Consider the following 257283-nt stretch of genomic DNA (forward strand, 5'->3'; position numbering starts at 1 on the left):
CTCGGGATCAATAAAGTTACTATCTATCTATCTATCTATCTGTCTATCTATCTGTCTATCTATCTATCTATCTATCTATCTATCTATCTATCTATCTATCTATCAGGGAGAACAGTTTTATACAATAAATGCTTTATAATAATTATAAAAGCAACTGATTTCTGTCAGATCATATAGATAAACAGAAAAAAGGGTACTTCAATCATATTCTAAAAGAACTTGGCATACAAGTGACTTAATAATATAAGGAATATTTACAACCTATGGCAGACCTATTAATATCCCTATATTTTGTTCACATTCATATCATATATAACATATAGATAAACAGAAAAAAAGAGTAGTTCAATCATATTCTAAAAGAACTTGGCATACAAGAGTATTGTGACTTAATAATATAAATAATATTTACAACCTATGGTAGACCTATTAATATCCCTATATGTTCACATGCATATATGTGTAGAAAACTTTACTGCAAGACTATTATAAAAATTTTGTATTAGAGTAAAACTGTCAGACTCACCCTCAAGAAACAGCAAGTGGGAGATTGAAAACGACATAAGAAGAAATCGTTTCACTGTCCACTTTAAGTTCATCTCAGAGTCCGAAAGGGAAGTCCCGCCGAAACGTTAACGGTGCATCTCAGTGGTCCCGGGAGGAAAGGAGTTTAAGATGTCTGGTAGCACCGGGGACGATGCTTTGGTCGTTTACCTGTAGAAACCTACCTGGTGGCGACAGCCCCCCTCTGAGCAGATGATGACGAGTAGCCTACACCTGTTGTGTGGGCAGGTAAAGCCTGCACTGCTCTCTGTCACTGCAACATCCTCAGCCAGCAGCACACAGGCAGCCTCGGTTATAGTTGTGGTCTGTGCGGGTCTGTGCAGGTCTGTCGCTCCATCACGGAGGTTTTCACCTCTAAAGGTAAATATCCATCTGACCACATGACCTGGGTGTGACACCTATGACGTAGACATAAACTGGAGGAAAACAAGAGGGCAGGGGGTTCCTTTTATTGGCTTGATTGCACTTGTGATACCTGGAAACCAACCAGAAATAACGTTAACCCAGCAAAAAAGTAAGATCACCTCATTACTGTAATGAAACTATGAACTTCACAGAACAGCTACAACATATATTAATTAGTTCTGCCTAATAAGTAAAGTAATTATTCCTTTTCTATTGTCTTATTCTACTGAAATGATCTGTGTTGATCAATAACATATAATAAATATAATAAGCGTCAGTCCAAGAGTTTCGTCTCTTTGCTACGCTACGTTAATGCTACCTTACCATACTGTGATTAACGCTAGCTAACGTTAATTAAAGGTCCCATATTGTAAAAAGTGAGATTTTCATGTCTTTTACATTATAAAGCAGGTTTAAGTGCGATATAAATACTGTTAAACTATCAAAACGCTCACTATATGGAGAAATACACACAGCTCGTATTCAGAAATTGTGCATTTGAAACAAGCCGTTAGGATTTGTGTCCATTTGTGATGTCACAAATATATATATATAATATATATAATATTTAGACCATTACACGGTTTTAAACGTAAACATTCTAAATGTGTCCCAGTTTATTTCCTGTTGCAGTGTATGTGAATAACAATCAGCTGACAGGAAGTACACATGGACCCAAACTGTTGCCTAGCAACGCAATTCTTTCGAAATGCAGACAAAGGGTAAATACAGGTATATTCAAGCAGACAGTATGAGGAAAATAACGTTTTTTTTTTTAACATTACAGCATGTAAACATGTTCTAGTAGAAAAACTAAATACAAGTATGAACCTGAAAATGAGCATGATATGGGACCTTTAAAGTAGTAGCTAGTGAGCTGGGCAAAAAACTTATTCTATGGAAAAACTATTCCTTAATCAAAAACTGAGTGTAATAAATGTCTGTCTTAGCTAATGTTAAGTCTGTCATATTCTTGAAGCTAATGTTTTTCCAATGAAATAATGACTGTAATGCTGTAACGAGACGTTAACGTTAGCTAACGCCAGTTATGTTCATCTTTGGACGTTTAGCTTAACCAATCTTAGAAAAAGGTAACTTTACGGAATAACCAACGTTACCTTAGCTTGTCTTTAAAACTTCTTGAGCAGACGATTATCTTATTGTAATGATGCTAATATGTTTTGTTTTGCCAAGCTATGCTGTTGAATTGACACTTCGCCAAAACATTATGTGCAGGAAAAACAAGTGCAGTGTGCACTCCCATCCCGTTTTATGTCTTTGCTCACATAGAGTACATACGTAGAGTAAGGGTATAGTCTTATGGAAGTTTTTATTGGATTTTATTAGTTGTAATCCACAGAAGACATTCCACAAATGTGTACCATGATTTCCAAATATATCACTATACACAAACATGTATTTTTGTATTTGTGTTGTGTAAAGTCACATCCACAAAAATACAGGGCGATTTGCAAATACGCACAACTTACTCTGTAAATACGTATTTTAAGGTTTACATGTAAAGTGATATTTACGCATTTGTGCATCTATTTCTACACGTGGCATGCTATTTGCACATTTGCAGATCGCTTCCTGTGGATTTATGGGCCACGTGACATTTGTAACTTCGTCCTCCTGTTTGTTTACAGAATTTTGTACCGATTGGTACCGCAGCAGATCTGTAGATAATAATTGTAATCCACAAAAGACAATTCACAAGTATGTACCATGATCTGCAAATATTTCACTACCCACAAATGTATTTTTGTATTTGTGTTGTGTAAAGTCACATCCACAAAAAACAGGGCGATTTGCAAATACACATAACTTACTCTGTAAATATGTATTTTAATTCCACATAAAAATGTTATTGGTTTACAATATATGTTATACAAATACATGTTTGTGGATAGTGAAATATTTGCAGCTCATGGTACACATTTGTGGAATGTCTACTGTGGCTTACAACTAATAAAGTCCAATAAAAACTTCCATATAGTCTTTTCTATTCTTAATGTATTAATGTATTCATGTTTATGTTGTTGGTGAGAGGGAGGGGGTTATATATAAATTATATATTAGATATTAAAGTCTTACTCAGTTGTATATAATAATTAAATAATTGCCACATTTGGAAATAGGATATCTGGATTGCTGATTGCATATGCATGATGCTGACACAGTAAAAGCAGCATCTGCACAATATAAAACAGTCCAATGCAATATAGCCCAATAATAATATTATTGTGAGGCTTATAAATACTTAATCGACCCTGTGTTACAAGGATGAATCAGCTCTCTCAAAGTTATGGAAAGGCATTCTTATATTTTGTCCATCCTATATATTCAGGGGTATAATATGAGGAAAATATGAGGAAGGACGCACTGTTGTTTTCATTTATATTATGTTGCCATCAACACTTCAAACTGTAAGGCCCTGCATCTCTTTTCTTTATCAAAGAAACAAGAAAATGTTATGAAGTGTGCCGTCTACCAATACACTGGAAATAATTGGTGATGCTTTACTGCTTATTTCCCATGTAATATTAAATAAATGTAGAAATGAAGTATATTACATTTGAAAGGATGTAGATAAGAATTTCATAATTCTAACAACAAAGACCAAGATGGAGAAACATATTTGATCATATTCTTGTTTATGACTCTGGCCTGTTCTGCCACTTTGGCTTTGATGCTGCAGAGAAAATTGTCTATAAATATTGATGCCAAGAGACACTCATCTTGGCATTTCTCTCATTCTAGGCTGTACTCCAACACCATAACAGTGCACTTTCTTAGCTTTTATAAGTACCATTTCTATAGGCAATTTTCACAGCAGCCACTTTGACATGTCATTGCAGGATAAACACAGGTGTAATTGATAACATTAATTGTGACCCTGTTCCATTTGTGGGCCAGGGCCTTGGTATTGTGCATGTTGGCTCACTGGAATGACTGTGACACACTAAATAGAGTGGGACCATCATTAATTTAATCAATTACATCTGTGTTTACCCTGCTTTGACATGTCAAAATGGCTGCTGTGAAAAGGGCCCATTGTAAGATGTTGCAATAGGATCAAATGGAAATTTAGAGTACATCAATGACAATTAATAACCAATTATTTAACTAGCAAAAGGCAACAGTGAATATTATGAATGTAAAGACATAATAGCGTCATACGAGGATCTGATTTCATTAGCCTTTGGATTGTCTCCCTCTGCAGGTTAATCATGTTTATATCAGGTGTGGTGTGCATGCTTTTGAACAGCACAGAACAGAAGAAAAACACATACAGGTTTAAAAAATCTCATCTTGTTTAATAGCACTGTACATAGTGATACATATTTGTTTAAAACTCTTTGTAGGAGTTTAGGTAGAAGCAGGAGGAGGGAATTACTGAAGGAAGAAGGTTTCAAGTCCATAAGAGTGACTCGGATGGTGTCAAGGGTAGAACAGGGTATTATTGGGTAGATTTACGTAGTTAAATAGCTTAAAGAGTTTTTAGGGGAATTAAGGGAGAGGAAGGAACGTAAATTGGAGGTAGTTGAGGTATGTCTAAGGTCATAGCCCACCAAACCAGAGGTCCCGGTTTCATTTCTTCTTTGAAATTAGCGGGTTGATTTCATCCTCTGGTTTGAGACTATGCCACTGGGCTATTGGCCTTCGGGGGTTTGCCAGCATGTCTTCCCAGTGGCGTTGCTCAGTCCCAGTGCTGTTATTGCCCAGCAGCAACTTCCCGATGGCATCATTCTTCCCAATCTTATCATAGTCCAACACAGTCACTGCTACCTGCACCTTCTGTGAGTGGAAATATACACACATACATAGAAAATTCATGAATTTCTGACAGAATTGCATCTGTGTGTGTGTGTGTGTATGTGTACAAATATGCAGTATGTACCTCTATCTGTTCACCAGTCACTTCAAAGCTGAAAGACTCGTTGTAGTAAGGGTTTAAAGTGTTCTTCTTTATCGTTGTTTTCTTTTTCTTGAGTCTCTTCCCATTCTGCATTAAGTGGATCTTCACATAAGGGTCTGACAGAGAGAACAGAGAGGTTTTATGTCTGAGCAACAGACCAACAACCTGGCAACTGACGCAGTAACTCCATCAGTGAAACACAACATCTATTGTAGGAGCTTCTGACAGTTTCCCCGAATTAGAAACTGCTTGAAAGTGGACACACCACTGGAAAGTAGTTACAAGGCTTTGATGCTCAACCAGAGCTTACTAATCTAGGCTATTTAGGGTGTACCAAGTCATATTATAAAAAGTACTGAGACATATTTATATAGTTTATTACTTAAAGAGTTTAAAATGATTAAAAAAACATGACTTTGTTCTAGCGCTGAAGTTGTCTGTACTGAAAAACACGAGTCACCTGACATGGAGCTTACACTTAAATTTAATGTGAATCCATTTTTTTTTGCTGCTGGACTCACCTGATAATCCACCCACATCCATTTTCTTCAGGTTTTTCGCCTCCAAAATCACCAATGTCAGCTTCCCTGCAGTAGGCACATACCTCAAGGACAAGCATACGTCTCCAAGCCGCTCACTCTAATACAGAGAAAAAAGAAGTGAGTGTGTTGTTGGGGCATTGTTTAAAACACTTAAGTATGGCTTCACAATTACATAAAACAATATTGAAGCATTCTTCCTCAGAGACAGAGATGACTATTCTATGCAGAAGTCCAGGAAATCCTTTGAAATTAAGTGTAAATATCAAAAGGAGAAAGTATTTGAAGAGACATCAAGTATTAGTAACCATTAAATACAAAGAAACACATCATTGAATAAACGTAAAACCAGTTTAAAAATTGTGTTTCCCACTAATAACAAACAAACAAGATTTTTTTTTATCCTAATTAACTTTGTGCTTTTTTCAAGTTCAACTCCTCTCCCCCTCTCACAGTGTGCTCCCACCTCCTCTTTCTCTGCCTTCTGCAGATCCCTCCACTCCTGCAGAGACTGACTGAAGTCAATGCTGCTCATCAGTATCTTCACAGCTCCAATGGCATCGTGTTTTGAGAAACGGTCAAAGTCGTACACAGTCATCACCAGTGTCTTCCCGCCCAGCTCGGTGTACGGTATCTACAGAACACACGTCGAAGACAATAACTTGAAACATATCACGTACCATGTGCTGATAGTGAACCAAATCTCTATCTAGGATCTTCAACTTACCTTAAATGTGAAAGTCTCATTGAAGTTGGGTTCAAGGGTCTTCCTGTGAACTTTAGTTTCAAACTTTTTCTTTTTGTCCGGGAGCAGATAGAGTTTAACGTAAGGGTCAGAGCTACCGCCAACATCCATTGCAGGAAGTTCAGCAGCCTGCAAGATGCCGACTATCAGCTAGAATGTGACGGCAAAGGAAAGTAAGAACAAGAGATGAGAATCTGGCTAATTGACAGAGAGGGGAGAAGTATTAAAATGGTGACATTTTAGAGTTGGCAGGTGGTGGGCAAAAACATGTCATAGTGAGTAGCAGCATCTCACCGTATTATCTGTGAAGTTGTAGTCTAATGTGAAATGCAGCCGGCCCAGCTTCTCCTCCTCCTTGGGCTCATTATCTGACAGCTCTGTTTCTTTGTTAACTTCCTCTTTCAGCGGCTGCACACACACACACACACACAGAGATCACGTGCAGGTAAAAAATATAGCTTTACAAGTAATCAATAATAAATACCTTCTGTATTTTTTATATCTATTTTTGCTGTGTTCCTGCAATATATAATTACACAGCCAGAGTAATAATATTACCATCTGAAGTTTATTTATTGTTCAGAGGGGACAGGCTGTTTTTACACCATCAGAGTGTTTAAATGTGACCTGCATCATTGAGGACAGTACAACACTCTAAAACAACTCAACCTTTACTACAATATGAGCAATGTGCAATACATCCATTAGTCCTAACACACACTGACAGTTTTACTAGTCCTGGGTGACCCGGGTGTCGGGACTGTGATACATAGCAAGGACAGTACATCTGCAGGGGGAGACTGTGTGTGTGTGTGTGTGTGTGTGTGAGTGTAGCCTACCTCACTGTAACCTCCATCCATTTCAGTGTCAATGCCTCCGTTGCTCTTCTCTTTCCCCTTTTTCTTGTCCTTTTCTTTGTCCTTGTCCTTCTTTTTCAAGCACTTCTTCCACACACACAGAGCACACGACAGCACCACGCACAAACTCACGATGCAAAGGGCAGCAGCAGCCCATGATGGCACTGCAAATCCACATAAAACACAGACACAAACATAGATGATGATACGCACTTGATTTACATCCTTTTTTAGTCAGCCACTTGAATACAGTTTTCAAAATGTTACCCTTAGATTTCCCCTCAAGATAAAACTACTTTTCTCACACAGTCTGGAAACACAGACAAAGTAATCAAAGATATAGGGAGTGAAGAAAATAGCAGAAACACTGGGAAATGCAATCCAATCCAATACTCCTGTAATTAAAGTTATCATTAGAGAGGTGCGATTCAAGTCTGGTCATTTTTAGGCCATATTTTGTGGTTGTGTTGTTATATTAGATTACAATTAGGCTGTTATCATTTGTCCATCTCCTATGTATTCTGCTTGTTCCAAAGCATCATTGAAAGGATATATGACTATGATATCAAGTGACATATTCAAATACAAGGTGACATTTTTTATGACTTGCAGTTTTGCTTCTCCATTATACATGCACATAGCATTACAAGCAGTATGCATAAACAACTCTGCCACGTCTGAACTAATAAAAAAGGACAAACTTCCACACAAGAGGAACAGATAAAGCATTTCTACCGGGGAGATAACGTCCGTATGCATCTTTAAAAGTAACCTACCTAACGTGTATATCTATCCCATTTGAGTAAATGCTTGTCTGGCCTTTTCATATGCAGTGTGACCCTTCCTCATTCATTCAGTCAAACAAGACACTCCCTGCACTTTTTACTTCCTGAGGATAATTTACCATCCAGTTATTTTATATTCTTTAAACAAGAGAGCTACAGCACTTTTATTCCCCCAAATTAGTATGAAAGAAGGCGTCGATGCCTCACATGCTCTACCAAACACCTCCAGGGTTATTATACCTGGCTCTGGTGTTTGGATATTTGACCCAAATATCTTTCAGGATGCAATTTTTAATGGCTGCACCAGAACAGTACATCGGCATGATTGTTTATATTTGTTATACCAGACCCGCCGTAAGATACACAGGGATGGAGAGATGTAACTCACTGTGGACGCTGTGCAGCTCACTCATGAACTTGTTGTGGTCTCCAGATTGTTTTTGGCGTGGGGTGGTTGTTGCATTTGGCAGGTGGGTTGGGGTAGCGGGGGTGCCCGGTGAGGCAGCTCGACGGTTCCCAGTCATTATTTGAGGATTGACAACAGATCCACAATTAAACTGGCAGAGAAACAGAGATACAGAAAAATATTGTCTCAGCCCTAAAATAACAACGTGTGCAATATATGGAACATTACACTTCAACAAAACAGAAATAAGCACAAACAAAGTTTCCATAAATGCTATTGATCAGATGTATTTGTAGCAATAATCTGCTTATAGACACTGTATGACCATCAGTGTCAAATGCCTTCTCCTGTTTCTGCTGGCCTGGCACTAACACTTGAACACAGGATATGCAAGCAGCTGTCTCTGCCAAACCTGCTGACATGGAGGGGAGAGGGACGTAGGAGAGGAAGGGGACAAGTGAAGCTGAAGCGTCACGAGTGGACCGCCGCTGTTCCACAAGCGAGCTGCCAGGGGTGAGGATCATGGGCCAAGGTCACACTCAGCATACGAGAGAAACAGACTTGACTCCCAAGTGCAAAAATGTTTTGATGTGTTATTTTCTATTCTGCAGACATCACAGGTATTGAATATCTGGGGTTGAGTCAGCAGATGTGATCGCACACCCAAGCGGACACTGATCTCAGTTTATGTCTGCTTTTTTCTGAAAAGACAGGCGCTCAAACAGAAGCCACCGCTGATGCACTAACTGCTGCAGGAGCAAACAGAAGAATTCAAGGTACATCCAAAGCAACCTGAATGACAGCATGTCTCACATGTTACAGGTCTCTCTAATACTGACCATTTACCGTTATCATGTACATAAAGCAATATTTCTGACTCTGATGTACTTTTGTAGATGTGTAACTAAGTGTTAATGAATAATTCAGAGCTTTTATATTCTCATATGCCAATATGAAACAGGAATATTGTCAAAATTATTATTATATGTGTGCGTGTGTGTGTGCGAGAGTGAGTGTGTGTGTGTCTTTCTCATGTTTGCTGCAGAGGTGATAATGAATGACTCAGTATCCGCACCATATGGTCCCCTAATTTCAGTTGTTAATGCAGCAAAAGATCTTTCTACACCTGATCTAAAAAGGTTGCGAAATTCAATACAGTATATTAAATATAGTGTCACTGCAACATTGCAGTTCTTTACTTAAAAAATTACAACTTTAGAGAGCCTTGGTTTTAGCTTGACATCAGTCATTTTCTCAACCTTCAGAAGAAGGAAATCTTTCAGTAGAAGTGAAAGAAAATCACTGAAATTGGAGTTACAAACTAATAAATTACCCATGATGATTTTGTTGTTGTATCCCAGTCTTTATCTGGTAAACAACAGACCTGATTAATCTTATTTCTCTGCGTTCAGGGGTTCACACACAGTTACTTTTTGCTCAGCACAGTCGAGAGACAAATAAATCAAAGTACTTTTGATTGATGAAACAAAGAAAAAACAAAAGGACCCAGAGGCATACCTGTATTAAGTCGTCCCATCAGCAATGTCCAGACTCACATTAACTCCTTTCCCTTACAGAGAGGTGGAGGAAGAGGATAAACGATGACGGGACCGGAGTAGGGCGCGAGAGGCGGAGGAAAACAGTGAGGTAGGGAAGAGTTTTTTGTGTCACGAGTTCTTTGACATCAAGAAGAAGAGTGCAGGTGTGTGAAAGCTGGATCAAGAGAGAGAGCAAGAGAGAGGGAGGGTAGGACAAGATGGGGTTGGGATAGGTGGAATTGCGGTTTGGTCATCTTGTGTTGCTTCCCTCTCTCTCTCTCTCTGTGTGTGTTAAGTGTTCCTTGTGAATGTGATCTTTTCTGTCCATTCAGGTCTCATGGGAGCATGGGTGCTCATTTCTGACGCCCCAACTCTTGTGACCTCTGTCCCATTCCTACGGGTCACCCTCATCAGGCCACTGATGCATATTCATTAGCGTAGTGACATGGCTTTTTAAAGGCTCGTTAGCATAGTGAGAGTTCAGCAATAGAGGACATTTACATTCAGAGTGGACAGCTCTGTACAGTGTGTGTGTTGGTGTGTGTGCATCTGTACATCTGGCGGTAGCTGCAGAACTGTCTCATATTGTCTATGTATAGATGATGTTGCCTGATTTAGAAACTAAGGATGTGGTTTCTGCAGCAACACAGAGATCAAGTTCCGGCCCCGCCCTGTTCACCTTGAGGTACCAGAGATGCAAAGAGATACTGTACAGAAGGAGGGATGAGACACCGGGGTATAGGGGGGATGGGCAGGGGACATAAGGGGAGCTCGACATAACCTCTGTCTGTGACATGTAAGAATATACACTATGTTTTTATTATGACAAACATTTTCAATTTTAGATGATCACCCCTTAAAGTGTGCTATTTTATTATTTTTGTGGCACAGTCTGGAGGCCAGCTGACTCAAGCCCATGTTCTCTTGAGCTGACATGAAGTAAATACCTCTTTTTGGCCTTAGCAACATGTATGTGTGTAGAAGACTAAGCTTTCTTTATTTTTGAGGAGATAAAGACCTCTTTTACAAGAGAGACCTGAGAGCAAATTACCTATAAACAACATCACAACAAGACAAAGCAGTCATCACATATACAAACACACAATTTAAAACAGTTACAAATATTATTAAATATCTGGTGTTGTGGTTATTAGCTCTGTAATTAACCAAGGATGTTAAGACATTTTGACTCGTCATTGTAGGGGAAGCACAGGTGTTACTAATAACATTAACGATGGCTTTGTTCTTCCTAACAAGCCATGACCGTATTTTATTGTTTCCATCTGTGCTTTTACTGTGACATGTCAAAAGACCTATTTTGCTGCATATTTGCTTATGTATTTGTCTACACCGCTAGCACCACTATTATCAGCCCTGTAGCCTATAGCCAATTTATCAGATTATGAAAGGACATATAATGATATCCACAGACAAATTGTTCTTGTAAACAACCAAACTGGCATATAAAGTCACATAACACTCCCATATGCAGTATTAAGCATATTCACATCATACAAATCATAAATATTGTTTTTTTTAATACTTTTGCACATGTTTGCAAACAGTGTAAATTATTTTTTTGTTATACTTTATTTTTTTCCTTTTTTTCTAGGTTGTTTTCATATATGCAATTTACAGTTTGTAATTACAATAGTTTATAAACCTTTTTTTTAAGTAGATGAGCTTATAGACAAACTCATTAAGACACACTAGAGAAAACAACTTCAACATTCAAAATTGAAATAAAATTAAGAAAAGAAATAATAATAATAATAATAATAATAATAATAATAATAATAACAATGATAAAAAGAAAGAATAGAATTTAAAAAACAAACAAACAAAAAACACAAAAAAACAACAATAATAATTAAACAAAAAATAAGAGATTAATAATAAATTAAATACCAGTGCAAACAGTGTAAATTAATGTACAATGAAATAAAATTAAGAAAATAAATAATAATAATAATAATAATAATAATAATAATTATAATAATAATAATAATAATGATAAAAAGAAAGAATAGAAAATACACAAAACAAAAAAAACAAATCAATAATAATACAAAAATAAGAGAGTAGTAATAATAAATTAAATACCAGTGCAAACAGTGTAAATTAATGTACAATGAAATAAAATTAAGAAAATAAATAATAATAATAATAATAATAATAATAATAATTATAATAATAATAATAATAATGATAAAAAGAAAGAATAGAAAATACACAAAACAAATCAATAATAATACAAAAATAAGAGAGTAGTAATAATAAATTCAATACCAGTGCAAACAGTGTAAATGAATGTACAACAGTGTTCCTGGTTGTAGGAATAGAAAACAGCTCATACCTCCACTCCACTAGGTCGCGATAGTCCTGTGTGATCTACCTCATATCTGCGCAACAAACCACAGAAGAAGACTCGTCTCTAGGATACAGAGGAAGCGTTGCTGTCGGGCTGATGGTGAGTTATCTCTTAAAGCTTTACTTTATTGGGAAGGAGTGGATTGTTTTGTTATTTTCTGGCAGTCAGAAAGCTGTGCTTTTGAGTCATTTCAAGGGTTTATAATAAAATAATCTCAGCCGCTGACGAGTTCATCGCATTGGTTCAGCTAGCAGATGCTAACGTTATCTATGTACCTGAACTCATTCAGGAGATACTTAGATATTTACACAGCACGCGGACATTCACCTGTCACACATTGCATTCATGCATGCAATACATTGTGGCGGTACTGAGTTCCCCAGACTTTAGTTGTTCAGCCAGAAGACTGAAAAACAGTTCCCATCCACATAATAATATAAAATAACATGCCTTCTTAATAATAATAATGAACAAATGCCTCTTCAATAATGAACAAATGCCTCTATATTAACAAACAATTAAGGAAACTGAAATATTGGTTTGTGTGTTTCCTTTTACCCTCCTTTAAAGTTTTCCCAAATAAACTACACTAAAAGAAAAGGGTATGAAGGGTTTCATTGAAAATCAACAAATGAATAGAATACAAAAATACAGCCTGCAGGCGTTAGGCTATTGTAAGGCAAGCCAGATCGTTGCACAAATAGCACCTAATCGTCCCAGTGCAGGTAACCCAATTGGTTGGCACTTAACTTGTTTCCCCAACTAGGAGTCAACACTCTCAACAAACAAAACACAAAGATCACAGAATCCCAAAAGGGCCCAAAACAGACCAGAGTTTCTGGTTTTGCTGATAACACATGTTGCATTGAGTGAAGGAGAGATCAGAATGACACTGGGTGTGCAGTTTCCCTCCTCTTTTAAGCCCTACAGAAAGGGCGTCGTTACACCCTGATTGGCCAAGAGGGGAATGCACCAAGCTGCTCTCAACTATCATTTAAGAGCCAGTCCCCACACCCTGCGCAACAGGTGAACTGAATAACCCTCTAATCACTCAGCAACTCAACCAAAAAAACACCAGGGAAAAGGGAAACAACAGCAAGCACCAGAGAATTGGCAGCTGCCACAACATTAGTGTACACAAAGCTTATCAGCTACACACACTATACTGAATAATATATTACAGTATGAGGAAAATGATAAATCACTGTTAAGGTTGTATACAGTGGATGTATATTATATTGTGAACAGATATTAGTAGAAGTAGTTATTTGTTATAAATTATTTATTATGAGTAATGCATACTCGTTCTGTGAACTGCAGTTTAAAGTCAGGCTCTCATTACACAGTAGTAATTCATTGACTTAGAACTGAGAACATGAAATGTAAGCAAAAACCCATTATTATATATATATATATAATATTGATTATATTGTTTATCCTTTCACGCCCACTTGAAGCATTTTGAGCCAAAGCTATTTGAATGCCTCTGGTATGTTCCCTTCTGTTGCTTTTCATTATAAGCCAAAAAATTGGATCCGAACACTGCAATTGATAGTTGAAACCTTTGCCTATCCTCTTTTAAACCTCAGCATGTGTGCCTTTTAAGGGTGTGGGGATGCTGCAGGTGGAGCATCTTAACCTGGATCGACATGTTCTGCAGACTGTGTGCGCGTTGGAGTCAGTCGTTCTCCGGAGTTTTGGCCCTGAAGGAGGACAGGTGCTGTTCACCCGAGACACGGGACAGGCAATGTTGAGCCGCAGTGGGACTCGCATTCTCACTGCGCTACGACTGGAGCATCCACTGGCCAGGTAACACACACACACACACACACACACTACTCTTTCACTATGATAGTCTTTGTCAAGTGACATTTTCTTTTTGATGTATTTGTGTGTTTTTCTTTTTAGGATGGTGGTGGAGTGTGTCTTGAAACACAGCACTGCAACAGGCGATGGATCCAAGACCTTTATCCTTCTGCTGGCGTCATTACTACGGATGATTCATACAACAGCCTGCAAGGAGCCTAATGTGTCTCACACCTATAACTCCAGGGAAGCGGCAGAGGCGGCCACTGCCAGGCGCTTGGCTGACGAAATGCTGGCATTTGTGTTGGAGGAGCTGGATGATCTCATTGCCATTGGAGTGGTCCCGTATGGATGCTGTCTTTCGTGGGAGGATTTCTCTGCAAAAACACAATCGCCAGCACACACAAACAATGTTCAAAAGCTGCTGGCATCATTCTTTCATACACGTCTGGGTCAAACCCACTGTGACTTCATTAGCAACCTCACCTGTGAACTGCTCACTCACTGGAAGTTTAAAGATTACCTACCTTCCTCATCACTTCAGTTTGTAAACGACAACTTTGCTGCCTTGCATACACCTGTATCAGGCTTCCCTATTAGTTGTTCACGTTTAATTGAGGGGCAGGTCATTCACAGGGACTTTGCTACGCCCTACCGTCAGACTGACCACCAGCCAGTTAAAGCTGTTGTTTTCACTGGGTACCTGCAGCCAAAATTGCTCAGCGCAGGAGAAGTGCTAGAGCTTGGATGTGGAGAGCAAGGGATGGAGGAGAATTCAAGGAAGGAAAGAAGTATTGTGCAGTTTAGCGCCTGGGCAGAAAGGTCACTAGAGTGTGTCATTGCACACCTGCAGAGTTTGGGCGTCTCTGTGCTCCTGTCTGCTGTGAAACAGTCCGCTGCTGTCCTGGCTTTAGCTGCTCAGGCAGAGGTGTGCATCGTGGAGTGTGTCAGTGAAGATGAGCTGTCTCTCTTTGCCCAGCTAAGTGGGGCCACACCTGTCTACAACTGCTGGGTGATTGAACCGGAGCACGTTGCTACACTGACCTTTTGCAGACCGATACTGCTGGGAGCCCACAGGTATAAAAACATGTCTCTCTTTCTCTCTCATATACTGTGCACAAACAAAGTCACACATATACATATAAAGAATTATCAATAATGGATTATACATACCTGTATAGAGCTTTGATTAATAGTATTTTCTTAATCTGGTTTGATTCATGAAAGTTAAAATTGAACTCTTTTTATTTTTTACCCTTCCACAGGTATGTCCATGTGGCTTTCCATGATTCAGAGGAAAGGGTCATGATCAAACCCTGTAGTCTGGTCATTTGTGGCCCAGGAGAAGGGCAAACTGACCAGTATGCATGTGCGTTTCAAGATGCCATCCGCATGCTACTTTCAACTTGGGAGCCCATGAGTATGACTGCAACTACAGCATCAAAGAAAAGCACATTTTTACACACGGAGAGTCAGATCCCCAATGCGCCTCCCCTCCAGCAGGGTGTGTTGGAGCCAGGCTGTGTTATACCTGCTGATGGAACATTTGAGTTTCTCTTAAACTATGCCCTCGTACAACATCACAGCAGTCGCTCAGTCTCTGGTGTCCCTGCGGTGTCCCAGCTCTTGGCAAAAGCTCTACTGAGCGTGCCCCGACAGATTTACTCCCACAGTCCGCGACGTTTCCTGCAGACTCAAACCAGACTCCTGAGTTTTATTCAAAATCATTCCCACCCTTTCAGCCTGGTATACAAACAAGTTGAATGCCCTCGAGAGGAGAGTAAACTAACCAAGCATTGTTGCAGAGGAGCTGACGTGTCATCCAAAGTTTTTATGTCGGACTCGGGCCTTGAATCTGTCTCCTGTAAATACCAGCTACTTTTGGCCGTGCTGCAGTGCGTTTCAAGTCTTCTCCGCGTGGACACCGTGCTGCACACGCACACTGCCGTACACACTCAGTCACGCAGACTTGCAAACATTTCCTGGGAGGGCACAGAGGACGAGGCTGAAGACTGAGATTGTATTGTGTCCCAAGATGAAAGCCGTAAACATATTCTTTTTCAGTACTTACTCAGCTATCAGGAGAAAATAATTAACATTTCATTGCAGGCTGCTACATTTCTTTTGTATGGCCACAGTATTTTTTATTTTTGTATTTATTCATTTCCCTCACTACAATAGATTTGTGATGCATATATTTGTAATGCAAGTTTATACTTCCACTGAGATAGTAAACTACATTTCATGGCAGTGCTGTTGTGTAGTGCAGTTTATAGGCCAATAAAATGTTACGGTGGTTCTGTACCAACCCGTCCTGAATCAAAGCTAGGTTTGGCAATAACAGTAAAAATGAGACTTAGTGCTGATCTCTGTATAGCACAGAATGTGCAGTTGTTATCCAATAATTTAGTCTTTATCCACTGCGTTAATGTGAAGTAGTGTGACTGAGTAAATGTTGATGTTGGCCTCTTTCCTCAGGAGTTCTCATCACGGTTCCTATTTTTTTAAACATTTCTCGTTCTTATCACAGTTTTCCTGCCCTCTTCCTTTGGCCAGTACACACTCTGTTGCATAAAAGGCACACACACAGAACAATATAGAGACATCGTGTCATATATACACACACACTCCTTTTTATAATCAACGTTATCTCCATAGTGGGGGGTGGAGTGTCTGAGAGAACCGGCTTTCAACAACCAAATCAAAGTGTACTTCCTTGTGCTATAATCAGAGGAACACTCGCTCTATTCTCACCTCTTTCTGGTGAAATAGTGAGTCATTAGAAATAGCTAGACTCACTACCATACATAATTATGCGCTGTTAACTGTAATCAGTGTGCGTGCCTAGCTTTGATCACAAATCTTCCGTAAATTAATTGTGATTGCATGACTCAGAAACAAGACGGATCTTGGCTTTGTTTGTGCTTTGGATCAAACTCTTTATGAGTCACACTTGATGGTGGCAGATATCAAAGAGGGGAAAGCTGATGGGAGTATTCAGAATGTTTTTTTCCACTGCGCACATGGAAAAGAACCGGGATGTTGTTTTCAGTCTTATCAAGGCCCCTACGCTCTTCTGACCCTTACATGCCCCCCGTATCCTGCACAGCTAAATCTAACATGCCGAGCAATTTGATAATGCGTCAATCTAATAGTGAAGATTTTCTTTGATGTAGTTAATGAACTTTACTCAGTGGCTTAATGAAACATTACAGCTCATTGGACTCTTTCGCTGAGTGTACATGAACGATTGCGTGCCATAATATAATACCCTCAGAGCCGACTCGGTCAGTACAATTTGGTTTATTTGGTTCTCATTAATTTTTGTCTCTGTGAAACATAGTGCATATGGTATAAATCAATCTCTGTAAAATGAAAAGAACATTATAAAATACATCATCAAACCACATTTACCATACAACCACCTAAGTGTATAAATCTTTTACTAAATAAAAAAAGAAGACATTTACAAAATGTGACAGAAAATTAAAGGCGTTTTTAGACAGAAGAGATGGAGAAAGAAAGTAAAGGAAGGACATGTCACAATGAAGTAACCGTGATGCTACTCTAATACCAAGTTGGAAGAAACCACAGTCACCGCAGTTCACAACTCGGCATTGAATTGGCTACTAGTCACCATGGTTTGATTTGTGTTGTAAGAAAAAGGACTGTAGATTTCCATTGGCTGCTGCTGTATTGTGCTGAAGTGGTGGTGGTGGTTGCCTTTTTTATGGCCCTGATCCGTGACTCTTCTGGCGGGTGGGTGACCCCAAGTGATAGCAATAGAAATGTGATCAGTATACAATAATATGATCTTTTGTTTAGATAATTAGCAGTCCACAAACACTAATTTCAATCAAATGACCACAAAATCACACATTTCTGTACTGAAGCACAGATGACACCCATTCTATAGTTGGGCCTAATAACCACATCGCATCTATCTAGTCCAGGAAAGTGGGCCTAAGTGTCAGCAGCGCAGTTACAACTGATGTATTATGTAATAACCAGAAATATCTGCATCCAGCCTAGCTTAGATTATCCCCCCCCTTGAACAAGCAGTGTTTCTATTGGCAGTGGAGAGTCATGTGACTCGAATGACATCATGCAACATTAACAAAAGACTCCAGGATGTGGTGGTGGGTGTCACACCACCTCCCGAGACTTCCTGATGGCGCAGCACAGGAGCATGCTAAAGATCATGCCAAACACCTGTAAGAGAGAGGAAGGCGTACATTAATTGTGTTCGTATTAGCTGATCTCTGCACTGCATCCTCCAGGGCAGCAGACAGCTACAGTTAATAATCACATACTTACCATAACTACACCGATGGTGATGCCCACTCCTCCTATGATGTGTAGCTTGGAGTCAAACACCTCATCAATGGCGTCGGGGCAGCTCTGCAACACACAAGCAATGTTCCTCTCAGCTTTCTCTAAACCTATGCTGAACATGACTTGTGGTAAGGCACACATAACAGACAGCCTGAGAGCATGCAGGCTCCAGTAAACCATTGTTGCCATAGTAACACTACAAGGCAGTTGAGGGAATTAGTCTGCAAAGGGAAGACTGTTAAACTTATGACACACGTCTGACTAATATTATGTATCTGACATATAGTAAATGCCCTAGCACTCAGCTGAAGCATGTCTGACATCCGTTATTCAAATATTATTTTTCTTTCTGTATAGCTCTTGACGGAAGTACCAGGCTGTGTTGGCATCCAATCTATACACACATTCAGGGTAGTTGTACCTTAGTAATGAGCACCTCAAGTGGCTCTCCCCGGGGACACGTGTCTTTGGCAGTATCGATTACAGTACCAGTTGGCCCGCAACAGTTCAGCTGTGAACACACACACACAAAGTCATACCTTTAGAGAGCAAGATGGCGGAAGAAAAAACTCATACCTCTTAAGTGTTTTAAAGGAATAGTTCAACAATTTTGCTGCATCCAAAATCACATACTATGTATGCACTGCATACTCAATATGTGTACTATCCTTCAACGTGGGTGAATAAACAGTAGTATGAATGTTTTCCGATGCACTGGGCAGTAATTTACGTCGTCACTTCCTGAGAGCTTACTTGCCGTTTGGAGATGTGTTACCATGGTAACCCGTGCCACCCTCATGTGACCAAAAGGACGATTTGTGAGAATCAAAGTCTGAATTCATTTAAAAACTATATTATGCCTAGCGAAGTGAAATACTTACACTTAAATTTAAGTGTTATTTACGTTACAGGGCTGTCCGTCAACGTCTGTTATTTATGCCGACGTAGTGTCCAGCGTTTGCATACTGTAATATTTCACCAAAAATAGTATGCAGTTTGCGTACTATTGGTTTCATACATATTAAAAAAATCTAAAAATAGCATGATAAATAGCATGTTAGTATGGAATTTAGGACGCAACCACAGTTTCAAGTTTTAATTCCTTAAGTCTTGTTGTCACAATGAGGTTGCTTGGCAACCAGTGGAGAGGCTGCACAGAAGTACTGAATGTATAAAATGTTCTCAAGAAATAAATGTAAAAATGTTAAATAAATATTTGTGCACAATTTATAAAAAAAAACAAGATACGACATGTTATTAGTGAGCTTTAGAGCTGCTGGTAGGCTTGTTTTTTCCAGTCTTTATAAGCTAATTGCCTCCCAGAAAGCGGATGAGCTTATTTCCTAAAATGCTTATCTTTTCCTGCAACCTGCACCTTCTAGTTATAAATCATTATAGATAATACTTGTTGTGGTGTTTTGAAAAGTATTGCTGGGCGACAAAGACATCTTCCCATGGGGGAATACATTGCATTTGCTTGAAAATACCTTCTGTGCCAAGTTCCTTTCATATTAGATAAGATCTGAGTCATTCTGAATTAGAATGAAGCAGACGTTGCTCACCCCGGTTTGAATCACCCTCAGAGTCTCTTTGAGGCGCTCGTCTCCTAACGTCTTGAAGTTGTTGTAGGTCTGCATGTAGAACGCTGTGATGTCATTCACCACCTGCAGCACAATTATTAAAAAATATACATCAGTCACTTTTCATTTTGTGATTTATTTTAGGTTTGCATGTATTTTTTTCTACATTGTGCTTTTTCTTATTGTATTGCCTCTAATGTACTCATTAACCTGTGTACAGTCAGTGCTTGCACCTTTGTAAAATGATCAATGCGTCATACTTTAAACTTGTACGTTACCTTGCTTTGGTTGGAAAATACCCAGATTCCAGCCGCAACCTCAATGGCAAATATTATAAGCAGGAAGAAGAAAAACTGCAAAAAGGAGAGACACAATTAAACTCAGCTGAGCTGAATGTGTTCCTCCATGCATGCGTGTGCGCATGTCTTTTGCGTGCAAGTATGAACAAGTAAGGTCATTTGAGTGTTGCTGAAACCAATTTACATAGGCTCCTCCTCCTGAGAGATTTAGTACAAGAAGATTAGGGCCAGACAGGGTGGGGGAGAGAGAGAAGGAGGGAGGGGGTAAAGCTAGAGACTCTTCTTAGGCCTTGATACTGTTCAGTAAACAATGATGAATGTAGCTCATATTTCTCAGCGAGCCCAAGGTCAGTCCACAATCCACACTTGCTTAAGTTGAATAACAAGTCCAAATGCTGCTGAGTGAGATCACTAGTAAAACATGAAAAACTCAGACAGAGGGAAAGAAACTGTTGGTTTTAAAAAGCTTAAATTTGATATTATTTAAGTCAAAAGATACGTGAAGGATAAAGAAGTGGTACAAACCAGTCCCAGCATACAAGGAGACTCCTGGATGGCCCCACAACATCCCAGAAAACCCACCACCATCATCAGTGCTCCAGCTCCTATCAGGATATATACACCTACGCACACATAGAGAATAGAACAGATACATATAGCATATTTAGTGTTTTTCTTGAGCTCACGTAATCCAAAACTTTACTTAACCTTTACGTAGGGGGCCAGTGTGTAGGATTCCGGGGGATCTATTAGCAGAAATGTAATATTATATTCATAACTGTGTTTTCATTACTGTATAATCACCTGAAACTAAGAATTGTTGAGTTAGCTTAGAATGAGCCCTTCATATCTACATAGGGAGTGGGTCCTCTTTACAGAGGCCGCCATGTTTCTACAGAGCCTTTCACGTTTTTACGTCACCTGAAGGCCACGTTTTCCGACACGCTTGGAAAGGGAGGGGCGAACAGAGGGGTATTCAGTTGGTTGCAATCTGCAACCTCACCACTAGATGTCAGTAAATCCTACACACTGGTCCTTTAAATGATGATGGATAATGTTCCAGTTCGAGGATTGAGAGTATCTTACCTGTGTAAAACACATATGGAGAGTCTGCTCCTTCAAACAGGCCTTTTGTCTTTGGGTCTAATCGTAGCCACAGGCCGATAGCAAAGACTGCAGTGCCTGCGAGCTGAAACACAAAAACATTTCACATACAGTACTGCAATTAGTTATTATAGCATTAAATGGATTGTGCACACTTTACACTGTCAGTCTGGCTGTACAGTAGGATAAATCACACTAGAGAGAGTGTAACAGCGAGAAATTAAGCTCAGTTAAAGTTCAGACGGGAAGTTTACTTTTCATATATAAGCCCTCTCCATGTTTATGCATATTTCCCACTTGTTGACTCACTTAGATGATTATGATTTCACCGCACCAGTTAACAATTATCTTGTTGCTGTCTGAAATTTAAAGCTCCGCTTTTCTCGGCTGCTTCCAGTTGTCATTTCAGATTTGCAGTGACAGGCCCCATCTGGAAGCCTTCTCCTGGTCTCATCCTTACAGTTTTTTCTGCATCAGTTCTCAATCCAGGAAGAGGTTTCCGCAGTCCTCATGTCATATCTAACTCTTCACCAACGCACCCAATTCGACTGTTATTAAGCCATTAAATAGGCATTATCGGTCGCTATAAGCACCATAGATGTGGGTCATTAGGGGCCACTTTCAAAGTGAAAGTGGAACTTTATGCTTGTGAACACAAAGACAACTATACGGGATGCAAACCTCGGTCTCCTGGGTGATAACCCTGTGTTTCGTGTACCCATTATCGCCCCAGACCTCTACCCCGTATGGAGTTTCACGCTCCATACTACAGCGCCTGACTGCTGCTTCTGCTCCTGTCTTATATACTACGTTCACTAAAAGTCGCTGTTGTGTTCTTTTATGCCTTTTTTCTGTGATCTACCATGTGAATAGATGATAAAACCTACTAGTGGGTTGTAGTAGGCCCCTATTTACCCACATCTATGGTGCTTATAGCGACTGATAAAGCCTATTCAATGGCCCGACAACAGTCTAATCGGCTGACAAACACCACTTTGTTGTCTCCACTGAGGTGAATTCTTATTCTGGCTTCATGAGGCTACCCATCATGTGTAATATATGTAACTAAAGGCTCTTTCTATACTTCCTCAGCATTTCCTATATTCAACTGTATATAAATAGAACAAACATTGGTATTTATCTACACACATCTCACTTCATTACCATTCAAAAGTAGCATGTGCATACATCAACACATGCATGTTATTATGCATGTTGCTATTATATTCTGCAGCACAGGTCTTTTTGCATAGCATTTGAACAAAGTAGTATAAAAGTCTATTTGACGCTGTAAACGTCAGTGCACGGTGCCATATTGTGTAATGCGCATGCACTTACTCACAGGGCTTGTCAGCATAGACAGGTCAGTGAATATTTAACTTTGAGAGCTTAACTGAAAGATCTTTTTTATGTTCCATTGTATGAACAAAATGGCAGATTAGAGCAAACCAGAAAAGTACAAATGTATGATACCAGTTGAGGAAGCTTCTACACCTCTCTCTCTCTCTCTCTCTCTCTCTCTCTCTCTCTCTCTCTGTCTCTTTCTTTCTCTCTCGTTCTCTCACACTCACACAACACAATAAGACACAATACAAAGTAAAGCACACCTACCCAGAAGACACCGTTGAAGATAAACATGAGATATTTCACACACTTGATTCCCCCAAGGATAGCCATGCTGATTCACTCTACACAATGCACCTCTCTGAGCAGTTAATAGCTAACTTCTTCCCAGGCGGAAGTGAAGCATAATGGTGTCAGTTAAAAAAAACAGGTGGTGGGAAGAGAAAGCGTTGTCATTACCACGCCTTCATACAATCACCTGATTATACAGTTGGGGAGTGGCAAGAGAGAAAAACTGACCTCCATTCTTTACGTGATGTAAATTCTTGCCATGTGTTCCTCCCTCTTTTTTGTCCCATGTCCGTGCATGTACAGTTTGTGTGTGAACTGCTGTATGAATGCAGGTTGTTTGGGCATACAGGTTGTTATGATCTGGGAGGAAGCAGCATAGAGGGCTCTGTCGAGGCATGTTGGCATTAAACCTTTTTTTTTTTAAATACCTGCCCAGAAGCATATTGACTGCTCTGGTGTCTGAACTGTGTGTGGCTACAGTTAATAGACTTCTATCAAATATGACTATCCTACTCCCAGAAGCTGTTTATATTAAAAGCAAGGACACACATCTCTGCATGGACACTCTCGTTTTGTCTAGACTGAGCCTAGATCAGAAACCTGTGTCATGTGATTTGTGGCTGCATGAACAGGGTTATTATGACCGGGGTTTCACATCTTCACTTCCTGCTTAAGTCACAACAAATAAGGAACATCTGCACTTATATGTGGATGTGGTGTTTGAGCATCTTAATGACGGACAAGACATTGTTATAGAGATAAACTTCATCATCACCTTCCTGGTTTCTTAAAGTATTGCTCATCACTGATAGATTTATTTATTTTACAAATGATCAACCTAGTGAAACTTTGCATTATTGAATGCCCAAAATTGTTGCCTGCATGGATCATTTTTATCTCATATACACACACACATACATATTGGGATGTCCCTGTCTGCCCTGTAATGAATGGCTCTATCTATAGCTGTTGTGTTCTTTTATGCCTTCTTTCTGTGATCTACCATGTGAATGGATGATAAAAACCTACTAGTGGGTGTAGTAGGCCCCTATTGACCCACATCTATGGTGCTTATAGCAACTGATAAAGCCTATTTAATGGCCCGACAACAGTCTAATCGGCTGACAAACACCAGTTTGTTGTCTCCACTGGGGTAAATTCTCATTCTGGCTTCATGAGGCTATACCCATCATGTGAAAATGATAATTTAATGATGGTGCCCAATCACCAAAGACTCTTTCTATACTTCCTCAGCAATTCCTATATTCAACTTAGTGAAACTTTGCATTATTGAATGCCCAAAATTGTTGCCTGCATGGATCATTTTTTATCTCATACACACACACACACACGTATTGGGATTTCCCTGTCTGCCCTGTAATGAATGGCTCTATCTATAGCTGCACAAATTATAAACGTTCATAAAAGGGCATCTGAAACCACAACAAATGAGGAACATCTACACTTATATGTGGGTGTGATGTTTGAGCATCTTAATGACAGACAAGACACTGTTTTAGAAATAAACTTCATTGTCACCTTCCTGGTTTCTTAAAGTATTGCTCATCAAAATTGTTCATTTTTTATCCCCCCCCCCCCCCCCCCCCCCCCCCACACACACACACACACACACACACACACATATTGGGATTTCCCTGTCTGCCCTGTAATGAATGGCTCTATCTATAGCTGCACAAATTATAAACGTTCATAAAAAGGACATCTGAAACCACACAGATCACAAACAAACGGACACAACAAGACACACCCTGCAGGCTTAGTGGAGGACACAAATAGCCTATATGGGATATATCCAGGATTCATTCAACACTCACACAGACACACAGACAGGCTGGCTCCAAGACATGCGCAACTGTTCCCATCACGTGCAGGGGGCAGGAGTCTTAATTATTATTATATCAGTCACATTCTCCACCATAATAAAGACCCCCACCCTCCTCCTCTGTTGCAATTATTAAAATGCCGTGCGCGCAAACTCCAGAGTGCAGCCTGCCTGGTCTGCTCGGCGGAACTGGGTCACTTGGCCACCGGGGATTATTCTTCTAGCCTGCTCACTCTCCACGCGTTTTGGGACACTTTGTGTTTAGTGGTGGCGCCTAGTGCCAAAAATAATCCATTGGGTGGGGGGCAACCTCAGTATATACTGTGATATGTAACCAAGACATGCATGTGAGCGCTTATAGGCTACGATTCTGCATCTAATTCACTATAATAACCTGCTCATGCACGCACATCTCTCTCTCACACACGCACATGAAAACACACAGGCACAGGATGTATATTTTTTCCTATACATGAGAACATAATACATTTCCTCGCGTCAAAACTCACCCAGAACACCAGGTTGAAGGCAAACATCAGGTATTTGATGCACATCTCTCCTCCCGACAGCGCAGCCATGGCGGTGTACTTGAGCTCTACGTGGGTCTCACTACTGCTGGTATTACCCACTCAAACCCCACGTACGGTAGAATAGAAGAAGACCTTCTAAATAACAGGCAGTATGCAGAATGAGGTTATTTGCCGACGCGCCGGCACTGATACGCGCGCCGTGCTGTGCGCGCCTTTTAGTGGTCCGCCCACACACACACATAGCGGACTGCAAAGCCTCCTATAGCTCCTCTCTCTCTCTCTTTCTCTCTCTCTCTCTCTCTTTCAAAATCTTACTTTTATTCTCTGAAATTTGGCTTCCCATTTACTTCCTTAAAAAAAGCTCCACATTTAATAAAATCAGTACTATTCTTATATTATTCCTGCAGGGTGTTTTTGTGGGACATTTCAGTGATGTAACCATGTTGACATTCTTTAGCATTTTGTGGCATTTACCATCACATTATATATATATATATATATATATATATATATATATATATATATATATACATATATATAATAGTATATATATACGCTATATATGCGTATATGTATGCATATATATATTTATCTATATATATGTATATATGTATATGTATATGTATATATATGTATATATGTATATGTATATATATATATTTATGTATATATATGTATATATATGTATATGTACATATACATATATATGTATATATACATATATATGTATATGTATATATACATATATATATATATATATATAATAGTCATATTCTTATAGAGGGGCTTGGAATAGCATTTGTGACTCTAAGGAAGTTGTATAGGCCTTTTATTTCTATCTTTAGTGTCTCAAAATGAACCAAATGTAAATGGTTGCCTATGGCTCTATTATAGGGAGCCATAGTGTGTGCTCAGCGTGTGTCTTTCCTGCATATCCACTGGTACAACAATGCCCTGAGCTGCAGCCTCCGGTGGGCTTTCTGACCGCGAGTTCCTGCAGCAAGCCTGCAAGGCTGTGCGATGACGTAATTTCCCCCAGAATAAGAAAGGCGCGTTCACGGACTGAATATACTGTACATGAATGAACACGGTGCACGAGCATGTCCGCGGGAGGCCCATCAGGCAGACAGACAGCATATACACGCACGCACAGTCAAACAAACACAAAAGTGACCAACCTCTTATTATTCAAAACACCAGTTTGACTGGACGCTTATTTCCAGAATCATCTATTTTGGGTATTTTTATGTTGCATGCATGTTGTTGTTGTCTGCTTCAAGCTTTCTACCTATTCCTGCTGCAGTGAATCACATTTTACATCCACAGACAGTTCAAAGAAATTGGGCACTAGTTTCTTATAATTCATACCCATTGTAAGGGGTATATAAATTGCAACGAATTTATTACGGCTAATGCTTAATACATTATTTACTAATGGTTTATAGATATTAATAGTTAGTCAAGGGAACTATGTCCATTTTCAAAAATTCCTACATGTTATTCCTATATGATCTACGACAGTCCAAAAAATATTAGTAAACTATTGCTAACTGTAACTGTACTAAAACTCAAACTTGTGATGTCATAGGGTATAAAGTCTGGAGCTGCTCCACTGACAATGAATGGGAGACAAATTTTTTGGACCCACAGAATGTTTATTTTCTCTTACGATTAGACCTGTTGAAGATGGGTGGTAAAGCATGTCCAAAGAGGATAGAAGCAAAGAGACGAAACTTCTTTTTTTTTTTTTGTTGTTGTTGCTGCCATTTTGAACTGAAAACGCTTATAATATTTATTATTTTATTAATATTTTATTGTTCAAACCAGGTCATTTTGGTAGAATATGACACTACAACAAAATTAATTTTGTTTTACTTTTATACAGCACCTTTTAGGCGGATGTTTTACTGGCGTCCGGTGGTCGCTTTCAGTCCAAAACGGCGGAAGCGTAGCTTTGCTGCTGGGAGCCGATGTTGCAATGAAACGAAGAATTGACTTTCACTGCTTGGCAAAATACGTTCTTTGGCATCTCATAGCAGGAAAAACAACAGGTGTCATTGATAATAACATTAAAGATGACAGCATGCCAATTAGGTGAGCTCAGAGTATTGTGTGTGCTGGCTCACTAGTATGGCCTACTAGGACATTTAATGGATAGGAGCCATTGTTAACGAAATTTGTTTCACCTGTGCTTTTCCTGCTATGACAAGTCAAAATGTCTGCAGTAAAAAAGATCTACAGGGTTTTTAAATTTTTTTATTTAGTCTTTATTTAACCAGGTTTGTCCCATTGAAATCAAATATCTCTTTTACAAGGACGACCTGGCCAAAAACAGCAGCAAGACAGAGTTTCAACAGTTAGCATAAAGCACATAGATTTGAGTAAAATGACCAGATAAAACATTAACACACAGACAGCCTGGCCCGTAGGAGATATTGTGACATGTCACAGAAGGAAAATGAATGCAGCTGGTTTCCAGGTAGCTGCTTCAGTTTCAGGCTCCTGGTATTGTGCATGCTGGCTCACTGTTAAACTGTCATGGCTTATTGGGACACTTGAATACAGCAGAGCCATCGTTAATGCCATTAGTAAGAGCTGTGCTTAAAGCACCTACACATCCATGGCTCACCTCCCACAGGTATGCCTGATTAGACCCTGGGCTGGCTCACTTGTTCATTTTGTTGTCACCACCTGGCAGCTTATAACTTTATCATAATTATTAGTACATTAAGTCCTGTAATTTCCAACCTGAGGAGGGGTTGGTGGAAACACCTGTGAAAGAACACGTTTTAAAACAGAGCACAGTGTTGCAACATGGTACCAGAATTGGACAGGCATATTTGGACACAATACTGTCTTTGTCTTTTTGCCAGATGATAGGTGACGTCTGCACCTGAGAGTGTTGATCCGTACACGTTCCCAGTGTGTTTGTGTGTGTGTGTGTAATTTTGGCACAGCTTAGTCATGTGTTACCACAGAAGTGTTATTGCGTGAGATAGCTCCAGTAAGTTTATTTTCCACAAGAATTGTTTTGGTTGGCGCCGATACAGATATGCATGTGTAGACTAATCACTCAGCCAGGCGATCAGTGGGCATATCCTGGTATTGTCCTGCTGAGTGTGTTTGATGGTGTCAGTCTGCAGGCTCTGAGCTGTGGATGGAGTGATAGTCTGCCCTTTTTGACATAACCTGGTGAGGAGGAAGGGTCTTTAAGGAAAGCTAATGACAGCTGGGCGTTTCTTTGCTATAAAATAGATTCCACAGTGGTTGAGCGTTTCACCAACTTCTCAGTTTAGCCAATGTTTGACACAGACCACCACACTGCACCAGTATGCCTTGACTGTGTTGAGGTCTAGAAGTGCAACATTTGGATTCTCTGATTTTGGATTGTGTTTGCCTTTCCTTTGCAACTGTGTGGATTACCTGGAGTCATGGAGGTAGGACTCAGTACAGTTAGGAGAACTGAAGATAGAGCAATGTGATATTTAGATATAAGATGATGATACTGGTATAGGTATGGGTGGTGGTGATGATAATAGAGAGCATATTTAAATGTGTTTCAGGTGTGTATGAGGAGGTCCTTGCAAGGAATTTGGATTCTCCTGCATCTGACAGGTGAGTGTGACATCAGAGCAATTCTTTTTGGTGTTTGCACTCAAAAGTGACACTGTCTTATAGACTATTAATATGTTAAATGTTTAATATAAGATCCCTTCTTGTCCTACTTCTATACTCAGTTGCATATTCTTGCGTGTATGTCCAGCTTGCGTGGCAGGTATGACGGGGAGATGCAGTCTGTTCGGACGACACCACGTTCACACGTTTGATGGGGTTTTGTATGAGTTTCCCGGAGACTGCAGCTACCTGCTGGCTGGAGACTGCAGCCATCGCTCCTTCACACTGCTGGGTGAGTCACGCTCAGACAGTTCAATAAAGAAACAAACAGATTTGAATTCTAATAGCGTCTGATGCTCATCCAGTGCAGCTTGGTGGCTTTTGCATAGCTGCTGCCACAGGTTTGATTCTCACTTTAATGTGTGTACTAAAACCGTGTATGTGTTTGTACTGACAGTAGTTAATTTTCTGAAGATTCAAAGATTGTTATTGTTATTTCAGGCTGTTTTTCTCAGTCAAAGATTTGATAATTAATCTAATAATGAATGTGTGTTCAATCCACAGGTGATTTCATCAATGGCAAAAGAACTGGAGTCACTCTGTTTCTGGGGGATGCCTTTGAGCTGCACCTGTCTGTAGACGGACTGCTATCACAAGGAGAAACAAGGTTGAGTAATAGAATATTTAAGTTGTCATGCAAAAATCATAAATAATGTGTGTATTCATATTGACTTATTGCAGTTTGATTATGGAAAAACTTGATGTGTGTCTCCTTCTTTGCAGACTGTCTGTGCCCTATGCATCTCACTCTGTGTTTGTGGGCTCAGAGCTCGGCTTCTATAAGCTCTGGAGCGAGGAGTTTGGCTTCACCGTCACCATCGATAATGCAGCCAACATCGCCCTGACGCTGACCAAACACCATGCCAACCGCACCTGTGGCCTCTGTGGCAACTTCAACTCTGTGTCAGCTGATGAATACACCGCTCAAGAGGGTAAGATCATGCCTGCAAATGGGTAGAGTCAAAAAGTCTGCAAAAACTGTGTGCGTGTGTGGGATATGTGAGGACAGTTCATTATTACTGGAGTCTAGGAAATGATTTGAGTCACCAGCACTCAGCAACAGGAAGAGTAGCGGCTCAGTACAGGAAAAGATAACAAGGTAAAAGAAAGCAAGAGGAACAGTAGTGGTAGGATGAGATTAAGAACACATCTGTCAACTCGTTTATGTGTGTGTTTATGTGTGTTTTTAGGATTCCTAACAGAGGACAGTTATGATTTTGCAAATTCCTGGGCAGTGAAGGGGGCTGATCAGGCATGTCGACGTGTCTCAAAACCCAGCCAGTCCTGTAACACCACAAAACAGAGTTCAGCGGTGAGAGGACAGTTCACACACACACACACACACACGTACATGTGCATACATATATACATGTGTTTGGACACCTGTAAGGATGTGATTGCATTTTACATGTCTGCAAATCTAAAAAAGTACAGAAATCTCTCTTCATAATATAAAACCTTTTATTCAAAGAGGCAGCACAAATAAAGATAGACACACATTAATGCATCTGAGCCTTTGATGTAAAAGCATTTGGCATTTAAAGTGGCAGTAGGCAGTATATTTTTGGCATCATTGGGCAAAAATTCCATAATAACCTCTCAGCATATTGTAATTCAAGTGTTCTGAGAGAAAACTAGACTTCTGCAACTCCTCATGGCTCTGTTTTCAGACTTTAACAAATCTAGCTCGTGACGGGAGACTTTGACCAATCTCGCTCTCATAGACGGCAGCTGGACAGCAGACCTCAGATCAGCTCTTACTGCTTGTTTTCCTCCGGTCGGTAAAATCTTGCAGATGCCGTTAGGAGCACCGGAGGACACAGAGGCACATGATTTTTTTCAGGTTACCTGTTTAATGTACTACTGTCAGGATATAGCGACCGTTTTATAAAAATATATTTTTTTAATCATATTTGCTCCAATCTTGCCTACTTCAGCTGTAAAGGGTGTTATATTGACTGTGCAAAAAACCTCCAACTGCAGCTCACTTACACTTACTAACCCAGCATCTATGTCTCTCTCTGCATACAGTATTTTTATCCTGTCTGGTGTACCATCATTTGGACTTTATTACTGATAATTTGTGTGTTACAGTACATTAGTATTTTCTGGATTCTTTACTCCTCTATGACAGTTAACTGAATATCTTTGAGTTGTGGACAAACAAGACATTTGAGGACGTCATCTTGGGCTTTAGGAAACACTATTCGACATTTTCTGACATTTTATAGACCAAACAACTAATCGATGAATCGAGAGAAAAATCTAAAGACTAATCGACAATGATAATATTCGTTAGTTGCAGCCCTCATTAAAAAGGAACAGCTGGTAAACAAGCAGAGCTGGCGGTAGTGGTTGTGGGTGGACTTATATGAAAAAAAATCAGCCAGTTTTAGCAAGAACATTTAGTACCACAGGAACACCCACGTGTTATGAAACCAGTAAAGGCTACATGTTAGTGTGAGACATCGTATGTCATCTGCATGCCCTTCACTAACTGCGAGTCTGCTATATTTCCTGTGTCTCTGAAGGAAACAGGTGCTCTTTCAGTCTAACTGGGCTTCATGCAGTAACTCCCAAAGTCTGACTGAGAATATTAGTTTAAGAGCTTAAGATATCTTTATTGATATATCTGAGTATTTTCTTTAATAATTTCAACTGGTGCTGACTTTTATCTCTTTTTTTATGGTTTTCAAATCATCAAAATCCTGTTTTCATCATGATGACACAAGTAGCCTTAAAACCTGCCCACCAAATGTCATTTTTAGAAGCCTCTTATTTACCCGAGCTGACAAGACATGACAGCTCATGCATGAGAAGACAAGAATGTTTTTACAAGCAACTGTGGTCTTTTTGAAAAACGTTGTGGGTTACAAAAACCTCTAACGGCTAAAAGCAAACACAAATGGATGACTACGATATAAAAAACACTTTTCTTTTGTCTGAAATTATGGAATTCCCCTTCATTTAACCACATCGCTCCCTTGAACTTAACTTTGCGTGTGTGTGTGTGTTTAGATTTTGTCCAGCTGCAGTGTGTTGCAGACGTCTAGTGTGTTTCTGCACTGTGCCCACCTGGTTTCTCCTGAGGCCTTCCTGTTCCTGTGTCAGGAGGAGGCGTGTCACTGCAACCAGAGGGAAGAGGTGGACTGTTACTGTCCAATCCTGTTGGAGTACGCTCGCACCTGCCATGCCCACGGGATGCTCCTTCATGGCTGGCTGGAGGAGAGCCAGTGCTGTAAGTTTGACAGTCAGGAAGAAGCTATGAAATCCCAATTAATTATCTAAATGTGTGTGTGTGTGTTTTGTGTGTTCAGTCCCCAAGTGTCCAATTGGGATGCAGTACAGTGAATGCACCAAGTCCTGCTCTACAACCTGCCACAGTCTCAACATCCAGGAGGTCTGCAAGGAAGAGTGTGTGGATGGCTGTACATGCCCTGGTAATCTCCCACTCACTATATCTCCCCTCATTCACTCTCTAATACTAGTAGTTTGTAACATGGTGTGTGTACTTGTTTCTCAGTGGGTAAGGTTTTGGATGGTAATCGCTGTGTGGAGGTATCTCAGTGCTCCTGTGTGCACATGGGACGACATTTCCCTCCAGGATCCACCATCTCTCAGGAATGCAACACCTGGTGAGTGAGGGAGCAATATGCATGTATAATTACACAGAAATACTGCTATATAAAAACACATTGCTTCCTCACTAAAGGGGAGACACCACAGATGAATCGGGTAAAAAATGTCACTGATATCACCATGAAACTTCCCCAGTTGATTATTTACATTAAGATAATTATTATTTGTATTACAAGTTATCTGAAAATGTATGTTTGAATATGCAAATGATGCATTATCTTTGTAAGTGTTACCTAAGTGGAGTCTGAAAACGGCCTTTAAAGATATATGTATTGTAAAGTTCCATACATTTTACAAGACACTACAGGTGAATAAGGGGGAAAAAACTGACAGATATCACCATGAACCTTCCCCAGTTGATTACTGACATTAAGACAATTATTATTTGTCTTACATGTACAATTTTTCTGAGATATGATGTTTAAATATGCAATTGAGGCATTATCTAATGGTAACTTGGTGAATTTAGAAGAAATCTACAGACACAAATAGACAAAGTGTAGTAAAATAAATACCTAAATGTGTATTTTGTATGTTTTCTTTCCACTAGTCTGAAAAGAGACGAACAAAATAGTCCCAAATCTCAAAATTGACCATTTTTTGCCTGGAGTGTCTCCCCTAATTTGTCTCTTTCCTGCAGTGTGTGCCGTCATGGTTCCTGGGAATGCACCAATGAAGGCTGCCCTGGTGAGAGAGATGTACAGTAGTAGTCAATGCACTGACTTACACAATCTACTGGTAAATAAAGTATTTGTTTTCTGTGTGTAGGTGAGTGCTTGGTGGTGGGCCAGTCGCACTTCAAGACCTTTGACAACAAGTTCTTCACCTTCACTGGTCACTGTCAGTATCTGCTGGCGAGAGACTGCACAGAGAGCGGGTTTTCTGTCATTATTGAGAACGTACAGGTAATGTTTGTTTTTTAATATGTTTTTTCCGTCACTTTCCTGCCACCAGCTGCTCGGTCGTCTACAGTATTTTGGCTGTTGTTGGTATTGTGTTTCAGTGTGCAGATGATCAGGATGCTGTGTGCACACGCTCAGTGACACTCAGCCTGTCATCTCTGGAGGACATGACAGTGAAGCTGAAGCACGGAGGAATTGTGTCTGTCAACAGCATGGACATCCAGACCCCGATGCATCATGGTATGCTATATTGGCAGAATGGTGGATCAAATCTACATTTTATAGTCCCTCTAAGCATATTATATATGGTTTTATATTTACTAATAATAATATTTATTGTGCACAAATGTGGAAATTTAGTAAATTTAGTAAATTAGTAAATCACAATAAATAGCACAACATGCTCAGTACAGACGACAATAATGGACATGGTCCCAGTGTTTACAAATTTAATTTATAATAAGGCCTGAAGTAGATCTGAGATATGGAAATATTGCACTTCAACCTATTATATTCTGAAGAGGTCAAAACATTGACTCAAAAATATAACAAAATATCCAGAAGTTAGAAGACATTCAATCAACACCAGCATACAGTATAAACATCAAATATAGATGAATGATTTTGAATGTGTCGACCTCATTTCTTGAGGATTTTGTGATCATTATTATCAGCACAATAATCTTAGTTATTGGAAGGACTGATAATTGTTTACATCGTCGTTGTATTGAATTCAACAAGTCAGTTCCCTGTGTGTGCAATGTTACAGGTCGTCTGCATATCCAGAGATCTGTGCAGTCTTCTGTGCGTGTAAAGTTTGGAGATGACCTTCGTCTAGACTGGGATGGGAGAGGCCGTGTGCTTTTAAAGGTAGAACAATTTTAATGGAAATATTTTTTTTTTTTGGTAATGGTACATATGTGAAAAGATTAGCAAACAACTGTACTGAATTCTATCCACCTCCCCAGTTGGGACCACGATGGGCAGGGCAGACTTGCGGCCTCTGCGGTAACTTTAATGGTAACCAAGGTGATGACTTCTTGTCCGAATCTGGTCTGGTTGAGGCGGGTCCTCAGGCGTTCGGCCAGTCGTGGAGGATCAACGGAGACTGTGAATCCACCCACAAACATGAGAGTGATCCATGTGCCATTAACCCCAAAAGAGGTATACACGCCCATATAGAAGCACACGCACACAAATCACCACAAAATATTAACCCCTTGCTGCACCTCTCAGTGCGTTTTGCAGAAGAGGCGTGTTTGGTGATGATGTCAGACGTGTTCAGTGCGTGCCACTATCTGGTGAACCCGGGTCCGTTCCAGCGCTTCTGTCGTTATGATGTGTGTGCGTGTGTGGACGGGGAGGAGTGCCTCTGCTCCGCGCTGTCGGCCTACGCAGCCGCCTGCACTGCCAGAGGAGTGTTGCTCAGCTGGAGGTCTCCCTCACTCTGCGGTAACTCTCACACTCAACTCATTTACAGCTGATCACTCACATGCACATACACTAGTAAACATACAAACCATACAAACCATTGTAGAGCAAATGCAAATGGCAATAATAATCTGTGTTAGCCATAATTTTAGTAGGTGAAGATCAGGATATCAGCACCACATATACATTTGAATGCCATCAAGAGTACAATAACAATCGTTACAAACAACAAAGATCTATCATAATTCCACAGACAGGAAAGGAGGGTACACTATTTCTTACAGAAGAAAACACGGTTTATAGATGACCTTTTATGTCTTTTTGCCTTTTTCCCTTTCCTTTAGTGCGTTATGTAGTTTTTTGTGCATGTAAAAGGTCTGCAAAGTTACAAAGCCCACGCAAAAGGGAGTTATTCTCCCCCACAGAAACACTACTCCTGAACTGACTGAAACGCCTTGATTGAAGTCCAGCCTTTTCTTCCGTAATGTAGTGATGTCACCAAGTAACACATTTGCGTATACCTGTCTAGCGGCTAGTTAGAGCGGAGCTGGAGTTGAATCCAAAGAGTTCAGTTCGGTTGATCAATCACAACAGTGGGCCAGCTGACCAATCAGAGCAGACAGTACTTTTTGGGAGGGGCAGGAGCTCAAACAGGGCGTTTCAGACAGAGGGTGAAAAGTGGTGCTGCAGCACAGCCGGTATGAGAAAAATAAAGCGTTTTTTGAGCATTAAAGCATTTAAACATGTTCTAGTAGAAACCCAAAATACAAGTATGAACCTGAAAATGAGCACGATAGGTCCTCTTTAACTGAGAATAGATCCCTAACCCGACCCTGATTTGGTTTTGTCAGAGCTGGAGTGCACCGGAGGCCAGGTGTATGAGGCCTGTGGGAGTGTGTGCGAGCGGACGTGCCGTGCTCTGTCTGGCGCTGAGGCAGGATGTAAGGGGGAGAGGGAGTGTGAGGAGGGCTGTTTTTGTCCGGCTGGAAAGTACCTGAGCGACTCCGGAGAATGCGTGACCGCCGACCTGTGCACCTGCCTGCACGATGGACAGCTTTACCAGCCTAATGATGTCTACGCGGATCACAACAGCATCTGGTCAGTGACTGTGCATGTGTGTATTCAGAGACTATGCTAATGCATATTGCGTTTCATAGATAACACTTTTTGTGTGTTTTTTCTTGTGTGTGTGTAGCTACTGTGAGAATGGCTCCATGCGCTGTAGCTCCCCTGAAATGAGTACTTTACTGTCTGACCTCTTCTATGACGATGACCTGGCACCATCCAGAGGTACAATCTCAATATTTTACAGGAGCACTATTGAATGTTCATGTGTTTCTTGACTTGAATAATCCACTATTTGACCATTTGTATTTACCATGCTTACTTGAATGCAGTGAACACCTGGCTCAGTGCAGGATGTCTCTGTTCTGATCAAGTTAAACTGCTTTATTATCTTTTCTGAGTTCCTAATTTGCATTGCATTTTAGGAACTGATCACCGAAACGTCAAAATAAATGTATGATTGCAAGTTGGACAGTGCGCCGGAGTTTGTTTTGCAACTTTTTAGTCCCTCTCCTATGCAGATGTCTCATGAAATAGATGTGTGAAGTGTCCTTCCGTTCTGAGGAACTGATCACCAACTTCATGAAACCCAACTACATATTGGTTTTTGTTTCTGCGTATGCAGAGCGCCGGTCAGCCCAGTGCCCTCCGCCACTCGTCCGTACAGAGTGTGATGCAGAAGAAAAAGGCCTTGAGTGTGCCAGAACCTGCCAGAATCTGGATCTTCCCTGTGTCAGCCTGGCCTGCATCCCCGGCTGCCTCTGTCCACCTGGCACAGTAGGTTGTGTGTTATCTTTGTGTTGTCAATAAAGCAACAAACATCTAACATAGAACACGCTGATTGATTAGCGGATTGATTTCAGGTACGTCACCGCAGAGACTGCATTGCACCGGAACGGTGTCCCTGTTACCATAACAACAGGCCATATGCATCGGGACAGAGCATCTCTGTGGACTGCAACACCTGGTAGAATGATTGTTTGCATACATGGTGATGAAGGGGAATACCTGCAATGTGCTCGCTTAACTCTTGTTCTCTTTTATTTACAGTGTGTGTGAGAACAGGAAGTGGCGCTGCACGGAGAAGGTGTGCGATGGTGTGTGCCGCACTGTGGGGGAGGGGCATTACGTCACTTTTGATGGGTTCAAATACTCCTTCCCTGGCCTCTGCCAATATGTCCTGGTCCAGGTAAGAGACAGAGAGATCCAAAAAGAGCTCCAGGGTGGATTGCACAGCACAGTGCACGGGTGCAAAAACAGAAAAATGCAACATTCATTTAATCTCTCAATTCTTTCCCTACTTTTGGCTTTTTCTACTTTCACCACCAATAGGATATGTGTAACGGAGACGAGGGTTCATTCCGAGTGCTGGTGGAGAACGAGGCCTGTGGAATTGTGGGACATCGCTGTGCAAAAGCCATCACGATCTTCTATGAGGGAGGGTTGATTTTAATGCAACATGGAGAGGTAACACTCACAAACACACACATATCCATACCAGTGTGCTACCTCCAAGGTCTGAGAAGTAAAGTCAACATGGAAGTGCCTTAAACTTGCATTCATTCTAATAGCCAGCAGGGGGCGACTTTCACAGTGTGTTTTCAGTTCATATTCAGTATTCGGTTGTACTTAGCTCCACCCTCTCGTGTCACTTCTGGCTGCAAATAATCAACATGGTGGCGGCCAAAATGCCAAACTCGACGCTTCAAAACGGAAGGCCACAAACCAGTGGGTGACGTAACGGTGACTACGTCCACTTGTTATATACAGTCTTTGACCCATACCACCTCACACACACACATGTAGTAAGTTATACGATTCAATGTGTCATGCACACAAAGTTTCCAGCCCATATGATCATAAAAACACCAAATACTGCTGCAGTGGTGAAACATCAGACATCAGACATGAACATAACTTACATTACCCAATAAAGGTTCCCTTCCTAAAATGCAACTCAAGTTTGTTTTTATAATCATAAAACCAGAAGGAATCATCAGAAATGAAGAACATTTTACTAAAAAGAAGTGTAGCCCTTAAATCATCATATAAGAAACAGTAAAAGATGAAATGGGCTTAGTCTTCAATCTCAGCTAAATCATACAGCAAACAAAGACTTTTCTCTTCAGGGAGACCATTAAACCTGTCTGTATCTATAGTTAGTAGTAGTAGTTTTTTACATGAAAAGGTATGTTTGTAATATAGGTATGTAAATGTACTGTACAGTAGCCAGGAGGATGTGCACAACTAGAACTAGATATCTGATGAGTCACATGTGAGCAAGGAGCATGTTAGATAAACATAGTGAAGTGTTGAATATATCACTCTAATTCAGGAACAAACAGCATGGTGCCTTTTGCATAACTTGTATATAAAAACCATAAAAGAATTGTAATTTGTAAAGCAGCAAACTTTATCAGACACAACCAAAGGTCAGATGTCAGATGTTAGATTCCTAAGTTATGTTCTGCTTTACTCAAACAATCTGAGAATTGCCTGAGTCTTGCAACCAAACTTCTCAGACTTGACCTGTGAGTATATTCATCCACGGTTGTCATCTTTCTCTCTCGTAGGTGAAGATGAAGAGGCCGGTGCTACAAAGCTCACAGGTGGAGATTGTGCACTCGGGTCAGTTTTACACCGTGCTGCTGGGGAAACACATCTCCCTCAGCTGGGACAAGGGAACTCGCCTCCTGGTTCACATCTCAGCCACATACCGGGTACTTATGAATTAAAACACTGCCTTTGACTGATGGACCTTGTTGGTTATATTTACATTATTTTATATTAAACATGTCCTTTTTGTTGCATCCATTTTAGGGCCGGGTGTGCGGTCTGTGTGGTAACTTTGATGGGAACGTCAACAATGACTTGGTGAGCAGTAACAACCAGCTGGAGGTGGACTCCTCACACTTTGGGAACTCCTGGAAGGTTATTCCCAGCTGTGCCGATGTAACACAGGTAAAGTCTGGTCTTAGATTAAAGGGTCGGTTCGCTCAAATTAAACAATAACATATTTCCTCTCTAGCTTTGGTTTCAGGACAATTTAACTCCAGCTCTTTTAATATGACTGGCTTAGATCTGGAGCACTTAGGACCATGGATTTTGTTGTTTGTGGGCAAGTATAAGTACCAGATGGGCTGTCAATGGGGCAGACTACATGTTTACTGTGATGGATTACCTGCCTCAGGCAAGTCTGTGCAAACTGAGTGTTGTACCATAGTGACTAAAAACCAATGGCTGCCTGGAAGGCTTCAAATCAACCTTAAAATGTAAATTTTGCTTTGGAAAATGGTTTGCCATCATGTATTTATTTTTTTATTTTATTTTTTACTGTTGATTCATGTATTTATTTATACATTTTTAATCAATAGCAATAATATTACAAATCAAGAATGGGATAATAACAATGATTCTGACAATGTAACTATCGCATATAACATATTCAACAGAGAAATGTAACAGTAATTAAACTATTTAACAAAGAATAATAAAATATCTATTTTTTTGTAAAAGCAAACAATTAGAAATACATCCACTTATTAAACAATATTTAGAAAGGCACATCCTGGGCAATGAGTTCTTATATGTTATAACAAAAGGTGATATAACTCAATAGATTCAGTAGATTTATGGCTTTCATGTTTTTCTTTTTACAAATTTCAGTGATTTGACAAAATATTTTATTTCATTAATAAACACAATAGAATCAGGCTTTCTGTTGTTTCACTTACATATATGGGTATGATGCTTCCCCATTAGAAGTGCTGTATTAATTAGAGAAGAAATGTGATAGTTAAGATGTTCATTTTGCCATCATGTAAAGTATGGATGATTTCAATGAGTTAATGTTCTGAAAAATACAAAAGCACTTGTTTGATTTGTAAATTACTAACTATTGCATTTCTAGTACAGGATAAGATGTAGATACTGTCACACTAAATTTGTGTGTGTTCTTGTGTGTATAGATCCCCGCACCTTGCAGTGACAACATTGTCAAGCTGGTGACAGTGGAGCAGTCGTGTCGTGTAATCACCGGTCCTCTCTTTAAGGCATGCAACAGCCAGGTGAGTTTAATTACAGACACACTCAATATCCCACAACACCATGTGCATTGTGAGGCTCATTGCTCTTGGTCCTCTCTTAACATGTCCCTGTGTGTCTTTAGGTGGATGCAGAGCCATACATAGAGATGTGTGTGGAGGCAGCGTGCTCTTGTCCGTCAGTGGGCGACTGTGCGTGTTTCTGTGATGTCATCGCGGCCTACGCTCAGGCCTGTTCAGAGAGGGGTGTATCCATCAGCTGGAGATCCAACGATCTTTGCCGTGAGTGAAGAATTTCTCCATCCACATTTATAATTTCATCATGTTATTTTCTGGCTGAAGTATACTTTATTATCAGGAAAATACATTAGGCTGCTCGATTAAGCTAAACCAGTTAACTGTGTCCTCTAAGATGTCAAAATCAAGTGGCTAGAAAAATTAAAATAAAAATAAAATCCTAATTAAAGATTTTTTTCGGAGACACAAATCATCTTCCATGTAGCTCTTCTCCTTTTTGTATACAACTTAACAAGATACCACAATCACAACACCACCACGTTTCAATACTGCTATTGTTCTCCCACGTGACACCTTTTGTGTTATTAACTTTAGTTAACACTTTTGTAGTTCCTCTATCTAAATGGGAAGTTAGTTAAATTTATTTTGGGGTTTTAATTCTAGCATCAGGTTCTTGTTTTTCACTCAGATGAGGATCTATTCTCTGATAACAGAAGGGATGTTCTAAAAATCTACTCTTAATGTTATAGTTAAGAAAGTTAACTTGTTTTTCTGCATTTCTGAATTCTTTATTATGCAGGTCACAGATAATATTTATCTTGAAGAAAAGGACCTATATTTTAAGGATTGGTCAAAAGCAGAGGCCAAATTTTGTTACACGGTTAACCCATTTGTGCCCAAAGACTATATGATAAGGAAAAATGCAACATTTGTTATAATCGGTCAAAAGTCTTGAAATTTGTTACGGACATACAAGTATCTAATAGTACAAATTTGAAATCTTTAGATCACATGAAAAATTACACTTTTATTAATAGTCAAAGTCAGGATTTTTGAAAAATTAGGAAAAACGCTAACAGTTTATTTTAAGAGTTTATTAAATGTTTTCCATATGAAATATTTTTTACACTGCATATGTGTGCATATCTTTGATATTATTAGTTCATAGATACCAAGTACTTGATTGTGGTCCTTGTAGTTTCATTTTCTTATCATACTATATGTAGTCTTTGGGCGCATAGGACTACTGTTTTTTCCAAAAATATAAAAAAATATTATATTTTAAAAAATATAATTACAATCTATTGCAAATGCAGTAGTCCCATGTGTCCAAAGAATACGTATGATAAGAAAAACTCACTTCTCAGCCAAACGGTTTGACCGATTTTTTTAATTTCTTCACATTTGTGCATAGGCAAGCTCAGAGAACACTTTTAAAAATAAAAAAATTCAGATTTGAGCACAAATGGGTTAATAAAGTAGTGTATAATTTAACTTTTTTTTCCTTAGCCATGAGCTGTGAGGAACTGAACCCCAGGAGCCCAGGTGTAGGGGAGGAGTTATGCCAGTGGAGGTATAACACTTGTGGCCCTGCCTGTTCGATCACCTGCCAGCACCCAGATCCCCTCCACTGTTCGCTCGAATGTGTGGAAGGTTGCCATGCCAACTGCCCCCCAGGTGTCAAAAATACTCACCGGACATACAACACTTCCAGATGCAAAACATTTGAGCATGCAAAATCTAAAAACAGTATAGATATAATTGTACATGTTTGTGTATACATGTGCAAATAGTGTAGGTGAATTTACCTTTTTTTTTTTCCTTAGGCCAACTACTGGACGAGGTGGCCATGCGTTGTGTTGATCCCTCTCAGTGTCAGGTGTGTATCCATGAGGGTCAAAGAATTTCCCACGGCAACAAGGTCATCCTGAACCACGACGACCCTGACCACTGCAAGATATGGTAATACTGCATTAGAACACTCAGCAACAAGTCTCTAATGCTTTGTAATTTGATTCTTTGCACATTTTGAGATGCTTTGTTTTTCTTTTCTGAAGTCACTGTGACAACAACACGCTGAGCTGTGAAGTCTGTGCCTCCTCCGCCATATTCACCACTCCCACACCGACACCTGCCTATTCCACCTTCACGACCCTGCCCTTCACCACCTTGATGCCCGAGGGCACGTGTGACCGCGCCATGGATCTGGCATTCCTACTGGATGGTTCAGAAGCCCTGAGCGAGGACGAGTTTCAGGCAACCAAAGAGTACATACTGGGAGTGGTTGAACGATTCCGCATGGGCTCGGCTCACACTCGAGCCACGGTGCTGCTTTACCACTCTGGAGTCAAAACATACGACCTGCAGGTAGATAACCATATGTAGTGCACACGTGTGGCACAGCAAAATGTGTATTCTTGCACAAATATGCAGCATTCTGTGGAATAATACTTTATTGGTCATTCAGATTTAGCCCTGAAATAAGCTGCTTTGTTGACTCATGAAAACTGAATGTCATCGTAAAGGCCTGGTTGCTTGATCTTCCCGCTTTTCTCTCTCATTTTATGCCTGTAGGTTCAGAAGTGGCTGTTTAAGAAGACCGTGCGTGAGCTGCATTACACAGGAGGAGATGCGGCCTTCTTGGATGAGGCCGTCAAGTATCTGGTATACAACATCTATGACAAGAACAAGCGTGACCATGCTGGCCGCGTTGCCATCATCATGACTGCCAGTGCCAACCCTCGCCCCGTCCGTAGCCTCGTCAAGATGCTCCGCAGGAAAGCCATCACCACCCTGACGGTGGCGCTGGGTCCCGGGGTAGACATGGGGCAGATTAATGACATCACCAAGGCCAACCCAGAAAACAGGGCCTATGTGCTGAGCAGCACAGGTGAGCTGCCTGATCGTCTGTTAGAGCTGTCAGATTACCTCTGCACCTTGGGGCTGGAGCCTGAGGTGGAGAAACCTCCACCGCCAAAACCCACTAAAGCGCAGCAGGACACGACCACCACAACACGGGCTCCTCTTCTGGAGCCCAACCCCACACAACACCTCCCCAACACGCCTACGTCCACCGCCACCACATCGCCATCTTCCACCCCTCCGTTCACAGAGGTGACATTCATCGTGGAAGGCTCCGATGCAGTCGGCAAGGACAACTTTAACAAGTCGCTCCTCTTCCTGGAGGAAGTTATCTCTCAGCTGACGGAGCAGGAGGAGTTCATTCGTATCACTGTGATCCAGTACTCCGTAACGGTCACTGTGGAGATACGTCGGTGGGAGCTGAGGCGGCAGAGGACGCTGCTGATACAGCGACTGAGGGAGATACGATGGAGGGGTGGAAGTAAGACAAACACGGGCACTGCTATCACTCAGACTTTTCAAGAAATGGTTACGGTCCAGCCTTCACGCGGCCCCACCCCTCCTCAGCTGGTCTTCCTCGTGACAGAAAACCCACCCACTGACACAGTGATACGCCCGCCATCTACGAGCACCCACACACAAGTGTATCCCATTGGTGTTGGACAAAAAGTACATGAGTTTGACTTGCTGCCATTCAGCTCCCCTCAACGTCCGCTGTTTGTTGATGACTACAGTCATCTGACAACCCTGGTACACCGTGTAGTCAATATCACACGCTCCACAGTCAGGCCACGCTCTCCTACACTGCCACCCCTGGTCGTCCCAACGCTCGCCAGCCTGCCACCTTCAGGTACAGAACACACACTCATTTCAGTCATTCAGTCCACAAGGAGCCACTAGCCTGTGTATTAATCTGTGAGCCGTATCTTTGCACAGTGCCGTGTAAGAAGCCTGTGGATGTGTTGTTCCTGCTGAAGGCTGGAGAGGAGCGTGAGGACATGAAGACGTTTGTCAAAGCTTTCATCAATAGTGCTGACATAGGTAGGTGTGACACGGCCCTTAAATGCCCTACTATACCTTTAATGTAATGTGAACTGCATTTCACTGATGTGTATGTAGTTCTACCTGTTTTCAATGATATTTCAAGAGAATAAGAAGGGGAGCTGTGATTTTTGCCGCTAGAAAATTATATTATTAGTCAGATCATAAGTGGTTTAACAGAAGTTTGGATAATTACCCAGTGTTGTGTGGTCACCCAGTGTTTTCTAGTAATTTATTTAGATTATGGGACACCAGTGAGGGACACAGAGGAGAGGAGACAACAACAACCACAACATTAAGACACATCAAGTGTTTGCATTCATGTGTGATGGGTACATGATTGGGTTGATTTTTAGCCGTGATTTCATCTTGAATTTAAAATCAGCAAGGCTGCAGCACTCTCTTATATAAGTTGGTACTGAGCTCCAAAAAGTTTGTTGCTCTCATAGAGAAACTATATTTACTACTAATGCTCATTCAACAAACCATATTGTCCCTCCTCTGCATTGCTACAGTGATTTGACTTGTTTGTGTGTGCAGGGCTGAATGGCACTCAGGTGAGTGTGGTTCAGTATGGAGACACCAACACAGCAGAGCTCACCTGGAAGGATGAACAGAGCAAATCCCACCTCCTGAACTTGGTGGAGAGAATACCAAGCAGGACCACTGCCGCCCCCGCACTAGGTAATGGATACGTAAACTAATATATGTGCACACACATCAAAGCAGACACACGCTCACTGCTGCTGTTGTCTGTCTGCAGGTTCTGCGCTGCGATTCGCTGTGCAGACGTCCATCTCGTCAGTCAGCGGCGGAAGAGTCGGCGTAGCCAAGGCTGTGGTGATGCTGGTGACTGACAAATCAGCTGATGATGTCAAAGAAGCAGCTAACGAGGCACTGGCAGCAGGTAATTAAGTCTTTTATAGTCTGATTAACATGTGATACATCAGTCTGTGGTGTAGTTTCACTGATGAGAGTCTCTTCCCTCAGGTGTGTCAGTGTTCCCCATCGGGGTGGGACCAAACTATGACAGGAGTGAGCTTGGCGTACTCGGTCACCACGGCAACCAAGACAACACTCTGCACTTGAACAGCATGGATCAATTACTGATGTTGCTGACTCTGGACCATGGTTACATAGAGAGAATCTGCAGAGGTGCTCACAAACACATACACACACACACACACATACGGTTACATTTTTCTAGGTAAAAACGATTAATCTAATAAGTAATTTAATAATAATACATTATAATGCTGGTGATAATGATGGTATTGGTTATTTGCTTTGGTTCTCAGCTGGTCCACCAGGACTGTGTGTTGATGATGATGGAAATGAAAGAAAGGTGAGTAACGTCTACTGTGGTTGAATACAAATACGAGCAGCGCAGCGACCTTTTTACAGCCATTACTTGTAATGAATTGTCTGTTCATGTGTTTCAGCCTGGCGAGTCATGGCTGCTGGAGGACGGCTGCCACTCTCTCCTGTGCCACCCCAGCGGGGCTGTGACGGTACAAAACCACAAAGTCAGCTGTGACAGACTGGAGCCGCCGGCCTGCAGGAACAACATGCCACCTGTCAGAGTCCAGGAGACCTGTGGCTGCCACTGGGAATGCCCTTGTATGTACATCACAAGAGGATTAAATAGCTTCTGAAGTCTCTAGCGTCACATTTAATGCGTCTATATTAAGTGCACATCATTTCCCACGTGGGCTGTTAACAATGAGTTGCATTGCAGTCTATTTATACCGACTGTTAACGGATCACATGTTTCTGGCTCCTGTACAGTCACTCTCTTCTTCCTCCTGCCTGCTGTGTGTTGACAGGTATGTGCATGGGCAGCTCCACCAATCATGTGGTGAGGTTTGATGGTTTGGCGCTCAGGCTGGATGGGGAGGGTGTGTGCTCCTACACACTTCTCACAGTCAGCAAAGGCATCAGTGAAGGGTCAGAGGTCAAACTCCACAGTGGGCCTTGTCAGGACTCAGCGAATTACAACCAGGTCTGCATGAAAGCCATGGAGGTGACCCATGGACCCCACAAACTGCTGCTGAAGGACGATATGACGGTAAGCTGGGTGTGTTGCCTCCACACTGAAACATTATACGTGAGTCTATGAAGGGTTATTTACTGACTGTGTGTTTGTTCGAGCAGGCAATGATTGATGGGGAAGAACTTGCGCTGCCGTGGCGGTTCGCTGGTTTAGAGCTGGTGCGTTATGGAGGAGTGATGCTGCAGCTGAAGTCAGACCACGGCTACGTCCTGACGTTCACTCCTCAGAGCAACGAGTTTACCATCACACTGCTCAGCTCCACCACAGGCTACACCGCTGGACTCTGCGGTAACATAAATGAGGACACATTTATTCATAAGTGTAAAATAAGTCAGCCCTGTTTGTCTCTCTTCATTTTCTTCTAGCTAGGGCTGGGCGATATGGCCATCTTCTATCACAATATAGGTCATTTCATAACTCGATAACGATCTTCTATAACGATATAGTATGTAATACAGAGTAATCAGATTAAGATTAATAGTTTGATTTAATTTTGATCAGATTTTCTGAGAAATTTTTGTTAGTATTTTCTTGTTATTATCAATTTAGATGGCTTAATTGTGTATCACAATATCTCGATATATGATTTTATCATGACACGATTCCATTGATTGAAAGACGATAAATTATCATATTGAATTATCGACCAGCCCGACTTCTAGCGCAACTGTAACACTGTCTCCCTCTGACCTTCTGATCTCTCTCTGTATCTTTTTCCAGGTGCCTGTGGGGAGGAGAAGTTGAATGTCCTATCTTTACGTAATGGCAGCTCGACCGCTGACCAGGCAGGCTTCATCTCAGACTGGACCGTGGCTGTAGATGACGGTGTGTGTCTGCCAAAGCGGAGGGCAGTGTGTGTGCATGGAGCAGTGATGGGATGTCAGGCCCTACGCTCTGAGGTGTTTGAACCGTGCCACGCGCATATTCCTGTCCAGGTGTTCCTTGCCAAGTGTGAGGAGCAGGCATGTGAGGAGTCAGACGTGTGTGAGCTGATTTCTGCCTACGCACGCCTCTGTAGACAGAGAGGTGTATGTGTGCAATGGAGGAGCCCCCACCTCTGCCGTAAGTTAGTTTTTGATATGTGGATGTGTAGATGTTTAACACCCAGCCTGAGCCTAAACCTGAACTTTAGCCTGATGTGTGTGTTACAGCGTTACAGTGTCCCAGCTCCATGGAGTATGATGCATGTCGGACAGGGTGTGTAGAGGACTGTCGTAGCATACAGGCGTTGCCAAGCGACTGGTCGGTTGCCAGGGGTAACGAGTCATCCTGTATGGACACACCTACCGAGGGCTGTTTCTGTACTGGAGTGACGGTTTTGCATCACGGACAGTGTGTATCACCAGAAGCATGTAGGCAGTGTGTTGACCAGCATGGACGCAAGTATACGGTGAGAAAAATGTGACTGAATGTGTGAAGGAATGATGCAAATCAACTTCTTAATTACAGAAACACATCCTGATATAGCTGGATGGGGCAACCGTTGAGGTGTTCACCGTTAAAGTGTGCCGTGAGCGCCCTCTAGTGTTTATTTCTAATATAACCAATGCAAATTGAACATGGTTTGATTTGTTTGTACAGTACATGCAGAGTTGGGTACCAGATGAGAACCCATGTTTGATTTGCATGTGTTTGGACCAACAACACATCAACTGCACTGCCCGGCCCTGCAATGATGTCAAAGGCAAGCACCCCTCCTGCTACTGCTGCTCATGCTCCTACAGAAGTATCTGGTATTGCCCTGTTGCATTGTGGGTTTAGATGAAACACTTTAATAATGAATCATCTGTATGTATGTGTGTGTAGCTCCGGTATGTGGACCCTGTGAGATCCTGAGAGAGAAGAGAGAGTCTAAGTGCTGCCCAGAGTTCGAGTGTGGTATGTAAAAAAAACGCTATGTAGCATTATTACAACGTTTCTATTTCCAGATCCAGTATTATAGTAGCTTCATCAAAGAGAGCAGCAAGAACAGACCTGTCAGTGTTCAATATAATATAAGATAGCACTTTCTATGACGCCCATGTCTATAATGCATTATTAACATACGTATAATGCCTTATAATCTGCTTATAGCACTGTATAATTATAGTTATAAGCACTATTTATACTATATTATAACAATAATCATAACACATTTTGCAATGACTTGTAAGGACAGGTGTCATAATACTTGTGTTATAATTCCCATAGTTGTAATACATTATAATCATTTTATAATACATTATAGTCACGGTTATAATGCATTATAATTAGGACTGTCAATCTTTTAAAATATTAATCATGATTAATCGCATGATTGTCCACAGTTAATTGCGATTAATCGCAAAATAATCACACATTTTTTATCTGTTCAAAATGTACCATAAAGGGAGATTTGTCAAGTATTTAATACTTTTATCAATCTTTGGACAAGTATGCTTGCTTTATGCAAATGTATGTATATATTTATTATTGGATATCAATTAACAACACAAAACCAGAAACCCTCACAGGTACTGCATTAAGCATAAAAAATATGCTCAAATCATAACATGGCAAACTGCAGCCCAACAGGCAACAACAGCTGTCAGTGTGTCAGTGTGCTGACTTGACTATGACTTGCCCCAAACTGCATGTGATTATCATAAAGTGGGCATGTCTTTAAAGGGGAGACTCATGGGTACCCATTTTCATTCACATATCTTGAGGTCAGAGGTCAAGGGACCCCTTTGAAAATGGCCATGCCCGTTTTTCCTCGCCAAAATTTAGCACAAGTTTGCAGCATTATTTAGCCTCCTTCACGACGAGCTAGTATGACATGGTTGGTACCAATGGATTAAAAATTGCAAGTTACGTTAATTCATTAAAGAAATCAGTTGCGTTAAAACACGTTATTATCATGTTAACTTTGACAGCCCTAATTATAATGTGATTATTCTAAGTGGTCATTGTTTGCTTTAAGTAAAGTGAAAGAAATATCATTAAATCTATGCAAGAACAATACACACAAAAAATCAGTGAGTGACCAACAATTATGATACTTGAGTCATTATAAAATGCTTTATAATGTGTTATGATTATTGTTATAAATCATTATGAATATTTATGAGTGCTTAATTATACAGTGCTATTAGCAGATTATAAGTATGTTTATAATGCATTATAGACATGGGCGTTATAGAACGGGCTACCCAATATAATACACTGTATGTGTGTGTAACTAGGTCTGATTTGCACCTAGAAGAGATATTTGAAGATTGGTGCTGAAGTTGAACGCCAGAATATATTGCTCACACATTATTGCTATTGAGAAATTATTAAACCTCTACCACCTTTATGTTGAAAAGCTAATTAAAGAAATGATAATAAAATCATTAATTGAAATTTGGCTAAACATTTTTCAGTGCTTTGTATTTATCAGGCATTTGCATCTCCGAGTGTATATCTCATCCAGCTGCAACAGACTGTCTGACTCTGTGACTTTTCAGTGTGTGATCTGGTGACGTGTGACCCGCCTGAAGTGCCCCGCTGTGAGGACGGTCAGGTTGCAGTTCTGAAAAACCCCGGGGAATGTCAACCTACACACGAGTGCGGTACGCCATCTACACATTCTTTGTGATGTTTGAGCTCGGCTTTTCTCAGGCACACGTACAGACATGAAAGAGAGCACACATCCATGTGATCTTTTTTTTTCCTCTTCATCTCGTTTCCCTCTCGCAGTCTGCAAAAAGGAAGAGTGTGCTCTTCAAGCTCCCCCCGCTTGTCCCGCACATCGCAAACTGTCAGTGAAAAACACAAAGTGCTGCGACGTGTTTGAATGTGCGTGCAACTGCCAGAGCTCCACCCGCACCTGCCCTGCAGGGTTCATCACATCCTCCTCTACCAATGACTGTGACTGCACAGAAACCAACTGTCTGCCAGACAAGGTGTGTGTGTGTGTGTGTGTGTGTTTGTTCAAATGCATCAGTTTCCATTTCTGTGCTGTTACTGTTTCAACTATTTTATTATTGTGTGTCTCTCCAGGTGTGTGTGGTTGGTGGTGTGGTTCACCCAGTGGGGAGTGAATGGGAGAAAGGGTGCGAGAAGTGCAGTTGCAGCCAGCTACAGGACAAAGACACATCACTACACACTGCTCAGTGTACGCCGCCTGTGTGTGATCGAACCTGCCCTCAGGTGAGACACATACACACCGAACATACACGTTTGCATTATGCTTCTATAACCATGAATCCTTATGCGTTGATTATACATTTCAGGGCTCCGCATACACTCCATCACAAGGAGAGTGCTGCGGGAAGTGCACACCGAACAGCTGTGTGGAGTCGGCGGGAGAGATGAGAGGGGACACAATGGTTGGGCGAAAACTCAGACGTGTACGTAAATCATACATGTCTGGTTAATATAGGCAACCATTTTTTAGTAATTATTATTTATTAATTATGTTGTAATTGTCAAAAGCACTCATTGTAGTGTGTAATGTGTAGCATTTCATATACAGCTTAAAGGAATAATTTGGGTGTTTTGAAGTGGGGTTGTATGAGGTACTTATCCATAGTTAGTGTATTACCTACAGTAGATGACGGTCGGCACGCCCTTAGTTTGGAGAAGCACGCAGGAGTTACGGCACGGAAGCAAAGCAATGTACTGCTGTGGACGGGGCCAGCAGCAAAACGTGTTTTAGCCACCTAAAAGAAAGGCCCACATAAAAAAAATCAGTTTAAGTGTACGCTATATTTAGAATATTTTTGCCACTTTACCTTGCTGTCAGACAGCCCTTGCAGACGGGGAACCTAAACCATTGTATCCATCTATGCTCTTGCCAAAGCCACCAGACTCCATTGAAAAAAACAGTAATTTTACCTCGCAAAACACAGGAGTTGCTGGTCTACCGCTGCCTTGATCAGTTATTTTGTTTGTGTTATTGCGTGACTTTGGTTAGTTCAGATTCACCAAAGTCACACAATGACTTTGGTGACAGTCACAGTTCCCTGTCGGAAACATAGACTGTATAGCTGTCTCACAGCAAGGTAAACCGGCGAATATATTCTAAAACAGCGTACACTTAAACTGATATTGATTTTTGTAGATGAGCTTTTCTTTTAGGTGCTGAAATATGTTTTGTTGCCGGCCCCGTCCACAGCAGTTCATTGATTTGCTTCCGTGCGTTAACTCCTGCGTGCTTCTCCAAACTGGAGAATACACTGACTATGGATAAGGACCTCATGCAACCCCACTTCAAAACACCCAAACTATCCCATTAATGTATTTTTTTAAATAACAATCACTGCTTAGGCAATATATTTCTGGCTATTGTCAATGGATTGGACCTTATTTGATTTTAATCTAATCTCTGTGTGTGTTTATAGTTGGGAGAGGTATGGCAGTCTCCACGTGATAAATGTGTGTTGCATCAGTGTGTGAAAGTGAAAGACGAGGTGTTCATCTCCTCAACAAACGTCAGCTGCTCTGTTATGGACACTCCGTCCTGCCCGCTGGGAACGCAGTTACGCTGCGACACCCAGGACTGCTGCCCCCGCTGCCACTGCGGTAAACACACAGTCACACGCAAAAGGAAAACATGAACAGCCACACCATTTGGTACATTTTGGCCTTATGAGTTAGCAGGCATGATTTCCATGATTTCAAATGCCTGAATCATCAAGCTTTCACTCTACTAACTTTCCGTTTAGTCATATACACACACTATATACTGAGTTGCAGTCTCAGTGTCTGTCCAGCAGATGGCTCTCTCACATTACTGTCATCCCAGAGCCGGTTATCCTCTTTTGACCTTACAAAGCCCGGGGTTTAATGAATGGCAGCTAAATTATTTGTGCTTCTCTCCACAGCTCCTATGGATGCCTGTGTCCACAACAACACTGTGATAGGAGTAAGTTGTGCAGAAAACTCTTCTTTCATATCAGAACATTTTAAACAGTTCCTTCAGTGCTGTGTGTGTGTTTGTGCAGGCAGGGGACAAGCTGATGGTGGACGTGTGCACACACTGTGAGTGTACGGTGGTGGACGGAGCCGTGAGAAATTACAAACTGTCCTGCAGGACAATCCGTTGTCCCACTTGCCCCATGGTAACCCATCATTATTTTTTTATTATCACCATTATCATTTGTCATCATTATCATCATCATCATCATCATCATCATCATCATCATGACTAACCAATGAATTCAAACGTCCATCATTTTCATCAAAGATTTTCTAATCCGCTGACCACATTCCCACCGTACTCATCATTAAATTGCGGCCAAACGGTCAGTTTCCGTGATTCACTCCCGTTCACAGAGGTAAATGGTGAATTATTTATCTGCACAGGCACATTTATGTCTTTGTATTTACAGTAATGCCCTTCATCCTATGTGAACTAACGGGCAGTACTAACCACAATGTTTTCAGGGATACACTCTGCAGAAGGAGGAAGATGCTTGCTGTGGTCGATGTGTTGCCACTGCCTGTTTCCTACAAAGGCCAGATGGGAAACTGATCAGTCTGCAGGTTGGTGCTTAGCAGAAAAGACGACGCCTCGCTCATGAGCCCTGCCACACGCAGAATGCAGACATACATGCTCATACAGACTCATTTGCTGTTGCAAAGATGTTGACGTTTATATATTTGTATACTATACATTCCCTGCTGTCAGCTAATATACTATACTATAGTATATTTTGCTATGCTATGCTATACCACGCTATATTATACAATACTATAATAAATTATACTAAATTATACTATATTATACGATACTGTAGTAAATTATACTATACTATACTATACTATACTATACTATACTATACTATAATATGCTATACTATGCGATTCCACACTATACTACGCTATACTACACTATATACTATTTTATACTATACTATGCTATTCCACACTTTATTATACTATGCAATACTATACTATGTTATAATATACTATGCTATATTATACTATGCTATGCTATGCTATACTATACTATACTATACTATACTATTCCACACTATACTATACTATACTATACTATGCTATATACTATACTGTTCCACACTATACTATAATAAACTATACTATACTATACTATACTATACTATACTATACTATTCCACACTATACTATACTATGCTATATACTATACTGTTCCACACTATACTATAATAAACTATACTATACTATACTATACTATACTGTACTATACTATACTATTCCACACTATGCTATACTATGCTTTACTATATTACACACTACACTACTATACTATACTATACCATACTATACTATACTATTCCACACTTTGCTATACTATGCTATACTGTATTATACACTACACTACACTACTATACTATACTATACTATACTATACTATGCCATATTATACTATACTTGTTCCTTGGATCAATAGCGTACTGTTGCCAAAATAACAAAACAAACATGGTCTAATAAAGTTTGTCTATATTAGAAATGTAATATTTTGTCTTCATTCATTTACTTTAAAATGGAGACAACAGCTTTTCAGCAGCATACATAAATACCGATGTACGCGTGTGTGTGTGTGTGTGTGTGTGTGTGTGTGTGTGTCTGTCTCCCTCCAGGTGAACACCACTAGTGAGGACGGTTGCAACCTGTATAGCTGTGGTGTAAACGATAAAGGGGCTCTTGTCTTGAAAACCAGAGTGAACACCTGCCCTCCTTTTGACCGCCAAACGTGCCTGGACCAGGGGGTACGACCGCGACACAAACTGCCCTCCATCCAGCTCCCAATATTCTCACTCCTGAACCTCTGTATCTGTCACAGATATGTATTCATTTCTTTCTCTCCTGTTTGTTTTCAGGGGAAAGTCAGCCAGATTGGAACAACCTGCTGTGAGATGTGTAAGTAGAGCTGTGCCCTCTGCAAGACTGGTACTCTATTTTAAAGAAAATCTGGACGCTCTGATTTTAATAAGAGTGTGTGTGTGCATGTGTGTAGGTACGGAGCCAGAGTGTCGGAGGACAGTAGGAACGCTTAACTACATCAAAGTGGATGATTGCCAATCAGAGCAGCAGATAGAAATGCACTATTGTGAGGTAAGAGACACACACACACACAAGATGATTAATACTTTTTCCCCCTAGGATTAGCAAAGTTCAGTGAAATCCTACTGTAACACCGTCCCTCACCATCCCACCCTTTCTGTCTCTCCCTGCGGTGTTGTCCATCCGTCCATCTGTCTGTCTGTCTATCAGGGCAAATGTCGCAGTAAGTCCATATACTCTCTGGAGAGGGCTGCTGTGGAGCAGGAGTGTGTGTGCTGTTCTGCTGTGGAGACGGAGCCTCTCAGTGTCCCCGTCCTGTGTGCCAACGGGACTCGTAGCCACCAGACTGTCCTGTCTGTCACTGCGTGTGACTGTCTGTCCAAACACTGCACCTAGAGAGAGAGAGAGATAGTGAGAGAGAGTTTATAAATGTAAACAGTGTGTGTGTATCCAAGTAAAATATACCCATATAAAAAATAACACCAATAACAATAAAACAAACCTGCCAGTTTCTGTAAGCACTACTTTTTGTTGTCTGCGTTGTGTGTAATCTGAATTGAAATGTATGGGTTTGTAGAGATTGATGATTGTTGTTTAGATGTTTGAATAGTTTAAAAGTGATAACGGATATTCTTTTTCATCTGGTTTCTGAGATTAGCTAGGAATTTGAAATACCAAAAGTTGATCAATATTGAATCAATTTATCACATTTTAATCAAGTAAACATACAAAAATACCAGAAGTGGAACATAACTAAGTACAGTAACTTTGACGTACTTGTACTTTACTTAAGTATTTTCATTTCATGTTACTTTACACTTCCAATCCGCTACAATTCAGTGGGAAATATTGTACGTTTTAACTTTTTCTGCACTTTTATGAGTACTTTTGCTTTGGACACTTTACGTACATTTTGCTAATAATACATACTTTTATTTAGATTACATTTTCAATGCAGGGTTTTTTATTTGTAATGAAGTATTTTTTATATAGCAGTATTATTACTTTTTATTATCCTTTTTAGCAGAGGATCTGCCTGCTTCCTCCACCACTGAAAAAATGGCTTAACATTTGGTGCTTGCATTTGCACAAAAGATAAGATAAAATAAGATAAGATAAGATGAACCTTTATTAATCCCCGGAGGGAAATTCAGGTGTCAAAGCAGCAACATCAGCAAACAGAGTGAAACACAGGAGAGGTAAAGGTATACAAAAATTATAAAAACAATAATAGAGATATAAAAGATACAGAGTGAATGGGTGAACATTGTGTGTACAGTCCGTCAATAAATAAATGTAGTATGTGCAATAAATAAATGTAATATGCGCATATGTGCAGTCTATAAAGTGCTATATAGGATGTATAGTGTAAAGTGCGCCAGTGGTTGGAGTCCAAGATGGTTGCAGATGCATGTTTAAAGGTAGATAGTGCATAGAAAAGCATTGCTTTGCATTTCAAATGATTATAATTGAATGCTCTGGGGGTTTGGGCTGCTACTTATCATTGATTAAGAGAAATAATGAATGTATATCTCAATCAATCAATAAAACAATTAATGTTTGCTGCTTTATGTGAGATACTAAGCTTGTTTTTTGCACTGATTTGTTTTTTATGTGTCTTCTGAGACCTGCAGAGGGTAGGCGAGGTTCAAATCTGGTCACCTTTAAGCTCTTTCTTCCCTCTCTCATGGTTCACCCCCACACCTCTCTCATCGGTAATATGCATCACAGCTTCTTTCCCTCCTGTACTGTATGAAACGGTTAGGGAATTAGCTGCACTGTGCGCGCGCGTGTTAAGCCAGGGGGTTCCGGGAGCGCGCGCGGATTGTCCACCATCTCAGCCCCTCAGCAGGCTGTGCGTCTCGCGCGTCTTTATCATCCATCTCCATAGCGAAGCACTGATCCTCCACGAGCACTGGTGAGTCCACTTTTCACTTTTACTTTAATGTGAAGTGTGATGGAAAAAAAAAAAAAAAAAAAAGAGCAGAGTGCACTTTTACTGTGTTGTTTATATTCCCTGCTGTTGACTTTGACTGCGTCTTTTTGCACTTTTTGTACTCCTTTGTTGGAACTATAGCTGCTTGTGTGTGCAGGAGGCCTAAACTCTGTAAACAAAGGTTGAGCTGAGATACTGCTCTTAGTATTTGAATCAGAATCAGAATCAGAATCGTGTTTATTGCCAGGTGTAAGAGGTATACACTAGGAATTGGCTTTGGTTTTGTTGGTGCAAGTAAGCAGTATAATAACAAAAGAATAGAATAAAATAAGAATAAACAAATTTGAAATTCTACCAATATACAATATACAAAATAAGCTATAAACAAAAAAAATTGCACAGTACCAGGGTGCTGAGGCTGTTTTTCCATCTGACTATTTGGGTGCAAACAACTGTTGCATTAATGAGTGTTTAATTAAACACATATTTATTAAAATAACAGCTCGAGGATTAATTAGTCAACATGGAAATTAATTACTTTTGATGATTTTAAGAAATTGAAACTTACAGACAGATATAGGTTAAAGTGAAAGTTTGCTGCAAGTCCATTTGATTTGATTCATCACATCATTTTCAAATTAAAGTCTTTGTTTGAGTTGCTGTTCTGGCATTTAGAAAGGAATCAAGCATCTGTTAAAATTAGCAAATCTGCTGTACTCCAGGAGAGACAGTATTAGACTCTGTTCACGTTAGTGTGTTAGTGTTGGTGTGTGTTAGTGTGATGGTGCAGCTGACAGTCCTCTGTTGAGCTGTCACAGAGCTTTAAGGCCTTTAAGCCCCCGAGCAGAGACGCATACTTGGATGCATTTGCGCATTCCTCTTGTGCCATCTCCAGAGTGAACAGGCAGGAGGGATATGCAAAACATATTAAGTAGTAAGTAGTAAGAAATAAAAATGCTAATAATGAAATATGATTTAAAAAAAAAAAGTCTGTTACCATAGACTAATATTAAACTGATATTTCCAAAGAAGCCATTTTGTCAGAATTAAATAATATAATCAAATACATGTTGTCTTTCCTTGTACATTGTACATGACTATATTGCAGAATATGTTATTGACAGACGTTATGTGCACTTTAATTATAAATTTCTCCTTTCTTATGGAAAATGTGTCCACTAAAAGTAACAGAAAATAATGGAAAAGTTGGTTGCTCTTTCAAAGGTGTTTTTATTAATTGTCAATAATCAAAAGAGCAGTCACTATTCAGGGAAAGTTATTTTTTATGTTTTTCTGAACAACACATCAATCGTTACCAAACAACAACATACACACAGACAACAACAAATTCAAATTCAAATAGCCTTTATTGGCATGAATGTTCAGGTTACATTATTGCTAAAGCGAAATACATGTATTAATATATTAATGAATAATTACCACAGCTGACCGCATACGACATAACTGATTCTCAATCATGGGTACATAAAATTCAAATTGTAGAAAATACAGGGAGAATATCCACAAATATGTCAGGAAATAATGATAATAATAATACAAATAAAAAATAATTAAAACGATTAAATTAATATGATAAAATTAATTAAAAATGAATAGAGAAAAAAGAAGAGGAGAAAAAAAATAATATTAAATAATAATATTAAATAAACATTAAAGTAAATAAATAAATACATAAAAAAGAAGATACTACTACTGGCTACTCAGAGATAGAGAGAAAAGTTGGTTGCTCGTTAGATTTGATTTCCCCCTTTGTAAAATCCTTGTTGAGATTCAAATTGTTTTGTTTTTTAAGAGAGACTGGCCAAGATGGTAGCATAAAAACACTGTACAAACACCATAAACACAATAAGACAACAGTCACGCTAAAAATGAGTATTGACCATATCCAGTTAAGATGCATACACTGGTATAAATTTCCAAAACAAAAATACACATTCTTGTATTTGGTTGTAGTCCTGTAAGGAAAGTGATTAATAAGAAATACAATCTGCAAGGCATAGTAGATGTTCTGGTCGATGCTTAATTAAAAGTAAAGTGTGCATACATATTGATTAGCATGAGCCGTATAAACATTCTTGGAAGCTGCAAGAAAATCAGCCATTGGGGAAAAGGTATCATGACTAATAAGCTAAGTGACTAATGCGCCACACATGCAGCATGTGGCTAGCAGCATAGGAGATAAACAAACTCGGACCTCTCTATGTTTCTCAAAAAAACAACCCACAGTAGCACTAATGCACTTCCTGTATCAATATATCTTTAAAATACATCTATAACGTTGTCAGTTTAGGATGAAAGATAAAGGTTCATAAAGGTTGGGAACCACTGATCTAAATATCACTGTGTCCTGATGGATTGATAATTTACATAACATCTTCTTGACCTGCTTTGACCTCTAAGCAACATATTCTCCATTTCCATCTCAGCTCTGTGTTTGCCAACATGGTTAACTAGGATTATCGTGGATGTGTGTGGGTGTGCACATGTAAGGGGATTGACGGATTGTATATGTGTATGTGTACGGTGTTTAGTTGACTGTTGGTGTATTTGCATCTCTCATGTCTCATGGCTTTCCGGTGTCTCTGGTGGCTAGAACATGTAGTTTGAAACTGCCATGGCACAACTGTTGCATGCAAACCCCTTCCTCTTTCACCAGCAATAACATCTAATGATGGAATCTGTGTGTCACCTTTACTTCGGGGTTAATAACATAACCGGTACCATTTCCACTGCTTGTTATAAGTAAAAGAAATGATTTTCAAAGAGCATTAACAGTTATAGAGGTGTGAAATCTGAAGTCAGTGGTGGACACAGTCTACATTTTCTCCACTAGAAGGGCACCCGAGAGCGCACTTTATCTTGTTTTCTCCACTGGGAGGTCACACAGAGGGCACTTCATGATATTTTCTACACTGGAAGGACACCCTACAGAGCACTTTATCTCATTTTTTTCCACTGGAAGAGCACCCTATAGGCACTTTATCTTGTTTTCTCCACTGGAAGGTCACACAGTGGGCACTTCATCACGTTTTCTCCACTGGAAGGACACCCCAGAGGGCACTTTATCTAATTTTCTCCACCGGAAGGACACCCTAGAGGGCAGCTTATCCCATTTTCTCCATTGGAAGGTCACACAGAGGGCACTTTATCTCATTTTCTCTGCTGGAAGAACACCCTAGAGGGCACTTTATCATATTTTATCTGGCATGGGGGCATCCAAGAGGGCACTTCATCACGTTCCAGATTTGACGTAGCATTAGGGGACAGACGCAGCCTTTGACTGAAGCTCAATCACAATGCTCTCCCACATCAGATAAATGTCTTGCAAGAACTGAGAAACATGTAGGGACACACAGGGCACCAATAGGCGTATATCAGGGCTTATTGTCCTTATTTAATTGACTTTAAATCATCAAACTGTGCATACTGGTAACAGCATTCATGTCTATTTGGATATTTCTGAGCTGAGGAACAGTTGAGAAACTGAATTGCACACTTTAGGAAGACTAGCTGTGTTATTTTGTGCACTTTAAAACACTTGTTCCATATGTTATGTCTGTGGATTCAAGCACGGGGATGCGCATGCGCTTCTATTACAGTGAGACTTAACTACTCGGTTTCCTCTAAACACTTCCTTCTTTATCTCTAAAGAATGATCCCAGTGACCAAATTACCTCAACAGATTGTAAACTGTGCCGCTTGGATTGAACTGTGAGCTTAATCTGAGCCTACAGTTTCAATTGGGGAAAAAAGAGATGAGACAGCTTAACTTTGGCTTACTCTGTCAGTCTAAAACAGCGACAACTGTGTGGTTTTTCAACCACATATTTAAAAGTAAAATCAACGTGAAAGGATTCTTAAATGTATATCACTGGCTCGACATATCTAAACAATAAATAACTGCTAGAGGCCATTATCAACGCTTCAAAATTAAAGAAAATCAGTTCACTCAAAGACAGTTGCATCTTATAGGCTTTATAGTGGTTCAAACAAATGGAAGCACGTTTCTGCCACTATAAAAAACACACTTATGAGTTAATAAATTATAGTTGTGAGAAAAGAACGCTTAGTAATAAGAAAAAATTTAGGTTGCCCATTTTTTTCCCAAGTGGCATTAATGGGCTTCCATACAGGTATTAACAAGAAATTAGTTTATGCAGAATTATGTTTTTTTCAGACTTTGCTCTACTGTTTGCTTTATTCCTTGATAATTATTGGATAATTTTACATTTAGCATATTTAAACCAGGAAGAAATTTACTCTTCACAACTGTTAGATATACAATCAGAGACGATTGTCGATTTAAAGGGTCACAAAAAGATTGGGGACCAATGTGTTCAAATATTATGATCCTACTGGGAGGAATGGCTCCACCGTTAATGGAACTTTTTTTTTCAATTAAAGCCAGAGCTGCCAGGTCATCCCAACTTCTGAATACTGAACTCTTGTTTTTCTTTTCATGTACCAACAGTGATGAAACGGAAAAGAAGGTATGCCTGGAACCAGAGATATGAGTGAGTCGTCTTCCTTTCACTCAGCGAAGCTCGTGTCATTGGCCCGCTCGCTGTCCGGGCTTGGGATTGATGCCGCCAATGGAGGCGTAGTCAACCCCCCTGACAACGATGAGCCTCCTCCTCCGGTACGGTCTTCTCAGAATGCAAACACTCACATCCTGCAACAATATGTAAGCTCAGGGAGCACATGGAGCATGCCCTAATTGTCATGCTCTTATAGTACTCCCTAAATTCCCTACTTGTAACCCTCATTAATTACCCGTCTGCGCTTTTGTGCGTTTGTGTAGGAGTCTGGCATCGATCTAGGCGCTGGGATTTTTTTTGCCGATGGCAAGAGAAAAGTGGACTACATGCTTTGCTACAAATACAAAAAAAGGCGGGCGTCCAGGGCACGCCTTTCCATCACATCCAATGGGAGTATTGGGAGTATACCATTCCCGTTAACAGGCCGTTGGGAAACGGAAGGAGAGTCTGGGGACGCAGGTGCACCTGCAGGAGATGCGGAGGAGTCAAGGCTGTCTGAGGAGGAAAAGGCTATCATGAGGGAGGAGTTTGAAGCGGGTCTAATGGATGCTGGACTACAGCTAGAGCGTGATAAAGAGGTGTGTATCTGCTTTTACAGTGCTCTCACCATGACTATTTCTTCATCTACTGTACACTCCTTTAGACATCCATCCTTAAATTATGTGACCACAAATCCTGTGATTGGACGGCTGCCAAACAGGTGGAGGATAAGACTCAGCCTGTCCCTGAAGACAGGCCGGGACTCTAATTAAAGAGAGAACGTATTGATTATCAGGGGTACAGTATAGTAATAATAACCACAATAATAACAATGATGTATGTGCAAGTGTGTTTTTTTTTTCTCTATGTGTGCACATGCATGTTTGTGTGTGTGTGTTTGCGTGTGTGTAGTTGTGAGACGCTTGTGCGTTAAATCAGCTGCTGCTTTGGTTGAGGATTAAGAACGCTGACCGTAAGTGTGAAGCCAAAGGCCAGATTATAGGACCTTATTAGAGAGTGATCCACTACTCAGAGGTGTGTGTGCTGACACATGCATGCACATTGGGGGAGATTGGTGGGTTTAATTTTGATTGAATGGGCTGAAGGGGGCTCTCAGTGGTCACTGTATACTGTATCAGTATGTGTAGCTGTCTGCCTGTGGTCAAATACGAGTAGGCTAACGTTCCGGGAACTGAACAGTGAAGGATTTGATTGTAGTGTTGTGGATCAGTGTATGAATATGCTCAGTTGTGTTGTTTGTGTGGGCTTTTGTACAACATGAGGGAGTTTACCCTAGTTTTCCTCTTGAATGTGCAATTTATTTTGTATAATCTCACTTTGCAGCCAAACTGTGGAAATAATCTTCTGATCAGAATTAGAGTGATCTTGACAGGAGTGCAGAACCTGGTGATAGATTTTAATGCTACCACTGGACATTTGCTGGTAACATTAGAGGTGTAGCAGGAGTTGTTTGAGCCTGTGCAGTTGTATCTGCCTTGCACTAAGGTTATTACAGTAATTGCAATGGGCAGCTTGTAATTCAGTGGTCCAGAAGCTAGGTAATAGCTTGTCACTTTTCACAGGATCAAAATTGATCTACATTATTGTGGCTTTTGCAGGTGCCTATCCCAACATAATCTGCACTAATTTTCTATACTTTGGAGGACCGGGAGGTTCTGGGCTTGAAATAATGGGATTCCATACCAAACAGACTCATTATAACACAAAGTAGCATACTTACAGGTTTAAGGACGGCTCATCTGGCTGCCTCAGGACAAGCAGCAAAAGCAATTACATGCGAAGACAAATGCAGTGAATAAGACAGATACACACTTAATCTATCCATACAGTATAGGCCTGTAATCCAAATCCAATTTGACATGTACGCGGTTGGTTGATGAAGTTATGCATATAGTGTTTTTTTTCATGTTCAAATATCATATTAATGTGTGTGTTAATGTGTGTGTTTGTGTGCAGAGGGCAAATGGCCAAGGGTTTATTCGGCTGCACATCCCGTGGCCGATACTCAGTCGAGAAGCAGAGCTTCAGAAGATCAAAGTTGCTGTCAGAAAGGTCAGCAGCCAATTACACACCCTGGTCTTTAATATTAACATTTGCTGAAGATTCATTTGGATGCACTTCACAATCCCATTTTAAGACTGAGGAGTTGTATGTCAGAAAGCTGTAGAACATGACATGAATAGCGATAGGACATTTACGTGTAGAGTGTAGGGCTGGGCAATATGTCGATATTATATCGATATCGTGATATGAGATTTGATATCGCCTTAGATTTTGGATATCATAATATGGCGTAAGTGTTGTCTTATCCTGGTTTTAAAGGCTGCATTGCAATTATTTAGTTATTTATTTACAGGTATTTGGTCAAAGATATTGTGATATTTGAGTTTCTCCATATCGCCCAGCCCTAGTAGTGTGGTAAATAATACAACATACAACACACGTGTGACTGAGCAGATGTGATCAAACTGTTCTCCATCTATGTTTTCATCGAACAGAAGTGTGAATTGCGGAAACGGATGGGCATCGCTGGTACATGGGATTCCTTCATGCGCAAAGTCAGCACACCGTTTCAACCAGACGTCCCCGACTTTGACGTCCACAGAGACTCACAGACACGCGCCCACTTCAAAACCCTCAAACACCCTTTTATCAGAGACAAGCTCCACATGTGAGTTCCTGGACTGTCACGCTCACATGCACACATGTAGAGCAATGTTATCAAAAAACTAACCCACTTTAGGAGTTGCCCTTGGCGGGACACACACACACATGACTTTCAGTTCAGTCATGGGCAGAGATTTAGATAACACCCTGATATCTAAATCACCTGCAGGCTGTGTGCTTTCATCATCCTTATCATAACATAGTGGAGCTTTCACGTAAATTGAATTTTCACTGTTTACACCACTGTGACTGCTTCTTGTCATTTCCTGCAGGTACGACATCAAGTCAACAGAAACTGTATTCGATAATGCAACACGCAGCAGAATAGTGAGTCCAGAAACATAATATCTTCTAATTTTATGTTATGAGGAAGACTACTTCAACAATAAGTAAACATCAATGAATACAAGGTGTTTTTGCTTGTAATAAGTAAAAAAAATATGCCAATGGAACAAGTGAAATTTTGCTTGATAAGATTTCTTGAAATAAGATGTAATATTATGGCCTTTCAAGATGAAAATAGATCTTGAAATTAGCTGGGAACACTCATTTTTGAGATATATTTCACTAGTATTAGGAAGTGTTGTGTGTCATAATAAGCCTGTAATGCTCAAAAGTAGTATTTTGTCAAGATATTCAAGATGCATTGTCTAAAAACAACTCCTTATATCTCACTGAAATGTTACTTTGTGTCCTATATTAAATGTTATGAGATATTTTGACTATGATTTGACAAATATACTTGGTAAGATTTTGCATTTTTGCCACTAATTTGGACTGTGCTTTGTTTGTGTCTAGGTGGCTGAGATTATTTCACGCACTACCTGCAGACAAACTTGCCAAACCACTGGTGAGGTCTAACTTTTGCTGTGGTTTCATTCTCCTTTGTCATACCGTTCATATGCATGCTGTCAGTCAAATCTCATGCTGCCTGTTCTCGTATGCTATCAGTCACAAAGCTGAACGTGTCCATGACACTGTGTTGCACTTCCTCTTTGTGTCATAAGGCATCAACTCATTATTGGCTCGGGGTGTCTACAACTCTGCCTTCCCTCTGCATGATGTGAGTACAACAGAAATAGCACCTTCACTGGACAATGTGAAAGTATAGTTGCGTGTGCTACATCTACTGTACATAAAGGACTTTATTGTGTCATACAGGACAGGTTAGTCAATATATTTGCAGTATGGATGTTTACGGAGATAAATGGGAAAAAAGGGGAGAATCTGAACAATTTGGATAGAAAAATACTGACCAAACTCTTAGCTGCAATTAAGATTATGCATAAAATATGACATACTGTTATGCAATATATCCCTATATAAAGAGCTACTCATTTTTTTTTCTTTAGGGGTCGTTCACAAGGAGAGGACGGAAAGATCAGCGAAATGACAGACAGGTGAGTTGAGTGGCCTCTACTGGGTCTTTGATAAAGTGTTTTCAAACTCCCCTACTACTATATCAGTGAAGTCACTGGAGATGATACCTGTCACTCTACTCAAAGGAGGAACAGATAACACTATTCAAAGCCTGATTTATGTCCTGATATGGCCATGACAACTGATGATGAGCTTTTACTGATCTCTCAAAATAGGGTCGGTCACTGCCACATCATTAGCACATCATCTTGTAGTATATGTGATGTTTTCGGATAAAAATCGATGGCATCACGGTTGAGTCTCAGACCTGTCAGAACCTCCCTCTGGATCCAGAGTGGCAAATGCATCAGACATGTTTGATTTTCTACAATCAGAAACTGCACAAATCTGAATGTGACACTGTAGTTTGAGTTGGTTCACAGTCTTAATGCAGTGTGCTACCTGGGCAGTGTAATCTGCAGACGTTAAAGGGGGGATTCCAATATTACACATCACATCTGTTTGCAGGTCTTGGGGAGTGTTACTACATGTGTGAAAAAAGTTATAGTATATAAAGCCTTTTGTGGCTCCAGAGGAAGCTGCGTAAAATCTCATAAATTGACTCAAGTGATGTCATCAGAGTCAGGGCTGAAAAGTCAGGGCTGAAAAGTTACATTAGCTGCTACTTGCATGACACACCCCAATAGCTGACCAAACTGTGAGTGGTTGACTTGCATTGTGGATAACGTAGGCGCCATCAAGGCAAAGGAATGTGTGGAATAAAAAGGACAATATCTTTGGTTCTGCTGCATCGATTTTGATGCTTTTTTGCAGTGTTATAGGAGTGCAAAGTTAAATCAGTGAAGCATTATTTTAAATGTGTGTGCATTGTCAAATTAAATGTAATTGTAGAGCCGGTGTAAATTAATATCAGCCGAGTTACTACAGCATATTTATAATCCAACACTATGTTGACATTACATAGACACCACGTGTCTTTATTCTGACGTCTGTATCCTGCAAAATATTAAATTTTTCAAGTCATTAACTTGTGTTTTACTCTTGTGTCCTTCAGCTCCTCCATGAAGAATGGGCTAACTATGGAGTCATGCATAAATACCAGCCTGTGGACCTGATCAGGTACTGAGCCCAAACATGTAAAAATATAAATCTGTAAACCTGCAAACCCAGGCAGCTACTGTAGTTGATATGTTGGCTTTATTTTAACAGGAAGTACTTTGGAGAGCAGATTGGGTTGTATTTTGCTTGGCTGGGTGTTTATACTCAGCTCCTCATCCCTCCCTCTGTACTGGGCATCATCGTCTTCGTGTATGGCATACTCACTGTGGATACCAATGTGCCAAGGTAGGCAGATAAAAAACACTCTTCAAACTTATGTATGCGAATCAGAAGCGCATCACATTATATCACCATACATATATTTATATTATTCTCTTTGTGTTGTTTTTTGCGCATGTATATTTTAGCCAGGAGGCATGTGATGACAACCTGAACATCACCATGTGTCCACTATGTGATGGAGTGTGCGACTACTGGCGTCTGAGTACAGTGTGCTCACTGGCCCAAGCGTCATACCTGTTCGACAATGGAGCCACTGTCCTCTTTGCCATCTTCATGTCTCTGTGGGGTAACTACACTTTCCTGATCATGTTACGGCAGGTTTATTTCAGGGGGCCGGTTGCATAATAATAGACCTTGTCTTTGTCTTAAATATCATTTTAAGTCAGACTTGCTATAGACACTTACATTTTCCTGTTGCATAAAGCTTACCAACGAGTGACTAATGTAAGACTGACTTAGATAGCCTGCCACGCAATGCATTATGGGTGAAATAAGACACTTCACTGAAGAGAAACATTAGTGGATGCAACAGCGACACCACAGAAAGGGGACAAAATAACATAAACAGCATAAATGTAATGGGTAAACAATTGAAATAGTTAGCCAAAAAGTAATGTATAGACAGTTGAGATAATTAGTTAAAAGCAATGGGTAAACAGTTGAGATAGTTTGCTCAAATTTAGCTAAAAGTAATGGATAAACAGTTGTAATAGTTAACCAAAAGTTGGGTAAAAGTAATGGAGGGGGAGAGGTGGCTAACTTTTTTACCTCAAATTAAGTCTTAATATTTTTGCAATAGCGGTCTAAGGTCAAGATTAGTCTTAAACTAAGTTCATGCAACTGGCCTCAGCTCCTGACAGGAGGAGTGACAGGGAGAGTGTGCATGACTGGAGTGAGTGAAACTGCCGTGACACAGCAGTGTTGGTGTGATAATCGTATTATAATCGTTGTATTTTTATGCATATAGATATCAACATCAAGATGCTATCCTGCATGTAAATGTACTTTAGGCCAACCTTTAGGTGGCTCATGTTTGTATGAATTCTAGTGGAGGATATTTCTGCATTTTCTTGTGTGTTCAAACAAAAAGTCAGGTTCTTTTATTTTATAAATATGTTAATATTCCATCTGTGTATCTTTCCTGTAGCTGCCTGTTTCCTTGAGCACTGGAAAAGGCGACAGATGTGTCTGAAACATATGTGGGACCTGACGAGCTTGGAGGATGAGAAGGTACAAAAATAGATTCAAGAGTACTGTACTGTTCAATAAACACACACATACATTATTTTAGAATAGACACAGTCAGAGCCTTTACTGCTTTGTCATTTTGAGTATTCATCTTCTGTTCGTTTAAGTGCCAAGTCAGTCAGCGTGAGAGTGTTAACCTCGTGGTCCGGGTCAATCATGACGCCAGTTGTTGTTGGCCTTGCAGATAATCATTTGTGTCAGAACAGTGACCTCTCCCTAATACACATACACATAAACACATGGCCACCTATGCATTAACGCGACTCTTTGACCTGTAAGGGGCTGTAATGGGATTGGTCTGTTCTTAAAGTAGTGCACTTGCTGATGACTCAGCAGGGTCACAACGTAAACACTCCCAGCCTAACCCTCTCTTTCTCTCTCTGTTTCTCTCTCTCTTTCATGCATTTCTGTCTCTGCTGCCTGAAGGAGCGAGTCCAGGTGGGCAAGTTTCAATACCCATTAAATATAGCCACAATCTGGTTTAAGAAGCTGTGTTATTTATGCCTTTTATTATAGAAATTCCAGAAATATCTTGGCTAATTATTGGAATATTTATAAGCAGTAGAAAATCAGCTAATGCAAATCAAAAATCCAAACAAATCTGGAAAAAAAAATAAAATGCATGCAAATATCATGTAGTTTCACAGTTTATAATCATCTTTATACTGTAAATTGGTTTGTAGGGCTCCACATTTTTCTTTTCACTTTTTATTTGAGAAGCATATTCTGAGCTGTCCATGAGAAGACCCTGTTTACTCTGTATACTCTGTGGTGGATATGGAAAATAGCTACATTTTTGAGTTAAAGTCACTTGAACCTGTCCCGGTGTAGGCTACCACCCCCTTAGAGCTACAAATGTCATGCAACAGCCATCGAAAATGTCAGCGAATATACTGTAGCTGTGTTGTGTGAATTTGTAGCTTTAGAGTAATTTGTGACAGTAAATTATGCAGCTGTAACTGGTGACTCCATTCTGTAAAGTTGTGATATAAACATTTTTGTCTTAGTGGATGTGATCCTTTACTTTGTGGTGCCATCCCATGTGATTTTAACATGTGCATGTGTGTGTTGCAGGAGGAGCTGAGGCCTGAATATGAAGAAGCTCTACAGGAGAAAAAAGCTAAACTGAAAGCAAAGTCTAAGAAGAAGGTATTGTATTTGAGTGTGTGTTTCAGATACAATTTTAAGACAAAAACTGGTTAAATTGATACGTTTTTACTGAAAAAATGTGTTTTTACTCTGTTGCAGTCGACTAAAACTGGGGATGGTGTAGATGGAGAAAAAGACCACATACTGGCTTCGCAGGTATGGCTGCACTGCTCTGTGTGATAGGACATTATGTAAACAAAGTTGGAGAGGGCGGGGCTGTTACACCGAAGTGATTTACACTTGCTTCATGGCGAATGCAAACACAGATTCTTCAATTGCATTGCACTCATGAAAGTAAACAACTTTATCTATACAGACACATATTATAGCCCGTCTTGAGTATTTCATCTACAGTAAAGTTATTACAGACTAACTCTGTGTGTATGAGTTTATGTCTGTGTCTCACTAAAAGGAAACCCCCGTCACCTGCAGTGGGTGGTTGAGTCCAAAGCCGCTTACCTTCCTGAGATTAGCCCAGATTACTGATGGAGAGAGAAGAGGGGGGAGGGAGAGGAAGAAGGGGAGGGGATTTCTGTCCTTTCAGATGGCAAACATGCACCTGCCAGACAGAAAACATAACGCGTGTGTGCTGAACATGTGCTCAGCATTACTGCGCATCACATACTCTACCAATGTTTGTGTGTTTTTGTCTGTGTAGCCAAATAATATGCCTGTTTTTCTTCGACAGCCAGAACCAGAGTCCCTGGACATTGAGGATCACCTGTCAGGTTATCTCATCAATGTGTCCACCTTACTATTCCTGGTACTGGAATTTATACTCTTATAAAGCTTTCACATCACACAATAATCTGTCATTTTTATGAGGATATCAGACATTTAACAGAAATCAGAAATTCTTTCTTTCAGTCGTCATAATGTTTGTGAATTAATCTACATAAACTGTCTATTTATCTCCATCATTACTTCACTGTTTCCCATATTATATCCATTAATTTCTAATTATTTAATTATCTGCTAAATAATCTAGTGTCAACAATAGGGACCATTAATTAGTCCTAGCAACATTTTGCTGTAAATCTAAAATAATAGAAAGATACAACAGTGATAATGATAAAAGAGAGAAGTAATCAATAGATAAGAGGAAGAAAAAGATGAAAATAGATATTTACATGAACCAAATAAAGCACACTATCATCATCATCACACATTTCTTGTCATGAAAGTGAAGTAGAAAGTAGATATTCTTTGACACCAGTGTCTCGTCATCTAACTGTTTAATGTTGTGGTTGTGTGTGTTCAGATCTTCGCAACCTTCTCGGCGGTGTTTGGGGTGGCGGTTTATCGTATCTGCATGTTGAGCGTGTGGTCCGTGAACCCTGATCCTGAAGCCAAGGCCAGCGTGAGGATGACCGTCACCACCACAGGCATCATCCTGAACATGCTGGTCGTTCTGGTGTTGGAAGAGGTCTATGGAGCCATCGCTGTCTGGCTGACTGAACTGGGTATTGTATTTAATGCTGTCACAAAGAAAAGGGTTAAATTGGGAAGCCTCAAAATGTTAGTTTAGCGCTTCTAAGTTGTGTGCCTAACATGATGTGTGTACATTTGTTGTGTCTCCTTTCCAACAGAACTTCCTAAGACAAAGGAAGAGTTTGAAGAGAAGCTGATCTTTAAGTCTTTCTTCCTCAAGTCCATGAACGCCTTTGCACCTATTTTCTATGTGGCCTTCTTCAAGGGCAGGTGTGTGTCTCTTAGTTGTGAGAATCACCAGAGGCCCCAAGATACGATATTATCGCGATACTTAAGTCACGATATGGTCTTACTTTTTGCCATAAGATATACTGCAATATATTGCAAATTATGCAGTGTCAACATCTGTTTTATCTAATAAGATACAGTTTTCACTCTGTTCATCTCAGAGTTTCTTTCACATATCTTGAGGTCAGAGGTCAAGGGACCCCTTTGAAAATGGCCATGCCAGTTTTTCCTCGCCAGAATTTAGCGTAACTTTGGAGAGTTATTTAACGTTATTCTCGACAAGCTAACGTGACATGGTTTGTAACAATGGATTCCTTAACTCTTCACTCTAGCTTGAAGACTGAGCCTGCAACAGCCTCTCAAAGACAGAATAGTGGCCGATTGTTAAGAAGTTAATAGTTTATATAATAAACGATCGATACTTGACGTCCGTGTATCAATACAATATTGCCACGCACGATTTTGCGATACTATGCTATATTGATTTTTTGTACCCCACCTGTAGTTTCTCTTATAAAATCTTACTTCTCTCTCTTCTCACCATTTGCCTCATTGTGTAACTTGGTCCTCTCCTCATACAGGTTTGTTGGGCGGCCTGGCGATTATGTTTACGTCTTTGGAGACTATCGCATGGAAGAGGTAGGTACAGTTACACACATTAGTGGTTATTGTTTATGTGTATACATCTGCATGTACATGTGTGTTTTTTTCCACAGTGCGCTCCACCAGGCTGCCTCATCGAGTTGTGCATCCAGCTCAGCATGATCATGCTCGGAAAGCAGCTCATCCAAAACAATGTGTTCGAGGTTCTCATACCGTAAGTATATATATGTACTGTAGATGTCGTTAACTTCTGCAAACATACATTTGCAAACATACATTTGCCAAATGTCCAGTCTTTCCTATCTTTGCTCAGACTCTATCCTCTGTTTTTTTTGCAGTAAGCTGAAAAAGATGTACAGAACAATGCAGGAAGAAAAAGGGAAGAAAAGAGCAGCAGAAAATGAGGAGAGTAAAGCAGAAGAGAAGAGACCAAAGCAACAATTTGACAAAGATTTTGCCCTTGAACCCTATGAAGGCGTGACCCCAGAATACATGGAAATGAGTGAGTCTCTTCTAGTCTCTTGCTCACTTTGAGCCACTCATTACTGCAATCACACAATCTAATTATTTAACTATGTGTGTGTGTTCATATTTACAGTAATCCAGTATGGGTTCGTGTCTCTGTTCGTGGCCTCCTTCCCGCTGGCGCCAGCGTTCGCTCTGCTCAACAACGTCATCGAGATTCGCCTCGACGCTGCAAAATTTGTCACAGAGATCCGACGGCCTGATGCCGTGAGGTGTAAAGACATAGGTACAGATGACACACAAGAGCACGTCCACTCTGTCAGTCTCTGTGTGAATGTGAAACAAGCTATCCTGGAACTTTTAATCACTTTCTTTTCCTTTACTCCACTCTGCCCATCCATTTTTGTCTCTTTGTCTCCATGTCTGTCTGTCTGTCTGTCTGTCTTTCTGTCTGTCTGTCTGTTACTTTTATACAAACACACACACACTTCCCTCTCCCTCTTTGTCTCTCTTCATGCACATGCTATCTCCAGGGATTTGGTACAACATTCTCTGTGGAATCAGCAAGTTCTCTGTCATTACCAATGTAAGTTTGTGTGTGTGTGAGTGAGTGTGTATGTCTACTGTGCCCATAGCCCTGTCTACACATTACCGCCGCCCACTGTCTGTCATTGGAGCAGCAAAAAAACGCAGGCAGGAATGTGTATCACATCACAAAACGGAGGCTACTCATAACTATAAACTATTTTGCGATGGGATCACACCAGCCGCAGTTTCTTGACTGCATCTTGCATGGTTGCGATGCTATCGCGGTGACAAAACCTGCCCACAGACAGACAGACAGACATATAAACACCCGTCAAAGTACTCAAACAGCTTCTGTGGTAGTTCCGGCTACAGTAGATGTCTCCAGGACCACTTTTTGCCTTAATTACACACACACACACACACAGATTCACAAGGTGAAAACAATATCAGCGTCACTGTCGTGGCTGGTAAAAACATCGCTCTACAGCGCTACTAGTGATCAGAAATCTCACATTGTACCTTTAAATCTATGTCTGAGTCTGCCTCAGTGATTCTGGGTACAATGTCGTCTGGCTGAGGCAGTAAGCTGTTTCCTGTTGTGTAAAACATTTTTTATTCTCATTAGTACAGCTCTATGGAGAGAATTTATAAAAAAATATTATTGACATTAATGTAGTTGTTGTAGGTAGATAATATTATTTATATGAATGAAGTTTTAGTCTATACAGTTAAATATAGCTGATAATCAGTTGATATGCCAGCAGTAACTGGTATGCGATGATGTATCATGAAACAGTATTGTCATTTCCTCTCCCTGTTTGTCTTCTCAGGCGTTTGTCATCTCCTTCACGTCAGAGTTTGTTCCACGTATGGTTTTTCAATACATGTACAGCGTGGATGGCACCATGAATGGCTACACAGATCACTCAATGTCCTACTTTAATGTCAGCAACTTCCCGCCGGGCAGCGGGCCCACCACCACCCTCTTCACCGGAGTCTCTATGTGCAGGTCAGAGTGACTCTCTTAACCTTGACCTACCTTTCCCTTTAAATCCTTGAGCCCAGCAGATTAACTCTTACTTTATCTAAATCCCAAACTTGACTGAAGTTCTCAGAAACTGTAAAATGTGGTGTTCACAGCAGGGATTTTACTGAGGCATTAATCTCTAAGAATTACCAGGTTTTTCTCTGATTGTTAACCACGTTCATTCATGTCCAGGATCCTCTTTGCAAATACACCGTCTGTGTTTTTCAGGTATAAAGACTACAGAGACCCACCGTGGAACCCAGATGCTTACACTTTCTCTAAACAGTACTGGTCTGTCCTGGCTGCAAAATTGGCCTTTGTAATATTTTTCCAGGTATGAAATTGATATTTACAATTGTGCTTATGTTAATGTCAGTCTAAAAAGTGGTATCCGAAATCTGTCTTTCTCAAATCCATGAACAATCTTGTCTTTATTGCTGGCACATACAGTACATAATATTATAGATAAGTAGGGATGTGCTAGACCAACTTTTTCCCTCCTGATTCTGATATGTCAGCACAGAATATCCTGATCCGATGCTTTCTTTTTCCAAAATTTAAAATCTGTATACCTCACTTTGTGAAACTCATTGGGATCGTTTTTATGTAAGGTAACATGAGGCCATGCATTGCTATGGTGCTTTTCTTGAAGCCCACTGTAACTGAATTAGTGTATCTGATCAGCTTAATAAGGCCAATGTCACTCCAAAAATTGGATTGTAAAGACCATTAACTCTCATCTGCAGCTAATAAAACCTGTTAAACCTAGAAGTTCTTCTCTTATTATAATAAAAAAAGATGGCTTAACATATACATAGAGCAGCATTAACTCCAAGCATACTCTGTCAATGTAATTATACATTGCAAGAAAAAGGTTTCCTTATCTTTTCCCCTGCAGAACCTCGCCATGTTCCTCAGCATGTTGGTGGCCTGGATGATCCCAGACGTGCCGCGATCTCTGCGGGAACAGCTGAAGAAAGAGAACATGATGCTGATGGATTTTCTGCTGATGAAAGACCAAGAAGAATATGGAATACCTGCCTCCCAAAGACGCTCCATCCACTGCATCCCCACCAACATAGACATCGTGGTGGAAGCGCCACGGGACGATCTGGAGGAGCATCAGTTGGAGGAGGAGGAGGAGGAAGTAAGGGTTGAGATCAATCTGGATGGACCGAGAAGGAGCAGTGACAGCGATCCAGAGGTTGGTAAGTCATTCGAAGAAGTTGAAGAAAATGGACGGGAAGAGCGAAGAGGGGATGGAGAAGATGAGGTTGGAGAGGTAGAAGGGGGAGAAAAGGAAAAAGATGGAGAAGTACATGAAGAGGGTGAAGAAGGGGATAAAGAGCAAGAGGGAGGAGAAGAAAATGAGGAAGTAGAACAAAGAAAACAAGAAGAAAAGGAGGAAGTAGAACAAAGAAAAGAAGAAGAAAAGGAAGTTGAAGAGAAGGAAGTTGAGATGGAGGAGTTTACTGTCGATCTGGACGACTTCATGAGCAAGCTGGGCCTGTTAGGTGAGAGGAGAAAACTTAGTGTATCTGTCCTCTTTTTTCTTTTTGATCTTCAATTTGCACTACATGTTTTATCATGTGTCATCTTTACTGTTAAGTAATTTTGTCTTGTTTTTGTCTTGTGATTATTTCTTGTCACATAGATGAAGAACCGTCATCGAGCTCAGCTAGAGATACAGAGCTTCCCCGCTCAGAGTCCAAACAGGAATACCAGGAGCCTCCGTCACGTCCGTCATCTAAAAGAGGCTCAACCCAGAGTCTGATGGGCTCCAGGACAGAAATGGCAAAATCAGATATTGACACTAGGCCCTTCTCGCTAATTGCTCCTCCTCCCAGAGAGCAAAGCTCAAGGGCGAAGGCCCGCTGCTCCACCCTGCCTTCTCGCCACAAAGGGGCTGAGGCTTGTTACAGCCTGCCGCGGCCCAGCCACTCCACCAGCCTCACGAGGTTCCAGCAGGCGGCCACGCTTACTCCCCTGGTTCCCCTGGGCTCTTCATTATCAGCCTCGTCCAACCCATTCATTCCCCCGCACACTTCTGTGTCAACATCATCTTCGCGTCCCACACAGTCCCCATCAGCCCAGCAGCCTAAAGCCCCCATTGAACTATTTGCGCTGAAAGGCCCTCCGCCTCAGCAGCCCCGCTCCAGGGGCAAAGCCCGGTCCCGCACGCTGCCGCCTCGGCAAAGAGCCCCTGGTCCCGAGGAGCACTCCACCAAGCCTAGCCATTCCACCAGCTTTACGAAGCTGGACGACTGCATCCCGCCTTCCCCCAGTGAACTGAAGCGCAACACGCCGGTATGAGGTGATTTGGAAGGCCAAGGGAAAGGGACAGAGGATGGCAGAGGGAGGGGGAGGACTATCCAGATTAGCCTCTCCCGTCTGTGCCTGGAGCCTCACCCGTCCGTCTGTCCTCCCTATCTGCATACATAATACCTGGGGTCTGAAGAGAGACCATCCAGATCAACGGAACGTCCTTTTTATCCTCTTAATCTTCATGGGGATGTTTATACCAATCCGTGGTTTACGGCTGACCCTGACAAGGGGAGTGCTGGACAATTCAGAGAAAGAATGCTCTGAAACTCTCCCCGCCATGCCAGACAATAACACCACTGAAACTTTAACTCTTTCTATTCCTGTTTTTTTGTTGGTTTGTTTTTTGTTGGTTTGTTTTCACAGCTCATTAGCCGCTGCTCCTCTGTTATTCTCAGTCCCACACATGCAGCAGTGCTGCCTTGTAGACCAGAGGAATATGGAAATGTATACAGCACAGCTAGTATCAACACATATGTTTGTAGATCTACTGTTTATTTTTAGAAGGTTTTGATATATAAAAAAATGTAAAATGATAATAAAAGAAGGACATATTTTTGATATCTGCTTTTCCTTCTGAATTCTCAAGGTCATGGGTATTTCATGTTGCATTTCAGTCTTATTAACTTTTTTCACACAAGGGCTTCAATTACTGACAGCAAAGGTGAAAATTAGATTTATTATTTTAAATTATATTATATTATATTTAATGCTGTTTATGTGAAGTTATTACTCATATTCAGAATATGTAAGAGATGCCAACATCACTTCTTTCAGAGATGGCAAGCTGAACACAACACGAGACTAACGAAGACAGCACAACATTCATAACATGTCCCTAGTAAATCCTAATTGGGAGATGATGACAGTGTCAACACTGATAGGCCTATTGTGTTGTCTCTGTTGCCCCCCTCTGGTGTGTAGTGAAACACTGAGAAAGGATTCAGTGTGCTGTATTTTAATATGGATGCTCAGTGATGTGTTGCTTTACTTTTATATCCCTGATATAACAAGCACAAAGAACAAAGTTCTCCTGCAAAGTATTTACAAAAAAACACCTTCCAATTGTAATTAATTGACAGAAATGTCCCCCCATAGAAACTGAGCAGGGAAAACAGTTCATTGTAAACAAGATTACTTGATTTTTATGTTTCACCCAGACAGCTATTGATGCAGAGTGATGTTTCACTCTCACTCTTTGTGTATGAAAGTTTCCTTTGACTCCTCTGTCCATAACCTGCGCTGGCCCCTCCTCTCCTGTCCCACCGCTGAATGGGGCCTTTGTGGGGGGCTTCCCAGCATTCCTAGGGAATTCTTGCAGGTGAGGGTAACTATCCCACACTCAAACGACTGCTACAGCTTAACGTTTACAACTGAAAATACAAAATGCTCTGAGAGCAGGTTAGGGGTGTCCAGCGCTGAGCTAAGCTTACCTTAAGGGGACCTGCTGCAACTTCAAGGGTGTGATCACGAGAGCAGACAGAGTGGGAGGGAAGGATCCCATTGTTTCTATCCAGGTGAGCGACCACACGCATGCTCAAAAACAACTAAATGCTCACTGGAGCCTCACACACCATGAGGTGCATTGTACAGATTAAGGAAAGCATTAGCTCATGAGTAAATATTTGCCTTCTTTTTTTTTACTTTTTATGCTTTCTTTGAAGAATGGCTCTACAATAGCAGAACGAGTGAGCATAAAGGATCTACGCAGGGCTGTTATCTGATGTGGATAAGTGCAGTACATGAACTGTATGAGTAATAGACTGGCTTCACACAGACAGGTCCCTGTACGTCTCAGGTGAGTGTGTGTGTGTGTACATGGGCACGTGTTAATGGATGTATTCTGTAAACATGCAACAAAGGACTGAATCACTTTGTAGGCATGAAAATTTCACACAATATTTTTCTTTATTGGTCTTTTTGTCACACTCTTTCTGTGTCCACCTGCCTCAGGTTCCCTTTCTTCGGTCGGTACTTGTCGACACAAAGCTGCCTGCAGGTATGTACGCTTGTTTTCCCATGCTGACTTATTAACTGACATTGAGGTTCAGGGACACACTAATACGAGTTATGCTGTATCCAGGTGAGTAAATCAGGGCATCACAGGAAATATTTGCAATTACTTATAACTTTGATTGCTCATTATGAACTGCTCGTCTAACTGTTCAAATAACACATTTTTTATCTACTCTGTTATGGGCAGAGTCCACAAGAGAGAGGACTTTACTTCTCTCTAATCTCTCCCTTTCCTCACCCTTCTTTATCTTCATTGCCCTTTGACATTTATTGTAGTTCTCCATCTCCAAATTACTCACTTCAATCTTGATTGCAAGACCACAGAGCAGTTAAACTGTCACAGACCAGTAGGTGGTAGTGGCAAATCGTAGTAGCCACAACTGAAAATTGGCACTGTAGATTCAAGCAGTACCTGAATTGGACCAAAAAAGATGCCAGTACCCTAATTCAGCAGTTACATGACATGATCATTGCATGCATCTTGGATATTTTTTTATATTTATACGTATATCTTCAACTTCAAATGTATTTTTGTATGCATTTCATTATATTTATTTGATCTATACGACACACATTTCCACAGCATTTACATGAATGTATATTTGGTTAACAAATACTTTTTAAGTAGCTATTACAAATCAAACAAATCAAATTGTACACAAAAATCAGAAGTGACAGAACTCAGTACTGGTGAGTACTGGCCCATTTCAGGCACTGGATTCAAAACAAAAAAAAGCGGTGTGTTTTTGTCTGTGAATCTACGTGGACCAGAGCTGCTTCAGCTTGTTTTCAGTTTATTTTTTAAAAACTGTTTTTTCTGGCCTTAAGCGTATTTTGAGTCTTAAAATCAAACATTTTTTAAAGGCAGATGAAGAAAAAATCTACATGTGTTATATGACAACTTCACTTGTTTGTCTGAAGTGTCAAATCTAACTTCTTTGGTATCAGTGAACTCATGTTCTGTCTTGGAAACAAGTAGACTCCGTTTACTTTCAGAATTTTACATTTAAGAAAATTTGATTTTAAAATGTGAATATGAAGCAAAAAATTCATCATGGTTGTAAAATTTATTTTCTGTGTTTCCCAGCACCATGTTGCAGACAGTCAGTGAGTGGCTGTGGTGGGAGCGTCTGTGGCTGCCAGCAAACGTCTCCTGGTCTGATCTGGAGGACAGTGAAGGTCGTGTCTATGCTAAAGCCTCTCAACTTTACGCCGCTCTGCCCTGCGCCTTTTGCCTGCTCCTCGTCAGATACTTGTTTGAGAGGTGAGAATATGCAATCTTTTGATCAATCTTTAGATTATGTTGCACAAGCTGTGTGGAGCAGCGCTGCATAAGGCCACTCCTGTTTAGAAAGAAGAAAAGCTGTGCTGCTGTGCCAGATAACATGTTACACAGTATGATATGATGACCCACATTTACTGTAATGTTGCTGTTGCAGGTTCCTGGCCACACCACTGGCTGATGTTTGGGGAATCAGGGACAGTGTACGTCTCACAGCAGACCCAAACCCCGTCCTAGAAAACTACTTCTGCAGACAAGCACGGGCTCCATCACAGGTGTGTTAAAAAGGGGCGTTTCACTGAAAAACAAAGATGGTTTGTTGTTCACATACAGTAATCTCAATCAACAGGAGGCTTTTAGGTACATTATTTTGTGTAACAAGAATTAAGTTGTTCTCTTGTTTCTCTCGTTGCTCATCAGAAAGTAAAACTTAATAGGGACATATGAAAAACTCACTTTTTCAGTGCTTGTGCACATACGTTTGGGTATCTGGAGCACCTACCAACCCACAAACTGTGAAATAAGACAACCCAGTCAGTTTTTGTGGGCTCAACAAGCCATTCAGATTTGTCTCCCCTTCCTATGTCACCTGCAGGCTCATTAAGGGTCCTGACACACCAAGCCGAAAATCGGACAGTTACGGGCTGTTGGCCTAGTTTTTTCGGAGTGTGAAAATGGTCGGCAGACGGCGCTTTATTTTCATGTACGTATCATAACAACAGCTTGTATATCCGCACTCCTCGGTCTTCCGGTTTCCCTTTTTGAATGACAAATACAGACTACCGCCACCTGCTGGTAGTTCTTTGATGTCGGGTTGGTGTATCTGGGCCTTAAAATATACTGCCCCCCCCCCATCTGAGTATCTCCACCCATGGCTTGAGAATTTGCAAAGGTAAATATTTTTCTGGCAAGCAAATCAGAGCAGACTGGGGATTTTCAGGAAGGAGCCTTAAAGAGAAAGGTGATAAAACTGAGTGTTTCAGACAGAGAGAATGACAATAATAATGTGTTTTTTGAACATTAAAGCATGTAAACATGTTCTATTAGAAACCCAATATAGAAGTATGAACCTGGAAACATGAGCATAATATGTCCCCTTTAATGCTGGTGTTTAACTTCAGAGGGTGTGCATCCTAGTGTGGAAAGAGTGTAACAATTGGATTGTTTCCCTTGTGTTTCAGGCTGATGTGAGGTCTCTGTGTAAGAAGACCAGCTGGTCAGAAAGGAGAGTTCAAGTCTGGTTCAGGAGGAGGAGGAACCAGGAGCGTCCAGGGCTTCGCAAGAGGTTCTGCGAGGCCAGGTGTGTGTGTGTGTGTGTTTGCGTGTGTGATTATGCACTGACATGAAAACAAAAGTGTATACGTGTAAATATGTGACATTATTGTTCTTGTCTGTCAACAGTTGGAGATGTGTATTTTATTTTTTTGCATTTCTCTGGGGAGTCGTAGCTCTCTATGATGTAAGTAGCTTTGTCATGTTTGCATGTTTTATCACTATTTCTATTGCAGGATTTATCCCTTGTATCAGTAAAGTTTCGCATTGCACAAATCATTTTTGGTTTGGGACACATGTCTCCTTATTTTGTCTTTCTCTCTCTCTGTCTTTGTTATTTTGTGTACCAGTCTGATTCCACTGTAATGTGCAGCATGTGAATCTCCTTGTCTCTCTTCTTATCTCATGTCTCTCAGTGCTTTAGGCTTTTTCTCACACTCTGGCAGTTGACAGACAAACATGCATGAGCTCATTGGCCAACATTTACCCTTTTTCAAGGCTATTCTCCAACCCTCATCCTCACACTCCTCTCCATCTCTGTTTTTGTTGGCTGTAGAAACCTTGGCTTTATAATCTGAAGGAGGTTTGGGCAGGCTTCCCAAAACAGGTACGTGATTTAGCCGTTGCTATCAGGATGGCTTTTACAACATTACAGTATGATAAGCATCAATATGCGTGTGTTATGTGTCCATGCAGTCCATGCTGCCATCTCAGTACTATTATTACCTCTTGGAAATGGGCTTCTACCTTTCTCTGCTCCTCAGCCTCACATTTGATGTGAAACGAAAGGTGAGTGTGCAGATGTCTAAAATCAAAGTGAAGTACAGCACTTTAAAACAAAACAAATCTTTCCCTTTTATGCTATAAAGATGCAATAAATTAGGGATGTCTCATATGCACATGTTTACCTGTGTAGGACTTTAAAGAGCAGGTGATTCATCACATAGCCACACTGACTCTGCTGAGTTTCTCCTGGATTTCAAACTACATCCGAATCGGAACTCTTGTGATGGCAGTTCATGACTCCGCTGACATACTGCTGGAGGTCAGTGCTGGTTTTTACATCAATGCTAATCTACGTGATATCTATTGTCATACTGTTGCTGGTACAGTATTAGCAGATAACTGTGATTTTACATTATCACAGTTTTGTAGCATCAGACTGACTTAAAGCAGCAGTGGGTAAATTGGAGGAAATATGATTTTAAAAAGTGATTTTTATAAAACGGTCACTATATCCTTACAGTAGTGTAGGAGACAGGTAATCTGAAAATCATGTGCCTCTGTGTCCTCCGGTGTCCTCTGGTGTCCTCCGGTGTCCTCCGGTGCTCCTAATGGTGTCTGCAAGATTTCACTGCACGGAGGAAAACAACCAATCAGAGCCGAGCTGGAGCCTGCTGTCTCCGAGCAGCTGTCAATCACTCACAAACTCCGATCAAACGGTCAAACTATGCAGCGCTGATCAAATATGAATCAATATTCTGTTACTTTAATGCCTATTTCAAAAGCTTTCAGAAACATCTTGTAGTGTATTGTTTAGCTGTAAAATGAGAACGTTTGTGACCCAGCAGCCATGTTGAGATCAGTTGAGGAAGCACCGCTCATCAGTCGGAGTCAACAGTACACTACAAGATGTTTCTGAAAACATTTGAGGTGAGAAATAGGCATTACAGTAACAGAATATTGATTCATATTTGATCAGCGCTCCCTAGTTTGACCTTTTGATCGGAGTTTGCGAATGATTGACAGCTGCCTCCATTTAATGAACAGCCAATAGGCTAAAGTCTCTTCAAAGAAAAACATAACAATTTGCTTCTAAGGGTATAAATGTGGTTTAGTAGCTGCGTCAGTAGTTTGATGCAGAGCCTTAAAACCTGCACTCAAGATGTCTGAATCTCTGCAGACAGGACTCAAACAGGTCTGATGACCCACCTGTACCGCCCCTCCATGCTGCATGAACATTGAGATGACTTTGAACAGCTGTAAACATGAAGGTGGTTGCCTTGCACCGCCATACATTTCTTGACATGTTCTTTTTTTCATGCTAGCTGCTCAAAAATAAAATAAATCCCAGTCACATTTACAGGTATAGCTCACAATTGAGATGACTAAAGCAGGAGGTTGATAGTAGTGTGCTGTACATTTGTACAGGTATTTGTTATATTATGTCAACGTCCTGTATAAGCATAGGAAAAAGACATCCCTCTTATATGGGAATTATTACATGATTCAAACTAACAATAACAAACATGCCTGCAGCGACTTTATGACAGACTATGAACTATTCCTTTTAAACAAAGATGTGAACCTGATTGTTTTTCCTGTTTTTATCTCACAGGGTGCAAAGGTATTCAACTACGCCAAGTGGCACCAGACTGCTAACGGCATGTTTGTGGTGTTTACAGTTCTCTTTATGCTGACAAGACTCGTCATTTTTCCTTTCTGGTAAGTGTGGGAAATGGAAGGATGCAGCATGATGATGATTTTGGTGTAATGTGTTGAAAAAAACATAACGTGTGCATATCTTCTACAGGCTGATCCATTGTACGTGGGTGTACCCAGTAGAGGAGTTTGCTCCCTTCTTTGGCTACTACTTCTTCAATGTGATGTTACTGGTTCTTCAGATACTCCACCTCTACTGGGCTGTTCTCATATCACGAATGTTTTACAAGTGTGTCTTCAGCAAGGTGTGTTTCTATGTGTATTTTCATTTATGTGAAGGAAAAACAATGTATGAAAACTACGCAAATTCGACAACTTTTGAGTCTTTTCTACCTACTCTCTGTGGCTGATCTTCATCCTGCAGCTGGAAGGCGACGACCGGAGCGATGAGGAGGAGGAAGACAGTGACTCACCGAAGGAAAGAAACCACAAATTGAGTCACATAAATGGCTCTGGAGCCAGAGGCAGGGCCAATGGCCACTGACCCGTACAGACAGACAGAAAACAGAGAAAAAGGAAAATGGACAGCAGACACATGGACACATTCAGTCTGGGTTGCAGCTGTTAGAATGTAAATGCACATAAAAAAAGAGTAAATACACTTGAGCAGACAATATTATTTTATTATTAATTGTGAAGGATTATATTGTACATAAACTGAAGCTGCATAGTTTGTGGATTTCATTTAAAGCTGCAGTGGGTAGCATTGCAAATATGATTTAAAAAAAATTATTTTTAATAAAATGTCTCTGTGTCCTCCGGTGCTCCTAACGGCATCTGCAAGATTTCACAGACCGGAGGAAAACAACTAATCAGAGCTGAGCTCCGAACAAATGGTCAAACTAGGCAGCGCTGATATAGGCGCTGCCTAATTTGACCGTTTGATCGGAGTTTGCGAATGATTGACAGCCGCCTCTGTTGAATGAACAGCCAATAGGAACACTCTCTCTCTGAAATGACCTGTGATTGGCCAAAGTCTCCCGTCATGTGCTCAAGTCCAGTTAACGCTCAACACTTGAATTACAATATGCTGAAAGGTTATTAGATAGATAGATAGATAGATAGATAGATAGATAGATAGATAGATAGATAGATAGTAACTTTATTGATCCCGAGGGAAATTCAAGTATCCAGCATCACAGTTCCATAGTGCAAAACATGTTAGTAAAAAGGGAGTAAAAAAGTTAGTAGTTCAAAGTACGAAGTACAAAAAAATATACCAGATATAAAAATACAAAGAGATGAAGAAAACTGTTAAAACTGAATATAATGCAGGGTAACAGCTGTGATACACGACTATTAAAAAAGTGAATATAGTGCATATTATATATATATATATATATATAATATATATATTATGGAATAATATATAATATATATTATGGAATTTTTGCCCAATGATGCCAAAAACATTCTGCCTACTGCAGGTTTAATTCAGAAAACTTACTCTACGCCTTATTAAAAAATAGAGGAAGACTCCTTTTAATATGTTGTTTTTGCATTTTTTTTTGTATGTTGGTGAGACTACTCATGATGATAATGACAATGATGACATGTTAATCCCATGTGGTGTGCTTCTATTTGTGTTTGGTGGGGCACATCAATACAAAGCCAAAGCACTACAGGAATTTATTTTAAAACTGTGAGTTACTGTTTGTGAGTTTATGCTTTTAAAAATGTGCAGAACGAGCAGAAATATCAAGAGATCTCGCTGTACCAGGACGCCCTGTCGCGATAATCGGCGAGAACTTACAGGAGATGACGCGTCACCATCAGTTACCATGGAAACCACCACACCAAAACATTCAGCAGGTCCACCAGCAACAGTATATTATATTATTAGTACACAAGTAGTGGTCAGTATTATCGCAAGACTGGCTAATATGGAAACTTATCGTACAAATGTGAAGATCGCAGACTGGAATGAGGTTTGTTTGCTATTACACTTATTAGATAATGACTGCAAACGGATATTAAATGGCAATTCAGTCTGATTATCAGGCTTAGCAAACTGATAAGACAGCAGCAGCAGCCTGAGGAAGTAAAGTATAGACTTATTCAGGGAATGAAATTAGCACCTGCCACCTGTCAAATAACAGCAGGTCACCTGCCACCATGGCAGACTGGTTTTCCTTATATTAAGAAATTATTATTTTAAAAACAATTCTAAAGCCTAAATTAAATAATGGGTAACACTTCATTTTACAGGTCCACAAATTTCACTGTATTTAGGTGATAATTAAAAAAAAAAAATAATAATAATAATAATAATTAAATAAATAAATAATAAAAAAGTGTTTGAAATTTCTTTGGAATTACTGACAAATTACCCCCTATATTTACATCATAATTTATCGAAAACTACTTTATTATAAACATTATTTAATAATTAGATTCTGCTATTTCTCAATAACTGGTAATTAATTTAATACATTTCCAGGAAAAAGAATAAAAAGTTAATTGATATGCTTTATTCCCATGTCTGCTGATAAATAGATAATAATTGGCAAATAACTTCTTTGAAATGTTTTTTTCTTATTAGACAATAAGTCACACAATAGTGAGATTTGTGCCTGATCAGAAGTGTCTTCTATTAGTTTTCCACCTCAGATGAAGAGCAGTCACTTCTCAAGCCTAAGGGCCTTATTTTAACCATTTAATACTATTTTAGCATATAATTATTAAATAATGTTTATTTTAAAGTAATTTTCGATACACTTCGAGGTAAATATTTGGGGTAATTTGGCAGTAATTCCAAAGAAACTTCAAATAGGTAACTTGCTAATTATCACCTAATTATCATGAAATTTGCAGACCTGTAAAATGAAGTGTTACCAGATATAGTCATGCATTAAGGTTACATGATATATTCCATAATTCTACAGTCTGGTATCTCTGACTCAGTGTTTAAAATTTTAAAGCGTTCTACATAGATTTCAGAAGTGGCAGACAAAAAAATGTAGTGGCCGGTAGAAATGTTCAGTGACCTACCACAGTGGCAGGTGAGGAAAAAGGTCAATTTCAGACCCTGGACTTATTAAAATACTCTTACTTTTAAAAGGCAGGTTAGCTACTGGCTATTAAGGTTATCATTAGTTAGCTATTAAGTTGCATTGCTTCTATTATGGTGACAGCCTACAAAACATTAACAAAACATTAGAAGCAGGCTGGATAATAATGAACTGAGAGCAGTTTGTGCTTTGTTCGCTTCAGAGTTTGTGAGGAACTAGAAGAAAAGTATTGATTTTGTGCAGAGCCAAATACAGTCTGGTTTGTATTGTAGAATTGCAAATTCCTATTTACACAGGTAATAAACAGATATACTTTTATTCAATAACACAACGGCATCAGGAATTATGGACAGGGGTACATAATTATCTAAATTGGGCCCCTCATCCACACCCACTCCAGGTCGTCTAGTTTCATATGATAAGAGTATCTTCACTATGTGATTTTTTTTTACATACAGCATATAACCAGCAGTAGTGGGGTCATGGGGACATATTAAAGAATAAACATTGTATATGTTGATGTTTTTTTTTTCCAGGATGAAAGGAAAGAGTATCTGGAGAAAAAAGAGAGGGGTGAGCTTGCTGTCCAGCAACTAGACTTCCTCAAAGAGAACATTTTGAGACCGGTAAAAAGCAAATTAAGAACACCATTAATAACAACAATGATGAGCGATGGCAATGATTAAGATGATGGTGTTTGTTCATGTGTGTAGGTGAATCTCACTGTGACAACTGATGGGAGATTGCACTTCGGGGATGTTGTGATGTTGGTGAACGCGGGAGGAGAAAAGAGAGAGTGCACTACAGTGAACATTAATGCAGACGTACACAGTTTGACGAAGATTCCTTCGCCTGGCATTCAGGCCCCATGTGGTGTCAGTGCAGGAAGACGTATTCAGGCCTGTGTGCGCACTGCCTTCATCATTACCAGGTACAGTACATACACAAACACACTTAAAACTACATCAACATACACCTCAACACACGGTAACACTCCCAGATGTCAACCTGTAATGCTGCATGTGTGACTTCAGTGTAGATGGCAGTCCTGAAGGGTCAACTCTGCATTTTCAGCAAAGTTTTGCCCTGAAAACAACAAGTGGCTTTGCCGGGGAAGTAAGTGAACTAACATAATGTACTTTACACAAAGACTGGCTGTATTGTTAAAGGGGCACCCCACTGATTTTACACATGGAGTCCAGTTTGTATGTCACAGCCAGTGAAAACAGTTTCATAACATCCTCTGTGGCCCTGAGGGGAGCTTTTTAAAGTTTAAGAAAATAATCCTGATTATGAACCCTGTTATTATGGATGAAGGTATTCTCAGTTTGGAGCTTAGAGGCTATGTTTTAATGATTTAGTTTATTGAACATGTCTTTTTTTTTTGTTACAGTGTTATTTTCCATTCAGTTAAACACAACAAGCTGGCATGATTCTGTCACATAGTGATTTTTAAACAGCATATGTGATTCACTTTACACTGTGCCTATCAGTACTTCTGAAAAAAAAAAACACATCTTTAGTGTGTCACTTTGTGCATTTACATATTTCTCTTCCTTTTTTTCCTCAGATGTACTTGATGAGTGACCTGAAAAGTTTTCATAAGGTAGATCAAGTTTTAACATGAACTATTTATTGAAGACCATCAAGGGGAATACATTATACTGAACAACCACCAACTGTGATGAGACGTTTAACAAAGTGGAGTTGTGGAAAATCTTACATGCGTACCTGTAAATAAAACGCAGAATGCAGCAGTTATGTTTGTCCTTTTCACTGCATTTTCTATTATTGTCAATATGTCTCATATTATTGTGACTTTATTGACAGTATGCGAAGAAATCCCGACTACAAGAAGTGAATTTGGATGACAACAGTTCCTTTGTGTCATGGTGGAAGATAGTCCACTTTGACCCCCAGGAGAGGCTTGAATATGAGGGTCAGCCAGTTCCTGTAAGTCTTTACTGTATTTTCATGGTTAACTATTACACCTGTGACAACACCAGCATTTACTGCTCTGTTAAATCTGTATCTGTAACTTTCCCTCACCTCTGTCGCTCTGAGAATTTCCTTGCAATCATCAACATTTTTTTTTTTTACAGGCAAATGTGAGCGTGCTGATCATACACTGCAAGACAAACCAGGCTCTTGCTGTTCTGGATGATTACGTCCTTCGGTATTTTCCTTTTTGAAATTAACCCCTAACCATATGTTACTGTAAATGCAATATAAAGGCTTTTGATTTGATGTCAGATGTCAACTTGGAGGTCCACTGAAGAATTGGCACAAATAATGTGTTATACAAAAAGAGAGATATCAGAGGAAGATAACTGCAATGTGGATGTAGGTCATAAGTAAAAGATTTTGTTTTACAGTGACTTGAAAAACCTATTTATGTCCCAGTCAAATCCAAGGCAACTATGAGTTGTAGCTTGAGACGAATCAGCTTTCTTAACCCAAACAAACAATCTGACAATAATCCTCTGTTGACACGCTCAAGTTGCAGTCAGCTCTTCACAGCCACTCAAAAGATCAGGGCCTCCAATATGGCAGCTAAAAGTCATGTTACAACACCTGCGTGCCTGCTGTCGTTCTGTGCGTAACATTTGTGTCCCTGCAGGACCACATATGACAAAGAGTATGAGGTGACGGCTCACACCTTCCTGGACTCCCACAAAGCCGAACGGGACAACAACCACTGGATGCTCTGCACTGGTGACCCTGCAGCGAATGGGCTCGTACTTCTCAACCACCCATAGTGAGCGGCCAACAACAAGGAGCTCACACAGGCAAACCCTGGCACCTAAATCTACAATAACACAATTCACTCTCATGCTTTAACACGAACAAATACGGCAGATAGATACTACATCGTTAACAACACCTTAACTTTTTTAAAATAAAAGTATTTTTTTTGTTCTGTTTGGGTCAATGATTTTTTTTTTCTTTTCGTGCAAAGAGATTCCAGGATGGACTCCAACCAGGGCGTTAAGGTTATATGATACACACTAGCCAGCCAAGCCACCAGGAGGCTCTGTAGAAAGAAGCATTTGATATGTTTCTCCAGACAACACCTCCATTGTTTTAGTTGGGCAATAGCATAAGAGACCAACTGTGATATTGGACAGTTGGATAATACGGGCCAAATTCCCATGCATTTGAAATTTCCCCTGAAATACATTTTATAAGAGATAATGATGAGATAAGGGGATGTATGTAGTATGGTCTCTGTCATGAAAGGAGTTATGCATTCGAGAAAAAGGGATCCAAACAGTCCTCATCAACTGACTTAATGCTGCCCTTTCAACTTATTAGTGTTAAAAAAACACTCTGAAAAAGGGTGAAAGGATAGAAAGTTTCTCTACCTGTGCTACAGCATGTCAAACACAATTCTATGGTTTGATCACAAAAGTAAACAGGAGGGAAACACATTGCACATCACCACAAAACATGTTTGATGTTCCCTACACACTTTAATAGACTACTCTATCAAAAAGTAAGCACAACTACATGCCAAGTATACCTTTCTGTAGGCCTATAAGGCAAGAATACTTAATTATACCTTTCTTAAGTATATCTTGATCAAAAGATTAAGTGCAAGTACGCCTATAAGCCAAGTATACTTAGACTTTTCTGTATACTTGTCAATATAAGCCAAGTATACTTACTTTTCTGTATACTTGTCAGTATGAGCCAAGTATACTTAGACTTTTCTGTATACTTGTCAATATAAGCTAAGTATACTTAAACATTTCTGTATACTTGTTAATATAAGCCAATTATACTTAGACTTTTCTGTATACTTGTCAGTATGAGCCAAGTATACTTAGGCATTTCTGTATACTTGTTAATATAAACCAAGTATACTTAGACTTTTCTGTATACTTGTCAGTATGAGCCAAGTACACTTAGACTTTTCTGTATACTTGTCAATATAAGCCAACTATACTTACTTTTCTGTATACTTGTCAATATAAGCCAAGTATACTTAGACTTTTCTGTATACTTGTCAATATAAGCCACGTATACTTAGACTTTTCTGTATACTTGTCAGTATGAAACAAGTATACTTAGACTTTTTCTGTATACTTGTCAGTATGAGACAAGTATACTTAGACTTTTCTGTATACTTGTCAATATAAGCCAAGTATACCTAGACTTTTCTGTATACTTGTCAATATAGGCCAAGTATACTAAGACATTTTATATATTTGTCAGTATGAGCCAAGTATACTTATGTATACTTTTATTAAGTATATCTCTGATAAGTACATAAAAAGTAAACTGAAAGTATACTCTCTTATTTTAAGTTTAAAAGAAGTATACTAATAGCACACTTGAATAAACTTCTATTTGGTAAGGGTACCATTATGGTCCCATTGCTGTCTTGCACTCGACACATTATCGTGGAGCAAGTGTAATATTTACCCCATTACAGACTGTGCATGGTGTTAGTGTCACCTTTCTGGGCATCATGTTTCTGCATCCTAGTTTAAAGGGTTTAAAACCACCGGACACGTTATTGTGTTGTATATTCACGGGTTAAACTCTAATTATAAAAACTACTGTTGGCCTCATGGTTAAGCATCCCTCACAACCACAAGATAACGCTGTCGTTTTATTACAACCTCTCATCCAAGGGTGCGTTCAAGAAACAACAAATTTGCAACTATTTCGAAACCAGCTGTTTTGTGCGCAACGTTTCACGACGAGCGTTTTTTTCAAACATGTTGCGACCTTTACACTTTAGAATTGGGTGTCATCTAAGAAATGATTTAAAGGGGACACACCGTTGTCATTTCAGAAACAGCAACATCCAAACACACTTGTGATTAAAAACCTGCTTGTGACCGGTGCTGAACGCGACCCCCCCCCCCCTCTCTCTCCAGGTGTGACGTTTCAAAGGGGGACAACAATACAGAGAAGTGACCGGCTTTAACAATACACCCGTATAGCTCCTCACTTTACCGACCATACAGGCAGCAGATGCGCGGAAGAAAGGACACCGGCGCCTCGACACAAAGGTAACGATACATTGTTGCAACCACATGGGAAGAACGACAATGTTTCAATTTAACGTTCCATCAATTCTGTAGGTTAAAGAAAACACACATCATGTGTTATATTGTATCAATTCAAAATGAAAAATTCATTCATCTCATTTTGTAGTTGTGTTAATATTTTTTTTTTCCTCACTGCGGTTTATTGCAATTTACTGTATGTGTAAACGGCAGAGCTAGCTAAATGTGGACTACCGGGGGTTTATAGTATGCGTATTTAAATCAACCTGACCGTGAGAATAAACGCATTATCTTAATACATAGATGATAAAACTGATATTTTATTGATCTAGATAATAATTAAACGCTATGTATGTAGCTCTACATGATGTCCTGTCTTGATGTCTCCATGGCGTCTGGCCTGTCCTCTAATCGGTATTTTAATGTTATATATTATATGAGAGAGAAAATCACAACCTGGTAAACATTCTGTAAAAATACCCATTTATGGTGGTTATTGATCTACATGATAGAGATATTATCAGTGAAGGTTAAACTCGAGGTTTGTGGTTGATTTTTAGGTTGATTTTTTTTTAATTGTGTCGGCTATAGAGGATGTGTCTTATAACGTTACCATTCAATGTTCCCAGTTAACGGGTTACCTTCACTGTCCCTGTGTGTGTGTGCGTGTGTTGAGTGGGGGAAAACTGCACTGACATACATTTCACAAGAGGAATATTGTAGGCTGCTTTTAACAGGTACAAATGTTACACACAGAACACATTCATAGCTTATGAAATATAATATATAGTGTAGTAGATGAAACAGCTCCACCTCTGCTGCTTATATATAAATACAACAGAAATATTATAACACTATGAGAGGGACAATTCTGCCTGCATAATGAGAAGCCTACTTTTTGTTAATAAACCAATGTAGGACTTGTAATATATTTATATTGTTGTATTGCTATTTTACTATCTGAATAATTGTGCTCATTCAGCCCACTGGGGATGCACCGACACTGATACTGGATCAGTTATCATGCCGATACTGACTCAAATAGATGGATCGGATATCGGTGACAATGGGCCGATTTATTCAATTTTATGTTTATATAAATTATATGCTGTAATTATAATTGCTGTTTAAGTTTTGACCAATTTGCTGCTGCATTAAAAAAGTTTAGACTTGAATTATAATTCCTGTTAATGTTGATGATTTTTTTTTACCAAAGTTGCTGGTGTACGATTTATCATTTTAATAATAAATGCAAATTAAATAAATTATATATTATTATTATCTACATATTTATTGGTCTTTATTGGCCATTCATTGGACTATCAGGTCCAGCTGATAGGAGTAAATTGCAAATATAAATAAATAGTTTTATCTGTATGAGATGGTAGCCAAAATCATTAAAAAGGGCAGTAATATTAGGTGTGATTAGGGTCACCTCTAACCTTTGTGCCAAAATATGCATTTGCTAAAATTTATAGTTGGAAAATGGGCCTAGAGGGAAGTGTAACTTAATTTTTGAAATAGAAAACCAGCTCTGTTTTGGTCTCTGAATTGATGAGATTATTAAATTCCTTAGTGTGATCTTTATGATCACAACAAGATGCATGTCTGTCAGAGGGGGGTCGTAGGGTAGATTAAAGAAACGTCTCTTAAAAGAAAACAAAAAAAAAGAAAAAGAATTAAGGAATGCAATAATTAAGTCAAGCCTGATGCTGCCTTACACATAAATGAGTGATCCCAGTCACTTCCACGCACTGGCATCGGATCGGTCCTCGATATCGGCAGATACTCAAAGCCCAGGTATCGCTATCAGTATTGGGACTGAAAAAGTTGGATTGGTGCATCCCTACAGCCCACTGCTGTGAAAGCACCTTGATTTAGCTAGTGATTAATGTACCAACATTTTAGAAAATCCAACTCTGTAACTAAGTGATAAGTCAGAGTGAGCAATTTAGATTAATGAATGATTACACATATTTAGTGAGGAAGATTGTTATTGATTTTGCTTTTAAGCACATTTTACAGTTTATGATCAGTGTCAGGATGGCCTGTTCTTCATTGTCTGTAGTAATTTGTCTATCATTAACAAACTATGAAGCATAGAATACATTATTGACTAACTACACTTCTTTGCTAGTCTATTGAACATAGTTAACTGCTCAACTATATTTTCTGAAAGCTTAATTTAGCTTTGATAGTTCTTTAAAGGAAATGGTAAACTAAAATTAACTGTCCCAGAACTAAATTACATATTGTAGCTCTCTCCAGGAAACTGCCAGTGTGAATTTACTAGGACATTATGGACCCGTAATTTAAAGTAAAGCATTTGAAATTAGTGTGTTTCCCAACATGAAGGTTTACATACTGTTTCAAAGCCCTGCTAGGAAAAAAAATTCTGGTGGAGAAAGACTGAATCATGATGGAAAAATACTGGATCAAATTCCCAGGAAAAGGACATGACACCAGGTTCCTTAATGGTAGCCTGGCCCTATAAGCAATTCATTTGTGATTAATCGCAATTAACTGTGTTAATCAATTGACAGCCCTAGAAAAATTGCATCAGCAGTTTAGAAGCAGAGAGGGAGAGTGTTAACAGCTCAGTTAGGGATAGACAAAAAACATGACACAAACAAGTGCTTATTTAGGTAATGCCATGGTTCTATAGCAGTCTCAGGTAGCATCCTATCAGGTGAGCGACGGTACACGTGTTTTGAAAATTGGTCACATTACTCTTGCATAAGTCTTGTCATGCTGGGCTCAATGATGGGCTTGCTTACTTACTTATGTCAGTAGTTCAAAATTTAGTTAAAAATGTAGTTAAGTTCGCTGACACTTGTTTGGCATACAAGAGTAAATTATATAGTCAGTGATTGTTTATACTGGATGAGTGGGGGAGACCCTGGCAGTGCCTATTCACAGCCTGTCAAGGTCAAGTTGAGACTTAGTTGGCTGAAAAGGTTTTTTTTTTTTTTTAGTGGTGCTTCCTGGAGATGGCAGAAAAGACAATAGTACTAACTCTCATTGGGGTTGTAGCACAATCCCATGTTTTGCCTGCAGTTAAAGAGGACCTGTTGTGGTTATTTTCAGGTGCATACTTCTATGTTGGGTTTCTAACTAGAGCATTTTTGCATGCTTTAACAGTCAAAGAATGCTTAATTTTTCTCATACCGGCTGTGTTACAGCACCTCTTTTCACCCTCTGTCTGAAACTCTCCGTTTGAGCTCCTGCCCCTCCCAAAAAGCCCAGTCTGCTCTGATTGGTCCGCTGGCTTACTGTTGCGATTTGTCAACCGAAGCAAACTCTTCCGACTCCGCTCCAACTCCGCTCGATCTAGCTTTGTTTGCGGGCGTGCCAAACTAGCCGCTAGGCAAAATGTGTTACTTGGTGACATCGCCATGTCACAAAAGAAAAGGCGGGACTTCAAGCAAGGCGTTTCAGATAGTTCAGGAGCAGTGGGGGAGAGTAACTCCCTTTGTCGTGGACTTTGGGCTTTGTAACTTTGCAGACCTTTTACATGCACAAAAAACTATTTAACGCACTAAATGGAAGGGAAAAAGCACAAAAGCATAATACGTCCTCTTTAAACTCATGACAACAGCTGCTTTGGTTTTTGTTGTGTTTTATACAGTATGTCAGATGTCATAGTAATTGATGGACTTTGCATTTTGTAACCAGACATCATGGCAGTGAATGTCCCTGGACTGGTGGCTGTGGTGGTTTTTTATATTGTCATCTTGGTAATTGGAATCTGGGCATCTCGAAAATCCAAGAAAGTGGAGAAGACGTGTGTTGGCACTAAGAGCGAAGTTACCATTGTCGGTGGCCGCAACATCAGCGTCCTGGTCGGGGTTTTCACCATGACAGGTAGAACATTGTATTTTTATGCATCTAGTACTTGATGTACTTATCGTGTGTGCTCCTTTCACCTCTGCTTTGTTGCTACATTCTTCACTTGACTATTTGCTTTGCTTTGCTTTCAGCAACATGGGTTGGAGGAGGTTACATTATGGGAACTGCTGAGGCTGTTTATTCTCCTTCTCAAGGTCTCATCTGGGCTATGGGGCCTCCTGCATATCTTATCAATTTTCTTTTGGGTAAGTAGCTGAAACAAATGACGCTTCTTGTATGATAACACACAGTACAAACTTAAACAGGATCATTACACCATCTGTCATTTTAGCAACGTTTTGTTTGTTTTGGGTACAGTAAGTAGTAGCTGCACCCTGGGGTTGTGTTTTCAGCCTCACATACTCATATATCACAATATGTGATACTTCACGTGTGCTTTTGAGTGTCTGTGCGTATTTGTGTCAACAACAGTTAAGTCAAGAAGACACCAAAAGTCACGCAGAAACAATTTACAGGGCATAGATTCCAAGAAATAACTGTGATTTGCACATAGCTGATAGGGTCTCAACAATGGCTGCATTCACATGTTTGAGGGCCGAGGTGCCACACACTGCAATGAACTTGTAGGCAGACTGAAATGATACCTGGAAATAAAGATTCCTGGCAGATGGAAAGCTGTACATATACAGCTACCTTCGTAACTCCACATTCAGCTGAAATGCATCTAAAGAGAAGCGCAGTATTTCACCCTTTCATACTGTTTACCTGTTTATCTTCTACCTAGACCAGCATGCATTGGACTAGATGCAGGGTAGACCCAGAGATACCTGCCCGAGACTATGGCCTTCCAGATAAAGTTGAAGTGTTTGCCAAGCAAATAAGTGATAATCCATGACAATCTTTGCATTCGAATGCACCGCAAAGTTTTATGTCAACCAACACAGCTAATGAATGATCCTCACATGTATTGTGCCAAGGTGTTCCTTTATTGAATTACTTTCCTTATATTGTCAGTATTAGCCCTGTAAAATAGGGAAATGCTACGATGCATGTGCAAGGGATTGCACTTGTTCAGGTTAGCTACAGAAACTATAAAGCAGCAGATACTATTAACTTAATAAATTGGAGACAGAGTATGATTTGCTCTAGCCGCACATAGAACTTTAAGATACTCATATGGTGCTGAATCCCAAATACACATAGCCGGCAGATCATATTATTCAACAGCATTATTTTTCATACTGTACAGTACACCCTACAGCAGATTGTTGGCCTATCTGGGCCTACGGGCAGACATTCACACGTACATATTCACACCAACAGACGATTTTAAAATGTTCCACTTAATCAAACCTGTTTGTTCGTAGACTGTGGGAGGACGCCCTCCCCCCAACAAAGGGAGTATTTGTACGCAGGCATTTTCCATCCAGTCAGATCCAAACCCACGACTTTCTTGCTGTGAGGTGAAACTAACAACTGAGCCACTGTGTTGGCCACACAGGATTGAAGATGAAAAAGAATTTGAGGACATTTCAGCCCATACTGAATTGGCAAAAGAAAATGGGATAAGTGAAAGTTCGGGTGTTTTGAAGTGTTTGTATGAGGTACTTTTCCATAGTCAGTGTATTACCTACAGTAGATGAAGGTCGGCGCGCCCCAGTTTGAATAAGCAGACACGAGATACCGGACGAAAGCAAAGCAATGTACTGCTGTGGACGGGGCTGGCAGCAAAACGTATTGTAGCCACTTAAAAGAAAGACTCACCTACAAAAATCAAAATCAGTTAAAGTGTAGGCTATTTTAGAATATTTTTGCTGGTTTACCTTGCCATGAGACAGCTTTACAGTCTATGTTACGGGGAAGTGAAGCCATTGTCTATGCTCTCGCCATAGCAACCAGACTGCATTGAAATAAATAGTAATTTTACCTCGCAGAACACAGGAGCTGCTGGTCTACCGCTGCCTCGATCGGTTAGTTTGTTTGTGTTATTGTGTGACTTTGGTGAATCCAAACTAACCAAAGTCACACAATAACACAAGCAATCCCCGTGTTCTGCGAGGTGTTCTGTTTTTTTCAATGGAGTCTGGTGGCTTTGGTGAGAGCATAGATGGATACAGCGGCTTCAGTTCCCCATAGGAAAGGGCTGTCTGACGGCAAGGTAAAGGGGTGAACATATTCTAAATATAGCGTACACTTAAACTGATGTTGATTTTTGTAGGTGAGTCTTTCTTTTAAGTGGCTAAAATATGTTTTGCTGCCGGCCCCGTCCACAGCAGTACATTGCTTTGCTTCCATGCGGTAACTCCTGTCTGCTTCTCCAAACTGGGGGCGTGACGACCGTCATCTACTGTAGATAATACACTCACTATGAAGTACCTTATACAACCCCATTTCAAAACACCTGAACTTTCCCTTTAAAATGTCAAGACTAAGAAAACCAGGAAATATTCACATTTGAGCTGGAACCGATGGATTTTTGCAGTTTTTGCAAAAAAAAAAAAAAAGACTTAAATGATTTATCAATTATCAAAATTGTTGCTGATAAACGAATAATTGACTTATCCATTCAGCTCTACTTTAAATCATTAGAATATTTTCAATGACAAAAAAGCATTTCAAGTTATTTTTCTCTTCAACTTTTGTTTTGTTTGTATACTCTCTGCTTCTTAAGGTGGATTGTTTTTTGCAAAACCTATGAGGTCAAAGCGCTACGTGACCATGTTGGACCCGTTTCAGCATCGCTATGGCAACATGTTCACTGCAACACTGCTGCTTCCTGCTTTGGTCAGTGATATTTTGTGGGTTGCCTGCATCCTTGCTGCTCTGGGTAAGTCACACTTACGCTATGATGCTGTCATAATCCATCACATCACAGTTTTGTTTACCATCTCTCATTTAATGTTTCGTGTTATTTCCAGGAGGAACGATGAGCATAATTCTTGGGCTGTCGTCTGCCCTCTCCATCATTATCTCGGCAGCTGTCTCCATCATCTACACATTTTTAGGGGGTCTCTACTCCGTGGCGTATACTGATATCATCCAGCTTTCCTTCATCTTCATCAGCCTGGTGAGAAACAGAGGAATTGCAATAAAGTAGCGAGTGACAGAAATGACTGAGATGAAGGAGGGAGGAGGATGGAGGGAAGGCTACAGAAATAATGGGACTTTAATGAGATAGATAAACGCATTCATAATGAAGTATGTTAAGAAATTTAAGTAATTCAATAGATGACTTGTCCTCAGTTTTGCTGTAACGGCTGTTTTTTTTTGTTTCAGTGGCTCTGTGTTCCTTTTTTGATACTCAGTCCTGCAGTTGCTGACTTCTCACAGGCAGTCCACTTCAACCAAACAGCTGGAAACTCGTGGGTCGGAGAGTTGAAGCTGGAAGATGCAGGAAAATGGGCGGATGAGATGCTGTTATTGGTTAGATTTAAAATTTGTATTTTGTGTCACTGTGTGTGTAGTGGAGGTAGGGATTTGAACTGTGGTGACGTAGTTTAAAGAGCGAAAAACACCCAAGGCGGATGGGTGGGGAGGTGTTCGTTCGTGTCCTGTGTTCACAACGTTAAGTTTCATTTTCACTTTACAAACGTGGGAACTTTAAAGCTAAACAAGTGTTTTTTCGTTTGAATTCACATCGTTAACTACGTGTTTACTGAGTCCTTAACGTGACGCCGAGGGGTCTCACAAAGACTCAGTATGTGACGAGTTTGGATGAGAATGTGTTTAATATACTGTAGCTCTAATATAGGCTTCCCATACATCCTGGGAAACCTGTAATTTATCATTGGAGCTTTTCAGTCATGGGAAACAAAATCTGGACTGAATTTATCAAAATGTCTCAGAATATTAATGTTCCCAAAATTGTCATACATTTTTTTTTTTTATTTGGTTTAAGAGGACTGTGTGCACAGACATTCATTTTTTACACAGAAACAAAAAGATGGGTGCACAAGATTTAGCAGGGAAGCTAATTTCCATCTGCAGTCCTAAACACAATACAACACACTACACAACGTTGACTATATGACTAAAGAGCTGTCATGACCCATGCAAGTTTGTTCTAATGTGCAACTAATAATACCACAATGGCTCTCAGCCTGTTATATTTAAGTGTCTGCCTGCGTGAGCACAGTGTGACCGCAGCCTCGCTGAACTGCTGCATCTCTCACCTTGGGTGGTGTCCACACAGACAGCGTTGCATGCTGCTACTTTCTTTTTACGTAGTTTGCCTTTCATAATGGCCAGAATATTTAATTTAATTTCATTATAAATGTAATTTATATTTATTTTAGAGAGAAAACGGTTAAGGAGTGTGTGCTGATTTGAAAATAATGATTATAATCCCCGATTAAAAGTCAGTACTCTGTTCATTTATGGAACTGTGCAAGTCACTGCATTTTCCACAACACTGTCCTGCAAATATTTCAGAAAAAAAGCCTTTTGTTAACAAACGAAAGGGATTCTGTACAAACAAAGACGCTAGAGGGCTTTTACTCTGAAACGGAAATGTTACTGTTATGATGTCGATGCATTGTCAAAAGATCATTTTCACTGTCTATTTTTGCTGTGGACTGCGAGTGGAAAAAATACGAGAGACCTCGAATCTCTATAAGAGATGCAGCCGAGCCGTGCCTGAGCCATGTTGCTCATGCAGGCTGTGTGGCTGCTCTAACCTGTTAATGTGGGCGCCGAAATAAAAAGCAAGAGGTTCCGCAACGCACACTCGCTGCTCATGCTGCCAGTGTGGCCCGGTTGTTAGTAAGCCGTGACAATGTGAGCGCTTTTCCTACTGTGACATATCAAAATGTCCTCTGTAAAAACATGTCAAGTTGTTCTCTGACAGAGTTTGTGTTTTTTGTGTATCTTTTAGGCTTTAGGGGGACTGGCCTATCAAGCTCTCTACCAGAGGATCCTCTCTGCAGCCTCCTCTGCTCAGGCTCAGGTCACCTGCTTTGCTGCTGCTGGGACCGTTTTCGTTATGGGAATCCCTTCAGTTATCATTGGAGCAGTGGCTTCCTCTGCAGGTACACATGAATGCAAACACTCAGCCACTCACATCATAAGCATTCATATATTTGTAATCAGACAACTAACAATTAGGTCCCCACTACAATGGTAAATAACATGGGATGATGTAATCTTGTACGTGTGTGTGAAAAATATCCTACTAATTATGGTGGGATGTTAGTTTGCTTTCAAATATTCTGCTTCCTTCTCCCCAGTGCTTACTTATTTTTTGTTGTTGTTGATGCCATCACCATAATCTTAAAAGCTTCTTCCCCTCCCATTATTCTTTTCCTCTCAACCCTGACTATCTCTTTCTCTACCTCTATGTCTGCTCCTCTCTCTTCCTCTCCTGTTCTCTAAGACTGGAACCAGACAGCGTACGGTCTACCCCCTCCTTTTGAACGAGGGGAGGCAGGGAAGATCCTACCGCTGGCCCTGCACTACCTCACACCCACCTGGTTGTCAGTGTTAGGCATTGGAGCTGTGGCGGCAGCAGTTATGTCCTCCATGGACTCTGTGCTGCTGTCCTCAGCATCCATGTTTACGCAAAACATATACAAGACGACTTTGAGGAAGCAGGTGTGTGTGTGTGTGTGTGCGAGTGTGTTTGGGTGTGTGTTTGGCTGAGCGTTAAGCAAAGTAACTCCATTTTTATCGTCTCTTTTCCTCTCTGTTCTTTGCAGGCCTCGGAGCAGGAGCTGCAGCGGGTGATCCGTGTTAGCGTGCTGCTGGTGGGCCTGGCGGGAACAGGCCTGGCCTTTGGCGACGACAGCGTGTTCGGCCTCTGGCTGGTAAGCGGGGACCTCCTGTACTGCGTGGTCCTCCCGCAGCTCGTCTGCGTGCTGCACTTCAGCTGGGCCAATAGCTACGGCGCCATCAGCGGCTATTTAGTAGGACTGCTGCTGCGTGGGATGAGCGGCGAGCCGCTGCTCGGGATCCCACCTCTCATCCTGTACCCCGGCTGGAGGGAGGTGGACGGAGTCATCACACAGTACTTTCCCCACAGGACTCTTGCCATGCTTTCCTCTATGATATGTGTTATTTCAGTGTCCTGTCTGGTGGAGCTAGGCTTCTGCCACCAACTCATTCCTCATTCCTGGGATGTACTGGGGGCGTTTGAAGAGAAAAAAGAGGCAGAAGGGGAGGAAGTACCTGTTCCTCTGGATGAAAAGAACAGTATCCTTAATACAAAACTCTAGGCTTAACTTAAGTACAACTTCAGCCAAAGTATACCCAAACCTCCTTTTTATGCAAATTCCTACCAACCTTCTTCTCTGCACAGACTATTTACGCACACTCTTACATGTACTGTTTATTACACATGTTTAATACTGAATTATATGCTTTATATGCACCAAACTGACCAGCAGTATGTGGAGAGTGATTCAGGGAGGCAGTGGATATGTGCTGGGTGTCTCTTTTTAAGGCCACATATGAAGACCTCAAGATTCTGATGTTAATGTCAGAAGTCAATTGCTTTTTTCCACATCGTCCTAATCTTCTTAAAATGAAACTCTTTCCCCGATTGTTAATCACTGGTAACACAAACATTGTCGTAGTTTCTTAATCTAGTCTCCTCTACTCGAAACCTTTTCAGTACGTTAAGCTCAACCCAGGTGGTGTTATTTAAATTGTGTAATCATTGTTGTACTTTCTAAGGAGTTTTGCCTCTTTTGCATTTATTAAGCACTGAGGGGACAAAGCAATGCCATTTGAGATGCAATACTTGAGACGCTGAGGTTGAGTATTCCTCAGAAACAAAGAAGTCTAGCAGGGAAGTGCCTGCTGGTAGAAGTGTTTACCATTATTTTATGTTTTAAAGGGATCATTTATTGAAGGACCATCAAGATATAGAATTATAACTGCTATTTTTTAGATGTTTTGTGATTGCAAGTGTTCATAAAAAATGAAACCATATCTGTTTATTATCTTTGCATCTGATGAAATCTGTGTCTTTTTAATGTGTATGTGTGTGAAAGAGAAGATCACAAACACAAGCCACTTGCTCCAAGTGTTATATTAAACCTGTTTTTGGCATCATTTGGCAAAAAAATCCATAATAACCTTTCAGCATTTTGTAATTATAGTGTTCTGAGAGAAAAATAGACTTCTGCACCTCCTCATGGCTCTGTTTTCAGGCTTTAAAATATCTAGCCTGTGACGTGAGATTGTGGCCAAACACAGGTCATTTCAGAGAGAGAGAGCGTTCCTATTGGCTGTTCATTCAACGGAGGCGGCTGTCAATCACTCGCAAACTCTTAGCAAACAGTCAGGCAGTGCTGATTAAATATGAATCAATATATAGTCATAAATAGGCATTACAGTAACAGAATATTGATTCATATTTGATCAGCGCTGCCTAGTTTGACCGTGTGATCGGAGTTCGCGAGTGATTGACAGCTGCTAAGAGACGGCAGGCTCCAGCTCTGCTCTGATTGGTTGTTTTCCTCTGGTCTGTGAAATCTTGCAGATGCCATTAGGAAACACGTGATTTTTTTTTTCAAATTACCTGTCTCCTGCACTACTGTCAGGATATAATGACCGTTTTATAAAAATAACTTTTGCTCTAATTCTACTCACTGCTGCTTTAAATGATAATGCACCTTTTGGCACCTACAACATTGAATTGCACCCATTAAAAGTATTTGCCTTTGTTGCCTTAAGAGCTCTAATTTAACTTTATGTTACAGTAGTATTTGCTTTACTACAATACAACTGCAATGCCACCTTTGTAGCAGCAGAGGGCGGCACCTAAACACTGAAAGGACCTAACCAGACTGAATCTCACCAGATGGTGCTTCCCAAAACAAATCATTCAAATGATTTTGTTTCCTAGGCTTGCTTAACCACTCACTTCACCTCAACAACAACAACATATCAGAAGACTTTCCAGCACAGACTCATAGTCATATTACCTTATAGATCAAATGTATTACCTAACCCAACGTAAACTGATATTATTTGTATTTTCATCCCATAAATTATGTCTCAAGTAGCACATATTTGCTCCTTTCACACGCTACTTCAACATTATTATGAGATTTAGTTGGACTTTTATGTAAATGAATAGATAACAGAACTCAAAGAAAGGTATTGTAATGTTTTTATTATTATTATTATTTATTTTCTGGTAATATTTAAAACTAAAGTATAGAATAAACGCATCTCAACAGTTCTCTAAATGTTTTTTTTTAATTCATTATACTTAATAATATAGAGAAGGTCATGTATTCACCAAGTGATTTGTTTCCTTTAAATGCTGGAATATGTATTAATCATAATATAATTCCCCCTTTTAAATTACATTTATTATAATCGGTTTATAATAAAGCGGCATGGGAAAAATCCACATCATCCAGGTGAGTTTCAAAATACAAAAACTGATGTTATCTGAAATGAAAAAAAAAAAGATATAAATAAAATATAATATTGCATAATATATGTAAAATTATAAATACTGGTACTGATGATTCCTCGTTGTCTCCAGATGCAGCTGCATCATAACCTGCATGCCCTGCAGATGTCTGACTGACATTACCAACGTGCTCCAGAGTGAGTATAGCGCCGCCCACCGGTCACCGTGGTACTGCATGTCTCTGGGATGTCTCTGGATGAATGGAGGATAGAGGGAGGCAGTGGGTGCAGTCCTCTCCTGAATGAGGGCTCCATGTCTGATTTTACTGTGGTTCTGTGACGGTGGTGTGCAGTGTAACCTATGGTACAGCTCCAATGCACAAAATATAGACTTCATGCTCCTGAAGGTTTTAACATAGTCCTGTTCACTCCAGAGACAAGAAATCACATAATCTAAAAAAAGAAAAAATACAATCACTATAAGGACTTTTTTTTAATTCATAAAAGAAATTATCCTCTATGGAATAAAAACAAACAATCACATATTGAACATAACAAATTAGGATGGAACAGTTCATACAAATTGACTAATAGTGTCTATTATTATTTTCTTAATACTGCAGTAACTTAATAGCTACTTTATTGTTGGACTAAACATCATTAAATTAACAGAATAATATAAAACCTCTCTCTTGTGAACCCTTATAGACTATTTTTACATTTCACAATCAGAATCAGGTTTATTTTGCCAAGTATATACATTCAAGGAATTTGTTTTATGCAGCTCTCTCAATGTACTCACACATACTAGAAATAACAGAAAGAATAATACAAAAATAAAAATAAGATACAAGGCAAATGTCTATATACAAGACAAGTGTTCATACAAGTCTAGCATGTTGTAAACAAGACAAATAGTGCAAATAAATAAATAGTGGATGGATATACATGGACCAGATGGTTATGTACAGCATGTACATGTGGAGATGTCTCTCTACTGTATGTAGGATTTATATTTACAGTGACAGGTATGTACATATTATAATATGTACATAAAATGACAGATGATATGCACATATTACAGAAAAATGTGTATTAAAGACTGTAAATTATAATCTATAAATGTGCATTTAAGACTGTAAGAGCTGTAGTCTATAAGAGCAGCAGTGGATATTTGGTGTTACAGGGTTATTGACGGTGTATGACTGATTGAGTGTCGATGCATAGTTTACTGAAAAAGTCCTAATTTTAGATTATGTCAAAACTGATTTCATAATCCCAGGCATGTTTGATTTGAAGGCTATTAATGATTTGTAACAAGACATCTTTTTGACAATTTTAAAAGCAATGTTAAAGGTCCACTCCTCACACATTTTATGTGAATAATCAAGATAGATAGGTGCTGATCTTGCTGTTGCCCCAGAAACGTACACATCACACATACAGTATGAAATCAAAAATTATCTTCATCACTTGCAACTATTTTTTATAAAATTATAGTCAATGATGATTATTAAATCCAAACAACCTTGGTACTGTATCATTTATTCCCCTGAGAACCATCAGAGGTAAACAGTAGTTTAACAGCAACATTATTTCATTCACTCCCTGCAACAATAAAACAAAAATACATGTTGTAATAATGTTAATGATTCACTACCCTTTTGTTGCCTCTTCACCTTTAGTATGGTCAGTGTTATCTGCATAAAGTCTCATAACATATTGTCATATTACGCACTTCATTTTAAATATAACTCATTTTTGTTCCTCGATGATGGTGACCTTGCACATGTTTTTTTTTGACAGAAAGTTAATAAAACTTAGCTCATTTGATAAAATGATGAGTAATAGCAACAGTATGTGGACAACAAATCAAGTAGAAAGTGAAACTCTCACAGTCATTGTGAACAAAGCAATCATTTAGTTCTCTCAGACACAAAGTTATTCAGTCAGCAGGGAACAACCTTGGAAGACGTGAATCTCAGATAGCAGGGTCTGGATACAGTTGATGCATTTATTATATTTGTTATATTTGACCTCGACAGCAGGACAGGATGTAACATCTTCCCATCTTTGACTGAGACAAACACATCAGTCCTGACAAAGCAAAACCTCTCAGACAACAAGTGTAGACTATTTTGTAAGACCAGGGACAGATTAATTCAACTAGGGGGCGCTACTAACTCGCTCACATTTCCCCCAACAGTCACAGAAACCAAACAGTATTCCTATGCTGGAATAATAATAATAATGCACAGGTTTGCTGAATGTCAGTTTGTGGTGGATACTTTAATGAAACACAAATCTGCAAAGAATATGCACCATGTACTAAAATATTAATGATATTTAAACTACATTTTGACACTGTGTCAAATTGTGAAGATTGAAAAACAGCTTTTCGCACACAAATAAGACAAGATGAGAGAAAAGCCTGAAAAAAATGAACTAATGTTTGTGTTGCAGAATTTAGATTTCCTTTTTTTTCCTACCTAGCCAGGGGCCCGTTTCACCAAAGCGGTTTACAAGCACTGTTTACATGCAGATTGCAAAATGGCAGCAACATCCTAGTTTCACAATTGGCACTTACAAATTGCAGATATAGGCTACGTTCCAAATCACATACTTTTTTTTTTTTTTTTTTACTTTTAATACATACTGCAGCTGCCCTTACAAAGCACGTACTGTTGCATGCATTATGCATACATTGGGAAATACTACTTTTCATAACATTATGCGTTGAACTTTGACCCTCTTGCTCATGATATCCCAGAGGATTGTGGATCAAAAAAAGACAGAAAAACATGCTGGCTTGCATACTGCAAAATACGACCAGATGTAGTAGGACATTCTGGTATTTTTTACATACTACATTTGACATACTATGTATGTAAAGGTGGCCATACAAGATGCAGGATCAGGATCTAATCTAAATACTCATTCATACACTGATGGCACAGCGTTCAGGAGCAATTTGGGGTTCAGTAACTTGTCGATGGATATTTCAACATTCGGACTGGAGGAGCCAGGGAAGTACTTCTTCCACCACTGAGTAAAAGATCTGAGTACTTCGACCACCACTGAGTAAAAGATCTGAGTACTTCTTCCACGACACCCAGTTAGGGATGTGTGGTATTACTTACCGGTGTTATACCGAAATCTGTGACTGCAGAAAGTCAGCATCACATGAGGTCATTTTCTGACGGATGTCGTCAGAAAATGTGACTCCACCGTATACCTGTGTAATAAATGAGGCAAATATGGGACAGAAAACACACAAAACTAAATTGTTAAAAACAATGTATTTTTAAAGATACTATTCTATTCTATATTTTAAAGATATATTCATAAAACTCTAAAAGAAAAGCAAAAAATAGGTACAGTGGGGTCACATTTTCTGACGACATCCATCAGAAATGGTGAGCTCATGTGTTGCTGACTTTCTGCGGTCACAGCTTTCGGTGTAATAGACTAATATAGTGAAAGAGAAGTGCTCTAACAAACATATTAGGAACACACTCAGTTATGTTTCTGTGTCTTCATCTAGATGTTTTTGGTCTTCCTTAGTTGAGGATATAGAGTGGGAGAAAGCTTGGAAAATTTGTGAGGAATACTGTATCAATAACAAACTTAAGGAAGTGTTTTTCAAGATATTACATAGAATTTACTCGTTAATATTGTGTTGGAAAGATTCAAGCTGGATATTGATTATAAGTGGGATTTCTGTGGACATGAAAAAGAGAGTATTTCCCATCTATTCTTTCACTGTAAACATACAGGAATGTTCTGGATGGATGTAGCCAACTTTCTACAAAAGAAAGATGAATGTTGAAATAAATATGTTTGATGTAATGATATATTTTATTTGGAAATAACATGCTGTATATAATACAATTATTTATTATTTTTTGGAAAATGTCATATCCATAAGACAAAATGGTCAGGAACCAAGCACACTTTCCTGCATTTTATTAATGAATTTAAACAGTATAGCACCAACATACCCTAAGTTAATAACAAAAAAGCCATTAAGACTTATAAATTATTAAATGATTATAATATGATGTATATGACATAAACACAAACCCTGGCATTATGAAATGTTTATGTAACTATTTTTGTTTTGTCTTTTTTTTTTTTTTGTTCAACTGTCTATGTTTCTGTACCTTTGTTAATGAGCATGAGTTCAATAAAGAAAGCATTAAAAAAAAGATTTGGGTGTAACACCGGCCCTGTGCGTCTTGTTTGGGGTGTATAGCGGGGCAGTTAAGCATAACAACTGTGCAATTTGCGATAAAAGCAACAAATTTGCCACAGATGTAGGTTTATATGTTATGAAAAGATATAGATATCGGACGCTGCCAATTTGGCCCCTGGGGGCAGTGGCAACTATTCCATGTTGCAGAAATCAGATTTTATGACTCTTGATGAGTTCCAAGGTGTGTTCAAACTGATAAGATCAGATGTCAGAAGATCACAGACATGTTTTTCTCCCTCTTTATTTTTAAAGCGACTGTTTGTAACTTCTTACACGTATAAATCAATCCGGGTCGGTGTCCCATGCGCGCTCGCGTGTGGCTACGCTGTTCAGACTCAGACTCCAACACAAACTACACGGAAGCACCAAAACCGCAAAGTTATATCTAGTGAAGCCCGTCTTGCAAAACAGTGTTGGCCGCGGTCGGAGAACGCGGGGGAGACCGTAGCTTTGGTCTCCAGGGCCGAAGTCTCTGTAGTACTCTGCTCCTCTGCCTGCCTGCCTGCCTGCCTTCACTCACACACCGCGTGTGTTCTCGCTCTCTCGCTCCACCTCACGTGCATGCGCGCACACTCCACACTGCAGAAGAGTTAGTTTAGCTCTGAGAATATCTAGTGAATGTACAGTGGACGTTTGTGCAGAAATAAATGCTGCAGCTCCTCCAGACCAACAGAGGTTTCCCGTGTCTTGTGAAGTGACGGGGCTCCGCAGCGAGAAACGTTATCGTCTCCGACCAAAACTCCGGTGTCTCCCCTGTTCCTTCTGACCGCGGTCGGGAGGCTGAGGCAGGAAAAGCCAACACTAGGATCAGCACTGATTCATGGAGAGACCTTCGTCTGGTCAGCTAACATTAGGTGAAATATAGAGTGATATTTGTGGTTTTAGCTGACGTGTGTCGCCTCACTGTTTTTGACAGATGCTCGCTCACATTCAGGTAGCGTGTGCACACGGGCGAGCGCGAGCAACAGGACGCTGACTTTCGTTGACTTAACGGCCACAGGTGTCGCAGTTACAACCCATTTCTGATTCTTTCAAACAGTCCCTTTAATATGTCATTTCGCTTTGGCAATAACCTGAACATTCATGCCAATAAAGCGTATTTGAATTTGATATTGCTGGATAAATTTCTTGGTCACCAGTAATCACAGTTAAAAGTGATTGAAATAGAAACTTTTTGCACAATTAATATGAATATTTCAGTTTAGCTGCTCCCACACTAGTAGTAGTGGGGATTTGTGAATCCCTGGGTCCTGATCCAGTCCGGTTTTTGCTGCCTGCTCCCAGGCCACCTTATCCTAGGCACTATGTGTTTCTGTGTGAGAGAAGCCGACTCTTGTTTACAGCAGAGATTCCACGGAGGAGCGGAGAGACCCACAGAGCTGCGTTAACCGAGGACGACTTCAGGATATATACACGCACGCAGCCTTTTCATCTTTTCTCTCTTTTATGAGGATTAAAAAAAGGCACACAAATACGAAGAAGCACTCGTGAAAAAGGGGGCAACTCCTTCTTGTGGACACGTTTCTCCCTCCCACCAACCCCGGCCGAGGTCGTCTACAGCTCTGGAGAGCTGGAGAGCTTCTCCTCCTGCGTGGCACCAAGTCTGCTGTTTTTCTTTCAGCTTTGCAAAAATCCCGACTGAGGAGCTGGGGAAATCGGTTTAAAAAGGCGACTCGTCAGGGGCTGCTTTGGTGGGGATCGAGAGCCTAGTGCTGGTTGAATGGCATAAGCAGAAAAAAAAGGCTTTTTCATTCATTTTTTCAAGCCTCAGCAGCCACCACCCCTGTGGATCTGGACGTGTTTTCTCTTTCCCCTCCACTCCTCCTCCTCCTCCTCCTCCTCGTTTCACAGGAGGGGGATTTCTTCTGAGCGACATTAATTTATTATGGTGGCAAAGGCTCCTTCTTCTTCTAATAATAATAATAATAATAATAATAACATTTGATATTTTTCTTTTTTTTTTATATATTGTGATTTAACCAAGGCCCTGATCTCACACACTGTACACGCGCACTGCTGTTTTTTTAAGAGATGGAGACTGAAGATGGGGATTACCATCATTTATCCAGTCAAATCACTGGCTCTTGTGCCATACCAGCCGACGTCAAAGTGTCCTGTGATTGGCAAAAATAGCAGACTGTTTTAGTATTTTTTTTTTTTTTTTTTTATCTCAAAGGAATCCCCCTGTTTTAACACATTTGTACACATTTATTTATATATTTTTTTTTTAGAGCAAATCCTGGAAGCTACCACAGAGTAGCCTTTTTTTTTTTTGGCTACAGACATTTATTTTTCCTCTTTTTTTTTATTCTTTTTTTTTTTTTTTTTTAGGAGCTGGTGTGTCATTATTTTTATTCAGTTGCATCCCTTTTTTTTTTTGAGAGGTGAATATAATGTTAAGGAACATGAGATCTGACTCACGGATGGGTAGCCCGACCTTGTTTTGGGCTCTGATGCTGTCTGTCTCATCTATCTGCATCTGGTCCACACATGGAGAGAGTAAGTCTTTTATTTTATTATTATGATATATAAGTTTATTTGTTAAACAGAGGGGATGGCCTTATAATAATACATAATGTACCTTTTTTTTTGTAGCCCAGGTTATAACCTCTTATAATAAAGCTGTCTTAGATGGGATGAATAATGTGTTAGAATGTATTTATTAAAAATGAAAATATTCTTTATATTAGGATTTTACAACAAGACAAACCCAGTGAGCATGTAGCCTGTTTTTACTTACATATTAGCTGAGGACCATGTGGTGGTGTGGAGCTGCTCGTCAGTATCTATAGGTGAACACATTTACGCAAAATCGGCTTTATTGTGCGTAATATCAGCTCTTTTGGATGAAGCAGGTTTTTGGTTTATTTAGAGAAACAGAGCAGAGATATATAGACGCACGTCGTCAGTATGTAATCTCCACGTTAGACAGCCAGAGAGCAGAGAGGATGAATCCAGAGACCAGAGCTGAAGGTTACTACGACCATGTGGCCATTTTGCATTTGGTGGTGTGGCGTCGCTGCGCATGAAAAACCCAAATCAGACACCAACCAGTGCTTCTTAAAATGCCATACAGTCAAAAAAAACAACACACACACTAACAAATAATATACTTTTAAGCCAACTATCTTCATAAACAGTAACCATGATGAAAATAAATAGATTGTTTTTATCTCCAGATCCCATTCTCTAGTAAACAACTCTGTATAAAGCTGTATATTAATGCAAGCCTTCATATTCATATGCAGGAGCACCTGAGTCCAGGCTCAGGAAACACTAGATGAGAGATTTGTGTAAGAAACATGTAAAAAACTTTACAGTTTAGTCTTGAAACACCAACCACTGCTTCTTAAAATGCCATACAGTTAAAAACAACAACAACACACTAACAAATAATATACTTTTAAGGCAACTATCTTCATAAACAGTAACCATGATGAAAAAAAAATTTGTCATCTCCAGATCCCATTCTCAGTAAACTAGGCAACTCTGTATATAAAGCTATATTATTAATGCAAGCCTTCATATGCAGGAGCACCTGAATCCAGGCTCATGAGACACTAGAGATGAGAGATTTGTGTAAGAAACATGTAAACAACTTTACAGTTTAGTCTTGAAACAATTTCAAAATACAGATACACTTAAAACAAACATATTTTATAAATGTTTAAAAGTTTTGTTTTCTCTGTTATAGGCTTTCATTTTGAGTTTTTTATTTGCTTTAGTAACCAATAAGTTAGACTTATTTCTCATCGATGTGGGCAACTCTGTATATAAAGCTATATTATTAATGCAAGCCTTTATATGCAGGAGCACCTGAGTCCATGCAGGCGTGTTTTCACTCCAGGTTTCATGAGACACTACAGATGAGAGATTTGTGTAAGAAACATGTAAAAAAAATTTTACAGTTTAGTCTTGAAACAATTTCAAAATATAAAGATAAACTTATTGAAATAACAAACAAACATATTTTTCAATGTTTAAAAGTGTTATTTTCTCTGTTGGGCTTTCATTTTGAGTGCTTTATTTGCTTTAGTAACCAATAAGTTAGACTTATTTCTTATGGAATTCCCTAAAAATTAGACCCCTTTCTAACTTCTTAGTCTACATGTTTAGACAGTTAAAAAAACACACACTAACAAATGATATACTGAAGCCAACTATGTTCATAAACAGTAACCATGATGAAAAAAAATATAGTTTTATCTCCCGATCCCATTCTCTAGTAAACTAGGCAACTCTGTATATAAAGCTATATTATTAATGCAAGCCTTCATATTCATATGCAGGAGCACCTGAGTCCAGGCTCATGAGACACTACAGATGAGAGATTTGTGTAAGAAACATGTAAAAACTTTTACAGTTTAGTCTTGAAACAATTTCAAAATACAGATAAACTTATTGAAATAAACAAACAAACATTTTTCTATGTTTAAAAGTTTTATTTTCTCTGTTATAGGCATTCATTTTGAGTGCTTTATTTGCTTTAGGAGCCAATAAGTCAGACTTATTTCTCATCGATCTAGGCAGCTCTGTATATAAAGCTATATTATTAATGCAAGCCTTCATATTCATATGCAGGAGCACCTGAGTCCAGGCTCATGAGACACTAGAGATGAGAGATTTGTGTAAGAAACATGTAAAAAACTTTATAGTTTAGTCTTGAAACAATTTAAAAATATAAAGATAAAATTATTGAAATAACAAACAAACATATTTTTCAATGTTTAAAAGTGTTATTTTCTCTGTTATAAGCATTCATTTTGAGTTCTTTATTTGCTTTAGTAACCAATAAGTTAGACTTATTTCTTATGGAATTCCCTAAAAATTAGGCCCTTATCAAACTTCTTAGTCTACATGTTTAGTCATGTCAAATGTCTTGAGCTTCTACCCATTTCAGTCCCCTTGCTGCAATGTTTTGTTTTGTTTTTGTAGTTTAAAAGTTAGAAAGCACATAAATGCTTAGAGCATATTTGACATTTTCTCATCTAATCTAAAGTAGCATATTATTTTCTAATGTTCTCTGTATAGCAGCTGGAATCAAGGCTGTTTTTTTGCCAGTGCTATAATAGACAATAACTGGGATTTAATGGGGGTCAATGAGGGTTGCTTCTCTATTTATTGCCCAGTATATACAGTTTGAATAATTTGTTATTGAAGTTACATTGAATAATGTAACTGCTTGGTGATGATATACACTATTAGGCTTAAATAGCATATTAATTGGGTAAAGATGATGCTAAACAAAAAAAATCTTTAGGCCCAAACTAACTGGATTAGAGAAGTGATTTAGCCAATTCTGGTATTTTGTAAGTGAACTTAATATTTAGGCTATCATAAATAGTTAAAAAAAAATAATGTGTTAAGTTATAGGCCTATTAATTGTCTAAGTTTAAACAGGGACAAGTGTGAGTTTTAGTTTAAAACATTGTTCTTAATTTCTGTGGTTGCTTTTCTGTCAATAATCAACATTTTTATTTCTACTTCCACTTTAAAACTACGTCAAAGTCGTGATCCTTCTGAAGTATGAGACATTTAATGTGGGAATTTACAATTTAAAGTAATTTGCCTGCTAGTCAGTAAACTTTTCTCCAGGTGCATCTTTCTACCTCGAGCACAGAGATTGTGTGTCTGCGTAACTTGGGTGGCATGATTTGTATGTGTGTGTGTGTGTGTGTGTGTGTGTTTGGGGTGTTACGTCACTTCCGTACTAATTTGTCTGTTCCCTGAGAGGAAATGTGGGATGGTGGAGACAACTTGACATGGGAAGGAGACATATAGACTGACCTCTATTAACATTCAAATAGAAGAATAAAACTTTTCTGGTCCTATTGACCAGTGGTCCGACCACAGCCATGTGGGTGTGCGTTTCTGTGTGCGCCCTCCTGAGCCAGCACGACACCCATGAACGCAGCATGAGGCTGGGAGACAAGTGGCTGCTCTCAGATCTTTGACGCTCTGTGTTGTATAATACATCAGACCTTCCAGAACAAAGCGTTCAGAGACAAAAGACTGTGGTGAATATCAAGACAGGGATGGGTCTCACCAGTTTATCGCTTATGTTTACTTCACTGAGAGGGCAGAGGGTCTGAATTTCCAGCTTCTATCATCACTTGGTGGAAAATCACACATATCCAAGCGCTCCATGAGGGGTTTTCTCTCTGTTCGTGTTGATAATCTGTCCACACCAATGAAACGTAATTAAGATCCCTTTTAACTCTCACCACAGTAAACTTTCCACGCCATGGCGTCCAAGTATGCAGCAAACAAGTCTCCGAAAGGGAGAGAGAGAGAGAGAGAGAGCGCGAGAGGAGATAGAGACTCGGTGTTTGGAAATAGACTGTGCAAAAATACACTTTGCAAGAGAAACAGACTTGGTTTTGTTGATTGGAAGAGTAGAGAGTTTGTGAACTGTTTTATTGGCTTTTTTGCTGTTCACACGGAGCGGTCTCTCCTGCGTAGACTGATGCGCTTAAACTTCATCACTTGGCACCACTACTATTAGGGGTTATAAATAGATATGTCACCAACAACATTGGCGTAGGGGTTGTGTGAGTACAGGCACCCTCTGTCCCGTTCCATGAGGGCACACCACTGTTCTCGTTCAGTTATTTATGAAGGGACATGTTGCTCCGGAAAACTTGAATGGCGGCATAAATAATCAAACGTCAGCAAGCATTGTGTTTGACAGGCGCCCCTCCTACTTTGCCCTTTGGTGTATGGCATGTTGCAGTATGGCTCTCCTTGTCGTGACGGGGCAAGTGGCTCAGATGTGACTGCTGTCACTCTACTCCAAGGTGCCCCACTCCATCTTGTGACTACACGGTTACACATCCCCCCCCCCAACACTCCACCATGCGTTCCCTTCCCCCATTCCTGGCTTGGCTGGATGCAGGAATGCCTTGTCTCACCCCCCTGCGAGAAAGTGTAGTGAGTGTTCATAGCCCCACGGTGTGTGTGTGTTTGCAAAGTGTGTTTTGTGTGCATGCATGTGAGTTTATTGTGCAGCAGGACTCAGCGTGACAGCCTGAGTCAGTGGCGTGTCCCTGTGTAAGGATGTGAAAGTGTGTCACTGGGCTAGTTTGCGAGAGTGCAGTCAAACGCTGTCCTGCAGCTCCTCCAGGCTGCCAGCTGAGGTTTACAATGCTTAATTAAACACTTTATTTCAAGTGGCCCCGCCATTGGATTCGCTCAAACGCAGTCTCTGGCCAACCGCACATACATCATCATGGGCTGCCGGTTTTAATGGCCCGGGGAGTATTGTACAATTTGTGAGATGATTGCAAATGTTCGCTCTTCTAATGGATGGCACTCGCTCGCTGTATCAGTTGAAAGCTGTTCATCAAGAACTGAAATGTGGATCCGTCCCGAGTGGAGGATTCATCAGCCGGAGATTATTCTCAGAGGTGTTTTCATAATCTTTGGCGAGAGACCTTTTCATTGTTTCGTGTTAATCGTTCGGTCATCACTCGGTTATTTGTGATTGTTGTAATTGAAGAGTAAAGGGAGGCTGTAAACACTGAGGTGCAAGTTGTATATGCATGTGATTCTACAGCACAGCATGCGTAAACTATATCGCAGTACATCCTGTTTACATTCAACAAAATACTGCTACTTTAATTTAGCACTATTTTATGTTTTGGATTCTCATTTTGCTTTTACTTGTATGACTGCTTGCTGTAATTGTTGTGCATGTGACGAATAAACAGACGTATAAATCATTGGCGAAAAACTATAAGTTAAAGTATACAATGTATACTTTCATGAACTAAAAAGCAGAGATGATCACAAGTCATTTTTTCCAAGTCAAGTCTCAAGTCAGACTTGAGTCCCAATCTCTGCTAAAAAGTGGACTACAAGTATATACAAGTATACTTGCAGGATTAAAACAATTAAACTAGTAGTTTACTGAGAGTATACTTTAAAGTATACTTTCATAAACTAAGAAGTGGGCTACAAGTATATAAACAGCAAACTATCAGTATACTTATAGTATAATTGCAGTACAAAATAAAACTTAGGTGTAAACTAGTTGTGTACTCAAAGTTTACTATTCTTATATACTTAAAAGTATACTTTTATATACTAAAAAGTGGGCCAATTTAGTATTAACGTAGTGCACTTACAAGTATACTACTAGTACATTACTAGTATACTAAAGTATACTAGGGAAATATATACTTGAGCTTTACTTAAGTGTACTTAATAAAATAAACTTGATAAACTTCGTACTACTTTTTCGTAAGGGTAGGCTATAGCTTCAGACTAAATCTGATGTTAAAATCGGAATCAATGTAGCAGAACGCCTGAAATGATGCTTGATTATTCACTTTACTTTGTTTTCTTTTATGAATTTCATTCATATACAGCAGAGAGGTCATGGAGTGAACCTGATAGAAACTTGTGTTTCCACTCACAAACAGCTGCAAAACAAGCAGTGGTAGGAAAAAAACGTTTTTTTGGGGTGACTCCAAATAAATTGATTCTAGGCTACAACGTACAAATCATAGTAATACATTCATCACCACTTAGATTTCAATACCGATAAAGTTCCTTCCCTCATTTTGTACGTTTCGTGCATTCTTCCACACATCCTTAACATTAACCCCTTAATAAATATCACTGCAGTACATATTTGACTATAATCAAACAGTGAATTAAACGTGGTTGTTTATAGTGATCAGGTTAAGTGTGCATGTAAACACAGAGTATGTTACCTCCTGCCCTCTCCCCTCATTTTGGGAGAGGGGGAGTCTTTGTGTGAGAGGGTTGTTATGATGGAGAGTGTAGCGTTACTGTTTGGGGTTTTGGTGAAATCTGAGCCACAGTGTTTGAAGTAAGGTCCACTGAGGGGAAGTGGCCCACCAGACCGCTGGTCAGATGACTTCCAGTATGCCGGGGATTAGGGCCTGTTGATGTGGCAGGTGTGAGGGGATATGACCGCACGGTGACCAGCTCCCTCACTGCATGAACCAGAACTGGATTCTAGTGGGAACATTTTGATGCTGGTTGTTATGGTTCAGTGTAGTTAATTCTTTGCTGTGCATGCCATTGTATACATCTATATGCACCTCTCTTAAGTCAAACTAGATGCTTTGTGATTTCCTATGAACTAGAGCTTTGTGTTAAATTGAAAAATCCAATGTATTTGGGCTACAACTAACGATTATTGTCGATTAATCTGTAGATTATTTTCTTGATTAATCGATAGTTGTTTGGTCTATAAAATGTCAGAAAATGATGAAAAATGATGATCAGTGTTTCCTAAAGCCCAAGATGACGTCCTCAAATGTCTTGTTTTGTCCACAACTCAAAGATATTCAGTTTACTGTCATAGAGGAGTACAGAAACCAGAAAATATTCACATTTAAGAAGCTGCAATCAGAGAATTTTGACTTTTTTTTCTTTAAAAAATTACTCAAACCGAGTAATTGAATATGAAAATCGTTGGTGAATCATTGAAACTCTACAATATATATAACTTTTGACAATTTTATTGTGCATATATAATAATCATCAATTCTCAATATTTAGCACTGACTTTGATATATTGTTAAAGGAGGATGATACCAACCCCAAGAAATGACACACATGCTTTCATACAAGCTGTATATATTTAAAATACTTCCTAAACCAGAATTGTTCTTGTCTTTTCAGTAACATGGGGTCACACGATAAAGGGATATTTGTTTGAAATGTTTTTAATTGGAACAAATGTTTAAATATAGCATATTTTAAATATATACATAGAAATGGTTGGAGCTCTCTCAATGCTACAGAATAAAACTATAAAATACTCAAATTTAGCGCTAAAAATATCAGAAGTAGTAGTGGTTTTACTCATATCTCCAGTAGAAATGAAAACATTTGCAGGCTGCATTGTGATAATTTATTGTTTTTCAACATAATCAAAAATGAATGTAGTTGCAGCCCTGCTTATTGTCGATTCACAAAACACCTCTTCAACTCGTTCTAATAACAGTTTATAGCTGGATGTCTGGAAAAGGACACAATTATGTGTTTTCCCACAATGCTCAGCGAGTGTGTGGCCTTTTGATAAACAGTACGACATGTGGTCTGAAAGTCATGTTTCTGTCAGCCGAAACTAAGATTACGTTTATTTACATATAGGACCACAGTTTATGTGAACTTAAGATAAACAGTGACCGTTAGCGTCGGCTTAATTCGACTGACTTACGACGGGTCGTGTGTGCGTGCGTGCGCAGGTGTGCGTGCGCGTGTGTTTGTGTAATGACATTTCCATGGAGGGCCAGGGCAAGGTTTATCAATCATAAACACGAGCCGATGGATCCCATTACCCCGAGGAGATATGTGTGTTTACTCAGCAGTGTGAAGAGCAAAGAGAGACAGGAGGGAGAGACGGACACATGTATGCAGGCTTATCCGTCTCTCTGTGGACACTGAGACTAAAATATCACATCACTCTTACGTCATTATTACATGTCAGCACTTCCATTTCACTTCTTGCTGTTAATGCAACAACAAATAAAGGGTTTCCACATTGTTTTTAAGCATTGTTGTCTTCACAACAAATGGATTGACTGGCAAGAATCAGAGGAGCGTGGAGGCTTAGTTTGAGGCAACTACCTACTCAATCCTTTTTCCAAGGAAATGATTGGAATTCCTGCTACTTAACATGCCTAATGAGTAGAACAAGAGAATCACAAAGAGGAGCTTTTTCTTTCATTCTGCATTCCTGTTCTTCCCTCTTTCTATTCAGCAGTTTTTTTTTTTGTATAAATCAATTTGATAAAAGACGCGGGAATATCTGACACCCAGAAATACATTTAATGCATTTCTGTTTGTCGTGTTTTTACACCATGTAGGACGGCTTCTGATAGCTACGCATGGCAGAAACTTTATCTCTCCTTCGTCACAGTATCTGTTCGCTCCCCCCCTCCCATTCTCTGGCCAGACGCCCCCTGATTTTATTAATGCCCTCATCAGGAAGTGGGGCCTAGAGTTTCTCTTTACTAACAAACAAATTAGTCTTTGTATTTGAGTGGCTCCACCCCTCCTCCCTCCCTCTCTCTCCGGCTGCTGGAGAAGCTGGAAGAAAATTCTCAATGAAACAAAGAAGACATGCAGCTCGATGGCTCACAAGTGGAGCCCAGGGGCATTGGTGTTGATTGGAGAAAGCAAATACTATTTTCTTGTGGAGTAATCGTTTCCGTTCTAAATTTGGAGAAGTGAACCACCCTGACAGCAGCAAATATAGCCCACTCATCCACAGAAACAATGCAGTGGCAGAATAGTTTGAACAAAGAACATCCAACATGGCTTTTTTTTGTCTCTACTGAAGGGAAGTTAATTTACTCACAAGAGCACATAGTCGTCATATGGTTGAATATATGCCAAGGAGAGGTCACATTATGTCATTTTTGAATGATTTCTACAACTATTTTAGCATTTTAGAAAGACAATCTGTTGACACAGTGTGTATTTTGGGACTAGAAACTGTTTGGCTCGTTGCTTTATCCCAAGTGTTTTGACAAGGATCATAGACTCTTATTGAAAACTGTTTGTGTCTTTGGACAGGCTCTGTGACTGTGTCGCTCACTGCGACCGCGTCCTAAGCCTCTGTAAGAACATAACAGGTTTAACAGAGGAGCTCATATGTCAAGGCATTTCTTGTGCTGACTGTTGAACCTTCTTTTAGACAGTTCAAAATAATATGCAACCTGTTAGCTGGAGTATGTGCCAATTATAGAAATCATTTATTGTTTCATAAATATTTAACGCAATGCATTGTAAGGGAGTTTAGAGGTTTTAATCTGTTGTGTAGGTCTGTGCATCTTTTTGTCTTTGGCATTAGAGCAGTGATTCCCAAACCCCAGGTGGTATAGTTGCTTGGAGGTATGTGAAAAGATTGTGGAGCTCAACTAAGAATCTAAAGAATAAATTACCGACTAACTAGAAATTACTAATTACAAAATATATCTACATATTGAGTCAGCTGTAACACATGAACACTATGTGTTGTAATTAAGAGTGTAAAACTAGTTAGAATGCAAGCAGGGATGTCTAAACAGTTAGCTAAAATGAATGGATAAATGGTTTAGTTAGTGGATAGCTAAATGGTTGAAATATTTTAGATAACTAAAAGTACTGAATAAATGGTTAAAAGATGTGGCTAAAAGTAACATGTGAAGCCAAAACATCTAGATCGCCCCCTGGTGGTTGGCTGCAGTATAGGTCATAAATCCCGCCCCCTCCATGTTAGTGGATGGGACATGGGCCAAACTAAAAAGTCAAAGTACACGTCAAATACATTTTTCCCAAAGATAGTTTCTGTCATTTTAGGTTTCTTATCACGCTGATTTATGTTCAAGTGTTCATTTTTTTTCTGAAAAGTTTGGTTTTAATTAGTTATTTGATGCTATAAAAAGGGAGTGAGACGTCATGATTGACAGCTGCTCTGAGTGAAGTAGTCGCGTAGCTTGAGGCTCGGGAATTGTACGAGAGAGGAGATATAACTTTATCTTTCAATCTTTCAACCATCACAACTCTGTGTAATAGAACATGTGTCAATTGCATCATAAATGTAGTTATAGAGTTGGTATGGTAAGTAGTAAGTATCTTTCTAGCCAAACAGCTACCATGGTGCTAACGTAGAAGCTAGGTGTCTCACGCTAACGAGCTTAGGCTGTGCTCTGCTCGTGATTGGCTCGGGTAGGTGAGTGGGCGGGACATTAATACCAGCACGGCTCTGCAGCTCTCCAGCCAACCAGCTAAAATGAATGGTTAGATAGTTTGCTAAAACTAAATAGCTTATAGTGAATAGTTAAAGGGACTATTTGTAAGATTCAGAAATGCTGCTTAACAGCGACACCTGTGGCTTTGAAATCAACGAAAGTCAGCGTCGGGCTCGCGCTTGCTCGCTCTAAATAGACATGAACGAGCATCGCTCAAAACAGTGAGGCGACACACGTCAGCTAAAACCACAATATCACTCTATATTTCACCTGCTTGGCAGTAATGTTAGCAGATCAGACGAAGGTCTCTCCATGAATCAATGCTGATCCTAGTGTTGGCTTTTCCTGCTCAGCGCAGGCTTCAGCAGCGGGGCTCCTCAACGAGTTACGTTATCGCCTCCCGACCGCAGCCGGCAGCCGAAGACACCGGCACCCGGTCGGTAACGAGAGGGTAACGTAACTCTCTGAAGAGCTCCGTCACTTCACAAGACACGGAAAACCTCTGTTGGTCTGGAGGAGCTGCAGCTTTTATTTCTGCACAAACGTCCCCTGTGCATTCACTAGATATTCTCAGAGCTAAACTAATTATTCTGCAGTGTGTAGGGAACGCGCGTTCACGTCTAGAGGTGGAGCGAGACAGCGAGGACGCGCGCGCATTCTGAGTGAAGGAGAGCAGGCAGCGGAGACAAGGCTCCGGCCACACGCGAGCGCGCATATGCGAACGCGCATGTGTGCCGACCCGCTACATTTATACGCTTAAAAAGTTACAAACAGTCCCTTTAAGTTAGGTCAAAATAATGGCAAAATGGTTAAAATAGTTAGCTAAAATGAATGATTAAATAATTAGCTAAAAGTGAATAGTTAAGTTGGCCCAAAATAATGGCAAAATATTTAAATAGTTAGCTAAAAGTGAATGGTTAAATAGTTAGCTAAAAGTAAATAGTTAGCTAAAAGTGAATTGGTAAGTTAGCTCAAAATAATGGATAAATGGTTGAAAAGTCAAACTTCTACGACTCCAAAAGGTACAAATGCAAACTTGACCAAACCAACATTTCAATTGCATGAAAAAAAATCCAAATATATATCATTAATAGTGTCAAATAAGATACAGTTTGAATTTCAATTCATATAAAACACATTTGGAACATGACTCTGTTGTCGATAAAGCGGATAAAAAGCTAATTTCATTTGACAGGGCTGTGAAGGTACATCAGACAAAAAGGTAATGGAACCACTGCATTAGGAGCACAATAACATTATGAGAATATCATCTACCATTAATTCCCAGGTGTAGTAAATTGATAGGCACGATTAGAGGGAGAGTTGATTGTCATCAATAATAAATGGCGTTTCAGTTGTTAATGTTTACGTGTGTGTGTGTGTGTGTGTGTATGTGGTGTTGGAGAACGCTGCAGGCACTGTGGTTTCAAGTGTTGTTTTCCGAGCACAGAGGAATGGCTTATTCAATCGCTGGGGGGGTTATCTGAGGTGACAGACGCAACATTTTTGAGTGAAATGTTTGCGTCTGATAAGATAGATAGTGATACAGAAGATGTATCAAGATGTCAGCTTGTGAAAGTCATCGTGAGGCTAAAAAACAAGTCATCTCAATGTTAATAATGTCTTCACCTCAGCCGACCCTGATGATAACATCTCTCCCTTGTTATGATAAAAATGCCTGCCTGAGAGAACATTAACTTTCTTTATACAGTGTAGCTAGAAACATGATTCCCTAGCACTGAACACACTGTCTTTTTCTCTGTACTATTTGTATGTATGACATGTTGCCAGCAAAGTACCAGCCTCACCATCTTGACTAACAGGATTATATGCTTCAAGAAGATTATTATAATTAAAATCTTTTGGCAAAAGTAATCTACACGTAGCATTGCCGTATTCTCCACCAAACATTCATTTCTGATACAAAAGGAAATCTGTAAGGCTCTCTATTGTACATGCGTTTTTCATGATCTGTTTCTAAGAGAATTAACACCTTCATGTGTCGTCTCTCTCTGTATCTTCCAGTCTGTGGTCCGAGTATCGACATCCGAAATGACATCAGCGAGTTCAAGCGGCTGGAGAACTGTACGGTGGTGGAGGGCTACCTGCAGATCCTCCTCATCAACGACAAGACCAACAACATCAACCAGGAGGTCTTCCGCTCCCTCAGCTTCCCAAAGCTGACCGTCATCACCGACTACCTGCTGCTGTTTCGCGTCTCGGGCCTGGACAGCCTCAGCATGCTCTTCCCCAACCTGAGTGTCATCCGCGGGCGCAATCTCTTCTACAACTACGCCCTGGTGATCTACGAGATGACCAGCCTGAAGGACATCGGCCTGTACAACCTGAGGAACATCACCCGGGGATCCATGCGGATTGAGAAGAACCCCGAGCTCTGCTACCTGGACTCGGTGGACTGGTCTCTTATTATGGATGCTGGGTCCAACAACATAATCAATGGGAATAAGAAGGCAAAGGAGTGTGACAACGTCTGCCCGGGCATCATGGAGGATAACCCTCTTTGTCAGAGGACGTCGTTCAATGACAACTACGACTACCGCTGTTGGACCTCCAACCAGTGCCAGAAAGGTAACCTGAATTCTATGATGTTTTATTTCATACTTTTATCTCAGCGGATAATGTCGAGAAAGCAGCTTTTAAATGTGATGTTTGCTAAATGCATTTTGATAACGGCGGCGTGCGACATTTTGTGACGCACGTACAGTGAATGCAGATGTGACTTTGATCTATGTAGGTGGTTTCAGGTCTTATAAACATTCTGAAATTGTGCATTTTTTGCACCAGCGAAACAAATCCCATGAATCTATGCAGTGTTTTTCCTTCATTTCCGTCAGGCTGCAGGATTGTCCACGGGCCAGTGCAAACATTTCCTCTCTGTTCATTATAGAGACCTTGTCTTTAGATCAGGCTATTTGTGGAGTGAAGGATGGCTGCAATATAGAGCACCGGGTATTAGAAAGGCATACTCAGTTGAGGTTAAAGCTGCTCTGCCAAGAAATGAGCTAGTCTACCTGTCTGGACCATGTCAGTTAAATATTTGCCTTAGGGACTTTTTGCAATTTATGAAAAGGGGTATATTGAAGAATTTGGAGGAGGGTCATCCTTGTATAACTTCGGCCCCGCGGTAGGGTCATGCATTTTTAAAAGCAGTTCAGAGGAGGGTCATAGCATCTATATATATATATATATATATCATTTAAATTCTGCGTTTGAATTAATTCAGTTATGTGTATATCTATTCAGTTTGTCTCAGTCATTCGAGTGTAGCAGCTTGTAGCAACACTACATATCTTCCCCGCTCTTTCTCTCTCAGATTTCAGAGACAGTTTGTGCTTTTTTTGATTAGAAATTGGGACAACCAGATCAGCCGTCTCACGCCTTTTCAAAACGACTATAGAAGGCAGTTCAAGCCTTTGTATTATTCTCCCGCAGCCCGTTTGACACAGGCAGACAGACAGACTAAGCTGAACTGTTGATGAAATGTTCCGCTCTTTCTGACATAAAATCCAACTATTTTTTTTAATATCATGTTTCTCGCTCCGTATCGCTTTTCATGCAGCTATTTTGAAGATATCAAGCTCCTAGTTGTTTCCTTAGGCCATCTATTCTTTATTTTTTAACATTTCTGCAAGGGTTCAGAGGGTTTGCAGAGGTTGTTTTTTATCAGAGGTTCAAATTCCTTCACAGACTGCACTTAAGAATAACACACAATGCCCCATTTCACAAGCTGAAAAGGTAATCACAAAAATTCAGAAAAGGCTATTAACATATCTTTAAATACAAAAACACTTGAGCTCAATTAAGATATCTTTAAAAGAATTGAAGTACATTAGTTGTGCTTTAATTTCATTATGTGTCGGTATCAAAAACATCACAAAAAAGTGCCAAATATATAATAATATATGATTATGTGTAGAAATGGTTACTGAGCAGACATTTAGATGCTGATGACTAGATATAATAGGACAAGTTCCATCTTTTTGCTGCTTTGCTTTGATAGTTACAGATGTTGTTTATGTGCGGTTTGGAGGGTGACATCAATGCTGCAGCTTCGACGTTGTGTACTATTTCCCTGTATTTGTTTATTTTGCATAGACTATTAACACATTGGTACTTGAGAGAGACAGGCCTCTTGTATTTCCCTCTCTCTGGAGTCTGAATATCCATACTGCACCGTGGAGTAAATAAAAGATATAGCCTAAAGATACATTTTTTTTCTCAGTGAAAAGGATTATGTCAAATTGACTGTTGTTTTGGCGTTGAAAACTTGTTTCAGACTCCTGCTCTGTGCCATTTTCTCTGTCCTCTCATGTGTGTGATATAATGGTGGGAAAATGTTCCTCCAGCCCTTTTCTATTAAAGACCTGTGTACAGCTCCCATGCTCAGTTGGGAGTCTTAAACACCACCCTCCTTCACCCCCCGGGACCCTCAGAACAAATAGTTGAAATCAAGCTTACGTCCTTTCCCTAGTGACCGTCTCTATAGAAAAGCTATGGTGTTTATTGCTGTGTCTCTTGTGTTTATTCTTGGATGCACTGACCTGTCGGAGCTCCCTGGATGTTGTCATCGATTCCTAGATCCATAAACAGCTGGATGTGTGAATTTCAAAAAAATAGTTTCTGGTTTTATATGAATATCTTTTCTTCAAAAAGCAAAACAAAAGTGTCCTAAATTTGTTTTATTCACAAAATGCAACATCGTGAATCACCTTAAAGTCACGTCTGCTCTTCCCACAGTTAGATACCATGTAGTGTTTTGCAGTCTGTTGTTCTCGCATGTCGGACTTAAGAGGCAGAGCGGCAGTATTGTTTGAACCAGTTCACTTCTCTGTGAGGCCCAGGCCGAGGTCAGGGTAAATGCATTCATCTAGAGGGCCCTGAGGTCTCAAGGCTGCAGATAAAGGCTCCGGGGAGCAACGCAGTGGGAAAAAAAGGAGGAGTTACTGAAGCAATAATAGGACAGAATGAAGCTAGAGCAAGTCTGCAAGCTCTGTTAATATTTCCGGCTTCATGCACAGATAACATTTCTGTCTTTTTAAAGGCTTGATGTGTCTACCTCTCTCCTTCCTGTTTAAGATTCCTCTCTCCTCCCTGCACCCCTCTGCATAATTGTCTTGTTTTTCTCCAGTACAGATGTTCCTTCAAGGGCATTCAGTGGTTTTGTAGTCAATATGGCCCGGTCTCCTCTTTAATTACACTACATGAGGAGGGAGTGCTGTCTGCCTAGCCTCTGGGCCTTTAGTGCTTCACAGAGCAACAACAGAACTCCTCGTTTCCACATGTTTGTCCACCTACCAGATACTTGTTTCCCGCAAGTTAGATGAAAGGTGAATGTGTACAGTATATGCTGCTGCTGGACAGAATAAGCCAAGTTAATGCTGTATTTGTGGCTGGATGGAAGTGAGTGGGACTGACTGTGTAGGGATGTGTAGATTGGAGCAGAGGTTGCTTTTTAGTGGCAGGCAGCGATGCGTAGAGAGGCCCTGACCGAGGAGCCGTACGCAGGAGGAGGGGCACTGAGGGGAAATGTCAGACAAATGTCAAGTATACAAGCTCTCGCTAAAGCGCAGTGCTTGGCTTGGAGGGTTGAAAAATGCCCGTCACTCCCCTTGTTTTTCGCCCCCCCCCTCCTCCTCCTCTTCCTCCTCCTCCTCCTCCTCTTTCTTCACCCCCCCATGCTTCCTCGTAAATCCTCCCTGCCTTCTCTGCCGCTGCTTTCCTCTCTTTCGTAACACGCTGTCTGTCCGTTTCTTCCTCACTTCTCCACTTCGCTTAGCCTCAGCCTGGATCTCATCTCTGATTGGCCTTGTCAGTTGTTCTGCTGGTGTTTCCTCCTCCATTTTCACCTCGCTCTGTTCTGCGGGGCTTATCAGGGGGCTGTTAACAGCTCTGGCTGTCAGATATCTCTCCGCTGTTTACTTGTCGAGAGACATTCTCTCATCACTGCAGTGGTCGCAGCCAACCGGCTTGTTTGGCCAGGCTGTGGATCCTTTGACACCGCACGCTGTTTGCTTTGAGTTTTGGGGGGATCCCGTGACTAAAAACTGCCTGGCTGCTTCAAATAGCCCCCTCAGGTCCCTGTGTTTGCTGCAGACAGGCCTCCCTTCTGCCCCTGAACCCAAGCCAAAGCCAGATAGACAACAAGAGGCTTTTAAAATTAGGCAGACGAGCAGGAAAGCATGCTGCTGTGTCCGTGCCCAGTCTCAGGGCAGGTTAGTCTTCATAGCTCCACAGGGAGGCACACACTCTCACTTTAATCCTCACATAGCTCACATATCTTCTCTAACTTACAGTTTGTTGTCTGATTTTAAGGAACATCATGTCCTGAGTGTTGTTTTTAGATATTGATAGACAATGTCAGAGGTCAAGTCTGCCTGTGAATGTTTAATGAATCATTGTCCGCTTACTGAAACTGCCTGTGCTTTTTGAGAAAGCAAAACGGAAGTTTACTTGATTGAAAGTGGTACAGTTTGCGTTTTAGCGACTGAGCTTACAGCGGTGTAATTGAAATTTGACGTAAGGAGACCTGCGGTCCTGTTATGCTACAGACAGTCTGTTCTCTGTGTTTCCTCGTTCTGAACCCTGAAGAAGACGCAGCGGAGCAAAAGCATTTTGGAGCCCTGGCAGTTGGGAGAGCTCTCCACGGGCCCGGGAGACTTTTGCATTTGATAATATGTTTATTCCCTCCCTGCCAGAGACCCACTTGATATCTCTGGTCTGAGTGCTCTGACCTAAGGCCACTTCACAGCAGGGTAAAACCGTTTCTTTTAGAGGATGAAGGGTAAGCAGGTTCAGACGGGCAGACAAAATGTTTTTTTTGTTTTTGTTTTTCTCTTTCTGCTGTTTTTGTTTTTGCAATTTCTACAGTTTGATATCTTTTGATAGAGTTGAGAAGGATAAGGCTGGCAATATATTATCTTTTTCTTATTGTCAACAAATCCCACAAAAGAACCAAAACCAACAATCTATCTTTCAATGCTTTCTGACTTCCCTCCTCTGTCTGTGGCACTCAGCCCCAAGCCCATTGGTGCCTACTCAAGACGTGATTAAAAATGGGTCACAAATAAATAGTGTCATTTACAAAATAAAGCTATGTCATTTTCTTTTAATGCTGGACACTGTAGGTTTTAGCAACGTTACTCAAACAGGAGGAAATTGTGAATTTGTTGAGGACTATTTTCAGCTGCGGATTTGGTGCACTAGCAAGTACTTACGATGTGGGATCGTCTCAAAATAAAGTACAGTGCCCATGTTCATCATAAGAAAGGAACCCGGTGCAGCGGTGTGGCTCATTGATGTGTTTCTGATCACTATGCCACTTAGGAATAAGCTAGGTTTTACTGTGATCAATTGTTGGTTTTAGTCTTTAGTCTTTACTTGAGATTTAGTAACAATAAGAAAAATACACAATATTACAAGGCTTTTAAAACAGCAGAGTTACATCTAGCTGCAACGGTTAGTCAACTAATCAATTAGTAGCTAATTTTTTTGATAATTGATTCATCGTCAAAGTCATTTTTCATTAAAAAAAAGGCAGAAAATGCTGTTTAAAAGCCTCTCAAATATGGAGATAACCTGCTTTTCTCTGTTTTATATAATTTTAATGTGAATATCTTTGGGTTTTGGACTGACGAAACAAGAAATTAAAGACCTCACCTTGGACTTCGAGAAACTGGAAAATAATCGTCACATTAATCGATAATGGAAACAATGGTTAGTTGCAGCCCTAGTTACATTCAACGCATTGTTAACAGAGATTTTCCTTTATATTTCTATTTTCACTGTTTGGTTGTTTTTCTGTCTCTCTGTGCTAATTAATTTAATCAAAACATTATTGACAAGAAAATATAAATTAATTAGAGAGAAAACAGAATGCAAATCCTCCTTTCCCCTCAGAGGCTTTTGTAAATTGATTCCTGGAGCTACCACATAGCTCGTACTTCTTGTTGTCAAGATTAGTTGCAGAAAAGATCGAACTGAGCAGGAATTATGCTCCGTTTGTGCTGGCTAAGAGCTAGATTTATTGATACTTTAGGTACGAGGAATGTATGTTAAGCTGGGAGGAATGAGCCTGCCCCTTTAAGTATATAAGGTAGAAATTCCTGCTGGCTTACTCATTGCAGTTGTGAGGGGATAAAGAGGGGGAAATACACAGCACAGGCTATATGTGCACACTACACGTGCAGGGCCATACAGAGACTATTTGTTGGCAATAGGAAGCAGCTAAACGTGTGGTGGTTATGATATATTGATGTAGGTGTATTTTGTGTTTGTCTGAGGGACTTCTTATGATCATCTGACAGTCATTTTTTGTTTAACCAACATCCAACAGCAGACACGAGGAAGCTTTTAAATATTTAATGGCTTTTCTGAAGCTTATCAATGTTCTGCGGTTAAAGGGACAGGATGCAGGAGTGGGCTCAAATTCCAGTCTTGACAGTCCGGTGCTTTCCTGGGGGCACACTCAGCACCATGACTCAGTGCCCATACATCTGATGTTTCCACCCGGCATGAGCTGCTCGCCTGCGCTCCGCTCCATTTTGTACAAAGCTTAGGCAGCGTGCCAGTGTTAGTGCCAAAGAGATGGCACTCATGTCGATCAGACTCATTCATTCCTGCCCTCCCACAACAACCACCAGACTAAAGATGGAATGATCAGATCCATCATGTAGCGTGTTTAGATTTGCTTTTCTGTTCACCGGGTCACAACAGCGTCCTGGGAAAGGAGAAACTGGGCCCGTGCTCGGTAGCATTTCAACACATTAGTGTAGACGGCTCTTTGTAGGTAACTTCAGTTAACTCTGGCCCTGCTGGTACTGTTTGTGTGCGTGCACGGCGCCCTTGTCTCTATTATTTCCCCGGAGGACTGGCGACTATTGATTCAGTGTTACAACTCTGTGGTGTCATTGAAATAAATACATTAAAGGAAGCAGACAAAGCTCACTTCACGGCAGCCCCTTCGTTCTCTTTGTGTTCTTAGACGCTTATGTCTTTTTAAACCGTGGTCCAAGGGCAAGAGAAGCAACAACAGGCTGTAAATAGGGATCAGTGTGTGTGTGTGTGTGTGTGTGTGTGTTAAAGAGAGAGCGCCGACACAACAGCTTCTCTTGTTATTCCTTTACTGCTGCACCTTCAGCTGTGATATGTATTGTACCTCAATTGGCAAATCTCTGACTTGACATCATCTTACATCAAATTTTAGCTATAGTAGCTAGGGCTGCACCTCACCAATATTTTCATTGTTGATTAATCTCTCGATTATTTTCTTGATTAATCAATTAGTTGTTTGGTCTGTAAAATGTCAGAAAATGGTGGAAAATGTCTTGTTTTGTCCACAACTCAAAGATATTCAGTTTACTGTCATAGAGAAGCAAAGAAACCAAAACATATTCACATTTAAGAAGCTGGAATGAGACAATTTTGACTTTTTTTTCTTAAAAGATTACTCAAACCGATTAATCCATTATCAAAATGACGATTAATTTAATAGTTGACAAATAATCGATTAATCGTTGCAGTTCTGTTAGTAGCAAATATGACTGTAGTTACAATAGAAAACAGGCTGTAATGCTAGTGTTATAGCTATTTTAGCAAATCATATTAGCATTTTTTAAAGGATTAGATAAATATTTGGGGAAATGTGCTTATTGGCTTTCTTGCAGGGATTTGTCAATACAGCATCTGTACAGTAAATATGAAGCTACACCATTTAAACACAATATGAGACCCCAATTCAGTTTTTTCACATTTTTAACAAATATAATACATTTTATTTGTGAGCTTTATAGTTCCTGGTTGTTACGTTTGGACGGAGCCAGGCTAGCTGTTTCTGTTTATCGCTCTTCAAACTCAATGCGGACTAATTTGGAACGATGTTGAAGCGGTGCTCGGACGGAGACGAACAGCGTTTGTAGCTGAGATGATAAAGAAAGAAAGCTCCGGAAAAGAGGCGGAAATTAGTGTGTCCACCCGGGTGTCATGTTTCCATCACTGCCGTTCGGAGCTGGAGTCGATAAATACCCGTGACTACTGCAGAATCATTTGTCTCAGGAATGAATGCTGATTGTAACCTTTCCCACTAAAGACAAAAGCCAGATGTTAGTAGGTTTTTTGTCCAGTGGGAAAGGGGCTTCATTCACTTTTTCTTTTCATGTATGTATCAAAGATCTAATAACCTAGTAATTACAATTTGCTGTCAATTTTGAGCAGAAAATACTACAAGTGTGCATTTGTGATTGCTTTTTTGTGTGTTTTCTGACCATCTACATCCCCGCACCCTCTGTTCCTCCACCTTCCTCCCCTCTCCTGGCCTTTGCCACATTTTCTCCCATCTAGGTCACATTCATAAATGTCATTCTTGGGAAGTGTTACCAGCCGATGTTAGCACATTCACCCAAAACACAGACCTTCCTCACTGAGTACCCAGAACCTGAGCCCTCTTAAAGCGAAGGGGAAAAACTCTGTTTGGTTACAAATAGTTTTTCTGCTCAATTGGTTTTATTGGTTGCCTTTGGACTTTGGAGAGGCCTGGAGCACGAGCGGCGAGTACGATTGGTCAGGGTGGAATTCTTTTTGCCTCACGCTTTAATTTGTTTTGAGTTCCTCCCAAACGCAAAATTGTAACTTATTATATTTGCCTCACTGCTTGAGCAGAGAGTGGTGACACTCATGAAAAGCCGCAGACACGTGTCGACTGCTGTTGCTAACTTTTAATGTCAACAACAGCGCCTTTCTCTGCATAATTCCAATTTGATTATTGCAAGTTAGCAAAGTTCATTCATGATGACATGGTCATACAGTGTGTTATTGTCCATGTATGAACAGCAGGGCTTATTGTCCATTGATGGCCGGCGCCGTGAGTTTATCCGACTCCTGTCCTCTGTGGCCTACAAAGGACTCCTCTCAAAGCACTGACAGATTGGCCTCTTTTCCTAGGTTTCCTCTCGTAGACTTGATTGACCAAAATAGGACCCGTGTGTCATGCTGCTCGCCTCCAAAGAGACTGACTGACACACAAACACATACGTCTCCTCTCTCACGTGCCATCCCTCTTCGTTTACAAATTTTCCTCAACTTGTGCCCAGGTTGTGTGAGTGCCCGCTGTGACTGTGCCTGCTGTGTTCGTCTCTGTGTGTGTGTGTTTGTGTAGTGTGTTTCCAGCTTGCTTCGTGCCTGTTTGAGCCACCCAGTGCCTCTGGTGATAGGCTGCCTGCTGCCTTCTGGCTGCACAGCTCGGAAGCCGTGACTCATCCTTTTTGCTCTCACCGCTCATTCATAAATCTGCGTGAATAGTATAACTTCCTCTCACAGAGCCGTGGGCCCCCCCCGGCTCTGTGGTAGGTTCCCTTCACTCCGGCTCTAAATGGCAGGAAGGATGAGGGCTATCTCCGCCTTTTAGTGACGCCTCTCAGCGAGGTGAGAGAGACGAGTGCCCACGTCTGCTGCCTGTGCCTGCCCTTGGCGCCGGAGCCGTGCCTCTGTCTGCCTGCATGCTCCGGCTCTATCCCTCCGTATAGTGTGCAGGCCAGACCAGCCATTTACTCACTGCTGGGCTGGCTTGGCAGTGCTTCCCTGGGAGATAATGTGCCATGCCTGCAAGTAAGCTCTGAGAGCACGGGTTAATTCCAAAGCGGAAAAAAAGAAATCTCCTGCTGACAAATCTCTCCTGCAGAGGTGAGGATGTACGCTGGCATACCGCGGAGAGAGGAGAGTATCCTGCTTTGCCAGAATAGTTAGTCAGGTTCACCGAGGTCATAGAAACACTGCTCCTCTATTTTCTTCCCCTGTTGTGTGTGTGTGTGTGTGTGTGTGTGTGGTAAGGAGGCGAGGGGGTTGGGGTGGGGGATCGGATCTACTCCCTCCACCTTTCCCTCCACACATGGCTGAAATGTGTGTTTCTTTGATCCCCTTCCCAAGGGCATGTCGGTGTGGGATGTGTCCTGTTTTTAAAGCTTTGTGACCATATAGCTTTGGTAGTAATAAGCTTTTGTTTGACTAGGGATACATCTTATGAAAGTTATTGTACAATAAGTAAAGATCAGTTATTGTATCCTGCAGCAGCTTAGCTGAGGATGAGTCACGAATCTAAAGGGTGTGTTGTGTGCACAATCTATAAAAGAGATATCAAGCAGGCTTCGGCGTGCCAGCGGTGTTTTTGCCGTCTGTTCATTTTAGGAACATGTGCACAATGAGGAGATAAAAGAACATCATAAATTTACAAAGGAGGTCTCATGAATTACACAGCTAAATGAAATGCGTGCGACAACAACTCACTTCCCCTCAAACCCTTTCTTCCAGTTGCCTGTTAACCAGCATGAGGATCGACGTTATATTAGCTCCAAACAAAAGTTTTGATCATGTCAGCTCTTTACAAATCTTCCCCCATATGTCTTTCAGTGTCAACAATCCATAAAGCAGCCTGGCTTGTCTGATGTCATTAGTCTGCTTTCTGTCAATGACTGAAAAATGACCTTGACCCTGTGCGGTGCCTCCCCTTCCTCTCTCTCTCCTCAGCTTGTTTGGGTGGGATCCCCAGGGCCTAGTGCAGTTGTCAGCACGCAGCCTAATGGGCACAGGTGGCTGGGGCTCCTCTGCCTTCTCCAGCCCTCTTGGCATGACTCTCTTGGCAGAGCGGCAGCTCCTTGGCCGGCCGCCTCAATGGGCCACTCCAACACAGCAATCACCAGTTGGTGCTTTGTCAGCACTGAGGTGGCCGAGGATGAAATATGGCTATCAACTTTGAAATATGGCTCCTCCTGTAGAGAAATCCAGCAGCGTGTGAAGCGCCGCTGGGCGATCTATACAGTGCCAGAATTCGGTGTATTTCTCCTTCCCGTAGACGCGGATGCAAATGCGATTTTACTCATGATGACTCTCAAAAGTGATGACATGTTGCTGGGTCATCCCTGGTTCGCTCATCACTGGCCACAGCGGAGCAGAGAGTCCGAGAAGGGATGGGGAGGGCGGGGGGTTCGGTTGAAGAGAGAAACTGTACAGCTGTACTGCACCACGCAGCAGTCAGACAGCGGCTTGTTACTGTGTCAGATAAATATAGAGGTCTCTGGAGCTCCCCACTGCAGCTCTATCTCTGCCTGCTGCTTGGAGGGAGGGAAAGGCCGCGTCACCTGGGAGCTGCCACTATCCTCATTCATCCTCGCTAAATTGGCTTTAGACTCGCAGGACATTAAAGATTATTGTGACTCTTTGGTGGCAGATAGGGTAAGGTAAGGTGACAGGACAATTTTGTCACCGTTTTCCAGTAACCCCACAGGACACCTGCATGACAACACAGTGCTGACTCATAATGAGATCATCAGAGAGATTTGTCATGTAGGCTGGGGCTGGGGGATGTGGTTCAAATAAAGATCATGACAAAGACTTTTTCCAATATTTGTATACATCACAAAATAGCAAGTGTATGCAAAGTGCCATTTAAAACAATTTAATCATTTTTAAATGTCATTTTTTCAATGCTGTGAGCACCACAAACAAAACTCACCTCTATTGTATTTGAGCGGTCAAAACGTGGGCACATCAAACCAATCTGTATGGCTAAATAATAGGACTCAAAGTTAAAATACACATAGGTCCATGACAGTGTCCTAACTGGCCGGGAGTGACGCAGCACCCTGGAGCGTTTTGAGCTGAACTTTTGTCAGACGTCCTGTTTCTATTAATTTCTGAAGCATGAGAGAGAGAGTGGCAGCGACTCCGTTATTGACTCCGGCTTAAGTAGGAAAAGTTGACAGAGTTTGGTTTGTCCGTTCTGGGCTACTGTTGTACGGTCATTGTGGTGAAATAAACCCAGGGTGATACGGCAGCCCGACCAGAAGAGACCCTGAAAGGGTTTATTTCACAACAATGACCCGTTAGCTGCACATTATCCCTCTTATTACACGACTACTTACTTAAGAAATCAATAATTTGACACAAAAACGGTCCGCCAGAGTCCAAGTTCAGAACTGCGGCCATAGCAACGGTCTGTTATAAAGTTGTTATAACAGTCCATAGAACGCCGTGATTGACCAATCAGAATAGAGTATTCAACAAAACTGTGTAATAAGTAGACATAAACGGCTTATTCAGGTAACGGAAACACAATGATTCTTATTATCTGGTGATTATACACTAAAGAAAACATACATATTAATATTATATTCCATTTCTGCCAATAGATCCCCTAATTGTTACACACTGGTCCTTTAAGTGGTTACGTAACGTAACGCTTGCTGTTAGGACGCGGTGTCACTCTGGGTTTGGGATTGCTTGTTATTTGGGGTGAACCGACCCTTTAACTGCAGTTTTCCTGGAATCATTCATTTGGACAATAGAAGTTTATAAAATTACATAAACATGTCATCATAATACAATTTAAGGATGATAAATGGTGATATTGATTAATATCTCAGCCCTAATTTAAGCTTCCTGGATGTATGTGTGTGTGACCTTCCCTGTTGAGGGATCTGCTGTTCAATGATGATCTCGCTTACCGCTTAATCGCTTAAGAACTCATTGACCCCCGCTGTTTGTTGTCTGTGTGTGTTTTCGATACTATGCATCCTCCTACAGTATGGCGGCCTGGCTCCTCAGGTCTGCTGCTGATAGAGCAGAATGGATGCCTGATGGGAGGTGGAGGTGCATTAGCACTCCTTTCATCTGCTCCGTCCTCTTGTGTCTGATGAGAGCGCATTTGTTGATAAGCGTCCAGCAGGCCTTTTGAAGTCCCAGTCTGGACTCGTCCCCCCTTCAGTTCCAATGCCATCCCCCACCACACACTCCCATTAGTGCATCAATTACAGAGACAAGGCTTGCTTGCACTTGAGTGTGCGTCAGGAATCGCCTCTCTCTCTCCGCGGCTGTCTGATAAACATGACAGACGCTAGCCCGCAGCTTGCATGTAAACACCGCCCATTCTCATTCATATTAAAACACACTCACACTCTTTTGCTCAGCGTAGCCTCTCCTCGCTACAGTCACCAGCTTTGGCTTTTGTTCTGTTACACCTCTCCGTTTAACTGTGATGTGGTTTGAAAAAGTCATGACTTGCTCTTGATGAGTCAAGTCAAAAATCCACCATCCCACTATGATGCGGTAAAAACACACTTTGCTGTGTTGTGGTCCGTGTCTCAGCCCTTCCCAGCAGTGAGACACTGTTCTGTCCTATATGTAGTGTGTTGTGAGCACTTTTCCAGACCAGACATGTTCTTGCTTGTAAAAAGCTTGTTTTTGCATTCCACCTACCTCCCTGCATAATATATGGTATTATCTTCCAACCCTTTTCTTCCCTTCTCCCTTCCTGTGCCTGTGTGTGTGTGTGTGTGTGTGTGGGGGGGGGGGGGGGGGTTAATGACACAGATGCTCCTATTTAGGAAAACCCCTCGAACTTCATCCTGCTTTGACTCTCTCTGTTGTTTTCTCAGCCGGTAATGGAGGGACCACAGAATTTGTGTTTATCTGCTGTTTACGCTCGTAGCTACAGTACGGACGCACATGAAAAATATCAGTTTTCAGTGGAAAGGAATGATGCCTTAAGTGTGGTAGGGAGGCAGAAAAAAAAGATGCATGGTTCAATTTAAAAACATTAGCATGGCGTTCTTTCTGTACATGAAAATGTCCTTATATAAAGGGGAGAGCCACATTCCTTGTCACATATCCAAATGCTGCATTAGTGGAAGTCCGTCTCTGTTTTCTTCCATTGCAGTGAACAAAACTAGAAGTCTTTTGTTACTTTTCTTTTGTTTCTATTGCCTCATTTCCACTGTATGGTTCGGCTCGACACGACTCAACTCCCTGTTGGCACTTGTTCCTTTAGTTTTCTCTATTTCATCTTCAACTGCGGATAGCAACCCCTCAGTGTACGTGGGATTCTCAGCTGATCGCCATAGTGACGCTGCGTGAAACTGCACTGACATCATCTCTCAAAAACACTGTATTGATTTTTAATTAAAAGTTTACATGTAAAGATTAACTCAGTTAATCTATCATTTTAAATATATGCACCATCTCAGTGTATGTGCCTTCTCAAAGTAGTGTTATGATGTTGGATGTTACAGTAAGTAAACTTTTTTTACTCCGATTTTATGCATATGGTGGTGTTCTCTTCATACTATGACAGTTCTCCTAAAGTTTGATTTAAAAAATTACAGTAGCACCTTGCTTACTGTATCGCAATCTATCCCAATATATTGAATTGTAACCCCTGTATAATGATACGTATCGTATCGGCAGATTCTTGCCAATACACAGCCGTAGAACGTCTTTTAAACCTGTGTTGAGTGAATACAAAAATTGTGGCCGCTATTGGTGGTAGCTTGGTTCTTTAAAACTGGCGGGTCTGTGCAGTGTTCTGCAGTGTTTTGACGCCACCTTCTCGTATCAGCTCAGCTCGCTTGAAACCTTGACTGAGGTCGTACTAAAAAAAGTACCAGGTACTATCCACAACCTTTGCTAATGGAAAACCTAAAAAGAGCGAGTCCAGTTGAGTAGAGCCGTACTATGCAGTGGAAATGTAGCCAATGAAGGACACTTTGTGCCTTTGTATGTTGTATTTACTGTGCAGGGTGTAGTGCTATTTTTTCTTTGTCTCCTTTTCATTGCAGCAATATACACAACTTTTTGTTTAGGAACAATACAATAGCTGAATCTGAATGGTTGTTTTGAAACATTTACATTCCAGACATGCTTTTGACATTTTTTTTCTGTTTATAAAGCTTTATCCAAATCGGATTGAAGGTCATAACTCAGTTTTGAGAGCTCAAACACAAAAGCCCCGTTTTCACCATGTTGGCACGGCAACTTCTTAAGGGTCTTAGATTAACTCAATAAACTCAGCGTATGCATTTAAAACCCAACTCCTGATGTGTGTCATCCTGGAAATGAATCAGCAGCAGGGAGGTGTGTTAGACGGGATGTGTGTCACTGCCTCCAGGCATGCGTATGGCATGTGCTCTATGTACTGCATGTACTGTATGTATGTGTCTGCATGCCTGTTGCCGGCTCAGGCACAAAGTAGCTTTTGTTCAAGCAACTGTAGTATTGTGACGCTTATGTTTTTGCTCTGCGTGTTTGAGTCATTCATCCGCACTGCAGAGTGCCGTTTCCTCAGGCTCAGATTTATGCATGTAGGGATTTTTCCCTTCCCTTTCTTCTGCTCCATGCCATTTTTCAAATGAGTGGCTAATTTTGTTTACATCAGAGTCATTAAGTGGTGTGATCAGCTTGCCAGCAAGCCAGTGGTCCAAGCCCAAATACCATCTGCGATGTACCGCACAAATGGACAATTGTAACAAATGGTTATCATTAGATTAAACATGAAACAAATCCCCCACTTTCCCCCATTTCATTATGTTTTTGTTAAGTGCATGTTCACTCATTCTGTGCTACTCTCTTCAATTACTGTCTGTGCTGAAACACAGAGGTTTTCTCACCAACAGTGAACATCCCTTGAATGTATGATGAATTTCATCTTAAGCAACCCCACACACGAGTTCAAGTAACACTTGGGCATGGAGGCTTGCATATATTGACACAGACATTTAAACACAGTTGACCTGTCGTACAGTCTTTGAGAGTTTCGGATATGTGTGGTCATTGAGTGCAGTTGAGTAGACAGACGGCTTAGCCTGAGGCTAAACAGAGACATCCACAAGCCTGATATTTCCCCTTTTGGTGGTGGGCACAGAGTGTCCTGGCCTGCCTAAAGCACGACATCACAACAAACTTTGTTCATAGCTCAAGTGAGTTCAGATGGGTTCTGTAGATGTTACACAATCTGCACAATACCAGATATTTGTATTTTTATGTAAAGCACTTGATAAATCTAGAAGTAGGGCTGTCGCGGTGAAGAAATGTCCCCTACGGTGATAATGATTGGCTCAAGAGCACGCAGTATGTGGTATTAGTGTTATTTGTTTCATTTTTTCAAATTGCTTAATTTATCCTGATTTTAGTACTATATAAATAAGCTTTATTGTTAGGCTATGATTAGTTTTATTGTTGCTTTTCTATAGAATATATAAGTTAATTATTCTATTATCTAGAGAGGATGGAAGGATTGGATTATTGGGCAAAAAGTGGCAGTGACGAGCGTAGCGTTTTACCCAAAGTTGTTTCAACTCTTGGCGGCCAGAAAAAAACTCTGAACGTACAGCGCTCAGTGCAGAATACACGCTCATCGCCTCGTCACGCTGCTGGATGAAGAAAAAATAAAAAGTGAATAAAGCGGTTATGGTGTTTGCTTGCCTGCAGTTGGCTTGTCGGCATTGCAATATTGCGGTTATTGCGACAGCCCTATCATTGACCATAACATAACATGAATACACCACCTTAAGCCACTTATCTGACATTGTTGACCAGTTTCAGGTTACACTGTTACTGTGCAAAGATTTTGACAGGTCTGACACCCTGTATACACTATAGCGACTGAAGCCAAATGTCTGTTTTTGATCTCAATTCCACCATTTCATCTGTGACAACACGCCAAATTTGCTGTCAATTGGAGCATATTGCCGGGTCAACTGGCCGAAGCCTGCTCCTCTGACGCACTACGACTTTGTATGTGCATGAGAACAATAGAAAGAGAGTGTGTAGGGAGTGAAGAGAGCGTGAGACAGACTTCATTTTATCACCGAGGTGTGGAAAGGTCGGTGAATTGCGACATTAGCACTGGAGAATCCATAACTCATCTCCAAGTACGCCGATGAGAGCGGTGGGTTCAATGGGAGTACTTATTTGGACCATTATGGATTATGGCTGAAAATGTGAACTCTCGCTGGCAGATTCATGTGATGTCAGAGAAAGGACTTCCTACAAGCTAGGAACAGCTCCAGCTGTATGGGAGTCTTCAAATGTGTGCCCCATACCCCAAAACTTCAAACTCCATAACTCCTAGTGATTGGACGCCCATCTCATTAACGTCTTGCTTGGGAATTATACGGGAAAGATGCATCATAAATAAACTGAAGCTAACTGTGATGTTTGAATGCAAGAACATCAGGACTGTATCAGTCCATTCCCTTAACCAATATTCATACTGACACTTTAGTGGTGATGGAAGCAAAATCAGTTGAACTGAGAATCTGCTTCTCCAGAAATCCACCTGCTTCTCTGTTTCTTGGGGGACAGGAAGTCCTGGTCGTAAACGTAAGGAATCCGTTTGTACCAACAACGTCATACTAGCATGTCATGAAGGAGGTTAAGTAACGCTCCAACCTTGTGCTTAATTTTAGCGAGGGAAAATTGGCATGGCCATTTTCAAAGGGGTCCCTTGACCTCTGACCTCAAGATATGTGAATGAAAATAGGTCCTATGGGAAACCCACGAGTCTCCCCTTTACAGACATGCCCACTTTATGATAATCACACGCAGTTTGGGGCAAGTCATAGTCAAGTCAGCACACTGACACACTGACAGCTGTTGTTGCCTGTTGGGCTTCAGTTTGCCATGTTATGATTTGAACATATATTTTTTATGCTAAATGCAGTACCTGTGAGGGTTTCTGGACAATATTTGTCATTGTTTTGTGTTGTTAATTGATTTCCAATAATAAATATACACACTTGCATAAAGCAATCATATTTGCCCACTCCCATGTTGATAAGAGTATTGATTACTTGATAAATCTCTCTTTAAGGTACGTTTTGATTAGATAAAAATGTGCGATTAATCGCGATTAACTATTTTAATTGACAGCCCTAACAGATATATTTCTATTTATTATTAACGATGTAAATTCTGCTTTTATTCAGTTGTTAACTGTGAGCAAGAAAACTAACAAACTAAAAACCTCCTCTACATGTGCTTGGGTGTACATGCCGTGTGGATGAGTCAGATCGTGAGCTACTGGTTTGGCACCAGTGTCATGACTGGCACATAGAGGAACAGTTAGATCTGTGGTATTATTAGCATTCTGTGTCCTCTGGATGCCTCCTGGTCATAAAAACAACCCAGCTGCTCCCCGGGCTGAGGTACCATATAGAATAACAAACCGGAATGTTTTTACACCTCGTGGTATACTGGCCAATGTTTTAATTATGTGAAAGTCTAAAAGGTGGCTGGCGTAATTACACCAGCATGATGGCCTAAGAAAAAGGAAATATTTCAGACCACCAGGGATGCTTTTGTGACTGTGACCTTTTCTAGTCACTGCCTCCACTGCTACATGAGTTTAAGGATTAATAACCGTTTTTAAGCTCTTGGAATTTGCGTTTACGCATTTTTATTTCAATAAGGGAATTTTTCAGAAGCTCTCATGTGCAATTTTGTCTTGTGTTTTTTTTTCCTTCTTCTTCTTGTGGAGAATCTACACTAAAAAGCCCCAATCTGTGGCCACACTTTACAAATCTTAAAAACCTCATTAACACTTTATATTAACATCAACTATCCTACTACAGTATTTGTTTCAGTTCAAGCCACTTAGCAGCACACACTAGCCTTTTGTGATTTTTCATCAGAGTAGTAGGTGTAAATATCAAAGGAGGTTACTTCTTCCTTGCATTTAGTACGTGCTCTTTGGTGCTGCCATGGAGACAGACACCTCTACATTCGGTGCGTCACTTTGTGCCTGCGGGTGTCAGAAAATGCTGCACACAAGCATGTGTTTAAACTCTTAGCTCCGGTGCAGTGGGAGGAAGCGGCCTCTCAGGGCACAGCAAAGAAAGGCAGCGCAGCGGCCTCTTTTTTTTTTTTTTTAAGTGCAGCGACGTAGACGCAGCTCCTGATTTATGGAGTGAGTATGAGCTGGGCGGGTCATGTCCTGCCAGAGAGGCCGGCTACTGGAGGAAGAGAAGGAGTCAAGAAAAAGGATTGAGACTAAAAGAGAAAGGCGGAGGTTCTCATATCCCCACCCAGCAGTGAGGTCACATCCACATCCATATAAGACAAGATCAAACATGTCGGTCACCCCCATGGTCCAAGAAATAGCCCCACATCTCTGGTCTATGACCAGACCAAATGGTAAAGCTTCCTGTCAACTAATCTCCACCAGCCTAGGCTGCTGAAAGAGTGAACGGAGAAGGAACTGAAATGTAAATATTTAAAAACTGAATTGAAAAATAAACTAAAAAACAAACAAAAAATAAGACTAATAATAATATTAGCACATTTTATTTATAGAGTGCTTTTAAGGGTACTCAAAAACAGTTATAAGTTAAAATGATTATAGAAAACACCGCACAATATATAACACAACATTAATCACACATTAAATCAGTTCTAAAAAGTTGAGATTGGATTTGTGAAAACGGTCAAATCTATCCTTCCGTTGTCTGTATTTGTTTTTTATATATGTGTGTATACTTATATATACTCACTTATATACTTTTCACACCAGAATTAGTGCGTATCTGCAGGTTTTTTAAACAAGGTAAAACCTGATAAAAATAGGCGATAAACTCCTCTGCCATTGTGAGTATGCTTGTGCTGTTGCTCTGGCCTTTCTATTTTTTTTTTACGCCACAGGCGCAACCGGCCGGCACCGGAAGCACGGTTAGTAAACACTGTAAATGTTACTGTGGTTACTTATTTTTTTTTTTTTTTTTTTTTTACATCTGTTACTTATTCAATCTCTTTCAAACTCTCAAACCAGAGTTGGAGATTGCTGGAACAGTGGAAAGAACAACAAAGACGGTTTCGATGAGTTTTATTTTGTGTCTGTCCAGTTTAAATGAAGTGAGTTTTAAGCCGATCATCCAGGTAAAATTACTGTTGTCTGACTGGAGTCCGGTGGCTTTGAGTAGTAGAGCATATTAATTGTATGTTTTGTACTTTAATAAATAATAATAATTGTCCAAATCCATGTTGATTTTGTTTATTATATATTCAACGCTCGTCACATAACGTCGCGCCGGAAAAATGTTATGTCATGTTGCCCTCACTGCTGATCGGAGCTGGTGCTTTTAAATACTCCTGACTACTACAGAGTCATTTGTCCAAGGAATTTATGACGATTGTAATCTTTCCCACTTAAGACAAAAGCCAGATGTTAGTGGGTGTTAGTGGGGTTTTTTGTCCAGTGGGAAAGGGGCTGTAGAGACGCCAATGAATCTCCGTCTCCGTCGTGTGTCTGTAATTGCAACAGAGGCATTGTGCTGGGAAGTGTGTTTGTCTGTGACATTATTTCATTCGCTCTCCTTTCATTTTTTTTTCTGTCAACTAAGTGACACACCCATTCCAGGAATCTCTGGTGGTTTTACTGACTTTAGCTTTCTCATGTAAATACTTAACCCTCTGAATGGCCCAAAATTAGGATTATCGTAGTGCAGATTGATTCAGGATATTGGCGACAGGCCACCGTGGGGATGGTCTGCAGCGTGGCATTTTCTGACATAGCTCAATGGAGGAGGTCTCGCATGTCTGCCTTTGTGGTGGAGAAGGCTGTGTTTGTGTGTGTGTGTGTGTGTGTGTGTTAGGAGGTGGAGTAGGGGGTGGGGGGAGGTGGGGCCTAAAGAAACAACGGCGACTGCTCTCGGGTCTGTCGCCTGTTCCCTGCCTCTTGGCAGTAAACTTGATCAGCGAAGAAAAATACACGCTCTGCCTTTTACAATGCAGGCCTTTGTCTCTGGTCGGCATCGGAACCGTCAACCATTTTGGAAATAGTTTCCAGCTTATTAAAATGCTTCCAGACCGTGACTGTTGAACCAGTGAGTTTTCCAGTTAATTGCTTGGCATCCTTCCCCATCTTAGGTCTGTCGTGGGCATCCTCGGAGAGTAAAGGCTTTCTGAATGGAATTACAGGCTGGTGTTGTCATCTCTTCACATGCGGCAGGGTATCTCTGATCTCAGACAACTGAAACACATGTGCTTTATTGTTTCAAGTTCAGTTTTCTCCCCTCCTTATGTCCCAATCCTCCCGCCCTCATGACTTTGACGAACTGTGAAGATCAAAAGTTCAAGTGTGGCCTCATACCCTCATCAGTGCCCGGTGTCATTGTTCCATCCAGCTGCGCCACTCAGCAGAAATGAATTAGCCTTTTTGTGCCAATGGCCTCTTACAAATAGCCATTTATAGTGTGTTAGTTTAGTTTGGACTCTTTATCTAAGTCAGTTAAACCACAGACTCTATTAGGTAATGCAGTGATTCTAGCGTCATTGCACTTGCAGTTAATATTGGTCACTCAGCATCTGACACGGGGCTACTCGGACTAACACTAAAGCCAAGACACCTCCTCATTGTTTCCTACATCGACAGTGGAATCGGGATTACATCGAGGAAGTAATTAGATTTCTGTGTTAGAATATTGGCACAGAAGTGTTTTATTTAATCCGAGTATCGGTTATCATTACTGCTATCACTTCTGAATTGATCCCTTAGAGGTAATAGGTGCATGGCCCCTGTGTTATTGGATCCAGTGCCTTTCATTGCTCATCTGGGCAGACTTTACTCGCCGTTAACTGCTCTTCTCTCTTCTCTCTTGTCGAATGTGTGCCTGTGACCACACGGGCTGAAGGACCATAAATCTGCTAATTGAGTTTTTCTAAAGTGTGCTGCTCCATTACATCCATGGAAGGAAATGTCTCGACCAGGTATAAACAAGAGCATGTGGATGTTACTGAAAAGAAAAGCCTCTCCCTTGATTTCAATGGGCTCTTTCTGCCCAGGGAAATATTCAAAGCCTTGACTGGTCACCAGTGGCTTCTGATAGCCTGCACTCTGTGACCTTAGCTGTAGCTTTGATTACTGATTTAGGCCCAGACCAAACCGACATCATAGAACTAGCAGTGACGAAGACTGCCTGTTGCGTCCCCTCATGTCGTCGCCTGTATATTGGCCTAAAAGTTGCACTCAAACACACCGCAAAGACTACAGCCAACTACCACGTATGTCCTGTGCCTGCTTGAGAGGAAATAACTCTACATACCAGCAGGCGGCGATAGTCTGTATTCATCATTCAAAAAGGGAAACCGGGAGACCGAGGACGGCAGATATACAAGCTGATATGTACATGAAATAAAGCAGCGACCTTTTTCACACCACTCTCACTCACCACTTATGATCATTCCAGATGGCCATGTCGTGAAAATATTTGTGTATTGGAATGATCAGATGAGATGAAGATGAAAAATGAGAAGAGCCTTCTGTTTTTTTCCCTCTTGACTTTGCTCGTTGGCTTGCTTTCCTCACTTCCGTTTCTCTTGTCGTGCACTGATTCGTTTAAGCCAAACAGCCAATCAGAGTGATTCCTCTCACCGACGGGCTCCGCCACTGATTCAACACGCTGAATCAGCCAAAAGGCCTCCGACATGGGCAAACTACAGCCAACAGAGCGGGACACACAGCAAAAACTAGACCGACTGATGCTCACCAACCCCAAACTGTCCGACGACCGACCGTCGGCTTGGTGTGTCAGGGCCTTTAGGAACATATTACAAATCAACTTATTGTGTATGGGATGACATTTTGGCAGGAGGACTCTCAAGCTTCACCATATCTATGTTTTTTGTCTGCCCTGTTTTTCACCCCCTCATCCAGGGTTACTTCAGCTCTGTCTCCCTGCTGGCATTCTTGTTGCATACTAAAGATTCCTCTGTCTATGAGCGAGATAAGGAGAGGAGAAACAACAGTAGGCCTAATGAGGAATGGGGGATGCCAAAGAGGGCAGACAATGTGCAGATTCTGTTAAACGAGCCAATTGGTATTGACTCAGGCTTACTGCGTCTTACATATTGTCACAGTGTTGGTATTATTCCCTTGGTGAGGTCATGTCTGCCTCATGAAATTGTCTGTTGTTCTTAATGCCCGGTATACGCCTTAGTTAAAGCTTGTGTAACACACAGACAGTGCTTTGCTTTAAATGCTTTTGTAGGGCACAGCATGACGGGGGGTTGTTCTTTTCACCGTCTGACCCTCACTGGGAGAACTGGAAGAATGCCCATTGTTTCCTCATCACTTGCTTTGTCTGATAAACTCCAGACCAACTCTATAGCTGAAAGCTGTCGACACTCCATCACCAGATCTCCTCCCCATGTTCTCACCAAACTCCCATCCCATTTCTCATTTGTCCTCCTCCTTCTTGGTCTCTTCCGCCTCTCCTCTCCTCTCCTCCTGTTAGACGCAGTTTGAACTTTAAAGTTGGGGGTTCACAAAAAAAATCTAGAGGGAATGTAATGTGTATAATGCAGAGAGGTCTGATGTATTGGGATGCGTGTAGCCTACATATTACACCCTACAAACAGAATGCAATGCAAGCAAGTGTCAGTGACAAAATAAGTTTGATTGCATTGTTTTTTTATTGGAATGTCCTAACTGGCCGCGAGCGACAACGTGCAGCACAGCGTTCGGACGTGGAACGCAGCGGACGTGGAACGGCTGATTGGGGAAGTTGATGAGGAGTTATCTATACGATGTCTCCTCATTTCACTACAAACACCTCAATAAGGAGGCAGCAGGCTGGAGGAAGCTCCCCTGACAGTTTACTTAGGCTACTGTTGGCTGTATTGCATGTCAATTTCAGGAAATATCACAGTATAAAACCTGTTTTCTGTTTGAAAAATACACAAAGGAAGATATCCATTACTACTCGTCTCTAACCTGATCTGCAGCTGATAGGTACGTGGTTTGTTTACAGTGTGCAGACAGGGAGAGTCCGATGTTATAAGACTATAAGTAAATAAAAAGACCACAAATCTATCTTGTTGGTTTCATATTCTGTCTATATGAAGACACAACAAGGTGGATATTATTCATCATTACAATAATTATTAGTTCTGTGTTATTATAGAAAATCTAGATGTGCCTGTGCCCATCCTCCTGCTGATCTTCACTGGAACAGCTGCTTAGCTGGAAGACCTCCTCTCAGCCTGTGGGCACCGTTGGCCTGCTTACCCAGGGTAAAAAAAATGCCTCAGTCTGGACAGGGATTACATAAAAGAGTACTGTCTTTGCTGTCAGTACAGTTCATTTCCACTGTTACAAAAGGATAACACCGGTGCCTTTATGTAATGTTACAGACAGAAAGGGGACATAACCCCTGTCCTCTAAAACTTCCTTTCTCAATCCACCACCTCTCAGCTTGTTCAGGCCTGTGCTCAGCTTTCTTCCATGTTAACCCTCATTCAATGGATCAGTTTGGTCAACAATGTACGCTGACGTGCCTACTGGGTGACTCATTACTTTTTCCTTGGGTCTCCAGTATACCATCAAGTGGAAAACATGGATGAGTCGTCGAAGGCTATCATGTTGAGTTTTCTATGTAGACACCAGAGCTTTGTGAGGCTTTGTAACAGCGGATGCCTGGCCTTTACCACCATGCACCAGAGAGTTTAAGGTAAAACAGCTTTTATTCAGGTCTGCTTAAACCCTATATTCCTCAGCATGCTTTTGTGTGGTTACCTAAGGCAATCAAGAGGCACACAGCTCAAATAAAGAATGCATGACGGTAAGCGATCCGCTGAAACGTCACTTGCAATCAGCTCAGCTTCTCCACAATGCAGTGTTTAGCTAAGACCCCAACAAATCACGGTATTTTTAGAAAATTCCACTCCTCCTTAGTCCTATTAATAGTGATTAGCCAGTGACGACACATCTTTTATTTTTCTCTACATGGGTAGTATTATTGAGCTGTAATGTGAAAGGCCTTGTTAGGCTGCCACGCAGGCACTGCACACAGTCTGCATGGGCACGCTGTTCAGCGGTGTCGCTTTTCCCCCTAAATGAAATGTTGTCTTTTCTCATATTCACCGCTGACGTCACATTGCCCCAAGCGCATCAGGCGTAGGGTGTGTGGGCTTGGCTCAGAGCCGTATGCGCTGCTGATGGTTTCTATATGAAGTAGTCGTGCAGTGGGTCCAGCTGTGTTGCCGTTGTTGCTCTTGGCATGGTCACCTACATTCTTCCTTAACCCCCGAGGTACACGATCATGTTCTTTGGATGCCATGCCACTACGGCGTCGTCTTCTAGGCTAATCTCTCGCACTCACTCACTCACTCACACTATTTCCTCCAGTGTAAATAAGAATTAATAGCTGTGGATTTCTCTATCTCCCACATGCCTCACACTCCAGGTTTAATTGTTGTGTCTGTTTCATCACAGGCTTTGATTAATGGGCTGGAATTCAGGTCCACTTGCGGGTCAGGCGCAATTAACTATGTTGAATTCCACAAATTTCCACAAATGTTTAGACTGTTGAACCCTTTGAAGTCTCTGCAGGGTTGACAAGAAAGCTTTTCTGTTCTCCTTGTGATCCGAGGATAAGTGGGATGGATGCCTTGGAACCATTTCCCTTGTTTAAATCTGTAACTGGATTAGAGGTACCCTCTGGAGAAAGGTGCCATAATGATACGGCGCTGCTGCACAGCAACACATGCCTGCGTAGCTCTCCCACACCGTCTGCATGCTGATGTTTTTGTGGCGACGGAGAATCTCCCCAGATGTGTGGGCAAAGCCATGTATCACGGCTGGACACCTGTGGCTGCTTTGACACAGGTGTTCATTGCAATGCACTCCTGCTGTTTGTTTTTTATCTCATAGCGTGACCACTTCACAGCCTTTACCCCCCCCATGGAGAGACGAAGACAGAGGGGGAAATGTGTATGTGTAGGATGGAGAGAGAGTGAGAAAGACAGAGAGGTGTGTCTCTTCAGTGAGCTCAGAGTCCTTTGGGTCTTCTCTGACAGCTGCAGCAATCTGAGAGCTCGACGTCGAGTTGTGGTTGCCTAACACGGGGGCTCACCTCCGAGGAGAGGGGAGAGCACGGGACCAGACGCAGCCATGTGTCCATCTGACAAAGTGGGGTTAAGAGCCCGCTGCCATGTTCCATTATGAGCTTCATTTAGAGCAGCAGACAGTGGGAGCGCGGGGACGAATCGCCCATCAAGCACAGCCCAAACTTAGCATTTTTTAAGTTGTTTCCATAAACGTGCACACAAGCGCATTTACACACAGGCACAGACACTGTACAAAATGACCCTGCCCAGCACACATTGTTCCCTCCTGTGCACAAAGCAGATCCCTGAGCTATCAAAGACAATTAATGTAGTCATTCATCTCGCAGCACTATCTGGTTAACACCAGAGGAAATGTAGGACGGGGGAGGAGGGAGTACACTGATGAGGGAGGTCTAACAAACTCTATCCCACTGAGTGAACCTGTTCTTTGCCAACCTCAAATGACAAGAGTGTGGAGGAAAATGCAGTGCTGAGGCAGAAACACACACACACACACACACACACACATACACACACACACACACACTGCAGGATGCACTCACACCCACTCTTTGCTGATAGCTCCTGTCTGTCACACCTCAGTGCTGCAGTGTAGGAACACACTCTATGTCAGTGGTTCCCAACCTGTTTTCCATGAAGCATCCTCTACTTGTATCTAAGAAAAGCTGAGCCCTGCGGACATCATCACCGTAAAGAAATTACAAATCCTCGAACAAAATCCTCAATTTTGAATGAGGTGAATTGGTGTGCTTCAAATGAGTTAGTCTTTTTTTCCTTTTTTTTTATTATTCAACTTTCTCTAATGAATCAAACTCGTCACTTTTGTCAACCTGAATAATGTGATGACATCCTGATGGATTTGCCAAGTGAATGCAGATACATAATATGATCTCTTTATTTGAAACGACTTAATTGATTTACTATAATGGTGTTAGAGCCAAAAATAGATTTTTTGTTATTGTGGGTAAATAAATGTAATTTGTGGTGTTAGATTGCTGCTAGACTGTCCTGTTAATACAGGTGCGGGCCTCCCTTTGTATACGTCAAAAGGGAGAGCCAATAGGTTTTTGACCGCAGTAAAAATGCTGTTTTTGAAAGGCTAAACGCCAACAAATATGATTGAAGCAGAATATTTCGTTAGATTTTGCAATTAAGTTGCAAAAAAATATACCTTTTTAAATAGATTTGATATACCGACTTTTGTATAAATTATCCAGTAAGTGTGTTATTATGATTTTAGTTATACATGAGCAAATCCAATTTTGACAACCTCAGAGCAGAGAAACCCTGGCACACACCTTGTGATATTTGTCACGCCCCTAAGGGGGGCCTGAACCGCAGGTTGGGAACCACTGCTCTATGTAATACTGGGATCATGTGTGATTTATTTAGGGATCTACAAGACACTGCATGCTTGATATAACATGTTAAAATGAATGCACTTATTTCTATGCCCCCAAAGTGTTAAAATCAAAACAGACAAAAACATACATACAACATTTAACCAAAAACTACATATCCATATTAAAATACAACAATAACAAACTAATCAATGACTCAGGAACCTTTCTAGCTCTGGGAAACTTGCACCATAGATGTGTGATGAGGACAAATGTGTGTATTTTGATCCCCTGAGGTTTTAATGAGTGAAGCCAAGCACAGGTTCTTTGCTGTTGTTGTGATTTGATTTTGGCGGTTAGTGCAGCAGATGGGAGGGGTGACTGGAGGTTGGAGTGCATTTGGTGCTCCCTCCCTCAAAGTGGGTGGGTGTGTGGGCGCAAGGTGCTCTCTAGTCTGTCTTTAGGCAGACAGACAGCTGGTCAAACAGGCTTAGGAGAGCAGTGGGCAGTCTGGGCTCTGACTTAAGCCCATTAGGCCCTCCTTACTCCTCATTGGTCAACAGCCCAAGTTCAAACCTATTTTGATAGTATTATTGTGGCAGGGGGTGACGGGTTCCATGTTCATTTTGACCAAACGGCGTACCGAAATCTTTCTGTGATGCGAGAAGTCAACAGATACAGTATTCATGTTTTCACGTTCTGCCCTGTGCCGAAGTGTTTTGGAGTCTGTGTGTTGTTGTGATTGAGTGTGACGGGTTGTGCTGTGAGGGTAGGGGCCCCGTCAGCCTGCTCCTCTGTGTGTGTGAGGTTGTGTCGTGTAGCACGTAGGCTTGTGGAATGTCGGACCGATCTCCTGCTTCCCTCGTGGCGGGTATAACGTGTACCAGGAGGATGCAGGGGCGACACAGGGATCAATGGAAGTCGGCATTTGTGCGTTTGTGAGACCAAAAGAGAAAGATTCAATATTGAACCCTCTTCTTTTTTTTTACTTTTGAGACGTTCCTCCCAGCACTTTTTATTCCTGCCAAACGGACAACCCAGTTAGCTCAGCATCAAAATGTCATTTATTAGCTAATGTAATACAGCACCGAAATGACTGTATTTGTTACCCCGCACTGGACAGACAAAACACAACATTGTATTACACAAGGAACAGAGGAGAATATTGACTTACATAAATTTCATTCCAAGAAACCTGTTTATCCGTTCTGACATGACACTGATGTACCCTTGACTGGTGAAATGATTTACTCTTATTGCTGTCTCCTTTAAATACAAGCCAGCAGCCGCTGGTCAAACCAGATAGTGCTGTTTTATTTGAACACTGGCCCTACTGTGGGCACCAGGAATGCCTCAGAGTTATTTGAGAGCAGACACATAATTATACCATTATACTGACTCTGATGTTTGCTGTGAAATACTTGTGTTTAATTTCTCTTGCTCTAATCAAAGCTGATCTCAGTTTCTGTTTTTGGGGGGGGCTGCAAACTGCCGTGACATCCGGATCGTGCTCTCCTTCCTTTCCGTCCTCTCCTCCTCCCTTCTGTGTGAAACCGACTCATTCAGGCGCCTGGTCAAAGCACACATGTGCTGACGTCACTCGGGCTGCTTGTGGGCTGACGTCGGTGTTCAGACTCGAGCCATATCAGAGGGGCGAATGGGCCCCAGTCAGTGCGGCTGCCTGGTAGCAATGTCCACAATGGCTCCTGTTCAGACCTCACGTCCCACAACCACAAACAGCACTTGTGTGTGTGTGTGTGTGTGCATGTGTCTGCGCTTGCATCAACTATCTCATGCCAGACATATCTGATGCAACAGGGGATCAGTATGTCATTTCTGAGAATAATCTTCCCTATCCGTATCCATTCACTGCGGAAGAGGCATAAGTGTGGGATGATGGAGCCAGATGTGACTAGATTAGCAGCTGTCCACAGCCTCTATTGTCTGCCGCGTCATGTCCAGTGGCTGTAAGAGCCCGACAGAAGGACAACAAGCAGTCATAGTGAGAGAAGCAAAGGGGCTGTAAACTGACGGACAGACATATACAAGTTCCTCCGTCATTTGAACTTAATTCTGGAGGAAAAACAACGAGGGCCTTCCTCCCCTATCTTCCCTCGCCTCGTCTCCACCTTTACATCTGTGGGAGCTCAGCCTAGGGATTGATGATGTGTCATTGAATCCTCTAGTGGATCAATGGGCTCGCAGCCCACTGGGGGCCGGCCACTGGCAATCCATCATCAAGGGTCACAACACATTTAGCCCTGTCTCACAAGCACTCATTGTCATTCAAGTGCCATGGTCAAGCAGGGGGAGGAGGAGAGCAGTGTTAAGTTATGTTAGTTGGCTGGCTGAGAGCTGCGTGATTTAATCTTTGAAGCCTCTGATGGGGCTGCGACCTCAGCTTGTCAGGAGAATGCTTTCTACCTTAACCACTTCATACCGTGACTCACCCACGCAGCTTGACCTGGGTCAATGAAATAATGTATGTCCAAAGATAGTTACAGATTCAGTCATTTTAATTGACCTGGATTTGTGTTCCATTATGTGAGTAAGTGTGCATTTATTTACATGTGGTTGTTGTTTTTTTTACATCTAAAGGACACAAATGATAATTCACTTTATCATGGCATGTTGTTCCATTTCAAAGGTGAATGTAAATTTGTTCTTGTCCTTGTCATAGTGGACTAAAGTAGCTGTCTCCTAAATGACAGCGTAGTAGCTCTGCAGCAGCAGCAGAGCCTCCGCTGGGTCCAGGCTGCCACCTTTCAGTCGGGCTGCTGTCTGTCCTTCCTCTCACATCTGGATCCAATAGGAGCGGCTTCCTTCTCTGAAGGAGGGACACATATAAATAGCCAGGCAGCCGTAACCACACTATGCAGCACAGCCTGGATGTTGGTTCATTCGCTTGCTGCTGTCCCTCTTTTGCGCTGCCAGCTCAGATATGGCGTATGATGTCGCCATCCCCGCTGCACGTCGTACCCCACCCCCGTGTGTGTCCCTCAACTCCACCTCTGATCCTCCGATCCCTGTGGCTGTGGTGCGACTGACGCACGTACATTGAATGCTGAATGCACGTCCGCACGGCTCTGTGCCCATCTGTGGAAAGTTTGAGTGGAGTGGGGCCAGGATTGAAACACAGGCAGGCAGAGGGTGGGTGGTGGGTGGGCTGAAGGTGGCCTGCGTGGGCTGCAGCCTGTGGGCTGAGGAGGGGAAACGCAATATCCTGGTTACAGCCGAACAACTAAATGTGCTGCTTTTATAAGATGCGAAGCACAGTAACTAGTATAGAGATTATATAACCAGATCATACCTTTTCTTCTCCAGATATATATATATATATATAGTTAAATCCGGTGTCCTCATTTAGATGTACAATGACACATGTCATTTGAGAGGAGCTGTACGCAGCATAGAGTAAACTATGTGGTTGACTCTTTCTCTTATATCCCGAGACTGACCCTTGTCACTATGTCTGCCATATGTGTGTATTCATGCCATTGACTAAACACATGCCCCTTTTGTGTGGCGCATATGCATGTCCTACCACAGAAGCCCAGCCCCACCCTCCCAAATTAAAACTTATTCCAGCAAGAGGTGGGTCTGTTCGGCTTCGCTGCAGCCCCTCGATCCTTCCTTCCATCCTTCCTTGTCCCCTCGTCTGCTTGGGGCTGCAGCAGGAGGAGAGGAGAGGAGAGGAGAGGAGAGAGGAGGGAAGGGGAGGAGAGGGGAGGGATGGATGGATGGAGAAGGGGGGCAGCCAAGGCTCTTGCTTGAGTGAGTTTTAATTTGTGTGCTTACAGCAGAAGACGCTGCAGAGCGGCATAGTGGGGGGAACAGATGCATTAGCGCTCGTGCACTCATTCACCTCGGACTAGATACACACACACCTCCTCCACGCACACATACAGTGACACTTATTATTGCACCCTGTGGTGTTGTCTGAATGGTTCTGGCACTGAAGTCTTTGTTTTCTCTCCTGAACCGGAGCCTGGTGTGCAGCCGCTGTCTGATTGATCAGTTTATAAAACTCTGTGGCAGACTGGAATGAGCTGCTCAGGGACACAATCTATTTGCTCTGCCTCATTTTTGTTTGCTCCTTTAACATGGATCGTCCGTCCTGCACAAATACCACCTTGCAAAAATGTTTTGGGCATAAAAATCTCCTCCTATTTCTGGACTACAAAGAGAGAGAGAGAGAGAGAGCGACAGAGAGAGAGAGAGAGAGAAAAAAGCAAACCTTATAGCAATGAATCTCATGTTGCTTTGAAAGCCTCTATAGTCTGCATGTGTGTGCGTGTGATGTGGTAAAGCTGCAGAAACATGGAGGATGTGTTCCAGGGATGGAACTTGAGAATGTCCCCGTTCCCCTCTCGCTGGCCTCTGAGGAGGAGCCACCAGCGCTCTGCTCCTGCCCCCGCTCTGCTCTGCGCCTGCCTTCGCCTGCCAGACGCATAGCTTCAGTTTCCCTCCCAGGCCATGAGGGTATCAGGTTTGTTTTGTAGGGGAGGGGAGGGGTTCAGGAGGAAAGGGGACAGGGGATGAGGAAGGCTGGCATATGCGAGGAGGAGAATTAGGCGGACAAATCTCTGCGTTGGTGCGGGATGGAAACGGTTAGCCAGACAGAGAAGGGGGCGCATGAAGAGATGGAAGGGGAGGGGAAAAAAATAGAACAAACAAAGTCCCTCCTGGCCCGCCCGTTGCTGCCCCTGACCCCTCATCCTTAAATTCAGTGCCAGCAGCTGGAGTTGTGAAGCGGCCATTTTATGAATGAGGGTGGGAAGGAGAGAGCAGGAGACGGAGAGGAATAAGGAAGGAGAGAGAGAGAGAGAGCGAGAGGGGAGGCGGGTCAGGTTGTGTGTTGTGTATGTGTGTGGGTGGGTTAGACGCGGCTCGGAGGCGCTTGTGGTGGAGTTGGTTATGTGTATGTGTGTGTGTGTGTGTGTGAGTGACTGTTCAGGCTGAGGAGGAGCCTGGGGTAGGCCCACACACATACACTCCTGCCTCTTCACAGGCTTTGTGTGTTTGTGTTTTGTTCATGCCTCTGCTGAGACACTGTGCAGTCTGGAACAAAGGCCCAATTTGGGCTGCGCTTCCGCCCGAGGCTGCTCGCTTAGCAGCCACAGCAGATCAGTCATCAGAATGAGGAATAACAGGCACACCTCAACACTTCCATAAAGCCTTCACCAGCTTCTGTGAAGAGAGACTTCCTGCCTTTTTTTGAGTTGCTTTTGTTTATCTGTGAGGTGCGAATTGTCTGTAAAACCTCGTGTTTATGCTCCCCCTGTTGTCCCAGTCGCACCATGAAATCTGTTATTTTCCCCAGGGGCTCACCAGGCAAGTGCACACTAGTTTATTTGCACTATTATTTCATTTAAGTCTTCCAGTAAATACAAACAACATTTTTCTTCTCTTCCAGGTTGTTTCCTTCCCTTGGAGGGGGAGTTTTACACATTTATTCACATGTTTATTTTCAAAACAGTTTGAGAGATCTTCTTTCTGTTGGTAGCAGAGACGGTATTAGTTTTAATTTTGTGATGAAGCAATCTGGAGTGGATCTATTTCAGGGTTTACGCTAGACTTTTTTTTTTTTTTTTGACGACCAATATGACCGTTAATATATATAGAACAACTACCGTACATATGTTTTAAATAGCCATATAATAACCTACATTTAACATAACTTGAAAATAAGTTAAATGAAGAAGCGTTCTAAAAATAAAATAATAGGTTGTTCGGTTCGAATTGCGCCTTTGTCAAATTCAAAACAGTGTTATGTGGCTCGTAGGGCTGTAGCCTACCGAATAGTTCGAAGCTTCATTCATAACGTTGACATTCAAATTATTATTATTAATACCTTACCAAAACATCGCATGCAATAGTTCACCTTCTCTTCCCCTCTCTCTGTCACACACTCACAGCGAGGGCGATAGATGTAATCATTTCCAAAATTCACATCATGTTTTTATCTAACGAAATATTCTGCTTCAGTCTATATTTGTTGCCGTTTAGCCTTTCAAAAAACAATATATTCACTGCGGTAAAAAAAAAAAAGTCAAAAAATATGACAAAATATTTGTCTATTTAATACGCTCTTAATGAATGTATTTATTATTTGGCATATTCCCCTGCCGGCATATGCTGGCTAACGTAAACCCTGATCTATTTTCTTGCTTTCTGTTTTTTATTCTGCTATTTTATTAAAAATCTTCAAGAAAACTGTATCCAAGCCAGAGCTGTCACATTTCTTCTTTTTGTTGTCTTTGAGGTCACAGAGAGTGTTCTTCTTTTCTGCGGCAGTATATTACAAGGACCCTCATGACATGAGGCGTTGAACTGCCAAGATGTATTGATCCCTCGCTCTCATCCCTAGCCGACTTGTGTTTCTACCCTTAAAACCGCCGACACAATGCCGGCACCACCGTCCCCGGGTCTCTGTGGGGAGTTGGGGGCGTGCAGCTCCGTTTGATGCATGATGGGACCGAGGGGGGTCTTGTGTCAAGGGAGAGGGGATGAATGTTCAGGCCTGCTTCTCCCTTTCATTTGTATTTCCCCTTAGCGCTGCAGCGCTATCCAAATAAGTTATGGCTGTTCGTGAATAAGCCGACAGGACCTTTGTGGAGGCAGTGAGGCAGACAAGAATTGCCACAGGAAGACCGGCTGTGGGAGGGGATCAAAGTTTGGTCTAGCTTGTCCCCATATTGTCAGTAATTTAGTTTAGCTTTTTGTTTTTGTCAAAAGCATATTCCCTTATTTCTGCCATATAAACTATAAATATTTAACCCATCAAGAAACAAGACTGAAATTGGTTTCTTATGTATTATCAATTAATAATCTATGGCTAATATCTCTGAGAGCCTACGTGAGCGAGGTCAGGGACAGTGCAGCTCCATCCATACAGCAGCAGGTAGCAGGTGCCATTAGCCAGTCAGTCACTCAGTCAGTCGGTGCTGGTCGTGTAGCGCTGCAGGTAATGAGAGCTGACACAGAGTGACAGTGCAGACAGGAGGACATGCTGTCACTGCAGCTCAGGGACACGAGGACGTCCTCTGGTGTTGTTTACTCCTCACTATGTACATTAATTCTGCTGATCCCTGCCTGAGACGCTGGCCGCCTTTCCCCTGCTTCTTCTTCTTCTCCTCTCCTCTCCTCCCCCCCTGAGGCCGCAGTAAAGGAGACTCAAGACTCTGTTTATGTGTTGGACGTGCTCCGCGTCCACATTGGGAACACAGTGTAAGAGCTGGGTGAGCTCAGTTGCTCTCGGGACAACTCGGTGAACTCGTGTTTTTCCCCCTCGAGGACAGGCGATGCAGTAATAACATGCTTCAGGTGTGCCCGGCGTTGCCTACATGCAGCAGGAATGTGCTCCTGCAGGCAGAATGAGGCTGGGAAGAAATGGAGGAATGTGCCTTTCATCTGGAGGGCTGTCTGGCTCCGCCACCGACTCTCTGATGTGGTCCTGAAACAATTTGTCAATTATTTGTTTTAGATTGACGAAAAGTTAATTATCAACGACTCTGATAATCAATTCATCATTTTAGTCATTTATAAGGCAGACTTTGAGCCAAACATTCACTAGTTTTAGCTTCTCAATGTGAGGAGTTTCTGCTTTTATATTATTTTGAATTGAATAAAATAAGTTTTTGACTGTTCAGTCGTACAGAACAAGCGAGATGTCACCTCTTTGAACTTGTGATGGACATTTTCAATTTCTTGACCTTTTATAGACGATACAAATTATTTCTCATTAATTAACTGGCATGAGGAAATGGTAACTCTTTATTTTATGGGTCTGTAATTTACTAATAATTTCCTATAGTGTTGTTCCGATACCGATACCAATATTGACAATGATACTGCCCAGAATTCATAAATATATTGTTTTTCATTTAAATGTCTGGAGGAGCTCAGTAATTAAATTGTCAAATCATTATCAGAGTTTATATAAATGTAACTGATTGTGTTAAATGGGCATATGATATTGTCTTATATCGATTGCAGGCCCCAGGCCATTGAAGCAAATCAAGATCATATCGTGGCAGACTTTGTGATATCAACACATTGCGTATCATTGTCCAAAGAACCGATATCATCATCATATCGTGATGAAACTGGTGATTTACACTCCTAATTAAAGAGTTTTTGAAAGTTATTGTGAAATTACGGACCCGTAAAATTAAGTGATAACCACAAAGAATCAACCGATTACTCAATAATGATGATAATCTCGAGTTGCATTCCTTCTCTGATGTATTGTGTTCACCTGCTCACTCTCCCCGTTCTTCCTTCAGGTACCTAATAAACAACAGAGGTGTGCTACTACATGATTGGTGCTGCCTCCTTGGCAGCCTTTTCTCAACCCCTTGTTGTCTGAGAGCTCAGCAGAGAACAGTGAGGCCCTGCAGCGGTGGGCTAGTTAGGATAGCAACAGACTGTATAGGACACACACACACACAAACACACATATAACTCCTCTGAGAGGGGTCAGGGTGGAGTAACAGTAGCTCTAATCAAACCACCACAAGACAAAGCAATGCTTGGAAATCTGGCCATGGCAAAGGGCCTGGAGCCAGAGCCAGCACTTTGATGGCTTTCTTTAGAGTGGTAGCTAAAGGATATGGTTTCCTGTGTTTGCTCCGTCTCGCTGTGTGTGAGTGTGTGTGTGTGTGTGAGTGTGTGTGTGTGTGTGATTGATGGCTCATTGATTGAGCAGCGTGCTCCCGTTCCCTCTCTCAGCCAGCTATCCGTCCCCTGGCTGTCTGCAGCCAGCCGGCCCAGCACCGGCTGTTTGAAAGTATGCGAGTGTGTGCACATTCATGTTTGTCTAAGTGCATTCTGGAGGAAATCACTGATCTAGCAGGTGTGGATCCTCCTCTCATTCCGGTCAGGGACTCATTGTTCTCTGAGTTACACATTATCTAGTCCTTACTTTTGAACGTTCCGGCTCGGGCAATATTTAACACCGGTTCATGTCAGGTAGTTAAGATAACAATGTATTAAGAAATGTTACAAAGGGGTCTTTGTATCATCATCCTCATGGCTTTTGGGTGCAGTTCCTCTCTTACTAGGTGTAGTGATTTCTGTCTGAAGCAGAGCTGCAGCAGTGCTACCGTGGAGCAGTAAATACAGCCTCAGGCCTTCCATTCGTTACAGTTTATGATGTGCAATTTGGCGGCTTTCAGGCCAATAATAGTTAACAAGACATTTATGAAATAACTGCAACAAATTACTGCATCTGGGGATACAGTCAAGTAAATATAGAACCGGCTCTTCCCGGGGATGCAGTTGGTGCAGTGTCCTCTTTCTGCAGGTTCCCACACGTATGTCAGAGGAACACCGTGATCTCTTAACAATGTCATGAAACTGATGTAATGTGTTTTGTTTGGGGAAAACCCCTCAGGCTGAATGAAACTGAGCGAGTGGAATGATGATAAGAAATATTTTTATGAGCAAAAGAGTGTGTGAAAAGATGTATTAATCAATTTAAAGACTGACATTGATTATGCATCACCAGTTTATGAGATACCGTAGATTTTGGATCATAACAAGGAGAGAAAAAAAGGCTCCCCAGACTTGTGTTTACCTTCTCACTGGATGTGTAACGTGTCTGCAGTGCAGCGTGCTTTTCTCTCATAGACTAGGCCCCCTGTTGGTGCTCTAATACCGTTGCAGCCCGGTCCGTTGAGCTGTGGGAGGTCTGTAAGCGACAGGAAGACAAAGACATATTTTTCAGAGCGGAGGGACTCCTGAAATTGGGCTGCAGTGTTGCGTGGCCCCCGTCTATGTCCCAACTGAAGGAGAAAGTTGTCCGCGGCCTTGAGAGGAGAGAAAGAGAGGGGGGAAACGGCCCACTGTTTTCAAACTGTGTCTTTATGCCTCCCCTGACTGTGAGTGTGCCACAGCATTTCACAATGGAGGCCATTGTTTGTTTGGGGGAGAAAGCGTGGGTATTTTGTTTCAATCATTTCTTGAAGTCTTGTGTTTGACACGGTGGGGGCTTAGCACTTCCTGTGGTTGGAGGCAGGCTTGTTCTCTGTGCCCATTTCCCTGCCTCTCTGCTGGCATCTGTCCTCTCTGCCCTCTGTGTCATCCTTTTGAATGCTCCAATTTACTGTACGCTCACACTTGTGGAGTTTTTTTTTAATGATGAGGCTGCAACTTTTTGGGATTATCTTCATAGTGGGACATGATAGATGGGAGAGTTTAGAGCTGTTGAGCTCTGTCATGCTGGCCTATCAAGTCAAGTCAATTTGATTTGTATAGCCCAATATCACAAATCACAAATTTACCTCAGGGGGCTTTACAATCTGTACAGGATACGACAACCTCTGTCCTTTACAGTGCGACCCTCTCATCGGATAAGGAATACCAAAAAAAAAACCTTTAACAGGGAAAAAAAATGGAAGAAACTTCAGGAAGAGCAACAGAGGAGAGATCCCGCTTCCAAGACAGACAGATGTGCAATAAATGTTGTGTGTACAGAGTAACGACATAATACAAAAATAAAAAATGATACATAAAATGTGAACACATGTGAAGAGGTGGATCCAGGAGATGTCACACAGCTTCCAGGAATCGCCAAACAGATAAAGCTTGAGCAACACAACCTCCTCTCCACCATGTAACCTAGAGAGCCTGGGCTGAGGGTGGTTTCATGTCTAGTCTTTGTGGAGTCCATGCAGATTAGAGCAGATCCTTCTCCATCTCCATCTGCCTCAGTGCCAGCACACCCCTCTGCCCCATCCATACTCCCCACTGCAGCCCCCTCGACTCCTCCTGCGTCCCTATGATGACATTTCACCTCTCCTACGTGCACTGACCCCTCCTTAATCCGACTAAGAGCTAATCTCTCGTGGAGGGATGTGATCTTGGACTGAACATTGCGTCTGATTGTGGCAGAGCAGAGGAAGGTCAGCTGACTGGCTGACTTACACACACTTTTGTCACCCTCCCTCCCTCCATCCTTCGCATCATCAGACATGGAACCCATCGATCCCTATGATTAAGACCTCCCCAAACAGCCACATCCCTTCGCTGCATGTCTGTTTTAATACACTAGATAAATAATATGGTGTGATTTCTCTTTTTCCTTCCAGCACATCTTTTATATATTAAGCAATTATGTCTCAATGTGCCTCTTCCTGGGGTCTCTCTGTGTGTCTTTCTCTCCTTCCCCGTGAGCATCCTTTTGTTTCATTACTGGAGACGTATCACAGTGCAGCCCAGCTGGTAATTTAGTGAGCTGTCTGCTTGTGAAAATGTCAAACCTAGACTTTCACAATAATAGCATGATATACGCCAACCAAAACTCCTCACTTGGCTAATTAAGAAAGGAGAAATTGCAGCATATGTGCAGTGTGTTGATATTTGTGTGTAAGTGAGCGCATGGCTGTGTAATAGTTCTTTCTTTTGTTTTGTTGCTCCTTCCTTCCCTCTCTCCTCCCTCCTCCTGAACAAGAGTGGCCATGTAAGCCGCTGAGGTCCCTAAAAGGGGCACATGAAGCTGAGTGTTTGTGTGTGTGTGTGTGTGTGTGTGATGGAGAGCGAGAGGTTGAGTGGAGAGAAGGAGAGGAGGAGGAAGAACTGAACTCTCCGCCCACCCTGAAAAGAGGAGGTGAAACATGGGGATAGAGCCATGATGTCACTGGCAGCCAATAGGAAGTGTGGGCTGGGGACTGTTTAAGGCCCGTCAGCTGTCCGGCTCCATCCACATCGGCAGCCCCTCTTCTGCTGTTGGTACAATACGGCCAGGCACGGCTTTATCCATAGTCTGCCCTATCTCTGGCCTTTGGCCTCTAGCCTCTGACCTTTGACCCACGTGCCTGTCCTGGGCCCATATAGCCAGAGACAGTTCAGAAAGGAGACGGTGCACTGCGAGTCAGTTTCCTGTATCTGTTGTCACCTGGGTTTCGCCACTGCCCCGTCTCTTTAGGAGGCTAGCGGCATGTATTGAGTCTATTAACTCCAATGGGAGAAGTGAACGTGAACACAGATTAAGACTGATTCTTTTGCCCCATAGTCACCAAAGTAAATATTGAACCCATTTTTCACAAGTCACATATCTTCAGAACATTCTGACACTAAAATGGCATTTTTTTAGACTGACAAATCAGGAGAAAAATTAACTTTGTTCAAGACCTTTCTCTGTTTTAGCCACACACTCTTGCGAGATTTCGCAACTAACGTTCGCTAACGTCCTAACTAACTAGGTTTTGTAATGCTAAATATGGCTGTTAGCTGTGTAAATAACTAATATTAGCAAAAGAAAATATAAATACATGATGCAAATGTAATTCAGTCTGCTTTCATCATCCACATGAAGTTCACAACACTTCCAAAAGAGCTGGGGGGGATAGAGGCGAACACGCCATGACCACGCCTACTTAGGAGACAGGAAGTGCACACATTTCAAACCATTGGTGTAGCTTTTAAATGCGTCATCATTGTTTTAGAGTGTCTTTGATATAAACGCCAAACGCCCTACTCCCAGTCCCCCATGCTCCTGAGCCCAGCTCTCTGCAGTTGATACTTAACCCCGTCCCCTAAACTAAATATGGTAGAGATTAGATAGGAGTCTGCAGTCTGTCATTCCTACGGGTTCCACTGTATCATGACTGTGCTGCTTGTGTTTGCGATCACAAGCGAATGTTAGTCTTGCGTCATGGTAAAATCTGATTAACACCGAAACTTGAGTTGAAACCGAGGAGCTGTGTCTGTGCCGAGCCTGTGAGTGAAACTTACTGAAGGTGACGTAACCCCCAATTTGTTCGGAGACTTGTAAACAGTGACGTTTTTTTTACTGCAGAGGCTTTGTGCAACTGCCATATTTGGTGCTGCTGTTACCCAATTGCTAATGAGGAGTTCACTGTTTACTGCAGTGTAATGGCTTTTTAGTGTAAGTGGTGCCTTTTCATTTACATGATAACCCACACTGGCTGTTTGTCACCTTCAACCACTTGGAATAAAGGAGATGTTTAAGGAAATATAGCCCCTTCTTTTTGGTATGCAGGCACTCTGTTTGATGTAAAAAGGATCAAGTGAAAACAGGCGCATTGTTAAACGCTGCCAAACACTTCCCATCATTCGTCCTCTTTGGTCTTATCAGTGTGCAAACATGACACAAAGTCAGCAGTAAGTGCCTTTATTCTTCTGTGTTGTTCAGCTGTCCGTGAAGTACCTGCAAGCTGCAAGCTTTTAACTCCCCGAGCAGATAGGAAATTGGCAAAACAAGCATGAGGTTTGTGTATTTATAATGAAAAGCTAAACCCCCGACAGGCCTCTTTCATGTGAAATGAAGCTTTGTATACGACAGATACTGGATCAATACGATACCGTTTTACTGTGATACCATTAGAGACTGTGGTATCTTATCCGACCATTACACTTGAAAGAACTAACCTAAAGTCTCAGCGCAGGCTCTCCGGTTTGAGAGAATAGTCTCAGTGTCCTGTCGTAACAGATGTTAACTCTGGGCACAACTGTCCCTGTTGAACCCGCAGCTTGTCCTTTTTAAAGAACGAGTGCAGCCTCACAAAAAGGATACTGTGTGTACCCTCAAGAAACTCGCCGTGAAAATGAAATTAAGTGGAGGAAAAAGGAAACCCTAAATCCAGATGGCATATTTGAAGTGGCTAATAGGACTGTACAGAACGTCAGGCTCCAGTGAGGTGGCACACACTGAGGCGTATATCCCAAAGAGAAGAGGGAGATGCACTGGAGGAGTGGGCTGAGCATTTCACCGCAGTCTGTCTGCGTGTGCCAACAACCAGCCACTGTCATCTGAAAGACAAGACTGCAGTCAGACACACAGACAGAGACTGCAATGTAAGTTATGTATACAGTTCGGTTACATGGTCCTAAATATGACCCCCCCCATATACACACACACACACATGCAAACAAACACCAACCTTACACACACACACACATAAAATGTAACCAAACTGAACTGTAATTTCAGGATTTACAGTCCGCTGGCTATCAGCTCAGTAATCGACTAATGGCCTTCTCGGTGTTTGCTAAGCACTCCATTTTAACCTGGTAGGAATGCTCGCAGTGAACACAAACTTATCCCCATCGGCTTTTTAGCTCAAGGCAAATGTTGCTATGCTTAATCAGGATTAGGGCCTCCTTGAAGTCGATGTGAAATTAAGATGTGTCATTTTGAATCCAGACGTGGTGCCAGCAGGGAGAATGTATGCCGGACGGCGTGCCAGGACGTAGTCTGGGCACCGTGTGCCGCAAATCTGCAGATGGTCATCTACAGAAATAGGCTTTGGCATCAGCACCACTACTATTTTGATGCTCTGATGATGATAGGCTGAACCAAGTTTGGGTATCTAACTATAAAGCAAAGGAATCTCTGTCTGTCTGTCTGTCCGTATGCGTGTTTCATTCGCATATTTAGAGAACTCCGAAGAGTAACGCTTTCTGAAAGGGCACGCCCCTCCCTGACAATGCTACAAGCAGCAATACTGGGAGCGATATTTTTTTCCTACTATGGTGAAAGCATGACCCTCCCCATTCTGCCTCTGATTGGCTTACCCTGATATGACCCTAACACTAACCAATCTCACTCCTCATGCCTCCACCTAACCTTACCTTCATCATATTAGGAACTTTTTTTGGGCATACCGCGAGCCAAGTAATCGGCATGTTGGAACAGGCACTCGCTCTGAACGCCCACGTCCCTAACGGGCACTGCACTAGTAAAGTAAAAGTGTTAAACAAGTACTGCACAGGGTTGCTTTAGGGACGCACCAATCCGACTTTTTCAGTCCTGATACCGATCGTGATACCTGGGCTTCGGGTATCGGCCGATATCGAGTACCGATCTGATACCAGTGTTTGATTAATAAACTGTATACCTCACTGTGTGGAAGTCACTGGGATCATTCTTTTGTGTAAGGCAACATCAGGCTTGACTTAATCATTGCTTTCTTAACTTTGTAAAACAAAATGTAACAAATAAGTACATAGATATACATTTACTGTATTAATTGTTATTAATAATAAATCGTACACCAGCAACTTGGTAAGAAATCTTCAAAATTAACAGGAATTACAGTTTAAACCTTTTTAATGCAGCAACAAATTGGTCAAAATTTAAACAGGAATTAAAATTCCAGCATTTAATGTATATAGTATATAAACATAGAATTTAATGAACAGATCGTCCCCCATTGTCACCGATATCCTCTCCAGCTATTTGAGTCAGTATCAGCCCAATATCCGTTATCAGGAGCGGTGCATCTCTAGGTTGCTTGCAACATTTCAGAGTCACATTTTTAAAAAACCAAGGCGTTTATTGAAGTGCTGTGGAGTTTGACTGTGTTGAGAATCAACATGGGTCCATATGGCTGGAGGCTCTCTCTGGGTAGCTGCCTGTCTGGGGACAGGTGGGTACACAGCCAGGTGTTACACTGAGCCTGCAAACATCCAGCACCTGAGCCAAATGGAGCAGAAAGTTGTTCATTTTATGTGTGCACAGTTTATGTTTCTCTCCGGTGTGTTTGATGGATACCATGTACAGTTTGTACAAGTAACCAAGCATTAGTCTTCAGTGATTGTCTTCATGGGTGTCTCCTCTACGTTCACAACAGGGATTAGAGTGCGATGTGTAAAGGATGTGAGGGCTTGACACGCTCTCACTAACCCCAACCAGTCGCCCAGCTAGCAAAACAGTCAGCCAACACACCTCGCCAGCCAGCCAGCCAGCCAGCACAGCACTGCCAGGAAACACACACTGTATTTAATGAAGCAGATCTGGGAAGTCAGGTATTTTTAGAAGTCACTTTTAGTGAGAGGAAACACCTCAGAATCTGTGAATAAAAAAGCATTGCCTGAGTTCTCCCCGAAGTTGCTTTTCCCATACTAATGCCTATCTTAGCATCTTATTTATATCTATGCAGCTTGTCACCTTCGGTGCCTGCAACTGACTGCAGCGGATTTCTGTGAATGTCATTATTGAGCTCAACCAGAGGTGGGGGGGGGGACAACAAAAACATTAAACTGAATTTGCCCCTGCTTAATGGATTGACGGTCACACTGATTTTGTTTTCTTCAAATGACCAAATCAGCATCAGAAATGCAGCAGGTGATGCGCCTACTTTCCATTCATTGGGTAATAAGAGTCACAGAGTTGCCTGTTTTAATGAGGAAGATCGCCACAGAGGCTCATCTTCATGCTACAAATACTAGACTCCAGGGGTGCTTCTGTCTGTCGAGGGATGAACTGGGACTTTGGGCCTACTAGAAGTCCGGCCTACAGGGAATCAGAAGTTCAGCTTGGGCCGGGGATGAGTTATAGGGTTTGACCCCACTGATCAGTTCAACACACAAATATTTGGATACCCTGTGATGTAGCCCTCTTTAAAGGGATTTAAGCGTTGTTTATTTCAGGTTTAGGTTACTTAATTTGTACCAATAGGTAGATTAGGTTTGCAGTAGAAAGACGAGGTATCCACTGTAACCCACATTTTACAAACAACACAGACAGTAGACAAACATGATAAACTGATCAGTAAAACCACTAAAATACAATAAATAAATATGAAATATTGCTTTTCTTTCTACATCTTTCTATACATTAATTTAGAGCAATTGTTTTTGTTATTAATTTATGTGCAGATTATTTTCTCAACTCTTTTGTTTATAACATTTCAGAAATTAGTGAAAAAAGCCCACTGCAATGCAATTTCTTATAGACCAAGGCAGCATCTTTAAATATCTTGTCTTATCCGACCAACAATCCAAAACCCAACTCTTTTACTTGTACTCTGCTATGATATGAAAGAAAAACATCAAATCAGAGAAGTTGGAACTAGCTAGTATTTAAAATGAAAAATGCCTGAAAACGTGTAGCTTGAAAAATTACACAATATTGAAACGATATTAGAATAGTTGGCAATTAATTTTCTGTCAGTCATCTAATCAAACAATCAAACTATCCCTTCAGCTATACATGAATTCCTTCAAGAGCTACTTGGATGACTTAGTAGGATATGGTTGTAAGTGCATCCCTACCTATCATATTACATTGTCTATTAACCAGATTATGAGCTTATGAAGGCTAATACTTAAATAACTTCTGATGAATTATGCCAAAAAATATTATGCACACTGTATTCGCCGTTGTTTTGGTAACCGTTTTAACATGTCTTTAATAGCTTTCAGACCTCTTCAGTAATAAAAACACAAAGTGTTTTCACATGTGACGCTGCTGCATACCTGTGTCCTGTTAGTGAGTGTAATCAACAACAACAACAACAACAACAACAACAACAACAACAGCAGCAGCAGCAGCAGCTGCAGAGTGGATCCAGGCCTGAGGGTAGAAGGAAGGGGTGTGTGTGTGTGTGTGTATGTGTGTGTGTGTGTGTGTGTGTGTGTGTGTGTGAGCGTGTTGTTGTGACTGAATGCGAGTGAGGGGAAATGCCACGCATGCCTGAACACACAGACCAGCACATAGTTGTGTGAAAAACACATTGCTGGTCTTTAGTGGGCATGGGAGTGGAAGAGACCCAGAAACAGTGGGGACGGCGAGGAATGGGCTCACACACACCTTTGTGCGCAGGACTGAACAGAGATTTAGTCGAGCTTTCCTGAGCCAGCTGTCTGCATGAGAAAATCATCATGACACTGTGCAGTGTTCCCCCTCTGAAAAACACCTTCTGATCAGCAGAAAAGGTCGATCTTGCCGAACATGCACAGCCAGACACTCTGTCTGAAAAGGTGAAAAACACCACTTTAGATTAGATCAGTCCATCCCTGCACTTCAGACTCTACTGCTGTAGCGGTAAAACAGCGCCGGAATCTCTGATGCGGTTTGCCTTTGGCTGTGAGTGGATGAAGCATCCTCTCTCTGGCTGTCTTGGCTGATGTGGTTTAAACAAGTGTCTGTAGTGATCCACCGGGGGCTCCCAGGGAGGATCGGGTTGCCGGATGAGGATGTGGCCTGATGGAGCTCAGGGAGCTGGGGGGTCGGCCCGCGATCCAGGCTGCAGCGGCCCCTGATAGGCCCTCCGTCTGCTACTGTGCTCCTGTTCTGCTACCTTACTGTCTGCTACTGCTCTCAGCTCCGGTAACCTGACTCTGCACAGAGTGGGAGGCTTTGCATCCCCACAGTGCAGTGGATTACTGTAGTGTGCAGTAGAGTGAATACTTCGGTAAATGGAGGTGATGTAGAGATAAATTTAATCATGTCCTAATGGAGCTAAGGCCCCATTTACATTGTAGAACAGGCGATGTGATTGACACTTAATGTGCACCTACTACAGTCACCTCCTTCAAAATCATGCACTCACAGCAAAGTATGTGGTGGTTATGTTCTTATTTTCCTGTGCGATATTTAAAGGGGACCTATTATGCTTTTGTGCCTTTTCTCTTTCCTTTAGTGTGTCATATAGTTTTTTGTGCATGTAAAAGGTCTGTAAAGTTATAAAGACCAATGTCCACGCCAAAGGGAGTTACTCTCCTCCACGGAAGCACTGATCCTGAACTGCCTGAAGCCCCTTGATTGAGGTCCCGCCTTTTCTTCCGTAACATGGTGATGTCACCAAGTAACACATTTGCATAATGGCTAGTTTGGCACGCTCTCAAACAAAACTAGTTAGAGCGGAGCTGGAGCGGAGTCCAAAGAGTTTGGTTCGGTTGAACAATCACAACAGTGGGCCAAACAGAGTGTTTTAGACGGAGGGTGAAAAGAGGTGCAGCAACACAGCCGGTATGAGAAAAGTAAAACGTTTTTTGAACATTAAAGCATGTAAACCAAATACAAGTATGCACCTCAAAATAAGCATAATAGGTCCTCTTTAAAAATGCACAGTTTCATCTTTATATTTATACTCTTGCATTTAACTAAACTGTCTTTAAAATCAGTTGAAATGTATTACTTCCTGCAGAATACCTTTCTTTTTCATCCAGCCTCTCATGTCATGTTTTGTTTTTTAGCTGATGTTCCAGTAAAGAGTCAGCACTATTTACCGGAATAACCCTACTAAGCCTTGTTGTTCAGTAAGCTATGTCTGCTCAGGTTTTCCCCTTAACTTACGGTTTTCTCTGAAACTGTGGAAAAGCCATGCTTAATCACTATGGTTACGACTCCCCCCTCTGAATGCCTGCTCAAGAGAGGACTTGTTTACCATCTCTGCTCCAGACTCAATAACATGTCAGTCATCGGGATTAGAACCTCCCCTGCCCACCTGCGATTGGTCCAGCAGATAGCTCCCAGTTTAACCCCCACCCACCTCTTCCCAGACACCCTCCTCCCCTTCGTCCCTTCCCTGAAGCCCCACTGTGAATAATGAATGATTTCCCAACTGTCTGTCACGCTTCCTACTTATCTTCAATGACGCAGGGGAAAATATGCCGCGCTTTGATATGTTATAAAGAATGAAATATGTCATATATGTATGTTTCACTATGGCTTTTGGGAAAAATACACCACCACTTTACCAAATTCCTTATATTTTCACACAATCGTTCATCTTCAGAGGTAGCAGTGTGTCCCGCTGGCAGTAAAAGTGTCGCCAGCCTCCCAACGTAAACAGTGTAGTAGTCACTTCTTACACAGCGTGCTCTCTAGCAAACGGGACATGACTTGCATTCACATGAGGAGCATTGCTGCACCGCAATCCTCTTCCTCTCAAGCACCGACGTCCTTATTCAATAAAGTAATGCATTTATTTTTTTGGAGAATCCAACTTTGAACCCCCTCACCCATCCTCATACACACACACACACACACACACACACACACAAACACACACACCCTTCTCCAGGCAGACAGTGTTGAAATCTAGCCATCTTGTTATCAGATTGAAGCGTCTTTTTTTTTGTCGATACAGACTGTGGGGAAAGAGGAGGGGTAAGACATGGTTGAAGGGTTCTGGGTCACATGACCCTGAACACCCTTTTTTATGTGCTGCGCTTTAAGAAGGCAACGCCAGCCGGATGTAGGAATGAATTTGATGCTTTCCGCCTCTTTTGCACTGCAGGCTCATATTTCTTTATTCATTTTTTTTATCCAAAACTGGTACATCATTACATGTTATTCTTTTTTTAAATTTTCAGCTATATGCTCCTCTTTTCTTATCTCACATTACACCTCCATGACCATGTTTGTTGCCAAAATAGCCTCCTCATCTCAGGTTTCCGTAGCAATTCCTTGTGTCGTTATTGCAGCGGAACGAGGGGTTAACATTTCCCCCCTTGAGTCCTCTGCGGTCTGAAACATTCTGCAGATTCCTCGCATAGTCCAGCGACTGGAGGGATACCTTTAGAACAAAAAACAAACAGGGCACAGTCTGTCTCACAGCCTGTCGCTGATGCCTCTTCCTCACACTGCTGCTGTATTTCATGGCGGTTTGCAGGGATGCTGCTCAGAAGGAGACTACCTCAGCGCTGCCTCGTTTACTATTGATGAAATGGACCCGGCCACTCCACGTGTTGCAGTGCTCTGGTGAACAGCGGGGGCAGGCTGGTGGTTGGCTATGGTGTCTGACCTGACTGCTCAGGGAGAGAGCAGCAGGAGGGAGGGGGGGTTGTGTAACTACTGTATGAGAGGAGCAACATCATGAACCTTCCTACCCCCCACTCCCAGCAGTTTGACTTCTGCAGCCTCAGATTGTGGGCAAAGTTTTTGTTTCTACAGTTTTGTTCTCTGCAACAGTTGCTTAATGTGATGCAGCGTGAACTGAAATAAGGTCAAATCCCATTCTGCTGATGCTTCTAATTTATTCCCGCTCATATTAAACATCCACTCAGGGGACTATGGAGGATGATAAGAGGAGCCCCTTGTTAGGTAGTCCCTTTCCTTTGAAGTAGTGGAAACCCACAATGCCCTGCATAGCTATGTGCAGAGAGCAGCAGTGTGGAAATAGGGCCGCATTAGGAGCATCTATAAATAGAGGATTGTATCCTTGATACCACGGGTTGTTTGGTCACACAGTGAAACCGGGTCGACTTATATGGATTTAAGGCAGAGACTCCCCCTCCCTGCGCTTTCTTCTGGCGGAAGGTATGCATGTTTGGAGTTTCTCTTCATTGAGGAATCTGGTAAAATGATGCGGAAAGGAGAGGGACCTCCTCCAATAAGGCTCATTAGAGTTTGCCTTGGCTGCCCCCTTTTGGTCGGATTCCAAGAAAATGAAGCCTCCCTGATGTTCCTGTCTCTCTTTTTTTTTTTTCTCACTCTGCAAATGTGCAATACTGATAACCACACACACACACACACACTAATGTCAGCATCATATTTCCGTTTGTTTTGGACCAGATCCAGAATAGTTAGATACACTATTCACAAAGTACCACAGAGCCATCAACTCCTGGTGTGGCAGAGCCTGAACGTAGTGTGAGTGTGAAGCTATACATAGCACAGGAAAGGCCGTATAGTTAAATACTTACTCATGCCATCCTGAGAATACTTGTACTGCAGTAACTGCTGTGTAATTTCAAGGTCTGTCTTATCAGGAGACAGTTATTGGCAATTCCTGAGGTACTGCAGCATAAAGATATTGTATCGGGCCTACTGAATGAGATTAGATTTCTTTTTAGGAAATAGTCACAGACGTTTTGGGTTTTTCTTTTGTCATAGGATCCTGAAGGAATTTTCCAAACAGACCATTTCACCTCTTCTGCACTATTAGATTTGACTGAATGTGTGAAAAGAATGGCAAGTATTCGAGAAACTGTCAGGAGTGGGAATGATCATTCCCCTTCCCTTGTGAAGCGAAACCGGAGTTGGCTCCGACTGTGGTAGTGTGTGTGTGTGTGTGTGTTTGCTCTGCAGCGTTACTGTAGTGCGCCGTCACGTTCTTAACCTACAGATGTTTCTGTGAAGCGACATGAAATATTCATCAAGAGAAGATTAGCTCAGCAGCCGGCTTCATTTTCTTGACTGATTCATAAAGCGAAGCAGCGATGCTCCGACACCGGCGTTTAATTTAAAAGCAAATAAACAAGCGGAGCTCCTTTTCCTCCTCTCCGCTCTCTGGCACACGCACATCATTCACATACCGACATGCATGTGCACACATGTCACACACACACGTGCACACGCGTTCTTCATTATGTTAACTCCTGTAAAAGTATCTGCTATGGGCATGGCTCAAATAATGACACTCACGAGTGTAGTGTCACAGTCTTGCAAATTACAATAACACGCATGAAAGAGAGTGGTGTGTTTTAGTGTACTTTTGTCTGAGCGTGTATGATTGTGTGTGTGTGCACATTTCCTTCCAGCTCTGGCTTTGCACCAGGAGGCGGTTGCTAAGGAACCCGGACTTTGCTGCCTGCACAATTTCTAATATGCAAAAAAAGGCAGATTTTTTTTTTAACAAATTATCATAGATTTCTTATCTTTAACACATTTCCCCAAGCAACCTGAACCTTTGACTCAGTCTTTCCCAGAGCAGCTCCTTATGTAGACAGAGACTCCTTTAACAGTGAACAATCATTAGCAGAAAGCACCTCGTCACCAGACCTTTCACAATCATTCATACAAGTTCGAACACACACAAACACACATACACACACACACATACACACAGTCCAGGTGCTTTTTCTATGGAGTGGACTCCTCTGAAACTAGGACACCCCTGCCTGCAGTGTCTCAAGATTAGTTAGCAGTGGGAATCATCTGCTTTCTACCCTTTACATCTGCTTTTCCCGAAGTGCTTCTCTATAAATAGACTACAGCACCGAAAACAGACGTTTGCCATTTTCATTTCTGTCACTTTTAATTTAAGTGTAAAGCCGATGAGATTATCATGAAATCTACAAACAAGCACTGACCTAATTTTGCTTTTTATTACCTAAATGAGTAACTTTTTCTCTTTTCTGTGTCAAAGTTTGGCTTTGGAAAGACTTATTCTCTGGAGTTGAAAGCTGATTTATTAATGGTCATTTTGTAAGCTCTGTTCAATAAATCTGACAAACTGAGGACGCACAATCTGTCAAATGTCTGTCCCAAGCAACGGGGAAAATGCTTCGTGTTATTGATAACATATTGTTATGCTTTTGGTATCTCGGTGATTCTCAGTAAACAGTGGGGAGCTTCTATTATTCATGTTGCCCAAGCTTAATTTAAAACACCCCACACAATAATTATTTTGTTGATTTTCTTTTTTCTCACAGCCTGGAAGCTGTAGTGAAAGTGGGAGTGAGAGTTTTGCTCGAGCTGCAATTGTCTTTTCTTCCATTATAGAGGAATACTAATGAAAAGATAATATAAAGTGTTTTTTGTCTAAACAATCCACTGGTTCATTATGATTGCAAAGATGACGGCCCTTTTTTTAGGGGCTCTTTGGTTGCAGATTTGGTTTAAAAACAAGAGGCAAGCATAAATATGCTACCGGGATTTTGTTTTTCAAATTGGTGTCAAAGAATAAGATGATATTATGGGTGATCACATTAGATGTGACTACTATAAGTGAGGCCAGCTCTGTGTTTTACTACAACAGACTTTTAACCCTGCTGGCACTCCAGTTCCTCTGTGATGGTGCTCTACAGCTCCTGCTGGCCATCACAAGCACACTAACATTTGAAAACACATCTTTCAAATTAAAAAGATCCTCCTATACAACCATACAGATTCATACATATAAACACTAAGTTGCCAGTTTATTAGGTACACCTAGCTAATGATAATGCAGTCTTATACAACAGTCCTGCAATAAATCCTACCTTCATGTAGGTCTACAAGTCGGAAGTGTCCTTGGCCAAGATACTGGACCCCAAATTGCTCCCGATGGCATGCGTGACTGCGTGTGAATGTTTATCCCTCCGGATGAACAGGTGGCACCTTGTACAGTAGCCTCTGCCACCAGTGTATAAATGTGTGTGTGAATGGGTGAATCCTGTGTTGTAAAGCGTTTTGAGTGGTTGCTAAGACTAGACAAATGCTATATAAATGCACTCCATTTATGTTAGATATGAGTTAATTCAACTTAATGGTCATTTTGGAGGATATAGTTTGTGGTGCTGTTGAATTGACAGGTGTTTCTATTATTTTGTTTACCCCATTTACATCAATGAAGGTGTAGGCTAAATAAGTGAAACACCTCTCAAAAACATTTCCAACAACATTATAACCGTTGTGAAGGTAGGATTTGTAGCAGGGCTTTTGTATTAGACTGCATTAGTTTTAATTAGGTGTACCTAATAAACTGGAAACTGAGTGTATAAACACACATACTCTGTATGCACCTGACTCCATACTCCTCTTTAACTTTTTTATTTGCTTTCTGGCCTGTTACCAATCATATAATAACAATAACACATGTTAATAGTTCTGCAGTTCCGAAGCTATTTGTACATGACATTTATATCACAATCTGTGTTTTATAAGCATTAGTTTTGTATCTTTTTGACCTTTATGATCCTTGACTTTGTTGTAATAGTGCCCAGACTGTTTACTCCCACCCAAACCTGACCTCTTCCCCATCTTTCTCCATCTCCTCCAGTTTGCCCAGACCACTGCAAGCTTTCCTGCACAGACAAGGGGCAGTGCTGCCACAGCCAGTGCCTGGGCAGCTGCACTGAACCCAACAACGACATGGCCTGCTCCGGATGCCTCCACTACTTCCACGAGGGCCACTGTGTGCCCGACTGTCCCCCAGACACTTACAAGTTCGAGGGCTGGCGCTGCATCACCATGGACCTGTGCTCCGGAGTGCACCTGCAAGGCGACCCTCACTTTGTCATCCACGGAGGAGAATGTATGCCCGACTGCCCCTCTGGCTTCACACGCAACGAGACTAATCGGTAAAGACGTACCCTTCACTTCTAGTTTAGGTCCTGATGATTTGGAAATGTCGTGCCAGGTGACACACTGAATGTACAAAATATTAGGAAGATTTTACATTAGATTTGTCAAGTATTCTTGTGTTATGTTCTGTATATGAATTTGTACGGGATCGTGACCTGATCTTTTTCACAGAGAGAGCCAGAGGTCTTAGTATTTTTTTATTTCCTGGCTAATTTGTCTGTGAATAGCAGTGTGGTTTCTCTTCAGTATTCATTGACACTAAAGGCGCTTGTGTGTTCACTGTGTACTTCTGCATAATGAATTAATTTGCATAAAATATCCTTGAGCTAAACTTCACCTGGCCCTTCACCGGCTCCTTTCTTAAAGTAGTTTACTCAAAGCTGGAAGTGCTAAAGGTTACAAGCATGTTGGACTATTATTGATTCAAGTTTAGACTTCCCAGACTGCTTAAGAAAGAGTGACCAGTGCTCAACGTAGTGCCTTGCTTTCACCACTAGTAGATTTTACAGATTAATACTTAAAGGTTTTAAGAAGAGACAGTCCACTTGACATTTCCTTTGTTTGACATTCACCTAGAACAAGAAAACTTCTTTGTGCGCAACTTCCCTCCCTGTTTTGTCTCATCAATTCCCAAACTTTCCACGCTGCTGTATACTTTTTGGCCATCCCACTGCTGTTTTGTCTCTGAGGTCAATACAGTGAGTCACTCTCTCACGAAGTTCAGATCGGGGCCCATAAAAGATTAAACTCTCCGTGCGAGAGGTGACCTTGTATCATGCAGTGAATTTATTTGCCTGAATCCTTTGGAATGCTTGGGAGACAGGGAGTGGACGAATGATTTCAGGGTGAGGTAGAAAAGTTCACAGAAGATTTTGCTCATTTTCTGACAGTTCTAACTTTTTTTTCCCCTCATGTCTCCTTCTTCTCATTCACTCCTTCCCTCGGCTTTTGCTGTAAACAGTATGTTATGCAATGCCTGCAATGGCCCGTGTGATAAGCCCTGCACATCCCCTATCATCGACTCGGTGGATGCGGCTCAGTCGCTGAAGGACTGCACCATCATCGAAGGCAACCTGGACATCAACATCCGCCGTGGAAGTGAGTGCAGCTACTCAGGAGCGCTTTTAACACAACATATACTGTAAATGTTGCAAAGTAACTAAGCTCAGTAGACCATACTATGCTACACTAGCCAACACTACATATAATATTTCATTTAGCTACAATCTGTTGTACAAGTAAGGGATAATGTACAGCGAGCCGGTCAATGTAGTTAAATAAACCCCGACAGGGCGATGCGACACCCCGACGCAAAGTGTGTGGTTTATTTATCAACGATGACCCGCTAGTTGTACATTATCCCACTTGTTACATGACTACTTACTGAAGAAATCAATAATTTGACACAAAAACTGTCCGCCAGAATCCAACACCAGAACTGCCCCCATAGCAACGGTCTGCTATAAAGAAATAACAGACTGTAGAAAGCCGTGTTTGACCAATCAGAATCGAGTCTTCAACAAAGCTTTGTAATAATACACTATAGCAATCCATTACTGACAACAGTATACTAACTTTACTACTAGGGGTAGGAGTCAGAGGCCCCACAATACGATATTATAACGATATTTAAGTCACAATACGATCTTATTTCGATTTTAAACATTTTGTGATATGCTGAGTATTGCGATAAGATATATTGCGATATACAGTATTACCTTTTTTTCAACTGCAAATTATGCAGTTTGTCAACATCTGTTTTATCTAATGAGATACAGTTTTCACTCTTCTCAGAGTTTTCATTCCTATATCTTGAGGTCAGAGGTCAAGAGACCCCCTTGAAAATGGCCATGCCAGTTTTTCCTCGCCAAAATGTAGATTAAATTTGGGAGCATTATTTAGCATTCTTTCCGACAAGCTAACATGACATGTTTGGTACCAAAGGAATCCTTAGGTTTTGTAGTTTCATATTATACCAGTATCTTCACTCTAGCTTTAAGACTGACAACCACCGAAAGACAGAATAGCAGCCGGGCCATCGGATTGTTAAGAGGTTAATAGTTTCTATAATAAAAGATCAATACTTGACGTCCATGTATCGATACAATATTGCCTTGCAAAATATCGCCATACTATGCTATCGTTTTCTTCCCTCAGCCCTATTTACTACACTATGTTGCACTTTACTGCCCTGCAAATATTGTGATTACAGAGACAGATAAAGTTGAAGGGCCTGGTGGGCTAAGCTGCTGGGATTCACAGTGAGGGCCACAAAATCAACATTACATCTGCTTCCTGCACTCTAACCCAATTATCACATTATGCTATAGCGCTGTTTATTTGCTCAGTTGACAGGGCGGCTCACAAGCTAATCTCCACATATGATAAAGCTTATATAACTTACATTAGTGCTCAATGGTATATATGCATTAAGAGCTAGTCATAGTAGCAGCAGAGATCCCCGCTGGAAATGTTTTAATGTGGCTTTCTTGTCCCTGTTTTTGTATCTGTGTTCGTCCCCTGTCCCCAGATAACATCGCGTCTGAGCTGGAGAGCTTCATGGGATTGATTCAGAGAGTGACGGGCTTTGTGAAGATCCGACACTCCCACGCACTTGGCTCGCTGTCCTTCCTCAAGAGCCTTCGTTACATCAATGGACAGGAACTCATCGAGAAGTACGTCTGTGCTATTTGTCTGCACTTTTGTCTGTGAATGTGTGCATGCTTGTGTGTGGCGACAGAGGGAATTAGAGGACATGAGCAGACCGCAGCCTAGCAGGGAGGTTGCCACCAACGTATCATTGAAGTTACATAAATGTCAGAGTGACTTCTTGATGAATGAGTGTCTGCCCTGGATGGTGGATGTGTACATTAATGTACATTTATAAATATAACAGTGTCTAGTGTATTGCAAAAATTAAAAATGAGTCATGCAGACAGGCCAGATAAATGAGTCTGGCTACAAATGGAAAGTCTCCAGTACATCAAACTGTGATATCAGCAGCAGTCTGAGATATGAGGGAAAGTTTTTTTTGGTATTGGCCAAAGGGGTCATGGGAAATCCTGTCGCCCTTCTTGTTGTCGTTTCTCCCAGGGTAAAGTTTCACTCAGAGGAATGCTGTTGAGGATGGCAGACATTCCTCTCGCTCTGGAGGTGTTCTGCTGCGTTACTGACTGCTGGAGCTCAGAGAGTTAGCACTGCGCTGTTTCTGTTTCATGTCCTCCTCTGTACAAACGCAGGCTGTCAGACACACACACAAACCTGACCTCATATGACGTCCGCTTATTTTAGTGCTTAATGCTGCCACCAGGTGGCAAAAAAAAAGCTTAATTTCTGACAACTTGTGCTTCAATGAAATACATACTTTTTGTTGATCTATATGTGAAGGTTTGAAACCTCCTCTTGATCTTCTTCCATCATCAGCATGTATTCGTTCTCCGCCATCAACAACCAGCACCTGCAGTACCTGTGGGACTGGAGTCAGCACAACCTGACTATTGGGAACGGACGCCTCTTCTTCCGTCGGAACCCCAAACTCTGCATGTCTGAGATCCACAAGATGTGGGAGAAGACGGGCATCGCTGTGAAGCCAGAGGAGGGAGATTTCCGTAACAACGGAGAAAGAGCCAGCTGTGAGTATATTCACATACACTTTGATAGATTGATCTACATTTCTGTTAAAAAAGACGCAATCTGTGATTTTTTTTTTGCAGTCATTCAGTGTAGGGTCACGATATGTTGTTTTAATATGATATGTGTCTCATCGCTCAGGTGAAAGCCATATCTTGAAGTTCAAGTCTAACAGCACATCGAGCCATTCGATCAGGCTGACGTGGGAGCGTGACCGGCCGCAGGACTACAAAGGCCTCATCAGCTTCATAGTCTACTACAAGGAGTCGTGAGTACTCAAGACAAACAACTCAATATCTTCTTTAACCAACTTATATTATACAATTAACTCTACAGTGAGGCATAGTGGGTATGGATGTATTCTTTTTTGGCCATTCAAGTCAGAACTTAATATTTTAAACTCAAAATCAGAGCTATTTTATGGAAAAACTGGTCTTGTTTTGCGTATTTTACCCCAACCACTGTTAACTGTGTGCTCTTGACATTACTGACAACCATTTTCCAAAGACAGCGACTATGTTTACATGCACACTAATATTCCAATATTATTCCGAATATGACAATATCCCGAATTTGAAACGTGTAATGTCAACAGCATATTCCTTTTGGTTCTTAATTAGGCCTTATTCCAAGTGAAGCATTTTCCGATTAAGACATATGGGATATGCTGATATTATTCAGGTTTTAGGAGCGTTCTTTGCACATGTATACAGCACATTCTGAATATGCGTCTCAATTGGGGTTTTTGTGGTAATTTGCGACACACAGCCTCTTGCCTGTCCCAGCTCTGTGCGTTGTACACAAACCAAATAGCCAACAGTTTGCAGAGATGCATGCCCAAAATAAAATCCCACATTTCTTGTTGGAAGGAGAAACACACCTACTTTTAAACATTACGAAAAACTTTGATTTCAACAGGTTTTTTGGATATTTGCAAATATCGCAACCCAAGTAGGTGGTTGAAGGAATAAAAAAGGGGGAGGCTGTGTTCGCACGGTCGAACAAGTCCACCACCGGTTACGTTAATCAGAATATGCATAACTGCATGTAAACGGGAATATTAGTGGAATATTCATTTTCATTAGCCATGTAGACAGCTTAGTAGGAATATTGTAAAAAGGGAATAACTGGAATATTTTGTGCATGTAAACATGCACAAAATAAACATCAGTGAACATCAGTGATTGAGCTTTTGGATGGATTTCCTGCCTTTGAGGCACTCTGATTTCAGATGACCAACAGAAGAATTCCTCTATTGCAATATAAACAACCAAACCATCATATTCAAAACATCCATGTCTGCTCGTTGTTTGAGATCTGGGTTTGATTACCTGTCAGATTTTCTCATTGAACTTGTACAAAGCGAAACAAATGGCTGCCTTGAAGGCAGGTAATCAATCAAGAAATGTATTATATGGTTTGCCTTGGAAAATGGATGGCGGAAATATGCAAAAAAACATTGGCAGAGATGAATCATATCCTCACACATGACCTAGAATGGGCTTTTCTTTCATACCGACAATCAATTTTGATAGGAGTAGTCATTCTTTGGTGTCATTTTTAAGTAAAGTCCTTTTTGTCAATGCACAGCCATGTTTTGTTTCTTTACCAGGCCTTTCCAGAACATCACAGAGTTTGACGGGCAGGACGGATGTGGCTTAAACAGCTGGCACATGGTGGATGTGGATTTCCCTCAGGATAAAAACAATGACCCAAGAGTCAGTCTTCCGCACCTCAAGCCCTGGACCCAGTATGCTATTTTTGTGAAGGCCATTACCCTGCAGGTGGAGGACAAACACATTACAGGAGCAAAGAGTGACATAATCTACATTCGCACACGCCCGTCACGTAAGTCTGACCATCTGTCTGTTGGCAACAATACTGTAGCTGTTGATTATTTCTCTATACGCTCATGCATACCATGACTTTGGCCCCAATGCAGCGCCGTCTATGCCCAAAGAGGCCCGCGCATATGCCAACTCCTCAACCAGGCTAATGGTGAAGTGGTCGCCTCCAGCCTTTCCCAACGGCAATCTGACCTACTACCTGGTCCGCTGGCAGCAGCAGTCTGAAGACAGAGAGCTCTACCAACATAACTACTGCTCCAAAGGTGTGCATTACTCACTCTACAAAACAACAACCATATTTTTATTGTCCTTCCTTGTCATTTCAAAAAATTGTCAAACTTTCTGGGAATTATGTTTATTTGCTTTCTTGCTTCGAGTTAATTAAGAAGATTGATACCACTCTCATGTCTGTACGTTAAATATGCAGCTGATATAATGTTAATTAGCGAGCTGGTTGTAGCTTCATATTAAGGTACAGACATGAGAGTGGTATCAATATTCTCATCTTACTGAAAACTATTACTTTAATATTGAAACATAATTCTGTGCAGGAAATATTATCAGCAGCTGCTTTGATAATGCACAATGCGTCCCATTGCTAAACACTCTTGGTTTCTCCTAAAACAGAGCTGAAGATACCGATCCGTATCCCAGCCACAGGATTCACGGACATGGAAGACAAAACCAAGCCCACCAAGTCAGACCTAGCAGGGGGAGAGAAGGGTCCGTGCTGTGCTTGCCAGAAGACGCCTGAGGAGAAAGACCGGGAGAAGGATGAACGTGTCTTTTTAAAGATTTTTGAGAACTTCCTTCACAACGCCATCTTTCTGCCAAGGTATAGTAGTGGAAGATATAATATCAGCCTCACAGGGATCTCCTTAAACTGTTTACAGCTCCTGCTCTGTTCCCCCCTGCTCTGGGCCATCAAAGAGCTGAGCTTGTTTGCCTCGATGGGTCAAAATGAGGAATGAGGTGGCGGCCCCGGGCGCGATGGCTCCTCTGTGGAGCTGACAGGATCCGAGCGTGGGGGCGTAGATGGACCTGACGGGGGCTGAGCCGGCCCGCTGGGCTCGGCCCTTTTGTCGGGGCGGCGCAGATGAGGGGACACGCTGAGTAGGATCCAAAGCCTTCTTAGCGCTCTTGTGGCTTCATGTTGCCGTGGCAACGGTGGCATGGGGGAGGGAGGTGGGGGATGTTAGGACCTAGCAGGCAGCAATTTAGGCAACACAAACAAACCCAGGAGAGAGATGTGATTAAGGAGTCTGAAGGGCCTAGTTTGGCTGCACACTCGTAGCTGCTTAGGCTTTTGTTCCCCACAATAGGGACTGACATCTGTGTTGTGTTATCATTTAACTTGCTCGTGGCTAAGGATGTTTCACTGTTTCAAAGACTCCCGCTCCGGTCTCCTCCCACACGCCTTTATTCTCATACAGAGACAGTCACACACAATCTGTGCATTTGTGAATCGGTGCCGTAACACTCCCATCTCCAACATCCATCACAGTGAAATATGGAGACCTTTGATATACTTGTTGCTTCCCACTAAGAGCACTCAGCAGGTATCTTATAAATCCATAGCTTTAAACGATGCCTCTGAGCCTCCAAAGTTCATTCATTCAAACGGCGTTACGGTGCCCTTCTCTTTTCCCTCCGCAACACTGGTGTGGAATTGGATCGATATGTCTTTGGAGGAAGAATAATAAAACAGCTTTCTGTTGTAATTGAACTCATATCTCCCCCCCTCTCCCTCCTCCTCTTCCTCCTCTCTCTGGCTGTGTTGATTTGTTATAGTATAACTGTCTAGGAAACAAGCGGATGGCAGGTCCCGGGCCTGCAGCGAAGGGCTCAGCCTGTGTATGCACAGACTCTCCACTGTAACAGAGCCAGCATTATTACAAACCACTCCAGGGAAAGGGCTCGAAAATTGGGGAGGTTTTTTCAAAAGTTCAGGGTTTAGACCCGGGGTGAGGGGAAAGAGGGCGGGTGAAAACAGAAACAGAAAGAAGAGGAAATGTTTTCCATTCTGTCCCCCTCCACTCGGCACTCCACTCTCCTCCTCCCATTGCACGCTCTCTTTGTCCGGGGCTCGTTTTTTTTTTTTTTCTCTGGAGCGAGACAGCTGCCAGGAAATGTACAGTGAATCCATCTGGAATTTAAATGAATGAGGGAAGAGCCCCATCAGCCATAGAAGACAAACAGAAAGTAAGCAAGGCAGACTGATTTAGTGGAGGGGAGGGAGGATGGCTGCCAGTGTCTGTTTAGAAGAACTTGTGGTACGATCCAAAACCTGTCATCAGCTGACTGGAGCATTTATCCACTGTAATCGCTTGCTGTTGAAACTCATGATGAAAACATACAAGTTAAATTGATAAGGGCTCCCTGGAAGTTACCTCTTCTTCCGTCAAATCCAGAGATTTTGAGCCTGCTGCAGTATGTGTTACTTCAAGCGCTAATAATGAGCTCTACTCGCCTCAGACTGAATGTGTAGTCACGGCTTTCCTCTCTGGATTCCATTGCGTAAAGGTAGATCTTTTTTTAGCTGCCGAGGTCAGGACACTAACTATAGTAACTCACTAGTTATAAGGTCATGCTTCAGTCAGCTGAGGAGCCTTCTCACGATGTTAGCAGTGCCCTGCTTAACCCTAACACTCTCAGTTCACACAGAAATTGGATCCCTCAAGTTTTCTTTCATCTGGCCTCTCAGTGGGGTTTCTCTTCCTCTTGTTCTATCGCTTTTGATTCAGCATAGCTCGACATTTACTAGTTCAAATCTGCATCTCTCAGTCCAGAGCTCTCCTGTCAGTTTTCATGTATTTCTAATGTGTTTTTCAGTACCAGTTTTTAGACTTTGCATTGTACAGCAACAGTTATAACTGTCAGAGAGGAATGTTGACACGTCAGTGCGACTGGCCTTTCCCACGGATCTGTCTGTGTCTGTACACTCCTCGTGTAGGTGTATGTCTGCTCAGACACAAAAGGTGCTTGACTGTAGCTTTGCTCCGTTTGGTCTCTGAGTTTAGCTTTTTATTACTCCTGGTAGAGCTGAAACGATAAGTCAACCAGCAGAAAAATAATCAGCAGCTATTTTTAATAAACAAATTATCATTTTAAGCAATTTTTAAAGCAAAAATGCCCAAAATTCTCAACTTCCAGCTTCTTTATTGTGATGATTTGCAGCTTTTCTTTGTCTTGTTTGATAGTAAATTGAATATTTTGGGGGTTTTGGAGTGTTGGTCGTACAAATTTTAGGCATCACCTTAGGCTTTAGGAGATTGTGATGGTCATTATTCACATTTTATGGATTAAATAATTAATCGATTAATTGAGGACAAAATCGTCAGATTGATCAATAATGAAAATAATTGTTAATTGCAGCCCTAATTCTCATTATACAGTTTATATCATGTCTGAGCTGTTTCATATGCTGTATTATTACACGGCTTTGTTGAATACTTGATTCTGATTGGTTAATCACGGCTTTCTACGGTCTGTTATTTTTTGTTATAGCAGACCGTTGCTATGTATAACAGATCGTTGCTATGGATACAGTTCTGATCTTGGGCTCTGGTGGACCATTTTTGAGTCAAACTATTGATTTCTTAAGTAAGTAGCCGTGTAATAAGTGGGATAATGTACAGTGAGCCGCTCATTGTTGTGAAATAAACCCCTTCCTCTGTCAGGGTTTATTTCACAATAATGACCGGGTCACTGTACGTTATCCCTTACATAACAACCTAGCCACCTGTTCGTGCTGTCCTTGTTACATTTCCAAACAACCCCTGAACATTTATCACCTTGCAAGAGCTCTGTAAAGGCTCCATATATATCTGTTGTCACCTGCTGTCAATACAGCTTTCATTTTCCAACTCAATCAGAGTCAGGACTCTTTCCTTTTGTCCGTCTCAGCTGACTGCCCTGCAGGTTTCACAGGTAACTACTGTAGGCGAGCTGCCCCGTGGCGTCTGTTGTCTGCTGCTGCAGTCACAGCTGTCGGCGCCTGCTCGCCCTCAATAATGACGATGTCCAGCTCCAGGCGGCTCCACGGCTTATCGTCTGCACTATGAGACCACATGTCCGTTCGCCGCGTTGCCCTCAGTTTGGCCGCTGAAAATTGGTCATTATGATTGTTTGGTTCAGAATGTCACAGAGATCACGTCAGCCAGACTTCTTCAGTGTTGATTGGGAGACGTTGGACAGAAAGTTTTTTTTTTTTCTTACTGTGGAAAAATCTTAACGTGTCTGTGTCTCTTTCTCTGTCTGTCCACCTCGCTATGATCTGTCTGACCTCATCCTTCCACACAGCTCCACAGGGAGTGTTATGCAGCATCTGGACACACGCCGCACACGCACACACACACACGCACGCACGCTCACACACACACACATACAAATACGCACTCCCTCCACCCGGTTCAGTGATATGCTTTTAATACAAATACAAAAATACTTTTGGGAGTTATAAACCTTCAATTATTTGTTAAGATAGGATATCTTTTATTATAGTAACAGCACTCACTATTATTTTCTTGATTAATCGATTAGTTCTTTGGTCTGTAAAATGTCAGAAAATGCTGGAAAAATGTTGATCAGTGTTTCCCAAAGACCAAGATGACGTCCTCAAATGTCTTGTTTTGTCCACAACTCAAAGATATTCACTTTACTGTTATAAAGGAGTAAAGAAACCAGAAAATGTTCACATTAAAGAAGCTGGAATCAGCGAATTTAGACTTTTTTTCCTTGAACAATTACTCAAACCGCTTAATCGATTATCAAAATAGTTGCCGATTAATTTAATAGTTGACAACTAATCGATTAATCGTTGCAGTTCTACTTACTATACTTTCTTTCAGCTGTTGCATCTTCATTTATGTGTTTCAGACCTCCAGATCGTCGTCGTAGAGATATTTTTGGCGTGGCTAACAACACGCTGCTGCCTGACGGTGGTGGTAAGGGGAACACCACCCTCGGTCCAGGGGATAATAGTACAGATGGCATTCCTCCTATCAGGGAGTTCCCCTTCGCAGAGGACAAGAGCACAGCAGAGTATTTAGAGATCCCCAACCTGCAGCCCTTCACTGTCTACCGCATCGACATCCATGCATGCAACGAGGAGGTGGGACGCTGCAGCGCTGGAGGCTTCGTCTTCTCCAGGACCAAACCTGCAGGTTAGAAAGTAACCTATGATGGGAATGTGGCACACTGTATGCTGTAAAATCCTTACTTACAGCGCATTGTAGACATATGCTTGTTGTAATGCTGTGCATGTGTGTGTTTGTTTTCCAGTCAGAGCAGATGACATCCCTGGAAAGGTTATCTATGAGAGGAGTGACAAGGTTGAAGGTTGTGTGATGCTGCACTGGCCAGAGCCCATCATACCCAACGGACTCATCCTGATGTACGAGATCAAGTTCCGTCTGGGGACTGAGGTGAGCCAGGCTGGGTATTACTAAAGATCCCCTCAGACACGAGACATATCAAAATACAGAAGATCACAGCACATGAGCACAAAGACACTGATAGTAGTAGTGTAGTAAGTGTAGTAACAGCAGGCAAAACACATTTCTGAGTGTAGCGTAGCCATACATTTTTTTTTTAAACAGAATCATGGATGTATAATAAGACCTGGATATGGCGCCGCCGCTCGGCCTTATTGCAACAAAAAATTCCCCTGCGGCCCAAATATAATTTTTCCCATAAACCACCATTGTAAAAGAGACGTCTGTAAAACTGTTGAGGACACCGAGCTGCTAAAAAGGTCAATGATGACTCTTTCTATTATTGAATTTTGATCCATGGAGGGTTTATATTTGTAAAACTTCCCTCAGACCGAGAAAAGCGATTTAAACATTTGTGACGTCATCAGAATGTAAAGTCTAGGGGCCGAGGGCCAGCGGGAGAACCACTACTGCGCATATTCAGTGGGCCGCATACCCCGGAAGTAAACCTGTAAGCTAGAAAACTCTTTTGCCATATGCCCCAGGCGTCCGGTATCCAGTTCTTATACTACATCCATGAACATTATGCACAATACTCAGCTTTACACTCCTTACCTGACCCTGACTGTTGACCTTGACTGCTCTCTGTCTTTCAAACAGTAACCACCGTGTGTTTGTTTCCTTTCAGCCTGAGAAACACGAGTGTGTGTCGCGGCAGCAGTACCGCGAGCACAGAGGAGCTCGGCTGACCAACCTTGGCTCAGGGAACTACTCTGCTCACGTGCGCGCCACTTCTCTAGCGGGGAACGGCTCCTGGACGGAGAGCGTGTCCTTCTACGTGCCTCCGCCCAAACGTAATGCAACATTAGATACTGTTTATTGACTGATTGAAAGTAGAAAAGAAACAACGCCTTTAAGTCAGTGCTGATCACTTTTCTTTTTCTGTTCTGTCTGGCAGGAGACGACGGTGTTACGTTCTACTTGGTCATCATAATTCCCATCATAGTGACACTTTTCATTGCCAGCCTCACCACGATTCTCTTCTTTGTGAACAAAAAGAGGCGAGTATCTTTATGGACATGCTTTCCACATTGCCAGACAAAGTCTCTTGATGATGTTGTTCTACCTCGCTATGCTCATGAAGCTTAATGACCAGTGTAATGCCAATTAGAGTTAATAGGTGTTGTTTTCATTAACATTCCCCCTGTGGTAAAGAGTAGAGAATTACACATCCCATCCGCAATCAGAGCTGCCTGCTGACTAACGTGGCTGTCTTTGTGTCAACAGGAATAGCGACAGATTGGGGAATGGAGTCCTTTATGCGTCTGTCAACCCTGAGTACTTCAGTGCTGCTGAGAGTAAGAATATGCCACATCTTGTCAGTTGTTTCGCTGTTGTGTTTCGCTGTGTGTACGTGTTGTTTACCTGCTTTCCGCTTTGTTGTGCCAGTGTACGTCCCGGATGAGTGGGAGGTAGCCAGGGAGAAGATCACGATGCACAAGGAGCTGGGCCAGGGCTCCTTCGGTATGGTGTACGAAGGAATCGCCAAGGGAGTGGTCAAGGACGAACCTGACACGCGAGTGGCCATCAAGACGGTCAATGAATCGGCCAGCATGAGGGAGCGCATCGAGTTTTTGAACGAAGCGTCTGTCATGAAGGAGTTCAACTGTCACCACGTGGTAAGAGGGACATGGCCTAAGCGGAAGGAGGAAAAACCTGGAAACAAAAGCAGATAAATCATCATAACATGGCCTAAAATAAACCAACACATCGTTACGTTGATCCCAGCTGTAAGAGAGTGCTCCCGATTATCATCACTTCCTAATTAATCTGCATAGATGCAGAGAGGAAGGTGTCAGCAGGTCACAAGCACTGAGTACACTGTGCTTGTCTTTACTCAGGCAGCTTCAGCCCGAGGCAGGGTTTAGCCTCCTGGAGACTGTGTAGATTCTCTCATCAGCGTGATCACAGCCTCATTAACTACGTTAAACGGATGTGTTAAAGATTTTCCCTTTGGAAAGCTGCTGTTACAACCTTTTTATCAAGTCTGGCTGCTAAAAACACTCAATTATTAAATTTAATTTGTATGATTTAAAGGAAATGGATTTTTTTTTTTACGATCTTCAAAGCAAGTTAAAGAGAAACTGTTTTTTTCTAATATGAATATGAACAATTTTTGCTCGTAAGCTAAAAGGCTTCTGAGGGAAAGTAAAGTAGACTGCATACCTCACTATCTACTCATTTTATACATTAAACTACAGTGGAAACCACTTATAGTGATCACAGTTACAGTGATCAACTGCTTATATGGATCAAATAGCTTGAGACAGAATCATTCCGATACAAATGCTCTTTAAATGATTTGCTTATAGTAATCAAGTACTCGCTTACAGTGTTCACTTTGAGTCTTTTCATACATGACAACATATGGAAAAACATTTTAAAGCTACATTAGACTAACGTTAATCCAATTTTTGTTCATGTTTTTACTCTACTCCCTTGATACTTTGCCTCGCAGACCGTCTGGTTTCCGTCTGGTTACCTGAGGCTGGCGCTGCATGCACATTGAAATCATGATGAGAATAAGAGTAATTTTCTTTTGAATGAAAAGCAAATGCACACATGGAAAGCACCTGTGGTTGAAGCCGTACTCGTCAAGTGGGTTGATAATGCCTGGTCACGTAATGCCCCCAAAGTGAAACTCTGCCGATCCTCAACCGGATCTGTGGCACCGCTTCACAGGCAGCACATGAATACGAGAAGAACGGCTGGCCAAAAATGGCAATGTCTCACCCTCGGTGGGGGAAAAAGGCAGAAGAATTGGAGCCAGTGAATAGCGTTTCATTACTTTATATTCATGTACAAAAATAAACAAATGTCAATTAGATGGTAATGTGCTTGAGAAATAAAGAAAAGGAACAACAATAATTAAGTTATTATAATCATTTGCTTATAGTGATCAATTTGACCCGGACAGGCGTGATCAGTATAAGAGGTTTTTATTATATTAATCTTTATAGTTTGTTGTTTTTGCAGTTAATATACAAGAAATAAATCGTTTTATACTAACAGGAAATGATAGAATACAAACTGACTTTAGACAGACACTTTCAGTTAAACTTAACAGAAACAACGTCAAATGTTTTTCCTAAAATTGTAGTAGTCATATTTTATTTTCCGAGGTATTTCTGGAACTGTTTCACCACCATCTGTAGTTAAATTTGTCCCAGCTGTGAGCAGCTCCTACATTTCCTTTGTGCATTGCATTATGGGAGAATCATATCCATCAATAGCAGGTTTTTTTTTAGTATGATTACTGACTGTTTTGGGTATACTTTGTCTTTTCCAGTACAAACACTCTACATATTCAAAACCTGTTTAGATTTAATGTGCCGTATGGATTTGGGACTTCTGACTCCTCATACCTGACCTGTGCTGTATTGTGATTGGTGCAGGTGCGGCTGCTGGGCGTGGTGTCACAGGGACAGCCAACTTTAGTGATTATGGAGCTGATGACCCGTGGAGATCTCAAAAGCCACCTGCGCTCTCTGCGCAAAGAAGTAAGCAGCGAATCTTCGCACATACACACATATTTCAGCTGTATATCAGATGCTGTCTCTCGTTACAGAAATAGGCGATGGTGTGAATTGTCACATACACGCTAACACACATCCTGTCCCTCTTTTTCTCCCACATTTCCACACGTAGCATCCATCCCTCACGTTATAATGCTGAACTGTAACCAGTGTCCACTGTTGTGGCTGACTGAACAGTGTTTTTTGTTGTGCTCTTTCCTCTCCCCAGAACTCTACCACACAGGTCCTACCCCCGCTGAAAAAGATGATCCAGATGGCGGGGGAAATCGCTGATGGCATGTCGTACCTAAACGCCAACAAATTTGTCCACAGAGATCTGGCTGCCAGGAACTGCATGGTAGCTGAGGACTACACTGTGAAGATTGGAGGTAAGTCAAGTTAATACGATGCCTTCAGCCTCCCCTGGTTGCTCAACGCTGGACCCACTTGAAAATAAGTGCTTGGATTTCAAAGAGTGCCTGAGGCAGTGGAGTCTTAATGTAGATGGACAGAGGGAGGGGGGAGGTGAGGGGATGGATGAGCTCTCAGGAGCTTCCCCTCCCACACAGAATGAGTGATATTTAGTGGCTTCCCTAACCTCTGTTTTCATTATTTCTTCTTCAGATTTTGGCATGACCAGAGATATTTATGAGACGGATTACTACCGAAAAGGAGGGAAGGGCCTGCTGCCTGTCCGCTGGATGTCTCCAGAGTCGCTAAAAGATGGCGTGTTCACTACAATGTCTGATGTCTGGTATGAGAACACATCACTCCCTTACACACACTCACAAGCCTGCATTATGCATGTCAAAATCCAGGGGGCTTGCAAAGTATTCCAGAAATGTCGACATATTTCTGTGTGGATACACCGTGGAGTCAAAACTATAAAAACATATATATATAAATATTTCTTCACGGCCCATATTCTTAACAACATTCATAACTTAACAGTTCGAACATCCTATGACAGCTAGAACTTCCAAAACCATCACAATCTTTTGGTTTCCGGCCGGCTCCAGAGGATAAGATAAATCTTTTTTTTTTTTTTACTGACACCCTTTTTATTCCAGTGAAATCTCAGTTTACAGTTCTGCCACATTTTTCTATCTGGAGCGATATTGTTGTAGAGAAATACAAGTGTTTACTAGCTCCCTTGCAAGTTTTTGTTTCCCAACTCAAAATGTCCCACGGGTCAGTCCCTAAGAGTGGGTTTAAACTGCTCCAGATGTTCTCAAATGATAGGGTTGCAGTGCCAGCACAAACCCACCTCCACATTTGCGTCCTCTATCTTCCTCCTCTTTGATGTTGTGCAGATGAAGTTTAGCATAAGACGAACCTATTATGGGCTCCTTAGGAATCCACGAGTAGGTGACTTTTATTTTGTTGATCGAGAAAAGCTGTCTGAATGTGGCTTCGTCTGTCAGCACGAGACTGTTCCAGCCACTTATATGCTGTGTTGTAATGACTGTTGAATGTATTCTCTGAACTCATGCCAGCCGTGAAATGCATGACGAGCAAGAGTGAACACATATTGTGGTTTTTGTTAGTCAAGTTAAGAATTTTCTTCAAGAATAGTTTCATAGTAATCTCAGTGCAAAGTAGCTTGAGGTTAAACTGAGGTGACGTGTTCCTTACTGTAAATACTTTATACTGCGGTAATGACATCATTGTGATTCACTGACTGGTACGCTGACACACAACTTACATTACTCTGCCAGGTTTTAGGTTTAACATGATGTAGATAACATAAGAAGTATCTGCAGCTTCTCTCATATCGTTCTCCAACATCCTCTGCTCAGTAAATGCTGTCGGGTTACTCTGACTGTTACGTTTTAGTTAACAGGTTACTTCTAGATCTGAGGTTCTCAAAGTTATTACACAAAGGTCTGCATTTGATTTTTATTCAAGGTCAGGGGGTCTGAAACAATTGGCAATAACAAAATAACATCATAACATATTTTATTCATAACACGAATCATTACGATTGTTTCGATACCAGCGTACTACTCTTATCAATACTCCTATTGGTTCTTTTTAATCACTAAATAATCGCTTTTTAATATATTATTTTAAAGAAGAATACATTCAGAACAGGATTAGAATTTATTTATATTTTAAATATAACTAAATGTTGTTTTTTTTAGAGCAGCAACAGTAATGTTTACAATGTCACTATATAAACTCAATAATATCGCACTAGAAACAAATCTATATAAAATAAATCATATTTCTGAGTGAAGTTTAGTGAAGTTTGGTCCTCATTCTGAGAAGCACTGCTCTAGATAATGTAGGGATTAAAAGTTGCAGCATTTAAAGCAGCATTTATCAGTTTTTTTCTGCCACTTTGGAGCAGAAATCCACAACAACCTGAACATTACACATACATTATAATGGTCCATTTCAATTTAACACAAGTTTAGAACGTTATTTACATAAAAAGTATCTTGAAGCTGAATTGATATTTTTTTTTTGCCACTTTTGGGGTGGCGGAGCAAGCTGTAAACACAACACTGATGTAATATCACCTTACAAAGTGTGAGGGAACTGTAGACGGGTGATTCTCGGTGGGTTCGTCGCTACAAGCATCACCTCATTTGACCTGATGTTATTATAAAAATATTGATTAGTGCAGCTTCAAAGGTTCTGGCTCATTTTCTTTTTGCTTTTTATTAGTTAATTAACTGCAAATCACACACAGACTACAAATCCAGTCTTCATTTAAAGTTGCATTACCACACTACAACTATAATGCAGAATTTACAACAATAAAAGCAGACATAATTCTAATTTTTTGTGAAGCAAAAAGACACAACTGGCTGCCTGAAAGGTGGAAAAACCCAGTTGAAAAGTATGCTATGCTTTGAAAGATGGTTAGCACTAACGGAAGATATACTGTTCACACTTTGCATTAAAATGAAGACCACTTGTACTCACTTAATTGATAATGTTTCGGTCTTCAGACCTTCATCAGGTACAATTCAATAAATGGATTCATGACCTGATGAAGGTCTGAGGACCAAAATCGCCATAATAAAGTGAGTACAGTGTGCATGATTGGTGTCTTTACAGTCAAGAGTTTCTGATCCCACACACCCGTCAATAAGACTTTCCTCTTTGCAATAAACGCGTTGTAATAAGACACTTTCTAGAAAAGGGAAATTTAAAAATTCCTTTAAGATTTTTTTAGAAGAAATAAAACAAAAATGTATTCTTATAAAATTGTCGTCTCATTTCTTGCCGCAGGTCATTTGGTGTCGTGCTGTGGGAAATCGCCACCTTAGCAGAACAGCCCTACCAGGGCATGTCCAACGAACAAGTGCTGCGCTTCGTGATGGAGGGAGGACTCTTGGACAAACCTGACAACTGCCCTGACATGCTGTAAGTCTCCTCAAATCTGTGATCAATAACTGTGTAGTATCAAACATTTTCAGTTTGACGTCCCTCTGAAGGATGTATTGTTTTTTTATCCTCTACTGCCTACCACCGCCTCGCTCAGCCTTCTGTCCCATTAATATTTTGCCCAGCGTCTATTTTTAAGTTGTGGTTCGGAGTGTGTAGGATATCATGTGGTGTGTATGCTTAGGTAGAGCCAAGATGAGGCCTGACATTAACGTCACAGGTTAAATGTGGTCCATTGACGACATGGCCCCGGTGGTCAGCTGGCAGCACGAAGCCTCCTCACCCGTCAGCCTCGGCCCATAGAAGGGATGCCACGAGCCGTGTGTGAAAGATGCCCTTCATTCCTGCCGCCGGGAACGGTCATGAGGACGGAGACGGTGTCTGTCCGTCGGCTAAGGGAGTGGGAGAGACAGATTGAATTAGTTAATTTAATGAATCACGCTGGCCTGTAAGAGAAGAGAAATCACAGCACAGCCTGCTTGTCAGCATGCAGCGCTGCATATATGCATTACTCCTCTCCCACTCTGACCTCAATAAGAAGGCATTCTGCTCTCTCCCCTCCCACTCTCCACGGCTGACCTCACCTTAGAAAGAGAGTGCGAGTAGAAAAAAAAGAGAGGGCCGAGTGTTGTGCAGACACAAACCTCTCGTTTCTATGGCAGCCTGACTGTTTTGTCCTGATTACAGGAGTGTGTGGATTGTGTTACAGAGGTGGTGGAGGTGGTGGTGGTGGTGGTGGGGGGTGGTGGTGGGGGGGGAGGGGGGGGGGGTTAGCCTCCTGGTTTGTTAGCAACACACAGGGAAGTCAGGCCTTTTGCTGCTCGTCTCCTCTAGTGAAGTGACTTAATGGAGATTTCCAGTAGACTGCTGAAGTGCGGTGAAGCCAGAAGTCCATACAAAGACTGAATAGAAAGATACAAGAGGAGAAAGCGGGGCAGGATAACAGACAAGAGGGATGAGTCATATTTGGAGAGCCTTGAATGTCTCCTCCTTGTACGGTCTTTCCCATGGTCAGGTAGCTGTGGGTCACTGATTGGATTTCCCATGTTTCTGTCTAGAGTTTCTAATAGACAAAAGTGCATTCTCTCTCTCGCAGGGTTGGGCCAAAATGAAAAGCAGACTCTGTGATTATATTAAACAACATCATTTATTGAGGAATGTGCTATTATACATCAAGGTTTCACCTCACTGGGGATGTTGCATGTGTGAAGTTTTGCAGATCTTTTGCAAGAAATTCCCGTTCAGGTTCGTTCATCATTTACCATAGATGTTCTGCGCTCACACGTGGCCTGAAAGTGTGTCTGTTTCTGATTTTATCTGAGTATTTCAAGGTTCTTTTTGTCCATATTTTTAGTCTGGTGAAATTTTGGCTGTGTCTAGACTAATGAAATACTATTATAAAAGCCTGACTGCCGCCAAATTTCATTTTGAAAGCACTATTTGTACACCAGATATTTGCTTGTAACACTCAGCATTTATTTATGTGACACAAACGTTCAGAGTCAAACACACATACAAGGGATTTGCCTCCAGTTTACATTAGCTCTCACTATACTTAAAGGTACAGTGTGTAGGATTTGGCAGCATCTAGTGGTGTGGTTGCAGATTTCAACCAACTGCATACACCTCTGCTCACTCCTCCCTTTCCAAGGCCGCGGTAACGTGAGCCGCAGAGTGTCAAACCGTGTTAACGCCGTTCTCCTCGCTCAGAGGCCATCCTTACCATAATAACACTACTTTAGGAGCAATGGAAGTCAGACGGTACCACAGTTTTGCACTCTGTGGCTCACGTTACTGCAGTTTCAAAAGTGTGTCGGAGAAGATGCAAAAGGCTCTCTCTAGATCCAGCGTTTGGTTTGTCTGTTCTGGGCGACTGTAGAAACATGGCAGACTCCATGAAGAGGACCCGCTCCCTATGTAGATATGAAGGGCTTATTCTAAGCTAACTAAAACACAACAGTTCTCAGTTTCAGGTGATTATACATTAATGGAAACATAGTTATGAATATTATATTCCATTTCTGCTAATAGATCCCCCTAAATGCTACACACGGGCCCTTTAAAGACGTGATACAGATGTACAGCTAAACAAAGATATCAAGCTAAACAGAACAAAAGTAAAGAGAGCACAGAACCGAGGCAGCCCTGTTGGTCAACAAGGTTGCTTACAAGTTGAAGCTCGGTCAGTAAAACTTTATTTAAACAGCACATTTGGTTTGTTAAAATGGAATTAAATGTACCAAATGTGCATGAACAGGAACATCAACAAACACAAGTGATGTAAAAAAACAAGCAGTTCACAAATAACAAGTGAATTAGATGTTGTTTGACCTTGAGGAGCTCTTTCATGCCAGCTGAATGTACCAGCTCACGTCCCACTGGTGACAGGTCAAATCTACTGGAAGTGCATTCAGCTTAATGGTAATAGCATGTGTCCGTGTGTGCCATGATTGGCAGAATGCTGACAAGAAGTTAGGATTTACTGCAGTGTTTGTTTTCTAAATTTGCATCAACAAGCCTCATGTTCAGCAACAGATGGCGGGGGGAAGAGTTTTCAGCGGGCAGGTTACCCCGGAGCGCCGGCCCGGCTCCAAGCATTACACGTCTTTTCATGGGAGGTCTTTGCCGCCCGGGTTTGGACATCTGAACGTCAACTTCAAGACACTTGCTGCGCTGCTGAAAAACAAGCCAGAGCCGCCGCACCCCCTGCTGCTTCAGAGTATGAAGCGAGGCGCGTGCTTAGGAAAAACTCTACCCATAATTCCTCTGTGCAGAGGGGAGCTGGCACCCAGCTGCAGAGGCTGTTGTAGACTGCAAAGAAACCACTGGGAGAGAAAGAAAACAAGAGAGAGGGAACAGTAAGAGCGGAGAGGAGAGATGACTGAGGTGTTTATGTCAGCGGGCCTTTAGAGAGTATTCTTAGCTTGTTTGTGTATAATTGAAGTTGTGGTGTGTGGTGTAGCACCACACAAAACTGTAATAATTCTCCCTTTTATGATGTTGTTTTGACGTTCCCAAAGCTCGGCTGCCGGCCTGGCACAGTAACCTTACGTCTGATTTACTGTGCTGCTGAGTACATGCTACATTACTGATCCTACTGTACATGTTGTAATGTAGCAATAAATAAAACACAGCCAAATGTTAGATATCTCCTTTGAACTGGCGTGTTCTCTAAGAGTACCTGTCAACAACAAACCTGTATGAAATGAATCAGGAAATCCAAGAGATAAACACAGGTATAAATGAATTCACACTTCTTTTTTTAGTGTGTATGAGCTGTTGCCATCAGGCTAAAGGTACATACAGTACATTATGTTCACACGCACTAATATAGGAATGCAAACAAAAAGTGAAAGACAAAAAGCTGGGCCTGTTTATGTGCATGTAACATGTTTTTGTTATATTTTCTGTCTGTTTTACTCTTCTGAAAGGCACAGAATTATTTTCTAAATAGAATAAATAATCAGAAATTTACTGTAGCAGTAATCTAGTGAGAAGCAGTACGATATATTAGTCTAGTTTACGATACTATATAATGTACTGTCTACATAGTTTTTTTCAAGATCAATATAGTGAACTGAGGCTTCGTTCCAAATCTCTTTGTTTTTACTTTAGTACATACTGCAGCTGCCCTTACAAAGTATGTACTGTTGGGACCTACTTCTTCATCATAATATTGCGCCTTGAACTTGACCCTCTTGCTGATATATCACAGAGGATTGTGGGTCAGAATAGCCAGAAAAGCATGCTGGCTTGCATACTGCAAAATGTAACCGGATATAGTAGGACATCCTGGTATTTTTGGCATACTACATTTGACATACTATGTATTGGGACATATTAAATCTTTTTCTAGCATACAAAATAGTATGGTAGTACCGGTATTGGAACACACAGATTGTTTTAGTGCCAGAGTATTGAAATGAGCTTTAACTTCAGTGTCTCCTGCCACCTGCTGGTGAGAAACGTGAAGTCTTCCCACTCTAAAGTTTTAAAGGATAGGTTCATATCTTTTCAAGTCTGTCTTATCACAATACTCTCATGATACACATGTGTATATTGAAAGAGTTGCTGGCTGCTATAATCATTCCTCCTGGCTGTGAAGTAGCACAATTGCACTGTGAAATAGGGACACAATCCACAGTTTGTGACTATTGTATATATACATGCTACATTTAGTTTTACAAAGTTAGGAAAGCAGTGTTTAAGTCAATCCTGATGTTGCCTTACACACAAAATAATGATCCCAGTCACTTTCACACAGTGAGACATAGTGCTTAAAAGAATCTGAACCTTTTAACCTTTTAATGACAAAAAAAAACCCATCAAAGATCTACTGTGCATTACAAACCCCTTTTTGTATTTTGTGCATCACTTGCAGGTTTGAGCTGATGAGGATGTGCTGGCAGTATAATCCCAAGATGCGTCCGTCCTTCCTGGAGATCATCAGCAGCATCAAAGATGAACTGGATCCTCCCTTCAGGGAAATGAGCTTCTTCTACAGCGAGGAGAACAAGCCGCCGGACACCGAGGAGCTGGACATGGAGGTAGAAAACATGGAGAACATTCCACTGGACCCTGCATCCACCAGGCAGCCCCCTACTGCTGCCGCCGCCCCTTCGTCGTCGGGGTGTACGGGAGGCACGCCGCCTCCTTCTGCCCAGCAGTTATCGCCCATGCAAGGCCCGAGTACTCCATTATTAGGAGCTGTGTCTCCCTCCTCCCCGGGCCCGGTTGCCTCGGCCTTGGCGTCTCCAGGCCAAGCCTTGGACAAGCACTCAGGACATGTTTCGGCCAACGGGCCTGTTGTGGTGCTGCGGCCCAACTTTGACGAGTTGCAACCCTATGCACACATGAATGGGGGCAGAAAGAACGAACGGGCGTTACCACTGCCCCAGTCATCGGCCTGCTGATATCAGACCAGCCGCTCCTCCTCCTCCTCCTCCTCCTCTTACACAGGGTAACACAAACCTCTCCTCCATCTCTTAAGGAGGGATGGACGAGGTAAGAAATGACTTTCTTCTACTGTGTGCCAGTAGATGGTCTCTCCACTCCTTTAAGGTCAAACATAAACTCTAAAAACTGAGAAACCTGCTAAAGCATTTGGAGTTTGGCGGCTCAGACTCGACACTGGGGAACTCCTTCTTGTGCCGCCTGTATTTCAGTCGTTGTTACATAAGTCCTTCGAGAAGGAAAACAATGCAGGCATGTTACCTGACTTACAGATTTAGACACGAACTTAAAGAGCATCTTTTTTTTTAGCATATCTGCCAGCAAATCCAACAGAAGAGCACTTTTTTCCTGATGATTTCAGAGAGGATGTTGTGGATATCTGAGTGTGTATTTATACAAAAACACGTGATTCTCTCTATAATATGGCTCCATTTCTAAATGACTTTCCATCAAAATGACTTTGTTTGCATGAGCAGGCCGGCTCATGTCATGTGAGGATGCCTCGATTAGAAAGTTTGGACTGAGATCATTGTTTAATTTTCCTGTTGATGTTTCTACGATCCCGTCAAGAGCGGGTCAAAATGGAAGAGGAGGGCCTATTGTGTATCTGCCAAACTATTGCCAAATCCAGCTTTTCCTTCAGTTTCATACAGGTCTCCCTTCTTGTTTAAGGCTGTGATTCAGAGTTGAGATCAGTCCGTCTGGGAAATAATACCAGCATTGTTTGGTTGGTATTCAGACTTCGTGCTTATCTTTAGTACTGGCTGCTCCTGGAGCAGCTGTGTGTGTGTGTGTGTTGGGGGTTATCACAGGACAGAATACAGCGTTACTGTTGAGACGGGCTGCATTCACACCTGCAGTCAGAGTTATCTCAGGACATGCAGCGTCTGCATCGGGGGAGGAATAAATCTAGTAAGCCTTGTGATACTTAGAGGAGAAATGCAACACTAAATTTATTTTAAGTGAATTGCATATAGAGAGGCCAGCACGACTGTTTCATTCAGCATTTGAAATGTAAGCAAAGGCCTCTTTAATCAAATTTAATGTTATTTCTATTAAAGCTGCAACAATTAATCGATTAGTTGTCAAATATTGAATTAATCGCAAACTATTTTGATAATCGATTAATCAGGTTGAGTAATTTCATAAGAAAAAAAAGTCAAAATTCTCTGATTCCAGATTATTAAATGTGAATATTTTCTGGTTTCTTTAATCCTCTATGACAGTAAACTGAATATATTTCAGTTGTGGACAAATTAAGACATTTGAGGATGTCATCTTGGGCTTTGGGAAACACTGATTAAGATTTTTCACCATTTTTTGACATTGTATAGACCAAACAACTAATCGATTAATCGAGAAAATAATCGGCAGATTAATTGACAATGAAAATAAACGTTAGTTGCAGCCCTAATTTAAAATCAATCACACAGACACGATATCGGTAAAAATTAATCTTAAGAAAGATTGAAGGTGAAGAACTAATTTGGTAATTGATTAAACCAAATTTCATTGGTTCTCCAGCTCCTCACTTTTGAGGATTTGCTGTTTTTTATTTGATAGTGAACTATATATGTTTGGGTTTTTCACAAACAATTGAGCAGATTAATTGATAATGAAAATACTAATTCATTGCAGCCCTATATTTGCCCTATAGTTTGGCTTACCAAAACGTTCTGTTTGCAAGTCCCTTCAGAACGAAAACTTCCCCCTTCCTCACTCTGGTTCTTCTTGAGTCAGCCAACTCTGAATCACAGCCTCAGTCTGTCTTTGTTTTAATAAAAACAAAAAAATCTAAACATAAGTCTCACACTGCAAATCACTGAACGTCACGATCAAGGGATACGACTCTGCCTCCACTTTCACATATTCAAACCGTATCTGACATCTTTTTAAACTGTGCATTTCATGTGGGAGGTGAACGTCGTTCTCTCTGATGCTGCTGTTCAGATTAAATGGCACCAAATACCCCAAACAGAACAGACTCAGACAGTTTGAGACCTGAGACAGACGACGAGAAGCCGTTGGATCGGATTTTAGTAGCCTAGAGACGACTTTCAAATCACAGCAGGTCTCTTTTAGAATAGTCATTAGTTTCTCTACATTTCAAACACATATAAAGGTCTTACAGTTGTATTTTAGACTGCAGGATCGTTTTTATACACATCATTGGTTTTGTCACTTTTTTAAAACCTTTTTACGGTTCAAAATGTTTGCCTCTATGTCTGTACAGAACAAAGCTGCTATTTTATTCTTTTTTTTTCTCTTTTGGATGTTATATATATATATATACATATATATATATATGTATATATATATATATGTATATATAAAAAGAAATCCTTCAGGTTTGGTATTTTATGGTCTCCACTACAGTCCATTTCTTATATCTTCAAACTCTGTTTAAAAACTAAAAAAAAAACTAAAAAAAATAAATAAGATGATTTAGATATAAAAGTTTTTCTGTTACCCCAAAAGGTTTTCTGTAACACTATATTTTGTTCATTGCCTTTTATTTTTATGAAATCTTTCCTCCTGTATTTGTTTCGTGGATGTCTATATTATTTTATTATTATTAATATTATTATTATTATTTGGAATGGACACCTTAGCTCGGCGTGTGAGTGTGTACTTTCTGCACCCTTTTTTGTACTTGTTGTCTAGCACTGCGCCTAGCATTGCCCTCTAGGTGCAACTCAATCTCAGGTCAAAGTAAAGGCTTTGCTTTCTCCACACATTCTCATGATCGTCCTCTACTTGTCTCAGCTTGTACCTCCCCGTTTCCTCCCTGTTTCCTCCCCCCCTATCATGTTTTGTTGAGTCCAGTAGTGCCCTCTCTCCTCCCCGCTGGCCCCTCACTCACCTCGACATCATACTGTACCTGTTTCCCCCCCGGTGCCTCCTTTTGAAGTCAGCGTACGAGATATTTACTTTATACCAGATCTGGCATTTTAACCCATCCGTTTCTTGCCTCTTCTCGAATCAATAGGGCTAATTGGGTTGTCTCGTTTGCCTTAATTATGCCAACCATCTCTCAACCATTCAATTGTTTTTCTTCCTTTTTGTATTACTTCTTCGACACTCTCAAGCGCAATATATATATATAACGCCACTTCTGCTACTTCTTCATAGTGAGAACAGGTCTTATTGTTTGTCTTCATAATCACTGCTTCTGAAAACCAAATAAAGGATGGGTTAAAGTCCAGGGAAGGGAACACATTTCAATGTCATGAATGGAAAAAAAAAGGTCTTAAAATGGAGGCTGAATAGTGAAAAGTGTTTTGAAGGATTTCTCCTCATCTTTTTTGGAAAATGTTCCCTGGTGATTTTTTTTTTCTCCTCTCTTTGAAGTTTTTTTTTTTTTTTTCTGTAGGAGTGTTATTTATTTATTTTTTTATTTTTCCTTTTGTGATATCAGTTTAAATCACTGTATACATGCCCCATGATTCAGTATAAAGTTGGATTTTTTTGTATGTATTTTCTTTGGTGTCATGACTGGGGGACTTAAAAAAGGTTGTTTTTTTTCCCTTCAAGTATATAATCTACCTCACTCTTTTTAAATGTATGGAAAAACAAGTACATCTCACTCTCTCATCAGTTTGTATAGAAACCTCATCATCTGGATACAACCCCACAGGGATCTAGATAAACCTCACAAAGCGGACTAGGTCAGGAGATGGAATATCTGTGTTGGAAGTTCAGCCCACCGATTTCAAAAAGTAAAATTATATCTCTGAGAATACAAAGGAGAGGACATCAGTACAGTGTGCTTTAGTTCTCCGCAGAATCAGTTTAAATTGTTGTCTGGTATTTAGGTGAGAAAATATTACATCATTTTATTACACAGCTTTGTTGAATACTCAGTTCTGATTGGTCGATCACAGCGTTTTACGGTCTGTTATTTCTTTATAGCAGACCGTTGCTATGTATAACAGTCCGTTGCTATGTATAACAGACCGTTGCTATGTACAACAGGCCGTTGCTATGGGCGCAGTTCTGATGTCGGACTCTGACGGACTGTTTTTGTGTCCAATTTTTGATTTCTTAAGTAAGTAGCCGTGTAATAAGCGGGATAATGTACAACTTCAGTGCGATGCATGACTCCTCTGTGAAGCCGCATCGCCCTGTTGGGGTTTATTTCACAATGACCAGCTCGCTGTACATTATCCCTTACTTGTCAACCTACACTTTAATTTGAGTGGATATAGTGTAACAAGGCTTGGAGCAGGTGCAGTATAGACCTTTTCAAATTTGACAACATTAACATCCTAAATGGGTCCCTTTGTATTTCCTGTTGCGATGTTTGTTGATGCAGTAGCTGACAGGAAGTGATCTTGGACCAAAGCGGTTGCCCTAGCAATAGAATGGCAATGAAAAGGTCTATATGAGACCGGGGCACAACATCAACATCCGATATCCCATCTCCTCTGACTCCCCAACATATTGTCACAACCTTAAATCCTCAAAACCTTTGAGAAATCTTCGTTTTCTCATCTAAAAATGCATTTATACAGAAGTCCGAACAGTTATCATGGGGAATATTTAAAAAGGGAAAAAAATGTTTTATTGACCTCCAAGAAAAAGAAATGTATTCGCTGTTTACCTGTAGCCTGTAATGCTGCGAGGTTACAGCACAACTCAAACATCCAGATGTCATTCAAAAACATTGCATTTAGTTATATATATATACTGTATGGATCAGTGCTGTGAATGTAACAAGGACATTTCTGTACACAAAACCTTTGTAGAGATAGCAGCAACTCCACCTCCATGTTTCTATCTTCAGTCCTAAAAAATGGACACTTTCAATCATTTGTCATCTTTTTTTTTTTTTTTTTTACCCCGTAAACTCTTTGTGTATACATGAACGCCATCACTTCCCCTGTCCAAGTCTACCTGCTGAATGCCATGGCGTTCTCGCTGTAGTGATAGCGAATTTCCACCACTTTTGGCGTTTTGGAAGTAAACTCAACACGCCTTTTCTGGCCTATTTGTACTGCTACTTTACACTAATGCTGCTGGTTTAAACGGTCACCTCAGTGGATCTTATATTGTCATCAAAAATGTTGAGCGTGAAGGTGACAAAAGGAGCTTTTACATCTCAAACTTCAGTTCTGCTCAAAGTGGCGACTTGGAGAGTGCTGTCTCAGTGCAAGGGCTTCTGGGATGGTAAAAACAATTCATGTTGAAATTAAAACCCAAAAGCAATAAAAAAAAAAAAAAAAAAAAATAGGCCAATGGGTAACTTCTAATGTGAAATCTGGGTGCTCAATTTGGGTTTTTCTTCAGAATTTATCTGTGCATGATTTAAGAGGATATAAGAGAATCAAAGAGTGAAGGATTTTTTGGTTCTGATTGCTGCTGAATATCACATCGGTACAGAAATCACCACTGACAAGCAAACAGCTTGTGTAGTCACTTAACATATCTGTGCATTTACGTTTTGCCGTTTGGATGTATGCAATGATACAATACAAACTTTTCACTTCTGGGAGTAGACACTACATCGACCTGTTGTGAGGCGAATTACTAGTTGCCGTTAGATCACAAACTCGTCATAACTACAGCATTTAAAGAAACACATGGACATGTACAGGACAGGGATGTTGCGTAGATTACGGGTAGTCATGGTAAAGAGTAAACGACATGATTAGAAAAAAGATAATAGGTTTACAGCTTCACACTATAGTTGCTTTTTTGCATTACCAGATTTCAGCGTAAACATACAGTAACTAACTAAAAACAACTTCTTTATCATCTTCATTCTTCTGAATGTTCTTCATGCAAACCTCAGGTTTATGGAGGATGCGTCAGTGCATTCAAACTGCAATAATAAGTTTGAGGTTTATCATTATCATGCCTCTGTTTTTATGATTTGCATTCCTATAGTACCTTCTGAGGGGGCCTTGGTTTACTGCTATTATTTTATTACAGTACTTTCACAAAATCTCTGTGTTCATTACCTGATTGGAGAAAAGAAATAATCAGAAACCTTCACTAGACTGTCTTTTTTTCAAGCTCTGTATCTGAGGCCTCAAAAGTTTTTTCACACCTATAACTGAGATGGTGTATTTTTGACATGCCATCTCCAAATGTGTATCTGAGAATTTCTTGTATTTTCTTTTTTTTTCTGAAATTTTGAATAAATAAATGAATGAGAACTTTTATTGTTTGTTCTTTCTGAGGCCACGGTTTCTATTCCACGTCGTTCAGTGTTATAGTTTTTGTGGTGTGAAATGTCTTTATTAGAGGAATCTACCTCAATCTACTGTCATCATCTCTTCATGTGGTTTCTAAAGGGTCCTCCAGCTGCTCCAGCATGGTGTGGATGAGGGTCTGCAGCAGAGGGACCAGTCTGTGGGCTGAGGCCAGGCTGCCAGATGAGGGTACATGGATGAGGGCTGCTCTGCTCTGGCCGTGATACAGCGAGCAGTAATATGCAAAATCACACAGGTACCTGAGAGGACAACAGAAAGCGTTATCTCATTATTGTTGAATATGTGTCTTCACAGCAGGAAGGTGATACCTATACCTGCCAGCATCTCTTGAATAAATGACATCCGGTCCCGCTTGTTTGGCGACAGCCCTCATGTTAACGACTGAGTCCAGTTTCTCTGGTCCTCCTTCCACACAGCAGTGACTTTCAGGACAGAAGCCGCACACGTCTTTGTCTCTGTATCCGCTGTTCTTCCCTGTTTGCTCCAAAAAGACACTGGACCCTCTGGATACGCCCAGATGTACAGTAAACTGGGACACCCACACACACACACACACACAAGTTAAAGTGAGATATTCACCTTCTCATAACTTAATCAGCGCGTAATTTTGCGTTTCAAATATTGCTGTCAAAGTTAACGCGTTAATAACGTATAATGAAACTAGAAAACCTAAGGAATCCATCGGTACCAACCATGTCATACTAGCTTGTCGCAAAGGAGCCTAAATAACGCTCCAAACTTGCGCTAAATTTTGGCGAGCAAAAACTGTCATGGCCATTTTCAAAGGGGTCCCTTGACCTTTGACCTCAAGATATGTGAATGAAAATGGGTTCTATGGGTACCCACGAGTCTCCCCTTTACAGACATGCCCGCTTTATGATAATCACATGCAGTTTGGGGCAAGTCATAGTCAAGTCAGCACACTGACACACTGACAGCTGTTGTTGCCTGTTGGGCTGCAGTTTGCTATGTTATGATTTGAGCATTTTTTTATGCTAAATAACTAAGTAAGTAAGTAAGTAAGTAAGTAAAGCTTTATTTATATAGCACCTTTTAAAACACACCGTTACAAAGTGCTTCACACAAAAGAAGAAACATCAAACAATGAAAAAAACAAGGAAAAATTACAATATGAAACACAGAAACAATGAGAAACAGATCAAACAAAAACAAACAAACACACACGTGGATGAGGCCTATAGAAAGGCTTGCCTATAGAGATGGGTTTTTAGAAGCCGCATAAAACAGTCCAGAGATTCAGCAGCTCTAATAGTCCTGGAGGAGGTGATTCCAGAGAGTTGGGGCTAAGACAGAAAAGGCACAATCACCTTTTGTTTTGCGGTTTGACTGGGGGATGGATAAAAGGCCGAGATTACAGGATCGAAGTGTTCGACAGGTCGAATATGGAACAAGGAGATCAGTTTAAATGCAGTACCTGTGAGGGTTTCTGGACAATATTTGTCATTGTTTTGTGTTGTTAATTGATATCCAGTAATAAATAGATACATACATTTGCATAAAGCAGCATATTTGTCCACTCCCAAGTTGATAAGAGTATTAAATACTTGACAAATCTCCCTTTAAGGTACAGATAAAAAAAAAATGCGTGATTAATTTGCGATTAACTATTTTAATCAATTGACAGCCCTAGTTTCAACATTTAGTGTAGAAGCCATTTTTTTGTTTGTTGTGCTAAAGAACTACAAGGAGTCGCATTTAGGGTTTCAAATGACGCAATCACTACGCGCCCCCATCAGCAGCAGACACACAGGTGAATAACATGAGCACGCTGAGAGGAGTTCTCAAACTCTCGCATGCTATATGCAAAAAGGATCATTTGTTTTCGCTTATTCATTTATGTTTTATGTTAAACTAAGGCCTACGCTTTGTTTGAGTACTTTAATGCATGCTTCGATTTATAGTTTCTTCATTTTGTTAAGCGTAATTACGCACAGCACATTCACCAGCTGCAACCCAAACAAACCTATAGACCTTCAAACAACCCAACTCAGCAGGTAAGTGATGCTCATATACTGTGGATATTATTGAAGCTCGTTGGAATCAAGTCCGTCCCTCTAGGCATCCATTGAGGTTAACTACATGACTGAAAGCAAAGACACCACTTAGTATCTCCACCAGGGTCTGTATAGCTACCATCCAGGACACTGAGGTCATGACTTCTGTAGATTTTCTGGGAATTTAGGGGTTTTAACAAATAATAAATAAATAAATAATAAGATAAAAATAAAATAAAATAATAAATAAAAACTGGTGGTGGATATTGATGGTTTGAATTGAATTCAAATTGTTATAAATTATATATCTAAATTAGACTCTAGGTTTATAGGAAATAAAAGGATATATCCTTTTAGACAGGACCAGGACCAGAGCTATTTGATTTTGTAGTAAGTGCAAAGTAAGTGTAAATATAACATATGATATATAATATATAATATATATATATATATATAATATACAATATATAAATATATATATATATAGTATATATATATATATATATATAGTATATATATATATATATATACTATATATATATATATATAAATAAATAAATAAATGGAAATACAATTACTACAAAATCAAATAGCTCTGGTCCTGGTGCTGTTTATATTTTTTTTTACCTTTGGGTGAAGAGTTTGCCAAATGTCAGCAATGACCTCCTGAGTCTTAACATAACTCACTGGCACCTCCTTAATGGAAACATCAGTCTGCTCTCCCAATCCGACCAACTTCAGACCCTTAAATAAAGACATATTAGACATGTTTAAGTCTTTATGTCTCACATGTAAAACACTGTTTTCTAGCAGCATTACCTGGGCTGCTTTCCAGCTGGGGTTCACTAAGAACTGTCGAAAAGGTCCAAAGCCTAACAGAAGGGATTAACAATGAACACCTGTTTGAAGAGTTCATGTATTCATGAGAAAACACTTCTTTACCTGTAACCACCACGATTTCTTCTCCAGTCATAACGCAGTTCAGTTGACACAGTCAGTAAGGAGGGATAGTTGTTACGCACTGATAATATCAGGACACCAGAAAAACAACCAGGCTTATTTTAGCTCCTGCAGCGCACATTGTGTCCGCCTGGTGGAGCTGTTCTCCGGCTAATAAACACAAAATGATGAGCCCATGTGCAGGTGATGCATTCAGGTACCGTCAGTTCATTCTGACATCCAATTTACAGGTAACTCAAACAAGTCACACATTTAATTAGCCTGATAATAACACTGAACTGACGGCTTGTTTTCACGCCATTTAAAAAAAACGAAAACATGTACTCATATTTACAACATATTTTTAATACTTTATTATTACAATTAGAATAACTGAAAAATTAGCTGTTCATTTATTATTATTTATTTATTTATGCACTATATTCACTTTTTAACAGTCGTGTATCACAGCTGTTACCCTGCACTATATTCAGTTTTAACAGTTTTTCTTCATCTCCTTGTATTTTTATATCTGGTATATTTTTTTGTAGTTTGCACTAATAACTTTATTACTGCCTTTTTATTAACATGTTTTGCACTATGGAACTGTGATGCTGGAAACATGAATTTCTCTCGGGATCAATAAAGTTACTATCCATCTATCTATCTATCCATCTATCTATCTATCTTCTATCTATCTATTTTTTAAAATTTATTATTTTACCGGAAATGATGCATTACAATGTAACAAAATGCAGTTTTCAAGACAAAGCAGGAATTTATAAAGCAAAACTAAATACAAAACAACATATTTATATTAAATTTCAGTTAACATGTCTATACAAGACAATCATTTAGACCCATTGTTGTTTTTTTCTTTAACATATTTTATTTATGAAGATTTTTTTCTTTTTAAAATACAAAAAAAACAAAAGCAGACAAATAGACATGACAGAATTTATCAAAATAAAACAAAACAACGTGCATGTCAATCCATACTGTACGACGACTGAAATGTCCACAAGTGAGACCCATTGTCGATTTCATTTAATCCGTATAGTTATTTATCATCTTCTAATTTCATTATATTGCACGACATATTTTCAGCATCAAGCTTTATTTTTTCCCAGTTACAGTCTCACATACTTGTGGTGAAAACAACTGAAAAAAAGAGCTATTTATTTTAAATTTATTTTTTTAACTGGAAATGATGCATTACAATGTAACAAAATGCAGTTTTCAAGACAAAACAGGAATTTAAAAGGCAAAACTAGACATAAAACAACATATTTATATTAAATGTCAGATACAAGACAATCATTTAGACCCATTGTCGTTTTCATTTAATCCGTATAGTTATTTATCATCATCTAATTTCATTATATTGCATGACATATTTTCAGCATCAAGCTTTATTTTTTGGTTACAGTCTCACCACATACTTGGTTATTATTCAGACTAGAGGAATAATATTTCAGACAGCACTTAAACGCAGCATAACATCTGCCAGGGACACGGACGCTTGGGTTGATCCTGTGAGGCAGGACCAGGACCCGCCCTCCTCCTCCTCCTCCTCCTCCTCCTCCTGCTCCTCCTGCACTTGTCAAAGGCCACTGATCGCAAATTACATCACAGTGGAGCACCACAGACGCACACGCAGATGACACAAGTACTAGGCTCCACACAGGACATTGTTTAAACTCACTTTTTTCTAAATCAGATGCCACAATGTTGCCTTTCAAGAGAACTTTTGAGAGCGAGAAGAAGCAGCTGCAGGAGCTCAACAGCAGACTCGTGCAGTATCTATCCAGAACGACGCAGCTGGAGCAGGAAAACGCGCATCTTATTGTAGAAATTAGCAAACTCAGACACAAGAAGACGCAGGAATGGGAGCCGAAATACAAGGGCGAGGTGCGGGATCTGAGGAGAATGGTGGGCCAGCTGTCGTTTGAGAAGTCCCAGGCTGAGATGGAGAGAGAGAAGCTATGGAGGGAGCTGCAGATGGTCCGGGGTTTGTGCAGCGAGCAGACCGAGGTGTGCAGGGACATTGGAGGAGAGCTGCAAGGCTGCGAGACGGAGCTGCACCAAGCTCACAAGATCAACACTGAACTCCAGCAGCGTCTGTGTCAGCTGGAGAACGAGTATAAACGCTTGGATGATGCGTACAGACAGGAGAAGGAGCATCTCCAGCGTCAGGTGGAGTGCCATGTGGTACCCATCATTACGCACACTTACCGAGGGCCTCCTGCAGCCACCATGGAGAAGGAGATGCAGGAGTATGCGCGCGGCTTGTCCGAGGGATGGATGGAGACCTTCGAGATGTACCAGGTGAAGGTGGAGGAGATGGAAGGGTCGATCAAAGAGGACCAGGCGAGGCTGGGTGATCTGCAGAGGGAGAAGATGCTGTATGCTTCACAGTTGGACAAATTACGCACAGAGGCTGGGAAACAAGGTCAGGTCCAGTTTCGACTTGAGGAACAGCTGATGCACATGCAGGAGAAATTCCGGGTGGACTTCAGTGAATATCAGGTGAGGAAAAAAAAATCTATTATAGGCTAATAAAATAAGATCAGGACAGCCCATATTTTACATTTCAGGGAGATTAGGAGATTTATTTATATTTTTAAGAAGTCCCAAAATACATATTATAAATGATACAATTTTCAAAGTATACAGACAGAATAACCTCCCCTTTATCACAATGAGCCATGACAGAGAGTCAGTGAGACTTCAGTGAATCTCAGGTGAGGAAAACAATCTATTGTAGGCTAATAAGAGCAGGACAGCCCATATTTACATTTCAGGGAGATTAGGAGATCTATTTATATTTTAAGAAGTCCCAAAATACATATTATATATATTATATTATATTTTATACTTCTAGTGTAACACTTCTGTTTATATTTATTTATTACATCTACTATACCTATTTTATTTACTTTATAACTGTGTGTGTTTTACCTGTTATATGTTTTATCTGCCTCGTTTAGTCTTGTAAAGTATTTGGTTTAAAGCACTGACCAGAAGTGGCAAACTGTGAATCTCGTTGTATTTAATACAATGACAATAAAGCTTTCTATTCTATTCTATTATAAAGTATACAGACAGAATAACCTCTCCTTTATCCCACTGAGCCATGAGAGAGAGAGAGAGAGAGGGGTGGGAGGCTACTCCCTCTTGTCCATGCCACACCCACTGAGCTTAAAGGCACTGCTGCAGCTGTCAGAGGCGGCTACAAATGATCCAACTGATCCTCGAGCATGAATGATTCTCTAAATAATTATTATAGCATCACGATGTAGGATGACATATCTAACAGGAATACCCATGATCTGTCTTGTCCTTAAAGCACCCACATGCAGTAGTTGTTGGCTCTGACGTTAATGCAATTATTCCCACCCCCAACACATTACCAACATAAAGTGGTGCCTTGTGTTCCCTTAACTGTCAAAAGCACGGGGATCCTGCGTGCAACATTTGACCTCAGTATAAAAAGGATTGAATAGCTTGAGTGGCTAAACAGCGTTGTACCTCCCCAGTACATTAGAGCTGCTAGATTACACCAGCCACTTAAACCAATTAGCTGTCAGACTGACAAATCCTTATTAGCCTCCTAAAGATGGAGCTCTAAGCAGGTCAGTCAATTTCAAATGACTACAGTGTGTAGGGATGTATTCAATATGGGAACAAAAACACACCAAATAGAAGTGAACATCTGTTGAAGGAGGTCAGATGTTATTGCAAAAGGCTCATAAGTGGTCAAAATGATTATTGCAGTCTGTTAGTGGGATCAGACTTGATTTTGACAAGAAAGTGTTCAGCCAGTTTGCCATCTTTCTGCATTAGAAGTCAACAAAAAATAAGATTTAGAAAGTCTACAAAACTATAGACTTTGGTGTTTAACAAGGGAGCAGAGTTATTACAGTATTTTCAGTTAAATTACCCGATGCAATACCCAATGGAAAGACCACATACTTGTAAAATTAAACCATGTGCAGAGTGAAATCTTATTGTTTCTCTCCCTCCCAGATGATTATTGAGCAGCTGGAGCACGAGAGGAACATGATGGCTGACGCGATTGCAGGAAAGATGCGAGAGCATCAGCACCTCCTCCAGGTGAAGATGGATTTGGGCACGGAGGTGGCTGCCTACAGGTGATGAGATTATTTATTCTGTCAATTGTCCAAACAAATTGACATCCTCTCTTTTTCAGTGATATTTCAAGAATTATTTTTAATCATCACTTTCAACAGAGTAGACCGTTTCACAGCAGATATTTTGCTGTTACGTCATAGTAAGAAAAGCACTGGTGTTATTAGTAACATTAACGATGGCTGCGTTCCATTCAAGTGTCCCAGTGAGCCATGACGGTGTGACAGGACCTTGAAACTGAAGCAGCTAAATGGAATTCAGACCCCTTTCATTTTGTTATCTACACCTGTACTTTTCCTACTGTAACAGGTCAGAATGTCCTCAGTGAAAAAGACCTGTAGAGAGTGTTACTGTGTGTTACGGAGCAGTTTGGTGCCAGGAAAAACACTTTCTGTAAAGTTGATTTAACTGCTGATCTGGTTCGAGAACTATGAGCTTCTCAAAGTGGTGGGGAAATATACTTAAAAGTACGATTACATATGAAAATATAGCCAGTAATAAGCGTTTTTCAGTTAGAATTCAAAAAGGTACATCCTCTCTTTTCAGTGATATCTCAAGTAGAGATTACTGGACAAACCAGCCCCCCACTGACTGAAGCTACTCTTAGCTTAATTAGTGATTTCATTAATACTGAAGGAATCAGCTGCTTCCATCCTGCTGCTCTTGGCATTAAGTCATCTGAACTTCACTTAGAGCTCACATATACTATCTTATCAACACTACATGTACTACACATGCATTTTAACAAAGTTGTTTAAACTTTGTCTGGTTTATTTTAAGGGTTTATAGTGTGTTAATTATATCTGGCATTTCATATCCCGTAATAACATGACATGTCTAGTCTTGATGCTCCTAACATAACCTGATCAAAGGTTACATACTAGCACACTATTTTTACTGAACGTTATTTATAAAGCAGTCAATAAACAAACTGTATTTTCATGTTTTGAAGGTTCAATATTCAGTTATTTTCAGCTCTCCTTATAACACTATAACCTCTTACTCATATCACATCTTGAAAGTCTTCAACATGAAGTTTTGAGGGATACTATAATTTCATTAGTATTGAGTGCATTTCCAGGAAGTTCTGTAGAAGACTATCTGCTCCAGTGTGTGTCTCTTTATGGGCTTTGTTTTGAATATTTGGAATAGACTGAATGTTTTCTCCGAGACGTGGCAGCGGCATGTGTTTTTGTGCGTGTCACACGAGTCAGCTTTTGCTTTGGGATCCGTAGGGAAGCATGGACAGCCCTGCCTTGTCACTGATATTTTTAGGTCAGTCTTTGGGACGGCAGTCTCCGGAGAGGTTGTTCCCTTTTGAGGCACGTTGGTTTGCTGTTGTGTGTTTGTTGAAACATGGCCAAGGAAAGGTGAGCTGCTGATGCTAAAGCTAATTATTACAAGGTCTTTATTACGTGACAGAGACTTGTTGTGTTTTTGATGATTACCACCCTATATGGCCAGGTCCTGAGTTCACACCGTCTTGTAAGCCTGTTGCGTTTAGTTTGAGGGGGTTGAGATGGCTGAGCTGGATGATGTTCACCGTCTTGTGAGGTATTTCTCCTTGATCCTTTTTTTCTATATATGGTAAAAAATAATTACGTTGAAATAGGAGTATGACCAGTGATTTATAATGACTGTTTTCAGATATATTTTGTCTTGTCTCTTGTTTGTTCAGGGCTCTCCTGCAAGGTGAAAGAGTGGATCTGCAAGATGCTCACAGGAGGGGCCATCAACACCAAAGAGAGAGAATAATAGGTACCGTTTTTGAAATGAATTATTTATTGTTGCATATTGATCATTAGAGTGCATTGTAAAACTAGTTTTAAAGAAATAGTTGGACACGTTGGCAAATAAGCGTATTTGCCTTCTTACTGAGAGTAAAGGCCTATACACACTGGCGGCGTTTTTTTCGTGCGATTAATTCGTACGTCAATATATTTTTTTGAACTGTTGTTATTGTCATGAATACTTTCACAAAGAACGTGAATATTACGTGGCGAAAGAGCGACATCATTTTAATTTTGGAACAAGGTCAATTTTTCTGAGTTTTTTCGCACCACGAATAAAGGCATCAACCGATCACGTGCGGAACCGGTTGAGTTGTGCCTATGAAACAACAACACGGAGGCTCCGTAGTCAGAACCAGGACGGCAGAAATGGAATATAATATTAATACGTATGTTTTCTTTGGTGTATAATTACCTGATAAAAATAATTATTATTCACTTCCCACGTACACAAACACTCTACGCACTGGCTCTGCTCCAAATGACCTACGCTACTCTTACAACAACTGGCTCTAGATGGGGCCATTGGCGTTTTCGCGTCGGCCACCGTAGCTCTCCAACACGCTTGGCACACGGGAGAGGCTTTAGTTGGTTGCAATCTCCTCACCTCACCGCTAGATACCGCCGGATCCTATACACACTGAACCTTTCACAATAAAAGCCCTAGACACATAATATTGGCAGGCGAGTATTTCGTATTTTTCCTGTAATTTTTTTCGTCATGCCCCCGGTGTATAAAGGCCTTTAGCTTTTCATCTCTTGCCAAGAAAGCGAATAAGTGTATTTTTCGAACTATTCCTTTAAGTATCACCCTAAATATTACTTATCTGCCTTAGATATAAGGATGCCGGCCCAGCCCTACACTCAAAGAGCTTCCACCTTAACCACCAGACAACATGTGGATATCAGGCACACGCCACCGACTTCAAGCCTGAGAAGATCCCCTGTGCCTCCCTCTGGGTCCATAAGCCCCTCTAGGGTCATTCCTATTTCAGTTGCAGAAAGAGCTCGGCATCAGAGTCCCGCATCCAGAAGGGACATGATCTCATTCACCAAAGCTCGGGCTGCCGCCGTTGCCCCTGCTACCACCACCGACACCACCGCCAAAGATAAACAAACAGGCCAGAGAGAATACCAAATGAGACAACATGTACAGAAAACAGCAGCAGAGGAGGGGAAAACTGTGAAAATCAAGGTAGAGAACCAAGTCAGTCCCATCAAGTCCTCCACTACTGAGACCAGATCAGTGAAAGTGGTGTCACCAACAATGATGAGCATGAAAACTGAGACAGAAAGCAAAAAGCAAGTGTCAGATGAAAAAGAGAAAGCTGATGTTTATGGAGCGGAATTCAAAGATGGAGGGAAAACGAAGTTTACGATGAGCCCAAGTGATAAAAAGATGTTAGGTTCTGTGTCCGTAGAGGAGATCATCGAGAAGGCGATGAGACCAGCAGGTTGGGAAGCGAAGGTTTGCTCCTCGGGAGACTCGAAGGTACGATACCATGTGGAGAAAACTGAGCAGGAGGACGGGACGACCAAGACGCAGATTGTGTTGGAGTCCAAAGTGGAGGAAGAGCTGGATCTGTCTGAGGACTCTGTACTGGATGAACTACTGAGCCATGGGGTTCAGAAGGTGTCACTGGAAGACATCGAGGACACGGCAACAGGAAGCATGATCAAGACCCTGCTGAGTAACCTGCAGTTAAGCGAGGGCTTGGAGAATAAGTCTGTCAATGTGGAAATCATCGAGGAGCCGGTGGAGTCTTACAGTGATGAGGAGCTTGAGGTCGAGCAGAAGTCCAGATCTAGTTTTTATGAGCATCCTTCAACATATTTCCAAATTGAGGAGCTGGAGAATGTCCCTCATGGCGCTCAAGTCCAGATGAGTGACGGTGACGCCATGAAAACCTCCATGACAGATCCAGATCATTACAAGGGTGGATCTGTACGAGTCCAAGAGGTTTCTAGAGAGAGTGAATCTTCATATTTCTCCCATGACCAAGAGCCTGACGAGTATTTCGTCTCCACACCGGATGATAATCTTTCTGAAACCGAGGAGGGTGGCGGCATCACCTCGTACGGCCACTACGGTATCGTAGACGACCTGTCAGACGAGAGGTATTATCAAGATGGAGGTCCTCTCTCAAGAAGAGTGATTGTAGAGGAAAGTGACGAATACAAGTTCACGTCAGGCGATCAGTCGTTTGTCAAGGAGAGTTTCCCAGAGTGCATCATTGAAGAAGAGGTTCGCGTCTCCCCTGTAGTGCAGGAGTCGGTGCTGGAGTTCCTGAGAGAGGACTCTTTAGAGCCCAAAGAGCAGCTGAAGGGAGCGCTAGAGAAGCTCCAGAGTTCAGTGTCGGGTCCGCTGAGGGAGGAGTTGGCCTTCCTCGCAAAAGTGAGTAGCGAAGATTCACAGAATGTGGCCGTCGACGTCAAAAAAATGCAACAGTCAAGTGACAACGGCACCATGACGATAGTTGCGGAGCTGAACATCTCTCAAAGTCTGGAAGACTCTGGGCTGCTGGATGCAGGAGATGAGCTGTCTGAAGAGCAGATCATGGCATCTCTCAGATCTTCTAACACAGGGCTGGAGAGAGCCTACCAGGGTGGGGCAGGAGGGGGATACAACATCAGAGTCTCCAGAGAAGAGGATGATGAAGAATTCGAAGGAGGGTCTGCGTCTGAAATCTCTGAGAAATACATAAAACTGGGGCCATCAGAAAAGTCCTTCACCTTCCAGATGGGCAGCCATGCTGAGGCGACCTCAGAGCCAGAGCTGCAGTCTCACTTTTTGGAGACCCCGGTGAAGGTTTCGCAAGAGAAAAGAGTCGCAACAATTTACCTTGAAAGCCCGACAGATGATTAGAAATGAATTTGGTCTGAATATTTTCAAAACTAAGTGCTTGCCAATGTTGAAGTGCACAATACAGAGGTTGTTCTGACGCACAAGTCCACATACACACGGCATCAATGCTGCTTGCAGACACTGTACTAATGCTGAAAGCTTTGCAGTGAAACATCATACATCTAATTGATTTTGGTGCGCTAGCTAAATTCAGTTATTCAGTTGAAATTATCAGATTAACACATTTTATGGTATTAATTGTGGTAGTACTGCTATTAAAATACTGAGTGCTGACTAATAAGGGCTGTTTTAAGTTTGGAGTGTAACATTTTCCAGGCTGGTAAATGCTGATGGAGTGCTGCCCTGGTATGAGTTGACCTTCTTACAGTTTGCAGTTTATCTTCAAAGAGGTTTGTTTATTCTCTTCTAGATTTCTCTATTTTTGTACTAACCTGTGCTGCTGTACATCTTAAACAGCCCGTCCTGCAGTTTACAACACCCCCATCACACCAACCATCACACATCGTGTGTCGGCCGTGTTGTTGAATGTATCACAAGCCAACATATGACAGTGGGAGTTATGAGGTGCTGTGAACTGTTTGCAGATTGGGGCTTTCATTTTTCTTTTCTTGGGCACTGCTGCCAAATGGATTGGTCTTTAGTTTATACTGCATCCTGGATCACAGTAGTTTATTTGAAGCAGTAGTCGTGATGTGTACAGAATATATTAGTGAAGCTTGTAGCTGCGGACAGTGTAGTAGGAGTGAGAAAAAAAGATGATTTGTCTTAAGAAACTTTTGAATGCTGAAATCAAAGTGTAGTGCAAAGGATCAAGTAACTTACAAAGTCTGTTATTTTCAGATCATTCAACTTTAGTCACAACTAATGGCACATTACACATTTTGATTATTTAGAAGAAAAATAATTGGCCAACATACAACCAAAGCCAGGGTACATAATCAATATGAAAAATATTTGTAAAATGTGTATTTTTACATGGGTATGTGTCAATAACATACTTTTCTAATTCCCCAACAGTGAAACATGTTCATCTAAACATGTGATTAGGGAGCTGGGAATTCAAAATGGTGAATTATACCAAAAAAAGGTTGTCAACTTGAAAAGCAAAATAATAAGATAAAAGAATAAAAAAGTAGCTGTAGAATCTTAATGAATTAAAAGGATTCAGTGAAGTTGGTTTTGGTGTACAGTATGTCTTTTCTGGACATCTTTCTGCTTGTAGACCTTTGTCGGTTATCACAGTGTTGGCTTGAAGGATTCACCTTTGCTCGGACATGACCGTGGACTATTTTTGGAGCAGCTTAGAGACATTGACTGTTCATTAGGGTTTGTTGTGTTGTGTACTACTGTAGTTGCAGAGGCAGAAATGGTCCACCACGATTACAGTCTGCTTACATGTCTCGCACATCTTGTCTAAGTGGCTGCAACGTGTACACTTTGTAACTATTGAGTAACGTCTTCACAGATTGGCTTTTTAGCACGTTCAAGTTAAAGAAATGTGCAGAAATGCAATGTTTAGCTTGAATGCCATGCTTTTATAATGTTTTCATTGTTAGAAATCTACTAAATGAAACCTCAATTTAAAAAAACTTGCATCATATCTCCATACATTTTCATCTGCAAACTGCAGTAATTTAAACAAAAACACTAGTACATCAGTGCACTTACACTGTGGCTTAATAAGGAATCTGTTAGGTTACTGTATATGCAAGTACACAGTGTAATCTGGTTAATGTGCCATTTCATAGCATTTAAAAAAATATCAGCATACAGAAAGTACATTTATGTATTAAGAATGTTTAATGAGTCAAATGTTCAATAAGTGTTTGTCATCATGGATAATCCAACATTATTGCTTTTATTGACATGATTTCTATTGAGCTAACGCCATTAATGCTTTGGTGAAAAAGGTTCCAGCCCTTATTTGGAAATTGATTCATATCTTAACACAATTAAAACTCATTTTGGCTATGATTTCTGAGTGTGAGTATTTCTTCAAAGCTAACTTAATTCACCCAACGTCTGACATGACTAGTGTAATTGAAGCTCATTCTCAACAGTGGTAACTGCCTGTATTATCTAACAGACAAACTTCTTTAAAAAATAAAAGTCAGTAGTTCTTGATCCAAACCTGCAGGATTGATGTACTGACAAAATAAAAACGGAACATTTCAAGAGTCAGACATTGAGTTTCCATCATTGCTACTGGATGGTGTGTGATGTTTTGTTTCCCTTCTTCCTTGCCTCTGTTGTCTCTCAGCCACCTCTGGTGCCCTGCAGAACATACATTACATGGTTGCATTACTGAAACATGCACTTGTCACTTGTTATTTCAAATCAAACGATTATTGTAAATAATATCAGGTGATTCGGAATTTATCACCAAATGTCTTAAAGGACAACTCTGGTATTTTTCAACCTGGACCCTAGTTTCTCATGTTTTTGTCTCTAAGTGACTAATGTGGACAACACTGTTTGAAATTGATCCAGTATTGAGGGAGAACGCTGCAGCCGCTAAACAAGCTGTAATGTAATCTTTTGGGGCAACCTAGTACCGCCAGTTTGCGTCCACTAAAAGTGCTTGTTTTTGCCACCAACAGGCTCAGATTGTTATTATACGTGTCTGACAACTTCATGGAAAGGACCCTACAGAGAAATTAAACCTTTATCTTACCTATCGCTTGATCCAGTCTGTTTGTTATTGTCTCGCTCTGAGAAGTCTTCTGAAACCTTGCGTTGCCTCCACATTGTTGAAATCAGCTAAATATTCAGCCATGACATTGAAACTCTTTTAGATATCACTAAGCTACGCTTTTTATTGTCCAACACAAAAAACTCTGACAACACCCGTTGTCCCGTGGGACTCCTCTCTCCAACTCTCACTCACGTTTCCACCGTTGTCTTCTGGCAACAAGTCCCATGACACAATAACGAACGGAAAGCGAAAGGTAAGAAGAACGTATTATTACTCTGTAGGGTCCTTTCCATGATGTTGCCAGACACTTATAATAACAATCTGAGCCTGTCCGTGGCAAAAACGAGCACTTTGAGTGGACGTAAACCGACGGTGCCAGGTGGCCCCAAATGATTACATTACAGCCCATTTAGTGGCTGGCGGCTGCAGCAGCGTTCTCCCTCAATACTGAACCAATTTCGAAAACTGTTGTCCACATTAGTCACTTAGACACAAAAACATTGGAAAGTAGGGTTGAAAAACACCAAAGTTATCCTTTAATATAATATAAAGTACAGTTTGATTAGTTGAGCAGATTTACCGTGCCAGCATGTCCACAGCTTTTTGTGTAGCTTTTGTCTTCTTGTTCTGAGGACCGTACAACAAACTCTGGATCTCCAGGCACTAAAATTTAAAATAATAAAAAATTAATGACAGCAGAATCAGTGGTCAGTGGAAGATGAGAGGGGCAACTCATCCTCAGAGGGGAATAAACACTTCCTAGCAACATGTGAATGCACTAAACATCCCAAAATAACCTCAGTTGCAGCCAAAGGTTTAGATAACACCTGTGCTAACCACTCGGAGTGTCGGTCAACAAGGGGGGATCTGCTAGATTTATTACGGGAACTCCGAATCAACAACCTGAGGTCGTTATCTCAACAGATTAAAGACGCAGCCGGAGTCATTTTCCACTCTACATTTAGTTTGGTCCAATCAACTGAGAGGAATGAGCAGTGACTGCTTAGCTCTATGACATAAAGAACATATTGCCAGGAAAGTCTGAACTTTTAACCACAAACACATGTTCATGATAACACCGCGTGCGCACACATACAGTTATGCAACAGATATGATAAAAGCCTGTCATTTCTGCAATCATAAACAACAAGATGTGAGGAGAACTTTGTTAAAAGGACGGAAAGAGGGAGCGAAAAGTTTCCCTCGTCGCCAGGGAAAGTAAAACACTCTGTAATCTGGAACAGATCCATTTGGCCTCCTGGATGTTTTCACTGTTACTAAGGTTGATGTAATGGAAGGCCTTTTTTTTCAGCAGAGGAACAGGGAAATGTCAAGTGTATGTATGCACCATTGTTCTCCATGTTTTAGTAAATCATATGTTTCGTATCTACTGTTTGAGCCAGGTTTCCTTTGGAAAACAAAGTTACTCAATTGGAGTGCAGATGGTGTCGCGATGACAGGAAACAGTGTCCTGACATTATCTGCTCTGTGTCAGCGTACTTCAGAAAGGTTACTAGTCGGATGTGGTGTAGAGAGAGTGAGTCCTGATGTACCCTGTCAGTGCGGGGGGGGACTTGGAGCCCCTCTGCCCTTAGATGTCATAACAAAACAACATAGCAACCAGGCTCCTTTACTTACAGGCAAGTCATTACTAGTATGAAGAAACCCCCCATTTAGCGGTGCATTTTTTTGCAGAAATGAGCTCATATGGCACACAGGCAGTCGTACTGTATGTGAAAAACAAAAACACATTGCATAAGGAATAAAGTAAAACAGTGACAGCTATAGAGGAGGATCATGTTGCTGCTGTTTATTCAATGCATGTGTGCTGAAAGACGTAGGAATGTCACTTTTGTTTCAAAAGGCCATAATGGCATGCTTCACTAATTGGGGTCGGTGTCCCTTTAATTGACAGCAGTTAGCAAACTGTCATTCTCCTTCCAGAGCTGTGTTGCCCATCTGCCAGGCTCCATCCAGACTGAGGAAACACAAAGTCACTGTGTGTGATATTTTACACCAGGGACGGCGGCTCTGCACACTGCACCCTTCCAAGATTAGCATGCGCCTCTGATAGCGCTGAGCTTTAGGGAGGACGGTGGAAATAGCTGATCTCAATATGACAGGAACTCTTTGTGTGTGTGTATTTTGAACTGGACTCTCACTGGTGTAGATGGACACGCCCGCTGGCCTTTTATTAAACCCTCCAAAATACTTTGGCGAGGACAATGTCATGTTCTATCCTGTCCAGCATTTCTAATATGCATTCACAGATTGTAGCCAAGGCAAACATTTAGTTGTGCTGTTTTTGTTTTGTATCATGTGATTACCTTTGTCATGGTCTTGTGGGCCTGCTTCACCCCGCCCTCGCTCATCTCCACACTTCCTATCAGCTGAAGGGTGTCCGCCACCTCGGCGCTCAGGTCACCGAAAGTAGATCTCTTTACAGTGAGAGAAATTCTCTGGATCTCCACACATCTCTGCAATGGTGCATTGAAAATATCATCTCTGGCCATCAGGGGTGAGAGCCACACCCTGTTTAGCAGGTGGCATAAATCCCCTGACAATCACAAACTGTGAGGGTGTTTCCATGGTGCTGCTCTCTGAACAAAAAGTGTGAGGATAATGAGAATCTGCTTTGGGTTTCAAAATTGCAGGAGCAAACATATGGGGTGTGTATGATATTCTTTGCCTGGAGGAAATCACTGTAGTGGAATGGTCTCACTGCTCTTGCAAGATGTGAATAGGGCTGCAAATAACAATTATTTTCATTGTCGATTAATCTGTTGATTATTTTATCGATTAATGGATTAGTTGTTTGGTCTATAAAATTACAGAAAATGGTGAAAAATGTCCCAAGATGACGTTCTCAAATGTCTTGTTTTGGCCAAAGATATTCAGTTTACTGTCATAGAGGAGTAAAGAAAACATAAAATAAAAGAATTTTGACTTTTTTTTTTCCTTAAAAAATTACTCAAACTGATTGATCAATTACCAAAACAGTTGCCGATTGACTTAAAGGTTCTCTTTATGATATCTAGAGCATTAATATAGCAGCAAACAACTATTTGCCTTGTAAAGATATAGAGGAGTAATTCTGCCTGAGCAGAAAATGAAGTCACTCTCCCTCTGTGTGTGTGTGTTGACATAGCCGGGCCGGCCACCCGTGCCTTTAATGCATGTTAGTGCATGTGAGCGTGCCCCAGTGGCTAGCTCATGGCTGCCACTCTGCACTGCTCTCATACTGCGGTTACAGCTGATAACACCATTCAGACCGACGGTGACAACTAATCGATTTATCGTTGCAGCTCTAGATGTGGATGTTTTTAAGTGTGTGTGTGTTTAACCTCTTGCTGGCCACTGAGGAGGAGGAAACGACAGAAATCATCCTGGGCCGTGAGAAAGGCTGGATCCTGTGGACCTGCAGAGCTTTTGTATGCACTTAGACTCTGCTCAAAGTAGCGACCTGCAGAGTCTACACCAGCATGGGGAAAAACACAAATAATATGCAGGTTAACTTAAATTATGGCAATAATTGACAGAACAACTGAAAACATAATGTATACTACAGAATTCACAGAATATGATCATTTTTCTGGATTTTTTCTACATAGATTTTAGTTAGTTTCCAGATGTCATGCTTTTCATAGCTACTGTACCATGGAGCATACATCATACTGACATGACTGAACTTGGACATGTCTTCAATGAGACTATTATAAGTCTAGTTTCCATAACACCATCTTAAAGGATTTCACATATAGGAAGACATATAGGAGATTCAGCTCCTAATTAACCCCTTGTTGCATGTCACTCAGGCTTAGTCTGAGAATAAACTCACCATTGTGATGGGGTCCCGCTGCAGCAGAAAGGATGAGGGCCAGGCTGTGGGAGATCTGAGCCCCCTCTAGCTCCTCTGGGCTGTGACTCATAGCAATGGCATGAGCCTAGCAGAAACACCAAGTGAAATAAGGCAGATCACATATCACCAAATAAGAGGTGTGGGAACGTTACCTAACAACATAGCCTGGCGTGTGTTTATATACAGTATGTTGTGCTGTGTGAGTGATAGGCCTCTTGCCTTGGAGAGATGCTCTATGGCTCCGTCCAAATGACCTTTGTCCTGCTCGATGGCGGCCATGTCCCTATAGACCGAACACGTCTTCTCTGGCTCACCACAGTCCTTCAGCCGCTGCAGAGACTTCTCACACTGGCGTAGGGCCTCCTCTGGCCTGTTCTGTCTCCTATAGACCCTATGGAGCAGAAAGGACATACAAAATGGAGAGACAAACATAAACCAGTTCAGCCCAGCATACTGTATGTAAGGCAGCAGGGCAGAGTAATGATTTAACAGCGTACCCTTTAAGTAGTTTGTCTACATCCCTCTGTTTGCTCTGCTCAAGTGTACATTATTAATTTAGAGTATTATTAGAGTACAGTATATACCCATACAGTAAGCCTGTTACTTCATTAGCACGAGTCTGTTTTACATTACAGAAGTAACTGCTTGGTCTCTAGCCAAACCCAGAACCTGCAGAGTGGTGAAGGCTTTTGGCTGCAGTTGTAGTGCAGACTATAATAGGGAAAGCTTGAATGTTGCCCATTTAATTGTTTTTGGTTGCATCCTTTCACGAGTCTGTAACGGTCCCCTCGGGGACTGAAGGTTACTCTGCTCCTAACACACTCACTTTAACTACAGCCTCACGGACTCTGACGAATAACTCCTGCAGAGTGTTCAGACTCTCATTCTAAGGTGTATAAGGGGAAGCTCTTGCAGTCTATGTGGAAACCACCAAAGCAAAGCTGAAGATCTAGAATAACTGACATTATCTGTAACAATTTGTCAGCCATCTGTACATGCATTGTTGCTACCAAGTGCTTAGGCTTTTATATGTTTCGCTGATGCACAAAACAGATAATTTGCTCTTTTAAACAGTGGTTCCCAACCTTTTTCCTTAAGGGACCCCTTCTCTATCATTGAGTAAACTGACGACCCCTGACTAAGTGACATATTTAATGGATATTTCATATTATATTCAATGCATAACAATAACGGTACAGAGCAACCAATAAACTGTACAGTAGAATTAACCCAAATTAATTCTGAGTAGATTATTTCCTGTGAATATTTCAGCATCAGAGATGAGGTTCGCTGTTATTTTAGGAACTTTTAATACAATTCACTGTCTGTATTGTGTTATTTATTTTTTAACAATCATACATACTTAATAGGCTTTATTTATTTGACAAACTCAGTGTTTTCTTCTCCCTGACGCTTGGTCATTGTTCTATTAGCTCTTTGGTTGTTTTAACTGCATACTTTTCTAATGCAGGATGAGGCTGTTTAGCAGAGAGGGAAGGCTCTGTGAATATACAGTAGCTTGTGTTCAGGTATTCATCGTGCCCTTATCCTGTTTATATCTTAAATAATAAACCAAACTTTAAAAATACCAATGTCTTTTAGTTTTCTTCAAAGAAATGAATGAAATGCTGAGATTTAGACCAACTGTATATATATATATATTTTTAAAAAGGTTGTCTTATACCCCTTAAAATCAAGACGGCCTCACAACCCCCACGTGAAGCTTTGGTGAACCCTAGTGGGGAACCACTGTTTAAAAAGACAGGCACCTCCTGTCTTACTGTACTATGGGGTTGCTTGGGCTTCTACAGAGTTCATGGGTGGTGAGAGTGGGGAGATGGGATGAGATGTTGGCTGCAATAACCACTGCAAGGACTCTGGATCCCATCAGGCTACTCTGCTAACAGCTTCAAACCATCTAATGGACTCTAAATTGAATTCAGCTCTCTGGTCAAGGGGGTGGTCTTTCTCAGAGGATGCACTACTCACTGCTATGCAATCTCTAGCTACATTGTTGTCACAGCAGAACGGGAAACCCCTTCTCACAAATCAGTCTCCCACATCCACACGATGCAAAGTATAGTTGTTTGTGGAAAAACAATTCACTTATATACAGAATGCATACTGAAGTCAATCTGTCACAGTATGCCATTTGAGTTAAGGTTTTATCCAGCCTGTGTGGGAACCTACAGTCTAAGCCTGACAGTATTATGTCATGCTCACATCCCAGAACTACATGAATCTGGGTATTCATGGCTCCGTGGTTAAATGCCAGCAGCACAGGTTACAAAAACACCATGATGGCTCATTACTTTGAATGTTCCCATGAATCCAAGATTATCCTAACATATTGTGATGGATAGGAGGAGTGGCCAGCCTGTAAGTGTTCATGAGGCAGGCACTTCAGATCCTTTTAGGGCAGCAGCGATGGCTGAAGCAGAGCTACATTCCAGCATGGCTTTAGTCGTGCCATTCTGCCTGCATGGACAAACAGACACAATACCCCTCTATCCTCTCATTCACTCTGCATCCTTACACACATCCTGGCAGGACGGTAAATACGCCACATCCCACTGAAAATCTACCAAGAGTCCACAGGGCAGGGAATTAATATAATTAAAGATTTGTAGATGTGTTGCCAAGCGAGCCACACAGCCCTCTTTTGTAAACGTTTCCAGAACATAGTTGACGTAAGTTTGCTCTGGGCTTTCACTCGGAAAATGATACAGAGTCAGGCCAAGCCAAAGTGAAAACAGAGGGGCTGAAACACAACAGCTCACTCCGGAAAATCTGTGTGGTGCTTTAAAGGGATGGCACTGTGATTGATGAGGCTTTTTAGTGTGTGCCTCAGGTAGATGTGGGTAAAGACTATAGAGAGGAATACTGAACTGTTCATTCTTGGACAGTGACTCTCAATCATGGCCTTTACAACCAAATCCCTGCTGGTTTTATTTCACCCAACTAATCAGAGACAATTTTACATCTGGAATAAGAGCTACCTTTTTGGAAGGAATACAAGCAGACGAAGAATACCTCTGGAGTTCGCTATGCTGTGTGTTTACACTATCGAGTCAATAGTATACATATACACAAGGATAGGTGAACAGCGCAAACACGAGAGACTATTTGCACAAAGTTGTTTAACACAGACAGAGTGCAATTCAATTCAAATTAGGGATGCAACGATACTGGATCGGATATCAGGCCGATACTGATCCAAATGACTGGATTGGGTATCGGTGACAATGGGGACGATCTATTTAATTCAATTCAATGTTTATATACTACATACATTATATACTGGAAATTTAATTTAAGTTTTGGCCAATTTGTTGCTGCAATAAAAAGGTTTACACTTCAATTGTAATTCTTGTTTAAGAATTTTACCAAGTTGCTAGTGTATGATTTATTATTAATAACAATTAATTCAGTAAATGTGTATATGTATTTATTTGTTACATTTTGTTTTACAAAGTTAGGAAAGCAATGTTTAAGTCAAGCCTGATGTTGCCTTATGCATAACAGAATGATCCCAGTCATTTCCACACAGTGAGGCATACAGTTTATTTATTAAACACTTGTATCGGATCGGTACTCGGTATCGCCCGATACCCAAAGCTCAGGTATCTGTATATGTTGCATGAACATCATAATTAAAGGTGGAGAGAATATGGAAGATTTCCACTAATTTATCACTCTAAAAAAGTTTTATTATATAAAATCTGTCAACTAATATGCAGATTTATGACAGCAGTTATAAAGAAATTAAGAAAATAAATGATCTTAGTCTGAAAATATGAGAACACACACAAAACACATTTAAACCTAACAATAAATATCCCATCTGGCTGATGTGAGAAGTGTACACCTTGAGTGTGAATCTAAAACCGAGCAGTATTTGGACCGGGATCTATAAGAGAGCGGAGCGTACTTTATTGTTGCAGGCTTTGGTGGGAACATTCCCCTCCATCACAACAGTGTTGACTGACAGAGCTTTAGACGCAAGCCAAACTCTTAGTCATCACATAACAAAAGAGATTTAGCAAGCTTACACACCAGCCAGAGTCTGCACATTTTTTCAATTACACACATCATGTCAACAAACTCTGACTCTCTGAAAAAGACCAAGATGGCATCATTTACACATTCCTGTCGGTTTAGCTCACCTCAGCTGCTGATAAGGCTAAAGCTGCAGGAGTATTGCTACGATTTACCTAGCAACAGGATTTTCAAAACATTGGGTCCCACGTACAAAGCTCACCTGAAAGATGAGTTAAAACACTGTCACCCTACTACTGTCTTTGCTTACATACTCATTTATAAGACTGAAAATGTTGTTCTCACTAAAACTAAGAAAAAAAAGATTAAATCTTTGACTGTATCGGTCGATTTTAGGGCTGCAACCAACGATTATTTTTATTGTTGATTATTTTATTGTTGATTGTTGATTATTTTCTCTATTAATTGATTAGCTGTTTGGTCTATAAAATGTCAGACAGGCCTGTATTTTTTTGGTTTGATGGGTTTTTGTGATTCCACAAAGCTTATAGCATGAATGATACACGCATTTGTGGAAATTATACCTTTCAAGGATTAACAGGATCCAAATTAACATGAACACATTAGCGGGGTGATCTCAACCCAGGTAAGACTATACTTTATTTCCTGGTTATGATTCTATTTACACCCACAGTGATCTAAACTATCACAAGTAGCTGCTATTTTTATGTTGCCAGGCCTCACAGTTCCCTTAACAGCCTCTATCAGTCTCTCCTAGACTTGATGTCTGTGCTTGGTGTCTCCACCGTGATCCACTAAGTCTTTAATCTTTTCCTGAGCATGCAGCACTCCCCTTGGGACCTCTGTTGTCAATACCACCACCAGTTAACAAATGCATTATTGAAAAATGGTAAACACAAATCAATAATATGGAAATGGTGCCCGGTGTGAAGTAAACAAAGCAGCTGACATTTAACAGAGAATTAAATGGCTTTACAGTATCTCAAGGAGTTAACTGGACTGTAAAGGCTGTATATATAAGTGTGGTATGTGGTGAGGAAGTTAATAATTAATGAGGGAGTCAAAGCTAGAGAAAAAGGCAGAAAGCAGATGGAGAAAAGGGAGAAATGCATCTCTCCCATCTGTGCCTCTGCTTGAGCAGTGACTGGGTGAGTGGACATGCAGAAACTCCACCCAGCAGGTCTGTAAGCATTATTGCTACACACCCATGCTGACTGCTGAGTGGACTGGGCAACAACAGGGGAAAGCCTGATTTATCTCTCCAAAAACCATGTAAAAGGTTGTTTTTCTTTTTGCAAATTTGCAGGAATATATCGCCATCTTGTGGCCACACTTAAATGTGAGGTAACAAAATTTGAAAAAAATATTTAGTTAAAAAACTTTTGCAAAACAAATGTAAAATCATCCAGGCTATACTCTGAATCCCCTCTGGAAAGACCTGACCTGTTACCTTTTAATTGGCAATAGCACCAAGTTATTAGGTTCAGCTGCTATTACATACTATAGGCTGCAAATGCTGCATTAAAGTCATTAATCTACCATATATTTCTCACTTTTCTATTTTGGCAACATATCTGCTGTGTGCTGCTGCTAAGAAAATCCTAAAAAATATATGTTTTTTCAATACTGAACCTGGATAGACCCGTGGAGATTTCCAGCTCAGTCTTCATCTTCTCTTCCTGGTTGATGCCACCTTGTTGATGAAGCTCCTCAACAACTTGTTCTGCCTCCAGAAAAGAGGATTCTGCCTCTTCGAGAGTTGAAACGAGTCAAGGACTTATTCAGCTTGTTATTTTAGATGATACTTCCGTTCATTATTGTAAAACACATTATCATGGCAAGGATATTCAGCTGTAAGCAGTGAAGCACCTCCTTGCGTGAGGTGTACGTTCAGGAGACACATGAGAACCTCAAGCTTTTCATCTCTGCAGGAGGAGACGGAGGGGCAGAAAGGCAGCAGCTCTCTGGCCAGGGTCGAGTGCTCCTGGGCCTGCAACCCCCAGCCTGAGGGAACAAACAACCATCATTGAGTGTATATTGAATGCTAAATCTGAACATCATCTCAACATTATCCCCAACTAATACCATTTTAGAGCAAAGAGCAAAGGATCACCACATGAAAAATGACTAATCTAATGGCTAAATCTCTATAAAGCACAGTCAGCTACATGGGTTGATCATTCTGAGCTGAAGTGTGTGTCAGTTTTGCAAAATTGTCTTATATTTACAACACTCATCTTTTAGTTTTTTAATACAATATGTGGCAGCTGTCTTAGGTAAAACAGCAGGTTCCTGAATTGTATGCAGTTCAGATTAACAATGTACTTGCAGTATTATCTTTTTAGAATTACCTTTGAAGTGGAAATATGCTTTAGCCAGTCTAGCATGGGCCTGGGCCAGTTTCAGATGTCCATCCCCATAGACCAGCCTAGTCAGAGCCACACAGCGCACCAGATCCTGAATGCAAGCATCAAACTGAGCAGATACAGTAAATAACTGTCAGTATCACTTCTCCTGATAGCCCACTGTACCATGCATCAAAAGCCATATCAATAATAACCTTAGTGAAAACTTTAGGTTTGTCTCTAATGTAAGGTGTGCCAAAGCCTGCAGGACAAGTTGTGAAAGCACATCTTCTGAGCACAACTAACGCTAATGCTAACAATAATGAATGTGTTACTGTACCCCACCTCTTGGTTGTCTTCATGGGCCTGAGCTCGGCTGTCAAAGTGTTTGAGCTTTTCTTCAGGTGCCATCATCATAAATTCCCTCTTAGCACATCCTGTCTGTGAGGGACTCAACACATCTGAGTAGCAGGGAGGAGATGCAGTCACGTCCCTGGTGGTGCTGCCCATGCTTTCAGGGGATCTACAAGTTTTGGTCAAACAAGGTATATGTCAATACATTTTTGTAAAGATGGAGACGTACATTTAAAGGAAGGAAAACACTTTTTTGCAACTTTTTAGTATCTGAGATGCTACAAAGATAGATACAGATTGGGACTCATTTCATTTCATTTCAAAATTTATTTCGAAACATGTAGAACACAAAAAAAATTAAAAAAAAATAAAGTAAAAGAATGATCATACCAACAAGTGGACAGTCAGAAACAAGTAGTATTTACATACAATGAAAAGCGTAAGAAAATTAAATTGTCAACACTTGATGCCGTGATTTACATATTTTCGAAAAGGAGTGAGAAGAAGTATAAACTTATTTAATCCAACCCCTTCTCCATAAGTTAATTATGAATTATTTACCAGCTTCCTTATTGAGCCATATACATATACTCTAATTAAATTTTTCCTAAATTTGTCTAACTATAATTATTATTATTTATAATTATTCTAACTATAAATATTACCTTTAATCTGTGTCATACAGAAATATAAATGAATTACTGATATATTTATCCTTATCAAAATATACATTTATTATCAATCCAGAATACCAATTCATTACTTATAATATAACTTAATCACAATACCAATTTTATTACTTACATATTTATCTTAATCATATTGACTATTTGTCATCTTTTCTTCACTTGAGTGACATTTTTTTTTGCATGACTTTTAATTATAATGGAGTATTTTTTTTATGCTATTACTACTTTTAGTACTACTTTTCCTTTTCCTTATCAAAATATACATTTATTATCAATCCAGAATACCAATTCATTACTTATAATATAACTTAATCACAATACCAATTCATTACTTATAATATAACTTAATCACAATACCAATCCATTATTTACATATTCATCTTAATCATATTGAGTATTAGTCATCTGTCAACTTGTCTACTCAGTGAGTAAGGGACTTTTTGACTTTGTTTTGTCTTGTTTATCTTCTGTTCAGTGAGGTAAGTATGATCAACATCTACCTTGACTGTTCAACAGGTTAAACAACAGTGTTAGACATCACTTACTCAGCTGGAGACTCGGAGGAGCTGGGTCGTGTTTTTGTTATAGCATGATCTTCAGCCATTTTTACAAACAATGTACGTAGTGACGTAGTGACGTTTGTGTTCTTTACGTTCTTGTTTCCGTGGCAACACAGCGTGTGCTACACTAGATAGCACCGATCCGCTAGCTGCCTCTAAGCTTCTTCCTGTTGTGAACACTACCTAACTCAAAAGTATGTCACTTTACAGGAGCTATAGCCTCCTAGACTCTGTTGTGAACTGAGGGTGTCGTTACGAGACTGAACTATAGTTTCCATCACTAGAAAATGCCTCTGAGGAAAAGGTAACGTATGCACCGGTGTTATGATGAAGTCTGTTCCCTCCTGCACCGACACAGTGTTGGTGATGGGAATTCCGTCTCTTTTTAGTGAGCCAGATCATTTAGCTCAGCTCACCAAGAAGAGCCGGCTCTTTTGACTCCGAAACGGTTCTTCATTTGACCACTTCTGCCTTTTATAATTCAGCCAAATTTAGCTTTAGCTGTGTTGACCTATGATTAGTATGTGTGCAGATATATCACTTAAAGGGACTGTTTGTAACTTTTTAAGCGTATAAATCTACCGGGTCGGGATCCCATGCGCGCTCGCGCGTTGCCGGAGCCTCTGCTCCTCTGCCTGCTTGCCTTCACTCACACACCGTGCGCGTTCTTGCAGTCTTGCTCCACCTCTACATGTGAACGCGCCTTCACCCCACACTGCAGAAGAGTTAGTTTAGCTCTTAGAATATCTAGTGAATACAGTGTACGTTGCTGCAGCTCCTCCAGACCAACAGAGGTTTCCCATGTCTTGTGAAGTGACGGGGCTCCGCAGCGAGAAACGTTATCGTCTCTGACCGGATGCCGGTGTCTCCCTCCGGCCGCGGTTGGGAGGTGATAACGTTACTCTTCCTGCTTCAGCCCCGGCACCGACCCGCTTTTGCTGAAGCAGGAAAAGCCAACACTAGGATCAGCAGTGATTCATGGAGAGACCTTCGTCTGGTCAGCTAACATTACTGCCCAGCAGGTGAAATATAGAGTGATATCGTGGTTTTAGCTGACGTGTGCGCCTCACTGTTTTGAGCGATGTTCGAGCCCGACGCTGACTTTCGTTAACTTAGCGGCCACAGGTGTCACTGTTAACAAGCAATTCTGAAAGTTACAAATAATCCCTTTAAATTATTCAATATAATTATACGAAACCTTATAATTTCCAGAATACCATAATTTTACATGCTGCTTCGTTTCCGACTGTCACTCATCTTGTCTGCTATTTGTGCACTCCTCTCTCTTTCTCTCCTCCTCTCCCCCCTGCTCTGTACCTGTAGACCGTCAGCGCCCCGCCCCTCCCTGCTTGATGGTATGATCCTTGTCTTTCATCACCTGATTGGTCGCACGGACGTCATTAACACAACATTCAGTCACAGTCAGTGCATGGAGTGCCCGTGGTGTAAATTGTCTTATCATTCTGCCTTGAATTAATTAAAAAAAACAAAAAAAATGTCTCTCAGACGGGAGCCGGCTCCTATCGTTCACTTAAAAGAGCCGGCTCAAAGAACCGACTCGTTCGCTAACGACACATCACTAGATGGTGTAAAGGAAGTGGGATGCATTCAAGAACCGCGAAGTTCTTTATAGACCCAATTTATACGTCTTTATAGTGGCTGATAATTATGAGTTTCTAATTAAAGCGAGACAAAAGCTTACGTTTTAGGTAGGCAGGTACACTCGGCTATAATATCAGTATTTAAAATGTAACGTTAACTGCTTTACTTATGTTGCCTGATAAGACATTTTATCAATACTGTGTTGTTGTTGTTGCTCAAACCAGACAGCTCTGTCAATTCAATTCAATTTGCTTTATTGGCATGACTGTCAGGTGAACAGTATTGCCAAAGCGTCAATTCAATAATAAATAAAAATAAAAAAATAACAAAATAAAAACAAAACATATGTATAATTCATTAAGCAAATTACAATATATAGATATTTAAAAAGAGCATGCATGTAAATGGAAGGGGCAGAAATCCTGACAGCTTGTTTCAAATGCAGAGTTTCTGAATACGGGCTGTGTGTATTTCCCTGTGGATTGAGTGTTTCGATACTTTTACAGTATTTATATAGGACTTAAGCCTGCTTTATAATAAAAAAAAACATGAAAATCTCACTTTTTTATAAAATGGGACCTTTAATTGAACATTTGTCTGGTACTATGCAGCAATATAGCGCAACAAATGACATGATTAGGGCCTTTTGGCAGGCCACTCTGTCTTGAAGAGGGCCCCTGTGTCAAAATATTGTTTTAAGAGCTTTACTTTTTAAGATTTTGTTCCCATATGTTGCAAATTCCATCATTCATTTGTGTTAATCAAGCTACTACACTACTTCTACTACTACACTGTAGGCCTATACCTGGAGCCAGGTAGTATTCCAGCATAGAAAAACTGTTCATAATGCACATAGAGGGGTGGATGACGGGTTAATAGGGGCTCATCATCTTTATTGCCTTAGGGCCCCTTAGCAGGTTGACTTTCAGCTTTACTGAAATGCCATGCAATCTAAAGTCTTAAAAACAGGATCATTTAAGTCAGGGTTTTTCATCATAGCATTAAGAGTATTGTACAAATTCATGTTTTGAACATATGAATTGTAGTATTGTAATATCTCCACAAGATGTCAGTATAGTAACACAAGAGTCCCGGTCCCATATCTACTGTAGGTTTTACAGTTGTGCTCAAGGGAGTTTATAATATTGAAGGATTATAATATTGTTTTGCTCTTTTTAAGAAGTGATGGCTGGGATTGTTGGCCTCTCCTAAGGGCATGCACACTTCAAAGTGTTAAACTGCTAATATGTAAACCCAAGGGCCATTATTCCTTTTTTCAGTATTCTTCAAACTGCATCCTCTATACTTATCAGACCATTTATTTCATGTTTTCTCAGACCTCTGAGGATGTCACTTATTTTTTGAGTTAACCATCATTTTGTTATCTACACATGTCAGCAGTCTGGAAAATAGTAAAACACGTATGTCTTTTTTCCTGTCATGTATTTTATGATAATCAAAAGCGTCATCATGAATAGAAGAAAAACATGCAGCGCTGTCAGTCAGTCAAACCCCTCCTTCTATATAGACACTAGTATCTGTATCATTATTGATTAGTATGGGAGTGGCAACAATGACCTTACAGTTGTTCAAAGTCAGCTGCTAATAGCTCATTAGTTTTAATGGGTGGGTGCTAAATGGAGTGAAGTCACAGGTTGAGAGGTGCCACTCAGATGAAATGGTAAACAATGAACCTGAAAGATGTTCCTCTGTTGTTTTCTAACCGTTTGTAAATCAGCCTATATTCCTGCAGTGTTTTCTGATTGGTTGTGGTTCTCTGAAACTACACTACCAGATATAAAAAAAATATTATTTTGTCTAAATCTCCTACAAATAAAACCGATTAAATCTTCTACATAGCAACATGCTTTCCCTTCTATTTAGTTATTTATTATATAACAGGGAGTTTACGATTTATTTCAGTGCTGCACAATCATCCATTTTATTATGTGTATACAATTTTGTAGGAGTACAGATCTGAATTTCAAGTGTAGATGGAGATGAAATGTAAGGCTGGTCAAATTAGAAATAAAAATAACAGATAAGGAATACCTGTGTTCCAAATCATTCTATATTTTCATAGACATAAATGCTATATGCCAATGTAGGGAGAAGAGGAAATGTACATTTCCTTGTGAAAATATCCTTTCTTACATCAGCGCCCAAAATCCATGCCAAATAAACAAGAAGTAACGTCTCTGTGGCTGCTTTGAGAAATTGGTCTCCGGAGAGAGCTTTCTAGGTTAATTTATTCTGTATCGGGCTGGCAGTGTGTGTACTGTCACCACTTTTAAACTCGGGGCAGGGCACATTTTGTGTGCAAGACTGCCTAAGATAACTTCTCATGGCTCCTTGGGATGGCTGCTGCCGGTTGATTCTGGCAGGCCATGAGACAACCCGTTTATTTGTTTGTTTGTCCCGTGAGTTTCTGGCTGGCCGTTCAGGGCTCTGTTTGGCCCCGGTCCCTGTTGGGCTTCTATTTCTGAAACCCAAGTGGCTCTTAATGAAGCTGGTAGGGTTGGCATGGGCCCTCAGCAAACCCAGGCCTGATCAGACCCTTCTTCTTCTGCCTTGGCAGCCACACTCCATTTGCTCCCTCTGGCTTCCTAATTTAGTAACGGTGGGTAAAAATATGTGCTAACGAACAAGGTCTGGTATGTCAGGCTGGCGTCCAGAGAAGAGGGAGGGAGGGGAGGGGTGTGTGTGTGTGTGTGTGTGTGTGTGTGTGTGTGTGTGTGTGTGCTGTTTTCGCAGCAGGCACCCAGTGACAGGGGTAGAGTCACTCAGACCTCTCTGACATCTGTGTGTTTGCGTGTATGTGTAGACGTTCAGGGGAGCGTGTGGGGCTGGATGACGAGAGGTGAAGGGTGAGCACTTAAAATTTCTCACCCTTGCCAAACTCCATTCAAACCCTTCTAATCATTCTTCTGTTTTATTCCAACCACACTGTAAGGCTGCAGAGTAAACCTATAGTACACAGTGCAAAATTATTGAAAGAGTTTTCATGGTGTTTTACACACCGTCTGCAAGTTTTCAGAGTCTGGCTTTAGGAGGATATAGCACCTGTAAGTGACATCCTTTTAAAGTTGAATTTTAGGCACCGTAGCGTACCATGTAAGGTGCTGTTTTCGGTTATTTTAAGCCCAACTGTTAAGTTCTCTCAATAATGAAACATTAAAGTGGAAGAGCAGCAGCAGTTTGTCACGCTAGCGAGTGTAGCACGCGCAGCTTTTAAATATCCTCTCCACAGACCTGCAGTCACATCTGTTAGGGTATACTTTATAAATGGTTAATGAGCCAATACCTATAGACCAGTAATATGCCATTTGTAAGCAGAACTTTTGGGTTGCTGTGTAACATAGTTGGACATTTTAACATTATGTATATGGGCAGATACATAAACTGTGACACATAAATTGCCGGTCTATATCCTCCTCCAGTGTAACTCTTTTTTATCTCTCATTTCAATTCATCAGGTTGGCCCCTCCAATTTATGACCTCTCCGCCACTTACTTTCTGGGAAGGAGCTTCAGAGAATCCAGACCATAATCCAGGTATTACTCAAAAACTATGACACCTATAAACCATGACACCTCAATGAGCATTTTGATGCATATGATTTTGAGCTGATGTATTGCTCACTGCAAATAATTTCTGTTCTGTTTAGCGTCTGTGAGGGCTTTCTGGATCTGTAGGGAAACCCTTTAACATGTGAGCTACAGAGCTTCCTGGTTCAACTATGTATACTGTATATAGATTTGGCTACAAACCATGCAGGCAGCGGAAGAAAAACATGTTTTAATGTATGTTTACACTATACACCTCAGACTTTCAAAGTCCTCCGTTTTCCATGGACCTGTTCCAGCAAACATTAACGGTGAATAACTTTATTGAGGCCGTTTTAATGAAAGACACAGGAAAAGTGGTGCCAGTAAACCCTTATTATTCTGAAAAATGTTTTCTTACTAAAATTACAGGCTTGCTGTGAAATGATACCAAAGTGTTAGCCCTTAAAAACAATACTATATGATGGTAATAAGAGCTTTTAATTCTTTAGTTTCGAAGCTTAGAGTGCTCGCTGCCTGAGTCCTGAGCTTGCAATTACTCCATTTTCATCTGTCAAGATTCTCGACCATAGAAATCTGCCCTCAAGCACTTTAGCACTTGCCCTTCCTGTTCACAGTTTAAGAGGCTCATGGCAACCTTGTCAACTTCACTTGTAAACCCAAAGCTTTAGATGAAAACAGAAAACCTCCTTGTCTGTTGGAAGGCGGCGGCGGCGGCGGCGGCAGCAGAAGCTCTAAATTTACAGGCAGGATAACAGCAGCTCAACGCACTCTTACTGTACCTTTTCATCGATTAATAAAAAAAATCACCTGATTAGTCACGAAAACTGTATCTTGCAACCAGTTGCACAGAGAGTTTGGGTGAATTCCCTTAAGCTGTGTGTTGAACTTTTGCCAGGCAACTGTGCAGTCAAAGACAGGCTAGGTAACAAACCACAACTGTCCCCTGCTTGTGCAGGAACAGGCATGCATCATGATTCACAGAGCTGCTGGCTAGATCAGCCTCACTGAGCTGAATAAGAAAATAGAAGATCTGCACGACACAGTTAACATTTCTATTCTGTGATCTAATCGTCATGCATCATTATGGGTTTAAAGCCATGTAATGTGTATTTCATGTTGTCATACATTTGCAAAACTATCTATTTGGAACTATTATAGCAGTTTTATAAAGAGATAATTTGTTGTTGTTTGATTGTTCCCACTTAGTATTGGGCTAACAATGCAACTGAGACCAGATATTATTATGTTTCAATGAACAACTCTACCCAGCTAAGTGCTTTACCTGTCGACACAGGAATGTTCCCATCTTGCATAACAAGAAAACAATTTATGGATCCACTTCTCAGATAGACAATCAAACTCTGCCCTTTTTGGAGTAGTTTTTGCTCGTCAGATATGTCACAGTTATTTGTTAAAACCACAAAGTAGCACCTTACTTTTATACAGCTGTCCCCACTTCCTGTGCTAGTTAACCCACAGACACCCACCCCTCAGCAGTGAACATCAGCCCCTGTCATAACAAATAGTGTTTAGAGTAAGAACTGATAGAGTAGACGGTATTTAATGTGACCTATTTTTATATAGTCTCTTAGATAGTAAAGTATAACACTACCTGTGTTGATATTCCTGTTTTATTTTCAACTGAAGTCCTAAATTTGGTGAAAACTGGCCCATGAGTGGTTTACCACTTTAACTAAGTTATCCTGTTCTGACTCGCAGCAAATACGCCAATGTCTTCACAGCTGCTGCACTTCAGATAAAGCATATGGTTTGCCCATAGAACAAGAAATGTGTCTCAGTGCCATAATCGAAGTATTTGTGCAAGTAATGCCGCTGTAAAGAAGTAGAAACAAAGCCAGGCACTTAAGCCAGGCACCCCTTCCTTTGAACCGACTGGAGCTGTCCACAGCAAAGACATGATAGTCACAGTACGATAAGATAAGCTCTCTTTCCATGCAGCAGCATCGTTCCATGCCAGTGCTTTGTTTAACAATAGTTTTGTATTCAAATGTGAATTGTTCTCTGCTATGGCAGAGACTTAGAATGGCTTAAACTTGTGTTTATCCTTACCCAAACCTTGGCCTAATTTGAAGCATATGCAGAAAACAAATCTACTATTGTTTCACCGCTAAATCTTCTTCTCTCCTTTCTATTCAATGTCAAAATCAAAGATTACGGAAAGCTTTGGAGGTGATATATTGCCATTCTTTGTTTAGACAATGGCACACTAAACCAATAACTGTGTTTTGTGCGCTGACAGCATGTACGTTCCTTCATAATTGCAGTTTTAGCAGCACTGTGACAGGGAGATATGTGTATGGGGGAGTTTCATCTTCTTCCAATGGCCCTGCAATCAAGCTTTAGCTGCTAAAACACGGATCAGCAACTGTTCGCCACATATTTTCAAAATGATGTAGAGGGGGTTGTCTGTATCTCTGCCCCCTCCAAATCAAACACACACACACACAAAGATGGCACTGCCAAGGACAATCCCCAAAATGATGAGAGGATGGTGCGGTTCCTTGTCCTCGGTGCTCTGTGGTCCAGCCTTGTATCACCTGGTTGGGAACCAGGGGGGAAATCTGCAAGTTGCCCATTCGCTCTCTGATCGCTGCAATTCAATGTTAACTGTGCTTATGCTACAGAGGGGTCCAGCATGAACACATTTCACCTGCTTCTCTAACTGCATGTGTAAAATGTGCGGCATCTGTCCAGGAAAAAAAGAAAACCTCTCTGTCCAAAAGAATGCCAGTTTATAATCTTTGATACACATTTAAAGTGGCAGTAGGCATTATATATTTGGCATCATTTGGCAAAAAATCCATAATAACCTTTCAGCATATTGTAATTCAAGTGTTCTGAGAGATAACTAGACTTCTGCACCTCATCATGGCTCTGTTCTCAGGCTTTAGAAAATCTAGCCCTTGACGGGAGACTTTGACCAATCACAGGTCAGTTCATTGAGAGAGCGTTCCTATTGGCTGAGCTCTGACTGGTTGTTTTCCTCAGGTAAGTGAAATCTTGCAGATGCCGTTAGGAGCACCGAAGGACACCGAAGGACACAGAGGCACATGATTTTTTTCAGGTTACCTGTTTCATGTACTACTGTCACGATATAGCGACCGTTTTATAAAAATAACTTTTTTTAATCATATTTGCTCCAATCTCGCCTACTTCAGCTTTAATGTCAAATGAGTCAGCCAGTAATATTTCAGGGCCTGCGGACTTTTTCTGATATCATTATATGAAGACTTTGTGAATATGGTATTATGGCACATGTACAGTCACTTTCAGCAGGTTGCTGACTGCAAAAGAAATTGATGCCTACTGCTTAAAGCTGCAGTACGTAACTTTGAGCAAATATGATAAAAAAGTTATTTTTATAAAACTGTCACTATGTCCTGACAGTGGAACAAGAGACAGATGATCCGTGAAAAAAATCATGTTCCTCAGCCTCCTCCTGTGCTCCTAATGGCATTTGCAAGATTTCAACATGCCTGAAAGAAAACAACCAATCAGAGCCGAGTTGTCTCTGGACAGCTGTCAATAACTGCTCGTGAAACTCAAACTGTCAAACTAGGCAGCGCTGATCAAATATGAATCAAGATTATGTTACTGTAATGCCTATTTCTTGCCTCAATTGTATTCAGAAACACGTTGTAGTGTACTGTTTAGCTGCAAAATTAGAAAGTTTGTGACCCGGCAGCCATGTTGAAAACAATCGAGCCAAAACCAAGCACTGCCCACCGGCCAGCGCAAACTTTCTCATTTTACAGCTAAACAATACACTGAAAACATTTGAGGTGAGAAACAGGCATTACAATTACAGAATATTGATTAATATTTGTTAAGCGCTGCCTAGTTTGACCGTTTGATCGGAGTACACAAATTTGTGAGCAGTGATTGACAGCTGATTTAGAGACTTTGGGCGCTGTGAAATCTTACGGAGGCAGAGGAACATGTCTCATTTACTACTGTCAGGATATAGTGACAGTTTAATAAAGATAACTTTTTATCATGTTTGCTCAAAGTTACCAACTGCAGCTTTAAATCAGAAATGAATCAGTCATACTTAATAGTTGACCAAACCACTAACTTAACCCCCACCCCCACGAATATGCTTCCAAAGTGAACGGTAGCAATAGGAATACGAATATCAAAAGGGGGGTTTTGTCACTTACCTTTGACTATGAATGTGAATGAGAGGCTAAATGTCCGCCTGTGGTGCTCTGACCTTTGTGGCTCCTCTGCTGACTTGGTTCAGGTAAGTGCAGGTTGTGTGATGCAGTGGTATCAATAATGGAAGAAAGGCAACCCCCTCCCTCTGGCTGCTATGTGGGTCAGAGGAGGCTCTCGGTGGATGGGAGAGATTGATGAAGAGCACCAGGGAGAGCGTCGGAGCGCCTACCTCACAGCGGTGCAACCCAAGCCGCTCCCCCTGCACTTGTTCCCGAGGCCCCCCTCCTGAGCTGCGCCGCCTGGCGCTCTTTAAATGACCTTCAAATTAGCCTTATTTTTCAGGGCTCCAAACCCTTCAGGGCCCTTCCTGGAAGGATGGTGGTGGTGGTGGGTCTTGTTCTCACTCTCTTTCTCTGCTCTTTCTTTTGTTAGCTTTATGTTGACCACAGATGGAGTAGAAAACAACAGAGGAGTGGAGATGGTGTAGCAAAGGTGAGTGATTTTCACTCCTGTTGTGTCTGTGATGTAATCAGACAAGTGGAGCTGTTATGTGGTCCCGATTATGCAATTACAAACACACACGCATACACGTCGAAGCACACACAACTTTTTACCCTTTCATTACACCCACTCTTCCAAACATATTCCTTTGACACACATCCTCCTTTCAGCATCTGCAGACGATGATACATGTGGTGTTTTGAGAGGTTAGTGTGCGTGATGGTGGATGTAAGTCACAGTGGGATCCTTCTTCCACTACATCACAGAACAACACTCTGTCGAGCAGGCCATCCATCACTACAGCTGTGGTTTATGTACACACAGCAGGTCATGCTGGTCCTCTGTCCAGACCCGATGCAGAGCTCTTGATTATCCATTCGCATTAAGAGAAACACCGCTCTCTAATGGAACTAAATGAGTCAAGACGGCTGCAATTTGCGAGGTTATGCTTTGATGAAATTGCTATTCGCAAGGCTTTGATTTATGATTTTTTTTCAGCAATTTCCGGATGATTTGCTCACAATTTAGGTTTATTATAGAATGCAAATTCCCCAGTCTCATCTTTCTACACCTGTTGACAAAATGTGGAGGGTGAAGAAGCTGCTCGCAAACTCACCTCACCAATCGACACCAATCGACACAGCAAATGATAGAAACAAACACTCAGGCTGTGAAACTGTTAGACGCTAAGCTAAATCTCTTAGCTGTGTGCACACTGTAGCCTGGCAGCCTTAAAGGTGACCTTATACAGTACAGGCATATGTTGCACCCTGTTGGGAAAAGCTTTGACTTTTGTTTCATTTTTATTACACTGTGGTGAAGCCTTTCCCCCCAAGAAGACAATACACCTCCACACAGTACTGGCATTATAAATGTTATTTGCACAAGTGGCAATTTGTCATGGAGAGCTTTTTAACATCCTGACCTTGTGCAGAATAGTGCACGGAAACTTTTAACTCGCCAAGTGAAGATAACGTAGTGATTGTACAACAATTATGTCCTCATCAGAAACCTCTCTGGGTATTCAAAAAGAACAGATATTCATTTTCATGATAGATGTTACTGATAAAAGGTAAATAGCCAGAAAATTAAGCTCAAAATTCAAAGCAGTCTCTTTTCCCCTGCTTGCTTTTTGATACTCAGCCAAACATTTGGAGTTAATTCTCCAGCCATCGTGATGGAAAATCGACAGACGGGATTGTAACTCACAGGCAGCGAGAGAGAGTTGGAGAGCAAACATCAAGGGGAATCAAGTTGGAAAACATAATAAGTCATCGTGTTAGCTGTGTGAAGTGAAAGAGATGGTGTGAAAATAGGCAGGAGGACAGCCAGAGGTGGGGCATGATGACTGATGGCTGGGTAGGATGGGGGCTTGTTGCTCCAGAAGGGCAAACCTAGCCTGATTGATTGGCTAGTATTTCAGAGAGGCCCCGTGCCCATTTGCTTATGATGCTGGAATGCTTTGGTAGCATTTTATAGAAGGAGTGAAGACAAATGATGAAAAGCAGCCAATGTACAGTAAGAAGTTAAAATTATTGAGCGTGAATCAAGCCGTGGGACGAGACCATGATGGTATTTATATTGTTTAAGCTGAATGAGTGTCTTATTATGTTAGTATTTAATTTCACAGGAAAAGGGTGCAGATGTTTAATGTTTTTTTTTATAGTTTTGGCACTTGGCATCATTCGCATACTGTATATGGCAAATGAATGTTATACTTGTCACAGAGGGGGCAATAATATCATTGAAAATAATATAGAGATCTGAACGTATCTATATCAGGAGAAGTTACAGACATTTTTAAACACTATCTACATGTAGAAAAAAGAGTCTACAGTCATGCTAACAGCTCTGTGAGGCTGTACTCAGACACAGCGATGCTTAAATGCTGACGTCAGCATTTTTACATGCGCAAAATCACAACATAATACCATTTAATGTTTACAATACTCACCATCTTAGTTTAGCTAGTTTGATAATTGGCGCTAAATACAGAGTACAGCTGAGGCTGATGTGAATGTTATTTTTACAGGTATTTCAACTTAAATCAAAGTATTGGACAAATTGAAATTTTTCGGACGGGAGGGGAGGTGGATGGGTCCAACAAACACAGGACTTTCAACCTGGGACACCGGTGTTTTGTTTGTGTTTTTGTAAGTTACATTAGTGACATTTGTCACGTATTTTTCGTACTGCTGTTACGTTGTTACCGTACATACTGTACATTGTTTACGTACTTATTTTTAGGCTAACCATGATGTTTTTCCTAAACCTAACTAAGTGATTTTGATGCCCCCTGCTGGTACTGCACCTTCATTTACTGTATGTGTGTAATATTCACACCATGGCGAGGCAAAACGTGACTCTGACACGCTAACCTCTGGTAGATAGGCGGTTCTATTACATGCTTTGGGGTGATATATGGTTGAAATTTCATGGCAATCTATCCAATAGTTGTTGAGACTGGTTATACCTGTTAGTTTTCGTATTGATTTTAAAATTCTTTTTATTAGCTTATAAGGCACTGCATGGCTGTGCACCAGACTACCTCTCAGAAATGCTTTTGCGATGCTGCTTTCAGCCATTATGCTCCAAGCCGCTGGAACAGCCTTCCAGAGTTTTTGAGAAGAGCTGAAAATATTGATATTTTTAAACGTAAACTAACAACCCATCTATTTAGTCTGGCTTTCATGTAGTGTTTTATAATACTCATTGTTTTACTACTTTGAGTAACTGTTGATCATTATGACATTTGTCAATCACTTGTAAAGCACTTTGAAGTGCATTTGATTTGTTCAAAAGGTGCTATATAAATACATTTTGATTGATTGATTGAGATTATATACTAAAACCACAAATATCAACCTGCTGGCGGCGCTAGAAATAAATTCAGGGGATCACCAAAGTCAGTAGGATTCATCCTCTTGGGACCATGAATGTCTGCACATGACAATCCATGTGATAGTTGTTGACATATTTCAGTCTGGACCGACCGACCGTTTATTAAGCTTTACGTTTCTCTTGTCTGCTTAATTTTTCTCGAGCAGCACTCCTTCATTACCGTATTATAATGAGAGGCTCATGCATTAAACTTTGTATCTGATCTCTCCAGTCTCTGCGTGGCTCTGCTGCATGAAGTACAACAGAAAGAAACACTTACTTTTGGAATGTGCTTCACTGAAGAGCTTTTTTCCATCTGGATAGTGGGATCGCTGTTTCCTGACGTTCTAATATCTATCCAGAGAGGTTATTACAGAGAGAGGGATATCATGGTGTGTTATCCACAGACATTGTATAAAAACAATCATGGAAATGTACTAAGCACTTTATAAGAACACGGCCAGCTGTTTGGCTGTTTCAGAGGAGGAAAGAGGATACATGCTGCTTCCACGTTGCACTTTTCCTCCGCTTTTGCCTCTTTGAACTTACTTCAAACATTAGTCAGTGTGTGTTTAGTGTCATGCCAGGCATGTGGATGGCATATGCTATGGGCTGGCTGGTTAAAGGTGTGTGCGGTGACCAGTAGCTCTTGGTTATGTCCCTGAAGGTGTAACTTTGAAGTGAGGTAGTGGATGCCGGTGGTTGAAAGGTGATGACTGAGGTAAACGTGTGTATGGAAACAATTCAGACGCAAGCGGTGTACAACAGTGGCCACATGAAAGGCCCCTTTGTGGGGCTCCGCTACCTTGCAGATGGTCAGCTTCCCTCGTCCATTAGATAATAACAGTGCTCCGATCTCTCCGGGGCCAGATGTGCTGAATCCATGATGCTAAATGGAAACAAATCAGCCAGGCTTTAGTCTTTAATTGAGCACTGGAGTGTTTATTTTCTTGAGACTGTCATAATAGACTCCAAAATTCCCATAAAACTCAACCGTGAGGGCAGATTAGCCCATTTAGCACCTCTAGACAGTATTTTCCACATGAGACGAGTCTTAAGTGCAGTTCTGCTGGTGGCAAGACTTCCACACGGGACCGGCCACATCTTTAGTCACTCCTTATTTCTGCTCTGTGATCTTGCACTTAGAGGCACCCCTTGTAAAAGCAGCAGTCGTGGGGAGGTCGCCCTGACATCTTTATCATAATTGCCCTAAATACCCCCATTAGAGAAGCTAGCCAGTATCCTCAATAACACTAGTCATCCCTGGTAGCACTGGTGCATCTAATTGCCTGGGCCTTTTTTGAAAGATTGCCTGACATCAGCACGGCTCCCTGTGGGCTGGCCCTCTTCATTCTCTGCCCAGCAAAGCATATCGTTATCGCAGCCAGCAAAGAGACCCGGCCTCCCTGCTCCTGGATAATTAACTGTCTGGCTTAACTGCATAATGGAAAAAAAGGAACATTGGAGGTATGGTAGTTATTCAAGAAGGCCTTGGAGAGGAGAAGTATAAGACAATACTGGGGTCATCCATGCTCACCATTTTTCAGTGGGATGGGTTGTAATGCGGTGGGATAGGAAGTCATATTGTGGGCTGGTTATGGAGGATTGGTTTCATATGATAATTAGGCCCATATGCTAATTGCTGAGGAAGCTTGATGAATTCCTTCAGCCCGACTCTCCACTCCAGTGCCGGCTCTCATATCAGCTGTCCCCAACGTCCCCCACTTCAAAGGCTCAAACCATCTTTACATAGCATTCACTCTGTCTCTTTCTGCTTCACAACAACAGTCCCTATCCGTGTGTACCCCCCTCCCCTACAAAAATTAAAAAAAGACAAGAGCAGCAGCAACAGCAGGAGGGGGGGAAGTAAAGGGGCGTCTGCCGTTGTCTGACATTTACAAGTCTCTTAGTGAAATGCACGATGCACATCCCTGCGAGTGTGTGCGCGCGAGTGTAATTAGAACACGGCAGGCATGTGTTTGTCTTTGTGTTGTTGTATGGTGGAGGTATCAAGGACAAGTGCATTAATGAGCACCTGGAGAGGAACAGCTTGTGTCTCCTGGTTAGTGTGACCGCGAGCAGGGCGCAGACTCCTTCACTGACTCAGATGACGTGACTGATGGAGGGGGAGGTTTCTGTCAGATCTGGGGCGCTCCCAGGAGCTGCAGTTTGTCTCAGCTGACAACAGAGCTCACCAAAGGGGCCCCCGTCCCACACATCAGCTGGAGAGGCGAGAGAAGATGTTGTCCTTCCTTCTGTACTTGGGAGTCCGACAACTCCTCCTTTGCAAAACATTTATATTTTCTTTTCTCAATATCCTTTTTATTCCCTGAAAGTATGACATGTATAGCTAAGACCACAAAATGTCAAACATAAGTGCATATAACGTGCTATGACATAGGATGTTTTATGAAATAAAAACGATCTAATCAACACACTTTTAAATCTCGACTTAAAGGTATAATATGTAAGTGTTAAAACTAAAAAAATATGTATAGATTGATACAAAAATAATCCCTCTCAATCATCACTTATGCCCCACTACAAATGTGTGTCGGTGTCTCTTTCTGCAGAGACCCTGCAGCCCTCTGCCTGTATTTTCTCTTTTCTTATTTTGCTTTACTCTGGACGCTTCTGGGTGTCAGCAAATAGCTTTTAGACCCCACGTGGGGCTGTAACCCCCAGCCAATAACAGTGTGCAGGGTGGGCAGCCCGTTCAGGTGGTCAAACATTGCCGCTTTGTCACGCCCCTCGGCTTCTGATACCAACTCACAAGTCCCCCTTTACTCTGATAGATACAAATCGCCCATATTTCAGGGATGAGAACGGGTTGTGTTATGTGCATGTGTTCCAGTGATCCCCCTGCTCCTCTCTGTGCTGTGAGTACAGCTATGATCGGTGTTTGTCTGTAGTTTGACGAGAGCAGCGCTGAGCCACAGCCAGCAGACAGGAAGCCTGCATTCATCCAAAATCCGGCAACTCGGCACCTTCCCGAAGAGTTGTGCGGAGTTAGTTGTGTTTTAAAATGTAACCGCCGGGAAACAATCACAAAATAACTTTTTATTTCTCTGATTCGCTGCTTTGCTCTCACTAACGCTGCACTCTCTCTTCTCTCGCTCTCTTTGATATTATACCTTTAAATATATAGAGCTTCTATCAAAATCTTAGCTCACACTACACAATTTGGTATCTGCACAACAGATGATGTCCATAAAACTGCTCTATTTACACACAGATACATACAATAGATGAGATGTTTGTTCCATAAACTAAATCGTAAACATTTGAAATACAACTTTTGTTATGGTCTCCAACAGTAAAAGTCAACATTATGATAAGTTTGGTCAAATAAGGACGAAATAAATATCCCCCAAATGTCCTATTGATTTTTTGTGAATGGCAAAAGAACAAAGAGACGGAGTCATATCCTCAGTTACATATGGATTGAACAGGATGCATATGGAACCAGAGATACGAGAAAGCAGCTGGATTTTTGGAGTTTGGCATTGCTTGAAAGTGTGCTGAGATACCGAGTCCAGCCCATAATGAAAAAGAAAAATGCACATACAGAGTCATCCATGCCACTTAACAATCATAACACTGCGTTTGTGCTGTGACATTGATACTAACTGTCTTATTAGATTTGCTCTGTGGTATTACATTGCACTGCTAATAGAATTACATTCGGACTGCTAATAGCATTACATTCACTCAAGTGTCTCCCATCCTCATCAATGCACACAACCAAACAATGCCTCGGCTTGTTCCCTACAGTAGCTCTGATATAGAATACAAAAACGTACAAGCATGCGGAGCAACATGTTAACACTGAAATGGGTGGATTCAGCCTGTATTTATTGCAGTGCATGTCTCATTTAGAGCCCTTTAGTGCTGCAACTATCTCTCATTCAACCAAGATGTTTGATGCAGCTCAAAGCTTCATCATTGCCCTGGGCACAATAGCTGTTCTGCAGCTTTTGATCATATCACATGATCTTCATCAGCAGATTTTAGTCTATAGACGATCAAATCTCCATTTTTTTCTGGGCACATCAAGTAAATGTTGGCTTAAAAGTGCTCAGAAAAAAATGGAAATTTGAGTGTCTACAATTCCATGACAACTGGGCAATTTCCATCTGCTGATGAAGATCATGTAATGTGATTAACAGGTCGAGAACAACTACTAAATAGACCTTGCCCTTGTAGTATTTTTTTCAATAACAAGATGTTGGTCCAGCAACATATTCTCATACAACAGTCATGTTATATGTTACAAAAAGTTATTCCTCCTTTTTCATGTGTTTTCCTACAAATGTCCAGCAACATGTCACGCATGTCAATGTACGCTCGTTACATGCTTTTCAAAATAAACTTCTGTCTTCACAGGAAATGTTTTGTTTATGTTTAGGAAACAAAACTTCCTAGTTAGGTTTAGGAAAAGACCGGGTTTGGGTTAAAATAACTCCAGAAGTGGCGTAACTTTAATACGGAAGTTATGTCACAAATAAATCAACTTTGATTTCTGGTTTCACATGAGATATGAACACCGGTCTCTTGGGTGAAAGTCTGGAGTTTTTTGATCCACCCATCCACCCTGACCTCCTCCCTATCCGGCGTTTGTCGCTCTTTATACTTCCCGATTCACGATTTTGTGGATTTGATATGAATTGATTTTGTTGCATATACAAGAATTACAGTGTAATACCTTTCATAGGTATAGCCAAGAGGTCTAATTAGTGTTCTGTAATGGGAATAATGGTATAAAAAATAACAGACATGTGACAAATACTTTACTGTACTCGTGTTGAAGTTTTACAAGTTCTGGTCGGTGATGGATTTTCCAGATTCCAGTCTGCTGGTGACAGAGCTGCTGGTTTTATAGGTACAATGGCCCTTCTACAACAGCTTTAAACACATGATACTCATTAAAGTAGAGCATCTCTTCAACTGTTACGGAAAAATGAAGCTTGGAAAATTGGAGCAGCATAACGCACAGTCCTTCTCTCTTCTCCGTGACTTCTTGTTTCCTGCTTTTATTCAGCACACTCGGTTAATGAAACACTAGAAGTGGAAGAAAAGGCTGAAGGTGTTGAGATTGTGTTCTGTTTTAACCTGAGACAGGCCTTTTGAAGTGTAAGTTTTCCATCCAGTCAGACTTACTTAGAAGTTGGATTGCTGGAAGTGTGTTGGTAGTGTGGTGTTTGAACCGAATCTGCAAGCAGGAAGAATGTCCACAAACTTGATAAGGTTATCGATACAGTGCTTCCTCCTAGCTGTTCCTCTATTGAAAATCCCCAGCCGAGCCCACGGGGGACATTTGTGCTTGTGTTACAGCTGCCCATGTTTACCATCCTCCACCTCAGGCTCTTTCCACTGAGAGAAAGATGCTGGCTAGGGTGCAACTCTGCAAATCCCACCTGGATGTGGCATTTGTGACAAACAACCTAGGGGCATGGCTGCCACCCTTTTCTCTTTTCACTCCCGGGCCCTGGCGCTCCTCCTCGAGCCCCCTTCAACACTGTTCATAAGCTCCCCAAACAACCTCTAATTTGTGTCTTGATTAGTGCCGTATAAATTGTGGTGTGTTGTTTCCCAAGTAACATGTGACATGGCTGTTTCACCGCATGCTCTCTCTTTTTCTCTCTCTCTTTCACACACACTCTTCATCACCACCGTGATAGCACATGAGGGGGAAGATATAGTTATTCAGGGAATTATCTGCCTCATTGGTGCCATATCTCATCCCATGCTTTTCTGCCAAATGGCCTTGTTTCCATGGAGCCTGCCTGTGTTTACTGTGACGTGCCATGGCAGAGCCCTTTCTGGTACAGAGGGACTTAGCACACAGCAGTGGAGGGTATTTCAGTCCCCGTTTGGAGTTTTGGGGCTTACTTCTCCAGCTCTCCCCTCTCCTCCCACCTGCTCTCCTCGCTGTTCCTTCACTCGGTGCCTGCCTGTGTGGCTGTGTGCTGGTGCTCCTGGCCCTGTTCTTAGACAGACAAGGCTAATTGAAAGGGAAGGCTGCTCTCTGCTGATCAGCTCTGACAGCAGTGTCTTGCCAGAGGTGGGTGTGCCACCCCATGCTGAGAGTTTTCACAGCAAAATAACAGTGCTGTCGTGAAAAACACAGACCGTGCCACGATTACCCGGGCAGCTTGCCAAAGGAGCCAGATGAATTTTGCGGACAGAAGAAAGAGGGGAAACCCACTTTGTCTGCTTTACGACTTTAGGGAGGAGAGCCGTGCCAGCATTTAGTGAAAAATCTAGCAGGCATTCTCCCATTTCATTCATTCAGGGTTAGGATGAAATGAAACCAGGTTTTTTTTTTTTTTTTTAAAGAATGCAACAATTAATGATGGTGTTTGATCACAGATGTACAGTCTGTCATTTTGTGTTGCTTTCCAGCGTTTCAGAATAAAAAGGAATTGTTCACTCGATAATTAATATTCAGTATACAACTCACCCCCTTGTTATCAAAGTTAGTACAAAAAATAAACACAGGAAGTTTCATTTGAGCTTTCTCTTAAACTATTGAAGACAACAATGAATTTTGTATGGTCAACAGTCCAATATGTACATTAAATTGACCTATTTCTATGTATATCTAATATTTTGCGTTAACGCGTTAATAACACGTTAACGCAAAATTTGCTTTAATGCCACTAATTTTTTTAATATATTAATGCAAATTGCAATTTTTAGGTTTTCATATGAAACTAAAAAACCTAAGGAATCCATTGGTACCAACAATGTCACACTTGTTTGTCGCGAAGGAGGCTAAATAACGCCCCATTTGTGCAAAGTTTTGGCGAGGAAAAACTAGCATGGCCATTTTCAAAGGGGTGCCTTGACCTCTGACCTCAAGATCTGTGAATGAAAATGGGTTCTATGGGTACCCACGAGTCTCCCCTTTACAGAAATGCCCACTTTTTGATAATTACATGCAGTTTGGGGCGAGTCATAGTCAAGTCAGCACACTGACACACTGACAGCTGTTGTTGCCTGTTCGGCTTCAGCCATGTTATGATTTGAGCATATTTTTATGCTAAATGCAGTACCTGTGAGGGTGTCTGGACAATATTTGTCATTGTTTTGTGTTGTTAATTGATTTTCAATAATAAATATATAGATACATTTGCATAAAGAAAGCACATTATTCCACTCCCATGTTGATAAGAGTATTAAATACTTGACAAATCTCCTTTTAGGATACATTTTGAATAGATACAAAATGTACAATTAATTTGCGACTGACTATGGACAATCATGTGATCAATTGCAATTAAATATTTAAACAGATTGACATCCCTAATATCTAATAACAAGGTGCATGATTTTTTGGGAATGTTTTATGGAGCTTAGGGTTGTGTATTGACAAGAGTATGGCGATACGATATGTATCATGATACAGGGGTTACGATTCAATATATTGCGCTGTATAGCAATACTGTAAGCAAGGAGATATATTAAGATTTTTTAAAATCTAATTTTAGGAAAACTGTCATCGTATAAAGAACACACCACCATATGCATAAAATCAGAGTATACAATGTTTGCTTTTTTAATGCAATCAGAACAGTGGGATCTGCATTTGCATTTATCATAGTCCCTGTAACATCTAACATCATATCACTACTTTGAGAGTGCACATACAGTGAGAGGATGCATCTCTTCGCAAATTAAATACAGTATTGACTGAGTTAATCTTTGCATGTAAACTATTAATAAAAAATTGATAGTGTTTTTGAGAATCAATAAAATATCACAAAACATCACATCATGATACTCAATATTTACAATATTTTCCCACACCCCTAATGGAGCTGTAAAAAGATGAAGGCTGATAGCAGACCTATGATTTAGCATCCTTAGAAACTGATACTGTTGTATCACAGCTGAATTGTCATTTTCAGGTGAACTATTCCTTCAATCCCCTCATCCAGCAGATCATTTTCCTTTGCTTCAGGTTCTTTGATAAACAGAGCCTCTTTTGAACTTTTGTGCCGTGTCTTACCCCGCTCGGAGGGCCTTCCCACTGCCCATATCAGAGGTGCCGTGATCCAGTGTGACTTGATGCACCAGGACAGGCTGGGACCCCTCCGCGGGCCCACGTTGGACAGCTGTGATTACTGCTGACAATAATTTATGGTCCCCTCTGATTGAAAACATGAGAGCTGGAGATAGAAAGGCTGGTGCGGAGTCAAGGCACCACCTTAAGATATAAAACTGAGGCCACAGCTGCTGTCAGAAGCAGGACTCCTGCCAAGCTCTGCAGGCCTTCTGCCCATCCAGACAAACACAAGCTCTCGTTTTGCTCTCTTTTCTCTTCCTTTATACTTCCCTTCCTCCCTTTCTTTGCCTGGTTATATGCCTTGTCTACATTGTCTCTCTCATAATTTCTATCTTGCTAACACTTCTCTTATAATTTGTCCTCTATTTTCAACTTTATGCACCTACCTCCGTCATAATACGGAGGTACGCTCTGTGTGATAATTGTCTGAAATGAAAAAGGAACAAATACTTATCCACCCTGCTGATCAGGTGTCTCTACAGTGAGCTTTTCCAGCCCTGAGATTACCATGCTAATCCTAACAATAGCAATGTGCAGCTGGTTTAAACAACTATCTACACCATTGTTTATGTTGTCATCCCTGCTGGATCGCACTCATGAGGAGTAACCATTTGAGTGGATTTGCATTTACTATTTCAATGCCATATCCGGGGATGAGGATCTCTTCCTCTAAAAGGATGTACGTATGTTCTGGGTATTATGTTCTATTTCTAAAAGAGGCCTTGAACTAAAGTGAAGGGGTAGAAAAGCTCTTGTGGATATGAAACTGAAATGAATCAATCCCTCGATTGAATTGAAAAAAAAGGATTTAAATGGAATCAGAGGGGATGAACTCTCAAATACAATAGAGTAAAAATATTTGCTTTAAAAAAGAGGTTAGCTCAAATTCTCTTTGATTTTTGTTTATGCTGAATAGAAAATTGATTGTATGTTCAATACTTTTCGTAATAAACAACTTTTTACCTGTACAGTGTTTTTCCACTAAGTTTGAATTCTAGTTATATAACAAATAAAAGGTTCTCTATGAGATATTCAGAGCCACTAACACTTTTATCTCTGTCAGCACTGTTACCGTTGTTGTCACTGTTAGCGCTGTCAGCCCAGTTAGCTGCGAGTCGCCAGTTCATTTAGCACCTTTAATACAATATCAGATGTTTGTTCTATAACTAGCTATGTCTCAATATACAATATACATTACTGTGGACTGGAATTACTCCATGTAATTGGTGCCATTTTACTAAATAGTTTGAGTTTTACAAATGTGTCCTAGTAAAGGCTTATTCAGCTTATCACACTGAACAAGTCTGTTGGCTACCTGTAAAAATAGCACCTCAATCTGAGGACGGAATATGTTTCCTCTCAGAGCACAATGGTTATTTCAGAGTTACGTCAACAAAGAGAGGGACTGGAATCCCCCCAAAATTCAAGGCGCACAACTTTGTTGTTGTTCAAAACAAACGTCTTTATTCACATGACTACATGATTAAAAACAAAGATAAATATATATTGACTGCATAGAGGTAATGGAAAAAAACAGCCACGTCCTATCAGTCGAGCAAAGTAACAATTACTCTCCCATTTTGTCCAACATGTGGTTCAGGCTGCAACCTCTCACGACCCTGAGCTGCATCATCAAATTCATAATAAAGGTGGACATTTTTTGTCATAGGGAAAGGATATATGGCATTCAACTTACAAATCCAAAATGTTTCCTTGAAGTTATGTTCACTCCTATTTTTGTGGGTTTGTAGGGAATGAAAACCAATACCAATGTATATATAAACAGTGCCATCAGGATGGATCATGGAGCTCATGTTCCCCATTAAACACATTTAACTTTAGATTTGGATTTTTTTGTGAGAACTACCAGGACACAAATCTGCATTCGTGTGTACTGATGTCTTATAATGGAATAATTAAAACACTACTATTAGCCGTTTTACACAATGGCCTTCTATGATTTTGAAACACTGGCTGATCTCTGGAGAGTGGGAGGAAACCATATTAACACAGGACCTCGGGGGCTCGAGGAATCAACGCAATGACATTGTTGGCAGCACCAGTGCCAGTTTGTGACCTCAGACAAATAAGACATTATCAAAAATCAATGGTGCTCAAACTTAATAATACAGCATCTTTTGAATTGGCTCATGCATTTGGCCATTGAAGTGCTGCAGGAATGAGTCCTAAAACCTAGAAATGAGTTTTATCCCTCCCGGTTCCCTCGTCTGGAAATCAATGTTTTTTTTTAATGGGTTTTTAGTTAGATGCCTGAAATAAGGTCTGTGGTTACACAAACTTAAAGCTGAAGTATGCGAGGTTGGAGCAAATATGATTAAAAAAAGTTATTTTTATAAAATGGTTGCTATATCTTGACAGTAGTACATGAAACAGGTAACCTGAAAGAAATCATGTGTCTCTGTGTCCTCCGGTGTCCTCTGGTGCTCCTAATGGCGTCTGCAAGATTTCACAGACCGGAGGAAAACAAGCAGTCAGAGCTGATCTGAGGTCTGCTGTCCATCTGCTATGAGAGCCGGCTGTCAATCACTAGCGAACTCCAACCAAACGGTCAAACTAGGCATCGCTGATCAAATATGAATCTATATTATGTTACGTTAATGCCTATTTCTCGCCCCAAATGTTTTCAGAATCATCTTGTAGTTCACGGTTTAGCCGTAAAATGGGAAGGTTTGTGATGCGGCAGGCATTGTGAAATCTGTTGAAGGAACGCCAAGATCTGGTCACATGACCGGAGCACAGCCAATAGGAACGCTCTCTCAATGATTGGTCAAAGTCTTGATTTTTTAAAGCCTGAAAATAGAGCCATGAGGAGGTGCAGAAGTCTAGTTTTCTCTCAGAACACTTGAATCACAATATGCTGAAAGGTTATTATGGAATTTTTGCCCAATGATGCCAAAAATATACTGCCTACTGCCACTTTAAGAGATTTTAATGTTTTGTTCTAAGATATTAAATACGTCAGTAAATATCCCACTCATGAATTTTGAAGCTTTTACGTGTCTTCAAAAATCATAAACATGGTGTTCATTTGTGGAGATTATCTTACAGAACAAAACATGTAAGTGTAGCATAAACGTTTGTTTTCCACAGAGCTTATTTTCTGCAATAATCCAAAACCCAATGGAAAAACCCCATTGGCTTTTTGTCGAGGGAACCAGGGCGATGCTAACTTTTGGGTTGGTTTACAACAATACGTCATCCCTGCACCTCTCTATTGGCATAGAAAGTGTTCTGATTAAGTATATATTATATTGAGTATATTATAATCCATGTGACTATTTTTCTACCCGGGCTAGCAGACAACATGAAAGAAGAACATTAAGTGTAGGCTACTTTCAAAGATAGTACACTTGATGTTTGAGTCATTTTAAGAGCTGTTTACACAATCTTTGCTAAATTAATATGCAGTGTTATGAAACCCTGTTTTCTCAGTGTTTCATTGAGACATTAGCCCTACCACAATGGCTGCTGATGTGTAAGTTTTATCCTCGTGCACCTGATTACAGGGTCAAACGTTGCACCTTCTACGCCTGAAGATATATTTATTCTTTAATCTGATATGATTACCCTTTGCCACGAGATAGTGGTCATTAATTCCTCCTCCTATAGTGACTGACAATAATTCCTGCACTTTGTCCCACCGACAGCACAACCATTCATCACTTTGTCACCTCTCACAAGGGACTCAATGGTGTCCATTTATCCAGTGGAAAAAAGAAATCTGACTATAGGTTCTGTACTATACTAGCATCCATGACTGTGTAAACGAAGGAAAAACAACACAGAGAAAGTAAAGTGTTCAGTTTGACCTGTTAAAATGCTGCAAGATAACTTATTAATGATATTTAAAATACCCATTATACTATTAGAGGAAATGATGCAGAAAGTGAAGCCAACACTATGGCAGGGTTTGCAGGTTTTTTTCATGGTGGTTGTTACCGGTTGCTTGATGTTTTTCAGCCCACAGAGGGCTGATACTATCAGACTTGCTATCTCTTTTTCCCTCTCATCTCTTTTTCTCTCCCCCTCCGCCTTCCTCGCTCGCATTCACTCTCCGCCACCTGCACACACTCACATGCGCACACATCGATGACATAAAAAGACTGCTTTCTGATGAATAAATTTGTATATTTTAGAACCTATCCCTGTTTCAGCAAGTATTCTCCAGGGGCCCTGCCTTCTCCTCTCCTGAGTTCCCCTGCAACCCAGTGGAGTCATTAGTCTGCTTGCTGTGTTGAACTCTTTAATCATCTGTGTGTTACATAAAAAGAGGACTATTCCTCAGTGACACACAACGGCATGCTCAGCTTGGTCGGGGCTTGCTTTGATGTGTATAGGCTGTTGTGTTGTGTCTGCACTATAGGCTTCTTCGGGCTCAGTTTTTCCATTTCTCTGCGGAGGTGAGATAAGATGTCAGTCTTCCTCTTGTTGCACTAAAGATATGACTGCGAGTGTATAGTTTGCTGCTAAATGGGAGCATTGGGCCTTTGTAGACATACGCTCTACTACAGTGTAGTCCCAGGTTTGTTCCTCTGCCTATGGTGCCTGGAGCATGTTATTTACTTGCATGGTTCTCATTGCTAAAAGCCCCTGATTATAATTAAAGAGGACCTATTATGCTTATATTCAGGTGCACACTCTTATTTTGGGTTTCTGCTAGTACATGTTTACATGCTTTAATGTTCAACAAACGCTTTATTTTTCTCATGCCGGCTGGGCTGCAGCATCTCTATTCACTCTCTGTCTGAAATGCTCTGTTTGGGCCCTGACACAACAAGCCGACAGTCGGACGTCGGACAGTTTGGGGCCGTCGGTGAGCGTTTGTCGGCCTAGTTTTTTCGGTGTGTCCCGCACCGTCGGCTCTAGTCTGCTCGATTCAGAGGCATTTTGGCCGATTCAGCATGTTGAATCGCCGGCGGAGCCCGTCGGTGAGAGAAATCACTCTGATTGGCTGTTCAGCTTTAACAAATCATTGAACGGCTTGAACGGCTTGAAACGGATGTGAGGAAAGCAAGAAAACGAGTAAAGCTCTTCTCATTTTTCATCTTCATCTCATCTGATCATTCCAATACACGGATATTTTCACAACGACATGGCCATCTGGAATGAAGCTAAGTGGTGAGTGAGAGTGGTGTGAAAATGGTCGTCAGACGCCGCTTTATTTCATGTACATATCATAGCAACAGTTATTTCATCTCATGCAGGCGCAGAACGTACGTGGTAGTTGGCCGTCGGCTGTAGTCTTGCGGTGTGTTCGAGTGCAAATTCTTTGGCCAAGACAAAGGTGACGTGAGGCGACTCAATAAAGGCGGCCTTCGTTTCCTCCCCCCACACAAAATTAGCTTTGTTTGGGGGCGTGCCAAACTAGCCGCTAGGCAGGTATTATGCAAATGTCTTACTTGGTGACATCACCACATTACGGAAGAAAAGGCAGGACTTCAAGCAAGGCGTTTCAGGCAGTTCAGGAGCAGTGTTTCTGTGGGGGAGAGTAACTCCCTTTGGCATGGACTTTGGGCTTTGTAACTTTGCAGACCTTTTTATATGCACAAAAAACGAATGAAAAAAACACACTAAAGGAAAGGGAAATGGCACACAAAAGCATGGTAGGTCCTCTTTAACATATTTACAACATTTTAAACAGTTGTGGTTATGTTATAACCACAACTGTTTTACAATTCTTTGTCTGAGTAAATCCGGTTAATGTACACGCAGACATACACATACACACCCACATGCACATATACAGTACATTCTGCATCAGTGTCCCACAGGGACGGAGGCAGGCGCCTGCTGCCATGGTATCAGGTTGCAGGTCTGTCAGACACAATGGTGAGGAGTTGCCCCGCGGCTCGGCCTGAGAGGGCAGAACAATGGAGCCGCAGTGCAGACGGAGCAGCAGAGGGCACGACGAGCCGATCTGTCAGCCTGGCAGAGCTGCACAGGCTTTACTCCGGCCCCAGACCCTCTCCCCGCACATACAATGGAGAGCGGGAGGTCAAGAGCGTGAGGAAATGGAGGGGAATTCCCAGCATGCTATAATAAAATGGAGTCCTCTATTTTGGCGACTGAAGGAGTAGGCTACACCCAAAATACATCATAACTCTCAGCAATCACAGTGAAGTCATTTCAGCGGGTCAGCGTGCAGCTGGAGATAATCAATTCACGGGTCAGCGGTTCACTCTCTGGGACCGTTGCTCATTACTTTTGCATAGAAGTAAATGGCTTGTCTGTCTGACAGCTGAACTTGTACCATGAGACCATTACCATGCTCTCTTCATGGTTATCAGAACTTGTTACTGTGAAATGGGCTTATAAATGACGTTTTAAATACAATCTGAATTGTATTGGAATAATGTGAAGGATTTTGTGGTGCACATCTAAATAGGCAGTTCAATATGTTGAAAAATAAAATTGAATCATATCAAGCCATGACATCCAATAAAACTGAGTGTGTCTGATCTCCTACACCCGTAGAAGCATATCACTTTAGACCAATTCCATGAGTTTATACAGCGCAGCCGTAATATCTCCATTCTCGCCTTTTTTTATCTGTCGAGCACATGTACACTGGCCCAATCTGTTTAGGGGGGACGAGGCGTTTAGACGTGGCTGTGTACAAACCGAGGTCCTGAAGACTGCTGCCCTCAGAGCGGTGACTAAGGGGGGCTAGTGAAAGCCAGATTTTGTTAAAGCTCTTAATAAGGCACAGTGTGATATATAAGCCCGCAGGCGGCAAAGCTCTGTGTGCAAACACTTCAACAACTCGTGTGATAGGGCAATCTGTGTGTGGAACAGCGGATGGCCTAACAACTCTGTTATTTCACACACGACCCTATTTGGCCTCTCTGATATCCTTAATTTGGTAGCTGAATTTGATATAGCGCTGCAAATATTTGCTTAGGCACACGTTGACTCTGTTTGCCTGGTATGTTACGATAAACAAACCGCAATGGTGTACTGAATGTAATAAATGTTAAACAGTGCATGCAATTATGTACTTCACATATCTGGCCCCTCCACACTGAAAGCACGCTTTGTGGGCTTGAGCTCTATTTTGACAGATCGTTATTCCCCTTCCTGACCACCGAGGGTTACATTCAGAAATGAACTGTTTATGAGATGCCTAGGGTAGACGGCACATTTTAGCCCGTGTTTCAGTGTGAGGAAAATATATATTTTGACGTGAAAATTTCACAGTTTCATAGAGCGGAGGATACATTAACATGCACAGAGAAAACAGGTTCATGCAGATCTTTGACGCTTTAGATCAGAGTATGTACTGCATAACTGGGAGGTTGTTGTTTTATGCTTTGCTCCACTTTCTCCTATGCGTCTTTTCTGAATATTTGTTTTATTAGGACTTAAACTTTTCAGCCACAGACTTAAGAATGGACTCCTCCTTACCTTGTGCTCTTTCTATGCCCTTGCCATTTATGTACACCATAACAAGTTTTATCCCCTTTGTGTATTGCCTTTTTTTTTGCCTCTCTGGTCTCATAAAAACAATTTTCTTCCTGCCACAGTATCGCTAATTATTCCTATTATGTGCATGAAAACAAGGGAGGTTTTTGTGTCAGACAAGGGCTCGGTAGACTTGGAGAATATACAGGTAGTTTACATGTCATTCGCAACTAACGGACATTGTTTGTTGTTTGTTTGGAAGGGCTCCACTTTCCCATTGTTCCCATAGAGGTTGAATGCACATATCGTATGTTTCTTTGGGCTTAAGCATCAGCCAAATGTATGCAGTGTAATAGGGCTGTGTTTGTATCTCTGACGATACGATACGTACAGTATCATGGTACAGGGGATATAATTCAATATATTGCGATACTGTAAGCGATTATTTTAAAACAAGGAGGAAAACTGTCATAGTATGAAGAACACACCACCATATGCATAAAATCTGAGTGAAACTTTTTTATGCAATCAGAACAGTGGGATCTGCATTTGCATTTATCACAGTCACTATAACATCGAACATCATAGCACTACATTGAGAGGGCACATACACTGAGAGGGTGCATCTCTTTGCAAATAAAATAAGGTATTGACAGAGTTAATCTTTGCTTGTAAGCTATTAATTAAAAGCCAGTACAATGTTTTTGGTACAGTATCACCAAACATAATATCACGATACTCAATATTTCCGGTATTTTCTTACAATTAAATGTC

At 41.1% G+C, this 257283-nt stretch overlaps 13 protein-coding genes and 4 long non-coding RNA genes across 23 annotated transcripts in view; 11 read left to right on the forward strand and 6 right to left on the reverse strand.

The window, feature by feature from the left end:
• Positions 1–886, reverse strand: part of otogl (otogelin-like) — a 32931-nt gene extending 32045 nt beyond the window's left edge. The window contains exon 1 of the mRNA XM_037766035.1: positions 527–886. Coding sequence (XP_037621963.1) covers positions 527–599 — 73 coding nt within the window. The 5' untranslated portion in view covers positions 600–886. The remainder of the gene's footprint in view (positions 1–526) is intronic.
• Positions 887–4270: 3384 nt separating this feature from the next.
• On the reverse strand, positions 4271–12189 carry syt1b (synaptotagmin Ib). 2 transcript variants are annotated; one of them, XM_037767519.1, is made up of 9 exons: positions 12118–12189; positions 8206–8374; positions 7015–7196; positions 6470–6583; positions 6158–6325; positions 5897–6064; positions 5413–5530; positions 4874–5007; positions 4271–4770 (listed from the first exon to the last, which is right to left on the reverse strand). In XM_037767519.1, exons 2-9 carry the CDS (start codon positions 8339–8341, stop codon positions 4564–4566), a joined length of 1227 nt encoding a protein of 408 aa, XP_037623447.1. In that variant the 5' UTR covers positions 8342–8374; positions 12118–12189; the 3' UTR covers positions 4271–4563. The 2 variants fall into 2 exon arrangements, with proteins under 2 accessions (XP_037623447.1, XP_037623448.1); XM_037767520.1 differs by lacking the exon at positions 12118–12189 and adding an exon at positions 9742–9850.
• On the forward strand, positions 8965–10679 carry LOC119486955. Its single transcript, XR_005206622.1, has 3 exons — positions 8965–8999; positions 9801–9870; positions 10094–10679. It is a non-coding gene; the product is annotated as an uncharacterized LOC119486955 (long non-coding RNA).
• Positions 12087–16411, forward strand: bbs10 (Bardet-Biedl syndrome 10). The gene is made up of 4 exons (XM_037767517.1): positions 12087–12231; positions 13739–13941; positions 14041–15015; positions 15204–16411. Exons 1-4 carry the CDS (start codon positions 12229–12231, stop codon positions 15952–15954), a joined length of 1932 nt encoding a protein of 643 aa, XP_037623445.1. The 5' UTR covers positions 12087–12228; the 3' UTR covers positions 15955–16411.
• An 814-nt stretch (positions 16412–17225) lies between these two features.
• cd9a (CD9 molecule a) lies at positions 17226–25480 on the reverse strand. 2 transcript variants are annotated; one of them, XM_037767521.1, is made up of 8 exons: positions 25244–25480; positions 21239–21341; positions 20678–20775; positions 20132–20206; positions 19836–19937; positions 18695–18784; positions 18256–18339; positions 17226–18150 (listed from the first exon to the last, which is right to left on the reverse strand). In XM_037767521.1, the coding sequence occupies exons 1-8, from the start codon at positions 25310–25312 to the stop codon at positions 18085–18087; spliced, it is 687 nt and encodes a 228-aa protein (XP_037623449.1). In that variant the 5' UTR covers positions 25313–25480; the 3' UTR covers positions 17226–18084. The 2 variants fall into 2 exon arrangements, with proteins under 2 accessions (XP_037623449.1, XP_037623450.1); XM_037767522.1 differs by lacking the exon at positions 25244–25480 and adding an exon at positions 22868–23025.
• A 3054-nt stretch (positions 25481–28534) lies between these two features.
• Positions 28535–54509, forward strand: vwf (von Willebrand factor). Of its 2 annotated transcripts, XM_037767739.1 has the most exons (53): positions 28538–28701; positions 28828–28879; positions 29028–29171; positions 29444–29546; positions 29663–29871; positions 30130–30251; positions 31958–32177; positions 32257–32379; positions 32463–32574; positions 33219–33265; positions 33347–33483; positions 33582–33720; positions 34250–34350; positions 34449–34644; positions 34717–34932; positions 35763–36009; positions 36107–36201; positions 36602–36753; positions 36840–36943; positions 37027–37165; positions 37309–37443; positions 38550–38696; positions 38797–38937; positions 39945–40043; positions 40145–40301; positions 41547–41714; positions 41864–41999; positions 42095–42404; positions 42612–43749; positions 43836–43940; positions 44481–44624; positions 44704–44847; positions 44931–45095; positions 45239–45285; positions 45383–45560; positions 45767–46008; positions 46095–46281; positions 46714–47055; positions 47145–47383; positions 47575–47677; positions 47800–47871; positions 49461–49565; positions 49693–49898; positions 49996–50145; positions 50229–50345; positions 51339–51519; positions 51822–51862; positions 51942–52058; positions 52384–52482; positions 53562–53690; positions 53802–53841; positions 53939–54036; positions 54196–54509. In XM_037767739.1, exons 1-53 carry the CDS (start codon positions 28696–28698, stop codon positions 54379–54381), a joined length of 8532 nt encoding a protein of 2843 aa, XP_037623667.1. In that variant the 5' UTR covers positions 28538–28695; the 3' UTR covers positions 54382–54509. The 2 variants fall into 2 exon arrangements, 1 of the variants encoding a protein (XP_037623667.1); XR_005206640.1 differs by lacking the exons at positions 53802–53841; positions 53939–54036; positions 54196–54509 and adding an exon at positions 52184–52274 and having other exon boundaries at positions 28535–28701; positions 53562–53603.
• Positions 54510–55744: 1235 nt separating this feature from the next.
• LOC119486136 (anoctamin-2) lies at positions 55745–75549 on the forward strand. The gene is made up of 28 exons (XM_037766017.1): positions 55745–55903; positions 60414–60581; positions 60744–61058; positions 62437–62532; positions 62979–63151; positions 63420–63474; positions 63946–63997; positions 64155–64210; positions 64500–64547; positions 65582–65646; positions 65737–65871; positions 65994–66154; positions 67016–67098; positions 67543–67554; positions 68191–68265; positions 68365–68421; positions 68954–69028; positions 69527–69728; positions 69855–69966; positions 70566–70623; positions 70701–70801; positions 70926–71089; positions 71186–71338; positions 71586–71638; positions 72411–72589; positions 72836–72941; positions 73506–74121; positions 74262–75549. Exons 2-28 carry the CDS (start codon positions 60435–60437, stop codon positions 74918–74920), a joined length of 4008 nt encoding a protein of 1335 aa, XP_037621945.1. The 5' UTR covers positions 55745–55903; positions 60414–60434; the 3' UTR covers positions 74921–75549.
• Positions 75550–78035: 2486 nt separating this feature from the next.
• Positions 78036–82542, forward strand: cers3b (ceramide synthase 3b). Its single transcript, XM_037767748.1, has 10 exons — positions 78036–78209; positions 78385–78502; positions 79409–79527; positions 79629–79686; positions 80056–80106; positions 80196–80288; positions 80416–80544; positions 81838–81944; positions 82033–82186; positions 82306–82542. Exons 1-10 carry the CDS (start codon positions 78037–78039, stop codon positions 82423–82425), a joined length of 1122 nt encoding a protein of 373 aa, XP_037623676.1. The 5' UTR covers position 78036; the 3' UTR covers positions 82426–82542.
• Positions 82543–83719: 1177 nt separating this feature from the next.
• cfap161 (cilia and flagella associated protein 161) lies at positions 83720–87876 on the forward strand. The gene is made up of 8 exons (XM_037768745.1): positions 83720–83869; positions 85489–85578; positions 85666–85883; positions 85987–86068; positions 86523–86558; positions 86783–86905; positions 87055–87128; positions 87573–87876. Exons 1-8 carry the CDS (start codon positions 83723–83725, stop codon positions 87709–87711), a joined length of 909 nt encoding a protein of 302 aa, XP_037624673.1. The 5' UTR covers positions 83720–83722; the 3' UTR covers positions 87712–87876.
• LOC119487686 lies at positions 84243–102854 on the reverse strand. The gene is made up of 3 exons (XR_005206762.1): positions 102843–102854; positions 99132–99136; positions 84243–84458 (listed from the first exon to the last, which is right to left on the reverse strand). It is a non-coding gene; the product is annotated as an uncharacterized LOC119487686 (long non-coding RNA).
• Positions 89672–100749, forward strand: LOC119487682 (high affinity choline transporter 1-like). The gene is made up of 9 exons (XM_037768744.1): positions 89672–89976; positions 93649–93837; positions 93954–94067; positions 96494–96649; positions 96741–96889; positions 97099–97245; positions 98696–98849; positions 99194–99411; positions 99516–100749. The coding sequence occupies exons 2-9, from the start codon at positions 93654–93656 to the stop codon at positions 100029–100031; spliced, it is 1638 nt and encodes a 545-aa protein (XP_037624672.1). The 5' UTR covers positions 89672–89976; positions 93649–93653; the 3' UTR covers positions 100032–100749.
• A 5980-nt stretch (positions 102855–108834) lies between the features above and the next one.
• Positions 108835–196961, forward strand: igf1ra (insulin-like growth factor 1a receptor). Its single transcript, XM_037768743.1, has 21 exons — positions 108835–108940; positions 121183–121746; positions 172640–172940; positions 173906–174042; positions 175475–175619; positions 176368–176576; positions 176716–176842; positions 178187–178422; positions 178517–178684; positions 179049–179256; positions 183300–183586; positions 183705–183847; positions 184545–184710; positions 184815–184917; positions 185144–185214; positions 185306–185535; positions 187312–187416; positions 187661–187820; positions 188056–188185; positions 190675–190809; positions 195212–196961. The coding sequence occupies exons 1-21, from the start codon at positions 108835–108837 to the stop codon at positions 195741–195743; spliced, it is 4263 nt and encodes a 1420-aa protein (XP_037624671.1). The 3' UTR covers positions 195744–196961.
• On the reverse strand, positions 195538–205096 carry pgpep1l (pyroglutamyl-peptidase I like). 3 transcript variants are annotated; one of them, XM_037768747.1, is made up of 6 exons: positions 204959–205096; positions 204836–204888; positions 204644–204760; positions 202316–202530; positions 202043–202240; positions 195538–195673 (listed from the first exon to the last, which is right to left on the reverse strand). In XM_037768747.1, the coding sequence occupies exons 1-5, from the start codon at positions 204987–204989 to the stop codon at positions 202066–202068; spliced, it is 591 nt and encodes a 196-aa protein (XP_037624675.1). In that variant the 5' UTR covers positions 204990–205096; the 3' UTR covers positions 195538–195673; positions 202043–202065. The 3 variants fall into 3 exon arrangements, with proteins under 3 accessions (XP_037624675.1, XP_037624677.1, XP_037624674.1); XM_037768749.1 differs by lacking the exon at positions 195538–195673 and having other exon boundaries at positions 201743–202240; positions 204704–204760; XM_037768746.1 differs by lacking the exon at positions 195538–195673 and having other exon boundaries at positions 201743–202240.
• Positions 197078–201094, forward strand: LOC119487685. The gene is made up of 2 exons (XR_005206761.1): positions 197078–199717; positions 199759–201094. It is a non-coding gene; the product is annotated as an uncharacterized LOC119487685 (long non-coding RNA).
• A 1465-nt stretch (positions 205097–206561) lies between the features above and the next one.
• Positions 206562–215737, forward strand: synm (synemin, intermediate filament protein). The gene is made up of 4 exons (XM_037766949.1): positions 206562–207484; positions 208985–209109; positions 210786–210865; positions 211734–215737. The coding sequence occupies exons 1-4, from the start codon at positions 206684–206686 to the stop codon at positions 213761–213763; spliced, it is 3036 nt and encodes a 1011-aa protein (XP_037622877.1). The 5' UTR covers positions 206562–206683; the 3' UTR covers positions 213764–215737.
• On the reverse strand, positions 215241–228638 carry ttc23 (tetratricopeptide repeat domain 23). The gene is made up of 11 exons (XM_037766950.1): positions 228271–228638; positions 227028–227205; positions 226689–226812; positions 226185–226341; positions 225970–226095; positions 220537–220708; positions 220297–220402; positions 219803–219930; positions 218786–218935; positions 217039–217121; positions 215241–216037 (listed from the first exon to the last, which is right to left on the reverse strand). The coding sequence occupies exons 1-11, from the start codon at positions 228327–228329 to the stop codon at positions 215935–215937; spliced, it is 1386 nt and encodes a 461-aa protein (XP_037622878.1). The 5' UTR covers positions 228330–228638; the 3' UTR covers positions 215241–215934.
• Positions 228457–238525, forward strand: LOC119486660. Of its 2 annotated transcripts, none has more exons than XR_005206572.1 (4): positions 228457–228589; positions 229609–229640; positions 233364–233441; positions 238068–238525. It is a non-coding gene; the product is annotated as an uncharacterized LOC119486660 (long non-coding RNA). The 2 variants fall into 2 exon arrangements; XR_005206573.1 differs by lacking the exon at positions 238068–238525 and adding an exon at positions 233555–233880.
• Positions 238526–257283: the final 18758 nt, after the last annotated feature.

The sequence above is a fragment of the Sebastes umbrosus genome, chromosome 4, assembly GCF_015220745.1.
Source record: "Sebastes umbrosus isolate fSebUmb1 chromosome 4, fSebUmb1.pri, whole genome shotgun sequence".
Taxonomy (NCBI): Eukaryota; Metazoa; Chordata; class Actinopteri; order Perciformes; family Sebastidae; genus Sebastes; species Sebastes umbrosus.

Bases quoted from the DNA above. Each gene is read 5' to 3' on its own strand.
- LOC119487682 (XM_037768744.1), top strand. From the start codon at position 93,654: ATGGCAGTGAATGTCCCTGGACTGGTGGCTGTGGTGGTTTTTTATATT. The intron at 93,838-93,953 runs GTAGAACATTGT...CTTTGCTTTCAG, and splicing joins CGGGGTTTTCACCATGACAG to CAACATGGGTTGGAGGAGGT. The intron at 96,650-96,740 runs GTAAGTCACACT...TGTTATTTCCAG, and splicing joins CTGCATCCTTGCTGCTCTGG to GAGGAACGATGAGCATAATT.
- bbs10 (XM_037767517.1), top strand. The intron at 13,942-14,040 runs GTAACACACACA...TTTTCTTTTTAG, and splicing joins CTGGAGCATCCACTGGCCAG to GATGGTGGTGGAGTGTGTCT. The intron at 15,016-15,203 runs GTATAAAAACAT...ACCCTTCCACAG, and splicing joins ATACTGCTGGGAGCCCACAG to GTATGTCCATGTGGCTTTCC.
- syt1b (XM_037767519.1), bottom strand. From the start codon at position 8,341: ATGACTGGGAACCGTCGAGCTGCCTCACCGGGCACCCCCGCTACCCCA. The intron at 6,584-7,014 runs GTAGGCTACACT...GTGTGTGTGCAG, and splicing joins TGGATGGAGGTTACAGTGAG to CCGCTGAAAGAGGAAGTTAA. The intron at 5,008-5,412 runs GTGAGTCCAGCA...TCTCTCTGTCAG, and splicing joins GGATGTGGGTGGATTATCAG to ACCCTTATGTGAAGATCCAC.
- cfap161 (XM_037768745.1), top strand. From the start codon at position 83,723: ATGGAAACCACCACACCAAAACATTCAGCAGGTCCACCAGCAACAGTA. The intron at 85,579-85,665 runs GTAAAAAGCAAA...TCATGTGTGTAG, and splicing joins AAGAGAACATTTTGAGACCG to GTGAATCTCACTGTGACAAC. The intron at 86,069-86,522 runs GTAAGTGAACTA...TTTTTTCCTCAG, and splicing joins CAAGTGGCTTTGCCGGGGAA to ATGTACTTGATGAGTGACCT.
- cd9a (XM_037767521.1), bottom strand. From the start codon at position 25,312: ATGGCTGCGCTGTCGGGAGGAGAGATGTGCATCAAATACCTGATGTTT. The intron at 21,342-25,243 runs GTGAGTTTTGAC...TTTGTGTTTCAG, and splicing joins CCTTCAACCTGGTGTTCTGG to CTCGCAGGCACTGCAGTCTT. The intron at 20,207-20,677 runs GTTTGTACCACT...TCCTTTTTGCAG, and splicing joins CTCCTTGTATGCTGGGACTG to TTTTTCTTCTTCCTGCTTAT.
- LOC119486136 (XM_037766017.1), top strand. From the start codon at position 60,435: ATGCCTGGAACCAGAGATATGAGTGAGTCGTCTTCCTTTCACTCAGCG. The intron at 63,998-64,154 runs GTGAGGTCTAAC...TTGTGTCATAAG, and splicing joins ACAAACTTGCCAAACCACTG to GCATCAACTCATTATTGGCT. The intron at 68,422-68,953 runs GTATGGCTGCAC...TTTCTTCGACAG, and splicing joins ACCACATACTGGCTTCGCAG to CCAGAACCAGAGTCCCTGGA.
- pgpep1l (XM_037768747.1), bottom strand. From the start codon at position 204,989: ATGACTGGAGAAGAAATCGTGGTGGTTACAG. The intron at 204,761-204,835 runs GTAATGCTGCTA...TCTTTATTTAAG, and splicing joins CCAGCTGGAAAGCAGCCCAG to GGTCTGAAGTTGGTCGGATT. The intron at 202,241-202,315 runs GTATAGGTATCA...TTGTCCTCTCAG, and splicing joins TATTCAAGAGATGCTGGCAG to GTACCTGTGTGATTTTGCAT.
- ttc23 (XM_037766950.1), bottom strand. From the start codon at position 228,329: ATGGCTGAAGATCATGCTATAACAAAAACACGACCCAGCTCCTCCGAG. The intron at 220,709-225,969 runs GTTCAGTATTGA...TCTGCTCCATAG, and splicing joins ATCTCCACGGGTCTATCCAG to GGTCTATAGGAGACAGAACA. The intron at 220,403-220,536 runs GCAAGAGGCCTA...TGTTTCTGCTAG, and splicing joins CCATAGAGCATCTCTCCAAG to GCTCATGCCATTGCTATGAG.
- synm (XM_037766949.1), top strand. From the start codon at position 206,684: ATGTTGCCTTTCAAGAGAACTTTTGAGAGCGAGAAGAAGCAGCTGCAG. The intron at 207,485-208,984 runs GTGAGGAAAAAA...TCTCCCTCCCAG, and splicing joins TGGACTTCAGTGAATATCAG to ATGATTATTGAGCAGCTGGA. The intron at 210,866-211,733 runs GTACCGTTTTTG...TATCTGCCTTAG, and splicing joins CCAAAGAGAGAGAATAATAG to ATATAAGGATGCCGGCCCAG.
- cers3b (XM_037767748.1), top strand. From the start codon at position 78,037: ATGTTGCAGACAGTCAGTGAGTGGCTGTGGTGGGAGCGTCTGTGGCTG. The intron at 78,503-79,408 runs GTGTGTTAAAAA...CTTGTGTTTCAG, and splicing joins AAGCACGGGCTCCATCACAG to GCTGATGTGAGGTCTCTGTG. The intron at 80,289-80,415 runs GTGAGTGTGCAG...TTACCTGTGTAG, and splicing joins CATTTGATGTGAAACGAAAG to GACTTTAAAGAGCAGGTGAT.
- vwf (XM_037767739.1), top strand. The intron at 47,384-47,574 runs GTGAGAAAAATG...TTGTTTGTACAG, and splicing joins AGCATGGACGCAAGTATACG to TACATGCAGAGTTGGGTACC. The intron at 49,899-49,995 runs GTGTGTGTGTGT...GTGTCTCTCCAG, and splicing joins CCAACTGTCTGCCAGACAAG to GTGTGTGTGGTTGGTGGTGT.
- igf1ra (XM_037768743.1), top strand. From the start codon at position 108,835: ATGTTAAGGAACATGAGATCTGACTCACGGATGGGTAGCCCGACCTTG. The intron at 172,941-173,905 runs GTAAAGACGTAC...TGCTGTAAACAG, and splicing joins ACACGCAACGAGACTAATCG to TATGTTATGCAATGCCTGCA. The intron at 176,843-178,186 runs GTGAGTACTCAA...TTTCTTTACCAG, and splicing joins ATAGTCTACTACAAGGAGTC to GCCTTTCCAGAACATCACAG.